The sequence below is a fragment of the Cyprinodon tularosa genome, unplaced genomic scaffold (assembly GCF_016077235.1).
Source record: "Cyprinodon tularosa strain WSP-4 unplaced genomic scaffold, ASM1607723v1 ctg86, whole genome shotgun sequence".
In the NCBI taxonomy this organism is placed as follows: domain Eukaryota; kingdom Metazoa; phylum Chordata; class Actinopteri; order Cyprinodontiformes; family Cyprinodontidae; genus Cyprinodon; species Cyprinodon tularosa.
In genome coordinates, this window is record NW_024039629.1 from 652132 (window position 1) to 940489 (window position 288358).

At 38.7% G+C, this 288358-nt stretch overlaps 7 protein-coding genes and 1 pseudogene across 23 annotated transcripts; 3 read left to right on the plus strand and 5 right to left on the minus strand.

Annotated features, from left to right (window-relative positions):
- Nucleotides 1–2871: 2871 nt before the first annotated feature.
- On the minus strand, nucleotides 2872–25917 carry cab39 (calcium binding protein 39). The gene is made up of 9 exons (XM_038273161.1): nucleotides 25741–25917; nucleotides 22158–22313; nucleotides 17729–17893; nucleotides 13358–13476; nucleotides 12766–12934; nucleotides 12101–12160; nucleotides 11593–11658; nucleotides 11066–11209; nucleotides 2872–4777 (listed from the first exon to the last, which is right to left on the minus strand). The coding sequence occupies exons 2-9, from the start codon at nucleotides 22269–22271 to the stop codon at nucleotides 4589–4591; spliced, it is 1026 nt and encodes a 341-aa protein (XP_038129089.1). The 5' UTR covers nucleotides 22272–22313; nucleotides 25741–25917; the 3' UTR covers nucleotides 2872–4588.
- Nucleotides 25918–32092: 6175 nt separating this feature from the next.
- On the minus strand, nucleotides 32093–36458 carry LOC119775252 (von Willebrand factor A domain-containing protein 5A-like). The gene is made up of 4 exons (XM_038273164.1): nucleotides 36331–36458; nucleotides 33478–33641; nucleotides 32649–32772; nucleotides 32093–32551 (listed from the first exon to the last, which is right to left on the minus strand). The coding sequence occupies exons 1-4, from the start codon at nucleotides 36416–36418 to the stop codon at nucleotides 32472–32474; spliced, it is 456 nt and encodes a 151-aa protein (XP_038129092.1). The 5' UTR covers nucleotides 36419–36458; the 3' UTR covers nucleotides 32093–32471.
- A 5960-nt stretch (nucleotides 36459–42418) lies between these two features.
- On the minus strand, nucleotides 42419–53204 carry LOC119775251 (von Willebrand factor A domain-containing protein 5A-like). Its single transcript, XM_038273162.1, has 15 exons — nucleotides 53051–53204; nucleotides 49702–49749; nucleotides 49331–49533; nucleotides 49035–49257; nucleotides 48780–48946; nucleotides 48576–48690; nucleotides 47753–47928; nucleotides 47327–47415; nucleotides 46063–46207; nucleotides 45697–45776; nucleotides 45500–45614; nucleotides 45262–45420; nucleotides 45028–45131; nucleotides 44314–44540; nucleotides 42419–42566 (listed from the first exon to the last, which is right to left on the minus strand). Exons 2-15 carry the CDS (start codon nucleotides 49742–49744, stop codon nucleotides 42523–42525), a joined length of 1890 nt encoding a protein of 629 aa, XP_038129090.1. The 5' UTR covers nucleotides 49745–49749; nucleotides 53051–53204; the 3' UTR covers nucleotides 42419–42522.
- Nucleotides 53205–79948: 26744 nt separating this feature from the next.
- On the plus strand, nucleotides 79949–147011 carry LOC119775243 (von Willebrand factor A domain-containing protein 5A-like). 6 transcript variants are annotated; one of them, XM_038273150.1, is made up of 23 exons: nucleotides 79949–80236; nucleotides 80469–80516; nucleotides 80708–80910; nucleotides 80993–81215; nucleotides 81293–81459; nucleotides 81549–81663; nucleotides 81756–81931; nucleotides 84665–84753; nucleotides 84874–85018; nucleotides 85333–85412; nucleotides 85495–85609; nucleotides 86422–86580; nucleotides 86661–86764; nucleotides 91997–92232; nucleotides 94846–94872; nucleotides 95025–95054; nucleotides 101539–101556; nucleotides 101728–101757; nucleotides 101955–101984; nucleotides 102235–102249; nucleotides 107326–107495; nucleotides 145820–145943; nucleotides 146874–147011. In XM_038273150.1, the coding sequence occupies exons 2-23, from the start codon at nucleotides 80471–80473 to the stop codon at nucleotides 146951–146953; spliced, it is 2382 nt and encodes a 793-aa protein (XP_038129078.1). In that variant the 5' UTR covers nucleotides 79949–80236; nucleotides 80469–80470; the 3' UTR covers nucleotides 146954–147011. The 6 variants fall into 6 exon arrangements, with proteins under 6 accessions (XP_038129078.1, XP_038129077.1, XP_038129079.1 ...); XM_038273149.1 differs by lacking the exons at nucleotides 145820–145943; nucleotides 146874–147011 and adding exons at nucleotides 107898–108021; nucleotides 108819–109183 and having other exon boundaries at nucleotides 79953–80236; XM_038273151.1 differs by lacking the exons at nucleotides 101539–101556; nucleotides 145820–145943; nucleotides 146874–147011 and adding exons at nucleotides 107898–108021; nucleotides 108819–109183 and having other exon boundaries at nucleotides 79953–80236.
- Nucleotides 122223–145355, plus strand: LOC119775246 (von Willebrand factor A domain-containing protein 5A-like). Its single transcript, XM_038273157.1, has 14 exons — nucleotides 122223–122270; nucleotides 122455–122657; nucleotides 122740–122962; nucleotides 123041–123207; nucleotides 123297–123411; nucleotides 123510–123685; nucleotides 130536–130624; nucleotides 130745–130889; nucleotides 131200–131279; nucleotides 131368–131482; nucleotides 131915–132070; nucleotides 132151–132254; nucleotides 136132–136370; nucleotides 145174–145355. Exons 1-14 carry the CDS (start codon nucleotides 122225–122227, stop codon nucleotides 145353–145355), a joined length of 2040 nt encoding a protein of 679 aa, XP_038129085.1. The 5' UTR covers nucleotides 122223–122224.
- A 361-nt stretch (nucleotides 147012–147372) lies between the features above and the next one.
- Nucleotides 147373–151071, minus strand: LOC119775245 (EH domain-containing protein 2-like). The gene is made up of 6 exons (XM_038273156.1): nucleotides 150733–151071; nucleotides 150443–150619; nucleotides 150158–150255; nucleotides 149339–149751; nucleotides 148927–149091; nucleotides 147373–148847 (listed from the first exon to the last, which is right to left on the minus strand). The coding sequence occupies exons 1-6, from the start codon at nucleotides 150951–150953 to the stop codon at nucleotides 148284–148286; spliced, it is 1638 nt and encodes a 545-aa protein (XP_038129084.1). The 5' UTR covers nucleotides 150954–151071; the 3' UTR covers nucleotides 147373–148283.
- LOC119775265 lies at nucleotides 147860–185471 on the plus strand (annotated as a pseudogene).
- An 8291-nt stretch (nucleotides 185472–193762) lies between these two features.
- On the minus strand, nucleotides 193763–224237 carry mecom (MDS1 and EVI1 complex locus). Of its 12 annotated transcripts, none has more exons than XM_038273198.1 (16): nucleotides 224083–224237; nucleotides 216800–216902; nucleotides 216604–216717; nucleotides 215378–215489; nucleotides 214607–214754; nucleotides 214326–214482; nucleotides 210168–211560; nucleotides 209967–210054; nucleotides 208656–208682; nucleotides 204925–205091; nucleotides 204702–204779; nucleotides 201852–202021; nucleotides 198679–198823; nucleotides 196660–196893; nucleotides 196225–196405; nucleotides 193763–195509 (listed from the first exon to the last, which is right to left on the minus strand). In XM_038273198.1, the coding sequence occupies exons 2-16, from the start codon at nucleotides 216846–216848 to the stop codon at nucleotides 195375–195377; spliced, it is 3198 nt and encodes a 1065-aa protein (XP_038129126.1). In that variant the 5' UTR covers nucleotides 216849–216902; nucleotides 224083–224237; the 3' UTR covers nucleotides 193763–195374. The 12 variants fall into 12 exon arrangements, with proteins under 12 accessions (XP_038129126.1, XP_038129125.1, XP_038129120.1 ...); XM_038273197.1 differs by having other exon boundaries at nucleotides 209967–210057; nucleotides 214302–214482; XM_038273192.1 differs by having other exon boundaries at nucleotides 214326–214479; nucleotides 224083–224213.
- Between the last annotated feature and the right edge of the window lie 64121 nt (nucleotides 224238–288358).

Consider the following 288358-nt stretch of genomic DNA (forward strand, 5'->3'; position numbering starts at 1 on the left):
TATATATATATATATATATATATATATATATATATATATATATATATATATATATATATATATATATATATATATATATATGAGAGAGAGAGATTCTTTCCTCCGAGTTACAGTGACATAGACAAACTTGAAGATACATGACATCCTCAAATTTCTATTCTATTAAAATTTCTGTATCTGTATAATGGGTCTGTTCTATATGTTGTCTTCTCAATTCAGAAGGCCCCATGCCTGTCTTTGCCTAGGGCCCAAAATTTCCAAAATCCGCCCCTGTGTAGTGGAATTTGTCTAGCTTTGAAGTTCGTTTTTCTCATGATTCAACCTGTAACAACCTAAACCATTTGGCTTGGCATAAATACGGATTCAAGTAGCCTACTGTAGCCTACACATTTCTGAAAGACCCCCAACAACTCCAGAAAAAGTCGGAACAGTCGATTTAATTATAAATAAATAAATGCCAGTCGATTCCCCCTGCCTCCCGCCTTATGACATTGGCCCCTCTCTTCACGCTATTCTCACTGACCGTCTCCACTCTTTTTTCCACGGCGACATCGAACAGACAACCAAAAAAATGCAAGGTGATATGATACCGCAATGAACAGTTTACTTACAGTTGGTACTTTTCGAAAAAAGGATGCAATTGTTTTCTGTTTTTTCGGTTTGGCTGGCCTCATGTTGATGTCCGGACTCCGGAATTGGGAACTGTCCCGCCACTACTGTCTGTCTGAGTAACCATGGAAACCAGGCTCGAGACGTAAATGCCAGAGACAGTATAACTTTTAGATTTGAATCTCTACGACGCAGGCAGCCTGCAGTTAAACAAAACGATAACCCGTCTATGATCTGACTGTTTTATGTTGTTGTTGCAAAGCAGTAAATTAGAAAAAGCTTTTTGATTTTCTGTGAGTTTCGCCATATGTTTTTTTTTTTTTTTTTATAAAAGTGGGGGGGGGGACGGATTGAGGGTCATTCGAATCTGTGTACGTCAGAACACCCCTGACGTACACGCTATCTGCGCCCTTGGGCTAACGGTGCATTAGTCAGACCCTGTGAAATGGGTCACATAGGAAATCTATCTGCTCCAAAGACACCGCTTTAAAACGCCTGTCAGGCTGCCAGAGTTTCCATCATTTACAATCTGATCGGATTTCTGAAAGGGGATTTTCACTGTCCTCAGAAAGACCAACAATAATCCCACATTTTATGACCAACGAGGAATCTCTTTTGTTTCAATGTGAAGACAAAGAAGACATTAGAGAGGAAATGTAGACTTGCCTTCCAAATCATATCTATTGATAAATATTACTTTCACATCTCATATCTCAAAGTTCTGACTTTAATCTCAGAGTTCCGACTTTTTTTTCTCAGAATTCTAACTTCAATCTCAGAGTTCTGACTGTAATCTCAGAATTCTAACTTTAATCTCAGAGTTCTGACTGTAATCTCAGAATTTTGACTTCTTCTCAGAATTTTGACTTTAATCTCAGCGTTCTGACTTTAATCTCATAGTTCTGACTGTTACCTCAGCACTCTGACTTCAATCTCAGAGTTCTGACTTTTTTTTCTCAGAATTCTGACGTTCTGACTGTAATCTCATAATTCTGACTTTAATCTCAGATTTCTGACTTTTTTTTCTCAGAATTCTGACTGTAATCTCAGCATTCTGACTTTAATCTCAGCGTTCTGACTGTAATCTCATAATTCTGACTGTAATCTCATAATTCTGACTTTAATCTCAGATTTCTGACTTTTTTTTCTCAGAATTCTGACTTTAATCTCAGAATTCTGATTTTAATGTCAGCGTTCTGACTTTAATCTCAGAGTTCTGACTGTTACCTCAGCATTCTGACTTTAATCTCAGAGTTCTGACTTTTTTTCTCAGAATTCTAACTTTAATCTCAGCGTTCTGACTGTAATCTCATAATTCTGACTTTAATCTCAGATTTCTGACTTTAATCTCAGCATTCTGACTTTAATCTGAGTTCTGACTATAATCTCATAATTCTGACTGTAATCTCAGATTTCTGACTTCAATCTCAGCATTCTGACTTCAATCTGAGTTCTGACTATAATCTCATCATTCTGACTATAATCTCATCATTCTGACTGTAATCTCAGCGTTCTGACTTTAATCTCAGAGTTCTGACTTTAATCTCAGAGTTCTGACTTTTTCCCCCTCGAATTCTGACTTTATTCTCAGCATTCTGCCTTTAATCTCAGAATTTTTACTTTAATATCAGAGTTCTGACTTTTTTTCCTCAGAATTCTGACTTTAATCTCAAGAGTTCTGACTTTTTTCCCCCTCAGAATTCTGACTTTAATATCAGCATTCTGACTTTAACAACACCTGATTGGTTGGGTGGCACCTCGTTTTCTGGTGTTGGTCCGCTGGATTTTCTACAGTCTGATCTACCAGGACACTGTGGAGCACCTCATGCTTCCTTCAGCAGGACTTCATATTTGCCCTCATTGCAGAATGAACCACAAGCTGGTTTGGGGAGCACAGTGGTACTTTGCTTATTTAGCTAGTAGAGCCTGGAGTTTTATCAAGAGGAAGATGAGAGATGTTAGAAACCTGATATTTCAGTTCAAATTATACTTTCATTTTATTATGGTACTCCAACTTTATGAAACATTAAACTTTAGGTTTTCAGCATCTAAACCTGTTTTAATCAAAATTACAATGAAATTAAATTCTCGAGATGTTTTAGTTTAATGGATAGTATTGATACTGAAAAGGCGTAGTTCGAGAACCAAATTCAAGTAAAACAAAAAATACTGTCTGAAAAAGAAAAGGCCTTTTTTTCCATCTGTAGTCATTTACAGGATCCAGTTTTGCTTTTTCTCCACTCAAAGAAATCGTGAGACGAATGTGTTTTATCTCAAATGTTTATTGAATCGTTGGGCCCAGGCCTTTGACACATCAGAAAGCTCCCACACAGTCACTGCCGAAAGTCAGCAAGGGTTCATGTTGTCGTTTCAATACTGTCTAAAGCTGGAAGGGAAGGGGACGGGGCAATTCCAGTACAATCTTTAGTTCAGCATCATGCACAGCCAGAGGAGCAGCATGCATGTTCAGAGTGATCGAATGGAGCGTCGGCCTCTTACAGTAGTGTTATCTGATTACATTACACCGAGAATCTCACTGCAAATGAAGACGATATGTTGTTTAATCAGCTGTCTTCAGCTTCAGCACACACCAAAACACTCTGCTACCCACAATGCTTTACACTCACCATTATACTGGAATTATAGAAGGCTCAAAACACAAAGAAAGGGGTGATGATAAGAGTTATAATCAGGTCCCACTTGAAGCTCTCAAACAGCGGGGGTTAACATGGCACTCTGTTACTCACCAAAGCGGTAAGACAACAGGAAGGAGAAGAAAACTGCTCCAAGTAAGGAGAAATTAATCACCCAGCACCTCACCAAGTGCAAACGCGCACAATTTAATGTTAATGCTCTGCTCTTCCCTACACTCCCCCATCTGCAACGCTCCCTGCATAATTTCTGCAGAGATCCTCAAAACGTAGATGAAGGGAAAACAAAACGAACGGACCCAGAGCCATTACCATGACATTCCTCTGCTGTACAAATTGTTAAAAGATCCTATAGGTTAGCTAAATGTGAGCTGGCCCTTTAAATTATGTACAAAGTTAAACCCACCAGTTATCATTTCAGCAGTAAATGAAATGCAAACTGTCACTTTCTTTTTGCTCCAGAAAGTGACTTAATAACCAAAAACAGCTTGTTTAAGGTAACGTATATATATATAATATATATTTTTATGTCAAGGTTAAACAAAACTCTACAAAGCAAAAAAAAAAAAAAAAGGCATATGTACACGATCACCCTGTCCCAGATAATTAAAAAATAAAGGAGCCAAATCCTGGCCTTTAACTACTTCATCCCTTACATCCCTCTCTTCTCCTACTGTGCTTCAAGTGCTGTTAGAAAGCACACAGGAGGTAATAAATGGTTCTGATGGCATCTGAGAGCTTGTAAAACACGCCACAGTTGCTTTGTTAGATGAAGGCCAAGATGCAACTAAAGCAGCTGCTGGGATGCATGTTGATTTGGATGCAGAGCCCAGATGTTGCAGCCGTAACACCAGGGACAGCCGTGGAGGAGTCTTATTTAAAGGCATGCAACCGTAGTTCTGATGCTCCTGTTCGTACCGCTTATCTTAATGTCTTTGATGACATTCAGTGTGTGCATGTTTAATTAGGATAAGCCTGTGTGCGTATCCACCTCTCAATTAGCCTGCCTTAGTTACAATGCATTGGATTTGTTCTTTCGGTGATGAACTCATGTGGCAACTTAAAAAATCAGCAGCATCTATTATTTTTTTCTGACATCTTTTGAAAGAAATAAAACATATTAAATGTTCTGAGGGGGGGGGCAGAGGAGCTGACGACTTCCTGGTGAGCTGATGTGGGTTTGTTTTGTTTTTTTATTGATTTGATCCTCAGTTTTTGTTCAAAAACCAGAGCAGCTGTTGGCGATGGGTCCATTAGGCAGACGCCGTCTGGATGCTTCCCCAGACTCGGTCCTGGCGGCTCCGTCCTTGCCCTTCTGTGCGCCCCCCTCAGGCCTCCTGCGGCGCGGGCCTCTTCAGGTCCCTGATCTGTTTGATTAAGTAAGTCTTTTCGTCATTGAACTGTTCGTCCTCTGTTCTGTCGTTCTGGAACTTGCTGAGAAACTCGATGAGTTTGGTCTGGTTCTTCAGCAGGATGTCCAGGATGGGCTGCGTTTTGTTGGGGTTGGCCACAAACACCTGCAAGTAGACAAGGAGAAAGCAACGAGGGTCAATAGAGTAGATGTATTTTCTGTTTTAATAGAGCATGAAAACAGCATCCCCCACAGCCTGATGCTGCCAGCAAACACTTTGATTATGACCATAATGTGTTCTGGTTGATCTGAAAGTACAGAGAAGCTACTGTTTTTATATACTTTGGTAAATCCAACATGTACAGTGCACATAACCACGAAATTAATGACTTCTTACTGACAGATTAAAAGTAAACATCTATCCTTAAACTGACAGCCAGAGGAAAGACACTAAAACGGTGGCGATCAGGAGTCCAGCATGTTGGACCGACTGAAGCCAGCTAACGGGGGACTGAAACACCGAGAGAAAATGGCCGACCTTAAAAGAAACCAAATATGGAGCGCTAAATTGTGTGGGCAGAAGAAATCAAAAATACACATGCAGTAAGTGGGCGCATTGTGGGTGAGCTACACAATTTTTTCCTGCAAAGGATAAGACGTTTAAATAGGTTCAGTTCCGCTCCAATTATACGAGTAGATTGCATGAGGTACTGGATGTTGGGGAGAGGGGCTGTAAAAGGAAGGAGCAGTCCTCATCAAATGGGATAATAATTATGATTATCATAGAAAAAATTATAGCCATAATAATGATGAATATTGTTTATAGCAGATTTTACGTAAATATCTAATTCTACTACAAAGAAAGGCAGAAAAGATTCAAAAGAACGAATATACAGGTGCTGGTCATAAAATTAGAATATCATGAAAAAGTAGATTGATTTCAGTAATTCCATTTAAAAAGTGAAACTTGTATATTATATTCATACATTACATACAAACTCATATATTTCAGATGTTTATTTTGTTTAATTTTGATGATTACAAATGACAACAAATGAAAATCTCAAATTCATCATATCAGAAAATTAGAATATTGTGAAAAGGTTCAAAATTGATGGCCCCTGGTGCCACACTCTAATCAGCTAATTAACTCAAACCACCTGCAAAAGCCTTTAAATGGTCTTTCAGTCTAGTTCTATAGGCTACACAATCATGGGGAAGACTGCTGACTTGACAGTTGTCCAAAAGACGACCATCGACACCTTGCACAAGGAGGGCAAGACACAAAAGGTCATCGCTAAAGAGGCTGGCTGTTCACAGAGCTCAGTGTCCAAGCACATTAATAGAGAGGCGAAGGGAAGGAAAAGATGTGGTCGAAAAAAGTGTACAAGCAAGAGAGATAACCGCACCCTGGAGAGGATTGTGAAACAAAACCCATTCAAAAATGTGGGGGAGATTCACAAAGAGTGGACTGCAGCTGGAGTGAGTGCTTCAAGAACCACCACACACAGACGTATGAAAGACATGGGTTTCTGCTGTCGCATTCCTTGTGTCAAGCCACTCTTGAACCACAGACAGCGTCAGAAGCGTCTTGCCTGGGCTAAAGAGAAACAGGACTGGACTGCTGGTGAGTGGTCCAAAGTCATGTTCTCTGATGAAAGTAAATTTTGCATTTCCTTTGGAAATCAAGGTCCCAGAGTCTGGAGGAAAAGAAGAGAGGCACTTCATCCACGTTGCTTGAAGTCCAGTGTAAAGTTTCCACAGTCAGTGATGGTTTGGGGTGCCATGTCATCTGCTGGTGTTGGTCCATTGTGTTTTCTGAGGTCCAGGGTCAACGCAGCCACATACCAGGAAGTTTTAGAGCACTTCATGCTTCCTGCAGCTGACCAACTTTTTGGAGATGCAGATTTCATTTTCCAACAGGACTTGGCACCTGCACACAGTGCCAAAGCTACCAGTACCTGGTTGAAGGACCATGGTATCCCTGTTCTTAATTGGCCAGCAAACTCTCCTGACCTTAACCCCATAGAAAATCTATGGGGTATTGTGAAGAAGAAGATGCAATACACCAGACCCAACAATTCAGAAGAGCTAAAAGCCACTATTAGAGCAACCTGGGCTATCATAACACCTGAGCAGTGCCACAGACTGATCGACTCCATGCCACGCCGCATTGCTGCAGTAATACAGGCCAAAGGAGGCCCAACTAAATACTGAGTGCTGTACATGCTCATACTTTTCATGTTCATACTTTTCAGTTGGCCAACATTTCTATAAATCCTTTGTTTTTATTGGTCTTCAGTAATATTCTAATTTTCTGATATGATGAATTTGAGATTTTCATTTGTTGTCATTTGTAATCATCAAAATTAAACAAAATAAACATCTGAAATATATGAGTTTGTATGTAATGTATGAATATAATATACAAGTTTCACTTTTTAAATGGAATTACTGAAATCAATCTACTTTTTCATGATATTCTAATTTTATGACCAGCACCTGTAAATCATAAAACCCGGAAAAGTTTCCTTTTTCCGTTCCACGACTCCAAATCTATTTAATTCAGTTTATTTCTTTAGCTCCAATTCACAACAAGTCATCTCAACACACTTTACAGTACAACCAGATCATACAGTCAAATTGATTTACAGTTTTCTAGCTAAGGAAAACCAGTTGATTGCATCAACTCATTGACTCGAAGGCAATCCCTCACACTAAGCATGCTTGTAGCGACAGTGGAGAGGAAAAACTCCCTTTTAACAGGAAGAAACCTCCAGCAGAACCAGGCTCAGTGTGAGCGGCCATCTGCTGAGGCCCACTGGGGTTCAAGGAGACAGAAGCAGAGATATAAAAAGCAACTTTAAAAGGCGGCCCGGTCCAGGAAACACAAAGCCTTGTGAGACCATCCTGATCTTGCGAGCTTTCAAGGTTTCACTCGTAGATCAGTCTGGAGACTCTCCATTAGGGCTGCAACTAACGATTATTTTGAAAATCGATGAATCGGCCGATTATTTTTTCGATTAATCGATGAATCGGACACAAAATATTTTTTTTATATTAACCTCTTTATTCCAAAATAAACATTTTAGACAGAACAAACAAGCACACAAGTACAGGTGTCTCATTAACTGCCCTGGTGCAATATGAAAAATAAATGTTTGTTTTAAAACTACGCAAACTTACATGAGAAATGTAGCTGTACATCCACAAAATATAGGCTACTTTGTTTCATAAAGCGCAAAAAGAGACAGGCATTTTAGTTTTTAAAGCCTCTAAGGGGTTCAAACAATAGGTCCCCCCATTTCAACAAATGAGTTTTTTTAGACTAGAAGAGTTCTGCCTTTTAAGACAGGAAAGTATAGCAGTTAAAGTTGCTACTTGAGAAAATACTGAACCATAGAGATAAAAATAGCCCTGTGATTCAAATTATAAATTGTATTTGGAATAAAAATGAGAGAACTAGGGGTGCTAAAAAACACATCCTCCAAAGACAGATATTTACATGGGAATGTGGCAGATAATTAATTGACATATTACTGATCTTGCTGGATTTTATTCTGCTTTACTTCCATAAATTGCAGGATCTTCTTTACTTTATCTTTGCCAGAAGATTTAAACTTTAAAAGCCTTGCCCTCATAATTTGCAAATTAATTTATTTATAAAGAAAATATAAACGCTGCTTAAGCTAATTCAAATGAAATTAAAAGTAAAGTAAGTAGCCAACCTTATCACTGTCTGTAACCTACTAACAAGCTAAGGAAAGCATCAGATGAGCTACCTGAGAAACTAACTTACGTTTCCCCACTTTAAAATGAAACAAACATGATGGTTCATCCTGCTGATCAGCTCTCTTCACTGCCATCGAAGGCTCCAGCGTGTTTTCTTTTCAGGTGCTGCGTCATAACAGTGGTGCTTCCGTGCCATGTTCATTTGTTTTGTTTTTTTTACAATAGTTGCATGTTACGACTTTTTTCACTTTACAAAGCGCAGGCTATTTTAATTATTGTGATCAATTTGCGCCGTCAATCCCGGGGCATGCGCGCTTCATTTGCAGTCTGGACGCTGAGGGTAAACTCCTCACTAAAATCCTGCGGCTCTGACTGCCACGCTGAGAGGGACTCCTGTGGGAGAGGGAGAAAGGCGTTGGGATGGGGGAGGCGCCCCACGGCAGCAGCTGCCGCTGGTAGGAACGATACATGCTTTCACGTAAGAGTCTCCAAAAGCCGCCAGTGACACCTTAAAAAGTCGCCAGATTTGTCGCTAGTCGCTTTTTAAAAAAATAGTCGCTGGAGGGGTCTGAAAAGTCGCTGAGTTGGCAACACTGCAACTGCGGCGCTGACTCGCTCCGCCATATTTTTTTTTTCTTCCCCGGGATGACGGCGGCGGCGGATGACGCATTAATCGCGCGACACAACTAATCGATGATTAAATTCGTTGCCAACGCTTTTAAAAGTCGATTTTTATCGATTTTATCGATTCGTTGTTGCAGCCCTACTCTCCATTAAAGAAAATTTGGAGCCGTTCACCAAACGAACGTCCAATCAGCGTTGGCTTTGAGGCGGGTTGAGGTGTGACGCAACGAGAAGCGTGACAGTTCAGTCTAAAGAACATGGCGTTAGCGTGGCTATCGAGCAAGTTTTATCGGAATTACAGAGTATTTCTTCACTGAAAGAAGAGCAAAAAACTGCTCTGGAGGCTTTTCTCAGAGGAAAAGATGTTTTTGCTCTTCTCCCGACTGGTTTCGGCAAGAGTAGCCTGGCTTGTGGTTGTGTTTTCGTCGTCGCTCTGTTAGTACGTCATCTGATTGGTTTATTTGGCCCGTCTATCACCAACATAGGCCAATCAGCTAACCAGTATTTTCGCCCCTTCCCAAAATTACTTCAACGGAAGGTTTCCAGATGGATATGCGGAGCAAATCTATCTGGCGGAGTCAGGTTAGGAAACACACAGCCAGGCAGATGAGCTCCGAGCCAGCTCCCATGTCAGAGGATGAAGAGAGCACATCCAGCCAGTCACATTCAGAGAAACAGGACTACACTGAAAAACAGGACGATCTCGAACATCTATAAACAAATGTGTTGATGGCAGAGGCTGTTAAAATTCAGTTGATTTATTTTCATAAACCCTATTTAAATTCAATCGTATTGTTTTTTTATTCTAGTTTAGTAGAATTGCTTCCCGTTACATTTATTTATTTCAGCCTGCGCAGGCATTGTTCTTCCCCACTAATATTATTCTACGATTATCATTACTGACATTCCAGATTTATTCACATGTACACAGACTCTCAATCCTTTATCTGTCTCTGAACTAATTCTTCTATTTGTGGCCAAAACAGCTGCAGATATTTTTCTGTTTGAGTTAACATCCGACTTTCAGACTGAATAAAGATGCAAAACTGCTCTCTCAATCAATTTAAACATTTAATAAATCACTTTGCTGTTGTTATTTTATTTGATCATCCTGTTCCTGTAATTTGGTCATTCAAGGCAAGACCTGCATAGTCATAAAAGACAAATCCAAAATTATTATTTTGCACTTTTTATAAAGTTATCAGTTTCTCTGTTTTGATGCACACAAACCATCTGATGCTCAGGCCTAAAGAACAAACCAGTAATCAATTCCTGGGCTGATAAAAGAAAATATAACCCTCTCAACATCAGAGATATCTATGGTGTGCAAAGATAATGACTGAACTATCGGTACCTTTATGAAGGTCAAATTAAGCCTATGACATATTTAAAAAAAGACTAAAATGTAGTAAAAAATAGCTTTTATCTTTATTTCTATTATTTCACACAGGATGGAGAAGCAAGTCTTTAGTAAATATTTTATGGTTTCATCAAAAATGACCCCCAGATTTATAAAGCCACATTTTGTTACCTTGCTAAGATCGCCATGGTGCTCTCTAATGCCAGGGGTAGCACGACCTGGGGCAATAATCCATTTTATTTGAGAATAATTCTCGACCACAATCAATCAGCCAATGCTTGAAATATAAAAGGCTGTTTATCAGTGAACTCAAGCGATGACCGCAGACGTCTTAAAGCATCTGGAGATTATATTTCAGACTGTTTAAATGCACTAACCATAAACAGGGAATATTTATCAGTGGTTTGTATGACGTTCTACGAATACTAAGCGTCAAGATGATCAATTTCATTGGCTCTGACAGAAAGATGGAAAGCTTGGAGTCTGTAGAATTTAGAGTTTGTATCACAGCTTGAAATGTTTTATTGATTCCTCTAATATAAAACCACAAGGCTAGCCAACAATGAACATTGATATATCTGGCTAAATAATTCACTCAATGCATCATTAATTCAGGAATTTTACATTAAAAACAGATCCAAGGATGAATCCAAGGATTGTGTAAAAAAGCTGCTTCTTAACGCCAAGCTAGCGTCCGTCTTCTGTCAAGCTCCTGGTTATCGGCTGAACACACATTACCTTAAACACGTGAAAAGCCTCAAACTGGATGTTGCGGCTCTTGTCTCGCAGCAGATTCATCATTAGCTTGAGATTCTCTGGCTTGCTGATATATTTTGTCATTATGGTGAAATTGTGCCTGTCGAGGAGCAACTCGCCGAGCAACTAAAACATTTCAGAGAAAAAGAGACAAACAAAACATTAATAAAAGACCCAGTGATATAAATTAACTAAACAACTTTGACCTTTTTAGATCCTTTCCTAACATTCAGGTTTAAACGTTTTTTTAAAACCATAATTATCATGAATATTGTAAGAATAATAATGAAACATCAATCTGAGGTGAAATAAATATAAATTTAGAAATCAGTTCAAATAACCACCAATCTGCACAGCTAACGTAAGCTTTAGTGGTTCAGTGTGTAGTTTATTGTCTAGCCACTAGAGGGCAGAAATGGATCGATTCATTTAGAGAAACTCAACCTCTTCTTTAAATAGCTGTGCTTTACTAGGAGACCTTTTTTATACGCTCAACCTGGGGCCCTTACCTTGAGGGACTGCCGTTTAGTCACGTAGTTTTCTGAGTGCAGCAACTTCTCATATTCACTGAAAAACTAGAGGAAGAGGAAAGCAAAGGACAGGGTAAACAGCCGTGGTTAGAGACGAAAGGCTGATCAAGACCAGACTTTCACAACATTATCTCCGTCTGATATCAACAACGGGGACAGAAAAGAAAACTCCCACACAAAGTGACAGCTACTACGTGTTCCCGCTCTGCAAACTGTGCCCCAAATGGCTGATCTGGACATGCTAGAAGGAAAAGTTGGCGACAAGCTGGTCAGACAGACCAAGTGTTCATCTGCAGCTCTTTAAGTTCTGAGTTTCAATGAGAAAAAAAAAGAAAACTAAAAAAGTTGAACAAGCAGCAGTCTTTTCTTCTATAACTGTAAAATAATGAACATGAATGAACTATTTTCACATTTAAAACCTGAAATTGTTCCTGTTTAACTCCTAAACTTTAACTATTTGCTGGGTTTTAAGTATGTGAGGACTCACTTTGTCGTAATGTTGCTCCAGAAACTCGGCACTCAGTAGTTTGTGTCTTGTGAGAAGGTCCTGAAAGCAGGAAAAAAAAAATATATAAAATACTTTGAACTAATCAGCATTAAACACAATGTAATGACCAGTTTACAGTTTGATTTGTTCTTTAGAAAACATGCTCTGTGCTAGAAGGTGAAGAAATAAATCCCGGGAAATGGTGTTATTATACTATATATATATTATACTTAAGAGAGAAAAAAGGTGTTTTAGCTGCTTTGGTAAAAAATACTTAATCTCACTCATGAAGCATATTTATTGCTGAAATTCAATTAATTTAGAATCTAAAAGAAGAGATTCTGCCTTAAATTCGTCGGGAACAACTGTTCCAACCGCCGCATTTCTGAAATCTCCCAAGTGATGCACGACTTTACACGAGTGAATGCGATTGGTCGTTTATCAAGAGGACGGGATTGTTGTGGCGGAAGGTCCGCAACAAGTTTGATTGATGTAATAAACCTCTGTCTACTTCATTGAAAAAGTTTCCAAGCAGCAAACAAATCAACATTGGCTGCTCAAACACACAGCAATGTTTCTTAAATAAAGAGGTGAGGATGAGATAATAATATGAGCGCATCTTCAGCAGGATTTTCCCCCTCAGCTAAAATAAGTAACTGACTTACTTTGAAAGTGGCAAATGCATCTGAGGCGATGTCAAAGGTGGACATCTCCACGTATCTGAAGAAGTCGTAGAACTGATCCGACCACAGAGTGATCTTGGCCAGGGGTTCGTGTCTGATGCACTCCCTCAGCATGATGCCGCAGTTCAGGGCGATGTCTGGGGACTCGTACCTGCGGGGCAAAAACAGCTCTTTACAGCTTCACACTTTTTAACTGAGGCAAGCAGCATTTTAAAGGGAGAGTTGAGTCGGAAAAAAGAAAATCTGGTAGTAAAATAGAAGATTTAGATGCAGAGGAAAAGTGGAGAATTACTGATTTTTAACTAGAAAAGCACAAGCTGGAAACTTAAAATTCCTATCTTTTTTTTGTTCATTAAACACACCAAACAGGAAAGAACAGGTTGGGCAAACGACACTCTTTTAAACAACTGCTTAGCTACTGTTCTTATGATTAAAAAGATCTAAGGAATTTGTTTTATAAGAGATTACAGGCTGAAAACTTTGAGACCATTAAAAAAAAAACTAGAAAAAAAAAAAATAAATAAAATAAAAAGAATTTAGAGTTAAATAAAAGCATTCTTGTGTGGCTGCTTACCCTTTCAGCAACATGAAAAGGATGTTTTGCTGGGTACACAGGTACTCTACAGTAGGTGTCCGAGTACCAATCTGGCGCCTCAAGATGTTGTTGAAGATCTGTGCTACATCTTTCTTTCCCTGTTGGTGACAGAAAAACACATGAACTCCTATTAAAGTATATACTACAAACAAGCAAAGCTTAAAATCTTTTATTTTTCTTTGTTTTTTTAATGGACTGTCATTTTATTATGAGTTGTTTTTATAACTCAAAAGCTAAGTGGTGAATGTTAGCAATAATAACTTGCATAATCCATTTCTATATTCTAATCCTGGTTAGTTTAGGTTGTTCCTGAATAAAGGCTGGGGAGAAAACAGCAGCTGACAGAGAGTAGAAGCTCCAGAACATAAACAACAATTGTTCCTTTTAGACTGCAGGAAGCTTTTCTCTTAGTTCCTCAAACCTTTTTTTCCTGTAGAGCGAGCTTCAGCTAAATGCATCCTGCAGAACTGCTTTTAAAAGGCCTTTTGGGACAATTTTCTCAAAACAACTTTTCTTTATTCAGTTCCTTGTCGAAGTTTATATACCTTTTAAATTTTCTCCTATATGTTTGAGTTGTCAGTGTAGGTTTAGCACAATAAACCAATTGCACAATGATTATTTGCATGCAGCTCCATTATTATGTTTCTTCCATTCTTTTTACTTAAATTAAAAAAAAAACCTTTCCTCCAGTGCATGAGTCTCCACTCACCACTTCATTCTCATGTCATCAGTTTAAGGAGGACTTCACTTATGCATCAGGTATTTGCCAGATGCACCGTCTCACACTGCTGAGTAGCACATTGTAACATGAGAGCCCTGTCAGGAGTAGCAAGGCAGTGAAACGGTTGTTTAGATCTTATAAAGAGATGGAACTGGCTGTGAAGCCGACAGCAGAGCAGTGTGGGAAACCTTAACCTGGACAAGCTGACCTGTAGCACTTGTTTTAAAGCAGTAGTATCTAGTAGCGATTGCATCTAAACCCAGTGACGTGCGGTCAGGGGAGGCAGGTGAGGCAGTGCCTCACCAGCCATCATGGAAAGAAAGAAAATATATAATCATAAAGTAATTTAAATTGTTATATTCATCCGGTGGTTTGTACTAAAAAATATTCATTTTTCATGTAGCTTCACCAATTTCGATTTTTATTTGTTCAAAATCGCTGAATTTTCTTATTTTCCCATTCACATGCTTGGAAGCGATGCCGGTGAGGCAGCAGCGAGCTCTGCCTCACCTTGGATTGCGCAACCCCTGGCTCTGCGCTGGCTGCAAAGCGGAGAGAGCATGTTGCTGTACGGCGTCAATAAAATGGTTTAAACAAATGTAATATGTGAACTTATTTCTAATAATTTGGCTTATGTATATAATGTACAGAGCTTTTTGTCACCAACTGTGTTTGTGTAACGTGTTTCGTGTAATGAGCGATTATAAACGGCAGAGAACAAGTTCGAGGTGAGGCAGGCAGTTCTCTTGCCTCATGGCAGGGGGTGCTCAAGAGACTGAAAACATAAGGCAGGAACAGGACGGATCAAGGAAGGCTTTCTTCCCTGGCAGTGATCTCCATTGAGACAGAGAGACTTTTAAAACTGAAGGAAGATAAGGAGGACTTCTATTCATTTATAAGTAAAGGTAAGACAGTAATAACATTTATTTTGTTTTGTTTTTTAAGGAAATGTGTGTTTTGTGAGCTACAGTTTGTATGTGTAAGGATGCAGAAGTGAAACATAACCTGTAAACTGCTGTCAATCTATGCATCTATTTGCAAATCTGATTCTGATGACGTCAGTGCCTCACCAGCTATGAACCTCACCGCACGTCACTGTCTAAAACATAATCAAGCTGCAGTTTCCCCAGCTGGAAAAAATAAATAAATAAATACAACCAGTGAACAATCAATATGTGTTTAATCGTTTTGCCCACTTACAGATACTGCAGGTCGCAACAGCTCCAAAGAGATGATGCTTTTAGTTTGGATGAAAAGTCGGAATTTTTGGAGAATGTAAACTTTTGAAAACCAATATGAATTTCCAGGGAAAACACACCAGTCTCACAAACACAGCAACTGCACGGCTCTACAAGAGCAACAAAGACGACTCACTGAAGCAGAGAGAAGATTGTTTTGGGTTCTGCGGGTTTTTTTATTTCAGTTTATTGATTTTGGTTTTGCTTGGTTATTTATGCAAGTGCATCGTTTTCAAACAAAGAGTGAATGTATTTTATTTGTTGCGGATGCCCAAAATCTCTTCCAGTTGCAGTGTTACTTTTTAAACTTTATTGATCTTTGAGTTATCTTGCCTTTATAAACAATATTTAAAAAAATGGCAAAGTATGTTGCTCCGCCCACTTGGCTGGTGCAGGGATTCTATACAACATTAAACATAAATTCTTATGGTTTTTTATTTTAAAATGGCTCCTCTTTCTTCTTTTCCACAACACAGATTTGTAAAAAGCATCAGCAGGAAACTGAGCTGATCGCATGTGCAGAGTCACCACAAGTCGCACCACAATTCTTTTAATTATCTGCTTGTGAGGTAAGGAGGAGGCCACATCTAAGGTGGGTTTGCATTTGTGTTAACGCCTTTCTATATTCAGATGATGGATTAAACTGGTCTCCCAGTGGAAAAATGTTCTGCTGGGAATAAATTAAGTATTATCAGGTGAAACGGGGCTTTACACAAATTCATAAATCAAATATTCATATTAACAAATTACATAAAAATTGTTCCAGTGATACATTTTACAGACAACCAACCGACTGTATTTATGGCCTTTTGATTTCCAGCGGAAACTTTGGACGGATTGCAGAATTTAGAAAACAAACTGGAATATAAACCAAAAGAGGAATCTCACAGGATCCACCAGTTTGGGCGATATGAGGTCGTCTGTGAGATATTTCGTGAGCTGCCAACTCCTGTTTCTGCTGCTACATTGTTATGCAGCTCGGTCCTCCAAAAAACAGAAGAAATTAGACACTTGGCACAAATTGTAGGTCAGAACTATATGCCAGCGTTTTTTATGAATCTAGAAAGCGACATTTCTCCAAGTTTTGTCAGCAAAAGCTCATCAGGACACCAAAGAATAATGTGACGACCACCTACGGTCAGAGCCAAATCAGAAACAGGGGGAAGAAGACAGCTAGCATAAACTGGATGCCTGCAAACTCTGCAGCTTTTAACTACATCAGCATCATGAGGCGAGGGCTTATTTTGCACATTAACTGTGTTTTTAAAAAAGGACAGGATAAATATTGCCTTTAATACCTCTGACATTTGGAAGAAGTAAAAATAAGCACGAATTCCCTTTAACAGGAAAAATTTGCAGGTTTTATGTTTCTTCATGAGAGATTTATGTTTAACTATAAAGCCCAAAAGGATACCTTTGTTAATGCGAGACTGTATATCTTATACATAAAGGATGTTTAAATACTTTTAAATACCTAGAAGCATGTAATGTTCAATAGAAAACTTGTTTTATTCTAAAACGTGAAATAACAGGCATTAAATTATGAATTTTGCAGCTATTCTGTAGTTTCTGCTAATTTTATAATTATGTACTTTTATTCAGGTACCTGAATGAGTTGAACATGAAAATCTGCAATCAAGGAAAAAGAAACTACAAAAAAAGAGGAATTCAGAAAAATTAAAAACAGAAAAAAGCAGAATTTGTGAAAAACGGATTTGATAGGGCCCCGATGCATTCAGCATTTGGCTTCATCTTGGAGCCCAGCATAAACACAATAATGACGCTTAACTGAGCCAAACGTTCTGCAATGTTTAATATCTTCCACTTTTATTTGGTCAACTAATCACCTTGTAGAGCAAATCAACCAGAGGAACAAAGTCTCCAAAGGAACCTGTTTTCTCTAGAGCCTCCCTGGTTCATATTTAACCATCGGTTCTTCAGAGCTTTTAATCTAAAACTGATTTCCGCAGAATCACAAGAATAAAGTGGAGTCAAAAACAAATGTTTACATCCCCATCCTGTGACTGTCATGCATAATTCTTAGCTTTTGTCCTAAATAAGGATGATGTACTGGTGTAAAAGAGGAAGTGAGCGTCTGCAGCTCAGTGACTCATGCCAAGATAAGGTGAGTCACAGCAAGCTGAAGCAGCTGCCAGTGAGTTTACACACGTTCCAACGCAGGCAGCTCTGCTGTGAATACCAATATCTTCCTGCTGAGGTTCAGCAAAACATGCATCTTTATTCATGTAGAGTAAATTTTTAACAAATAATAAATAACCAACTGTCAGGGTTGAAGGCTTTACTGTATCATCTCCTCTTTTTTCACTTTCACTCAGATCAATAAATTTCTAAATCAATCATATGAAAAAAATAAAAAACAACAAATCTCACCTCGAAGTCGATGAGCTGCAGGTCTGCGATCAGCGTGCTCAGCAGGCCGCTGTTGTAGAGCTCCTGGGCTAGCTGGGCCACTGCTTCCGTCTGCGGCTCCTTCTCATTCGTCCCATACAGGATCTCCTTCATGGCTACCAGGCTCTTCGACACCTCCTCTGCAGCCTGAAATCATTCAAACATCAGCTCTGCTGCCAAACATTTTACAAACCGCCGCACATTTTAAACCAACGTTTCATTTCCAAGCTAATAGCACTGATAGCAATAAACGGTAACATAACACACTATGGATGGTTTGAAATATACAGTCGGTTTTTTTTTTTTTCATGTGTTAATTAGAATAAAATCCCGTCTAGCTGTAGAAAATAGTGTATTTAAAATAAATGAAAACATAACTAGGAACATCCCAGTAAATTGCAATCTTTATAACTCAGTTGGACATTAATATGTTGTGAAATATGAACTAAAGCTCAAACAGGCGAGATTTTTTCAGTGCTTTTTATCCAGGGCTTGATGTTAACCATCACCCGATCTCCTGGGGCAAGTAGTTTTTATTGTTGGGAGAGTATAAAAAATTTCATTGCACTTGCCCGCCTGGCAAATGCAATGAAAAGCAAAAAAAAAAAAAGTTATTTATCACTCAAAATTACTTTATAATAACCGACATTCAATGAAAACGACCCACAAGCGTTGCCGGCGCCATTTTTGTTGTTTTGTACACATTGTCGCATGATTTGAAAAAAGCCGGGTGATTTTCTGCCAGATGGCGTGATTTTTGTCCACCTTAACAAACAGCTGCATTTATTTTGTCAGGGAAAACTAATCCTGAGTCAGTTAAAAGTCAGGGAATTCTGAAATGATGTAAGACTGTGGAAACCCTGTATAAAATAACTAAAAAAAGTCACATTATATTAATAGTATTATCTTGTATAAACATACCATGACTCTAAAATAAAAGTTATTCATTTGTGACATTGACTTCTGTCTTATGATTTATCTTAAGTTTTTAAAACTTGTCAAATTTTTTTTCGATTTTTAACATTACAATTTATATTTTTTCAAGCACACAACAGTTTAAAGCAAGTTTAGTTTGAAAAGAATGTGCAGGAAGGATTGAAAAGCATGTTAACACGGTAATGTAGGCTTTAGTTTATTATCTGATGCATGCATATACACACCAGGAACCTGGAAACTTAAAAAAAAAATGAATTACAAAAAACATTTAAAAGGCAAACATGTTTCATTGATATATATACAAAAATGAATATTAGGAACTATATTTATCAAACATTAAACTGGACAAGTAAAAATTGTTTCTGGGCAAATGAAATGTGAAAGTAAAATCCTTAACGTCAACCCCTGTTATTAATGTTTTTCTTTTCTTTTACTAAGCAGGTCGGAGTTTAATAATCAGCCAGTGATCAGAAGCATGCAGCTCCAATATGTCTGATCAGTATGGACCAATGGCGACTACTGCTGCTGCTTTCAGAAACGGCGGGAGCTCAGTGGTGTTAAATAACTCCAAACGTCTAGTATTGCAAACACGTAAAAAATATAAGTACAACGGGTGAAGACAACTGTTGTGAAACACTGAAATAATAAACTCCAAACCTCAACAGGGATTTCTCATAGAGGCTGACAGACAGCGTCCTGCTCCAGAGCGGAGATGAGATCGTGTCCGAGAGCGGAATAAACCGCTGATTAATGCACAACAGATTCATGCAATCAGGTGAACTTTAGCACATATCTAATGCAGTTTAATGACTACATTTATGAAGTTTGACAAAGCATATATTACTAATCATTTATGAAAATTACAGAGGAGGTTTAGCCTCCCTAGTATTCAATGAGAAATCAGCCCAGGTATAGATACTGAACATCAGGAAATGACTTGTAGGGCTTCACTTTTCACAGTCGTCTCCCAGCCTCATTGTCTCTTCAAGCTGCACAAAACATCCCGTAGTGACAACATGAATACAAAAAAGATGTAAATGTTGTAAACAAAAAAATAACATCTTGGAATTGATGCAAAAAAAAAAAAAGAAGATGTTTGCAACCAACAACTCTTCCTGAAAAGCAATGCCAGCCTGGGAAACCAAGCAGCATTCATTTCATAGCCAAAACAATTCCACTCTGGAGTGGAGCATGGGGGTGGCTGCATCATGCTGTGGGGGACGTGTTTCAGTGGCAGGAGCTAGGAAGCCAAAGCGAGGGATGACTGCAGGAACTGCATGGTGTCCTTTAAAGGTTGCTGTAATATGGTAGAAGTATAGAAAGCCATTATGTCATATACTTTTTCCACAGAACATTTAGACCACCTTGGATTTAATTATTAATTAATAAAATTTATTCTCATTGATACTAATAGTCTGCTGGTTTCTGATTGAATGTAAATGTTAATTTTATTCTAATTTAAGCAGACCTCATTCTTAATGTTATTGTTTTATAGTATACATGAAGTTTAGTGGTTTAAGTTTTTTACTTTTACATGCGGTTACCTGGGTTCAAATCCTGTTTCATGCAGAAAGTCTGACAGTAAGTCACCTGCTTTGGGAACCCCTGAATAAGGAAGCAACCTAAAGGACACAAACTTGGTACAAAGTTGACTAACTTTAACATTATTTATGTAAGATGAGGTTATATGAAAATAGTAACTGGGCTAAAATATTTAACGACTTAAAGCACATTTTTGTTATCATGGCCAAGACTCTCATTCAGTTGAGGGAGAGCTTTTAAACTGAGGTTTGCAAAATAATAACCTCTTCATGCAGCTTTGACAGCAATTATAATCTCTTGGATATAACCCCACTATATGGGGCGTATGACTTTGGCCCATTCCTCTTCCATCCATCTTTTCCAGGGGTTCTTTTTGCTTCAATGTTTAGTTGGACTCAGTGTTGGCTCTCACTGATGGATATCTGCTGTTTGCCATTCAGCTCGGCAAAGAACTCATGCTCTTCCTCATCACTGAAGTCCTCAGACATTTTTCTTTCGTTGTTTCTTTCTTTGCACAGGTAAACAGCACATTTCTTCTTCTACGCTTGCATTATCGGCAGAGCAGACACTGAACGCGCACTTTCATCTGGTTTGGTCTGTCGCGATTTCCTTAGACTTGTGAACGCGCTTTTAGGAAATCCTATACACTACTGTTTATGCTCTAAAAGCATTCTAAATGACTTCGTTTCGAGTAAATTCTGGATGCTACCCACTCAGGACACTTGGAATACATTGGACGAGCAGTATGGAGGAATATTGACACGTTTTTTGTGGACTTTTATGGACCTTTCTGCCTCGGGCGCCATAGACCTCCGTTATTTGAATGTCAGCAGACAGCAAGAAGCCTCCCAGATCTCCAGATGCATTTGAGATATCAAAAAAGTACTCCAGAGTGTTGTTCAGCATGGGGGTGAGTAGCAAATGAAGGCTAATCATGTTTTGGGTGTACCATTCCTTTAAGTTGATTAAACACAACCAGCTCCCATGTAGCTTTCACATAATGCAGCACACATATGAAGCAGGTGTTTAAATCACCTCCTTTAGCAAAACAAAGTTATATGGATTTGTTTGGATGTTTTTAGATACCACAGAGTCTGTCAGGATACGATTTCCATTTGGGCTGGAATAATGAATGGTGAATAATTCATTATTGAGTTAGTCGACAGCTAACAGGCTACTTGGTTAAAGGATAAATTACTTCCAGCACGAATTAAGATCAAACTCAGGAAATATAAACATTCTCATTTAAGATGGCATTCATTTCAGTTAGTTTTTAGGCTTGGAGTGTCATTAAATATTTAAAATAAAATCTAGACAGGAACATCCCTAATCTTCACCACATGAAGCATCCAGGTTAGAGATGGAACGGTTTATGAAAACCGTCTGAACCGTTCGGTTCGTGTGTGTTGCGTTCGGTTCATGCGCTGCTCCTTTTTCTCATAGGCGGAGCGTGTACACTCCAGAGCAGAAGGTGGCGGTACTGCGACCAAAGCCAACCGCCTGTAGTAAACAACAAGAAGAAGCGAAGCAGCGTAGCCGGGTGTAGCAGAAAATAATCAGTTGTTGTGGAGAATTGTGTGGGTAGGGCGAGTGGGAAAGAACAGGAGTTGGAAGACGCGCCAGCAGCACTTTATAGGTCTGCTGTATGGGACCACTTTGCATTTAGAGTGACCTACGATGACGGCGGAAAGAAAGTTGTGGATAAACACAGTGTGCAAGCATTGTGCAACACGTTTTGTTTATGCTAACAGCAACACGACCAACATGTCAGGCTAACAATCAAGATATACCGAACCGAAAACCGTGACCACGAAACCCTGAACCGAACCGAACCGTGGATTTTGTGAACCGTTTCCACCCCTAATCCAGGTTGTGGTCCTGTAGTAATAAAAGAGGAAAACAGGAAGAACTCCCTGAAAGGAATCCCTTTTACCTTCTCAGCCTTTTTATCCGAGATGTCGTGCTTCTCCAGCACCGTCATGCTGTCCTTAAGGTTCTTGACGATGTCCGCCGGTGACTTGTGGGACTTGCCAAAGGGAAAAGGCATGGCGGAGCGTTACCACGAGTGACCAGGCAGCGGACAGTCCACCTTCAGAAGAAAAAAGGGAAACCAAGTGAAGATCTTTTACACCTTGTTAAACTGAGTGCAACTAGTTTACAGATATTGATTAGATTCTGATTTAAGATGCAGTTTTCCAGCTAAATATCGGATCCAGCAAAGGAAACAGTTGGGAAATGTTAATATAAATGCATTTACAGAGGGAGAGGTGTTGCACCTGTTTTACTTTACCGATAAATCTCTAAAGGTTAAATAAGTAGAGATATAATCTGGTTTAAAAGTGAATGATTAACTCTACCTCAGATCCCTCTCTGGTCAACCCAAATAAGCATTTCCAATCACAAAAAAAAGCTGAAGTCACCAAAAAATGAAAAAAAAAAACCCTAATTTATCCAGAGATCATAGAAAAAAAACCTTTGAAAATTAAATATATGACATATTAACCGTTTGTTCTGCCATGAAAAGCTGCCACAATGAGCTGCAGCCGTCACACACTTTCTCCTCTGACTTGGCAGAGTCCACATTTAGAAAGCAATGCTATGTCCAAGAATATAAGGTCAGCCTGGCAGCCAAGTTAAAGGTGTATACTTCCAGTTATATATTCATGCATGACGTGTCCTTTGTGACTAAGCTGTAACATGAAGCCGCGTCTCACTTGATGACCCGTGCGCTTTCTGACATGCTAACATCTTTACTGACCCAGGCGCGCCTCGTCTTCAGCAGGTGGCCAAATCCGTCTTTTCCACAGAGCTAATGCTGGTTAATGCATTCGTCGAGCTGCAGAACCGCCTCTCTACTCTATCTTGGCCCACTTCTGTATCAGTGACGCAAATGAGGAGGAAACGCATATGGCAGGTTCAAGACATGCAGGTCAACACTCATGCATGGTTACTCCTTTACTGATCAACCTGTGGGAAAGCAAAAATCCTCTGATACATCAGGGGGGGGAAAACCCCAAAAAAACTTCTCCATACTATAGCGCACTTCCTTTACTGATTCACATTATAACCAGATAAGAGAGGCTCCTTTTTGCACGTAAAATAAATAAATAATGAGAGAAAATTTTACATTTATGAGTAGGAAAAGGTTTCAAGTTTTGATTCAATTCAAAAATACTTAATTGACCCCAAAATGGGAATAAAATTAATATATAAAAGGGTCTATATGTTAAAACTACAGTGTCCAAACTGTGCACTGTTAGCAAGATGGATGAAAGAGGAGGCCCCAACATTTCCCTTAATCACATAAAGACAAAAGATTTGGTCATTTGGAAATATTTGTGTCCGGAAGCTTTAAGATGTGACCCTGGTCCATCACACATGCATATAAAAACCACATTGCTGCACCAGCATGCATCCCTATTCTGAGGAATCCGGTTAATGATCAGATATGATGAACACAGACCTTTAAAAACATGCAGTACAACAGCTGTTTATTAAGATAAAGGTTCTAAAACCACAGCTGGAAAAAATATACAAACATCCCACAAACTTTGACAAATGCATTCAGCTGTTATAGAACATTTTTGCTCCTGGACATCTAAATTGATTATAAATTGTTTACTGTTGATGGCTGATGATGTGTCCTTTATTTGGGGGTCGCCTTTGCAACTCATTACGACCTCCTCAGTGTTTTTAAATCTGTGACCTCCATATTACAGTGTCCACAGCTCAAAGAATCCTCTTGTTCCTTAGATGGCTGGATTAAAAAATAATGAAAGCTGAGCTCTGATCATTTTGAAACAAGCATGGATACCAGTTTACGGTTGTGAAACTCTGTATTTTGGTCCTATAAAAGCCTAATGTTCCTAGAAGGTGTTCAAAAAGTTTATTATCCTGTGCTTAACCCTTTATAGGGCGCTCAGTCAAATGCTTTGAACATCTACATTTCAAGCCAATAGTGTTAATGGAATCCAGGACAAATCCTTATTACCTTTGTTACAATAAAAACAATATATAGATATTTTTATGACACAAATTTATTTCAATATAATAAAAAGAAATGCCAACTTGCCCGAATATATTAAGAAAAATAACAAAAGCAGTTGTATAAAAAAATCATGAAAAACACTCCGAGAGTGAAGGAAACATTTTTTTTTTGGTACAACATAACCTTAGAGGCATTAATGGTGATACTGGAACTTGCATTTTTTAGTTTATAAACCAAAATATATATATAGATATACATACATACACACTCAAAATAATATATAATAATGAACTGAAAAAGCTTCCTGGATGGGAAGCGAATTATCTTCAAACCTGGAAACAAAGTCCAGTGGTTTGTTGTTTTTTTTATACTTTTTTGGATGACTGAGAATCTTCACTAGCATTAACATAAATATAATTGTTAACTAGGCTTATTAACTTTTCAATTAACTTTTTACTTCTTTTTTTTGGACTTTTTTTTCCCCCCAGTAGGTTATAAATCATTCAAGGGCTCATCTAATGGGTCAAATGCCATAATAAAATGTACAGCCATGTAGCAGTACCTTAGCTGAATGGCTGGATATAGATCTTGTGCTTCTAGACCTCACTGAGGGGTTGGAGGGGAATCAATTTGTAAAGGGTATGCAAGTGATGAAAAAGGCTAATTTGCCCTATAAAGGGTTAAAATGACCTCAAGAAGCAGCAAGGATGGAAAGGTTTAACTTTGAATAGAGGATGCTTTCAGGTTGAAGATCATTTGGACAGAGAGACACATACTGGGGTTCTTTCAATGCATTTTTGTTGACTTTTTAATGTAAACACCATGATCTTATTACGGTAGATCTTTTTCATCATCTTTTACATCCACTCAGTCCTACAGGACTTCCTCTATCAAAGCCCCAGAACAGGAGCAGGTTCTCCACAACCCATCTGACTCAGTGAGATGTATTACAGCTAGATCTGTAAACTTCAGACTCTTCTTTTTGTTTAATCTAACATAATACATCAGCTTCTGGTAGATCAGCACAGGGCCCTGGTATCAGAGTGCCATGGAGCTGACAGTGAGCACCGCCCATCCGTGGTCTCCATGCCTGCTTAGTGATGGTGTGGAGCCTGGGTGGAGTCACTGCTGTGCAAATTAACAACGCAGCTTAAGCTGAGGTCAACCGGCCTCTATACCGTTTAGCTGACATCTGCTCGCAGCCTACCGTGGCCTTTAACCTCTCAATCATTGTCAGCAGAGCTATGGCTGCAGCAGGGTAGCATCTGGAAGAGTCTGCTCTCGGCAGGCAGGAGAGGCCACGGCTGGCTAAACTCCAAGATAAACATAAAAGGAATAAGCGGAATAAAACGGCCTGTGCACATTTTATATAGCTAAAGTTAATGCGCAGAAAACGGTTAGGAAGCTAGCTTAGCCTAAAGCTAACAGGCCTAGCAGCGGTGAAACCCATGCCTGTTTAGCAGCAGGCCAGCTTCACCCAGCCCAGCTCTGCTTCCAGTTCAGTTGTATAAAAGTAAAATAGAAATACCTTTTGGGTGACGTTTTCAGTGTATTTTCCGATATGTTTTGGACTGCAAAAGGCAACTCGGGTTCTCCGTGGAAGAAAAGGGGCTTTGTTTTGCTCGCAGGTCAACTCCCCTTATCTCACTGTTGATAGTTGTGCGTCGGTCCCTGTTACCTCCTGGGTTTTTCTTAGCATAGCAGTCGTGGCTGCAGCAGCGTCCTACTGCCATCTCTGGCCGCTCCATGTTAAGGCAACAACGTAGGTTTCTTCCTGCAATAACTATAGATGGCCACACGAGGGAGCCATTGTACCGTTACGTCTTCTTCTTCTAGAATTTGTTTTGCCGGTTGGCAAAAACGTTAGGTGAGCATTACCGCCACCAACTGGTAAGGTTTGTGGACCACATGAAGAAAACAAACAAAACATTATATCCTGACATACAATTTAAACTGTTTAAAAAAAAAAAAAAAACAACAACTATGAAGTTATATCTTCTGTTTCCTGAATCAGTTTACAGTAAATCACAATGTGAAGTTTCATTTTCATATTACCAAGTTTCCTATTTAACTTGTTTCTCTGAATCCAATATTTTAGTTGTGAAATAATTATCTCTTCTCTTCTGTTCCTTTCTATTCTTCTCATTAGTCCAATTCTCTTTTGGATTTTACACAACCAACTTCCTTTCTGTTCTTCTTCCCATAACTTTTGCCACATCTCTTTTGTTTTTTTGTTTAATTATACCCATTATTTCTGTTCTTCTAAAGCTAACATTAATATCTATCCTTACCTTATTTGTACTCTCCTTAGCCATCCTGTCAACCGGCCATTTAATTTCCCTTAATCTTATTATGTGCCGGAACCCAAACAAAAATTACTACTAGCCCCATCATATTTATTCTGTAAAGTGTTTGTTGTATTTCAATTTATATATCTGACTCTGACTTAGACAGATTTATTTTGTCATTTTGTATACACAAGTGTATACAAAAAGAAATTTCGTTTAAAACTGCTCTAGAAAATTTCATTTTTTTGAAGTGCAGCCTTGAGAACAGTAATAAATACATAAAACAAGTAATATAAACATATAACTGTATATTTAGAGTTCTAACATTATTATTATTATTATCATTGACACTATGGAGTCTTTCCGCTTCCTGGGAACTATCATCTCCCAGGACCTAAAGTGGGAGCTGAACATCGACTCCCTGACCAAGAAAGCCCAGCAGAGGATGTACTTCCTGCGGCAGCTGAAGAAATTCAACCTGCCCAGGACAATGATGGTGCAGTTCTACTCCTCCATCATTGAGTCCATCCTCACTTCCTCCATCACCATCTGGTACGCTGGTGCCACCGCTAAGGACAAGAGCAGACTGCAGCGTGTCATCCGGTCTGCAGAGAAGGTGATTGGCTGCAACCTCCCATCTCTCCAGGAGCTGCACGCCTCCAGGACTCTGAGGCGTGCAGGGAAGATGGTGGCTGATCCCTCGCACCCCAGTCACAAACTATTTCAGTCACTACCCTCTGGCAGGAGGCTGCGGTCCATCAGGACCAGAACCTCCCGTCACAAAAACAGTTTTTTCCCATCTGCTATCGGCCTTATCAACAAGGCCAAGACCCGCCCATGACACTGGACAATGTTTCTCTCCCCCATTCAGGATTTCTGCGTTACATTAACGCACAGTCTACTGTTTGTATATAGCTTCTGTGTATATATATATATATATATATATATATATATATATATATATATATATATATATATTATATCTTATTTTGTTATTTCGTTTTGTTTTGTTTTTTTTTGTCTGCACCAACAACACCAAGTCAAATTCCTTGTAAGTGCAAACCTACCGGTACTTGGCAATAAACTTGATTCTGATTCTGATTCTTTCAAGCAAACATTCACACTTCACACATAAAAACACATGAAACACATAAAATATTTTGAAAAGATAAAAGTATGGTGGACAAATAAATAGATATGTGCAGTGCAGAGGATGAATAAAAGCGTAGGCTTCTATACATGAAACATATGACTATTTGCTGTTTTTAATAATGTTCTTTAATTTGATATTTTCTACAAATAATAAAAACATGCTCCATTGGTTCTACATTATCACACCAACTACAAAAACCAGTAAGATAAGTCCCCATCTTAAAAAGATTTCCATTTAAAAACCTGGGACTGTGGTGGTTTTCAATGGTAGAATGTCAAAAAATCAGGACACCTTCAGTCGATCATCTGATTGCCCCAGGACGGGAGAAGAAGCGTTTATTTTATAGATCAAATTGACATGCTGTCCTCAGTACACGTAACACAGCGCTGAACATTTCAACAGAACACATCTAGCTTTTCTCAACTTCTCATTCAAATCTGGGCGTTTATATAGTTTCAACATTGCACTGTGTGGATGTATGTGCACGACTGGACGCTCTGATAAAATTACCTGGAAGTTCTTGGCCTGTGACCGGATTGCGTGCGAGTGGGCTTTTAAAGACTCTGTTTTTCAAGACTTGTACTTGGCTTCAAGCCTGTGAACACTTGTTATTGCCAAGATGTGTACGTGGCTTCCAGACTGCTTGCTCTGTGTTATCAATTATTGTGAGCTTAAGGTCACGATGACCTAGGGCAACACAATTCGCTTCTACAGGACCAGTTCTTATTCTATTTATTATTATTTATACAGTCACAGTACCGTGAGCTCTATTAGAATATGTTGCTACTCATTGAATATCTTTGCAATTCTGCGCTACTTACAAAAATACAATAGAATAGAATAGAAAATCCCTTTATTTTCCAACAATGGTTGAATTCTGGTGTTTACAGCAGCAAAAAGGTTATAGAAAATGAAGAAAAACAAATATGGGCCTTTAAAAAATGTATAAGAACAACATAGTGCTGAAGAGTTAAAAGATAAACAATAAAATACTGTACTGTAAAGTGTTTTAACAATATAAAAACTGTGCACCTGAAGAATAAATAACTAATATAAAGCTATGGACATTTTTTACAATAATGGATATTTGAAAACAGCAGCAACATCAGAGATGTGCAAAATGACAGCAGCATGTTATTTAATTGACAAAGTTGAAACTGTCCAAAATCAGCGGAAATATAACTTATTGAGGTTGTTGGGAACAGTGATGGTATAAAGTTCTGTAGCTGCTGGGGGGAAGGATCTGTGATAACGCTCCCTGGTGCATTTAGGGTGCAGCAGTCTGTCACTGAAGGACCTCTCCAGTTCTGCAACAGTTGGGAGACATTATCCAACAGAGAAATGAATTTAGTTAGAATCCTTTAGTTTCCCACCTTCTGTCCAAAGGGCATCCAATCAGAGCTGGATATATTGTCTTTAACAATTTTATTCAGATTTCATTAAGTTTTCCACATATTTTAATGTAACAAAAACAAAAATAACATATATTTTTATTTCTGTGGAATTTAATTTGGAGGACGACAGCACAAATTCATGGGTTGGACAGAATAGCCTGTGTCTCAACAGGGTCATGGAGAAGAAAGGCTGGACTGTTTTCGATTGTCCAAGATCCTCTTTTCTGATTAAAGTAAAGTTTGTCTTTTCATTCTGGAATCAAGGTCAAAGGGTTTGAAGGAAGACCGGTAACAGAACCCAACCTGCTTTAGGTCCATTGTGAAATATCCATTGCAAGTATTGATAAAATCTGCTTTCTTAAATCCATGTTGCTGTAACAGTATACCAGAGTGCTTTACAGGACGTCATGATTCCTTTTGCTGTGGATCTGTATATAGATCCAGATTTCATTTTCCAGCCCAACCTGGACCCTGCCCATATCGCTAGAAGCACCAAAACCTGGTTTGATGGCCTCGTCAAGTGCTTGGCAGGCCAGACATCTCTCCTGACCTTAACCCCGTCGAGAATCTATGGGGTATTCTCTGGAGGAAAATAGGGGGCACTCGACTCAACAACAAAGGGGTGACTGCAAGGATCAAGAAAATCTTCATGACACATGCTGATTGCCTCAATGCCACGTCACATAGAACTTAATTCAATTAAAGTTCATTTCAATTTAAGAATACTTTCATTCAGGGAATCAAGGTCACATTTCCTTTATTAATCCAAAAGGAAAGTCCAAAGTTGCACTAACCAATGGGCAGTTTTTCAACAAGTTGTTAAAGGAGTTGATAGCTGTAGGCAAAAATGATCTTCTACAGTCTGTCTTGGACCAGATCTGGAGAAGCCTCTCGCACTTTTCTTTTTGACAGTCTTCTGAGGAGGTGTGCAAGTCACCATGGCCACGGATTTTAAGGACACACGCACATAACCTAATACCAGAGAGGCTTTGTGTATTTTAATTCGTTACATATATGCATAGGTTACAGTGGCTATATCCAATTGAACCAGAGGGAAAAAAATAACAGCAACATGGACTTTTTCACTATACCTTGAGAAAAAACTACTTACTGCAAGTGTGGAGGAAGGACAGACAGCCGACCTAAAGGAAAGCGAACAGACAAACTGTGGTTTTGCTAAAGGAAACAAATTCTGTTTCAAGTTTTTTTTTCTCTACAGTCTAAAACATCATCTCTGGTTTGATTTGACTAAAGTTTATATCTTTTCTTTTCATGATGTACATATATTGAAACTTATTCCAATACTGTCTTGACAAGTTTGCCACAATTTTCTCCTAATTCATTACATCAGTTTACATGTACTTCTACAGTGAAATTTTCAGTGCAGCTGCTGCTGTATAGGCACCAATCTGTCTCTAACTGTACAGAAGATGTCTAACCTAAACCATCATATAAAACCAAAAATACAAACATCACAGGCTGGAATTCCTTATATTAACACCATTCTGAACTTACTGGACCTGACATCAACAGATTAAGTGGCAACACAGAACAAACAATTTGTCCCAGCAGTTCATATGCAGTGCGTAAAGCAGTCCATGTCCTGTGCCTTGAGTAATGCTGCATAAGCAGGAGTATTTGGAAAAGTAGGCCCAATCTAAAAATTGGCCCCTAAGCCCTACACCTACTCACTAACCCTCTGTTTGTGCGTTTTCAAGGCCAAGGACCCCCAAACTGATGGTGAGATGGAGCGGGGACCCCTAATTATATATATTGTATGAAATCGTATTATATCAAACTGGTCCTATAGTCACTCTATTACAGATGGAGTAATGTAACAAAAGTAATTAAAGTATTTCTGATTCTGATTCCTTGTTGATGGGACAGGTGTTGTGAATGAAATGGTGCCCAGCTTGAAGGAGCTCCTGTGTGTTGCTGAATGTGTGCATTGATGACTGGAAGACATCATCTGCCTCCATTTATCTGTTTACTACAGTCGCAGACCCCCTGTTGAAGACCTTTGGTTTAGCCCTAAAATAGAGACTTTGCATCATTCAGACTCAATGGCTTTGTCCCAAACATCCACCCTAATCACTAAATAAGGCACTTTATAGTGGATATGCCATTTTAGACCAGTGTCAGAATGTCTAGTGGATGAAAAAGTAGTGGACTCAAAGTTTCCCACAATGCTCCATGAAAATTAGTGATCATTGATGGTCACTAGACGAGCAGATATATCCCAGATTGCTTTGCGTGTGCTCTCCTCGCCAAGCATTATGGGATTTTGTGTAGTGGCTACAAATAAAGACGGCGCAGTCACATGTGGAGAGGCGGAGTTATGTGACCAACAGGAAGAGAAAAGCAGTGATCATCTGTGTGAACGGTCAGTTAACGGAGTTCATTTTAAAGTCCCCGCTCTATATAATGATTAAGGGATTTAGGGGTTAGGGCAGACATTCAGTATAAAAAAAAAAAAAAAGATCATACTTGCCCTGGGACATGTAACGAGTTGGAACCAGGCTAACCCCAGGCTCACACAGACTCCGGTCTTACCGTTGCTGTGCGGTGGGTGCGGCGCCGCAGTGATTCCAAGTCCTTAAAAAGACGTAAACCTCTCTCACCAGCTGCTGAGCTGTCCGGCTGCGGTTACCGAGACACTCCGGCGCTGCAGAAAATTCCGCAAGAAAGCTATCCTTGCGGCGTGCCGGAGAACCTCCGCAACAAGCTCTCGCAAATATCCTTATTTGGGCCGTGTTATCGCGTGAAGTTACGTGAACTCAAGTGAACTTCTGTTAAATCTCCGGACTTGTTGCCGGAGCCGCAGAGCCGCACCGCACCGTAGTCAAAAGGGCGGTGTGAGAGGGGGTGTGCGGGAGTTGCGGTCTCCGTCGGCTCGGTAACCGCACCGGAGCCAGTGTGAGCAAGGGGTAAATGGCTGTTAAAGGTTACAGACCTCTGATCTAGAAGTTAAATATAGATGCATTTCTCTGAGTTATTTGAGGATGTTTATCTTATTCAGTGGATAACTCAAGAGTACATACAAGATTTTAGGTTTCAACAAAATTGTTTACTAACAGCCAATCACAGTGCTACCACACCCCTCACATACTGGGCATTTCTAATGACAAAGATGTGAGTTAGGAAAGGTACATATTTCTTTATTTGAATGCATTTTTTCATGTATTACATTGATGTTTATGGTAAAAGCCATTAGCAAAAATTATCTCTATGCCTCTTTTTCATGGATACAGACAAATATAGTGATTCCTCCTGGCATACACATGTATAGGTGTAAAATGAAAAATACAAAGCTCATTAAGATAGACTAAATCTACCGTAGGTTAAATCTCAACAACTTTGTTTTATATTCCTTTGTGCAGTTTGGCGCCTCCACAGTGTTACTGAAGTCTGTTCATGGAAAACCTCAGAGGCCCAGAGCTTCTTTCTTCACGCTGCAGCCCAACAGTGTATTTCCAGCTTCCACACACTCCGACACACATGGAGCTGAAGGGAAAAATTATTGATTGGTATTAGTTTTGCTCATAGTTTGAATTTTTTTAATCACACACTGTGAATAACAGCAGTATCCTGCTGATATTACCGTTCTGAGCTTTAATCCATGATGCAGCCTTCATAGACAGAAGCTCCCACTCCTCCTTTGCATCCAACTTAAAACCATGAAGCCAAATCAGAGCTAGAATAGAGGCCCACACCTCATTCTTGACCTAATTTACAAACACACAGAAATGGTTAATTTCAAGGTTTGTTTGATATTGGATTTTAGTTTCTTTTAGGTATTCTATGAAATCCTGCCACGTTCACATGCTAATAATTATCACTTTATTATTGATCTATAAAGAATAACACAGAAATATTAAGAAGTGAGATATAAACTTATATGCTTGGTTTTACTATTTTCAGTTTGGTAGTTACTGTTAAATCTAATCTATAGAACTTTGTGGTAATATTGCTGATTAAGTTTTAAATGTTTAATAAGTATTTGATTACTACAGGCTCAACATTGAATATGTCTTTGGCTCAATTTCAAAACAGGAAAAAAGTCCTAGATTCAAATATTGCACAGTCATATCTTTTTTGAGTTTTAATAATCCATTCAAGCATGTGTTGGGTCTTTCTTTGTACTATGCTTTCTTCTTTCAGTGCAAAAACATGGACGGCAGACCACCTGGCCTCCAAGATGTTATCAGATGTGATTGCATGTTTGTTTTTGTTGCATCTTATTTTTTAAAATGTCATAAAAAACAAGTCATAAAACCATTAGATGCAACCCTGAACATTACGAAGAAAGTCCTGACAATCAATAGAAATAGTAATTTTCACTGCTAATAATTTTTTTTACATCGAATATTTCATGTGGGAATTCTTTGAAATTAAATTTAAAAATACTAGTGTATTTGAGGGTGACCCACCGTTGCTGGCTTCGCCTTTTCCACCTCGTCGCTGGGCTTTTCCAGCACAGCAGCCAGATCTTGATCAAGCAGCCAGTAGCCAGCAGCCTTCTGCAAGGAGATGAGCTGCAGCAGAGGCTCTTTAAGGGGTGGCAGGTCTCGAATTTCTTCTACCTCAGCTTCATCTGGAGATGAAGAGGAAGATTGATACAAGTCTAAATACCACTGAAACCAAGCTGTTTTATCACTCTGACAGTTATACTGTAAATTCCAACCAAACATAAATAGGGAAAAAAATAATTGTGATTTTGATGCAAAGTACTGCAAAAATAAAATTTTCAAATAATATGCAGACACTGTTGTTTGTTTTTCCAGATACATTAAATTAAAATGTATTTTTTAAATCAATCTTTGGTTATATGAATTGATCTTCAGGGATGTTATGCTACAACAACCTGTTGAAGGAGGTGGTCACATTTTCCTGCTTCTCTGCAACTCCCTGATCTCCCTGATTTGTTCTTGCTTTGCTGTGTCTTATCGTTTCTGAGCTCTCTCTTTATATCACCCGAACTCAAACAATGGATCTTGTCAGCTGGTCTCTCAATGTAATTGATCAAATTTTCTCAACTGAAAGATATGGAAAAGGGGACCCGTCTTGTCCTGCTGTGACATACTTCTAGGATACACCATGGACTCCTGGAAGGCTTGGAGGATGGTGTGTTTTACAATGCTGTCACTGGAAAATATCGAAGATGTATGGATTTCCAGATTTATGATACTTGGATTTATCCTGTTTGGATTTGGAAGATACATGATGTATCTCCAATAACAGCAATCTGGGCATTGATCAGGCTCCCGGCAGCAGTTGATGCGCTCACAAAGGCTGTGAACGAGCAAGATCGGGAGCTGAGCCGTATGCTGGTTGCGATTGAACACAGGCTGGCTGCGGTGGTTGAACTCAAAGGTAAGATGGGATAATATCTTGGATTGCATGCTTGCTTCAAAGTGGAAAAGCCCAATACATTTGGAATATTGGATTTGCCACAGAGAGCCTGCAAGAAAAGACTCAAGGTTGACGGAAAATTCCTGTGCAGCCTGCTCTCAAAACAATAAGTGTTATTCTGGATTTGGCCTCACTCCCTTATCAAAATCTCCCCTGGATGTTATAGCAAAAGGGCACAGAAGAACTGCTGCCCCCTCCCCTACCCGCGAACATCTGTGGATGTGCCCAGAACTGTAGTGCCAGTTGATAAACTTCCATCTCATCAAGGACAATGGCTTGTGGACAGCTACATGTCCCATGGACTGATTTTAATTATAGCTGTGTTTAAAAAAAAGAAATTTAAAGGAATAGTACACCCAAAACATGATTAGCCTTCATTTTCTACTCACCCCCATGCTGAACAACACTCTGGAGTACTTTTTTGATATCTCAAATGCATCTGGAGATCTGGGAGGCTTCTTACTGTCTGCTGACATTCAAATAATGGAGGTCTATGGTGCCCGAGGCAGAAAGGTCCATAAAAGTCCACAAAAAACGTGTCAATATTCCTCCATACTGCTCGTCCAATGTATTCCAAGTGTCCTGAGTGGGTAGCGTCCATAATTTACTCGAAACTAAGTCATTTAGAAGGTTTTTAGAGCATAAACAGTAGTGTATAGGATTTCCTAAAAGCGCGCGCCTGCGAGTTCACTAGCCTACGGAAACCGCAGCAGACCAAACCAGATGAAAGTGCGCATTCAGCTCGGCAAAGAACTCATGCTCTTCCTCAACACTGAAGTCCTCAGACATTTTTCTTTCGTTGTTTCTTTCTTTGCACAGGTTAACAGCACATTTCTTCTTCTACGCTTGCATTATCAAGAGCAGACGCTGAATGCGCACTTTCATCTGGTTTGGTCTGCTGCAGTTTCCGTAGGCTCGTGAACTCGCAGGGACGCACTTTAATGAAATCCTATACACTACTGTTTATGCTCTAAAAACATTCTAAATGACTTTGTTTCGAGTAAATTATGGACGCTACCAACTCAGGACACTTGGAATACATTGGACGAGCAGTATGGAGGAATATTGACACGTTTTTTGTGGACTTTTATGGACCTTTCTGCCTCGGGCACTATAGACCTCCATTATTTGAATGTCAGCAGACAGCAAGAAGCCTCCCAGATCTCCAGATGCATTTGAGATATCAAAAAAGTACTCCAGAGTGTTGTTCAGCATGGGGGTGAGTAGAAAATGAAGGCTAATCATGTTTTGGGTGTACTATTCCTTTAAAAATTTTTTTTTAAACACAGCTATAATTAAAATCAGCAAACAAGTTAATATAAATCTGATATAAAGCTGCACAGATTGAATATTTTGTGCTTTGCTGTGGATTATCTTTTGTGTTTTTGAGCCTTTAATTATTTGACCTACCTGAACACTGAAGAAGATAGAAACATTAGAAACATAACTGTTAGTAGTTTTTTTAGCATTTGGAAAAGTCTTAAACCACAAAGAAAATAAATAACTTAAAGATCTTGTTATAAAACATTTGGTTCCTGAGACAACAACTTGATATTTTTATTAGTTATAATATCATCAATAGTGAAAGAGATCAAAGAGTAAAATAAAATAGAATATTGTGAAAAAAAAATTAGAAGCACAAAATAGGCTACTGGTATGAAATTAAAGCATGCAGTCAAACAGTGACTGGGCAGCAAATCTATGTGATTATTTCGTATCTGCAAAATATCGTTTGAGATTTGGTGTGAATTATCATTAATGTTAATTGATTATTTCATAAATTTCATAAATGATCAATAAATAATTTACTGATCATATTTTTTAATTGCAGTGATCTATTAATGATAAAGCTGTAGGAGAGCTTTACTTACCCATACGTGCAGGAAAAAAACAAGGAGTAGGCATCATGGGCGCTAAATCAGAGAAGATAACAGTTTTAGTCTGACATTGTAAATACATCCCTGAATACCAATCTAAACACCCTCTAGATGGACTCAAATCAAATTTAGGTCTCACCTCTAATGACCTCTAAATTCAGACCAGAACTGGTCGGATTTTATCAATTGAGTTGTAATATGCAGTGAAGACGAGGACGACTGTTGAAACCTTCTAAATTAGCAAAGATTACAGTTGTATTTGCAGTCAGTGGAAATGTTTTTAAATTTTTTTTTTTTTGTGAGCTGCTTAAAACATATTAATGCAACTTTGGAATATTTCCTAATTTGGCTACATTTTCTATTTTCCTTAATTAACAATAAGAGACTCAATCCAGATTGTAGCTGATATTGCTGTAAAAAAAAAAAAGACGTTTTTTTTTTAAAGTAAACCATCTTTAAAGATCTCTCAAGATTTAGAATAAATTATTTTTAATTCAATCAGATCCAGTTTGTTCTAAAACTGGATTGTTATTTTTACCTGAATTCCATGAGTGTATGGTTATGCAACATATAGATACTAGTATTACATTAACATTACACAGAACAAAATACTGTAAACAAAGAAATGGCCGTTAATGGGACCTGTTAGGAGAATAAAAAATTTATTTTTTAGAAATCAATCTTTTGTTATAGGAATCGATCTTTAGGGATGTTATGCTATAAGCTATGATATTGATTTTAGACATTCAGAAACAATGAGAGTATAAATATGATTTGATTAAATAAGATTTTTTCATCACAACACAATCAGGGGTCCACTGGGTGGGCAATAAATATATCATATTGCCATAACAAGAATTCATATACAAATCTTTATTTATTTTTTTAAAAACAGCTATAATTTAAATCAGCAAACAAGTTTATATAAATCTGATATAAAGCTGCACAGATTCAATAATATTCTGTGCTTGGCTGTGGATTATCTTATTTCTTTTTGAGCCTTTGATTATTTGACCTACCTGAATCTTGAAGCATTTCAGGGGTATCTAAAGAGGGTTAAAAAAGACGATAGAAACATTAGATTCATAACTGGTGATTGGTTTTAAGCATTTGAAAATGTTTCAACCCACAAAGAAAAGAATAACTTAAAGATCTTGTATAAAACAATTGGTCCCTGAGACAACAACTTCATATTATTATTAGTAGTAGTAGTAGTATCATTAATAGTGAAACTGATTCATTTATATAATGATCATGTTTTTCAACTTGAGTGTTTGAAATACCAGGAATTTTCTTTAAATGGCTGATTGTATGGACATTGAAGTTTTAATGTACACAAATCTGCTTCTGTAAGAAGTAAAATAAAATAGAATATTGTGAAAAAAAATTAGAAGCACAAAACAGGTTACTGGTTTAAAATTAAAGCATGCAGTCAAACAGTGACTGTGCAGCAAATCTATTTGATTATTCTTATCTGCAAAATATGTATGAGATTTGGTGTCAATTATCATTAATGGTAATTGATTATTTAATAAATTAAAAAAAACATTATCAATAAATTATTTATTGATAATGTTTTTCAATTGCAGTGATCTATTGATGATGAAGCTGTAGGAGAGCTTTACTTAGCCATAGATGAGAAAGAACAACCAGTAGGCGTCATGCGCCCTAAAGACTTTTAGTCTGACATTGTGAATACATCCCTGAATACCAATCTAAACACCCTCTAGATGGACTCAAATCAAATTTAGGTCTCACCTCTAATGTCCTCTAAATTCAGACCAGAACTGGTCTGATTTTATCAATGTGAGTTGTAATATGCAGTGAACACGAGGACGACTGTTGAAACCTTCTAAATTAGCAAAGACTACAGTTGTATTTGCAGTCAGTGGAAATTTTTTAAATATGTTTTTTTTGTGAACTGCTTAAAACATATTAATGCAAATTTGGAATATTTCCTAATTTGGCAAAATTTTCTATTTTCCTTAATTTACAATAAGAGACTCAAAGTTATATTTTTATTGCATTTAATTTAACTACTTTTATCTCTGGTCAAACTTAATCTTACTGGCCTATGACATTTTTTTCTATTTTTTTTACCAAACCATCTTTAAAGATTTCTCAAGATTTAGAATAGATTCTTTTTGATCCAAGTGTAAAAGTATTGGCTGAAATAAACAAGTTTGAAATACCAGGAATTTCCTTTAAATGGTTTATTATATGGACACTGAAGTTTTAATGTACACAAACCTGCTTCTGTAAGAAGTAAAATAAAATACTGTGGAAAAAAACTGGCTAATGGTTTGAAATTAAAGCATGCAGTAAAACAGTGACTGTGCAGCAAATCTATGTGATTATTTCTTATCTGCAAAATATCGTTTGAGATTTGGTGTCAATTATCATTAATTTTAATTATTTAATAAATTTGAAAAAACATTATCAATAAATTATTTATTGATAATGTTTTTCAATTGCAGTGATCTATTGATGATGAAGCTGTATGAGAGCTTAACTTACCCATACCTGTTGCAGAAAAACAATTAATCTGGCGCACTAAATCAGAGGAGATAAGACTTTTAGTCTGACATTGTAAATACATCCCTGAATGCCAATCTAAACACCCTCTAGATGGACTCAAATCAAATTAAGGTCTCACCTCTAATTACGTCTAAATTCAGACCAGAACTGGTCTGATTTTATCAATGTGAGTTGTAATATGCAGTGAAGACGAGGGCGACTGTTGAAACCTTCTAAATTAGCAAAGATTAAAGTTTTATTTGCAGTCACTGGAAATGTTTTTAAATATGTTTTTTTGTGAGCTGCTTAAAACATATTAATGCAACTTTGGAATATTTTCTAATTTGGCTACATTTTCTATCTTCCTTAATTTACAATAAGAGACTCAATCCAGATTGTAGCCAATATTGCTGTAAAAAAAAAAAAAAAATAGGCATATTTTATCTCTGGTCAAACTTTCTAACTGGCCTATGACATTTTTTTTTTTCTTTTAGCAAACCATCTTTAAAGATTTCTCAAGATTTAGAATAGATTCTTTTTGATCCAATCGGATCCAGTTTGTTCTAAAACTGGATTGATGATTTTACCTGAATTCCATGAGTGTATGGTTATGCAACATATAGATACTAGTACTATATTAACATTACACCGAAAAACACTCTAAATAAAGTAATGGTAGTTAATGGGACATGTAAGGAGAATGGATAATGTAGTTTTTAAAATCAATCTTTGGTTATATATGAAACATTTGGTCTCTGACAACTTTATATTATTATTAGTAGTAGTAGTAGTATCATTAATAGTGAAACGGATTCATTTATATAATGATCATGTTTTCAACTTGAGTGATCTTTTATTGATGAAACGGTGGCAGGGTTTTACTTACTCAATAATAAAAAAAGATCTACATATTCAAGTGTATAAGTATTGGCTGAAATAAACAAGTTTGAAATACGAGGAATTTTCTTTAAATGGTTTATTCTATGGAAACTAAAGTTTTAATGTACACAAATCTGCTTCTAGAAGAAGTAAAATAAAATAGAATAATGTGGAAAAAAACTGGCTAACGGTTTGATATTAAAGCATGCAGTCAAACAGTTACTGTGCAGCAAATCTATGTGATTATTTCTTATCTGCAAAATATCGTTTGAGATTGGTGTCAGTTATCATTAATTTTTATTATTTAATACATTTGAAAAATCATTATCAATAAATTATTTTGTGATAATGTTTTTCAATTGCAGTGATCTATTGATGATTACACTGTGGGAGAGCTTTACTTACCCATTAAAGCGTCAGAAAAACAAAGCGTCGTGGGCCCTAAATCAGAGATAAGACTTTTAGTCTGACATTGTAAATACATCCCTGAATGCCAATCTAAACACCCTCTAGATGGACTCAAATCAAATTTAGGTCTCACCTCTAATGACCTCTAAATTCAGACCAGAACTGGTCTGATTTTATCAATTTTAATGACTGTTGAAACCTTCTAAATTATCAAAGATTACAGTTGTATTTGCAGTTAGTGGAAATGTTTTTAAATATGTTTTGTGTGAGCTACTTAAAACATATTGATGCAACTTTGGAATATTTCCTAATTTGGCTAAATTTTTCTATATTCCTTAATTTACAATAAGAGACTCAATGCATATTGTAGCTAATATTGCTGTAAAAAAGCTGTTTAAAAAAAATTCTTATTTTTATTGCATTTAATCTGAACTACTTTTATCTCTGGTCAAACTTACTCTAACTGGGCAATGACATTTTTTTTTAGCAAACCAACTTTAAAGATTTAGAATAGATTCTTTTTGATCCAATCGGATCCAGTTTGTTCTAAAACTGGATTGATGATTTTACCTGAATTCCATGAGTGTATGGTTATGCAACATATAGATACTAGTACTATATTAACATTACACCGAAAAACACTCTAAATAAAGTAATGGTAGTTAATGGGACATGTAAGGAGAATGGATAATGTAGTTTTAAAAATCAATCTTTGGTTATATATGAAACATTTGGTCTCTGACAACTTCATGTTATTATTATTAGTAGTAGTAGTATCATTAATAGTGAAACGGATTCATTTATATAATGATCATGTTTTCAACTTGAGTGATCTTTTATTGATGAAACGGTGGCAGGGTTTTACTTACTCAATAATAAAAAAAGATCTACATATTCAAGTGTATAAGTATTGGCTGAAATAAACAAGTTTGAAATACGAGGAATTTTCTTTAAATGGTTTATTCTATGGAAACTAAAGTTTTAATGTACACAAACCTGCTTCTAGAAGAAGTAAAATAAAATAGAATAATGTGGAAAAAAACTGGCTAACGGTTTGATATTAAAGCATGCAGTCAAACAGTGACTGTGCAGCAAATCTATGTGATTATTTCTTATCTGCAAAATATCGTTTGAGATTGGTGTCAGTTATCATTAATTTTTATTATTTAATACATTTGAAAAATCATTATCAATAAATTATTTTGTGATAATGTTTTTCAATTGCAGTGATCTATTGATGATTACACTGTGGGAGAGCTTTACTTACCCATTAAAGCGGCAGAACAACAAACCCTCATGGGCACTAAATCAGAGGAGATAAGACTTTTAGTCTGACATTGTAAATACATCCCTGAATGCCAATCTAAACACCCTCTAGATGGACTCAAATCAAATTTAGGTCTCACCTCTAATGACCTCTAAATTCAGACCAGAACTGGTCTGATTTTATCAATTTTAATGACTGTTGAAACCTTCTAAATTAGCAAAGATTACAGTTGTATTTGCAGTTAGTGGAAATGTTTTTAAATATGTTTTTTGTGAGCTGCTTAAAACATATTGATGCAACTTTGGAATATTTCCTAATTTGGCTAAATTTTTCTATATTCCTTAATATACAATAAGAGACTCAATGCAGATTATAGCTAATATTGCTGTAAAAAAGCTGTTTAAAAAAAAAAGTCTTATTTTTATTGCATTTAATCTGAACAACTTTTATCTCTGGTCAAACTTACTCTAACTGGGCAATGACATTTTTTTTAGCAAACCAACTTTAAAGATTTAGAATAGATTCTTTTTGATCCAATCGGATCCAGTTTGTTCTAAAACTGGATTGATGATTTTACCTGAATTCCATGAGTGTATGGTTATGCAACATATAGATACTAGTATTATAATAACATTACACCGAAAACCACTCTAAATAAAGTAATGGTAGTTAATGGGACATGTAAGGAGAATGGATAATGTAGTTTTTAAAATTAATCTTTGGTTTTATATGAAACATTTGGTCCCTGAGACAACAACTTCATATTATTATGAGTAGTAGTGAAACTGATTCATTTATATAATGATCATGTTTTTCAATTTGATTGATCCTTTATTGATGAAATGGTAGCAGGGTTTTACTTACTCAATAATAAAAAATACTGTGGAAAAAAACTGGCTAACGGTTTGAAATTAAAGCATGCAGTCAAACAGTGACTGTGCAGCAAATCTATGTGATTATTTCTTATCTGCAAAATATGGTTTGAGATTTGGTGTCAATTATCATTAATGGTAATTGATTATTTAATAAATTTGAAAAAACATTATCAATAAATTATTTATTGATAATGTTTTTCAATTGCAGTGATCTATGGATGATGAAGCTGTAGGAGAGCTTTACTTACCCATACGTGCGGAAGAAAAACCTTTCATCCGGGGCGCTAAATCAGAGGAGATAACACTTTTAGTCTGACATTGTGAACACATACCTGAATGCCAATCTAAACACCCTCTAGATGGACTCAAATCAAATTTAGGTCTCACCTCTAATGACCTCTAAATTCAGACCAGAACTGGTCTGATTTTATCAATGTGAGTTGCAGTGAACACGAGGACGACTGTTGAAACCTTCTAAATTAGCAAAGATTACAGTTGTATTTTTGTGAGCAGCTACAAACATATTAATGCAACTTTGGAATATTTCTTAATTTGGCTAAATGTTCTATTTTTATTAATATACAACAAGAGACACAATCCAGATTGAAGATAATATTTCTCAAAAAAAATAATAGCTGTATTTAAAAAAACGTTTTATTTTCATTGCAATCAATTTTATCTACTTTTATCACTGGTCAAACTAAGTCTACCAGTCCTATGACAGTTTTTTGTAGTAAACTATCTTTTAAGATTCCAAATTAGTACTAACTAATAAACCAAGTAACGCAATAAATATGAAATTAAAATAAGTGTTGGGGGTGATCCCAAATGATTAAGTGTGTAAATGGATATAAATGGCAATAAAAAAAATAAACTAATGTTGAAATAAAATATTTGGAAAGCTTCTTAATCAAAAAAGGTTTTAAGAAGAACTTTGTAGTTTCCTTAGAAAATGTAAAACAAGAAACAAGAAATTCTAAGAAAGCGGCGCAGTAACTTCTGAAACCTTTTTTAATGAAGCTTTGCAACGTATTATTCTGGATTACATTTTTTTTCTTCAGTTTACATAATGTGTACTTTGCTTCAAACAATAATGGAAAATAATAACTCCATAGTGTAATAATAGCAGCTGAAAAACCGAAAAGTTCTAATCCAAGCAGTTAGAGGTAACAATGCTAATTGTGAGTATAATGTAAATCAATGTCATGATCTATTTCATATTTTATATAAGAATCTCTGAAAGTGTTTTAAAGAAAAGTTTGATAAAACATAAAAAACATAAAAATAATACTAAAGTGAAAAGGTTAAATACAAAAATATGATAAATGATAATGATAAAACCTGGAAAATCTGACTGGATCACCCCCTCCCCTAGTCTTGTGAGACCATCCTGATCTCGCGAGCTTTCAAGGTTTCACTCGCAGATCAGTCTGGAGACTCTCCGTTAAAGAAAACGAACGTCCAATCAGCATTGGCTTTGAGGCGGGTTGAGGTCTGACGCAACGAGAAGCGCGACAGTTCAGTCTAAAGAACATGGCGGCTTCAGCCGATGAAACTAGCGTTAGCGTGGCTATCGAGCAAGTTTTATCGGAATTACAGAGTATTTCTTCACTGAAAGAAGAGCAAAACACTGCTCTGGAGGCTTTTCTCAGAGGAAAAGATGTTTTTGCTCTTCTCCCGACTGGTTTCGGCAAGAGTAGCCTGGCTTGTGGTTGTGTTTTCGTCGTCGCTCTGTTAGTACGTCATATGCTTCGTTGATCTAATTGGTTTATTTGGCCCGTCTATCACCAACATAGGCCAATCAGCTAACCAGTATTTTCGCCCCTTCCCAAAATTACTTCTATGGAAGGTTTCCAGATGGATATGCGGAGCAAATCCATCTGGCGGAGTCAGGTTACCCCTGCCCTCCCCACCTCACTTCCCCTTTCAGGTCAATTTTCTGTTTATAATTCATGCTAAGAACAAAATATGAAACTTTCTTCATCTTAACCTGCTAAATGCTGAAAAAATATATTGAAAAATATCACTCACCTCCATAGAAAGGTGTTGGGATAATTCTGCGCTGTAGAGGTCCTTGAACAGACTCTGGGCTATCTTTGTTTATAGCAATGAAGGCAGTAAAGGAGCTGCTCACTCCTGATTGGACACTGAGCTCCACCACCTTTTTTTTTATTTCTTCATTTTGCTGTCCATTGGGTTTCCTTTCTGACTCCAGGGAACAAATCACGGTGCGAGCAGCCAACCTGTGAACCGTTAACCTGCAGACGGAAAAGAGAGAGATCTTAAGATAGAGCTCAAACAAGTTTGCTTCAACACAAACTAAATTCTCTCATTTGCAAATATCTGTCATTTGTAACTTGTTTGTAACTCAATTTGTAACTAATCAACTATTTTTTTTCTCTGACTATCCTATGTTTTATTTAAGGAGAAGGTGAAACTATTTTCTTGATTTTTGTAGAAAAATAAAGACCGCAGATTAAAAACAAAGAAACCAGGCCAATCATACCCTTCTGTAGGATTTTATCATCACCCAAATTAAAGTCCACCATGAGCAAAATTAAGGCCCCATGCAAACAGACACTGGGTGTAACCGCAAATGTATTTTGTGGTTAAGCACTGCATCAAAATGGATGTACGTACATATATAAATAATGCCTGAATGCGGCTGGCTAGCTCAAGTGGTAAGTCACCCGTCCTTCATACAATATCACTTCTGCCTTAAAAAACAATATGAAGGAGTTTTACCCAGAGTCCTCTGCAGGTTTTAGGTTGAAGTGGAGCTGGTTCTTTGAGGGATGACCTGCCAAGCTAAACTTCACCGTCACACTGCCCTCTGTTGTCTTTGAACTCTGAAAAAATGATTTAATTCACAAAACATGAAAAAAATAACTTTAAACAAATCTACGTTTTATGATATATTTCATATCTAAGCAGTAAAGACAAGTGACACTTGAGCAAGAGAGTCAGCAGTGAATCTACCTGTCCTGTAAGTTGAGCATAAATCAGTGACCTCTGACCCTGAAAGATTGTTGTAATGGGAGGAGAGAGAATGGTGGCCGACACTCCCTTTGGTAAATCCCAAGAGACAGAAATATCTCCCACCGCAGGCTGCAGAGCAAACTTGAGTGACTGCATCACCTGTGGTTTAAAAAATAGTTGTGAAATGATTTATTGTAACATAATAATATTTGAATTGATACTCAGATGTTTTTCTTACCTTTGGCTGCATCCTGTCAGTCCCAGTGATGAACTGAGCATGACCTCCTCCCTCTTTGGCCATCCCATTGATGAGAGCAGAGCTGGCTCCTTCTCCGATCCCAAAGGAGAAACATCTGCAATTTAAGATTTGATTTTAAACTCAATATAACATGAGAACATGATCCAGACTGGCAACAAATGTGTTTATGGTTCCACCTGTGGGAGCCTGAATTCTTCTTAACAAGGTCAATAACTTCTTTGGTGTTTCCCACCTCTCCATCAGTGAAGACAAACAGCTGATGGAGGAGAAATAACACAATGTTACACAGTGTCAGGTTTAAACAGGACCTAGAAGTCTTTAGAATAATCTGTCAAAGAGGAGTGCAACTCTGATGTTTTAGTAGAACAAATCTTTTTAACATGGATGAAGAGCAACAAAAGCTCTGAAATATATGAGCGTCAAAGGAAACTGGTAAGATGAACATTGAATGAAATGGTGAAGTAGAAGTTACTTTAGGTTAAAGTGCTAAAGTTGAATGGCTAGAGCAATCTTGTTGGTGCAATTAAGTGTAGTTAATTTACCTGTCGAGGGTGTGAAGGAATGCAGGGCTGGCTATAAATGTGTTGGAGAGGTTGAAGAATCTCTGTTCCTCCAAGATCGTCCTCCATCTTTTCAACCTTCTTCAGAGCCTCCTCCATAGTCATCTCATTGTATTCCACGCTCTTACTGCCATGGAAAACAACACAGGACATGTTTAAATTAAAACTTATAAAAAAAAAAAAAAAAGTTAACTCTCTATGGCACAAAGACAAGTCTATCTGACGTCTTTTTCAGCTGACCTTTGCAAGTCTTATTGATACGGAATTGGGTCCAGAGACAATGTCTTTGTTCCAACGTCTAACCATACACATTACATTTAGATATAGAAAGGTCCACTAAACCAAGTGCAAATTTGGTCACTGCCCACTGCATATACATGTCTATAAGGCAGCTTTTCTAGGTTGACTGGAAGGAAAGGACCACCAGTTCTGAAACAGATTCTGGTTCTAAACATGCAAATTGAACTGGAAGAACAGGAAATACAAGACTTTGTTATGGGCCACTCTATAAAGCTTCAACCTCAACTCCAATTCTGACATTTTTAATTTAAAAAGCTTCCGATGGGAAGCAAAAGGTCTTCAAACTTGGAAACAAAGTATAGTGGATTGCTTTCCGCTTTTTTAAAATGAATCTGGATGTTGTCAGGCTGTCGAGGCTGACAGGACTCTTCATCATTGCGTTGGTGACATTGCACCTAGACTGGAAGACTAGGGTGGTGTTCCCCCTACATAAGAAGGGGCACCGGAGGGTGTGTTCCAAACAATAGTGGAGATTTCTCAGTGCTGGAAACCCATTTTGTGCCAAAGACTAATTTTATCGCAGAAAGATATAAGTTTATTACAAGAAACATGCAAGATGACAAGTCCATACAGTAAGTGAGTACATAGCAAGTTTAATGAAGCCAAAAGTCAAAGGTTTGGAGCTTTGTGACCTCTTGTTGAGTTGAGCATATACTAAGGACCTCACACTAGGAGCAGCATATGATGTGGGACTAGCTCATGAGGTCTCCATACAGAAATCCCAGAAAACATTAAAAGTGAATATTATCTCCAAGACAAGCACAAGTAAGAAAGAAGATTGTGGTAAGCCATGCTATAGATGTGCAGGCTATGGACAGATTGTTGATTGAGTAAGAAGAAATAACACATTGCAAAAGCCAGCAGATCCAAACAAGACAGAGAGAATGAAACACCTTCTATTCCTTCAAACAGTAGTGATGACAAATGCGTATTAGATTTTACTCACGGAAAGATGTGTTCAAAGCTGGATCCAAAACTGTAAATATTGAAGTAGCACCCCATGGGTAGGCTTTTCAGAAGAAGCAGCAAAGTGTCCTAGAGAAAGAAAATGTCAAGAACAGTACATTTTTTTTTATTTCAACTAGGGATGTGAATCATTTTTGTGGCAGACAGTGGTAGGTTAAACTTGAAAAGAATGTCATTTAAAAGGAAAAGAAGTAAACTGAACAGATTATACTAAAAAAAACATGAGGTTATTGAAGAATTGCTCTTCTGTAGTTATGTAGCGATACCCCAAAAAAGTGATTAATTTGGGGATTTACTTTTCAAAAGAAGGCAGTGACGCATCAAATAAATATATTTTTATCACAAACTTATTACAGAAATCATTTTGAAAGGGTTATAATCATCACATGAATATTTGAATAAATACCCTTGCGCTGCTAATGCGAGTTTCCTGCGGTGTTTTTCGATTCATGGGACAACCCATGCTTCCAGATCGATCAACCAAGAACACAAACTCTCCACATGAGATGAGTGAGGACATCACAGATTGGGGGAACTCGGGGTACAAGCTCACCATCACCACTGGATCTCCCATCAGAGAACCTGAACATGTTGGGAAAGAAAATTCAGAAAGGGTTCTCTCTGTGTTTCCAACATTTAAAGAATAAGTAACACATTAAAGGGCCTTCATGATGAAAAATGGACCATTTTGAACTTTTAACCATGTAATGTTATTCCTTATATAATATCATGAATAAAGTGGTATTTCTCTTGATTTGTGCATCTCTGAGTAATCCTCACAAGTTCTGCTGTCTGAATAGCATCTCCCTCAATACTGTGAAAATGAGTGGATTAGGGGAAACCACATAAGGATGTCTCATCCTGCCTTAACCATGTTGTGCCTCCATTGTAAGCAAGCTACCACTTTCTGTGATTAAGGAGGGCTGATGTGAGGCAGAGTGGGATGACGACAGTTCAAAGTTGAAAAAGGGGCTCTTTTAATAGCTAATCAGCTAAGACATTGCAACTGTTTTGTTTTTTTTAGCTAATGTGTAAGTAATTAAAATCTATTTTTTAGCCTCGAGAGGTTTCCTACTTTGGTCAGCCTTCAGAAGTCAGACTTCACTTTGAGGGAAATTGTTTTTCTTCAAGGTTGGAAGAAAACAAATGTATATTATAGAATATCAATAGTCCATAGTGCAAAAGGCATTATTTCATCAATCATCACACATGAACTAATCTGTTCTCACCAGGTTTGGCAGAAGCCTGTCCTGCCTCCACCACAGCAGTGGGCTGGTGGGCATCTTTGTAATAAATCAGCAGTTCAATGTCTCTGTCAAACTTGTGTCCTGCAGCCAACTTGACCTGCAGTTCAAGAACACAAATATTAGAAATAAACATTTTATCTTGTTTGGAACAAGCACATCCAGCAGTAACATTAGATCTCTACCCACCGTGGCCTGAGTTTGATCAGTGTTAAGGTACTGAAGAGGTTCCAGGGAACAACTGGACTCTACTTTAGATATTGCATGAGGAGAGGACACTTGGACAGAAAAGGACAGACTGTAGGGAACCAGAGAGGCTGGAACTGAGGTCACCTGGACACTGGGACTTTCACTACCTGGAAACACCATGAGAAAAAGTCATGAGATTCATCTGGTTTTTAGTTAAAATCATTAGATTGCATCAGTCTATATTGGCAAAGCTACCCTGTGGCTGGTATCGAGGGTTGAGTACAGCAGGCAGACAGAACCTCAGCCCATCATCAGCCTGCACAGCTAACTCAGTGACATATTCCAGCCTGATGGAGGCGCTCTCTCCTGGAGGCAGACTGCCAACCTTCAGAGAGAAGATATCTGGACTCTCCTCACTCTCCTCCAACAGGAAGGCCTGCTGCCCGGAGCTCAGAGCATCATCATACTCCTCCTTAGCCTGCAGGCCACATAAAACATGTTTATTTTATTGTTTTATCTCCTTAATAAATGCATCTTTATGTCCAACTCACCTCCTGTTTCTCCTTAACCTTGGCTACAATTTGTGTTTTTCCAACCTGAGCACTGAAATGACACACAGCAGCATCTCCAGGCAGAGGGAAGACAAACACAGCCTCTATTGGTTTATCCTCCTTGTTCTCATAGTTCAGAGTAGAAACAACTGTAGCCACATGGTCTTTCACCTCCAGCTGCACTTCAATGCTCTTCAAAGGAACTAAAGTGACAATGTATAATGGTCATGTATAAAAACCACACAAAGTTCTAAAATGTCTTTTTTTTGCAGATGAAATATATTTTATACACAGAAGAGTGTACCTATTTAACAAAGTGATAAACTATTATTGAGAAGAAACCAAACAACCAGATCTTAACAGCTGTGTACCTGGCTCCTTTGTGTTGGTTAGCAGACCACAGCGGTTCTCCATTGTGCCTACAGGACAAAAAGGAAAACAAAAAAGGTAAAGTTTTGAAAAGTAGGCAACTACTTTGTACAATATCATTAAAAAAGATTAAGATCAAATAAGAAGACTAATCTAAAACCATTTTCTATGGTTAAAATTAGTTTTTTTGTGCATGATGACAAATTACTTTGAAAGTACAAAGCTTACACTTTTAGATTAGATGAGCTTTATTGATCTCACAGCGGAGAAATTCACTGGTCACATATTGGCATAGTACTTAAAGAAGGTGCAAACAAGGTGGAAAAGGTGCATTAGGAATAAAAAAAAAAGAAAAATAAATAAATAAAAAAAGAAGCATATTGCATATTGCACACAATATTGCACAGTTAATAAATAAAAAACTATAATATAGTTGCACAGTGGTTGTTACAGGAGTTATTGTGGTTATAGTGCAGTGTTATAGAGTCTGGTGGCAGCAGGAATGAATGACCTGCGGTAGCGCTCCTTCTTACAGACAGGGTGTCTAAGTCTTTCACTAAAAGAGCTGCTCAGCTCCTCTACAGTCTGGTGCAGGGGGTGAGAGGTGTTGTCCATGATGGAGGTGAGTTTGGACAGCATCCTCCTTTCAGCTACTTCCTCTACTGAGTCCAGAGGGCAGCCCAGGACAGAAGTGGCCTTCCTCACCAGCTTATTTAGTCTCTTTCTGTCCCGCTCTGAGCTGCCTGGGGCCCAGCAGACAACAGCGTAGAGGAGGGCTGAGGCCACCACAGAGTCATAGAAGGTTTTAAGGAGGGGCCTGCTGACTCCAAAGGCCCTCAGCCTCCTCAGGAGGTGGAGGCGGCTCTGGCCCTTTTTATACAGAGCATCAGTGTTATGAGTCCAGTCCAGTTTATTGTTGATGTGAACACCCAGGTATTTGAAACTCTTCAATAAAATATTGCTCCACTAAATTAAAGCCAAAGCTACGAGTTGTGTCGAAATCTACACCCTTAAGGCTTTGATGACATGAAAGATGACAGGAGAAAGTCTAAAAAAAACAAAAAGGAGTGGGAGGCTGTTCTAGAACTGAAATACTGGTTTACCAATGAATCAGAGGAGCATTCCAAAGCTTGTTCAAGGTTTAGGTTAAATCAGAACTCAATTTCAAAAAGAATATGGCACCACAGAATGATATAGGTGAATTTAAACTAACTTATGAGAAGTTGTTTAGAATGGTACATAAACGCAAGATCCCTTTATTGTCTCTAGGCAGTTTGTAAGTCTGATTTATTTGTTGCTACTGATTAATTTAAGCTTAACTTTTATTATTTCGGTGCAGCTGTTTACTTATGATGTGCTCCTAAACATGAATGTAATAGTTTATGCTTTGAAATTAGTTTAAAGAGGTTTAGATTTTAGCTGGTTTTGTTATGCTTATGCCACCTCATAAGCATTAGGTCTGGACAAAATTGTATTTCAGATGGACAAAAATGTCTGTGATGCATACTCATCAAATAGAGATTATTCCCCCAAAATGATCTACATGGATCCTAATCAATCTGCTATTGAACGTAGGGCTGAAACAATTAATTTGATTAATCATGATTAATCAAATGTTGAAATAATCATCAGCTAATTTAGTAATCGATTAATCGTTAAATGGAATGTAGAGACTCTAAAGCTTGCCTTTAACTGACAGAGAAACCCACTTAGAGCAGTAATTATACCAAAATCGTGAAAAAAATATGTAAAACATGTTGCATTTTAGATAAAAAAAACTTTTTAATCTGTCAATATACTCTATCCACAACTCCTCACCTGGTTTGATTTCGTAAAAAGTCTTATTTAAAGATCCTATGGCTGTCCAATTACTAATCGATTAATCGAAAAAATAATCAACAGATTAATAAATTAGTTGCATCTAATCCAAATCTGCATTTTTGTACTATTAAGTGCCTGACACTTATTTTACTGAGATTGAAAAGTATGAATGATTAACTGTAAGTTTATGCCAAAACATTCAGATAGATAGATAGATAGATAGATAGATAGATAGATAGATAGATAGATAGATAGATAGATTTTACTTTTACAGTGTCCTGTCTTGCAATGTGGCAATAGGAATAATTGTCTTGATGCCAAAAAGAGAGCCCAACAGCTTTTTGCTTTCACAAGTGGAGCAGTACAGCAATCGCCATAGTGTTCCACTTGATTTATGCATATAAATATATCTTTATTATAATTCCTGCAGGGAGTATAACAGATTGTATGGACACTGCAATGTAAGTAGAACAGGGAAGGAAAAACAAGAAAAAGGAGAAAAGATGAAAAAATGAGGAGATAAAAGGGAGATCATCATCTGCAAAGAGAGATGTAAAAAAAAAACAGCACAACCAACGGATATAGTATGGGAGATACAATAAAGTAACACCTTGATACTATCGCTGAAATATAGGTAGTATTATTTAATCTGACATGTATACTGTGGTAGCTGAAGATAAGAATATGGGCTTTCTGTGTGGAAGTGAATCTCTAAGTACCGGGAACAAAGCAGCTATAATTGTTTATGAGAGTGCAGAGATAGAATGCTTTTAACAGCCTTTTCTTTGTTCTTTTTCTCCAAATATACACAATTTCTTGAATTAGTTTCACATTTTGGAGAGAAGGTTTTTTAAAGCCTTTATTAATTTTGTTGCATTTCCCCCACACTCATTTTCTGTTGACCTTTTACCCACACTGCGCATTAACTGGACATTTCAGTGTTTGCTGAAAAAAGTGACAAGAAAAGAGTGGGATCAGTAAAGAATCTATAACACAGGCCAGCCCAGTTGGAGTATGCAGCACCGCCCTTCTATGACAAGCCCTCAGCTGGATGCAAGAAAGCTGATTCACTCTCATTGCGCTTAGGGCAAAAAAACAAAGTTCAGCTGTAAGGGGGAAAACACGACAAAAAAATATATATATTATAATAAAATTACATTTTAAAAAAATGACCCAAACGTGTGAAACTGAAGGAGCGCCCAAACCACTGTTGTTGATTTAAGATTAATATTTTATAACAATTAGGCCTACCAGAGAATAGTTTCTAACTATTAACTTAAATGATCAAGCATTAAAAAAAAATAATAATAAAGAGAGAATAACTTCTATCTGTATAAGGCATGAGCATGTAGCACGTGAGATGTACTTTACTGAAAGAAAACGCAGAATATTTTGTACAGTTTGTTCCGGAATTTCAACACGCAGAATAATACGCCAGCTTTTACGCCACTCGCCAACTGTTTATTCTTCCCATTGCCAGCCTGCGGATAGCGCTGCACTAAATGAATAACAGAAGAGACGAGAGCTCACCACTGAGAACAAATCCTTCAGACGAAGATATTGGAGTTAGGTTCAGAGTGTCTCTTCAGCATAGACTAACGTCGGAGCTGAACTGCAGCTCTTTAAAAAACATAAATACGCCTCTGACCGGAAGCGCTCTGTTTCTGTTACGGTGCGCCTGGAATGGGCGGAGCTTTTCCAGTAACTCAGCCCTGACTGTGCAATTGTTACGACGGAGTATTAGTATTATTTTATTTCAAAATTAAAATAAGTAATAGAATTACGAGAATAAAGTCGTAACGTGACAACTTTAATTTTCATTTAGTATACACAGAGTTTAAACAAAACGAAATGTCGTTAAGTATAGCTTTCCAGACATTAAATAAACATTCATTCCATAAAATGATGCAGTGATCAAATGTAATAAGGTTGTAACATTACGAGAATGAAGTCATAAAATTATGAGAATAAAGTTGTAATATTACAAGATTTTATTCTCGTAAAAAAAAAGTAAGTTGTGATTAATAAGTGGTTAATCTTTAATTGGATTATAGAGACTTTAAAACTTGCCTTTAGCTGACAGAGCGACAGAGCGACCGACTTAGAGCAGTAATTAGATAACAAAAAGTGTAAAAAACAAAATGTATAAACATTTTGCATGCAAGATTACAAAACTTTTTTGTCTGTCAATATGCTCTATCCCATAACTCTGCAAGGGGAAACGTTTTGGTTTCACCTGGTTTAATATTGTAAAACAATCTTCTTTATGGAACCTTTGGCTGTCTGATTGTTAATCCAAAAAATTATTGACAGATTAATCGATAAGCAAAATAATTGTTTGAATCCAGTCTGTTCCTCTGCCTTGTTTTGGTGTGTGTCAAAGCTGAACTCGAACATAAAAAAAACAAAAAACAAAAGAAAACTTTTTTTGTTGATAAAAGCTTGTTTAACTTTTCAATTGGGGCCTTACAAAGCAAAACAGATCCCACCCCTATATTATTTTACTACCTAAGAAGTAATATATTTTCATGTACCCCTTACAATGCATTCCCGGAACACTAGGGGTACGAGTACCTCCGGTTGGGAAGCACTGACCTACTCTAACATAGAAAGTTTTCATTAATCAGTGCTTCTATTCTTTTTGTGATATCGTCTATGTCTTCTCAAATCTCCAGTCAGGCTTTTGCTTCCTCTCCACATTTGCTTGGCGTGTGTCACAAGGCTCAGAAATGAAGGACTTAAACGCAAGACCTGACACAGTGATTAAAACTCAAAGTTCTTTTAATTCAGTCCAGGGTTGAACAACAGAAAATCCAACAAAAACAGAAGTATCAAAAAGCAGAGGCAAAGCAGGTCAAAATCCAAGCAGGGGTCAAAACACAAGAAAGCTAAATCTAACAGGCAAAAAGGCTGGAACGCTAAGCTCAAAAGACTAAGACGAACTGGCAAAGGGAATCTGCAAGGGTGGGAACTAAATACTCTAACAAACAAAAGAGGAGCACATACACCAGGTGAATTGCATTAGGTTGTGGCAGATCCTGATTGCAGGAAGGAACTCAGGAAGTGAAGCTGCCTAAAACGAGAGAGGAAATGAGTACCAAAATGAAAAGAAGTGAAAAGACAAGGTAATAAAAGTGACATTGATCTAATCAGGACTGCCCCTGACATTACCCCTCCCACTAAGTCCGGCTCCAGACGGACCTAGAGTGTCTGGATGCTGATCATAAAAGTCTCGAATGAGGGATTTGTCCAGAATGTTACTGGCTGGCTCCCATGATCTCTCTTCAGGGCCAAAACCCTCCCAGTCAACCAGGAACTGACGTCCACGACCCCGTTGCCTCACAGCCAGCAGCTTCTTAACTGTGTAGACTGGTTCACCATCAATAATCCGAGGAGCAGGGGGAAGAAGGACACCTTGAAGCCAGGATGCGCAGGCCAGTCTCTAATTCCTGATTTAGCCGTTCAGACTGGCCGTTGGTTTGAGGATGGTAACCTGATGAGAGACTGGTAGATGCTCCTAACAGGGAACAAAATGCCTTCCAAAATTGGGAAATAAACTGCGGACCCCTATCAGACACGTCAGCTGGAAAACCATGAATCCTGAACACTTCAGACATCAAAACCTCAGCAGTCTCCTTAACTGTAGGCAACTTAGCAAGAGGGATGAAGTGAGCCATCTTAGAAAACCTGTCGACCACAGTGAGAATGGTGGTATTACCTTCAGAATTGGGTAGTCCAGTAACAAAATCGAGAGAGATGTGAGACCAAGGTCGAGTGGGGATTCGTAGTGGCTGCAATAGCCCAGCAGAGCGGGTGTTGGAAGGCTTGTGCTGGGCGCAGACCGGACAGGCCGCGACATCTCTCCTCATTGTTGACCACCAGAACCGCTGCCGTATGACAAACAGCGTACGTTCGACCCCTGGGTGACAGGAAAAACTGGAAGCATGTGCCCAATGGATGACCTGGGACCTAAGCTCTGGAGAAACAAAAAGTCTGTTTGGAGGACATCCATCTGGAGGCTGAACCCCAGCTGCTGCTTGCTTGACCCTCTCCTCCATGCTCCAAATCAGTGCTCCCACAACACATGAAGATGGAATTATATGAGAAGGGGCCTCAGGAGGGGAGGAGGTGAGGCCATGCAGGCAAAACAGAGCATCTGGTTTGGCATTCTTGGAACCTGGTCGATATGACACAGTAAAGTTAAAACGATTAAAAAACAAGGCCCAACTGGCTTGACGGGGGTTCAGTCTCTTGGCCCTCCGAAGGTATTCCAGGTTCTTGTGATCTGTCCAAACGATGAATGGGAGTTCAGCCCCCTCCAGCCAGTGACGCCACTCCTCTAGTGCCACCTTAATGGCCAACAATTTCCGATCCCCAATATCATAGTTTCTCTCACTGGCAGATAGTTTTCGAGAGAGGAAGGCACATGGGTGAATCCGGTTATCCCCTACTGAGCGCTGAGAGAGAACTGCCCCCACTCCAGAGTCTGAGGCATCCACCTCGACCAAAAACTGAAGTTGAGGATCTGGTATGGTGAGAACCGGGGCAGAGGTGAACCTGTTCTTTAGTTTCTGGAAGGCATAATCCGCCTGAGGAGACCACTGAAACTTAGAGGTAGGAGAGGTCAAGGCATGCAGGGGTGCTGCGATCGTGCTAAAGTCTCTTATGAACTTCCTATAGAAATTTGCAAACCCCAAAAACCTCTGTACCTCCTTTCTAGAAGTTGGGACGGGCCAGTCCCTAACGGCCTCCACCTTGGCTGGATCCATCTGCATCTCCCCTTGACCCACGATGAAACTGAGGAAGGACACCCTGGGAACATGGAAGTCACACTTCTCTGCTTTTACGTAGAGCTTGTGTAGAAGAAGACGCTGGAGAACCTTTCGAACATGTGCGATGTGGGACTGCTCATCAGGCGAGAAGATCAGAATATCATCCAAGTAAACGAAAACATATTTGTTGAGCATGTCCCGAAGCACGTCATTTATTAGGGCCTGAAAAACAGCTGGGGCATTAGTGAGTCCAAAAGGCATCACAAGGTACTCATAATGTCCACTAGGGGTATTAAAAGCAGTCTTCCACTCATCCCCCTCTCTAATCCTCACCAGATGATAAGCATTCCTTAAGTCCAACTTAGTAAAAATTTTTGCACCTTGCAAAATTTCAAAAGCTGAAGAGATGAGAGGAAGAGGGTACCTGTTCTTTATGGTGATGTCATTGAGTCCTCGATAGTCGATACATGGCCGCAGGGACTTATCCTTTTTGGCGACGAAGAAGAAACCAGCACCCCCAGGGGAAGAGGATGGTCGAATGATTCCAGATTTGAGGGCTGAGTCCACATAATCTTTCATAGCCTGCTGTTCTGGTAGGGACAATGAATAAAGACGTCCCTTGGGTGGTGCAGTTCCAGGAAGTAAATCAATAGCGCAGTCATAGGGCCGATGAGGGGGCAACGAAGTGGCCAGAGACTTGCTGAACACTTCCTTGAGGTTGTGGTAGCATGTGGGAACCTTGGATAACTCAGGAATATCAGGGTCTAAGTCCTTAGAAGTAGATTGGGTTAATACAGGGGAAAAAACATTTTCAGAACTAAGTTGGTTCAGGACACAATTGCAGTTCCACGACAGAATAGAACCTGTGGACCAATCAATGTTAGGGTTATGCTGAACTAGCCAGGGATGGCCTAGTATTACAGGATGCTCCGGGAAGTCTGCTAGAAGAAACGAAATCATCTCAGAATGGTGGTCAGGGAATGTAATCTTGACAGGTTGGGTGTGGTGGGACACTGAGCACAAATGACGTCCATCCAGAGCCGTGGCCTTCAGAGGTTCCTTAAGGGGAACAACCCTTAGGTTTAACTGTTCTGCAAAGCGAGCATCCATTAGGTTAGCATCAGCACCAGAGTCAATAAGAACCTTTAGTTCAATATTCTGCTCAGAAGTGGTGAGCAAAATAGTAGGACAGACACGTTTGGGACTGACTGAAGAGGATGAATAACTCACCAGGGTTGGTTTCTTCTTAGGATTTCTCCTATTATTTGGGCAGGAGGAGACTCGGTGGCCTGACTGACCACAATACAGGCACAATCCCTCCCGAAAACGGCGTTGGCGCTCCTCAGGAGGGAGACAGGTCCGGCCAAGTTCCATGGGTACCTCAGACGAAACTGGGGGATCAAAAGACAAAGAGGGAGCAGGCTCTGGAGCGAGGGGTCGCCAGGAAGTAGCCCCTGTAGCAGCATTATTTCTGAGTGAAAAGTTGTTGGAAGAGGCTCGTTCTCTCCGACGTTAATAGAGTCTTTTATCAATCTTTATCGCCAAAGCGATAAGAGAGTCCAAATCCTCAGGTAAATCCAGTGGGGCCAACTGATCCTTGAGTTCACCAGAAAGGCCATCTAAAAAAGCATCAAAAAGAGCTGCAGGATTCCAATCACTGCCAGCTGCCAAGGTGCGGAACTCAATAGCATAGTCTGAGACACGCAGTGTTGGGCACGTTACTTTGAAAAAGTAATTAGTTATAGTTACTAGTTACTTCTCCCAAAAAGTAACTGAGTTACTAACTGAGTTACTCCACAATAAAAGTAACTAGTTACTAGTAAAAGTAACTATTGCGTTACTTTTGAGTTTCTCGCCCCCGTAAACCTCACCACCCAGCCCCCACCTTCTCGCCGTGTGTTTCCAAAGCCAGCTGAATAGAGCGGACGACAAAGACAAGAACCTGCAGAGAGTTTAGCATTTATTGCAACTCAACGTAAATGACATCAGGGGGGAACGCCATGTGAAGTTTTATAACAGGACATTCAGATCCGGTGAGTATATGAAATTAATAACTGGGGATGTCTAATTCTGCAATCCTGTGTGTTTGGGTTGTTATAGATACTGCAACATCTATCTATCTATCTATCTATCTATCTATCTATCTATATCTAGATGTATACTCTGTGTGTGACATAAAATATGGATCTCCACCCCTGCCACAAAGGCCATCAAATAATGTTTAAAATAAAAAAAACAGTAGGTTGAGAAGGCAGAGTATCCATCCATCCATCCATCCATCCATCCATCCATCCATCCAACCATCCATCCAGATTTCTCCCTTTCTCCATATAGGCTATCATTTCTGGCTGTTGTCAGATTCATTTGATCGTTCACGCTCTCCATAGTTCTCCTGTAGCGCGAGCACAGGGCGACTGTTGCGCGCCTTTAGCGAGCATGCTCGTTTCCTGTCGCTTGCGCGGTGACTCTTGCCGCCTGCGCTGTGTGGAGATGCAGAGGAAACCGTTATGTGATGGGGAAACGCAGCTCTACGTAACACCGGTATTTCCATGTGGAAAACGCTGTTTTGCTGCTGGAGTCATCCTCACTCTCCATCTCTCTGTGTGTGCTGTACGTTAACACCCGCCAGCAGAAACACCCACCTATTCAACTGACAGAAGGAATCTCACTATTCATCAGCCATTCTCATCCTCCCCTCTCAGGACAAGGCGCGCACCTCTGGATGACCTAAAATAAATCTTTAATATCTCTTAAACAAAAGTAGCACAAACAATATTTTTTTCTGCACAAATCTGCACTAACGTTGCACTAACCATTCAGTCTATTTGCAGAGTTTTTTGACGTGGGTGGGGTGTCAGCTTCACGCAGCTGCGCACGAGTCCTATCATGAAAAAAGGTTCATTGTGCGACCTGAGTAACGCGCAGTAACGGGGTGCCTGCAATGGTAACTGCGTTATAGTTACAGTCAAAGTAATTAGTTAGATTACTCGTTACTAAAACAAGGTAACGGCGTTAGTAACGCCGTTACTTTCAACGCCGTTAGTCCCATCACTGGAGACACGTCTCTTGTTCTGCTGCAGCCGGTTCAAAGCCCTGGCCGCTTCCCGTCTGGGTCTAGTGTGCTGAAAAATCTGGGTGAAACTCTTGGTGAAAAGATCTAGTGATCCACAAATGGCTGAATCTCTCTCCCACTCACTGGTAGCCCATGCCTCTGCTCTGCCAGAAAGGTGGCTGATAATAAAGGCAATCTTGGATCTGTCTGTTGGGTAGGAGTGGGGGAGCAGCTCAAAATGTAGGCCACATTGTGTTAAAAATGCACGACACTCACCAGAGTCACCAGAAAACCTCTCCGGGCGGGCAAGATGAGCGGAAGGTACTAAAGGTGAAAAAGGCTGGGCAAAAACCCCTTCCTGAACCTGAGATGGTGCAGGATCCTTTATGGTGGGGGCTGGTCAGAACGCTGAGACCTCTGAACCTTATCCACCAGGAAACTGAGCTGATCAGCAACTGAGGTCATGAACCGGTCTTGTTGCTCACTTAGCTTCTGAATCCCTTGCTGTAAGTGAGCCAGTTGCTCCTTCTGTAGGTTGATGCGTCTCCCCTGGGCACCCAGGGCTTTTAGCACTGAATCAGAGTCTGCTGAGTCCATTTCTTGGCCAGTTCGTACTGTCACAAGGCTCAGAAATGAAGGACTCAAATGCAAGACCTGACACAGTGATTAAAACTCAAAGTTCTTTTAATTCAGTCCAGGGTTGAACAACAAAAAATCCAGCAGAAACAGAAGTATCAAAAAGCAGAGGCAAAGCAGGTCCAAATCCAAGCAGGGGTCAAAACACAAGAAAGCTAAATCTAACAGGCAAAAAGGCTGGAACGCTAAGCTCAAAAGACTAAGACGAACTGGCAAAGGGAATCTGCAAGGGTGGGAACTAAATACTCTAACAAACAAAAGAGGAGCACATACACCAGGTGAATTGCATTAGGTTGTGGCAGATCCTGATTGCAGGAAGGAACTCAGGAAGTGAAGCTGCCTAAAACGAGAGAGGAAATGAGTACCAAAATAAAACAGGAAGTGAAAAGACAAGGTAATAAAAGTGACATTGATCTAATCAGGACTGCCCCTGACAGCGTGAGGAATTCCCACACAGTCTGCTCAGACTAACATAGAGGTGCAAAGCAATGCAAGCAAATGTTGCTTCTTACTACTTGTTCATCCAGGAGGACTGAATTCTGAAAAGGCAATGCTATCAACTGAATTTACTTAAATAAATAAAAAAAAACTTTTAACCACCTGTCTGTATGATTTTATTGAAATCACTCTGCAAAGTGCTTTAAAGGACATATGTTGTGAATAGGAACTATATAAATGAACTGAATTAAATTGCAAAAGGTTTAGAAAAAAAGAGTGTTTTACCTTCAAGAGGCGTTCATTGTTTAACTGCTGCATTAAAGGAATAGTACACCCAAAACATGATTAGCCTTCATTTTCTACTCACCTCCATGCTGAACAACACTCTGGAGTACTTTTTTGATATCTCAAATGCATCTGGAGATCTGGGAGGCTTCTTGCTGTCTGCTGACATTCAAATAATGGAGGTCCATGGCGCCCGAGACAGAAAGGTCCATAAAAGTCCACAAAAACGTGTCAATATTCCTCCATACTGCTCGTCCAATGTAATCCAAGTGTCCTGAGTGGGTAGCATCCAGAATTTACTCGAAACGAAGTCATTTAGAATGTTTTTAGAGCATAAACAGTAGTGTATAGGATTTCCTAATAGCGCCCCCATGCGCGCTCACGATTCTACGGAAGCCGGCAGACCAAACCAGCGCATTCAGCTCGGCAAAGAACTCATGCTCTTCCTCAACACTGAAGTCCTCAGACATTTTTCTTTCGTTGTTTCTTTCTTTGCACAGGTAAACAGCACATTTCTTCTTCTACGCTTGCATTATCGGCAGACCAGACGCTGAATGCGCACTTTCTTCCGGTTTGGTCTGCCGGCTTCCGTAGAATCGTGAGCGCGCATGGGGGCGCTATTAGGAAATCCTATACACTACTGTTTATGCTCTAAAAACATTCTAAATGACTTCGTTTCGAGTAAATTCTGGATGCTACCCACTCAGGACACTTGGATTACATTGGACGAGCAGTATGGAGGAATATTGACACGTTTTTGTGGACTTTTATGGACCTTTCTGTCTCGGGCGCCATGGACCTCCATTATTTGAATGTCAGCAGACAGCAAGAAGCCTCCCAGATCTCCAGATGCATTTGAGATATCAAAAAAGTACTCCAGAGTGTTGTTCAGCATGGAGGTGAGTAGAAAATGAAGGCTAATCATGTTTTGGGTGTACTATTCCTTTAAGAACTCTTAACTAACCCAAGATCAACAAAACACATTGTCATGGGTAGTAAATGAAGCTTCTTTAGACAGAGCATTGCAGCTGCCCCTCTTATAAAGCCTCTTTGGCAATTTCTAAAGGCAAGTTACACAATCATTTCTGCAGAATCCCTGCTGAGTAATGAGAAAGGTTGAGTCACTGCAACTAAAGATAAATGCTGTAACATGTTCCCTTAAGGTTTAAAAAGGTGTGTCATAGTTACAGATTTTCATGAACACAGAAGAACACTCATCATCTGCATTAACATCAGTGAGAACAAGTTTAGGTCCCTCATTTCAAATCTTAGGATTGTTTTCCTGGAAAGTCTGCTGCATGTGGTGCTGATTGATGTTGAAGGAACGATAAACTGTTACTGATCAGAACCACTATTTCATTGAGAGTGTCAGATTATGGCCTTGTTTTGACCCAGCCAGGCCCCCTGACATCAAATCCTGAATTATTGAAAAAATAAAGCACCCCTTCTGTTCTAATTGTGGTAGTCTGTGATTATTTAAACAGCAGTGACCATCTGAAAAGAGCAGAGCCTACTTCCTTGGACAGATATTTCGTTTTCTGTTTATAAAAAGGCAACAATATGGAGCTAGTACAGTAGGGGTGCTGCTTGATGGATTTTGCAAGTCTGACATTTACAGCATATTCTAGCACTGTAGTGTGGATCATACCATCACTGAACAGGCATGTGGTAATCATTCATTATATCTGTTAAATGTTGCTCAGGAGATAGGTGGCCAAGCTGACTCTTCAAAGTTTACACCTCAAAATTTGTAAATACCAGGGTAATTCATCTTTAGACAGGTTTATCCATACCCTTCACTTGTGGTTAAGTTGTGACTGCACGTCACCTTTAGTCTCTGGCACAGGTCTAGAGTGGTATGTGACAAAAAATAGGGAATAGTGTCTTTCCTTAGGGATGCTAATAACATTTCTTTTTTTAGTTCTTCCCCAACGGATCTCAAAAGGCCCTTCATACTTTGTGGAAAAAGTGGAATTTTGAACAGATAGAGCAAAAACTTCATCTTCAATTTGAAAATATCTCTTCGCAGAAAACATACTTGAATTTTATGTTGTTTTGAAAAACAACCAGGTGAGTGTTTGTGTTGCAAGGTATGCAGTGCAGGGCCCGGGCAGGATTTGGAACAACAGACTCCCAGGTGAATTTTATGCTTACTTACCAGTCAGTCAAAACCCTAATCCTACTGGCCGGGGAGCTGGGAGGGTTAGGGAGTGTTCAGAATCTGAGCTACCTGTTAAAACTACTTTGACTAGAAACTTGTACCTTAATCATTTTTCATGACCTTTGCCCAGCCAATGTGCTTTAACAGCAGTTTTAACAGCATGTTAAGCGAATAGCCTAGAAAAGTAAATAGTTGTACACATAATGATAGTAAATATTGATTTTAAGACTTTGTTCTAGATATAGGTTCAGTTGTCTTATCTGTCAAACTCAAATGTCTGATAAAATATAGAACATTGTATTTGGATTGCTAGCAATTGTACATACATAGGTGTCACAAAATCTAGTTTCATTGCAGAACAATTGAAGTTTTAAAGGTTGGTATTTTTTTGGAACACTCAATTGTCCAGACCACTGGCTTGAAAGGTTCAAAAGGTTCTGTCTGTACACGGTTAGCATAACTTCAATATTTCCCTAGAAATTTTTCTGCCTGAAGGAGACTGTTTTCCCATTGAAACGTCATGTTGTGAACTCTAGTGTTGACAAAAGGGCTAGTTATACTCCTGCAGCAGTGTGTCGCAGTGAGCTTGTCGCAGATATTTTTGATTTATGCCAAATACTGAAGCGTGGTCTGTACTATGTTATTCCACGCCACAACACAAGAGGAACAATCAGGAACCAGCTGTGGGTCTAGATACGCCGAGGCAGTGAGGAACTCGGGGCAAGGTTGTGCGACAACGGAGGGACATGAGAGCAAAAAAGAGAGGGGATCCAGGTGGAAAAAGGGTCCTAGCGTTCTCGCTCTTCTAGCTGTTCCTACTTCACAAGTCGTTTTCCACAATGGCAGTCATACAAACAAAACAAGGCGGTAAGGTACCAAACAGGAAATACGCATAGTGTAGAGTGGATGTAGATTTGATCAATCAGATGTATCCTGTCTGAGGCACTGTCTGCGGTCACCTACAATTTTGGAGAGGTGCAGCAGAGGGTCTGCTGGAGGGCCGGGGGCACATTTGCATTCACTGCGACACACATGCAGATGACCTGGTTTCTGAGTATAAATCAGCCTTTAGTCTAACGATTCATGTTCCAGGAAACTCAGGAACAGGTTAAACCAGGGGAGCAGGAACCGCTGGAGAGCAGAAGGCAGGTTAGTTGCTGGAGAGATGATTCAGGGATCTTTCAAAGTATACAGAGAGCCACTAAACTTCTTATGAATCCAGGAGTATTTCAAATTCAGATATTTAGGTTTCTTGAAGGTGTTGCAGAGAACAGTTTTTTTTTTGTTTTTTTTGCAGAAGGAGACCTTGAGTCCAGATCTGTCCAGAAATCCACAGAGCTTGCAGGTCCAGTGCAGAATCAGGTTCAGAGCCAGAGAAACACAGTAGGGATAATGAAGAGGTAGATCCACTAACCATAACCAGAGTCAAGCGAGAGTAAGACCTGGCAAATTCAGTCCTATACAGGGGGTTTGGCATGAGATAGAAACCAGGGAACAGAAACAAGGTCAATGTTCAGAAAACAGAGGCCACTGTAAGCTCAATTAGGGGAAAAACAGAGCAGAGTAATCCAGAGGGCAAAAGCAAGGTCAGGATCAGGCAATCGAGCCCCTGTCACACCTTGACCATTCAGACCAGTGTATGCCCAACATACGAAAAATTTGGCATAAACGCTGGAATACGTTGGATAAGTTATAAGCACAATAAAGTACGCTGAAGCACGCTGGTACACATCTACATACAGCGAGTACGTCGAGAAATTTTCCGCATGCTAAAAATTGCCCCACGTATGCCAGCGTATGGTCATACGTGGGGCCTAAGTTACAATTAAGTTATGTGATTGTTGACATACATTAAGAGTAAGTTACTCATAAGTCATGGTGTCTAACTAATCCAAAACCTATGAGTAACTTATTAGTTACTTATCTGCATAAATTATCAAGAACTTATCTCAAACACATGCCAACGTATTTGACGTGTTCCAGACGACTGCTTAACGTGTTTTCGAGGTACAGCTACTGTGTAATGATATATTGGCAGTTTTTTGGTATAAAAATGGGTTTAAAGGAGGAAGCCGTCAGTTCTCCTCCAGACTGCATCCGCATAATAGGGTGAGTGTGAAGGTGATGGTGAGTGTGATGGATGCCCCGTGTTCACGGCCACGACCAAGAAACTTCCTTGCAGACACAACACTGAATCTGCTGCGACCGCAAACCTTCTGTCTTTCTTTTTCTTTATTCTTTCTTTTGGTTGGTAAACAGCAGCTAGGTTAACACCGGAATTAAAAACATCTTTTTCATGCAGACCAGGGCGCCTCCAGCTGCATTGCTGTCCCCCTCAGGAGCAGCAATGTGCCTGTGGGGAGCATCTTTAACTGATGTTTTTTAATACCCAGAAATGATGCTTGTGCATCATTTCATGATGATGCACAAGGGGGGGGGGTTAGTGGTAATTAGACTGAGCAGGAGCATAAGAGCAGGAACAAATTAGTAATCAGAAGGAGGGAAAGAGGAAAGTGAACACACACCAGTAGATGGGCCAGAAACACAAAACTTAGATAATGTTTTATTTTCATAGGGCCGGATTTATCAAGATCCAATTTTGCGTGCAGTAATTTGCGCTCGCAAACTGGAATTTTGCGCGAGGGGCTGAACCATGGTTTGCGGGCGATTTAACAAGAGCGATTGCGTAACTGGTGGCAGGTGCAAAACTGTTGGAGACGCCCTATTTAAATGATGGTTTTGCGCGTTTTGTGGTTTGCGGCAAAGTAGTTTGTGCAAACTAGTGCATTAAGAAATTTTTATCTTACAGTGAAACACCCACCCCCTCCCAAAAAAAAAAAAAAAAAAAAAAAAATATATATATATATATAAACTTTATATATAAATATATATATATAAAGTTTGGCAACCTTTATTCCCTAAGGTGGTATGTGACTGAATTTCTACTTCACTGCAGTAAAAACAAAACAAAAAAAAAAAATACAAAGGTGTTTTGTATTGGCCTGTAGAAAAATGCACATACCAAATGGCTCACAATGGGACTGTGGATGAGATGACTGCGCGTACGCATCCCCGCAGCATTGGCATGTTGCTCCACAGGCGCAGAGGTCGGGGTTCTCCGGTAGGGCGTCAGGGCGACATGGCATTTAGAACGTCGGACAGCACTTCTGAAAAACGAGATTGGGAGATCCCAGATGCAAAAAAGTGCAATGTTGCAAGGAGTTTGATGATATCCGGGGTATTGCGTGGGTCCTCCTTGTGGCTGGCTCCAAATCCATTCGGAGTTCCCCCAACAGCTCCAAAATGGCAATGCTGGATAAACGATATGTTTTGATGATCGTTTCCTCGTTCATTCCAAAAATATTCACAAGGAGTAAAAAAATGCGTTCTCTGCGTCTCTGCTTCATTTCGATGTCTCCTTCTTGCGACAATAACCGCTGCCATGTGTGCGCAATTACGCTTACAGACCATTTGCACCTTCTTTTGAAACGTGTTAAATATAGAGTCAGATACCGTTAGCAAAATTGCTTTCAGGTTTGATAAATCACTTTGCGAGTGCTAAATTAATATATTTACATGTTCTCCTCCCACAAGACGCACTTTTGCGTGTAAACGCCCCATATTGCATATTCATTGCAGAAAAAGTACTAAATGGATAAGAGGCGCTATTTAGCACGTTTTAAAGACCAAATCCTTTTAGCACGCTGTTGATAGATCAGTTTGTACATTTTTTAGCGTGCGCAGTGAAATAGCTCACGTTTTTATACACGCAAACCTTTGATAGATCCGGCCCTATGTGTCTCATCTGCTTCTTCGAATGTTTCTGGGGAAGATAAAACATTTGATTCTTTTGTAAACACATCACCCTGCTTAAACAATTCGAACATTAAAAGAATGTTTACCACAATTTTATTTTTTTCTAAAGAAGCTGTCTGTTTAAACGTCTCCTAAGAATTTGGTTATTTATTAAACACACAGCATTGGTTCAATTTGTCATAGTGTATGCGTAGCCGATAAAAAAACAATAAAAAGAACTGCATAAGTACTAAATTACACCTGAAACAACTAGAATGACACAAAATGGAAATGAAATTAAAGACCTAGAAAACAGAGAATTACATGAATCAAACTGTAACTGAAATCTCAAAATGAAAACTTCAACCAAAATGCCCAGAAAGCTAGAATCACGCACAGCAATCTAGTAATATTTATCAAATCTGGTGTCTCAAACTCGAGCTATTTTTATCAGGGGCTCTGACATTTTTAGGAACATGGAGGCCCATCCTCTATCAGGTTTTTTTTTATGTCAACATCTATAGATAGTAAAAAAATCACCAGGGGTTGTCAATGCTGTGAATAACAGCCAGCTTGGAATTCATATGTTCTAATACTTAAAGATGCTTATTGCTCTTCCCGGTAGGGGTGGCAAATATCTTTTTTAATCAAATATTATTTGGAATGTCATATATTGTTTATGTACTATGTACAAAGAGGAAGGGGAAACATGGTTGAAAACCATATTACAGTTTAAGATGGATCTTGTGTTTGAAAACCAAAGATAATCTGGAAGAATTTAGGATGTGGTCAATTTAGCTTTTCACTATTTAGAGAAGTTGGAAAGTTTTCAGACCAATTTACAATGCAAATCCATGAGGTGAATAAAACATTATTTGGCCAAATAATGTTTTATTAAATGATTTGCTTAATCCCGAACCTGTAACCTTCAGTTAAATGATTCTTTACCCTCTTTGAAATAGCTAGCAGTGAATAGACATTAGGATTCCATTAAATGACTCTTGGTCATTCTTGGTGGATCGGAATCTAATGAGCATACGAGGAACACATGAACACTAATGTTATATCAATGTTTAAACCCTTAAGTGAAATAAAGCTTGTCCAGCTTCGACAACAGCTCAAAACATATTACTGTGGCATAGCATAGCATGCAGTCCTTCCTGTTAGCTTTATCTTTACTCATCAGTAAATACATGAAATTATCAAAATCATCAAAAGACATGTTGTTTGTTCTGTCCCAATTTGTGCCAGACCTTCAAACCTCTGTTCTTTCTTTTGAAAGTTGATTTTCATCCATCAGCAGCTTATGACGACAGGCTCACAGCAAACAGAGGTTTTCTTGTACAACGTGGCTCACACATCTTTGTCATTAGAAATGCCCAGTATGTCAGGGGTGTGGTCGCACTGTGATTAGCTGTTAGTAAACAATTTTGTTGAAACCTAAAATCTTGTATGTACTCTTGAGTTATCCACTGAATAAGATACACATCCTCAAATAACTCAGAGTAATGCATCTATATTTAACTTCTAGATCAGAGGTCTGTAACCTTTAACAGCCATTTAGCCTGGTTCCAACTCGTTACATGTCCCAGACCTATAATTGGTGCTGATCCCAGTTTTGGAAAAAGCTGAATGGTCTCCTATTTTCAGCAGCGTAGCAGGTTTGGCCCACGAAGAACACTAAAATGACATTTCCAGTTGAGTTTTTTTTTTTCATTACATAGTGAAATGTGCAAAGTACAAAATTACAGAATGACCAATGAAAAACTAAATGATCCCATAGATGTTTGGATTCAGAGGCACCCTCCGCACAGGCATGTGACTTCTGTCTTTATACACCGCCAGGCTGGACAGCATAAAAAGCCCCTGCGTGCAGTGTAATTATAGAGCGAGATACTAACTACAAAAATGTATTACAAAATGAGTGGTCCCATGAGTGGTGGCTACATTGTTTGTGTGCAGGATGCAGGTTTTTTATTTATCTGCTAGTTTTTTTTCGCTGATTCAAGACTGCTATCCACCGGACATCCCCGACCTAGCCTACCACAACTTGTACTATGATTTGGTAATTCGGCACTTATTTTTCAGGAAAAGCACTAAAGGCTTATAAAAGTTAAGATGCCTACAATAAAGGTGAGTAAAGCCTTGGAGCATTAATAATAACCCTTTAAGAAGTGTTTGCTGCAAATTCTGCTGGTTGAAGTTAGTTACCAGTTCTCTCTCCTAAGATAATATAGAGGGAAACTGCATTACCGGCGAGTTGTGTGACGACCAAAGAGGAAGAGCCGCAGATTTCACTTGTTTGGCTGACCTCAGCCCCACAGCCTCTATAAGTGAGAGTTGGATTCTTTTTTCTCTTCACCAGAAAAGGAAACCAGTGCTTGATATGATTTCACATAGACACCCCATGTGCATGGCTGTAGCTCTGTGGTGCAGGTTGCAAAGTGCAAGGATAGTTGTTGCAACCCCCTATATATGGGGACAGTTGCAACATTTGACTGACTCCTCTGAACCTTATGTTCCTTGCTTGTGTTAATCCCCTTCATTTTGCAACTGAATAGGTGTGTAGGGGGCAGGTATGATCTTTTTTTTACATTGTCATTCTAATACAAAAACCAATGAGAAACTGATATAAATTTATAACATATTGCAACTGCCCCACTCTCCCCTACCTTAAATGGAGTGTTTCCACAAATCCATCAGTTCCAATATTTTACAAACACATGGAAAGCTGTTCACTAGGCTGACATGAAATTGAACCCTGTCTTGCCACTCTTGTTTGAAGTCAAATAAAACAGTCAATAAGGACTGTAAACTGGAATAATGATCAAGTTAAGCATAACTAAGAAGTGGAAAACACTTAGATTTCCTTAAGAAAACACACACAGGTAGGGAAAAAGAAAATCTGTACAGCAGCACTCAGACTGCTTCCTCTCTGGCCTGCTGCCCGGCTGGGCACATCCGGAGGTGACATTAATACTTTCACCACTAGATGGAGTTGTTGGTTCTTGGTCCTTAGGGTTTTCTCAAAAAGACCTTCCATTTTGGAATGATTGAATGACGTCTTTTGTTGTGATTTTTCATCAGTGTGACAAAGATGCAGGAAACCAGTGGAACTTGGATTTAAATGCAGGTGTTAACTTAAGCATTTGCACCGTAGCACCTGCTGATATAATTGTGTCATAACGTCTACCCTAACCACTAAATCACTTAATCACTGTATAGAGCGGGTCTGGTTGACGAGAGCATGTCTGACCTCCTTATCAATGTTAACCCTAGTTGACATCCAAACGTTGACATCCAAATTGGTTCAATTTGTATGTTTTCTAAGCCAAAACAAGTGTCCGGGCTTCTATATAAAGCTTCGAGCTCAACGCTAATTCTGACATTTTGAATTAAACAAGCTTCCTGAGAAGCGAAATGTCTTCAAACTTGGAAACAAAGTCCAGTGGATTGTTTTTATAACTTTTTTGGAGTGCCATGGCTGTTACTGCACTGCTAGTACTGTGTTTGGGCAAACAATTTGTTATAGATGACTGTTAGCCTAATACTTCTTCCAAATAATCATGTTTTATTTTTCTATTATTTCTTATAAAATCTTGTGGAACTTTTGCCAGCTGCCTGCCACAAGGTGTCACTAAGCCGGCAGGCCACCTGCCACACTTCTATTGCTTTTTATAGGAAATTTAATGCCGGCTCTATATTTACTTTCAATTATTGATGTTCTAAATTCACATCATTTAATAAACATCTTAAAACAATTTTATAAAAAGTTATAGGTAACTGTTTGTGTGAGTGGTTTGTTTCTTGATAAGAAAAAAAAATATGGTAATATAAAAAAAATCTGGTGAAAATACATTGGCACAGTGAAATCAGTGGCCGTTGGATACCACAAAGATGCCAGGATTCTACCAAGCTACTGACTGTTAGTAAATAAGTATTTTCAATTGATGATGTCATTATTGTTGTTGAATTAATAAGAAGTGTTAGAACCAAAAAATAAAGTAACAGTGTATTTAAAATGTTTAATATATGTCCTAATAGTGTTGGGAGCTGGAGAAATTCCACCTTTCTCCAGCAGAGTCCGCCGTGGATCCTCTGAGGGAGCCTCCTGCACAGCTGCAGCTCATCAAGATCATCAGAGGATCCACTACTTAAGCTGTCTTCAGACCTTGCCTCAACGCCGCAGTGTTGTTCCAGTTGGTCAGCGTTTAAGCCTAGATCCTCAGAGTAATTCTTTGACTTTTGAATCCAGCTTGGATTCTAACCCCTGTGTCTGTTTTCCAGGAAACCTGTGCCTCCTCTGTGAAAGCTCTGGAAGAGCTAACCTGCCGAGCCGACCCTCTGAGCCAAACCTGAAGATTCACAGAGAACCTCCAAGTAGCTCTGGGCTAGAGCTGGGAATCCCAAAGCTAAGGTCTGTTCAAGTTAGACGTGAGACGCTGAAGCAGCTAACGGACTCTGCTGATGAACTCTTCTCCAGAACCAACAGTGACTCTCCCAAAGCAAACCTCAAGAACCCTCAAGGTACAATCAGTAAACATCTGGAAATCAAACCTCTGTTGGCTACGCTAACTGAACTGTCTCTCACGCAGACTCCAGTGAACCTGAACCTAGGCCCCGAACCAGAACCCGTACAATCTGTGTGCTTGTACTACAATAAAACTGTTAAACTTTTATCCTTGTGTCCGTCAGTGGTGTTCTGCATTCTTGGGTCGCTTCCAGTGAACCCATCATGACAGAACACTGCGGCAAAACTCTAGGCCCAGCAGAACATCTCCGTCAATTATTGGAGGAGCGGGATGCCCAAATCCACAGACAAGTTCAAGCTCTGAGTGAGTTAAACTCCCGCATAGATCTCCAAGATCATGTTGTCCAAAATTTCACCAGTCGTTTGAACAATGCTAACGCTACACCAGTACCACAACCATTTCCGGGTCCAGTTCCTCCTCCGAGGTCACCAGCAGTGACGTCATCAGAGTTCCGTCCTAGTCTCCCTGAAAAATTTTCTGGCAACATGAAAGATTGCAAGGGATTTTTATTTCAATGTCGGTTAATTTTTCAGAGCTCCCCTGGCTGTTTTTCTACGGATCTCAAGAAAATAACTTTTATTCTCTCTCAGTTAACAGGAAGAGCCCTGGAATGGGCTCAGGCAAGATTTGCTGCTGACGACAGTCTAAACTGCTACTACTCTGACTTCATTTCTGAATTTACCCAGGTTTTCAACCAAGAAACTGACCAAACAATTGATTCGAGAGCTCTTTTCTCTCTTAAACAGGGAAACTCTTCGGTGGCAGAATTCTCGATTAACTTCCGGGTTAAAGCGGCAGCTTTCTGATGGAACCAAAGTGCCTTGAAAGGAGCCTTTTTTATGGCATTAAACGAGCACATTAAAGATGAACTCGCAACCCTCGACGAACCAGCTACCCTTGAAGATTTAATTCGCCTCTCCATCAGATTAGATAATAGAATACGAGCCAGAAACAGTTCTAGGAAGCAGAGTACACTTAATTCTGCCTCACATAACGTGACTGTTTGTTCTCCCTCTACAGAGCAGCTGCCCGTACAGAGGCTTAAGCCCCAGTCTCTACCGTTGCCCGTTCAAGCCTCTCATTCGGGCGAAGGAGATTTTGAACCCATGCAGGTGGGACACACCAGGCTCACTCCAGAGGAGAGACAAAGGCGTTTGTTAAGCAAACTATGTATCTACTGTGGTGAGAGTGGTCACTTCATTGCTGCCTGCCCGGCTAAATCAAAAGCCAGGGCTCGCCAGAGGATCTGAGGAGTCTGGCGGGCCAAATAAAATCTAAGAAATCTCCTCGACTGTTGCTGCCTGCCACACTTTTCTGTGCTAACCAGAGTCTTTCCTTCTCTGCATTCATCGACTCTGGCTGTGAATGTAACCTAATCGATTCTAACCTCGTCCAGCAACTCCAGATTGAAACTATTCCTCTGACTCAGCCTCTCCGAGTTTCCGCTATTGACGGAAGAAGACTCCATCAAGTTACCCATCAGACTCAGCCCCTCGAGCTACTTCTGTCAGGTAACCACCGAGAAACTATCTCATTTTTTGTTTTTCCTTCTGCATGTTCCCCGCTGGTGCTCGGCTTCGAATGGTTGGAGAAGCATAATCCGCACATAAACTGGGCAAAACATCTCCTGGAATCATGGTCCATCTCATGTCACGAAACATGCCTGCGTTCAGCTGCCCCCTTGGTGGGGTCTCCTAGAGGTGGGGGGGAGATGGACTCTCCTGACCTTTCTTCAGTTCCTCCTGAGTACCATGATCTCGCCCCTGTCTCTTCACCTGAGCCTGGCCCACCTGGAGGAGAAGAACACCCACGTGCGGATGCTGTTCCTGGACTTCAGTTCAGCGTTTAACACCATCATCCCACAGCACCTGGTGGGAAAGCTGGAACATCTGGGCTTCAACACACCCCTTCGAAACTGGCTGCTGGACTTCCTCACCAACAGACCTCAGTCAGTCCGGGTCGGTCAGAACACCTCTGATGTCATCACCCTCAGCACGGGCTCCCCTCAGGGCTGCGTCCTGAGCCCCCTGCTGTTCACCCTGATGACATATGACTGCGTCCCCAGGTTCACCACCAATCACATCGTGAAGTTTGCGGACGACACCACGGTGGTGGGCCTCATCAGGGACGACAACGACCGGGACTACAGAGAGGAGGTGGAGCAGCTGGTGGACTGGTGCAGTGAAAACAGTCTGATCCTGAACGTGGAGAAGACGAAGGAGATCATCGTCGACTTCAGGAAAAACCGCCCCCACCATGCTCCACTGCTCATCAACAGCTCAGCTGTGGAGGTGGTCAGCAGCACAAAGTTCCTGGGGGTGCACATCACGGACAACCTCACCTGGACTGTAAACACTTCATCTCTAGTGAAGAGGGCACAGAAGCGCTTGTACTTTCTGCGGAGGATGAGGAGAGCCCGCCTGCCCCCGCCCATCCTCACAACCTTCTACAGAAGCACCATAGAGAGCATTCTGACCAGCTGTCTCTCTCTGTGGTGTGGAGGCTGCAGAGCTTCTGACTGGAAGAATGTGAGGAGGGTGGTGAGGACAGCGGAAGGAATCATTGGGGCTCCTCTTCCCTCCATTAAGGACATTTCATCACAGCGCTGTGTGTCCCGAGCCCGTAATATCATCAAAGACCCCTCACACCCCCACCATGGACTGTTCTCCCTGCTGCCCTCTGGAAAGAGGTTCCGCAGCATCCGCTGCAGATCCACCAGGTTGTGCAACAGCTTCTTCCCCACTGCCATCAGACTGTTGAACCTTTGATCCACAATCCGAACTCTGCACCTATTGCACATTATCGGGCATCAAATGCTGCTGAACTTTTAACTTTTAGCCCTTTAAATTGTTCATCTCATTGTATTTTTCAATAACGCATTTTTTGCACAAATGCCATTTTGCACTGAACCACTGCGACTTGCACACTGTCTCTTATCCTCTGCACTGTTCACACTTTGACCACTGCTGCACTTTTTGTATTTTTCTATAACTCGTGCCATTTGAAATATCAATGCAACGTTCATAAGCTGTATGTAACGCAATTTCGTTCTGTATGCACCCTGTGCATACAAAATGACAAATAAAGAAGTCTAAGTCTAAGTCTAAGTCTAAGTCTAAGTCTTCAGTAAGGTCAGTGCTACGTCCCTACCTCCACATAGACCATACGATTGCGCCATTGAACTGTTACCTGGTGCTCCCTTACCTAGCAGTAGACTTTATAACATCTCCAAGCCCGAAAGGGAAACTATGGAGAAGTACATCAACGAATCATTAGCTGCTGGAATTATTCGCCCTTCATCTTCTCCATTGGGCGCCGGGTTCTTCTTCGTAGGAAAAAAGGATGGTTCCCTGAGACCCTGTATTGACTATCGAGGTTTGAATCAGATCACTATCAAAAACAAATACCCACTGCCTCTTCTCGCCTCTGCTTTTGAGCCCGTACAGGGTGCTACTGTTTTTTCTAAACTGGATTTAAGAAATGCCTATCACCTCCTTAGGATCCGTGAAGGCGACGAGTGGAAAACTGCCTTCAAGACACCCTTGGGCCAATTCGAATACCTGGTTATGCCTTTTGGACTAACCAACGCCCCAGCCTGCTTCCAGGCTCTTGTTAATGATGTTCTTAGAGACTTTCTCAACGTTTTTGTTTTTGTGTACATAGATGACATTCTCATTTACTCCAAGGACCTCGACGAACATAAAAGACATGCCCGTCTTGTTTTACAGAGACTACTGGAGAACAAGCTGTTCGTGAAAGCCGAGAAGTGCAAATTTCATCAACCTTCAGTCACCTTTTTGGGGTTTGTGCTCGAGGGCGGCCAGGTTAAACCATCTGAGGACAAGATCAAGGCAGTTTTAGACTGGCCTGTTCCTGAAAACCGCAAACAACTCCAAAGGTTTTTGGGTTTTGCTAACTTCTATCGTCGTTTTATCAGAAACTACAGCCAGACCGCCCTTCCTTTAACTTCTTTGACATCTATCAAACGCAGCTTTCAGTGGACTCCCGAGGCTCAAGCAGCATTTGATAAATTGAAGTCATTGTTTTCCAGAGCTCCAGTCCTCATGCAACCTGATCCTTCCAAACAATTTATCCTAGAGGTGGATGCTTCAGATTCCGGTGTTGGAGCAGTACTTTCCCAGAGACTAGATTCAGATCAGAAAATACACCCCTGTGCTTTCTTCTCCCGTAGGCTTTCCAGCGCCGAGCAAAATTATGATGTGGGTGATCGAGAACTCCTGGCCATTAAACTGGCACTGGAGGAATGGAGGCATTGGCTGGAGGGAGCTGAGCACCCGGTTCTTGTATGGACAGACCACAAGAACCTAGCTCACATCCAGTCTACAAAGCAAGCTAACCCTCGCCAGTCCAGGTGGTCAATCTTCTTTTCTCGGTTTAACTTAATCATCTCCTACAGACCCGGATCCAAGAACGTGAAGCCCGATTCTCTCTCTCGCCTCTACTCCGTCGATCGTCCCGAGACACCTGAACCAATCCTTCCGGCTTCATGCACAGTTGGAGTGGTCAACTGGGAGATAACTGACCTCATTAACTCAGCCCTGGCCACTGAACCCGATCCAGGTAACGGCCCGTCTAATGGATCTTATGTTCCATCATCTGTCAGGTCCCGTCTCATCCAGTGGATGCACGCCGCCAAATTCTCCGCTCATCCTGGAGTCAGCCAGTAGCCCTCATCTCCAGACGCTTCTGGTGGCCCACTCTCCACAGGGACGTGAGGGAGTATGTGTTGGCTTGCCCCACATGTGCCCTCTTTGCCCACCGTCCGACTCCCCACCACCCGCCCTGGAGGTCGATGGACATCCGGCCTTCACGGTGCGCCGCATTGTAGACTCCCGTCGACGAGGTCGCGGATGGCAGTACCTCGTCGACTGGGAGGGCTACGGACCGGAGGATCGCCAGTGGGTTCCAGGCTCGTACATCCTCGATCCAGCCCTCATCGAGGAGTACGAGCGTTCCTGCCCATCAACCTCTTCTGGACCGCCAAGGGGCGGTCGTTGAGGGGGGGGTACTGTTGGGAGCTGGAGAAATTCCACCTTTCTCCAGCAGAGTCCGCCGTGGATCCTCTGAGGGAGCCTCCTGCACAGCTGCAGCTCATTAAGATCATCAGAGGATCCACTACTTAAGCTGTCTTCAGACCTTGCCTCAACGCCGCAGTGTTGTTCCAGTTGGTCAGCGCTTAAGCCTAGATCCTCAGAGTAATTCTTTGACTTTTGAATCCAGCTTGGATTCTAACCCCTGTGTCTGTTTTCCAGGAAACCTGTGCCTCCTCTGTGAAAGCTCTGGAACAGCTAACCTGCCGAGCCGACCCTCTGAGCCAAACCTGAAGATTCACAGAGAACCTCCAAGTAGCTCTGGGCTAGAGCTGGGAATCCCAAAGCTAAGGTCTGTTCAAGTTAGACGTGAGACGCTGAAGCAGCTAACGGACTCTGCTGATGAACTCTTCTCCAGAACCAACAGTGACTCTCCCAAAGCAAACCTCAAGAACCCTCAAGGTACAATCAGTAAACATCTGGAAATCAAACCTCTGTTGGCTACGCTAACTGAACTGTCTCTCACGCAGACTCCAGTGAACCTGAACCTAGGCCCCGAACCAGAACCCGTACAATCTGTGTGCTTGTACTACAATAAAACTGTTAAACTTTTATCCTTGTGTCCGTCAGTGGTGTTCTGCATTCTTGGGTCGCTTCCAGTTAACCCATCATGACAAATAGCATGGCATGACCTGCTGAAAGGATAGCAAAGAGTCACTGCACAGTTGTCTTATTATACAGTGTGTCCTCGGTAGAATTCACTGGTCAAGAAGATGCCACAGGATGCCATATATATGTCTGTATGGAAACAGGTAAAATACATGAAAGGTCTATGCCAATCTTTATTGTCCATTAATAACTACAAATTGACTACGAATAGCTTAGCTAGGCTAGACAAGTAACAAATATACATTTTCTCAATGCATTTTTAAATTTGTTTATTGTTACCATCGCTGAAAAATAGGCGTAAAAAGTGTAGTAAAAAACATTCATAAAGTAATTTTCTAATTTTATAAATTCTTGAAAATGTGTTAAAAATTCTCACAACTTAGTTGCTATATTTGTTATAAAAATAATATTATATACATAGCTGAATTTGTGTTGTGCTGACATTTGTGTGACTTTTTCCCACAGTGGAAGCAGCAAGACTCTGTTAATTGTGTATTTTTTGTTTGCTCAGTCATTTGCTTACTTCTTGACTATTTGCCCGTCAGTGATGGCATATATATTTCACCTCTTCAGGCAGCTGACTGCTGACTCTTAGTCATTGCAGGACTCTTTGCTTGCACCATGCTACCCAAATGCTAAAAGAAATGTCACGCTTAGGTTAGATATTTTCATCCTATACTTAATAATTATTCTCTTGCTCTCAGAGATGAGAAAATACCAAAAGAAGCTAAAGGTACATAAACTGTTAAATGTTTTCAACAAGAGCCACTTCATTGAAACCAATTACTGTTTCTTTAGTAACTCATAAGTATTTGTGTGTGCCCCACTCCCACAGACTGCCACTCTGGGTCTCTGAGCAAGATCCTGAACCCCAAACTGCCCCCCGGGTTCCCCATGATGGCAGCCCACACCTTCCCAAGGGATGGGTTAAATGCAGAGTAAATTTCTCCAATGCAAGATCAATAAAGTTAAATTATTATTATTATCAACATACTGAATACCCTCACCAAACTTGTTTTTCTTTTTTTAAGGAATTAAAGGCTATTTTGAATGGCAGCCACACTGCAGCAGATTGGTGTCAAAAATGTACTTTTGAGGGTACAGCAGAGTTACATTTTTTCAGTACTTAATATAGACAACATATAACAAACAGAGCCACGCAGAATTGGGAGGGAGATTAGGATGGGAACTCTCAAGCTGAATTTTTTACTTTTGTTTTTGAAAAGTGTTACGGCCCCTGCCTTTTTAGGACATTTCAGGCTTGTTTTCTTGTGCAGGTTCAGCTCTGATTAAAATATTCCTTGTTGGCTGCCTGAAGGCTGCAGAGGAGCAGTGACATCATTGGACCAGCAGAAGATTGTCAAGCCAATCAGATATGGATTAGAGCCACCTGCACCACATAAAAGGCTCCTGGAAAGCTTTCAGTTTGGGGGAGAGCTAGGAACACATTTGATTATGTTCCCCCACCTTTGGTGTTTACAACTGGTTTGGGCAGTTTGAACTCTTTGTTCTCGTTTGTTCAGTATATTGTTGAATCTGTTTTTGGTGGACTGTTAAAGCTAGAAGCTTGTGTTTGGGAGGTTTGGTGCTCCCTTTGTCTTGTGTTTTTGCGTTCTATTGAGTTAAACTTGGACTGACTTGTTTTGACATTTTGTAACTTAATTTTCACTTAACCATTTTTGAATTTGTTCCCCCTTTTGTTTTAATTGGGTTAAGTTATATTGTGTTTTGGTTCTGTGAAACCATCTTTTGTAATAAATAATTTTACATTCCACTTATTTTCTCTGGACATATTTTTATAGAACAATAGAACACCTCAACAGTGAGCTACGTTTGAAATTTTCACTGTATTCTGTTGCTCTTCTTTTTTAAATTGGGTTATAGAACATTTCATCATTTAATCTTATATGGTATTTAAGCATTTATAGAGATTTTAAAATGAAAATGTCTAAAACAAAATTAAAATTTAAAGAAATAATAAAGATATGTATATAATATATGAAGTATAGACTCTTGCAATTCATAGGTCAGTATTGGTAGCAATTCCTGTGACTCAGTGCCCCTGAATTAGCCCTCAGCTGTAAAAAGGTTGGTGACCGCTGCCCTAGACCCTGCCGGCATAACAAAAAAAAATGACTACAACACTTTGTCATTATTGATGTGCAAAATCTCAAGGTTTTTGCAAGATTTGAGGAACAATAACTCTTTTTGGCAGCTTTTTCAATAATAATGTTATCACAGCCAATGTAACTGCAAACACTTTCTGTCTACCATGGCATTTGGCATCCTGTGGCATCTCATGGATAGGGAATTCTACTGAGGAACGGTGTATTTTAAAGTGATTTTTTTTGGTAACAAATCACGGTAAGCTCTCACACTATAAACAAACAACTGTTTGAGCAGTAAGTCTTTGGCATCATTTCAGCACGTCATATACATACTACTACACTATCAGGACATTTAGTTTACATGTGAAATATACAGTCACTTTATATTTAATTCAAAAAAAACAATGAAATCAAATGAAAGTACTAATTTACAGTCCATAGCTCAAACTATCCTGACAAAATCATTGTTTCCACAAAAAACAGCAGTAGCTGCTGTGGGATGTTGAAGGCCTTGACAGCAGGTCTGGTATCTTGGTAGCATCCTGGCATTATCGTGGCATCTTCGTGGCAAACAATGGCAACTGACTTCATAAGTGTGCCAGCCTATTTTCATGTGATATTTTTTTTGTTTTCTTTATTTATCTCACCACATTAGATTTTCTTATGAATCAAACCACTCACACAAACAGTTATAACTTTTTTATTGAATTATTTAAAAATGTTTACTAAATTATGTGAATTTGACACATCATTGATTGGAAGTAAGTATAATAATTAAATAACCCCGAAATCAAACCGTTTCACCATAAACAGCAGTTAAATAGTGCGGCAGGTGATCCGCCGGCTTAGTGACACCTTGTGGCAGCTCCATGCCACTGCAGCTGTCCCAAGGTAAACAAGTCTGCAGGGAATGACTAGTGGTGACATTGATAGTTTTCTCCAAGGCAGTTTCGTATTTCTAAAGACAGCAGACACCCGTTGTTGGAATCAGTTGACTTAGAGTTTAACAGAAGATGACATGAAACATGGAAAAGTGTTTTCACTTTTTAAAACCTCCCCTGATCTATAAGCTCCACCTATTCAGTTCCAGTTTTAAGGAAATAGAGCACACTATAGAGCCGCGTTCACAAATTCTGTTCTTTACAGTCTGACACAGAAACAAAGACCCGCAGTGAACTTTAAACCTATCTGTTTTTAAACAGCCTCTGTTCTCACTGGTAAGTTTTCTGCTCATCTGGGTCTACATTTATTTATTCTGCTCTGACGCTCGTTTTTAGATTAATTCATTTTAAAAGAAGCAATAGATTTTTTATCACATTTGGAGCCGAGCTGTATAGTTAAGATTTTCGTACATTATGTACTTTTGCTTAGTTTTAGCGCCGTCATTTCCCAGAAATGTAAGTCCTTCATCATTACAAACTTTCCACGTCTCTTCCTCCTTTCTTTCAGGTATGATGATGAACCGCTGTGGTCTGCTCACTGAGAGGAAGGAACCAAGTATGCATCTACCTGTATTTAAGCTTGATTGTTTAGTTTCTTCTCAGTATCGATTTATGGATTATTTTTAAAACAAGTGCATGTTTTGTGTGTCTTTAATGTATTTTAGCACAGAGAGGTTGTTTGAAAGTTTGATGAGATATTATTAAACTTTGTGTGGTTTGAACATGACCATGGTTTTGCTGCTCTAGTTCCTTTGAAGAGCATTGAAGTGCAGCTGGAGGTGAAAGACCATGTGGCTACAGTGGTTTCTACTCTGAACTATGAGAACAAGGAGGATAAACCAATAGAGGCTGTGTTTGTCTTCCCTCTGCCTGGAGATGCTGCTGTGTGTCATTTCAGTGCTCAGATTGGTAAGACAGAGATTGTAGCCGAGGTTAAGGAGAAACAGGAGGTGAGTTGAATGTAAAGATGCATCTATGAGGGAGATAAGACAAAAACCTAAACATGTCTGAAATGTTTTATGTGGACTGCAGGCTAAGGAGGAGTATGATGATGCTCTGAGCTCCGGGCAGCAGGCCTTCCTGTTGGAGGAGAGTGAGCACAGTCCAGATGTCTTCTCTCTGAAGGTGGGCAGTCTGCCTCCAGGAGAGAGCGCCTCCATCAGGCTGGAATATGTCACTGAGTTGGCTGTGCAGGCTGATGATGGGCTGAGGTTCTGTCTGCCTGCTGTACTCAACCCTCGATACCAGCCACAGGGTAGCTATGCCAATATAGACTGATGATTTTAAACTAAAAACCAGATGACTCACAATTTTTTCTCATGATGTTTCCAGGTAGTGAAAGTTCCAGTGTCCAGGTGACCTCAGTTCCAGCCTCTCTGGTTCCCTACAGTCTGTCCTTTTCTGTCCAAGTGTCCTCTCCTCATGCAATCTCTAAAGTAGAGTCCAGTTGTTCCCTGGAGCCTCTTCAGTACCTTAACACTGATCAAACTCAGGCCACGGTGTGTAGAGATCTAATGTTACTGCTGGATGTGCTTGTTCCAAACAAGATGAAATGTTTATTTTTATTATTTGTGTTCTTGAACTGCAGGTCAAGTTGGCTGCAGGACACAAGTTTCACAGAGACATTGAACTGCTGATTTATTACAAAGATGCCCACCAGCCCACTGCTGTGGTGGAGGCAGGACAGGCTTCTGCCAAACCTGGTGAGAACACATTAGTTCATGTTCTATTTAAATATTAGAATATATCCGAAGCTCTATTCTTATTCCTTTTATTCAATCTTCAAAATGTTCAGGCTCTCTGATGGGGGATCCAGTGGTGATGGTGAGCTTGTACCCTGAGTTCCCCCAATCTGTGATGTCCTCACTTCCCTCTTGCGGAGAGTTTGTGCTCCTGATGGATCGATCAGGAAGTATGGGCTGTCCCCTGAATAACAGCATGAAGCAGGAAACCCGCATCAGCAGTGCCAGGGTATTTAACCACATGTTAAATAGATGGTTGATTGTTTTAAAGGTTTTAATTGATTAAATTTGAATATCTTTGGATTAGATAACTCTACTTTGATCAACCCAAATCACTTCGCTACTAAAAGAGAATTAAAGCAGGATGAACGCAGAATCTAGGCCTGTTAATATAACTCAATAGATTACCCAATAGTATAATCTTACCATACACTAGTGGTTCCCAATGAGGGGGGGTGCAGAGAAATTTCAGATGGAGCTGTACAAAGTCAATAAAATTGTATGAGCCCTTAAAAAGTTATTTTTTAAAGCTTTAATGAGCAATAATTACAGGGAAATACTGACAACAATGTAATTTATTAAACTCAAGGATGTTTTTTATTATCTTCTACAAACTTAAATTCTCAATCTTTATGTTTGCGTTACCTTATATATTGCTATTTGTAATTATATAGGAGCTGGTCTTTCATTAATGGAGGCAGAAATCTTTGTGCTACGGCAGCGCAGAGCTGACAAACTACTGACTGTAGAGATCGTCATTACGTTTGAATGTGACTGGGGCAAGTAGAGAGTCACAACAACAGTAACTATTCTACATTTAGCAGTCAGAGCTGTAAATAAAGCACACTGAATTAGGATTATTTATATCACAGACAACATAGGTATACACTAGGGCTGCAACTAACGATTATTTTAAAAATCGATGAATCGGCCGATTATTTTTTCGATTAATCGATGAATCGGACAAAAAATATTTTTTATACTAACCTCTTTCTTCCAAAATAAACATTTTAGACAGAACAAACAATCACACAAGTACAGGTTGCTCATTAACTGTACTGGTGCAATATGAAAAATAAATGTTTGTGTTAAAACTACGCAAACTTACATGAGAAATGTAGCTGTACATCCACAAAATATAGGGTACTTTGTTTCATAAAGCGCAAAAAAAGAAATTTTTGTTTTTAAAAGCCCCTAAGGGGCTCAAACAATAGGTCCCCCCATTTCATCAAATGAGTTTTTTTTAGACTAGAAGAGTTCTGCCTTTTAAGACAGGAAAGTATAGCAGTTAAAGATGCTACTTGAGAAAATACTTAAAATAGCCCTGTGGTTCAAATTATAAATTGTATTTGGAATAAAAATGAGACAGGATCTTCTTTAGTTTATCTTTGCCAGAAGATTTAAACTTCAAAAGCCTTGCCCTCATAATTTGCAAGTTAATTTATTTATAAAGGCTATTTTAATTATTGTGATCAATTCGTGCCGTCAATTCCGGCGCATGCGCGCTTCATTTGCAGTCTGGACGCTGAAACATCCTGCGGCTCTGACTGCAGAGCTGAGAGGGATTCCTGCAGGAGAACTGGGTTGGGATGGGGTATGCGCCTCACGGCAGCAGCTGCTGCTGCAGGACAAGAGTAGGAACGATACATGCTTTCACGTAAGAGTCTCCAAAAGCTGCCAGTGACACCGTAAAAAGTCGCCAGATTTGTCGCTAGTCGCTTTTTTTTTTTAAATAGTCGCTGGAGGGGTCTGAAAAGTCGCTGAATATAGCGACAAAGTCGCTGAGTTGGCAACACTGCGCCCTGCAGCGCTGGCTCACTCTGCCGTAATTTTTTTTCTTCCCCCGTTTAAGTCAAGTGGCAGTGATGACGGCGGCGGTGGATGACTCATTAATCGCGCGACACAACTAATCGATGATGAAATTCGTTGCCAACGCTTTTAAAAGTCGATTTTTATCGATTTTATCGATTCATTGTTGCAGCCCTAGTATACACCAAAATCCTTTTCTGGATACATACCTTGGTTACTTCTCTCTGTCTCCTTTGGAGAGCATCCAATTTTGCCTCCTCGGCTCCATTCGTCTGTCCAGGCACCTTTCCCTCGCTTGACCCTATGTGCTTGCCCTGCACAACCTCTTTGCCCTCTTTCTCATCCTCTTACTAATTTAATAACCCCTGTACCATAGTAAAGACTTGGACTCTGTAAACAGAGAATATATATGTATGCTTCCAACCAACACAATATCGCTATGAAGCTAAACGACTACAATTACTTAGTCTTTTTATGCCACTTTACCAAAAAAGACGATGATGTTGAACAAGTATATTTGCTATATTAGGCAGCCATTTTTTTCCCCCCTCCATACTGTTGAATTGGAAAAGCAGTGGGGGCAGCGGTTCATATCCCTGCAGTTCGACTATTCAATTACACTAAAAATTATGCACTGTATCTTCAACCAAGTGTATTGATAGCCTTGTTTGTTGCAATCATTAAAAAATTTTAATTAGGACTTAAACAAGGTAGATTTAAAACTTTTTAGATGAGTATTTCTTTGATCTCCACCTGATTGATAAAGACTAATCTACTCTGATAAATATTGAGTTATTTTGTCTTTCTTTCTGAAGAGTAACTAAACAGAAACAGGCCTTGGTTTTATGTCCAGTTTTAGATTTAGCTTAGATATCTGGACATCTATAACAATAAATACAGAGAGCATCTTGACCATAAACCTTCAGGTCAGTAACTATTTAAAGGAAACCTGAGAGCACTTATAGAATGACATACAGATAAAATTAAAAAATTAAGTTGCTTTAACATAGTGAATGTCTGAAAAAAAGATAAGTTTACTTATGTTCAAGTATTTTCCTGTGTGAATTTGATAAATTCTGAACTTTTACATGTTAAATTTTGAAAGCATTATTCTGTCCCTCATAGTTAATGATCTTTATGTGTCTTTCTCTAGGACACTCTGCTGCTCCTGTTGAAGAGCTTACCAATGGGCTGTTACTTCAACATCTACAGTTTTGGTTCCAGCTTTGAACATATCTTTCCGTGAGTGATATCTAACCCCTTACCCCAACATCCCTTTTAAAATATTATGAGACATATGGTGGCTTATCATATTAATTATCATGATTTTAACTAAAGTATTTTGAACATTTTCGATGGCAGTAAGAGCGTGGAGTACAATGAGAAGACAATGAATGAGGCTCTGAATAAGATTGAAAAGATGGAGGCAAACCTTGGCGGAACAGAGATCCTTCGGCCTCTCCAACACATTTATAGCCAGCCCTGCATTCCTAAACACCCTCGACAGGTAAGCTATACCCACTTATATAGAACCGACTATAAAGACTGCACAACTCCTTCAACTTTAGCACATAAATCTAATGTCAACAATGGTGACTCATCACAGTCACTCCTACGTCTTCAACATTTCATTGAATTCTGGTTTAACCTGTTTTCTTTGGAGCTCATGTTTGTCATAACTTTGGTAGCTCTTCATCCATGTCAACACTATTTGTCCTACTAAAACAGAGATACACTCCTCTTATACAGATCCTTCTAAAGACTTCCGGCTCCTGATTTAATCTGACACTGAGTAACATTGTGTGTTTTCTTCTCCATCAGCTGTTTGTTTTCACTGATGGAGAAGTGGGAAACACCAAAGCAGTTATTGACCTTGTTAAGAAGAATTCAGGCTCCCACAGGTGAAACCATAAACACATTTGTTGCCAGTCTGGATCATGTTCTCATGTTATATTGAGTTTAAAATCAAATCTTGAATTGCAGATGTTTCTCCTTTGGGATCGGAGAAGGAGCCAGCTCAGCTCTCATCAACGGGATGGCCAAAGAGGGAGGAGGTCACGCTCAGTTCATCACCGGGACTGACAGGATGCAACCAAAGGTAAGAAAAACATCTGACTAATAATTAACCAACTCATTAGAATGAGACTTCCTCGGGGCCGTCTCTCCTCCTCCCTTGGTGGGAGTCGGATTTCCTGGGTTTGCCCCTCCTTGGTGCCTTCGCTCTTGGGGTCCCTTTGGGTTTCTGGGGCTGTGGGTCTCCCGGCGCTGGACTCGGAGCTCGGGGGGGGGGGCTCTTCGGCTCTTCACATCCACCATGGAGCTTTACATGCACAAGTGCACTTTCACAAACAACTACAGGTGCTTGGTTCCAGGTACTTAGAGATTCACTGCCATATAGAAAACCCATATTCTTATATTCAGTTAACACTGAATACATGTCAGATGAAATAATACTACTTATACTTCAGCGATTGTATCAAGGTGTTACTTTATTGTATGTCTTGTACCATGTCCGTCGGTTGTGCTGTTGTTTTTTTACATCTCTTTGCAGGTGATAAGCAGACTGAAAAGGTTTTATCATTGTCTCCCTTTTCTCTCCTCTCTTTCATCGTTTCTTCTTTTTTTCAGTTCTTCCTTTCCTGTTCTACTTACATTGCAGTGTCCATATAATCTGTAAAACTCCCTGCATAATTATAATAAAGCAATTTATATGCATAAATCAAGCGGAACACTATGGCGATAGCCGTACTGCTCCACTTGTGAAAGTAAAATCTGTTGGGCTCTTTTTGGCAACAAGACAATTATTCTTATTGCCAAATCACCAGACAGGACACTGTTTAGAAAAAAAAAAAAAGAATGAATATGATTATATTAGAATAAATAATTTCACAACTATTGTTTGAAAAACAGGTAATGCAGTCACTCAGGTTTGCTCTGCAGCCTGCGGTGGAGGACGTTTCTGTCTCTTGGGATTTACCAAAGGGAGTGTCTGCCACCACTCTCTCTCCACCCATCAAAGCAATCTTTCAGGGTCAGAGGTCACTGATTTATGCTCAACTCACAGGCCAGGTATGTTCACCATCATTTGAGTTTCTGCTCATGAGGATTTTTAAATGATGATTCTTTCTAATTGTACTTCTACTTGTCAGAGTTCAGAGGCAACAGAGGGCAGCGTGACAGTGAAGTACACCCTGGCAGGTCATCCCTTCCAGAATCAGCTGCACTTCGATTTGAAACCTGCAGAGGACTCTGGGTAAACCTTACATCCCCTTTCATTAAGCATTTTTATTGAAAACTCTAGGTTTTTTAAACCTTAAATCAGGGAAACCCTGATTTTTCTGTTTTAAGAAGAGTGGACACATAACCTTTGTGTCTATTACTGTACTAACATTTTCCTGAAAGCTAACCTGATATTGAAAACTCTTGCCTCAATAGACTCGGTATACTCTGTCACTGTCTTTCACTGAGCCAACCACACAGGGCCGGTTCTAGCCCTTTGGTTGCCCTAGGCGAGAATGAGTTTTGCGCCCCCCCCCCCCCCCCCCCCCCCCTCCTCACTTTTGCCGTGCGAAATGCCAGTACTGTTTTCAGCATCTGTTTAGTGCTTCATTGAGTTGTGTTTACAGTTCCACAAAGAGTGCTGTGCGGTGAATTGTGCCTACAGTTGTGCAAAGTGTGTGTTACAAAATTGCAAATTGAGTGCAAAGCAGTGTTTGTTCTTTTAGTTTTGTGAACTCAGTGACTGGATTTGCTATAAGTATTAATAGTTTTAGAAATTGTGCTATAAGAATCAAGGTTGTGTTTAAGCATTCAGAAAAAACTGTAACTTAGCATGGAGTGATGCATAGACAAATACCAGAATAGGTTTCAGTACCTTTTCTTTTTTATTATTTTAAATAATTTATTACACACTAAAAGTTAGGACTGTGCAAAAACACTTTTAACCATCTGTAAGGACACTTAGGTAAAGTATAACTAAAAAACTGGATTGAATCAATGAATGAATTTATTTCAGACAATTAACAAATTTAACACACATTAAACAAATATTAAATAAATAAATTTCAGAAATTACCGAATTACAATAAAAAAATAATAAATTTAAGAAATTCTTCAACCAAGGACTACATAAAAAAGTAATTGATAAACATTAAATTAAATTTTCTGTTCCAGTTCAATTAAATCATTTGAACAAAAATAGAAATGAGATAAACAAAATTTTCCTCTAAATAAAATATATCAGGTATATTTACCCTGATTTCTGACATTGATTAGTGATTAAAGAAAGGATTAACCCTCTACGAACAAAAGTGCTTTTATGAATACCATTACAGTACTATCGATAATTTTCTGTTATTTGGTGGAAAGACGATGCAACAAAAATTTTTTAACAGAACTGGTATTGCTTCTATTGCTTAACAAGTGAGCATAACAAAAACGTTTCTAGCCTTCAATAAACATGGCTAATGTAATAGGCCACTTCGAAATGACATAAAACTAACTAGAATATATTTTCACAATTGTTGGTTAATGTATTGTCTACTGTCACTTTTCATCATGTTTTTAGTGATTAGGAAAATATTTAACAAGTACATAATTGTATTTTAAATTAAATGTAATTTTTAATAAATGTTGGCATCAGTAGTTTAATTATATATAGAGCAATATACAACTGTATTACTCATGTTTCTCGCCAAAAACAAAATTTCCCGTTTTCTTTACGTTACACTTGAACGCATCATGATAACCTAATTGTCGTTTTACTGAGCCAATCTGAACACATCATCACACAGCACGTCTGAAATTTTTCAAGCTAACTAGCTTGTATGCTTCCGATTACAAGACGGATTTCACAATTAATATTTTTAACTGACCGGACAAGCTACAAAGTCTGTGTGCGCTTACCAGTGGTACTCTGAGTGGATGATTAAGACGGGCCCGACTGCGGCGGCAGGAGGAGGAGTCTTTTCCGTTCAGCCATTCTCGAGTCGCGAGCAAAGTTAAGTGCCAGACTTCACTTGTTTTACTTTTAATATCTGTTTGCTTACAATTTCATTCCAAAATATTGGTGTACATGCTGCAGTGATTGACGTCACGACTTCCAGGTTGGAGGGCGCTTGAAAAGTGATCAGAATCTTTTCCGATTTTCTCTTAAATGTGAAAAAATAAATAAAAAAACGGTGGTATATTTATTTGTTCATATTTTGCTATTTATATATACGTAAGGTTAAGTCAAACTGACGGACGCTTCATAACCGGTTTAATTCGCTTTTTTTTTCTAATTCTATGATTAATGGGAAGTAAGCCTAAGGGCGACGCTAGAGGGCGCCCCCAACACATTTGTCGCCCTAGGCAATTGCCTAGCTCGCCTATAGCAATCGCCGGCCCTGCAACCACATTTCATTTTCTAATTTAGTCAGGAGGGTTTTGTTTGAACAATAAAAAGAAAATCATTCACTAGGTCCATTAGCAACATTAGGTGTTAAAAACACAAACATAGCTTGTCCTTTTGACGAGGATCAAATTAAAGATTGAGCAGCATGAATTTGCAGAGAATTAAGTATTTATAGGGAAAGGGTTCTCAGACCACATATAAATGTCCTTATCTATTCAGATATCTTTATGAGTACTACTGTTTTACCACTCAGTCCATCACATACATCCACAGCCTTATTTATCCTGAATTTTGCAGCATTACACAGACTTCTTTAACAGGTATTTAGCAGAGATTCATTTTGGCGAGAGCGCATTGATGCATGATAACAGCATTATAGAAAACAACTGCACAGTCAAAGTAGCACTTAGTATTTACTGTGTCATTGTAGACGGGATCAAAATGTGGTGGAATTTCATGAGCGAATGCACAGGTCTTACCTGTTTGAACAACGTTTATATATTTCATCTTCACCTAGTCACATTTGGGTTGGGGTTGAGAGGACCCAAATGCGGAGGCAGAGAGGCTGAGGTGATTTCTTGCAGTTTTAATTGGTGAAAACAGTAAACAAAGCCAGGAATCCAAAAATCCAACTTAAAAAGTTAACAAACCAGAACCATGGAGACAGCAGGGGAAAACAATCACAAGGAGCCAGGGTAGACGAGGTAAGATGAGAAGCAGCAACGAGGACCTAGCGACGACAAAGAACCAGCAATGAGAGATAGCAGAGGGAGAGTATATGTGGCTGACTGAACAAAGGCAGGGCTAACGAGCTGATGAGCAGGTGTGAGTGGAGATAATGAGGAAGCTAAGGGAAAAGGAACAAACACAAGAGGGCAACAGAAGACAACAAAGAAAAACATAAGCACTAAAATATATCTACAAACACAAAGTAGTAAATAAACCAATGAAACACACGGTTCAGAGTTAAACAGAAAGTAAGACCATGACACACGTGCTGCCAGGGGTACATCTCTCCTGTGAGATTACATCTAAAGACAATACAGTGATACTCTACCATTCAAACTGTGATGTTATTGTGATTACAGCAGACTATGGCAGGCTGCTTTGATATTTAATAGTTTGTATGAATAGCATTTCTTATATCTGAAATAAATTTTTTCTTGTCATAATGAACACTTCAAACTTTTCTTACCTCCTTCCTTACAATGTTGACAGTAAGGACGGAGCACAACAAAAATGAAACTAGCAGCTGTTCAATTCAATTCAATTCAGTTCAGTTTATTTATATAGCACCAAATTCACAATACATGTCATCTCAAGGCACTTCACAGTTCAACCAGATCATAAAGTCAAATTTATACAAAGTTTTCTATCTAAGGAAAACCAGTTAATTGCATTGACTCATTGACTCAAATACAATCCCTCACACTAAGCATGCTTGTAGCGACAGTGGAGAGGAAAAACTCCCTTTTAACAGGAAGAAACCTCCAGCAGAACCAGGCTCAGTGTGAGCGGCCATCTGCTGAGGCCGACTGGGGTTCAAGGAGACAGAAGCAGAGACACAAAAAGCAGCTGTAAAAGGCGGCCCCGTCCAGGAAACACACAGCCAGGCAGACGAGCTCCGAGCCAGCTCCCATGCCAGAGGACGAAGAGAGCACATCCACTCAGTCACGGTCAGAGAAACAGGACCACACTAGAAAACAGGTCGATCTCCAGCATCTATAAACAAGGGTGTTGATGGAAGTTGCACAGCTGATGCTTCTCTCCAGGATGGCGTCACAGCCAAACAGGAACAGACGAGGCAAAGCTACTCTGAGGAAAAGCAGAGAGAGCAGAACGTTAGAGATTGAACTAACAGATTCTGCAGAATAGGAGAATAGAGAAAGAATGAAGCAGAATGATGAAATGGGGGTCCCTATGTCCTCCAGAAGTCTAAGCCTATAGCAGCATAACTATAGAGATAGCTCAGGATAACCTGAGCCACTCTAACTATCAGCTTTATCAAAAAGGAAAGTTTTAAGCCTAGCCTTAAAAGTAGACAAGGTGTCTGCCTCACGGACTAAAACTGGTAGTTGGTTTAAAAAACAGTCAGAGAGGAGAGGGTTGTGATGAAATACTGTTCTTTCTTCCCAACAATGCCATATTTGTCAGGGTTTGGTTGAGTTTTTGAGGACCCAAATGCAGAGGAAGGGAGGTAGTTTTGATGGAGTGTTCACAGCCGGAGAATCCACAGAGTGAATCCAAAATCCCAACACAAAAATGCAAAACAAGGCAGGAATCCAAAACTCAAACAAAAAAAAGAAAACAAATCAGAATCATGGAGACATGAGGGAAAACAATCACGAGGAGACAGGGAAAGACTAGGAACCAGCACTGAGGAACTGTACAGGCAGAGTATTTATGGCTGACTGAACAAAGACAGGACTAATGAGCTGATTGGGAGCAGGTGTTAACAGAGGCTTCTAAAAAGAAGCTAGGGAAAAGGGGACCAACACAAGATGGCAGCAGAGGGCAACAAATAAAAACGTAAGAACTTAAATACACCCAGAAATTACAACAAAATGGGAATTAAACTAGAAAACAAAGAAAAACATGAATCAACATGAAACTAAAAACTCAACGAAAACTTAAAAGAACCAAGCCCGTGACAGATGGTGGAGCTAGGACAATGGGTCCTAGGAACTTAGGGCATTAGGCAACTGCCTAGTTTTGCCTAAGGGGGGGAAAAAATCTGCCTCTGTTTGCCTCCATTACCGTACCTACTGATAATCCTACACCCCAAGTATGATCAAGGTCTGCCTTCTCCCTTTTTTTATGCTCCCCGCCAGTGACGGGTCCTTATTCAGAAGGTTGTATTGCCAACTTTATCCATGCGTGTGTAGCCCTCAGCTCCTAAGCCCTTATAATTTTACACAGTATAACTTTGTATAACAGTTCATCAAGTATCAAATATAACAGTGAAATATCCTTCTTTCGGGACATTTGATAAGTGGATCATGATATGAGGAAAATACTGAAAAAGGAATGAGAGACAGTTTGTTCATTAACTGAGCTTCACCTATAAATCTCTCTTCCTCCTTTATGCAGATTAACAGTCCACAGGTTAGCCTCTCGCACTGTGATTCGCTCCCTGGAGTCGGAGCAGAGGACACAAGGAGGACAGCAGGATGAAGAAGTGAAGAAGAAGGTAGTGGAGCTCAGTGTCCAATCAGGAGTGAGCAGCTCTTTGACTGCGTTCATTGCTGTCAACAAAGCCAGTGGCAAGGCAGTTCAAGGACCACTGGTGCGGAGAAATATTCCAACAGCTTATCGTGGATGCATGAGTGAGTGATTTCATTTTTGCTTGTTAAGAATTTCTTTGTTTCAGTTTCGAGTCAAAATCTAGTTTTTCAAGTCTTGCATGTGTTATGGTTATATCAACTTATTTTGTTAAGAAAATTGGTGGGCATGAATTTAGGAGTACATTAACACCAAATAACTATATAGTAAAATTTACATTTAGGTACTATTTCTAATTAAAAGAATTAAAAACTTGTCATTTCTCTTTATTCAAACATTTCCTTTAGTTGCTGAAAATCATGTTTTATCTGTGTTTCCACAGATATTTTGTATGAATTATCTTGGAGGCAAGAAGGCCTCCTTATATCACCCTAATATTTAGCTTCATGCAGTTCTGTGCCAAATCAAAGTAGGGACTGTCTTGGGGACTGTAAAATAGACTTGCACTGATCAACTTGCAGTGCTTGGAAATGGGCCGATTTTCTTGTGATCGACCAAGACCGACAACAGACCGGTCAATATAAAGACCGCCAATTTATTTGTGGTTGTTGCGTTCTAGATAAATTTTTCTCTAAGCAGACATGCATCTTTCTCCTTTGCTTGGTCCATGTTTGTTTTGGTCAGAGTGCCAAAAACAGGGGGACGAATCACCTGGAAAACGGACGTAAGGGGAGAGGGCATTCTGAGCTCAGACAGTGGGGGAATCAGGATGAAAACACAGGGAAAGAGAGCACTATAACCGGGACAAGGTGGCCAGTTGTGCCCCCTTTGGAGCCATGGAGCCACAGTAGACAGGAGCAGACAGCTTGGTTTATATTTGTCACACTAAATAGGGCATCTGCTCCAAAAGTGATGCAATTATGCTGGGACCAGTCGTGCAGCCTCGGTGCTAGGTTGTGCACCTCCAAATCTTTCTAAGTTGTCGTGACCGTGCGTGCCAGTCTTCTTCCAAATAAGAGGATATACTCTACAAATGAGTTTGCCTGTACTAAAATCAAATGGCCCAGAAGGTTCAAGTGGAACAGTTTGGTTAAAGGCAGTGTTGTTATTTTTTAATTCAGTGAATGATAACAGCATACACAAACTAGAAAACCACCCAGAGAGCTCAGACCTCCACTAGGCAGCCAATTTTGCCCCATTGAGTGAGTTCCTCCTACGGCTGAAACTCGCACATGATTTGGATCATTCCCAAAGTTTTATGATTTGTTCCTTGGCATGAGGGGCACCTTTAGTAACAATTTCCTTAAAATCCCTTCATAAGTTTATAAATAAGGCAGAGCATGGGCCTGCAGCCTCTGGTGTTTATTCTGCTTGCACCTTCTTCATTCACTGTGCTTTCAAAGTCTTGATCAGCAGATCAAGACTTTGAGGGAGGCATGGCTCACTTCCTGTTTTTTTTGTCTTCAATATAGTTTTATATATATATATATATATATATATATATATATATATATATATATATATATATATATATATATATATATATATATATATATATATATATATATATATATATATATATACATACATGTAGTTATATATAGTTTACTGGCCAGGCTTGTGGCAAAAACAAGGATTTTAGTTTCACCTACAGCATGAATAAAAACTGAGCTTTTATTCATTACATTTTGTTAATGATCCAGATCATAATCAGGAATTTTTGAAAAGATTCTCTAATATTTTGAGATAGGGATATTCGGCAGAACAAGCAGTTCCCGAATAAACCAGAGGGTGGCAGCAGTAACTATTGACAGCTTCAGCATCAGACTCAAAGTCAGGAAGTATTTTAATAACGACAAAAACACAAGAAGAGGAAGCGTTGTTGGTTTGTTAACAGAATTAATTGAAAACAGATTTTATTAACATTGTTTTACCAGAGGTGTCCCTCATGCCAGAACAATTAATTTAAGTTTGGTAATGATCCAGGTTACGTGAGTTTAAACAACAGGTCTAAGTCACAATTTGTGCAAAATATTCTGCTTGGTGGAAGTCTGCAGTCTCTGAGTACTTTTCAAGTTTTATATCTGTTATAAAAAAAAAAAAAGTGCTTTCTATTTATTTCCTCATTTCCTACCACAATATATAACTTGTCATGATAAAGCAGAATTGAAGAATTTATGGATTATATGTTGTGATTGATGATCAGGGATCTCATTGTTTCTGACATCTTAGAAGCTAGAGTAGCTGATACTGGGCAATAAAACTATTTCAATAAATTGTTGAGGAAAAAACAAACAAACACTGCATTCTTTATTTAAATAAAAAGTAAATTTTCTAAAATGGTCTACATATTTTTAATGGTATACGAAAATTCTTATATCTCTAATTTCAATTAAACTTAAGGTAAGTTTTCAAGTGCAGCTGATACTGGGCAGTAAAATGATTTCAGTAATTTGATCTCAGCTGGAGGATTTTTTATTTTTTTTAACCTATTTTAAAAACCAACTCTGCTTTCTTTATCATATTCAGTTACATAAATGGTATATTTTCTAAAATGATGTACACATTTTTAATGCTATACTTATGCAAAAATTCTTAAATCTCTAATTTTAACTAAACTTAAGGTAAGTTTTCCAGTGCAGCTGATACTGGGCAGTAAAATAATTTCAATATTTGATCTTAGATTTTGTTTTTTGACCTAATTTTTCTTGCTTTAGTGTCAGGTTCTTCATTTAATAGTGTTGGTAAATAATAAAGTAATTTTTGTAGAATGGTCTACATATTTTTAATGTTATACTTGTACGACAATTCTTAAATCTGTGATATAAATCTTATGTTTTTTTTTTTTTTTTTGTTTTTTGGGGTTGTTTTTTTATACCTATTTTCTTCGTTTCAGTGATGAAGTGTTCAGCTCCAAAATTTAGAGGTAAGTAAAGCTCTTAAAAAAAAAACAACAACTCTGCATTCTTTATCATATTCAATTAAATAGTACATTTTTTAAAATGGTTTGAACATTTTTTTAATGCTATACAAAAATTCTTAAATCTCTCATTTCAATTAAACTTAATATAAGTTTTCCAGGGCAGCTAATGCTGGACAGTAAAATGATTTCAGCAACTTGATCCTAGCCTTTTTTATGTTATTTTATTAATTTTTTTATCTTTTAACTTTGTTTTAGTTAAGGGTTTTTCAGCTCCAAAATTAAAAGGTAAATAAAGCTCTTAAAAGAAAATCTGCATTCTTTATTATATTCAATTAAATAGATATAGATATAGATTTATCTGAATTTCAGCAATGAAAGGCTTCTTGCATGTATCATAGATCCAGGAAATACTTTTTGTGATGAGCAACAGTTTTTGGAGGGTGGAAGGCATCCTTCCCATTACTCTAATCTTAAGCTTCCTCCAAATTTGCACCAATTTAAATATGGACTGAATTTATCAATCCAAACAGCAATATTACCTTCAATTAGTCAAATATTTTGGAAAAATTTATATATAATTCTAAACCTACATAGGGACAGGTGCTGCAAGTTAGGGTTAGGGTGTTTTGGCATTTTCTAAAAACCCCCATTATCAGAATTTCAGAACTTTGCAGAGCACAACAGGATGTGTTTTCTAGATTGCTTCTGTGCATCAAATTTAGATCCCTGAAGGCACAAAAATAAAGCTCAAACAATGTATTCTTTTAAGCATTTACTGCACAGCTACTTTACCCTTTTGTGGGACCACTAAAGCTGATGTGGTGCAAAACTGGTCAATGTACACATTTATGTGACATCTATGTCACAGTATTAGCAAGTTAACCCTCTAGTATATAGTGGTTAAAGTCTATGATTATAAAGCAGGGGACTGGGGTTTGAATCTTGGTTGCATCAGGAAAACAACCAGAGTTAAAACCATTCAGAGGCTGTGAACAAGTCATAATGACTTGCTGTGATGACTCCTGAATATGGGAGCAGTACATAAGCATGCATGTTTCCAATAGCTTCATTTGATTGTCCCAGATGTAGATAAACAGATATGAACACTAAAGGTGTAATGCATACTAGGGATGGAACGGTTTGTAAAAACCGTCCGAACCGTTCGGTTCGCGTGTGTATCGTTCGGTTCATGCGCGGCTCCTTTTTCTCATAGGCGATGCGTTTACACTCCAGAGCAGAAGGTGACGGCACTGCTACCAAAGCCAACCACCAGTAGTAAACAAGAAGAAGAAGAAGTGAAGCAGCGTAGCCGGGTGTAGCAGAAAAAAATCAGTTGTTGTGGATAGTTGTGTGGGTATGGCGAGTGGGAAAGAACAGGAGTTGGAAGACGCGCCAGCAGCACTTTATAGGTCTGCTGTATGGGACCACTTTGCATTTAGAGTGACCTACGATGACGGCGGAAAGAAAGTTGTGGATAAAAGTGCAACAGTGTGCAAGCATTGTGCAACACGTTTTGTTTATGCTAACAGTAGGGTGACCATATTTTCATTCGGGAAAACATGGACACCTTGGAGCGTGGGGGGGGGTTAATCTCTGTTCCCATGCATAGAGATGTCTGTGGCATGCACTCGCTTAACATAGGCCTACGTAATCCTACAATAACATTATATTTACTGTTGATTTATTAAAAATGCTTTTCAGTAAAAGTCAACGGCAATAACTCCAATAACAAACAATAATTTTATTCAAGATTTATTTATTAAAAATGCTTAACAATTCCTGCAATGAATAAATAGCACAATGAAAGAAATAATGTCTCATCATCGGGATTTGCTCCATGATCAGAGGAAATGTTACTTGGCGCCGAACAGTGGTGAAAATTGGAAGTTCAGTTTAATATGATACAAGTCTATGTATAGTTCTGTCTGAAATGAATGAAAATAGTTGTTTTAATGGTTATAGAGTCAGATATGTGGCGGTAATGTTTGGTTTATCTAAAGGTTTTTATCTGTTACTGTGTAAATGGGTTTGGCTGTAATTTAAGGACAGATTATAATATATCTGCAGGGGGGGGGAACTATAAATCTGATAGGAGTTTAATTTTTTTATTGCTTTTTTGCACAATATGCTTAACTAAGTTTTTTTGTTGTTGAATATTCGAGATTTTGCAGATATATTTTGTACATACATTGTTTAGATTTACTTATATCTTTCTACCCCTTTTATAGAATAGAAAATCCCTTTATTGTCCCACAATGGGCAAATTTACAGCAGCAGAAAGATTATTAAAAATGGTCACACAAATGTGGACCTGGAAAAATGTCTAAGAATAACATACCGTATTTTCACGACTATAAGGCGCACTTAAACGTCTTTTTTTCCCCTCAAAATGTGCGGTGCGCCCTATGGTGCGGTGCGCCCTATGTGTGTTGTAACTGCGACTTTTGAGACCACCTCATTGAGGAGATGATGAAAGAGTGGCTGAATGTAAGGAGACCAGGTGTTTTTTTTTTCCACTCATCACCATCGCTGTTAATATGTAACTCCATGCGTGCCCATCTCACAGCTGATGTGAAAAACATGGGGAAACAAATTAACCCTGTGCTCGCTCGACATCGGTGTGAACCGGACCCAGCAGGTGCAGCAGAAGCAGCGAGTTTACATGCAAAGTCAATGGTTGACGCGCGTATAGGCGCAGCAAAAGGTCCCACAGCGCGTTTTGAGCTGCAGGTGCAGCACGTCGGGAGCGTTTAAGCATCTGACGCACCGCCAACGCGCTGCTGCTGCTCGAGATGGAAAAATTGAAGTTTTGCTTCTGGACGCGCCGCATCAACCAATCAGAGAAGCTGATCTGGGAGCTGACAGCGAGACAGACACAGCGCTCTGATGACATTAACGCAAATGAAAAAGGCTGGATGGATGAGAAGATGATGAAAGGCAGGTGTATGTGAGGAGACCAGGTGCTTTTTTCCCCGCATCACCATCGCTGCGTGCCCATCTCACAGCCGATGTGAAAAAAAGGTGAATCAAATGAACGCTGTGCTCGCCGTTATCCCGGGGGTCTGACAAAGGAACTTCAACCGCTCGACATCGGTGTGAAGCGGCCGTTCAAAGTAAGGCTGCGAGCGGCGTGGGAGCGGTGGATGACAGACGGAGACCACAGTTTCAGGATAAGTGGAAGGCAGCGCCGGGCAAGTTACGCCACCGTTTGCGGATGGATTGTAGATGGACTAACGTGTCTGCTGGCTCTGTTGTACAAGCTTTCGCAAAAGCCGGCATTATTTCTGAGGAGCCGCGCGGAACGGAAAGTGACTGACAGCGAAGAAGGGGAAATTGGCATGTCTGATTTAGCGCAGCTGTTTAATTCAGAAACAGAGGATGATGACTTTGATGGGTTTGATTAATACTTTGTAATAAATACACGAATAAAGCACAAACATACTCAGTTTTGCTCCCGCTCTATTTTTCTACCTGAAAACTTAATTCAACAGCAGCCTGTGCGCGTCTCCTCCTCTTCACCGCGGTGGCTGGCAGGTGTTTTTTCATCTAAATAATCTAAATCTTGCAGCTGTATTTGCTGTGATCAGGGGGAATAAAGTAGTTTTAATATGTTTTTAAGTGAGAAAGGCCACCTGAAAACTTAATTGCAGTCAGTTCAACCAGATTATCTATTTCTGTCGGAGGCGCTCAGACCCCCACATACCAGCGGTGCATCGACAGCAGAAATCCCTTCAACAGCAGCCTCACGGCGGCGGCTGGCAGGTGTTTTTCATCTAAATAATTTACAGTGCAGGCACCAGGATACCGACAATAAAAGCGAACATATTCCGTCGGCAGGTTTCAGGATTTTAAGTTAATTTAGGAGTAATCACAGCGCTGTGTCATCTGCGATGTGTCTGTCTCATGGCCAGCTCGCAGGTTTGATTAATACTTTGTAATAAATACATGAATAAAGCACAGTCATACTCAGTTTTGGGCCCGCTGTATTTTTAAAATACGCAGTTGAACTATTTAAAGGTAGTAGAGGACATGTACCTGTATATAAAAAATGCGCCCTATAGTCCGGTGCGCCTTATGTGTGTGTTAAATACAGAAATGGGACACATAACCTAGACTGCGCCTTTTAGTACGGTGCGCCTTATGGTCGTGAAAATACGGTAATAGGGAAGAGTTGAAATATAAAAAATACAATACTGTGAAGTGTTTTAACAATATAAAACAGGAGAATACATAACCCCTATGCAGCTATGGAAATTTTTACAGTGATGGATATTTGAAAATAGGAGCAACATCAGAGATGTGCAGAATGACAGCAGCATGTTATTTAACTGACTAAGGTTTCTATCATTACATTTGATTTTATTTGTTCATGCTCCCGGTGGTTGGAATCTTTATTCCGCTCTGGATTCTTGTGAGTGTAGTCTTTGTTCACTTTAACTTTTTAAAAAAATAAATAAGTAAACAAACAGTTTTGAAAACCTCGTTATTCATTCTTTTCCTGCTTTGTGTGTCAACTTTCACGGTTGCTAAACAACAGAGCTTACGGCGGTAAAACCCGCCGAAGGGTGGACCTGTTAGAATTTACAGACAGAACTCTTCCGGCCTCCTTATTTTCAAGGACTTCGAAGGATCCAGTCTAGGTAGACCGGTTCCTTGGAGGATGCAGCCCAGGTTTTCGAACAGAGCCTCTGATTAAGAACAGGGCTGCCCGCACTGATGCGGCTCAGGAATTACGTCACACGCAGCGTCGTGCGCAGTGCCGTAGTGCCTGTACATTTAATGGTCCAATTAAAGTAATTTAAAAAATCAGGAAATTTCCTCACTTTCTAAAAAAAAGATATGTCCCGGGAAATACGGACGTTTGGTCACCCTAGCTAACAGCAACATGACCAACATGTCATGCTAACCCCGAAAATCCCACATACTCCGTCAGCGCTCCACTTCGCCCCGCTGTGCTCCAGACCGCCTTCACAAAACAAAGGCCTCCAGCCTCCGCTGTGGCTCCCATCCGCTCCGCTCTGAGTTCCTTGGAGATCGTAGAGGGCATGCGCAAGATGATTAAATTCAAAGCAGCAAAACATGCGGAAATGATCCAGGGTTTCCGTGGATCATTAAAAATAATTACAATTCATACATTTTTTGGGATTTCTTCATTAATTTTTATGGGATTTCGGTGTAACAATCAACATATACCGAACAGAAAACCGTGACCATGAAACCGTGAACCGAACCGTGGATTTTGTGAACCGTTCCACCCCTAATGCATACCCATTCAAATCTGCTGATGTTCCAAAGCTAAATATCTGTTTGACCTGTGTGCTAGGAAAGATAGATGGAGCCCTGCTGCTCAGCAAGAGTGTCACTGATATTGTCATAATCACATGGTACATCAAGCAATCACAGTTGCGATGAATCATACTGCTGGGGATCTACCAGCTGTAATAATGGCTGAAAGCAATCAACGTCAAAAGTAACATACTCAATAAGTCTATGTTCTCTCCATGGCAAAGTGACTTATATTTTTGCCTGTGATACAAGGGACCTGGGTTCAATTCTGAAGGCTAAAACGGAATCTGTGAGCAAGTTATGCTGATTTGCTGTGATGACTGGTGAATATGGAAGCAGCTTAAAGAACTCAAATACTCACTAAGTTAATCAATTTAGCTTAGCTAAGAGTTTTATTGATTTTCAAGACGTCTACAGAGACCAGATTTGCATCACATTTATCAAGAGTTCATCTGGTGTTTCATTCTGCACTTTCAGGAGACCAAGATTAGTCGCACAAATGTAATCTATTATAATAATGATATAAATGTTTGTGCAGTGGGTATGTTAGAAAAATAAAAAAAATATATGTATCTGCACCTGCATTGGCCATTTTTATGGCGCCAAAAAGGGGCAAGTCTGACTTTCAAATGTTGACACATGTTTAGACATCTATAATAGGCTACTGACCTTCAGTCTCAAGATAGATATGATCTGCCTCTCCATCAGATGTCTAATTTTTATTTGGATTAAGTGGGTTATCCTTTGCAGTACATAACATGACTCTTTAATCCTACTTGAAGGACAGGGGCTTTTAGGTGTCAGTAGGTAACTTTACATCAGAGACCATAAAAATCACAGTGTTCTTTAAAGGTTCATGTTGGAACCCCCCATTCAACATTTATGTGCTCCCTTCTTTCATATTATAAGAAAAGACTATGTGTTACCATAAGTATACAGAGGATACACAACTTTACATTACAATGTCAAATGATGACTGAACACATTCAAGTGTTGAGGGAAAGAAACTTGGAAATCAATAATTTGATGTGAGAACAAAGCTGAAGCAAAACTAAGGTAATACATTTTGGATCCAGGAAATCACTGTAGTTTACCAAATAGTGATAACCAACACTTGAAGCTTTTATTAATTTTTATTTTTTATTTATTTATTTTTTTTTTCTCTACACTTTTTATTTATTTATTTTTGTTGCTATACTTGGTTCATCTCGACCACTAGGTAAGTAAAGCTCTTCAAAAACTACACATTCCCTAACCATTTGAAATAAATAGTGCATTTTTGAAAGTGGTCTACACAGTTTTACTGATATATTGTTAATAAAATTGATATAAAATGATTTCAGTAATTTGATCTTAGATTTTTTTTTTTTTTTTTACCTCTTTGTTTTAGTTTTGGCTTGTTCAGTTCCACAAGGTAAAAGTAAGTAATAAAAAGTAACTTTTCTCAAATGGTCTCCATATTTTTTATGTTATCTCTAATTTAAATTAAACTTATGGTAAGTTTTCCAGCATAGCTAATACTGGGCAGTTAAATGATTTCAGTAATTTGACCTATTTCTGGGTTATTTTTAGTTGTTTTTTTGTTTTTGTTTTTTTTACGTATTTTCTTCGTTTTAGTGATGATGGGTTCAAAATCAGGATTAAGAGGTAAGTAAAGCCCTTAAAAAAAACAACAACTCTGCATTCTTTATCATATTCAATTAAATAAATAGTACATTTTATAAAATGGTTTAAACATTTTTAATGCTATACAAAAATTCTTAAATCTCTAAATTCAGTTAAACTTAATGTAATTTTTCCTGGGTAGCTAATACAGGGCAGTAAAATGATTTCAGCAATTTGACCTAAGCCTTTTTTTTTTTTACCTATTTACTTTTGTTTTACTTTGGTTTTTCAGCTCCAAAACTAAAAGGTAAGTAAAGCCCTTAAAAAAAAAATTGCATTCTTTATTATATTCAATAAAAAAATAGTAAATTTTACTTAATGTATACTTATTAAAATGAGAATCAGTTTAAAAAAAAAAAAAGGTTTGTCTATTTGATTGAAAATATTTTGTGTGTTTTTTAGTGCTGTCAAAATTATCGCGTTATTAACGCGTTAACGCGAGGCCATTTTAACGGCGATAATTTTTTTAACGCGAGATTAACGCTATGTGGTTTTATGGTACAATTTTCCAAGTGCATCCCGCTGCAGCCTGCGGGAAGGCGGGGCTATTTTCCCCCAGTCTATGCATTTCTCATAGGCTTCCAGAGCGGAGCTCCTCAAGGAAAAAAGACGCTCATACACTGGGTGGCGCTAGTGCCTTTTCTTTAAGCCCCACCACCAACAAACAAGTTGAGTGTCTGGTAACTAGTAGCAACCTGAAATACGCTGAGAAAACAGATTACTGAGGTGAAATGGAATCTGCTACGGCACTCTTGTCGGTATCGTGTGTGTGTGTGGGTGGGTGTGTCTGTGTGTGGGTGAGTGGGTGAGTGGGTGTGTGTGTGTTCTCATTTTTGTTAAGAGGCTGAAAAGTAACTTTCTAGAGAGCATAGACTACCTTCATCTAGTGATGTTGGTCTATTGATTTTGATGTATTGATTGAAAATTGTTCATTATTACCTTGGTTAATTATCATCTAATGTTAATTCTACTAAATTTTATAGCAGTAGGGTAAAATGCTTGTCTTTGTTCAAAAGACTGTATTAACTGTAAAGACTGTCTTTTACATCAGCCTGTTTTCAGGGCCTTTTTTTTGGCTACATATTTGTTATTTTTTGCTACATGCCTCCCCATCTTCTTGCCATATGTTTCTATGGCATAAATCAGTATCTGTGACCTGTTTTCATTTTAAAAAAAGAACATTGGCACAAACCTAGCCTGTATGTATTTTTTTGTATGTCATCCAGAGTATTTAAATGATTTTCAATCAGGAAAAAAAATGTGCGATTAAAATGCGATTAATCGCGAGTTAACTCAGGCATTGATGCGATTAATCGCGATTAAAAAATTTAATCGATTGACAGCACTAGTGTTTTTATATTATCAATGGAAAAATATTGATTTGACTTTCAGCAATGAAAGGCTTCCTGCATGTATCATAGATGTTTCCAGGAAGTATTTTTGGTGATGAGCTACAGTGTTTGGAGGGAGGAAGGCATTCTTCCCATCACCCTAATCTTGGGCTTCCTCCAAATTTGCACCAGATTAAAACAGGGACTGAAATTATTCAATGCAAACAGCAACATTACCTTCAATTAGTCAAATAGTTTGTAAAAATGTACATGTAATTCTAAACCCCCATAGGAACAATTGCTGCAAATTAGCTCATGCTTTAAGAGCCATGATTCCAGCCATTGTAATTTTAAGGGAAACAAATAGATATTCAATTCAATTCAGTTTATTTATATAGCTTCAATTCACAACACATGTCATCTCAAGGCACTTTCCAGTTCACCAGATCATACAGTCAAATTGATTCATAGTTTTCTAAGTAAAACCAGTTGATTGCAACAACTTATTGACTCGAATGCAATCCCTCACACTAAGAATGCTTGTAGTGACAGTATAGAGGAAAAACTCCCTTATAACAGGAAGAAACCTCCAGCAGAACCAGGCTCAGTGTGAGCGGCCATCTGCCGAGGCCGACTGGGGTTCAAGGAGACAGAAGCAGAGATACAAAAAGCAACTGTAAAAGGCAGCCGCAGGAAACACACAGCCAGGCAGACGAGCTCCAAGCCAAATCCCATGTCAGTGGATGAAGAGAGTACATCCAGCCAGAAACAGTCAGAGAAACAGGACTACACTGTAAAACAGGCCGATCTCCAACGTCTATTAACAAAGGTGTTGATGGCAGCAGCACAGCTGATATTTCTCTCCAGGATGGAGTCACAGGCAAACAGGAACAGACGAGGCAAAGCTACTGTACTATGAGAAAAGGCAGGGGGAACATATCGTTAGGGATTGAACTAACAAATTCTGCAGAGTGGGAGAATAGAGATAGAATTAAGCAGAATGATGAAATTGGGGTCCATTTCGCGCTGGGAGAACGACATTGGACTCTATGCAGAGCTCGCTCCTCATCAAGGGACCGTCTGCAAGTTGCAAAATAATCAGAGTGAAATATTTAAAAGGGTTGCCAAGGAGAGGTGCATTATTATCAAATTAATTTCATATGTATCTCTTCTCATGTCTTTCATAACACATTTATTGTATTCGAAAATAATACTTTATTGAGGAATTTCCCAAAGCCTAAATAACAAATGGCACCTCTATTTTATTATAAGAATAAGTACAAAATGAGCAATTATTACCCTATAGATCATTGTAGTGCCTCAAAACTTGTAGGATAAATAGATAACTTCATCTGGATCAACCTACAATTGTTACTTTGGGAGGATAGGCCAAACTGTATTTTTGGAGATTTTTTCATTGTTATAAGCTTAAAATCGCCAATAATTACACTATAGATCATTGTAGTGCTACTAAACTTGTAGCACACATAGATAACCTCATCTAGTTCATACTACAACTCTTACTTTCAGAATATGTGCTAAACTCTATTTTTGAGGTTTTTTCATTATTATAAGCAGACCAGGGGCCGGATCTATCAAAGGTTTGCGTGTATTAAAACGTGAGCTATTTCACTGCGCACGCTAAAAAATGTACAAACTGATCTATCAACAGCGTGCTAAAAGGATTTGGTCTTTAAAACGTGCTAAATAGCGCCTCTTATCCATTTAGTACTTTTTCTGCAATGAATATGCAATATGGGGCGTTTACACGCTAAAGTGCGTCTTGTGGGAGGAGAACATGTAAATATATTAATTTAGCACTCGCAAAGTGATTTATCAAACCTGAACGCAATTTTGCTAACGGTATCTGACTCTATATTTAACACGTTTCAAAAGAAGGTGCAAATGGTCTGTATGCGTAATTGCGCACACATGGCAGCGGTTATTGTCGCAAGAAGGAGACATGGAAATAAAGCAAGGAGACGCAGAGAACGCATTTTTTCACTCCGTGTGAATATTTTTGCAATGAACGAGGAAACGATCATCAAAACATATCGTTTATCCAGCATTGCCATTTTGGAGCTGTTGGGGGAACTCCGAATGGATTTGGAGCCAGCCACAAGGAGGACCCACGCAATACCAGATATCACAAAACTCCTTGCAACATTGCACTTTTTTGCATCTGGGTCATTCCAGCGTACGGTTGCAGCGAGAGCTGGGATCTCCCAATCTCGTTTTTTCAGAAGTGCTGTCCGACGGGGTCGGGGTTCTCCCCCTGCGCCTGTGGAGCAACGTACCAAATGCTGCGGGGATCTCATCCACAGTCACAGGCAAATACAAAACACCTGTTTTTTTTTTGTTTTTTTTACTGCAGCACATACCACCTTAGGGAATAAAGGTTGCCAATTTATATATATATATATATATATATATATATATATATATATATATATATATATATATATATATATATATATTTACTTATTTATTTTTTTTGTTGGGGGTCACTGTAAGATTTAAATTTCTTAATGCACTAGTTTGTACAGACTACAAACTACTTTGCCGCAAACCACAAAACGCGCAAAACCATCATTTAAATAGGGCGTCTCCAACAGTTTTGCACCTTCCACCAGTTACGCAATCGCTCTTGTTAAATCACCCGCAAACCATGGTTCAGCCCCTCGCGCAAAATTCCAGTTTGCGAGCGCAAATTACTGCACGCAAAATTGGATCTTGATAAATCCGGCCCCAGGTGTGCAATCTCTGCAACAGTAAACAACAGCACTGAGCGTTGTGTGCACTGCACAAAGTATACCTGTCACAAATGCAGGAAGGACTCACCTTTGGTTTGTGGAAACCGCTAAATGGGACTATTGTAGCTTCATATCTAGTGCTTTTGCTTGGTTAAAATAATGTTACTCCAGTACTGAAATCATACTGTTTGTCATTCTCTGAGCTGAAATGCTGAATGACGTGAAAAGGCGAGACAAGACAAAATACAATTATTCTCTACGTTGTTATTTCACATAGTGAGCTTTGCAATATAAATGGGTGTGTTGGTGAATGGACAATATAAATAGGCTCTGCCTTGCCTTGTTGGAAAAGCATAGTTATGACCTGCTCTCAGCTCTGGAACTAGGACCCGTATGATATCTGGTTGTTCAATAGGTTTGCCTAAATAAAAGATTTAGATATGACATCAATATATTCCTGCAAAAAGGTCTGATGTTGCAGGGGCAGGTAATGAAAAGTGCTGGGAAAAAATGCTCTTGTTCTAATGCCAGTTTGTTTCAGCCTTTATCCAGTGTCATGTAGAAGGGCTGGTCATATCGCAGCTCATTTGCATTAGAACAAGGACAGTTAGCAAGGTAGAGTGAATACACAAACTTGAAGAGGGGAGGGAAGCTTGCAGGAAAACTGACATTCTCTGGGACTTCTAATGCTAAGCACCTGATCTCTGTAAAACACAAATACTGAACACTACATCATATTATCTGAAAGATCCTTCCATTAAGTGCACATACATGTTAGTGCCAGGTCTTGATAGAGAATAGAACAATGGCTATTTTCTTGTCTTGTCAAATGTCACTATATTGATAAGGCTTGGAATGTTTTCACCTTTGATTAACAGAGCAGCATTCTAGGTGTTTGTATATATATATATATATATACACACACACACACACATATATATATAATTTTTCATTATGAATTTTGCTAATTTTTTAAGTGTGTTTCAGGGAAAGTCACACTATAATTCCAACCTGTCAAATATAGACCGATTACATAAAACTTCAATGTTAACCTGTGATTTCTTAGTCAGATTGTCCTGCCTGCCACTGCCTAGTTGGTTTTAGTTATCATGAAACTCCTATAGAATAAGAAACTATGATGTGTTCTTTTGCCAAATACATTTATAGATGCAGAAAAATTTACTTGCACATTAAACCTTAAAAGAGGTTCCTTGGTAATGTTAACTCAAATGTTCAAAGGGACGGCCCTTAAACTTGAGTCTGAGAAGCTGGACATTCAGCCCCCGAAAGACCCTCTGCTGCAGCTGGTCTCCCTACAGAAGGCATCCGGCTTCTGGCAGCTTGATGCAGATCTGGCCGCTGTGTTTGGAAAGACCAAAGAGGAGGTGGAGAAGTCAAAGCCAAAATCGGTGGGTCACTCTCAAAATAAGAAAAAATAAATTGTACATAATAATTTCCCCACATTAATACATTTAAGAGTTACATTAAAGAGTTTGAGTGCAAGAAATGAACATTTGTAGTTTAGGGGACATGGGTTTGGGTCAATCTCCAGTGGTGTTGGGAAGAGGCAGAGAAAATGGATAGTTGGATCCAGGACCCTGTTGCTGTAGAAGACAAACTAATCACCATGTTTCATGTTTAAGCTTGGGCTCAGAATAAAGATGGAACACATCAAACATGCTAAGCAATAGTTACTTAGTTTCCACCAAACCTCACCAAGTCAGTTAAATAGCTCAACATGGTGTCTCATTAAAGAAAGCAGTATTATGACATCTTTTCTTTATCCTGTTTTGACTGTCCCTGTGAATTAGGTCAACAATGAGGTGTGGGCCTCCATTCTGGCTCTCATATGGCTTCATGGGTTCAAGATGGATGCCAAAGAGGAGTGGGAGCTTCTCACAATGAAGACTGCTTCATGGATCAAGGCTCAGAATGGTAATACAGATAATCAGCAGGAAATGGTGGGTTAGGGTTTGGGTTAAAAAAAACTGTCTGGGAAGAGAAGGATTAAGTCAGCAACAAATTTTGCAAGTTCTCCTACTTAGAAAGATGAGAGAGGACTGCAATTTTTTATCATAGATACACTTAAACTGTGGGGGGAATAAAATGTAATGAAACATTCAGGAAATCACATCCATATTAGGATTTTTAAAGATTTTTAATTTTAATTATAAACAAAAGTAAGTATGGGATCAACCACAGACGAGCACGATGTGTGGCCTTCATAGACCTGTAACATGACAATGATCACAGACTGCTAGTCTGTGCAATGAAGGGCTAGCTCTGTATAAAACATTTCAAGGTTCTTTAGTGGACTTGCCAATCTTCTGACCACAACACCATTAAAACTTGGGGGAGGTGAAAGTCCATGTTTCCCAGTAACAACCCCAAAACATCAGTGCTCTAGAGGAGATTTGCATGGATGAATAGGCACAAATATCTGTTACATGTCTGCAAACCAGGTGAACCTTTGTCATTGCCAACAAGGGTTCTGCTACAAAGTATTGGGTTGAAACTTGCTAAGGACTAAGGACTTTAAAATCCTACAATTTGATTTCGTGTATTAAATTGTAGTTAAAGTGTACCTATGATTAAAAGTACAGACCTTGCTCATCTTTCTAAATCAGAGATCTTGCACAATCAGTGGCTGTCTAAATACTTTTTTGCCACACAGTAAGTTACGGTGTGTGGCTATGTCTCAGTAATTCTATTTTCTATTTTTTTTTCTTCAGCTCCATGTGTACCAGAGTGTGTTGAAGCCGGTAATACATTGTTGGGTTGCAGCGTGAAGAAAGAAGTCCTTGGGCTTTGAGGTTTTCCAAACAGGCTTTAGCTTTACTATGATTATAAGCCCTGACAGGAACACTTAGACAGGAAAACAGGAAGATTGAAGAGATGTGTCCTAATAAAATTCTATAAATATCTTACTGCGTTTATTAGGTGTTTAATATACAGCGGACAACTAATAAAATTATCTCACATTTTTATGGAACTGTATCGCATAAACTGTCTCAATCATACTGTATCTCATTCTAACTTTATTTTAAACGGCTTACTGAGTAGTAAAGTAATTAAAGATGAAACGGGCTCAGTTGTATAAATGATGTTCCTTGTTAAACAAATGGATCCTTTTCCTCTACACAGTATTGATAGCTTAAGGTAGACCATATTATAAAGTATTTAAACTGTATGATATATTCTGTATAATATTGTGTCTGGTTTTCTTATTCCGTATAAATGAAGGAAGAAAACAGCACACTTAAATACCGCTTCACAGCAAAAAGGTCAGAGAGACTTCCTTGTAAATCTACTCCTACAGAAAGCACAGATAGTGGGCTGTGACAGACCGGGCTTTGTGTTAAAGGGAAGTGAGGACAATTAATAGTCCTTCTAGACTAAATTCAAATGGCTATTTTTAAAGCCACCTAAAGACCTCTTGAGAGCATTCCTTATTTCTAACTTTTTTAAAACATTTTATCTGTATTCCATTTAAAGCAAAAAAAGCATTGCCTACAACCAATCCCTGATTGGCTGCCATGTTGCGATTTCATAGAAAAGTCCAGCTCGTTTAAACTTGAGCGATCACGGCTCAAACTCTCTCCATGCGGTGCTGTTGCTTAGCAACAACTCAGCTCTTTCTCACTGCATGAAAAGTGGGATTTTCGTCAATATACGGCACTGTAGATTGTCGTGGAACTTCAGGTTAGCGGCAGTTTACGGCAATTTGCAACCTTCGCCGAAAACTCCCGTAAATTGTCAGAAATTGACGTGGAATTTCTTAGGCAGTGTTCCCCCCATGCCTCCCCCCCATGGAATTCTAGGGGAGGCTTTAACATGTTAATGAACATGCTGTGAGCTATACAAATGCAAACCAGGGTTGCAGGGGGGGTAAAACCCCCCCTGCAACCCTGGGTAAGAAAATCTCTGATACAAAGAGATCAGGTATAGCCTCTTACATTTTAGCTTGAATTGATTTATTTAATTAAAGTATAGAGACCAAAACAGATCTTTAGCTGACAGAGCAATACATTTAGAGCAGTAATTATTTTTTTTTTAAATTTGCATTTAAGATAAAAAATAAAATGTTGTCTGTCAATATGCTCAATTCACAATTACTTAAGTGGAAAAGTTTCAAGAAATGATTCTGAGATGATTCACTTTATAACATGGCGCAATATCCTGTTGGAAGAAGCCATCAGAAGATTGGTACACTGTGGTCATAAGGACATAGGTCAGCATGCTAAATTGGTTTTAAGTGGCCCAAAGTGTGGCAATAAATATCCCCCAAATAGATGGTAGAAATAGATCAGGCTCAGTATAGCCTAATTATAGACTCTTACATTTTAGCTTGAATTGATTTATTTAATTAAAGTACGCTAGATTACTGTGTATGCAAATGTTATGTAAAAAAAATACACAAAATAATTTACTTCAAAAATTAGTTTTAATCAGAATCAGTTGGCTGTAATGGTTAATTTTTTTTTTTTAGATTTCCACTTTTTTTTTTTTTTTTGTTATTGAATATATAAGAAAACAATAACAATCTCAAATAACAAGTAAATAACAAATATTTCAATACAAGAAGAAATATCACAACTCCTGCTTTTGAAAAATAAAATTAAATGCACAGGCTGGAACAAAGTATAAAATAAAATAAAATAAATAAAAATAAATAAAATAATAATAGTAGTTAAAGTAAATTATTCAGTGGGGACTACCAACTGAAATTCTTCAATTAACTCAAACAATTTAATTGCATTTAAATTCTGCATCTTTCTCAGACATCTTTTGAAAAGGGAAAGTTCATTTTTGAGAGCAGAGATTGAGAGGGAGCATTTTGCATAGCGACATTTATGGATATAATACTTTGTTACAATTATTAGAATATTGATTAAAAATTCCAAATTTTTTTTCTTTAATGGATAAACCGAATTGAATGTTTTGCCAGGAAATAAAATCTAAATTTATTGTTTTAGAAGACAGAAAGGTTCGAAGTTGATCCCATAAGTTTAATACTTCTTTACATTCATAAAAAAGATGTTTAGTTGTTTCCAATTGAGTTGTACAAAAGCCACAATTCTCAACATTAAACTTAAATCTCTCTCTTAAAAACTCATTTGAAGGATATATGTTATTTATTATTTTAAATTGTAATTCTTTATATTTAGGAGGAATTGGGAATTTCAAATAATTTGTCCTAATTTTGACTATCATAGATTTCTTAAAATTTTGTAAGAGAGCTGTGCTTTTTGTTCTTCCTGGGTACATATTATTTATAGAATATTGATTCAAAAACTTGTTGTTGCATTTATTATCTCTAATGTCCACCTGCTCAAATTCAATCTTATGGAGACAAACAATTGCAATTGCAAACAATTTATAGGTGCATTACCGCCACCTTCCAGAATGGAGCGACGCGAGCTCTTCTCGCGAGTCCTTCCGTATAACAATGACGTCGTATGTGATTGGAGGAGCCTGATGAGCCTTCGGCCCCATCGTCCAATCACGTGTGAGCTTTTGTGCACTACGACTTCTCGCGAGACCAGCATATTAGCAGACATGTTTGTGTTACTACACTTAGAAGAACTTAATCTCCAGTTACCGTGTTTGTATTTTGTTGTTACGTGAACAATGGCTGCACGACGTCTCGCGTTCAACTCGCCTCCAACTGCTCTTAGTCCACAACTTTCGGCCAGCCCGCAGACTGACGAGAAGAAACTGCTGATTGCTATCAGCGGACTGTCTCGTCAGCTTGCCCAACGACTGCCGACATGAATGAGCGCTGGAGAATTCGATGCACTCCAGGTTGTAGTCCATAGAGGACAAGATGGCGGCTCGGCAGTCGAGCAACTTTGCGGGATATACGAACTCGAGGAAGAGAAGACGGGTGCACAACGCCACGCTAGCGGTAAATATAAGTTCGATTACTGGTAGCTATGCTAAAAGCAGCCTAGCTTAGCTAGGCAAGCTAAAGGCAACCTAGCCTAGCTAGGTAAGCTAAAAGCAGCCTAGCCTAAAGCTTTATTAAAGTGTATTTTTTGTGATTCACAGGAATCAGTATGCCGTCTTAACAACTCGGAGACTAATTGCAGGCGCTATTAACCGGAGCAGGGGTAAGGTTTAAAGAATATGCTTTCATTCTGCGGTAAAAGGACATGGATACCGACCATAGCTGTACAGTCGCCTCACAATGAGGCGTTGACCTCCTATTTGCTCGGATTTGCACGATGTTGATAAAGACGACATTGTGTGTAAGTGACTTGTTTTAATGTTTTCTCCTTCCTTGTTACTGTGACTTGCGTTTGATTTTATTTTTTTTTATTCATACCTCTCATTTGTTTTCCAGCTGCCTGTAAGACGTATTATGAGACGGTATGCAGGAGCTTCAGATACACGCTGCTAGCCAGCACGCTGCGTGCGGAGGCTGCCAGGCTATCTGCTCGGAGTCGGGACAGAAGAAAGATGGTAAGACTTTATTTGGTGACTATTTTTCAGGTGCATTGATAGATGTGTTGTGTCCGTATGCAGTGCGCTGATTCATTGTTTTTTTTTTTTCAGCTGCTGAAGGCGAGGCAGAGTGTGTTGGCAGATGAGGAAGTGGAACTCTGGAAGTCCGCCGTCGTCGGCGGTGTCTCTGGATGGATTGTACGGTCGCCGCCATTTCGTAGGCCGGATCTCACTGAACTCTGTGTTAAGCTGCAGTCCCGGTTAGAAGCGATGCCGAAGTACAGGGCCATGCACAGTATGCGTCTGCACATCGGACCTGCCTCGGAGGGAATGCTGCCTGTTACCTCCAACCCCGATGAAGCAAACGGACCGTTCACTGAGTTTTAATTTTTAGATACGCATGTGTTTGGATACGCGTTGTATATAGTTGTGTGTGTTTTAATAAAGCTCTTTCTTTGCATAAACAGCTTCCTGGCAAATGTTCATTTCCTGTATAAATTCATTCATGTCCTTGATGGTAGCATAATAATTGTGTAGTAGTGTAGGATAACATAAATACACAGCATATGAATGAATAAATATATGAATGAATAAATATATGAATATATATATATATGAATGAATAAATATATATATGAATAAATATATATATGTAAATATATATATATGCCAACCAATCACGAGCGACTTTACTTGTTTAAAAAGAAGTGGTTCCGTCCAATACTCAGTAAGAAAATTAAAGCCTGGCGTGGCCACGTGTGGTTTTGCTGCCAATCACGAGCGATTTCACTTGTTTGAGAATAGTGGTTTCAGCCAATACTGAGAAGGTTATTCAAGCCAGACCTGGCCAGCCGCGCGGGTTTGCTGCATTCATATGCTAATTAGGGCCATTAGTACAGCTGATCGCTCTCCACATACGTCAGAGTCCGTTTCCGACAATTTGTGGCACGACAAACGCGGACAAGCACGGGTTGCAAATTGTCGGAAACTGACGAAAATCAGGCAGATCTGCGGGAGTTTACGGGGGTTTACGGGGACGAAAATCTCACTTTTCATGCAGTGTCTGTTAGCATGAAAGTGGAAGCAGAGCGGTCACTGCTCTAACCACATGTAGTTCACCGCTGGACGTTTCATCGCCCTTCCCCGAGCAGTATGTATAGGAATTCTATGTGAATCCACTGCACTCGCCCTTGGCTCTGCCTCCCCACTGACATTGTCTCTGAAAAGGGTCCCCAGTTTGTCTCCCGATTCTGGAGGGAGTTTTGTGCTTTGTTAGGGGTCAGCCTCCTGTCAGGTTTACACCCCCAAATAGATGGTCAGAAAGAGAGGGCCAACCAGGAGATCCAGACTAAGATCCACATCCTCTGTGAGGCTGATCCCTCCAAGTGAGCCAGTCAACTTCACTGGGTCGAGCATGCCATCAAATCTGCTCCTTTTAGCACCACTGGTTTTCAGCCACCGGTTTCACCATACAGGAGTCCAGGGTTCTTCTGTCATAATTCTGGTGCTGATGGTTGATTTTTTTGTTCCGTTTCCCCCTACTGTTGAAGCGCTGTTGAACCTGCAGTTGAACCACTCGCATTGCTTTGAGGGCGGTAAGGAGTTGTGTGGGTCTTGTCGATATTATAAATTTTAATGAGCTGCTGGACAAGAATACTTTCGACACTATTTCCCTCATCTGAGTAAATACAACCCTGAGGGCAAAATGGCTGAAACCAATGCTTGCTCTCTGATCTTTAGTTGTAATAGTTTGAGTAAGTTTTGAAAAAACACCAGTATACAATATAATAAACAATTACAATAAAAAAGTACAATAAAATCTTTGGGCAACGTTTCATGTGGCCGGAATGCTTTGACTGAGCCCATACACTTTGTCACCTTAGGCTGACCTTTGACACCACTTACAGCTTCTACACCACTGCTCAATATCACTGTACATATTTGGCCAGAGGCATATAGAGGGAACACATAGGAAAGTTTTTTCTAACCCATCATGGACGCAGCAAAGAACCTGCTCCTGTAGACACTTGAGTAACACCACCTGCTAAACCTCGCCATCTCCAATCTTCTTGGTGAATACAAATATAAAGTATTGACTCTTCCTGACTGAGTCGCCCCAACTGACAAATTAACTCTCTAACTAACTGTGTCTCCTTATCATCTGGCATAATGCCCACCCTCCAATACTTCAGAAAATGGCCTGTGGTGGAATCCTGAAACTACAAAATAGAGAGATCACCCATATCTAGAGCAGGGAGTGTCCATATCTGCCTGGACACCACAAAATTCGCTTTCACCCTCAGAAAGTACATTAAGGTGGGACGGAGCCTCTGCATTTGCATTTTGAGGGCCAGGGTGGTGATTTGATTTCCAAATCAAATGAAGCTACTTCCGATCCCTCCTCTGTTCCACTGTGCCTAGTTTTGGTGTTTTCAAATGGCATAGAGCAGATGTAACAAATTAAAAATCAGCATGGTCAGAATAAAGTAAATCATCAACCAGTAGAGGTCCGGAGATTTTTTTAATCATAATCTGTTACTTTAAACAAAATTTAACACTGAAATAAAATGAGTCAGCCCACTGCTCCCCAAGGGGGTGGGTTAAATGCAGAGGTAAATTTCTCCAATGTGAGGTCAATATAGTTCTATTATTATTATCAACATACTGAATACCCTCACCAATTATTTTTTTTTTTGAAGGAATTAAAGGCTATTTTAAATGACAGCCACACTGCAGCAGATTGGTGCCAAAAAAATTACTTTTGAAGGTTGAGATGCATTTCCCAGAGTACTTTATATGGACAACAGAGAACAAATAGAGACCCTTCAGGCCATGCAGATTTGGGAGGGAGATTACGATGAGAACTCTCCAGCCGAGCTTTTAATTTTTGTTTTTGAAAAGAAAAAAGACTAAGACACGTTCTGCTCTGTCATTATTGATGTGCAAAATCTCAAGGTTTTTGCAAGATTTCAGGAACAATTACTACTCCTTGTGGAAGGTTTTTTTTTATTAATAAAGTTATCACAGCCAATGTAACTGCAAACACTTGGTCTACCTTTGCATCTTGTGGCATCTTCATGGCCAGGGATTTCTAATTTCATATACATACTATGATTTCTGCACATATAGTTGACATCTGAAATATACAGTTACTTAATATTTTGGGCCTAACATTTTTTATTAATTAAAAATTAATAATGATATCAATTGAAAGTATTTTTTACTAACACTCAGTAGCTCAAACTATCCTGACATCCAAATTACTAAAAATCATCCTTGATTCCAAAAAAAACAGCAGTGGCTGCAATGGGATATTTAAGGCCTTGACAAGGCAGTTCTGACATCTTGGTAGCATCCTGGCATCCTCTGGCATTATCGTTAAAAACTTTGTGGCACACAATTGTCACTGACTTCATAAGTGTGCCAGCGTATTTTTATGTGATTTTTTTTCATATCACCGCATTAGTTTTTCTTATCACGAGTCAAACCACATTACACAGACCTTATAACTTTTTTATTAAATTGTTTAAAAATATTTAATAAAATATGTGAATTTAGCACATAATTAATCAGAAGTAAATAAAGAACCAGCATGAAAAAACCCTGAAATCAAACTGTTTCTCAATAAACAGCAGTTAGTGCAGCAGGTGACCTGTCCGCTTAGTTACACCTTGTGGCAGCTGTATGCCACTGCAGCTGCCACAAGGTGAACAAGTGTTGTACCAAGAATTTCCTGCCTGCCGAGAATCCCCCACCCTAAACTCACGCCCACTGAGGAGAATACGGATTAAAATATTTAAAAAAAAGGTAAGTTTAAAACATATTCTTAATGTTTTCATATTTCTTATGTATGGATGCCCTAGAATTTAGTTTTGGTGGACATAATGAATAGCATTTTTACTTGTATGGAGACACAATGTGCTAAAGTCAGAATAAACTCTCTGCTTCTGACTTTTTATTCGTTAAACTTAGGACCTGGAACCTGCCGAAGAATCCTTCCCCTCCCTATTTTCACATTTATTGTCCTAGCATTATGAAATTCATGCTATATTCACAGAGAGTAGTTATGATTATGTGGGGAAACTTGCATCATTATAACCACATTATTTCTGAAACTAAGCAGGGGAGGGAGATCTCAGCAACTTAAAATATGGAACCTGCGGAAGATTCTCTCCCCTGCCTATTTTACCCAAATATTGCCTGACTGATATAAAACTCATAATGTTGCCTCAGCAAACAAGAATCATTATGTATAATAAAAGGAAACTTTATATATATATATATATATATATATATATATATATATATATATATATATATATATATATATATATATATATATATATATATATATGTGTGTGTGTGTTTGTGTGTGTGTGTGTGTGTGTGTGCGTGTCATGATCTGACCTGATAGCTGACCTTATTTGTTCATGTCGCTCACCTGCCTAAACCTGTCTGGTCTCTAATTATCACTAATCTCATCCGCCTGCACATGGATAATACCTTAAAGCACATCATCTCAAAAGTCTTAAAGCTTTTTCCCCCAAAATGGCAGGCACATATGAAGCTGTATTTATACCCTAGCACCAAGTGGTATTTCGAATTCTTGCTGGTCTGTATGTGAATGTATGTGTGCCCATTTTGGCTCTGATACTTAAAAAGGAAAGAGATGGTTCCTGTTTTTGCGAAGATGTCTTGTGTCAAAATCCTCATAAGGTTACCAGTTAAGACCTTGTTTTCGCCAATATTCGTATGTGACCACCAGCATGTATCACTAATGTGGATAAAAGAAATAGGCCTGTATAATTACTTACATATTTAATTAATTCTGCATCCCCCCTGCAGTTCATTGAAGATAAAATATTAGTTTGGCATTACAAAGTGGTATAAAAGATATCTGAGATGGACTAACTACATACACGTACATGTGAAATTTAAATGTAAAAAATGAAGTGTTAATGTTAACGACACAGCTTAATACGGGTGTACATTGGGAGATATAAACCTTTAAAAGAAACCATCAATTAATCATTAAAAATGAAAGTGAATATTACTGAATTAGAAAAATTACCTGTGAAGGATAGGTACTCAAACATCCAGTTATTTAAACCTAGTCATAAGAAGTCAATCAGTCAATAGTCCTCTAAACAGCCACTTATGGATGGTTTACGATGTTAAATTACAGCAAAGCAGTACAGGTAATTATGCAAATTAATGGTATGTTACAATCTTCAGTATTTGCAGAAAACAAGAATAAGCAATGCTTGTGAGGTCTTTTCTGTTGAAAAAAAATATATATATAGTTCTTTCACTTCCAGCGCTTGTCCCTGGCTTTTAAAAGGTATGAACACAGCGGCACGGGTTCATGCCTTCAGCATTTTTGCAGGCAGCTTTCGACCGTTTGCAGTCTTATGCATGGGGTCAAAGCTCTTTACAAGCCATCACCTTAGTAAGACAGAAAAATAACAATCAGTGTCCTTATCAGCAAACATCGGCTATAATATTGGTATAGCTTGTTAATATATAATATTCATATCATTCCAATCCTCCCATTGTACTACATAGTGTTGGACTTATGTAATTCTATTATCTTAATTCTAGAGAGGACTCCCCCCTGTGATGCTTTCATCTGGTCCTCGGTGCTCCGTCTGCTGCTCTTGAAACCAAATCTAGAGATGTAACGCATCTTCACTTGTTTTTTCATGAGTCCAGTTTCTGTATTCAAGATTCAAATTAAAATAAGAAAACTTTTGATTGCAGTAATGACCCATTGTCTCTTGGTTTATCTTCTCCCTGATCTGCAATTAGTAACATTCCCAAATATCCACCAATAACTTGTAAAATTAAAATCTCAGAGAATTAACCTTTCTGATAGTAATGAAATAAATCATGTAATGCGATTGTAGGACTTCAGATTGGACCTCAGGCTAAAACAACAAAACAAAATAGTCTATCTTTTGTTAAATCATTCTTAGGTTTATTCAATGATGATTATAAAATTAATGTGTGTACATATGAAATATTGAGCAAGGAGATGCTTTACTCTGCCTTGTGATTCAGTCAGTGGAGCATCCTGTCTTATGACCTGATCAATTGTCCTGTCAGAACAATACTCTGTTTTGTAACCATGTGTTATGTTCTGTTAATAAAAGGCACTGCAGATGGAGGGGGGGCCGAGAGAGAGTAGTGTGTTGGGTTGCAGCTCTTTCTCCCCTCCTGCAGGAAGCTGTTGAAAAATCCCTTTCTGTGTGTACTCAGTCCTTCTTTTACGAACCTACGTTTTTGAACCTAAAAATCATCTTACCTGTTCAAAGAAACATGAACGAAAATACAATCATCTTTCCTTCCTAAGATAACAAAAACAGGAGGAAACTTTACTCGACAAAAATGGCAGTCAAATCCTACTGTGCAATTGTTGTTACAGCTTCGAAACGTTCCACATTTATTTTAGGAATTTTGTCATTTAAACATTTATTAACACAGCTGAGTAGGTGACATAAACACAATCAAGCTTTATCACCATTTCTGATCCTATACAAGGTCCTTCACATCACAGAGTTCCTGGGTCCTTTTTTTGCTTCAAGAGCATGCATTCCAATTATGACACCAGGAAAGAATAACATGAGTAAAACAATAATTTGCATCTACAATGCAACTCTTAAACAGGTTCCTCTCCAATAGCAACTAAATTATAAAAGAAAAGACAATAAATAATATAATCAAACCACTCTCAGCTTTCTGGCTTTCATCTTAGACTCCATAGTGTACCTAGACTCAACCATTTTGTCACAGGGTGGAAGCATCATCTAGGTGCAATTTGGTGCTATTTAACCTGAAAAATAAACACTGCAAATACTGTCTATTATTACTATCTTAGTAGTCTTCTAGTCATTTTTTGACCAGGGTTTTCATGCATAAGACTAGTAAGAAAAGGTAAATATTATAGCAGTATCATAAAAATGAGAACATAAGCAAAAAATCCTTTTTCCTCTTTATATGAACATTTATAAAGACATCTAGATTTATAATTTATTGGATAGATTAATTCAATTTTTCAATTCAGTTTATTTATATAGCGCCAAATTCACAATACATGTCATCTTGAGGCACTTTACAGTTCAACCAGATATACAGTCAAATTAATTAAAAGTTTCCTATCTAAGGAAACATCTGCTGAGGCCGACTGGGGTTCAAGGAGACAGAAGCAGATTATGCACCTAGATCACATAATCTGACATTGATGTCATATTCCTGAATTAACTACTTGAGGTGCTTTCCCATTTGTAAACCCTGTTGTTTTATTCAGTAGTCTACTGTTAGAAATGTACATGTCTGACAATCTGCATTACTTATTGGAGACAGAAATCATGAACTTTTTCATCTTATTGGTCTACAGTCGGATTTTTAAATGAAAGAAATCCCTGCTGTTGCAAACCCTCGTAGATACATTTTAACTATTCCTATTATAATGTTTATGTTATCTGGCTCCATACTGATAGCTAGGAATTTAAATTAAGTTGTGCACACACATTTCAGCATTGCTTGTCCTACTCTGCCACATTATGCTCCTACTGTCGACAGCAACACCTATCCGCAATAGGTGAAGATCTTTTCCTTACCATGAGCTGCAGAATGTTATCAAGTTTTGTGTCTACTCTGACTTTAATTATCCCTGTAGTTCTCTGTCAAGCTATGCAACGAGAAAAGAAACAAAAAAATAAATAAAATGGTCCTCTTCCTGTGGGCTTTGAATGAGCGTTTATTAAGGCAGTGCACGGATGTTGTTTAATCAGACCATTTCCCGTCCCACCTAGCAGCAGAGAGTGAGAAGGACAGAAAAGAAACGTCTTTTGAAACACAAAGATATTTGAGTAAGTATTAATATACTTTACTGGACTGGCTTTGAGCTAGAAGAGTTGGTGTTTTAAGCTTTTTGTCATCTGCATTTTGAATTCTGATCTGTTTCTATATTAATCTTCAGTGCAGTTAACAGTTTTTATTTTACGCTTCACGTAGAATCATCTAACATAATCTAAAGCATAACTAACGTCTTACGTCTCTTAAAAAAATCAGTTCTTCACTTCTAGAACCCGATCTCATTATTTTGTTGTTTCAACATTATTAGTTCGTTTCCTCAAAAAAGATAACTTGCTTAAAAACTGAGTCAAATACATATTACTTTCACTTTTAGGATTTTAGAGTTTAGTTAAAATGCAAGTAACATTTTGTACAAAAACATTTCAAACATTACTGTATTTCTGTATGTTATTGTTGAGCAAATAGCTAATCCTTACCCTAGGGCGGGGAACATCTCACTTCAATAAACATCCTGGATTATTATTGTGATACCAATCTGAATCCCGATGCCTTAGTTTCACTGAACATTTTTCTGGAGATACATCATGTGCACCATTTAAGGATTCATAGAATCTCTAATTTAAGAAAATGTATTATCTTTTAATACTGCATAGGCTTCTGTAGATTTTGACCTTCTTAGTTTATTTTATGTTCTAGGCAGTCTTAAGTTTGTGCTTTTCTGATGTGTTTACTTTTAGCAACTTTTGTTTACATCATATAATAGTTGTATTCCATATAGTTTACAGGTAAACATGTTAATTTTACATGCTACTTTGTGGCTTGATAATCACTAGGAGGTTCTTGGCTCAACGGGTGTTATTGATGTGGGAGGTGAATGAGAGAGACTCTCAAAAATGATACCTAGGCTCTTGACCTGAGTAGAGGGGGAGGCAGTGGGACTATCAATTGAGAGAAACTCTCAGTTTTGGTTAAAACTTGGTTCCCAACAACTGTTTTATTGCAATTTAGCTTAAGGGTATTAGAGATGAACCAGGCTTTAACTTCAGCAAAACAGGAGATGAGAGATGATGGAGTAAGTCTCGAGTTAGGCTTACCAGATTAAATGAAATGAAAATGAAATAATGTGAAAATAGGCAGTGGAGGGAATCTTCGGCAGCTTCCATATTCCAAGTTGCCAAAGATTCCCTCCCCTGCTTAGTTTGATAAATAATGTGTTTACAATGATGCAAGTTTCCCCACATAATCATACCTAGTCTCTGTGATTTCATAAGGCTTGGACAATAAATGTGAGAATAGGAAGGGGAGGAAATCTTATGTAGGTTCCAGGTCCTAAGTTTAACAAATAAAGTGTCAGAAATTATCTAGAATTGTGTTGAAAGCAAAATCATGAATTCCCACCCACTGAGCAGATAATTTATCCATTGCACACTGACTGTAGCACATTTTGTCTCCATAAAAGTAAAAATCCTATTTATTCGAGTGTATCTGTGCACCAAAATTCTCAAGTTTAGGGTGATGCATGCTCCCGCGACAGGGGAAGTAATTCTTGGCACAACACCTGTGACTTCACTCCACCTTGTACTACAAACGGGCTATGTGCAATCCATTGATTAAATACAGATTAGTGGGTCTGACACTCATTAAAACACCTTTTGAAATCTTAACCAGCACACGCAAGACTGATAAATTAGGTCCAAATGAACTGCATCAGTTTCCTCCAGGAATTCCGTACAGGAATTCCAGGATTTCCGTACAGTATGCAGTTTTGCTGAGTTTTTATAAGCATGTCTATAAAGTGCCGTCATTTCCCAGAAATATAATTCTATTACTATTATTACAATCTTTCAACGCCTCTTCTTGTTTTCTCCAAGGAATGACGATGAACTCCTGGGGTCTGCTCACTTTATGGAAGGAACCAAGTACGCATCTATTTAAGCTTGATTGTTTAGTTTCTTTTCACTATTGATTTATGGCTCATTTTAAAAACAGATGTATTTATTTTGTGTCTTTAATGGATTTTAGCACATAGAGGTATTTTAAAAGGTTGATGAGATATTTAACTTTTTGTGTTGTTTATACATGACCATGTTTTTGCTGCTTTAGTTCCTTTGAAGAGCATTGAAGTGCAGCTGGAGGTGAAAGACCATGTGGCTACAGTGGTTTCTACTCTGAACTATGAGAACCAGGAGGATAAACCAATAGAGGCTGTGTTTGTCTTCCCTCTGCCTGGAGATGCTGCTGTGTGTCATTTCAGTGCTCAGATTGGACAGACACACATCGTAGCCGAGGTTAAGGAGAAACAGGAGGTGAGTTAGACATAAAGAAGCATCTATGAAGCAGCTAAAACAAAAACATAAATATGTCTGACATGTTTTTTGTGGACTTCAGGCTATGGAGGAGTATGATGATGCTCTGAGCTCCGGGCAGCAGGCCTTCCTGTTGGAGGAGAGTGAGGAGAGTTCAGATATCTTCTCTCTGAAGGTGGGCAGTCTGCCTCCAGGAGAGAGCGCCTCCATTGGGCTGGAATATGTCACTGAGTTGGCTGTGCAGGCTGATGATGGGCTGAGGTTCTGTCTGCCTGCTGTACTCAACCCTCGATACCAGCCACAGGGTAGCTATGCCAATAGATAGACTGATGATTTTAACTAAAAACCAGATGACTCCCACTTTTTTCACATGGTGTTTCTAGGTAGCGATGGTCCCAGTGGCCAGGTGACCTCAGTTCCAGCCTCTCTGGTTCCCTACAGTCTGTCCTTTTCTGTCCAAGTGTCCTCTCCTCATGCAATCTCTAAAGTAGAGTCCAGTTGTTCCCTGGAGCCTCTTCAGTACCTTAACACTGATCAAACTCAGGCCACGGTGGGTAGAGATCTAATGTTACTGCTGGATGTGCTTGTTCCAAACAAGATGAAATGTTTATTTTTATTATTTGTGTTCTTGAACTGCAGGTCAAGTTGGCTGCAGGACACAAGTTTGACAGAGACATTGAACTGCTGATTTATTACAAAGATGCCCACCAGCCCACTGCTGTGGTGGAGGCAGGACAGGCTTCTGCCAAACCTGGTGAGAACAGATTAGTTCATGTTCTATTTAAATGTTAGAGTATATCCGAAGCTCTATTCTTATTCTTATTTCTTTTATTTAATCTCCAACATGTTCAGGTTCTCTGATGGGGGATCCAGTGGTGATGGTGAGCTTGTACCCTGAGTTCCCCCAATCTGTGATGTCCTCACTCACCTCCTGTGGAGAGTTTGTGTTTCTGATGGATCGATCAGGAAGTATGGCATTACCCCTGGACTGCAGCAATGAGGAAAAACGCTGCATCAGCAGTGCACGGGTAGTCCTCCGAATTTTAAAGAGATGGTTTTAAAGGTTTAAGTTGATTCACTTCAAATATCTTTGAATTAGATAACTCTTTACTTTGATTAAACATAAATCACTTTATTACAAAAAAAAAAATTAATAACAATCTACTGGACTTGGTAAGTCCAGTGGACTGTTTTTATTTTTTTTTGCAATGACTATGTCCTGGATAATTGAGAACCTTCACCAGCTAAATCACTTTACTGCTAATAGAGAATTAAACCAGGGTGAAGACAGAATCGGTGTAGGCCTATTTATAACTCAAGTTAACTAATAGTATAATCCAACCATAGACAAGTGGTTCCCAATGCGGGGTTGCAGAGAAATTTCACTGGGACCTATACAATGCAATGTTACAGTAAATGAATGCGTGACCCATTTAAAAGTATATTTTTAAAGCTCCAGTTGTGAGTGTATATATATATATATATATATATATATATATATATATATATATATATATATATATATATATATATATATATATATATATATATATATATATATATATATATATATATATATATATATATACTGCCTAGCCCAAAAAAAAGTCGCCACCTGGATTCAACTAAGCAAATACGTACGAGCCTCCTATTGGATAATTACTGCATGGGCGATTATCTTTCAGCTGGTAAAAAGTTATTTAACCCCAACTGGTGCAATGACTTGCTTCTCATTTCCTAAACAACCATGTCAAAAGACACATCCCGTGGTCGTGGCAAAGATGTTAGTCTGTTTGAGAAGGGTCAAATCATTGGCATGCATCAAGCAGAGAAAACATCTAAAGAGATTGCAGAAACTACTAAAATTGGGTTAAGAACTGTCCAACGCATTATTAAAAACTGAAAGGATAGTTGGGGACCCATCATCTTCAAGGAAGAAATGTGGCCGGAATAAAATCCTGAATGATTGTGATCGGTGATCACTTAAACTCAAGGGATTGGGACTGAACAGCTGTGTAGCCGTAAGAAAACCACTAATCAGTGAGGCTAACTGGAAAAAAAGGCTTCAATTTGTGATGGAGCATAAAGATTGGACTGTGGAGCAATAGAAGAAGGTCATGTGGTCTGATGAGTCCAGATTTACCCTGTTCCAGAGTGATGGGCGAATCAGGGTAAGAAAAGAGGCAGGTGAAGTGATGCACCCACCATGCCTAGTGCCTACTGTACAAGCCTGTGGGGGCGGTGTTATGATCTGGGGTTGCTGCAGGTGGTCAGGTCTAGGTTCAGCAACAGTATGTGCCCAAAGAATGAGGTCAACGGACTACCTGAATATACTGAATGACCAGGTTATTCCATCAATGGACTTTTTCGTCCCTGATGGCACAGGCATATTCCAAGATGACAATGTCAGGATTCATCGGGCTCAAATTGTGAAAGACTGGTTCAGGGAGCATGAGACATCATTTTCACGCATGGATTGGCCACCACAGAGTCCAGACCTCAACCCCATTGAGAATCTTTGGGATGTGCTAGAGAGGGCTTTGCGCAGCGGTCAGACTTTACCATCATCAATGCAAGATCTTGGTGAAAAATTATTGCAACACTGGATGGAAATAAATCTTTTGACATTGCAGAAGCTTATCGAAACAATGCCACAGCGAATGCGTGCTGTAATCAAAGCTAAAGGCGGTCCAACAAATTATTAGAGTGAATGACCTTTTTTTATATATCATATATATGTCATATATATATATATATATATATATATATATATATATATATATATATATATATATATATATATATATATATATATATATATGTGTATATATACATGTATATAAAACACTGGTGACGGATTATGTGGGATTTCATGGTTAGACAGCTCTGCTCTGTTGGATGTCAGTTCCTGCTTGGTTCCTCATGACTCAATCAACTCCTCCCAACAGAAACATGTCCACCATAGAAGGATTCCTTTATTGTGTTTCTGTAATTTTAGCAATGCAACAAAACCGTGCGGTGAGAGCCAGGGGCGTCTCTAGGTTTAAGAGACAAGGGTGGCTCAGCCCCCAGAAGAGAATTTTTTCAGTGCACCTGCTAAGGCGTTGTCTAAGACAAGCGTGTAACTTTGTGTTGAAAGTTGGTGGGGACGGCTCATAAGGAAAGGGAGCTACCTGCGCGACGCCTTTTTTTTTTTGTTGGAAAGGATAAAGCCAAAAAAATGCGAATAACATTTATCAATTTAATGCTTATAGTTGAAAACATAACTGTTACAATATTCACTTATATATTTTGTGCAAAAAATATCACATAAATCTAAACAGACAGTACAAATCAAAGAAATCAAATAAATATATATCAATTTTGTAGAACATTTATTGATGGTCAATTTTGGGGCACTTTTTAAAATTAATTTACTTTTAAACCAGGACTCGGACAAGATCTTATGGGGGCCTTAAGCAGAATATGATTAAGCAACTCCATCTTTCTGTCAAGAACATCCACCAGCAGGTTATCCAGGGGGGGATTTACCATTAGGCAATACTAGGCAGTTGCCCAGGGCCCCAAGTTCTGGGGGCCCCATAAAACTCTGTTTCCATGTATGGTTAATACAACTAATCCTTATTTGTGCTAATTAATTATGTTTTTGATAAAAAATCCTTTGGCTAAAATGCCATCAGAACGCTGATAAATAGAGAGGAAAAAGGGACAAGAAGAGAGGGACAAAACCTAGAACAAATAATGGATGTCTATTCTATTAACATTTCTCTATCTGTAGAATGGGTCTGTTTTATGGGTTTTCTTCTCAGGGGGCCCCCTGCCTGTCTTTGCCTAGGGCCCCAAATTTCCTAAATCCGCCCCTGAGGGTATCAATACTGATTTGATAGAATCTGGGAGAGCGGACTATGTTCAACCATCCATTTTCTTTAACCTTATCCCTCAGTGGGATCAGGAGGTGCTGGTGCATATCTCTAGCCACGTTCTGGGTGAGAGGTGGGATCACCCTGGAGAGGTCACCAGTCTGTCGCAGTATGTTCAACCAGCTTAAAAGTAATCGGTAATCAGATTTATTATTTGCACTTTTACTAAGTGAACTTTCTAACTCCCTTAAATCTGAAATTCCAATGCCAAAATTGTTTAAATCTTTTATCTTTGGACCCCCTGCAGAGTGACGTCACACCTGCAAGATCCTATCCTTACCTTCCTGCTAGATTGCAAAAAGCAGCTTGCTCATGAGTTGTCAACTTAACACGCTAAATCTTAAATGTACATATAAAAGAAAAAGGGGCGCAGTGCTTGCTACTGAATGGCAACACTATCAAAGTCAGGAAAAAGTTTTAAGTAAAGCCGGGATTAAAACAGTAGCTACAAGAAGCTTCAAATAAAAGGTGTTCTTTATGTTCAACCTAAACACCAACTCTGATAGACCATCAGTAGAGCAGGTGTTTAAATTAATCAATCACTGCTGCGAAAGCTTATAGCAGTGAAAGCTAATATACCACAGCCATCACTTAATAAACGCAAAATAAACAACCCTCTAAAAACGGAAAACTGTAATGGACTGAAAGTCCTGTTTTTTATGTGGGAAATTATTTGCGTGTGTTTTAGTATAATTCTGATATATTGGCGCTGTTGTCTGTTTCTATGGCAACGATACTGAATGTAGTGTAGCCTAGAGACCTGCATGGGTCGAGTTTTACCAACCCGCACCCGCCCGAACCCGTTAGAATGACTACCGAACCCGACCCGTCACCCGCGGATATCTTCAATTCAAATGTTATGGGGAGAGGGCGGAGGGGGGTGATGGGGAGAAAGCGAGAGGCAACAGATTCTTTTTTCTGAGTTTTTTGTCGGGGTTTGTGGACGGTGAGCAGCGGGGAGAACTTTTTTATTTTCTTTCTGAGGAGCGGCATGAATGGGGTTTTAATCAGATATACACAGCACCGAAAGCAAAATACGTGTACAAAATATTGGTGGGGACATGTCCACACCAGTCCTTAAGGAAGTTATGCCTATGATTGTTCAGATTAACTTGTCTTCTTTATGGCTTTTATTCGGTGTTTTACTGCATTTGTTTTGGGAAAATGTGAGGAAAAAATAAATACAGAAAAAAAAAATATATTTTTTAAAATCGCAAAATAATTATAGGGTGGCTAATGCCAAAGAAAGGGTGGCTGAAGCCACCCTTAAATAGGTCTAACGACGCTTATGGTGAGAGCATTCACTGCTCCTCCCTCACCTGATGCTGCTGTGTGACATCTGCTCCAGGATGAACATTTAATCATGAATGCTTATTATACATTTAAGCACACATAGTCCTCTTCTATAGTGGGATAATACATTTAGATCCTGTTGAGCCATATGAGGCTTTTAAGACTTTTACATTTTTGCGGCTCCAGACATTTATTTTTTTGTTTTGTCCAATATGGCTCTTTGAGCAGTTAGGTTTGCCGACCCCTGGAATAGACAAATATTATTTACTAAATGTTGACTGCCCTTGATGATGTTTTATATTTTTATATTATGTCTAGGGAAAAATAACATTTCAAGATATCTTTAATCTGATTTTGGAGAGTCAAAATGCATTTTGAGATATCTCAAATTATGTCATCTCACTTGTCTTTTAAAGTGTCACACATTCAGAATTATAATCAAGATATTTCAGTTAATTTGAACTATTCAAAACTAATTATGTTTAATATGCAATTTATGAAATATCCCCCTAGTGTGTCACTAAGCTGTCCTAACAGTTGCCTGCAGAATTTTGCATGGCTGCAATGGTGATGGTTCTTATTGACAAAGTTGTTTGAAATTGCCACAATATAGAAAGAACTCAGCAATATGGGATGTGAACTCTAAGAACCATTTCAATTTAATTTTATATTTTTTTATATATTGATGTAGCATGTAGCCTAGCTTACTTTAAATTAGCCAATAGAAGCAATACTAATAAGCTGTCTATTTTATAAAATAAATACTCTAAATGAATATTTGAAAGGTGAGTAAAATTATTATATTTTAAATTCATTTCATTTCATTTTCAGGTTAATTCTAATGTATTTGAATTTGTTCGCAGTTTTTTTTTTCAGATTTTGAAAATTGTTTCAGCTGTTTAAATTTAATTAATTGAATTTGAATAAAAAAATACTTAATTTGAAGGATTCAGATATTCATTAGCAATTTCTTATGATGGTTTTGTTCCAAATCTTAATATATTTATTGCCAAAAGTTTCTCCAAAGTAAAATAAAAAAAAGTGGCCTACTATGACTATGAAGCTGATTCCAGTGGGAAATTTGTCCCTAACTATGTAGGGGCAGTGATAGCCATGCCAATCCAGGGACTGACTGCAGTTCTACTGTAAGGTGCCTTGGTCAAGGTCAATGACTGGCATACCTGATATGTTACAACCATACCATGCATAGTGCTTAAGGTTAATAGACTATAAATTAGGCTATGTATACTAATAAAAATCCAACATCCCCCTTCATTTTTTTTTACAACTCAAGTACTGTATGTATATATTGTTAGGAATCCAGTTTGTGTGGGTTGTGTTGTTTGTTTGTTTTCCTCCACCACCAGGTGGCGCCTGGTTCTCATTGACCTTCTCACACACCTGCGAATGGTTACCTCATTACCAGAGGACTCTTAAGCTACTGACTGCCACTACCACAACGCCAGAGTGTTTGCCAGTTTTGGGTACTCCAGCCAAGCTGACTCAAACTGAGTTTTTGTCACCTGAGTCTTAACCTTGTTGTTTTTTTGTTTTTGCCTCTCGGAAGGAAGTCATCCTGCAAACTGGATGTTTTGGACCTTCTCCCCCTGGAAGGATTGTCTGAGCGTCAAACTGAGCTGAGGATTCAAACTGGTGGTTTGGATCAACTCTTCCCCAAGGATTGTTTGGGCTTCTCTCCGAGTAGGGTATTCATCTCCACAAGAAACCGTTGAAGTACCGCAGGAAATCTAACCCTGAAATCCCACATACTCCGTCAGCGCTCCGCTCCGCTCCAGACCGCCTGCGCAAAGCAAAGCCTACAGCCGCCGCTGTGGCTCCCGTCCGCTCCGCTCTGAGTTTCTTGGAGATCGTAGAGAGCATGCGCGAGATGAACCAAGGTTTCCGCGGATCATTAAAAATAATTACAATTCATTAATTTTTTTTAAATCAAGGCCTTAATTGGCACTAAAACTATTTAAAAATGTTTATCGAAGTATTCATAATTCTTTAATAAAAAATGCTTATAAAAACAATTTCGTCAGATATAGTATATCGCTATTAATTTTCGTGGAACTGATCATAAAGCCGTATGTTTGGAAAGGAAGCTCGAGGCGGAGAAAAAGCTAGAGGATATATATATATACGTATATATTTGTGTGTGTGTGTTTTTGTTGAACTCATTTAAAAGTTGTTATTAACACTTAAAAAACATAAATTAAGACCTTTTCTTATGAGTTTTTTTTCCACCACTAACTGATTGTTAAAGACTAATCTGCATTGTTTAAATATCGCATTGTCTTTCTTTCTGAAGAGTGGCTAAACAGAAACAGGCCTTGGTACCCTGCTTTTGATTTAGCTTAGCCCTAAATAAAAATCTGTAACAATATCTGTATAGAGCCTCTCTACCATAGACCTTCATGTCGGCAACTGTTTAAAGCAAACCTGAGAGCAGTTATAGTATGGCATATCTGAATAGAGTTGTTTTAACATGGCCAACATCTATATGAAGAGATTTTTCCTGATCTGGGTTAGGTATTAGTGGTTTAATAATTTTAAGCATTTTCTTTGTAGATTTAATCAATTCTGAACTTTTACTTGTTAAATTGTGAAAGCATTATTCTGTCCCTCATAGTTAATTATCTTTACTTCATGTGTCTTTCTCTAGGACACTCTGATGCTCCTGTTGAAGAGCTTACCAATGGGCTGTTACTTCAACATCTACAGTTTTGGTTCCAGCTTTGAACATATCTTTCCGTGAGTGATATCTAACCCCTTACCCCAACATCCCTTCAAAAATATTATGAGACACATGGTGGCTTATCATATTAATTCTCATGATTTTAACTAAAGTATTCTGAACATTTTCAATGGAAGTACGAGCATGGAGTACAGTGAGAAGACCATGAACAAGGCTCTAAAAGAGGTTGAAAAGATGGATGCAAACCTTGGTGGAACAGACATTCTTCAGCCTCTCCAACACATTTATAGCCAGCCCTGCATTCCTGAACAGCCTCGACAGGTAAGCTATACTCACTTATATTGAATCGACTCTAAAAACTGCACTATTCATTCAACTTTAGCACATAAATCTAATGTCAACCAGTGTTTCAGCACAGTTACTTGTACGTCTTCAACATTTAATTGAATTCTGGTTTAACCTGTTTTCTTTGAAGCTCATATTTGTCATAACTTTGGTTGCTCTTCATCCATGGTAACACTATTTGAACTACTAAAACATCAGAGATACAGTTAGACAGATCTTTCTAAAGACTTCCAGCTCCTGTTTAAATTTGTAACTGTGTAACATTGTGTGATTTCTTCTCCATCAGCTGTTTGTCTTCACTGATGGAAAGGTGGGAAACACTAAAGAAGTTATTGACCTTGTTAAGAAGAATTCAGGCTCCCATAGGTGAAACCATAAACACATGCTTTGCCTGTCTGGATCATGTTCTCATGTAATATTGTTATAGAGTTTAAAATCAACTCTTGTTTTGTAGATGTTTCTCCTTTGGGATCGGAGATGAAGCCAGCTCTGCTCTCATCAATGGGATGGCCAAAGAGGGAGGAGGTCACGCTCAGTTCATCATAAGGACTAACAGGATGCGACCAAAGGTAAGAAAAACACCTGACTAACACTTAACCAACTCATTAGAATATGATTGTGTTTAAATAAATCATATCACAACTATTGTTTAAAACATAGGTTGTAAATGACTATCATCCAAAAATTTGTCACGGAGAGGAGAGCAAGGATCTGTTCGATGTGCTGAATCAAAGGACACATAAAGCTTTACTGCAGTTAGTAAAAGTTTTATTGTACGGTTTTTAACAGAAATATTGGCACCCTGCCTTAGCCTCTCTTTGTATCCAACAAACAAAGAACACCATGAGCAGATCCAGGTGATATTCATTAGACAATCATTCAGCTCCAGACACATCCCAACACCCACTTACAGCTACACCCACACATGCCCATACATACCTCTAACACATGCACCCTACCCTTATAGACAAGACAAAAAATGCATCCTTCACTCTACACAGGTTATGCAGTCACTCAGGGTTGCTCTGCATCCCAATGTGGGGGACATTTCTGTCTCTTGGGATTTACCAAAGCGAGTGTCTGCCACCATTCTCTCTCCACCACCAGCAATCTTTCAGGGTCAGAGGTCCCTGATTTATGCTCAACTCACAGGACAGGTATGGTCACCTGAGTTTCGGGTCATGAGTAATTTTAAAACAAGATTCTTTCTAATTGTATTTCTTTTTTTCATTGTCAGAGTTCAGATGCAACAGAGGGCAGCGTGACAGTGAAGTACACCCTGGCAGGTCATCCCCACCAGAACCAGTTGCACTTCGATTTAAAACCTGCAGAGGACTCTGGGTAAAACACCTACATCCAGAGGCTCAAATCTTGAAGCATTTTTACTATAGAATACATGTTTTTAAAACCTGAAATCAGGGAAACTGAGTTTTCTGTTTTGAAAAAAATGTTCACTCAACCTTTGTGTCAATTAAGATAATAACATTCTCCTGAGAGCTAATCTGATCTGGAACAAGTTTCCCTCAGTAAACTCAGAGTTTACTCTGCCCTCCTTAGAGCCAATCATCCTGATTTAAATCATTGTGACTAAATCATCCTGACTAAATCATCCTGATTAAATCCTGATTTAGTCAAGAGAGTTCTGTCAAAGGTTTGTGTGAACATAAAAAGAAAATCACTCACCAGGTCAAATAGACACATTAGTTGTTAAAAACATAAACATAGCATGTCCTTTTGATGACCCCACGAACTTAAACAAAAATTCATTACTTTTTGTTGGTTTTTATGTATTCAAATTAGGATAATGCATATTTAATCAACCTGTTAGCTTAAAGCATCAATGTAAAAATGCCAGAATTATAACAACATCCTCCACTGTCCTAAGACTGATAAAAACATTAAAGAAGAACAGAGCCGACAGAAACACATAAGATACCCTTAGAGGTATAGTGTAGCATGAACTTTTTGCGGGTGGATCATCAAAATAATTGGTTCTCCTAAGTGTCAAGCCTTCTGGTGATTATAACCTAAGACCGTCCATGCTCGTCCACATTTTAACTTACTGGTGGTGAGTCTGACATTGTGGAAAAATTGCAAATCTTCTTCTGGAAAGTAAGTTCGTTTGAACGATGCAAACAGCTACTTCTATACAGAGTGTGCATGAGGAGAAATGAGCTTGTGCATGCTCTTGCACGCGTTTAATAGGCGTTACCTCTCGGGAGCAGGCACAGGGTTGTTTAGCTCTAACATGGGCTGGCAGTATTTTTCATGACCGTATTTCTCTGATGGATGCAACTGTGGCCAGTATGGCCCCACGCTCAATCGTTGACACAAGGGGGAGCAAGCAACTCAAAGACCCAAACCGTGAAGCACTCAAGTTCAAGTGTTTTATTTATACAAAAAGCCACAGCAAAAGTGGCATGATCGGCCTGCAGCACGCACTGGCTGATCCACAGCTGACTCTGCAGCGCTCCGGCACTGTTCCACTCCCTGGCGTGCCACGCCCCTTTCCAGACTGATCCAGCTAGAAGAGAAGCAGGGAGAACGCCAGCATTCACGCGCCAAAACCCCGTCGGATGATATATTCCCGTTTATGCTTTAAAGCTACAGTGTGTAATTTTCAGCGACATCTAACATCAAGACTGCAGACCGCAGCAACATGAACATCTCCCCCCCACCGCTTCTCCCCCCCAACAGTACGGCGAGCGTTACGGGACAAAATGTCTTCCACGACGTCCGCATCACCTACCTTCTCAAGTGATGAGGTGTGTTTACATAGATAATTTTACAGATATTATTTTATTAGTCTGTGTACGGTGTAGATTGTTCAGTACCGTCTCAGTTCATCTCTCTCAACTTGCCATAGTTACTTGCGTAATGGGCGATCTCGCAATCGCTAGTTTGTTGGCTCTGCGCTGCCGTAGCGCAAAGATGTCTGCCTCCTTGGCTGCGAGACCCGCTCCTATGTAATTATAAATAACGAATTCTAAGGCAACGCAAATATTAAGGTTAAGAGGCTGAGCTCGTAGATGATGATAAATAACATAGTTATGTATAATATATTACATTTCTGACTGTATATCCCTGTAATTATTACACACTGTAGCTTTAAGCGAGGGGGAGCGCTACTTACAGGCGCGGGCAGAGTTTCCTCCTCTGCCCTAATACTCCTTACTGGGCCATCTGTGCACCCTCCTGGCGCACGGATCCCGCCTGCCTCTCCCCCGGCAGCGCGTCTGTTTCTGTCACCTGCAGATTCAGTTCCTCTTCTCCTTTCCTTCAGACTCCCTTTATGTCGGCTTTAATCAGCCCTTGCTCACACCTGAGCGCAGCAATTACGCAGCGCAATTAATGCACTCCTCCTCCTCAGACAACTATTTCCATCCAGTGCGCATGGATTGTCACAAGGGAAAAACAAACCAAAACAACCCAACATACAGGAAAAATTCTAAAGTCTAAAATAAAGGAAAACAATCATATAAACAAACATCAAAACATGCAAAGCTCAAGAAGAAAATACAAAGAAAAACAAATCATATCTTCCCCTCCAAACATGCAAAGCATAAAACTAACATTTAAATGAAAGAAAACCATAAATCATATTTTTCCCTGTGCAACACAACCATTTGGTCAATTTGTTCATACACCATTGGACACTACAGTCTCCTGTAATGTGTGCTCTGTGTGACAAATTAAAATGTAAACACTACATATGTTTTGGGTTTTATAACAGAGATGGTCAGTCATTTGCTACATTTCTCTACCTTTGTAGATCTTTTTAAGTATGTTTGTAGTGCAAACTTAATTATTATGCCACAGTGTCAACCAATCAGAAACGCTGATCCAGGAGTTTTTTTGGAGGAAAACGACACTACCTGCAAGCTGTCATCGTCTCTGCTGACATTCTTTATATGAAAAATAAATAAACATGAAGGGAGTTAAATTCCAAAGGATGAAAAAAAAAGCCAATTATGTAAAAGGAACAGAGAGCGAGATCTGATCATTATTGCTGCTCTACATTTTTTTTTTTATGAACTATGGCTGCCCTGGCCTTGCTGAGCACTGAAGTTGTGACAGTAACCCAGCTATAAAGGTAGCTAAACACTCCCTCATTCATCCACCAGGAATCACTCCATGGTTACTTTTAGCAGGTTTTAATGAGGTACCTGTAAAACTGAAACACAATACAGCACATACACATACAGCAATATTACCGTAAACAGGTAACAAATTATTAGCTCAGCACATATGATTAGACATGTGATTAGACTCGAAATTATAACATTAAAATGCAGAGAACAGGCTTGTTACTTACAGACGATGCCATTCTGCGCTTAACTCAAAGAAAGAACAACAGAAAATGGCTTCTGACTGAGCACATGTTCAGACCGTCTTTTTACATTGACCTTGCAGTGTTAACTTTCACCACTAGGTGACTTCGTTGAACAACATATAAAACAAACTGATTATATTACAATGGCAAAAAAGTTTATAAATTAACTAGAAATGTTAAAACCTTCCAATGAAAAATTTTCTATTGTTTATTCTGGTACTTTCAGTTTTTTTCACAAACCTTAAAACTCTTTATATTCACTTCCAGCTGCTATGGACAGCAGCAGGAAATTCCCCACAATCTGGGGCAGCAGAGAGCTCCAGCAAGAGGGATTTCCAGTGCTGCCTGCCAGCAGTATGCTGGAAGTCTGCTGCTCTGAACAAGAACTGCATATTATACTAACTGGACAGATGATATTTGGAGGTGGACTTTCCTGCATAAAACATGTTAAAACAATTTTTCCCAATTCATAAAGTAAATAAATCCAAGCTATTCTGTAGCTTAAAGCTACAGAAAATAAGCAGATAAACAGAGCGCTGAGCATCCAGAGCATTGAAGCATCAAACCAACTGGACCCCAGCTTGATGCAGCATCTGACCTAGCGTCCAAATTTCAACGTTTGTGTTTTCACGCCCAGATCACATTCGGTGGGAACGCAGCATTATGTCAAGAGAATTTGGATTCTATTTAATTTTCAAAAACTTGTAATAGTAAACTAAATTAAGGAGGCTGACTTTGCTGCTGGATGAAAAAGTAGTTTCTTTTTTCTTTGGGGACATTTGATTAGTGGGGTCATGATATGAGGAAAATAATGAAAAAGGAATAAGAGACGGTTTGTTAATTAAATGAGCTTCACCTATAAATCTCTCTTCCTCCTTTATGTAGATTAACAGTCCACAGGTTAGCCTCTCGCACTGCCATTCGCTCCTTGGAGTCGCAGCAGAGGACACAAAGTGGACAGCAGGATGAAGAAGTGAAGAAGAAGGTGGTGGAGCTCAGTGTCCAATCAGGAGTGAGCAGTTCTTTTACTGCGTTCATTGCTGTCAACAAAGCCAGGCAGTTCAAGTCAGCTCAACGACCAGTGGTGCTCAGATATATTCCAAAAGATAACCTTAAATCCTTACGTGAGTGATTTCAATTCTGTTTGTTTAGCATTTCTTTGTTTTAGTTAGTATGAATATAAATTTCTTCAAGTTAAAAGCTAGTTTTCCAACCCTAACATGTGTCATGGTTATATCACCTTATTTTGTTACGAAATTGGTGGACATTAATTAGGAGTACGTTAATACCAAATAACTTTATCTAGTTAAGCGTGAAATTATGTCCACTGGCAGTTAAAAACTTCTCATTCCTCAATAGATACAATTTCTCATTTTCCTTACATTTATTAGAATTTTGGCAGGCACACATTTCCTTTAGTTGCTGAAAATCCTTTTGCATGTTTCCACAGATTATTTGTATGAATTATCTTGGAGGGAAGGAGGCCTCCTTACCATCCCCCTTATGTTTAGCTTCATGCAGTTCTTTGCCAGATCAAAGTAGGGACTGTTTTGGTGACTGTAAAATGGACTAGCACCGGTAAATTTGCAGTGCTCGGAAATTGGCCAATTTTCGTGTGATCGACCAAGACCAACAACAGACCGGTCAATATGAAGACCGCTAATTTATATATTTACGTTTCTTGTATTCTAGATGTATCTTTTTTGAAGACGCGCATCTCCTTTGCTTAGACCATGTTTGTTTTGATCAGAGTGCCCAAAAGAGGGGAAGAAATCATCAGAACATCAGATGTAAGGGGAGACAGCATTCTGAGCTCAGACTCTGGGGGAATCAGTCTGAGAACACAGAGAAAGAGAGCACCATACCCAGGACAAGGCGACCAGTTGTGCCCCGTCCGTAGCTAAGGAACCACGGTGGTAGATCAGAGAAGCTGGGAAGACAGCTTGGTTTATTCTTGGTTTACTAAACAGGGCGACTGCACCAAAAATGACACAATCATGCCGTCCTAACCCCCGAACGTTGACCACTCACCAAGCCTCGGGTTCAGGTTGCATACTTTCAATTATGAATGTTCCTTTTACAAATCGACAAGTCCCATTTGATTAAATATCAGAGATAAATAAGGTTGTATTTCATATATAGTATTTGTGTACATCGATTTTAGTCAAATGCATCTGAATCTCTTTTAGCTGTGTGCTGAATCGGTCTGCGCCAGGTGACGTCAATGTTTACCTCGGGCGCGGTGCATCGTGGGAAAACCACCATATTAGGTGGAAAGTCGAGATAAGCCACACGCGGCTGTTCTTTCGGCACAATTATTTACCAGAAATGACACGATCGTGTTGTGTGAGAGGCTGCCAGTCCAGGTGTCGTGCCAAGGTAGTTATCCCTGCGAAAATTTGTATCCCCTCGTCGGGAGTGCGCACGGAGTAGAAAGAACAACCAGAGTTAACTCCGCTTCAATTCCAACGTGCAGAACTTGAAATTTAAAAAAGTTTTACGTCTATGAAAGTTGAGCTTTACTGTTTTATTCTTTACTTCAAATGTTATAGCAGAATATCGCCAGTGATATTGATCTAAAACTAATTATAAAACACAAACGTTTGCTTGAAAGCTGGTCGCTGACAGCAGTGTCTACTCCTCCCTCTGAAAGCAAACAGATCCTTGTTCTTTTCCACACGTTCCTTAAAAAAATCTCTCATTGTTTCACAGTGTCCAAATGTTCTCATCCCATTGAAAACTGTTGTAAACCATATACTTGTAATAAAAATGAAATAGAAAATGGATTGCACGTGTAATCATTAAGGACTATATGCAGTAAGAAAATAATTTTTTCCTGGTTGAAATTTAGTACTTAAATCTATATCTGTGTTTATAGTAACGTACAATTTATCCATGTTGTACTATCCTTAATAAACAGTTTGTCTTCTGACATCAGCCGTTTTATTTCATCCCATTTTGCCAGAACTGGCAGTATGGGACGAAATAAAACCTGCTGTAATCTGTTCCCCCTGTCTAAACCAGACAAAAAAGGCCCCAGCTTTTCCATTTTTGGCTTATAAGTATCTTTTATGATGACAATTTATTCCTGAAACTTTGGAGTGAATTGACCTTTATTTCTTAAAGTTATAAGGGGGGAACAAATTATAGCAAGCCACCTGCTATAATCTGTTCCCCCTGTCTAAATCAGGCAAAAAAGTCCCCAGCTTTTTCATTTTTGGCTTATAAACATCTTTTATGATGACAACTAACCCCTGAAACTTTGGAGTTGATTGACCTTTATTTCTTAAAGTTATAAGGGGGGAACAAATTATAGCAAGCCACCTGCTATAATCTGTTCCCCCTGTCTAAATCAGGCAAAAAAGGTCCCAGCTTTTTCATTTTCTCGCTTATAAGCATCTTTTATGATGCAAAAATGAAAAAGCTGGGACCTTTTTTGCCTGATCTAGACAGTTCTGCACGTTGGAATTGGGGCGGAGTTAACTCGGGTTTATCTTCCTACTCCGTGCGCACTCCCGACGAGGGGATACAAATTTTCGCAGGGATAACTACCTTGGCACGACACTGGTGCGGTAATTTCGCATTCTGCTTACTTTTTTCCATATAGTCAGAGAAACAAACTCAATCCTTTAGTCCTTCGTTTAGCTATGCTGCGGTTGTTTACACTACGCCTTTTCCACCAAAAATGGCGTCTTAGCAACAAATGTCACGTGACTGGCGGAGACCGATAGATTTTGAAACACGTAGACAGTGCAGCTAGGTGTTTCAAAAACCACAACTATTAAAGTAAACTATTCACATTTCAAGCAGTTTACCTAAAGGGGTCATAGAATGCAAAACCGGGTTTACATTGTCATAGATGAATAACGATAGTTCAGTGGGTGAAATGGATGTATAGAGAAGTTCAAACCCCATCGACGCCTCCTTTCTATGCAAATCTCACAGCACAGCACCAAATTTACGTCTATTTGGGGATGTTTCTTTATTTGGTTCTATCCTGTACTTATGTCACACCCCAAAATTGACATACAGACCAGCCCACTGGTTCACTGGCAAAAGAACATGAATAGAGGTAGATGTAAGACACCAGTTTAGCTGTTTAGCCAACAGTTGGGTTTACTTCTACAAAAATGATAAAGCAGGCAGTTTCTCTTGAAAATGTGCCATAACCACGGGCGTAAATGCAGTGTTCCAGGCTGCACAGAAAAAGGGACAATTTTTCATAGTCTTCCCAAGGATCTGAAGACTCAGCATCAAGTTTGATGCTCAGCTGTTCATTTGCTCTAAACATTTTACTGAAGGCAGCTTTCAAAATCTCGGACAGCTCCAATCAGCATTTGCTAAACTTCTTTTACTGAAATGAGGGGCTGCTCCGACCGCAAGCTGTAAGTATTATTCTGTCTCTAAGCTGTTGATAGCACTGCTAGCATATCTATAATGACCAGGTTTGGGTTTCTGAAAAGGAGGACATTTTATTTATTTTTTTCATACCAAGGCCGCTGTTGTCATGGCTACCGCCAATGAATCCTGGGATATCCAAGGATAGAGAGGATACACGGACCCATCCTTCAAATCTGTCAAAAAGAAGGACGCATTTGTAGGCCGCATAACGAGGAGTCTGGGAATCCGACCAGACCTCATGATGTAATTGGCCTTTCGAATCTGACTTTCGGAGGATTCACCCATAAATTCAAACGCAGCCTAAGACTAAATCTAAGACGGCTGTCAAAAACAACACTGATAGCCATTTAACCTTCTAGTGTATATTGTTCAACTCTATGATTATAAAGCAGGGGACTGGGGTTTGAATCTTGGTTGCATCAGGAAAACAACCATAGTTAAAACTTTTCAGAGTCTGTGAACAAGTCATAATGACTTGCTGTGATGACTATGGGACATTCAATTAAATAGTCAAATTGTTAAAAAGCAAACCACATTTTTATGGATAACCTGATATGAAAGTTGTTAAATGTCTAATTTCCCTGTACTTTAACAAATATTTTCCAAGGTACCTAATGCTGGACAATACAATTTTTCAGTTATTTTATCTGTAATATTCTTCTGCTTTTTTTTCCTCCTCTTTCTTTTTTTGTTTTGTTTTATGGTTAGGTGTGCCTCTATTATGCTCGGGTAAATAAATATCTTTAGGAAAAATTTAAATATTCTATCGAATTTAATTAAATGAAAATTATAATAATTTAAATGGTTTACACATTTTTAAATGCTATACTGACATGAAAATGTTGACATTTCTAATTTCAATTGAACTTGAGCAAGGTTTTACAGTGTAACAAATACTGGACAATTAATCAATTTCAATACTTATCTTTGTTTTTTTCTCCTTATTTCATCTAAGATCTTTATTTTTTGTTTGTTCTTCTTTTCTTTGTTATAGCGTGGGATTTTCTTGATAAAAAACAACCATGCTGTAAGTAAATATCTTTGAATTTTTTTTAATTTATTTAAATTAACTAATATTACATTTCCAAAAGTAATAAACACAATTTAAATTTTCTACTAATATGAGCTTTCTGCAGGTATCAAATATTTCTAAGAGATTTTGTAGGGGAGAAGGCTTCGATCCAATCACCCTAATCTTAAGCTCCCTACAATTTTTACCAGATTTAAAAAGGGACTGTCTTAGTTATTTCAAAACAACAATATGATGCTTATTATTGGGAAAAAATGTTGGTAAAATGTATAACTTTGAATTTATATCTGACAGGATATAGTTACATAGTTTTGTTCCTAACTACAATTATTGTGGTATTTCACTGGCTCTGGAACTGTTTTTATTCACATTCTTTTTTTTTTTTTTTTACAGTTTAGGAGAAAAAATTATCTTTATCTGGCTCAGTTCAATGGATGACTATTTAAAAATTGTCTAACACATGTTTCAATGCTTTTCTAAGCATATAAAAACTTAAATATCATAAATATCTAATATTAATTACATTTCTTCAGAAATGTTCTGTGTAACTAATGCTGGGATATTACAGTATAATACATCAATTATTCTATTAATTGCTTTTCCTAAAGCAAAACATAGAACCTAATTTAAAAAAAACAACAACTAGTTTTTAAAGTTTTAATTCAAACTAATTTTATGTTTTACCCTTATGGATTTAATGCAGTGATTAAAAACAACTCAGTTGAGAGGGGTTCATTTCACAAAGCAAAACAGACTGCCGCTTTTTTAAATCACACATAAATAAATAAATTAAAAAGGAATTACTCCAGGGTTAGGATTGGTATTCATTCAGTGATAACACCCTACTAATCTTACTGGCACAACCAGAATTTATTCTATGGGACTAATAACCGCTATTAACAGCGCTATAATGTGAATGATAACAAAGCAACTGCAAACAGCCACTTAGTATTTACTGTGTAATGGAAGACAGAATCAATCAAAGGAGTGACCAGATCCTACCTGTTAGAACAATGCTTTTTTATCCAGAAAATAAACTAGCCCCCCCCCCCCAATGTTATTGATGTTAAAACAGTCTATGGCAAGTTGTTTTAATATGTATTTGTTTGTCTGAATATGTGATACCTGAAAAAAAAAAATTGTTCCATGTAGAAATTGAGCATTTCAAACAAAATGACATTCTTTACATCTAGAATGAACATTATGGATGTCTAGAAATGAATTTCAGGTCTCCATATAATGTTAGTGGTCATTATTCTTACTATTTTGATTACGAAAAATGTATAGCATATATCATAACTACATACTTAGACAAGCCGAAAAATGTCAATATGGACACTTAAAATGAGTTAATATTTCTAGGTAGGCCTATATAAAACTTAATTTCTAGCTGTATGATTTTTTTTTTTCTGAAATTCAGTTTCTGGTTTAAAATTTTAATTTAGAAAATCTGTGACTAGGTATGTGATTTTGACTATTATATTTTTATTTTTCATTTTTTTTATTTTTCTTATTGAGGTTGTCTAGAAATGGAAAAACAGAGAGTAGAGTGCTTTTTATAAACATAAAAAAACAGCCTGTCATAGCCCACTTTATGTAGACCTACGCATTAATCTTCTCCCACACTATTTTCTTCTCCTTTACAGATGTATTGCTGCTTCTGTGTCCTATAATCACTATCTACTTTTTAAAATTCCTGCATTAAAATCTTTATTCCCAGTGGTAATAAATTGCCACTTTCTGTTGCATGTCATTAGGGTGACTCGTCGAATCAGTGTTCCACTGATAATGGCTTTTCATACTTGTTACGCACATGCTAAACTCCAAGTGGCACTACTCATAGTTGATTAACTCAAAGCAGCCTTTGTGATAACAAAAACTCAGTTTCCAACCATAGGCTAGATCAATTTGAGTCTGAGTTTGTTAAACCTGCTTTGTGAAATGGAGCCCAGGGCCTTTTAGGTGTCAGTAGGTAACTTTACATCAGAGACCACAAAATTTATATTGCATTCCTAAAAGGTTCATCTTGGACACCCTCCTATTCAAAATTTATATGGTCCCCCTTTTTCGTATTATAATAAACTAAAATATAAGTTACTATAAGTATACAAATGACACACAGCTATAACTTAATTTCACTATATGTGACTGAACACATTCGGTAAACTCTAAAGTGCCTTGAGATGATATGTGTTGTGAATTGGTGCTATATAAATAAACTGAATTGAATTGAATTGTTAGGGGAAAGCAAATAGCAAATCAATTAATTTACAAAGGGACATATTTTTTAATGCTAAATCTAAACTAAGGAAATACTTTGTATACCAAATACAGAGTGCAAGAGGAGCGGAAGAGGATACAAAGCACAAAGCTTCAGTTAATATGAAACAAACCACCATACATTCAGTGCTAGATGAAGACTGTAAAAGTTTCAGCCTCATATCACCCATAGAACATCTCCAGGATTAGTTTTAACAACTTCTTTGCTTTTCTTTCTCCCTTGTGACAGCTGTGCCCTCCCCACCAAGTAAGTATAAGAATTAACAACTCTGAAAATGTCACCAAGCATAAAGAAGGGTAAGAATAGTATTTAGTCAGCCACTGATTGAGCGAGTTCTACTTAGACAGAGGAGAGAGGTCTGTCATGTCCATCAAAGGTACTTTATCTAGACAAAAGACCAAAAATCCAGGAAATCACATTGAATGATTTTGTTTTTTTGTTGTTGCATTGGTCACCATATACCTATACCATTGGTTACCATATACCTATTTTCCACCTGTCTGCTAGATGAAGACAGCAAAAGTTTCAGCCTGATATCAGCCAAAGAACATCTCCAGGATTAAAGGACTAACTTCTCAATGTAATGATGCCTCCATGATGGTTTTAACAACTTCTTTGCTTTTCTTTCTCCCTTATGACAGCTGTGCCCTCCCCACCAAGTAAGTATAAGAATGAACAACTCTGAAAATGTCACTAAGCATAAAGAAGGGTAAGAATAGTATTTAGTCAGCTACTGATTGAGCGAATTCTACTTAGACAGATGAGAGAGGTCTGTCATTTCCATCAAAGGTACTTCATCTAGACAAAAGACCAAAAATTCAGGAAATCACATTGAAGGATTTTGTTTTTTTGTTGTTACATTGGTTACCATATACCTATTTTCCGCCTTAATGTATGAATTCTTGTAGAAAAAAAAAATAGAACTACACCCAATGATAGTTTACAGCAATTGATTCCCTTTCCTTGATTCTAAGTCCAATCAGTTTTTTCCATAAAATAGTACAGTCAAAACTGTTCTTAAAACAGTTTAAAGAGAATACCGAACATTTAATTTGTGTTATTTTCTCTAACATAAATGTGATGACCACAGAAATTTAAGTTGCCTGTTTGAAAGTTTACTCTTTTTTTTTATTGTGGGAAAAAAATATTAGTTTCCAAATATAACTGCCTTGGACAAGCAGGCAGTCAGAGGAAAATATTGCCTAGTGAGTGCAGATTAATATCTAATAAACAAACTAAATTGTCCAGCATGAGGAGTAGACAATAAACGAATCAAAATAATAAGAATGTAAATCAGATCCATTAAACCATTTTGATGCTGTTGGAGAGTTTAATTTAATTCAATTTCATTAGCGTCAGACACATTACTTTATCAATGTCTGAATTTTGCAGGGCTTATATTTTCCATCGCCAACAAGTTGCTCATGTGTTCTTGTTTGTTTTGTTGCTAGAATCTGCCGATCACAGCTTTGCACTTAGCAACTAGATCAACTAAGATAGGAGTGTCTGTCAAGTATTCGCTCACAGTTTCTCTAAGCAAATATCTGAGTCACTCTTAAGCTAAAACTCCTAAGCACCTGATCACCTTGTAAAAAACTACTGCACATCACATTATCTGAACGATCCTTACATTAAGTGCATATACATATTAGTGCCAGGTCTTGATAGGGCAATAGAACAATGACTTGTTCCTGCCATTTCATGTCAGACTAATACCCTAATACTGAATATATTGTTAAGTGATGTGGCTACTAAAATATTACTAATCTACTACAGAAACTTTACCTTGGATGAGTTTTCTAACAGTGGGCCAGATGCCTCAGTATTAGAATTAACAACCGAGCAACATCCAGGCATTCTAGCTACCAATTCAGCCTTTAATCACCAAATTTAGCTGGTCGTAATTTTTTTAATGAATGTTGCTTATTTTTAAAATGTGTTTTTTAGGGAAACACACTTTAACCACAATGTTTATTAACCTGAATATTTTCTTTCTTATCTGTGCAGTCAGTTCATCCAGATTACCATCCTGCCTTCAAATATTATTTCTGTCAGATTGTCCTGCCTGCCCCTGCCTAGTTGGTTTAGTTTTCATGAAACTCTTATTTCACTCTTATTTCTCTTATTCCATATCCATTTATAGATGCAAAAAGATTTACTTGTTACGTAGACCTTGACAGAGGTTCCTTAGTAATTTTCACTCAAATGTTCAAAGGGACAGACATTCAGCCCCCGCGGCCTGGTAAAAACCTTCTGCTGCAGCTGGTCTCCCTACAGAAGGCATCCGGCTTCTGGGAGCTTGATACAGATCTGGCCACTGTGCTTGGAAAGATCAAAAAGGAGGTGAAGAAGTCAAAGCCAAAATCGGTGGGTTACTCTCAATATAAGGAACAATAAATTGTACATAATAATTTTCCCCACAGTAAAACATTTAAGAGTCAAAATAAAGAGTTTGCATGCAAGAAATGAAAATTCATAGTTTAGAGGACAGGGCTTTGGGTCAATCTCCAGTTGTGTTGGGAAGAGGCAGGTAAACCCTGGTCCACTCCCTCCAACCAATTATTGGAACTTTAAAATCTTCACATGTTGGAGGAAATTAAAATTTGGATCCAGGACCCTGTTGCTATAAGAAGGCAAGCTAACCACACTGTTTCTGTATTAAGTTTGGGATTAGAATAAATATGTAGTAAATCATAGAAACATTTGTCTGTGGGTGGTCTTTGGGTCTGTGGGTAAATCATAAATTTCCACTAAACAGCACATATTTAGTTAAATAGCTCAATATGGTTTCTCACTGAAGAAAGCAACATAATGACATCTTTTCTTTTCATTATCCTGTTTTGACTGTCCCTGTGAATTAGGTCAACAATGAGGTGTGGGCCTCCATTCTGGCTCTGATATGGCTTCATGGGTTCAAGATGGATGCCAAAGCGGAGTGGGAGCTTCTCACAATGAAGACTGCTTCATGGATCAAGGCTCAGAAGGGTAAAACAGATAATCTGCAAGAAACCTGTGTTTTTTAATGCTGTGTTTAAGAAAATACTGTGTGGGAAGAAATGTATTAAGTCAACCACTAATCGTGCAAGTTCTCCGATACGTAGGATGAGAGAGGACTGCAATTTTTAATTTAGATACACTTCAATCGTGGGGAGACTAAAATGTAATAAAACATTTAGCTTTTTTAAGAAGCTCTTCCACTCATTACCTATTGGTATCATAGATGTCATTGGTACCTGTTATCTGTATAAAAGACACCTGTCCACAGCTTTAAGCAGTTACACTCCAAACTCAACCATGGCAAAGACCAAAGAGTTGTCAAAGGACACTAGGAAGAGTACTATAGACCTGCATCTGCATTGAGGAAGGAATGTGGAAGTTTGTAACATGACAATGATCCAAAACTCATTGCACGGGCAACATAAGACTAGCCCCATAAAAAGCATTTCAACTTTTGTAGGTTTTCCAATCTTCAGACCTCAACACCATAAACTTGTAGAGGGAGTTTAAATCTATTTCTCCCAGTAACAATCCCAAAACATCAATGCTCTAGAGTAGAGCTGCAAGGATGAAATGGCAAAAATATCTGTTCTGAAGACTTGCAGGAAATGTTTGACTTTTGTCGTAGCCAATTATGGTTGTGCTACCAACTTTTGTTATGGACCAAGTGCTTGTTTTCCACCATAATTTACAAAGCAAATTTTTTAAAATTCTATAATTTGATTTTCGGTATTTTTATTTTGCATTCTGTCTCTCACAGTTGTAGTGTACCTATGATTATAAGTACAGACCTCTCTTATCTTCTAAGTCAGAGAACTTGCTCAATCAGTGACTGTTTAAACACGTTTTTTGCCTCACGGTAAGTTACAGTGTGTTGCTATGTGACAATAAGGTCAGTAATTTTTATTTTTTTTTCAGCTCCACGTGTATCAGAGTGTGTTGAAGCCGGAAATACATTGTTGGGTTGCAACGTAAAGAAAGAAGTCCTTGGGTTCTAAGGTTTTCCAAGTATCAGTGAAAAGAGGCCATGGACATGGAGCTAAGCATAAGACATTTGAAATGCTAAAAACTTTTCATCCATTATACAAAGGTGCACCACCAAATGTATGTGAACTGATTATTTGATACAAGCATACAACGTCTTTTAACATCTGATTAATTTTCATTGCTCATAAAATACCTTTGAATGATTTTTTTTCTAATCTTCAATGTATATTTTTTTCATTCCATTTCTTTCACATTTTCTCCCCGCCACAGTCTTTAATGAGTTGACTGAAGATAATTTTAAGTCTAAATCTGTTAGGGTACACATCGTTTTGGCTTTAATTGATACTAAGCTTCTTTTGTGAATATTCCGTGTTTATTTTTTTAATCATTCTCTTAAAGCATGTTAAAGCAATATCTGACTTCCATTTGATAATTTTCACACATTTTTATTTATCATTTCTTTTATAAGATTCAGGTTGTTTATGTTGTGTTTTTCTTTCCATGAAAAAGCTGTACCATCGATTTTGTCCACATATGTATTACTGTAAAGCAAATAATGCAATAATATAATATACATAATAATATAATAAAAATGTGCACATAATACAATTAAACAGGTATGCAATAAAAAAAATTTATCCCCAATTTTTATCCTACAAATATCCATTTTGTAAAACCTTTGTACCATACAAAACAAGAAAAGACAACATTTTAAAAACATTTCTGGACTCTAGGGTCTGAAAGTTATTTTCTGTTTTAAGTTCTTAAATGCTTGTAGTGGTTGGTTAAGATACATACACTTCTACATTTTAGATTATTTAACATCAAATAGACTATTTTTAATACCGTTCTATAAGTCATGACATGGTCTGAGAAACTGTGATGTAAAATGAAGTAAATTTTGTTGTCATCCATCAATGTACAAAGGTCTTTCGATCATAGATTGTCCAAGGGGTTATTGTGGAAGGCAGACTGTAGACAAAAGTGCAAATGCCACAACAACAGAGCCTGCCATAAACTTATGGAGACTGCCTCTGCTCTCCAGGACTATATGGTCATTTCTGCCATATAGTTTGGTGAAAAGCTGAAGGATTAAGACTGTAATACATCTATGGAATATTGTTGCACTTGAAATAATGACAATATAAATGTTATTCATCATTTGGTTAGAAATATCAAGCAGTGTTATGTAATCGTGATAGAAGTCAACAGTAATTAAAATATATAACATCGTGCAAAAGACTGTAAGGCCCCTGAAGAATTGTGATCAGGTTTGTTCAGAACAGGTTTTAGGCATTTGAAGTTTTGTTATTCTTCTATCATTGTTCTTTAATGTGAAGATTACATCGTTGTGTCGCTTGATGTACTGAGTCTTTTAGAGGGTGGCACCAGGTGTGAAGGAAGCTCTCTGGGTAGCCAGTGTCCTTCCAGCTTTCCCTCAATGAGATGGACTGCTAAGGCAAATTCCTCATTGTCCAGCATGCCATCCCCGTCAACATCAGACAGCCTCCAGATGTGAGCAAGCACAGAATTTGGCAAATGTGTGCTTGTCATCCACTCTTTGACCTTGGTGCCACTGAGTTTACCGTGGTGTGGACTTAGGTTATAGAAGATCTCATCGTATTTTGGCTTGTATTTCTCCACAATCCATTCATCAGAATCTGCTTCGCTGATCTCATCCTCTTTGATTATTTCCTTGAATGGATCTCCCTTGAACTGGTCCCGCCGGAACGTACCCATGAATTCGCCATCCAACACGGCAGGCAGTGATTTCTTTTTCTGCTCCTGCTGCTGCAGTAAAGGAACCAGACCAGCTATATCGCTGGTTAGCAGTTTGTCCAAGGAGCTCATATGACTTGGCTTCAAGGTCTTGAACTTTGAGAAATCTTGACCCAGAAGTTTTTCCTGCAAATGGATGCAAACTTGTGAGACTCATAGAAGGCATTAAGGTGGATAAATAACATAAAAGACTTAATTTTTGAACCTGCAGCTTGGTGCAGTCAGGGAAGTCACCAGCTGGGACTCGATGCTGTTGTTGGATCTTGTTGAAAATAACAGGAAGCTCATAGATCAGACTGTGCTTCTTGCTTTCTTTGCAAAAGATTGTTGGCATCTCTTTCTTCAAGTAGCCAATAATGTGTGCATGAGCCTGAAAAGAGAGCAAATGAAACATATAATTGTCTTCAGAAGTTTACAAGTTATTAAATTAGATTTTTCACTGAATTATCAACAACCCTTTTTAGGCGTAGATTCAAATCTTATTTGATGTTTGTTAAAGACAAAGCCTTTCTAATCCAACAGAGTAACAGTTTGACATACAGGGACAAATATGTACATTCACCCCCTTTCTAAATGTAAGCATGACTGCATGCAAATGTGAATGAAAGGGTATTTACCCGAACTAAGCGTGCTCTCTTCACCAGGTCATTCAGTTTTCGCACTGCAGCGTTGCGTGGCAGGTTCCTTATATCCGTCAGCAGATCCTCCTCCTCCAGCTCTATTAGCTCGTAGTGGTCGCACCTCAGCCTTGGCTCTGACCAGAAGGATCCAATATAAACCCGTAGAATTTCAGGGGTTCTGAACACTTTCCCCAGTGACCACATGAGGGCACCATACACTCTCATAAGTTGCTGAGAGTCCACCCTGTCAGCCTTGTTTAGAACCACTCGCAGCTTGTCCTCATAGCCGTACAGAGCCCCAAAGGCCCTGGTGAGCTCATCTGAGAACTCCAATTTATGTGAATCGAACAGCAGGATGATCCGATCCACACGCTCTGCAAACCAGCGAAGTACTGCTTGGAAGTCATAGCCTGAGGATAAAGAACAAAAACAGGCGGTTTTCATCACTGTATAAAATGGGGAAAGCCTTCCAGCCAAAAAGGCATAGAGAAACGTGCAACACGTCCCAGTGGTCCTCACTGGCTTCTAGCCATTACTGTTACACCCACAGACAAATGTTTCTATAAAACAAAGCAACTGCTGCTCAGTTAGTCCATGCTTGTCTGCTCACAGCTCATGCTTACGTCTTTAAGTTGCTCTGTCTGACATCAACTTGGTGAATTATGATGGACTGATCATTCCTACTTTATTGCCTTTTCTATGACAGCACTCCTAAAGCATTTTAAGTTGCATTGGGGTCCACTCTCAGCAGTTTGCAAGAAAATATCTGGAAGCATATGGATTTGATCAAGCGACCCTAAAGATAATCTGTCTCACCTCGGCTAAGTTTACGTTTGGCAGCAGTTAATATGCCGGGTGTGTCAATTATGCTGATACTCTCAAGGACTGGATTTGGCATCTGGACACACTGAAATCTGCAAAGGAAAAAAAAGGTAGATTTTAGTATCATATTAGATCTCAGTTCATCAGTCTCGATAAAATTACCTTTGCTCTTAGTGTGTATGTGACAAATGAAAATTTGCAATATATTTGAATATTCAAATGTCCTAGAATTAACATTTTTCTCTCTATGGCCTTGCCTTCCTCCTGTGTTTCCGTTACCTGTTCAGGAAAGTATTCCCAAATGGGTCGAGGTTGCGAAAGGGTTTCTTTGGATCCACAGTGATAGCGTTCCCAGGGATGACTCGTTCTTCCTCTCCATACATGAGGGCAGTGAAGCAGTCAGTGGTTGGCTCTGGCCCAACTCTGCTGCCAGGGAAATCTTCCTCTAGTAGATACCTGAGGATTCAGCAGACATAACCTGCTACCAACATCTGGATTGGATCAAACTGCCTCGGCTTAGACAGTGCACATAAGCTTTGCTTTATTCCACCTCTAGTTTTGAGGCTTACCTGATGAAAGTAGTCTTTCCTGTCGAGTACTGACCCATCACCAGCACCATTGGCTTGCTGTCAAAGTCTGCATCCTCATAGCTTGGGGAGTGAAAGTGATGAAAAGAGTAATGCTTCTCGATCGACAGCAGCCTCTTGTTATAAAGATTTTTCAGCTCCTCTGTCACCACGTTGACATTTCCCACTGTTTTTGGGTTGCTCCAAAACCTCCGGATAGACATGTTGCAGAAGTTTTTCTGATCACTTGTTGAGAAGGAAGTTGCTTGAGTTTAAAGTACAAACTTGAAAACTGTCTGCTCCATCCTGAACGTTGAGAGGGTGGAGAGGGTGTAACCAGAGCCTGCAGCTGCACCTAACAGGAAGCCAGCAGAGGAGAGGGACTGGGTGTAGTGCAGCTCAGTATTTGTTGTTAAGTATGGACTATCTTGGCAGGATAAAGCTAAAGTTATTAGTGGTGTGGTAGTTCATCCGTATTCACAGTCACACACTTAATAGCTGTTTCCTTATGAGTGACTAAAGCTGAATATAAGAAATTAACATGTTAAGAATTTTTTCATAATCTTTGAGTTTATGTGATCTCTGCAGGTATAATGCAGTAAACACTAACACTAATGTTGTCCTAGACTTTGTGGGAAGTTCAATAAATGGTGTAAAACTGTGCTCTACTTAGACTAACACAAATCTAATGTCATGATAACATGGTCTGTTAGTTTTACTCCTGCAAAATGAAATTTGATAGTTGAGGTTTCTTTTCAGCATATTTTTCTAATTATCCTCTCAACATTTACAAACCAAAGCTGCCCAGAGTTTCTGTTTTTGTTGTATAGTGGACATTTAGTATGCTGTATATTTTGTTTACTTTAGCAGACAGTCAAGAACATTCTGTGTCACGAATCCCCTGTACTGCTGCCTTCTTTTTTTTTTTTCATCTCCTGTTTTTAACGACATGGTCCATCCCTCAGATTGTCCCAGGTGGACCCACGGAGCAGGCTGTTCCAAGGAATGCAAATGTATCAAAGAAAACTCCAGCGGCTGTGACCCAAAAACAGGGAGCTCTCTCTGTAACGCTGCATATCATAGTTTGCTATGTGGTAAAGTTAAAGGCGCTATGCACAATGCCACATAAATTTTATTTACCCAGCAAACACGTTAAGTTCAACTCAGTCATAAGTTCTATGTTTTACTCTTTAAAATATTGTAACAATACAACTATTTTACCTCTCTTTTTCATACAGTAGATTTTTAATTATGATGTTTTCTTGAAATTTTTCCTTTTAAATTGTGTCCTTCAATACGAGCAGTTTGAACATTTAGGTTGAGAGCTAAGCAGAGTTTAATTACTTTCTCCACTTTGTTTAATAAAACATTTTTCTTTTGCTGTCAATTGATCGCTTTCTTGTGTCCATATCCCAATGCAGAATGTGACCCAGGCTTCATTGGCGCTGGCTGTACACTGCAAAAAATATAAATCTCAATAAGTTATTTTTTCTTAAAATAAGTGTGTTTTTCCTTGATTTGAGGAGATAAGTAAGACACTTTGCCAATGGAACAAGACAATTTCCTTTTAAAATAAGAAAAAACTATTTTATCGTCTTATTTCAAGTAAATATTATCTAACTATCTTATTTTAAGAGTGAAAATACTCATTCCATTGGCAAATCATCTTATTTACCTGCTCAAATTAAGGCTAAATATACTTAATTTAAGCCATTTTTTACTTATTTCTGGATTGTTTTTGCAGTGCAGTCATGTGACTGTCCAGGTGGAGTTTCATTTGACCCTAAGACCGGGAGTGCAGCAAAGATGTCCCACTGGGCTTCAGGGGGAACAGTGTCAACTGGGTGAGACAAAAAACTGTTTTCACTTTTGGATTTATTTTTTTTTTTTTTTTTTTGTTAGATGATCTTACATATAAGACTTTTTGAAGCTAATGTTTTATCATTTATATTTATCTCTCTTTACTATTGTATCACAATGTACCACCTGCTCTTGATCTTTCTATTTAAAAGTACATGCTTTAAGTTTTAATCTCCTGTAATGTAATATATAAATTTTTGTTTTAATAAAAATTTAAGAGAAAATATTAAAGTTTTTACAAAAAAAATATCTTTAAAATAGCCCTATTATTTGGCCTTTTCAAATAAAACATTGTTTGGTCAGTGGACTAAGACTGAGTCCATTGCAAACAATGGAAAAGTAAGGATTATATCTAAGTTGGATTTTGTGCATACTGTCATGAAATGGGACAGATGGGTCGAGTAGAGAAAAAACTGGACACATATCAGTGAACCCCCCTGAACAATTCAGGGAGGGAAACAAATGCGGCTTCTGACAGCGGGAGACACAGAGCTGAAAGCAGCCTGAATTACACAAACACAGAATCTCCCGCATGCCAGACTCAAGCCAAAAAAAAAAAAAAAAATGTAATCCCACTGACTATCTCCACTGAATACTGGGTCCATCTGTGTGCAGATGGACCCAGTATTAAAGGTGAAACAGGCAGCGGGAAAGTTAAAAATGTTTATTAACACAAAAACAAACAGAAGCCCGGAGGTGTGGATCTGCGGACTGCAGCGGCTGCAGTAGGGGGGTGGGGCACCCAAATCACTGACACTCTGGAGGGGGAAACACAGGTAAGTGACCACGATCATCTGACTGGAGATGATTATCTGTGTGAGTCACTTACCTTGTTAAACAGTTCAGTCCATCCTCTCTGAGGAAGGCAGGATCCAGCCCATGGCCTGCCAAACAAGCTGCGGCGCAGAGCCGCCTAGAGTGTTCCCGATGCAGCAACCTCAATGAGCAGGCAGGGATCCGATCCAGGTCAGGGGAGCAGATCAGACAAGAACCATTCTGATATCCAGGAGTCCACAGCCCAGTCAGGTTTCAATCCAAATAAGAACAGACAGATCCAAGGTTCCAGGAATCCACAGAGCGTGAAGGCAGGTTCAGAGTTCCATGTGTTGAGCAACTAGCTCAGACAGAAACACATAGATGCAGACAGGCTGGGTCATTGGTTAAGGGACGGAGAAAATATATGGTTCTGGATTATTGCAGAACTTTAAACTGGTCTCCACATAAACCCGGCCTACGGGACTTAAAAATGTACTCCCACCTAGGAGCCAGGACACAATCAAGAGACAAGACAAAAACTAAAACCTCTCAACCCACTGGCCGCTGGGAATAAGGACATAAACCTTGGAAATAAACTCAAAACTAACAAAACCGACTGACAAAGGTCATATGATGATCTGGTCGTGATAGCTGGGCTGAACCATATATATAGAAGAGGGAGCAGGGGAATAAGATGAATGATAGTTAGAGAGCGGGGCAGTAACAGCAGGTGAATAAGGTGAGTAATTAAGGTCAGCTATCAGGGCAGATCATGACACATACTCAGTAGTCACTGTCATTCAGCTCAACTGGGACACCAAGGGCAACTCTACATAATATGAAAAAAGTAGAAAAAAAAATTTAATCTCTAAAATTAGTGCGAGCTACGAGAATGAGCAGAAGAGTGCTGCCATTCTGTGTTCTGGCCAAAGGTGGCAGTATCATTCAAATTCTCTGTAATGCTCCTTTAAAGTCTTAGGGAAGTTTTATTTAAATGTCAAATTTAAATATTCATATGCTAACCCAGAGGTGTTGAACATTAGGTAGGCCACACTTCAGATTTTTATCTAGAAAACACTTTGAAAGCCATGCATTCGTATCCATCCATTTAACAATTATATACTACCTTGTGTTGTGCTATCACATAAAAAAAACATGCAAGGTAAGGTAAGTTTAAATAGCACTTGCAAGACAATTTAAAGTGCTATATATGAGAGAAAAAAGAAAAGTACATTGCAGTGGCACACAGGCAATATAAATGAAAGGGAATAATTGAAATAAGATGATTACATAAAAAGGTAAAATGATTGATAAGAAAAAGAAAAGTTCAAATGAAAAGCGTAACTTAATAGAATGCTGACTGTTACTGTCTTTATGTGTCCCTGAAGATTCAGGTCTAAGTCCATCACTATAACCCTCTTCATTTGCTCCAAAGACTATTACTTCAGTTCTTCTCTTGACTTAGCTTAACAAAAGTTTGGCACATGCCCTGCTTTGCTTTTCTATGCCTTTACCTAGGGCCACGCACCAAAATAAATACTGCTAAAAGTGAAATTTGACACTGTTGCCATTTGTTAAAAATTACATAAAAGAAATTTATCATCCAGAATTGGAATTTTTTTTTCCTTTATTAGGGTAGTGCAGTAACTAGTTTAAAGCATCTGTCTTTAAAAAATTTGTTCTAAATTTTTTCCTGGATTACTTTTACTTTTATACTTAGAGTAGTATCATAAATGGTACTTTTACACTTTTACTTGAGTAAAAAGCTTAAATATATACTGTAACTTCTACAAAAATGTTTAAATAGTAGGATTTATACTTCTGCTTGACTAATAAACATTAATACTTCTGACACCTCTGGTTTTAGTTATGTCTCTGTCCCAGCACACCTCATTCAAATTTTGCAATTAAGTGCTGCAGAAGCCTGTTAATAATCTGTTCTCTTTTTTTTTGGGTGTGATGCAACAAGGAAACACCAAAAACATGCAGGACTGGGGTCCCTGAGGAACAGGGTTAGGAACCATTCTCCCAATGTGACGCCAAATGGGACTTTGGAGCAGGGGGGTCGCTGGAAGTCATTTTGAACAGGCCTTGCTGTTGTTGTAGGCCTGTAAATTTTCAAGATCATGGTTTAGATTCGGTTCTTTACCTGGATAACCCAATGTTCAAGAGTCAGTATTGCCCAGAAATAACTTTTTGCTCTTTAGTGAATCTTTAAACAAAATGTTGGCACCTTTCCTTTGCTGTAAGCTCTCACAAAGAAAATAATATTTTAATGCTTTAATACTTTAAAGAGGTTTTGTACCTGACACTTTGACAAAAACAATCAGAAATTATCATTATTATCAATGAATTTAAGGATTCCGCTAAGATTTTCTTAATCTCATTGATTCTTTTACTGCTGGTTAATAAATTGGATTATTTATGTTGAGTGAATCTAGTTTTTCCAAAATTTTTCAGCAATATCCTTGTTTCTTTAAACTACACTGATATGCTCTTAGAATTAAGAGCCCTTAAATCTCTGTCTGTAGTGAATGTCATTCAGGAGCAGAAATCAGAATCAGAAAAATCAGAATACCTGTTAGCTATTCAAAGTAGGATCATCCATATTGAGGCTAAATTAATCACTTAGCTCTTTAAAAGCTTATGAACCCTTATTTTAAAGCACTTAAATTGCAGCTATTTTACACAGCTTTCTATTTAAACTAAAACATATTATCATGTGTTAGGTTTTCTCTTAAGTTGCAGCTCAAAAATTATCTCTTTTTAATTTCTTTGTGGTGTTCTTTTGTTAGCCTGCCAAACAGGAAACTATGATGAAAACTGTTCTCTGACCTGTGACTGCCAAGGAGCTCCATGTGATCCTGTAGCTGGAGAGTGTGACTGTCCTGCTGGGAAGAGAGGAAGTTCATGCCAGGATGGTGTTTGTTTTGTTACACTGTCTCGTACTAATAGTTTGCAGAGACAACAAAACTCCATGAGGTTCAGCTTGAACTCAGCGACATTAGGGTTTCTGCATTGCTTTATCTCATCAAATGGCTATTTAATTTAATGATTCTTTTTTATTTCACTTCTTACAAATATTGACATTTGCCATATTTGAGGATCATACTCCCCACTACAGTAGCAGTAGGCTGTATTTATTCATCCCAAAAGGATTCAATTAAAATGGCCTTTAGAGCTTTATCATAACCAGCAAAATGGGCTTTCTCTACCATTGAACTGAAGAAAGTCTGCTTCACAGAATGTCCTGATGGGTTTATGGGGCTGAAGTGTTTAAACTAACAGCACAAAAAGGAATATGCAAAGTTGTTCTTATCAAATCAGACTACCATTCCAACTTTAAAGCCCTTCTCAGTGACACAGCTACATACGAATCATTGAAAAAAGACCCCAACAGCAGCTACAAGAAATAGGTCCCTTTAGCAGTTAAAAAAAAGAAAAAGCCATCGACAGGCAACGATGCTACGGGCTGTACCCAGGAGAAGCTGTTCCCCCGGATCTACAACCTCCCAAAAATACACAAGGAAGGTGCTCCTCTCAGGCCCATCTTCTGGATCATTAACTCTGTCACTTACAACATTGCCAAACATTTCCCTTCAATTCTCACACCTCTTTTGGTTGGCAACACATCACATCGCATTGCTAACTCACAGGACTTCTCCAGGATAAAGAACTTGACACTGGACAAGGATAAGACCATGGTCTCCTATGCTGGGGCATTATAGAACATCATAGGACACCGACATGGTCTCCTATGATGTCACATCTCTTTTATTCTTGCATCCCCAATAAAGAAGGAGTCTCCACCTCAGGATGCAGGATGTGTTTACTTCAGGACCACACTCAACCATATAGGACCAATTTGACCACATATGTTCTCTCTTGGACTTATGCCTTACCACCGCATACTTCCTATTCAACCAAGATTTCTACAGGCAGAAGCATGGGTGCACGATGGGCTCTCCTGTGTCTCCCATAGTGGTGAATTTATACATGGAAGAAATGGAAAGCAGAGCTCTACAGTCTGAGATAAAAACTGGTTCACACCAAAGACATGACACCCAGAAACAAAACCGACAATGTGGTTTACACCATTCAGTGTAGTGAAGAATGCACAGACCTTTACATTGAAGAGACCAAGCAACTGCTACACAGTTGTATGCCTCAACACAGGAGGGCCAACTCCTCAGGAAAGGACTCAGCCATTCACCTACACCTGAAGGCTAAAGGACACTCGTCTTAGGACGACAACGTCCACGTTCTTGCAAAGGAAGAAAGATGGTTTGAACGAGGGGTTAAGGAATCCATCTTTGTTAACCTTTTAAGAGAGAAGGTGGTCTTTGACATAACTGTAGACCCACATACACTTTTAGGAACAATACCCAGAAGATTCACCTCCCACCGGCCCTCACTTGACCCACACTTCAATGAGGTATGTGACCGAAACCACTCTGACAAGGGAATTAATGACCCATCAGAACCTCCTAAAAACCATTAACAATCAGGGTGAAGGGATTAAAGCCACCTTTTGTCCCCCCCTTATTCTTTGTTACAAGTACAGTATATTAATCTCATTGCTACCCGGTACTCGAGTTGAGAGGGTTGAGGGAGGATGGCATCCCCCTTCTTTAAGAAATCTTGAAAATCATCCCCTTCTTAAATGAACATTCCCCCATACCATCCCCTGTGACATTTTATCATTGATGTGTAAAATGTCTACTATATATCAATAGTGATGGCAATAATATTGCCCTTTCAACATTCGGCGGGCTGTGGGCTTACGAGTAGCATGAGCAAAATAAATAAAATCAGAGAAGTGGCCTACTATGACTGTAGGAGCTATTTTCCAATTTCAGTAAAATCTTAGAATTTGTTTGTTATTTAGAAAAGGATTTGTTTAGTGATTCACTTAATTAGTTCATTAGTTTACGCTTGGGATGTGGGTGTTTCACAGTTTAAATAGGTAGGTCTTAGGTAGCTCATGATGCACGTGGGTGATCATATGGGTTTTTACCGGCCACAGTTCTCAGTTTTCAGTCACAGTCTCGGTCTCAATCAGTCAGTCAATTAAAGAACAGGTGCCCGAATCAGAGTGAGAGCCACTGAAGAATCCTGTGAAACCTGTAACATGTTTGTCTGAACAGAGAAATAAAGCAAGCAAAGAACTGGATTTTTACCCTTTTTGATCTTTTTGGACTTTGTAATCCAGAATCCACGGGATCCATCATGTGGCTATTTGAGTTATATTCATCTTTCGCTTTGATCACCTTTAAGTCTTAAGTTTTTTTTATTTTTGAATTTTAGTTTTGTATAAATAGTCACTACAATGACTATGAAGTTGATCCCAGTGGGAAATTAGTCCCTAACTATGTAGGGGCAGTGCTAGCCATGCCAGTCCAGGGACTGACTGCTATTCTACTGTAAGGTGCCTTGATCAAGGTCAATAACTGGTGTTCCTGACATTTAACAACCAGACCATGCATATTGCTTTAGGTTAATGGACTATATTAATTAGGCTATGTATGCTTCCAAAAAAAAAAAAAAAATCCACCATCCCCCTTCCTTTTTATTTTTTTTACAACTAGTCTACTGGTGCTACTAGTTTGTCTCTAGTAGCAAAACGTCTGCTAGAAAACTTCTCGTCCAGTTGCCTAGACTGAAATTTTTTAAGCTTATATAGTGTAAAAAAAGTATCTGTAGGAACAATTTGATTTTTAAAGTTATCTAGTATATCAGTATTGGCACATTCCAGTTTTGGATCAATGTTATAGCTGTCTTTCATTAATTATATTCCTCGTGTTCAATTGCCAAAAACTAGCGTTCAAAGAAAGAAACGGTGGTGAACCGGTTATAATTTAATGTAGTGATTCCCAAACGCGGGTACTCATATTTCTAGTGGTCAGCTAGTGCATTGCAAGGGGTACATGGAAATATTTTCTTTTTTTAGGTAGTAAAATAAAATAGGGTTTTGTGAGGGCCCAGTTGAAAAATTAAACAAACTGTTATCAACCAAAAAATAAGTTTGACTTATATTGAGTTCACCTTCAGCTTTGACACACATCGAAACTAAGCAGAGGAACAAACTGGATGTAGAGAACAGCCTGGGGTCTGCTGTTTTTCACACTGAGCTACCAGAGCTCATCAAAGCAGCTCAGGTGTCTTGATGAAAAGATAGTAAAACTAATTGAGTCAGTCTGACTATAATTTTTGTTCTACATTTTGTTCCCAAGTCATCAAGTTTAAAGGTGATTATAAGGTAATCACTCAGAGGAGACCCAGTTTTATCAACAGATGTTTATAATATAATTTTATTTTATATATATATATTTCAATTCCTTACTACCTTCCAGGCAACATATTTATGGTGTTTTTTTTATTTGAGACGGAAATATTTAAAATGCCTAAGAATTAAATGGTCAAATTTAAATATTAAGTAAAACCGTTTTTTTTATTTTTTAATCAGTTATTGTATGTCCCACTTTTAGACAATCATCAATATTTTTGACTGAGAGAGTTACTGAGGGTAAGAAAAGATGCCCTAAGGGGTACACAAGCCAAAAAAGGTTGGGAAAATGCTGTAAAGCTTACCAATGCAGAAGGGAACTCAAAGACAGGCCTGTGTGGCCCAATCCAAGGAAGGAGCCACTGTAACTTGCTCAAAGCGGAATAGTGATCTACTAATGTATACCTGTATCAAAATAGAATAACCCATATGACCATTTTTGAACAAAGCAATATATACAAAATATTTGTCCCTATAGTGTACACTGTCCTTTTTGTCCCTGAAAACAAAATTTGCCCTGACTTACCTTCAAATGCTTGCATATTAAAACATGTAAGATGATTGCACAATTATAAATTATTCCTGCTTTGCTGCATTGATAAAAGCATGACTTGACAACCCTGATAATATTTTACTTTTATTGTTACAAAAAGGCTCCACAATGTGAAGCTAAAAGGTGTAGAGTAGAAGTAAAGTTGTCAAGCCCAAATTAGAAAGTTTTTGAATTTGCATCCTAAGTGGAAGGCAATTTGACTTCTTCTACTCTTTCCGGCAAACACTGATGAAATATTGAGTCTGAAAAAAACAAAAAAACGTACATTTTTGCTCTTATTTTTCCTCTTTCTAAAATAAAATTATGGAGTCTGACAACACAGATGCAATATTAGCAGCCACTTTTAGGTCCTTGCTGCCATGTTTTTTTTTTGGGGTGGGGGTTCGGCTGTAGGCTTAGTTGTTCTAGCTTTCTTCACATCTTACTGTCAAACATAATACTGCAACATGATTGTTTTGCTGCGGACTTGAACGATTTAAGCTGGAGTCATACATGATGCAATTTTTTGGTTTGTGAACTCCCAAATACCATGATAATTTAGCTTGTTGGCAAAAATTTTTTTCCTCTTTTTCTAAATTTTGCTAAATTTTCTGCACAATTTAATAGACGCTAAATGTTTTCCTGTAGTGTATACACACTATCAGTATTTAATTGAGTTTTACTCCCAATGAAATATTGTTCCTTAGTAAAAGTGTTGAAGTTGATTGGGATTTGGGGTTCACACAAAGTAACAAATAAAAGACAGAAAAATGTCCCCTGTTGGTATTTAAAATATGAATACATCTGTTATCTGATGCTCTATTTGGCACCGCAGCAGAGCACTACAGATCCAGATGTCTTATGCAATGTTCTTGTCATCCTGATGCCAGCTGTGGCTCAAAGAATGCCCACTACATCTGCCCTCCTGGAAAAATGGGCGACGATTGGGCAACAAGTAAGAATGCGATTAATAAAAAATACAAATCTGGCAGAATAATAATTAAAAAAAGCAAATTTATTTGAACAAAAACCATTAGTACATTATAACTTGTTGCCTAACTGTGAAGCTGGTTTCTGGGGCTAAGGCTACATCAAAAGGTGTCAGTGCCAGATACACTGGCTGTGACCCAGTCAGCTGTTAGTGTTTGTGTGATGCAAGCTACACTAGAGACTTCTGTAAGGAGAAAAAGAATTTTAGTGGCAATGCTACAGCCTCAAACCATTTAGTGAATGCCGCCACCTGGGGGATAAATATAGTTAATGCATCTTTTAACCCGACTCTTAATTTGCACATTTAACAACAATAGCATTATCTAAGCTGAAATTAATAATTGTTGCATTTTTTTTCTTCATCTTTGTATTTAGATATTCTTTGTAAATTGATTCCTCTCTGCCTGCTCAAAATAGTGCACAAATTGTAAATGTGTCAGAGTCAGAATGGAACCCTCTGTGATCATGTAAAAGATGCCTGCATCTGCTCCCCTGGATTTTCTTGGAAAAAGTCGGTGTTTTTATCATCCTTCATGTCTACAGGTTTCAAAGTCACGGTTGCGATTGTGTGTCTTGTTAAAATATTAAGCACCATTTATCTTTTAAAAATAATGTAAGTTTGAGGGCAACTCTCCCCCCAGTCTAACCTTCAGTATGATGTATTTCTAAATGTGAAGTAAAAAAATTTTGAGCATTGAGCTGGATATGGAACTGAATTGTTTTTTGGTTTTTACAGTTCTCAGTCAGTCCCTGTTGGAGATCCTGAAATGTTTTGGGGTAATTTTCATCTTGCAGGCTTCAGTTATGCATCAGCTTTAATTCCATCATATATCGGCTCATATTTTCCAGAAGCTCTCTCTCTTTCTAAAATACAGTAGAATTCTGGGTGGATTCAAAGATGTTGAGCTGGTTAGTTCCAGCTGTTGCACAGCATCCCCATCCCCAAACCACCATACTTCCAATTCTATGCCTCATTGTTACTATCAGGTTTTTATTTCCAATGGGTGCCTATATTTGGTTGATATCAAATACCAACTTAATTCAGTAGATATCTTTCCAAAGAAAATTATGGTCTTGTTTTATTTCTACATTCACTTTGGTAGATGTAGTCTTGTCTTCATCTTTTTTCAGAGTCCTCAGTTGTCTTTTTCAGTATTAATGTTGTTAGTTCATTGGTTAAACTATGAAAAAAAAACCCTATGATATTTAAAAGTGTCTTGTAGCTTGACTTTGAAGGGGCAGACGAATGACTTGTATCATGTCTATCTTCTCATATCGTATTAACTAGGAACCTGCTGCTTTAATCATCACAACCAATTAAATATTATGGCTTTTACTTTAATTTAAAACATCTCTCTCTTTTTTTTGTGCTGTTCAGCATTATAGCAGCAGAACTAAAATCTGAGTGCCGTGCCAAACTGAAGTAATGTGCTTTGTCAAGGGAGACTTTGGTGGTGAGCTCCCCTTGAGTCCCCAAAACTACTTTATTTATCATTTTGTTACCAAATTTTAACGGGACTGATAATTCTGAACGTGACAGAGAGACAAAGAAAGACAGAAAAGCAGTGGAGAGGAAATAAATCCTATGCACAGAATAAGAAAAAAGACAACAAAACCATAAAACCAGCTTCTTTGTCTTAAAAAATAAAAATCTGTTCCTTGTGAGCAATCCAGGTAGGGAACCTATAGGAGCTCCTGCAAAAGGGCACATGGAAAACAAAAGAGCAACAAGCAAAAAGAGCAACAGCAACAACACTGGTAGCGGTGATGTTTAACAAATATATTTAAACTATAAGTCCAAGCTACCTTGCTCATTATCATTTTAGGTTGCATTACAAATTTGAAACCTACTGTAATTTTAAAAAGGAGTATATTAAATAAAAATTTATTTTTTATAACTATTTTTGCTCTGTTAGTATCTATATTAGCTGACTTTGCCATGTGTTGGGTTGTGATCCATTAATCTCTAAGGTAGAAACTCTGTTTAAAGGACTTTAGTTCTAGAACCAGAGTTCCATCATAAAAAATATACTCTAAATACACTAGAGGGAGCTGTAGGACACTTCTTTATTACTATTTAATTTTTGCCACAGGCTTGTTGATACAATGAATCACCAGCCTGCCCATGCGATTTCTTAACTGAAACCATTTTAAAACCACACAGATCCCAAAATGCAATTTGTACTAGTCATTCTGGAACAGATGAACTGTGTAAAACTTTTCATGCAACTTTTCATCTCATCATCGCCGTGTTTGTCCTGAACTTGAACAGTCCAAGAATTTCAGCCATGTAACAGATTTATTCTTGATTATAGTCCTTTGGCTTGAAGTGGCTGTGTGTTATTACAGACCAAAAGATTTACTGTGAGTTCAGTACTAGCCAATGAAATTCATACCCCATCCCTGGTCAGGCCTGCTTAAATCATGGGTATGTCACCCTTGAACAGAGCCTTACTTCTCTAGTCATAACAGTCTGATGGCCTTGCATGCAGTCATCACTGATTGGATGCTGCTGTGGAAATGCAGCTATCGGTCTGACCAGATTTCATTTTCTTAATGTTTAAACAGAGGTGTCCAGTTTCTTGGTCTTCTGCAGGGCCTCTTCTTTCAAGGAGGAGACAGGAATGGGCCTGATCTTTGAGAAGATCCAGATCTCCTTAGTTCATTTCCTCAACATTTGTGCCTCGTGTATGAAGAGTTTCATTGTACTTGGGCAGTCTTCATATTTACTCATCTTTCACAATGATTGGAACCCCATGTGAAGCTGTATGTTGGATGTAATAAATAACCTAAAAATAGATGTTTGTCTTTTTTTTCCTGCACATAAAAATTTAAAGAAAATCTGATCTTTAATTTGACTTTATTTAATTAGTAAGAAACATAAATCTGCATTGGTGCATATATTTTACATGAATCATGTGTAGCCATGAGCTTTTTTGTCATACAGTATCTGCTGTCAAAGCTTTGAGCTTTCCATCTTTCTGAAAGTAGGACATCTTCTAGCCTGCTTTCAGAGCAGTGCTGTTTGTTTCACTTAAAGTGGACCAGGGTTTGTACAGTCGGATTTCCTGCATTGTTCAGAAGGATGCAAAAGCTCATCTGAGTTCTGCAGAAGGCATCGAAAAAATTTTGTTAGATTTAAACAACAGTCTTGGTTCTGTTGAGGTAGATCATTGGTGCTGTTTTCCATGCAGTGAAAAAACAACCAGACTATAATACAAACCAAATACAGAAAGTGAAACAAAGAGAGTAATAGACATGATTTAAACACATGCAATACCTTGCACTGAATTTGTGTTCCCACTGCAGAATGTCAGTCTGTCCCTCTCTGATGTACTTTTATTCACTGCTGCACGTTTATCATGTGACAAAACAATATCCTGAAAAGATTTGTGCCTCACCTGCAGTTTATATCCCATTGATTCTTGTGAATCTCCACAAATGGGTTCCTGCTTTTACTGTATTATGTCATAAAATAACTAATGATGCCATGCTCTCAAACTTATCCAGGGCCTATGGCGAGCATTTGTTTAGAAAAGGCTCAATAGCCGTCTCCTCTGACCAAAGGGATTGATTCCAGTTTTAAAGTTCATAAGTTTAACTGACCAAATTGACATTTGTGATTGAAGGAAAAAAATATTTTTTCCTTAAAATATTTGTCTGTTTGCTGTTTTTCGTTTTTGCTTCAAAACAAAACGTCAGACTCGATGAATCCAGTTAAAGAAGTACATTTAAAAGTCGACTAAATGATAAATTCCTAGACTCTTTTTTTTTTTAAATCTGTCATTTTGTAAAAAAACAAAAAAAGTAAAAAAAAAGATGTAATTAAATTCATTATATCCGATATTTTAGAAATGGTGTCTTCTTGTAACATCTATAATTATGTTTGTATTTCAGCATGGGATTTTCTTTGGATTCAACATTTGAAGTTGGAGGTCAAAATATTTTAAATAATGTTTGTCAAATGATGATGCAGTAAAGCACACATTTTTACTATGATTTACCACAAGTACAATTAAATGTAAAGAGTGCTTTAGCTTAAAAATGTCTCTTAGATCCCATGAAACTTAGCCAAACAAATTTTTGTGGTACTGGTGTTGATAGGAAAATTTTCAGCCCTTTTTATATATATATAAAAAAGGCATTTATTCTCTCTAATATAGTAAAACTCCATTTCTCCAAGTACAACTACCTTGGATCAAGCTGCTCTTGGTCTTTGATCTTTTCCTCAAAATGGTCTTTTGTTTCCAGAAGAAAAAGCTCTGGCTGAAAGCACTTTGAAACATCCGCATGATTCTTACTTGTTTACTTGTTGTTTAGGCGCTGAATTGCACCAGGAAGTTTTATTCTTTATTCTATCTATCCGCTCTGTTTCTGTGGTGTGCTTTCGCTGGTTGTGTGGTCCCTGGACCTTCTTTATAGGCTGACAGCAGTGGCTCTTACACAACCAGGGATCTGGAAATAATCCTGCTGTCTTAAAGAGCTCATTTAGTCAAGAGATGGAGTCTTTCAATGATGTGTAGGGTGTGTGTGTGTGTGTGGAGGGGTGTGTGTGTGTGGATTTTGGCTGAAACATCTGTTCCTACCTATAAACAAAGAATCATAGGGAAGAGTCTATATTTATAAACACTACGCCTATGTGTCAATGCTCTAAATCAGAGGCTATAGTGGTGACCTGCTGTGAATATGAATACTTGCCGCCCCCTGCTGGCAAATAAAAATGATATACATCATCAACTATATTTAAGGATTGAACATAGAGAATGTGTTTCAGGATTAATGTTCATAAATTAATCTACTGAGCCACTGTAGAATTGGTAAATAAATATAAAAGAGTAATCTTCTCCTTGTTGCCATGGTGTCAAACGCAGTCCAGACAATAAACAGACAATAAAGTGTCCATTTTCCTACCGCTAATTTAATGTACAGCTGTTTTAAGATGACAGCATCCTCAGTGGGCCAGCTTCAGTAAAACTGCTGCCTAACCACTTCTGAGACAGGCGAAGACGTCATGCTGTCAGCGTGGGAACACAGCAGTGACCAGGGAAGAAACTGCTGAGCAGGAAAGATGCTTTCACAAGTTTAAGCCCTTGAGGTAAGAGAGTGAGGAGAAATGGATGGAGCTATCGGACAATAAAGAAAGAGGATATTTTTTTGGGAACTAGGGCAAAGTTTTTCTCAGGTTCAGATGCTGCAATTGAAATTATGAAACTAAGGAAATGTGTCACCCTGCCCCTTCAACATGTCTTAATTTTACATATTTTTTTATGCTTGCAAACATAAGTTTTTAATAGAACCACCTTTGTTCAATACCAACTATGCATCATTTTGTACCCATCAAGGTGATATATGTTGGACTTTTTATACTCACAAAGCCCAGTGGTTACCAACCTTTGTTGACTTGTGTAAACCTTTGACATTTTGACTTACCATGAGTTCCCCTATCAGTCAAAAATATTGATGATTGTCCAAAAGTAGAACATACAATAACTGATTATCAAATAAAAATGACTTCACTTAATCTTTTAATTATAGCATTTAATTCTTAAGAATTCTATGATTTCCATCTCAAACAAAAAAAAAAAACCCACAATAAATATGTTGCCTTGAAGTTGGTAGGAATCGAAATAAATACAAAATAAAATCATATTATAAAACTGTACTTAAATCTGGAGCTCCTCTGAGTAACTTCTCTGAGGAACTTGATGACTTGGGAACGGAATACAGAACAAATTTTACAGTAAGACTGAATTATTTAGTTTTACTTTGTTTTCATCAAGACACCTGATCTTGCTTTGATGAGCTCTGATAGGTCAGTGTGAAAAACTGTTGATCCCAGGCTGTTCTCTACATCCAGCCTTTCACTCTGCTTGGTTTTGACGTGTGTCAAAGCTGAAGGTAAAATCAAACACATAAGAAAAACGTTCCCTTTGATTGATAAAAGCTTCTTTAATTTTTCAATTGGGTCCTCACAAAGCCCCATTTTATTTTACTACCTATAAAACAAAATATTTCCATGTACCCCTTGCAATGCACTCCCGGACCACTAGAGGTACGAGTACCCCCGGTTGGGAATCACTACATTACATTATCAACAGTTCACCACTGTTTCATTCTTTTAGCACTAGATTTTGGCAATTGAGCACAAGGAACATAATGAATGCAAGAAAGCTATTACATTAATCTGAAACTGGAATGTGCCAATACTGATATACTAGCCAATTTTTAAAATGAAATTGTTCCTACTGTAACTTTTATACATTAAATAAGCTTGAAAAATTTCAGTCTAGACAACTGGATGTGAAGTTTTCTAGAAGACATTTGGCTACTAGAGACAAACAAGTAGTAGGTAGCACTAGGATTAATATACTGTAGTTGTTATAAAGAACAAGGGGAGACAAAAGGCTGCTTTTATCTCTTCTACTGGATTGCCCAAGGTGGTCACATGTGGGGTGTTAATGGTCGTTAGGGGGTTCTGATGGGTCACTAATTGCCTCGTCATATTTTCATGTACCCCTTGCAACCACCTGGACAACTAGGTACAAGTAACTCTGGTTGGGGAATCACTGACTTAGACTACCAATAATCTAAAATGAGGCTCCATAACCTACTACTAGTCAACTGTAGGGAAATGCAGCAGTATGATTCCAGTATATCAAATCAACCAAAAGAATTAAATATGATTTGATTAAGTGTCCTTATTTGTTATATTGTAAGAGCCAGACTGGTCCAAATGTTGGTAACAAAGGACATTATATGTTTTCCGATGATATTACAGTGCATCTGTAAAATATTCACAGTGCCGTACTTTGTCCAAAATTAGCTATGCTACATTCTTGTTTCATATGGTATTAAAAATATATATCTACTCAAAGTTCAACAGATAACTCAATATCACAATGTGAGATTGTTGCAAATGTATTACAAATAGAAACCTAAAAAATATCATACATGTAAAAAAAACAAAAAAAAAACTTTGTCTTACAGCTAAAAACTGAGCTGAGGAGCAAAGTGTATCTACTGATTATCATTTAAATGTTTTTACAATTTACATGAATTCCACATATGGGGATTTTAGGTACGGTAAATGGATGTGATAAGGAAAGGTATGCACATGTCTGTATATTACTGGATCCCAAACAACAAACAATGCATATGAGAGTGCAAACATTGAGCATAACGTCATAGTAACTGTCTGTAGACTTCTGAAAAAGCATTTCTTGATGCAAAAATAAGGGGAAGTTCAGAAATACTTAAAGGCTCAAAAGACTGAATAAAACTAAATCATTCATCAATGGAACAATCACAGACCCCAGAGTAATTGGGATTCAGAATCAGAATCAGAAATACTTTAATAATCCCAGAGGGAAATTACTTTTGTTACACGCTCCAGTTACAGTTTTATATAATATATACACACATCCAACTACAACACTTTTGGCCAGGGAGCCGACCAAGAACCCATCGACACCTTGCCAGAGCTCCACCATCTCTGCAGCAATCTGCCAATGAAGCCTTTATGGCTGAGCGGCCAGATGAAAGCCACTCCTTAATAAGAGACAGATGACACCCTGTGTTGAGTTTTCCAAAAGGCACCTGGATGGATATCTGCACATGAGAAAAAAACAAAATCTTTAGTCTAATAAGACAGGTTGAGCCCTTTGGTGAGAATTCCAGTCATGTTTGGAGGAAACAAGGCACATCTTACTATAAAGCCAAATACCATCGCTACAGTGAAGCATGGTGGTGGCAGCATCATGATTTGAGGATATTTTTGGCCACAGGAACTGAGAGTCTGGAGAGGACAGAGGAAAAAATCAATACAACTGTTCACAGAGAGATTTACACCTCCTTCAGAGTATTCTTTATCTCAAACTGGGGCAACCACCAAGAGCACAGAGTCAAGATCTCAAAGGAGTGGCTTTAAAAAATCCTTTGTACCGGTAAATGTCCTGGATCTATCAAGCCAGAGTTCAGACTTTAATCCAAGTGAAAATCTGCTGAGAGATCTGAAAAGGGCTGTGCACAGACATTTCTCATCAACCCTAACAATGAGCCTAAAGATAGGTGGCTGAAATTGTGGCTTGAGGTTTTAATCCAAAGGTGGATCAAAGTATTAAATGAATTTAATTCAGTTTATTTTTATAGCACCAATTCACAACACATAGCATCTCAATGCACTTTACAGAGACAATTCAGCCAGATCACACAGTCAGATTGGTTCAAAGTTTCTATCTAAGGATAAACAGCTGATTGCTTCGACTTATTGACTCAAAATCAATCCCTCATACCAAGCATGCTTGTAGTGACAGTGGAGAGGAAAGCTCCCTTTTAATAGGAGGAAAATCTTCAGCAGAACCAGTGTCAGTGTTAGTGGCCCTCTGTTTTTGACTGATCAAAAATAACACAAGATTTCTTACTTTATTATTTAAGATTAATTTAATCCCATCCAGATGAAGTGACTGACTAATCAGCTTTTTTTTCAAAGACTCTGGTCCAAATACTATAACTTCTGTTTGTCTGCATTCAGAAGCAGAAAGTTAAGAGTCATCCAGGTTTTTATGACTTCAAGACATGTCTGTAGTCTAAGTAAGGGGTTAACTTCATCTGGATCTATAGACAGATATAGCTGAGTATCATCAGCATAAGAGTGGAAATTAATTACATGCTGTCTAATAATTCTACCAATAGGGAGCATATATATAGTAAAGAGAATTGGTCCTAGCAATGATCCCTGTGGTTCTCTACAGGTAACCCTGGAGCATGAGGAAGATTTATCATAAACGTTAGCAAATGGAAATCAGTCAGATAAATCAGATTTAAACTAGTCTAATTTTGTTCCTTTTATTCCTACAATATATTTAAATCTTTCTAAAAGAATATTATGATTATCTGTGTTGAATGCAGCACTGAGATCCAACAGGACAAGTACAGATACAAGTTCATTATCTGAGGCCATGAGAATATTATTAGTGACTTTATCCAGAGCTGTTTCGGTGCTATGATGAGCTCTAAAGATTAAAACTCATGCTAAAGCTCATTATGGTGTAAGTGATCACAAACATATTTGACATCTTCTTTCCCGAGAATTTTAGATAAATTTACAGTAAGAGGGAATACTTCCTTAAATAGCTTGGTTGTAACTAGATCTAACATACAAGTTGAAGGCTTAAGATAAAGATCAGAGTTTTGCCAACTCTGAAAGTTCCACTGGATCAAAGCTAGTCTAATCCCAATTCAGATTCAATACTTACCTCAGATACTGCGTCATATGGATTTTGAAAACGGAAATGAATTTAGAACCTTTCAGAATTGGAGCCCTTATTATTTGCCATATTAATTGTATGCATATGATTTATTCCATGGCAGCTCCCAAGCTATGGAATGATCTTCCTTGGTTTTTAAGTCTCTTCTTAAGACCCATCTTTTTTCTTTGGCTTTTGGCACAGTCTGAGAACTTTCACTTCGTTTCATTGTGTCTGTATATTATTGTGTATTTTAGATTCTATCTTTTCTATTTTATAATTGCATTGTATTTTATGATTGTGTACAGCACTTTGGTCCTGTCGGTGCATAAAGAGCTTCATAAATAAAGTTGTTATAGTACACTATAATTTTTAACTTGAATTGAACTCTTGCATGGTCCTGTATATACCTTGCTAATAAACATCCTTGACCACAAACATTAAACTCATACACCAAAGGGAAAGTTTACTTAATGTTTTTTTTTACTGGTCTGCAAGTTTGAATTGTCGAAGCAGCAAAACGGTCGCTCTCTGCCTGTTTTTTTGTCTTTCAATCCAAAAGTCGTAGGTTCGATTTTAGCTTCTTCCTGTCACATTTTGATGTGCCCCTGAGCAAGGCACTTAACCCCAAGTTTCCTACAAGTGTGTGCATCAGTATATGAATGTGTGCAGGTTGGAGAGAGTGATTGGATGGAATGTGGCTTTATTGAAACTCGCTTAAAGTGGTTAGTACAACTATAGTGGCATATAAATTCAGTCTAATTTTCATTTAGAAGATAATCATTGTCATTTACTATGATTTTTAGATCAAACAATGGAATCAGTGATTTTTGTCATATTGCTACTGAGTGAGTAAAATCATGTTTAGCAAACTCTTTGAGTGCCACTTGACTGTGTGCTCCCTTGAAAAATCTCTTTAGACTTAACTTAGAATGGGAAGCAGACCCTCATCCTGGCATCTGGGTGTTTCTGCTGCAGCATTAAGGTGTGTTTGTGGAGAACAGTAATCAGGCTTTGTTTTACCGTGTGTTTGAGGGGCCTGTGGACACAGCAGGTGCTCTCTTTACCGGCTTTTCGTGCCCTCTTTACTCTCCAGAAAGGAGGGGAAAGGCCTCTGATCCATCATAAACTTTGATGTGGCCCAGATCCACCACACATGTGGGGGACAGGGGCTCACTTAACGAACGCAGGCACTCAGCTGCCACCGCAACGTGGTTCTGCAATTTGATATTGGTATTTTTTGGGAGATGGCTGTGCTGAGAGGGAAAGTAGGAGGAGAAGAGTAAGAGGTGGTAGAAGGAAGTATGTGAAAAAAGCTGGCTTTTAAACCTTTTTCTTTCCTCTTTTGTGATGGTGCCAGTAACCAGTCGGATGTTTTATCTCGGGCCCACAGCGTGCCCGGACAGCTTTTACGGTCCTGACTGTGGCCAGATGTGCGAGTACAGGAACGCTGCCCGCTGCCACCACATCACAGGAGCCTGCCTGTGCACCGCCGGCTGGGCAGGACCACACTGCATTCTGGGTAATCGAAGCCACATCATTAAAACGGGGTGTGAGGGAGGCCCTCGCTGCGGCCCTTCACGACATCCTCTCCTTAAACACAACTAAGATGTGTTTGTGAACAATTATCTACATAATGAGACATTGCCGATGACTTTTTTAGGGATGGGTAAGGGAGGAGAGAGAAGGGAGGACGAGATGCCCTCTGGCACCCGGAGTTTAATTGAGGTCTATTCTGGATAAATGCACCCACATGTATGCAGAGATCAGAATCAGGAAAGAGAGAACATAAGTTGGAAGAGTCTTTTAGCAGCTAACCAATAAGTGTTTTCATGCTGAAGTTTCTTGAGGATGTCATGCCTTTATTTTAATGAAGCCAGTGAATTGCCCACTAAAATTCTTAGTCTGTGATTCTGCAACTTTATTCAGGGCTTTGCTCTTTCCGCAGTAATTTTGTGGTTTCAGCTATCAGAGTTAGAGTCAGCAGAAAGCCACTAATATGAGTTAATGATCAATCTTTGCCATTTGCTCATTTTGCTTTTTTAAGTAGTAAATGTAATGCTTTTTGTTAGCTATGCTTTTATTCCTAACTGACACGGCTAAAGAGGACATTCAGTGTCGTTTTTTAGAGATTTCTTATAGATTATTTTAATTTTACACATACTTATGTTTTGCATGATCAGAATACACACATGGTCAATTTGGGGAAAATTGCAGTCAGACTTGTGAGTGTCAGAGCGAAGCCAGTTGTGACTATATCACAGGAAAATAAGGCTGTGCAGACGGTTGGATAGGAATCCAGTGTCCGCTCTTGAGTATTTAACACTTTTAGTTATTTTTAGAGGATTAACTCTACTTTTACATAGACTTTTAAATTTCAGCCTGTGTTGAAATGTCTTTGTTTTAGCAGCAAAAATGTGATTTATTGGGAGATTTAGAAAAATGTCTGGAAAACAAATTTTCCTCTAACTTTTTCCCCAATTTGTGACATTACAGCCTTATAAAGGTATATATTTATGAATATGTGAAAGGATTTTTATGTGAAAACACAAAAGCCTACATGATTTGAAGTGAAAGGAATGGGATACATAAGAATCTTTATACATTCTTGTCTCCCTGTAAGATTAGCTTTAGACCAAGTTTTTGGTAATCTCAGCTACAAGACTTTGGGGAATACTTTTTTATCAGCTTTGCGCAGGGAATCCATCCATACATCCATTTATCTTCTGACACACTTAATCCCAAGTGGGGTCGCGAGGGGTGCTGGTTCCTATCTCAAGCTGTTTACGAACGAGAGGCAGGGTACACCCTGGACAGGTCACCAGTCCATTGCAGGCGCAGGGAATCATAAGAGTAAAATGTTTTCCCTTTCTTCTTCAACACCACAGCATAATGCTGCCACTATATATTTTTTTCGAGTTGTGATGATGTATTCAGGAATATTTGCAGTGTAAATTTTCCACCCGACATTGCAGTTTATTGCGAACATAGGCAAAAGATGTTCAATTTTGGTCTCATCTGTACAAATATTTTCAACATGGTAGCATGTACTCTCAATGTTTTGTTACAATCATTTTGCTAGATGTTTTTCAGCTTGCTTTTTGCTGCAAACTCAAGTAAGCTAACTAACAAAGCTCAATAAATGTATGGAAAGCTTGAAAAATTTGTACAGTATCCAATAGATAAACCTTTTTTAAGTCAGGAAGTGCTGTAAAAATATAATTGTCAATTGTCTTTAAATTATACAGTACTTTAAAAAAAATAGGAAACACTCAAATAACACAGCTTAGATCTGAATGACTTAAATTTTCTTATTCTCATTCTGTTCAACGTTGAATGTGCTGACAACAAAATCACACAAAAATTATCAATTGAAATCAAATTTATCAACCAATTGAGTTCTGGATTAAAATTAAAGTGGAAAAACACACTACAGGCTGATCCAACTTTGATGTAATGTCCTTATAAAAGGTTTAACATTGAACAGACACCATCATTTGTTTCAGTAGATTTACTATGGTGTTGCAGCGCTGACTCCATCTATAGCGGAATAGCCAGTGAGGTCTCATTCTATCATTGATATGACCAAGGTTAGTTCACTGTTTGATCTTGAAAGTTAAACATACTATTTTTTAACTTTATATTAAACTATTCCACAACTTAGTCCATCCCTTTTCTTGTGAGTTACATGACCTTCATAATGTTCCTCAGCAACGTCCTCTAAGGCCTTCAGCGCCTCACTTTAGCTGAGAATAAGATGATATTGGACTCTATTTACCGATATTGAACTTTCAATTTAAATTTGTGGCACAAAGTTTAATTTAGGATTACTAGAGTGTAATGAAATGCTTATATTGGTTGTATTGTGTATGGTGCAGCAGTTTTCTGCTTTCAGTATGCTCACCTCCCACTCCATAAGCAATAATCTTCCCATCTTCCTGTTGCTTCATCACTTCTATTACTAGTAAAATGCACAACATGGTGTTTGTAAAGCTAAAATGTGGTCCAGTCTTAGAAGTATGCATACCTTTGCTATCAGAATAGCTTTATTACCAAATAGCATTTCAGAAATACAAGGAATTTGCTTTGGTGATAAAGTTTTGTACAAAGAAAAACACACAGCTTATGTATAAAGAACAAATTTAGCAGTGAAAGAGCATTGTAGTTATTTTCTCTAAACTGCATATGTTTAAAGCTCTATTTTTTTTTATTTAACTTTTTCCTCAATCTGTAGCTAGTCCTTCAGGACAGTTTAAGAAACAGGGTTCTAACAAATGTCTGTATGATCAGATCCAAACAATAACACATTCTTGTTATGCATGACAAAATGATTTTTGGAGATGAACGTTATACCAAAACATTTTTACCCTTACAGAATATGAAGAAGGAAACTATGGTGAGAACTGCACACGGACATGAGGATGTTTAAATGGAGGGAGATGTGACAACGTCTTTGTTCACCTGTCTGGATTGAAGAGCGCTATTAGTCAGGTGAATTTAGAACCTATTTTTTGGCAGAGAAGAGCATGGAAAAAAGCCTTTCAGCTCAAGTCTGAACCTCTGCTTGCATTTCTTGTGTAACAGCTGAATATATTCAGATTAAATGCCTGTGTTTTTGTTTAAAATCTGCTCTAAGGGATTCATTGGGGAGCGCTGCGAGCGACGGTACTACTAAACCCACAGTTCCAGTTGCCACCATGTGACGGGTCGCTGTGAGTGTTGGCCAGGCTGGAGAGGAGCCAGGTGTGAAAAATGTGAGTGTGTTTGTACATGAGTGTAAGTGACTGAGTGAAACGGAACATTTTGCTGAACTTATTAGGTTCCTCTTTGTGGACGGTCAGCCTGCCTTCCTGGGTTCTATGGCCCTTCCTGTCTCTAGTTGTGTCAGTGCCAGGCTGGGGTGTACTGTCACCACAAAACGGGGAGCAGTGGCTGCCCAGCTGGACTGACAGGGTCTGGATGTGAGAAAATTAAGAACAGAAAAACAAAACAAAACACCAACATCAGCAAAATACATTTATCTTCAGTGGCAAGGTGAGTAGCTGTCAGTTTGCCCATTTCTTACTGATTAAAATTCCCCTTCTTTTCTCCTGCTCCTGGGAAAGTTTACAGTTTACTCCATTCTAGGAAATGCACTCCACCTCTACGTGAGACCCTCACTATCACAGGACTGTATGAGAATGTTTCATTATTTATACCATACCCTGTAGGGCTGTATACGAGCAGCTTCACGACTCTCACTGCTCCTTCAACCCCCCTCCTTTCCTCACACACTCCCTCGACATCTGATAAATGTTACACACCGGTTGCCAAGTAAAACAGAAGGCATTGTTTTTGTCTCCTCGGCGGCGGATAAGGGCTTTTGGAAGGCAGACATGCATAATGACAGCGCTGTAATTGCCTCTTTAGTCTGGAGTTCTTTCTTATCTGTCCCCCACGCTGCCTGCTGCTGCTGCTGCCTGACCGAGTAGCCGAGTGTTGCAGTTTCACCCGAAAAACATGCTTGGTTCACAGATTCATCTTGGTCACTATGACGGATTGTCAGGGGACTTCATTCATTATTGTGATGAGTGTATACATGCAGATAGGCGTGCAGAGGGTGTGTGAAAGAATGTCCCTGCATGTCCGGCCGGGTTTGGGCACCAGGGAAAGTTACTGGGAGTGTTGGGTTTGTTACCACTCAAGTGCTGAATGCCTTGCTCTGTTCACAGAATTATCTGAGGGAGGAAAGGGAAATGGCACGCGTCTTTGTTCCCACAAACTGCTGAATGTGTGCACACTTAAGGTCTTTTCTGCTAAACTATGCAAAGCTGGACTACGTGGTTGTTTACTCTGCTGGTGTTTTACTTGTTGCTTTTATTTTATTTGAATGAATCTTAAATGCAAATGTAAGATTCTAGTAGGGTGCGAAGTTGAAACAAAGCACCTGTGCCTAAAAATAACCTAATGATATTGTAAATGACATTGCTAATCTGCATTTAAAGAGAGGCCTTCTATGGCGTTTTGCTCACATAGATGTCATGCTGGATATTTATGGTTGTGTCATCCCATTCTGTGCCATCTTTGCCGATGCTCCGGGCCCCGAGATCATCGTGACCCAGTCACAGGGAAATGAAGCTGCTTATCTAGCTTCTACGGGCCATGTTGTGAGCTCAGTGAGTATGATACTAATAATGTGACATCAAATCCAATCATTTTCATATTTTATTTACTTTTTTTTATTTACTAAAACCCTGTTAATAAGAAACATGACAAGCAGGCGATGTATCAACTTTCACACTATTTTCACACTATATTCATGTATTCTAATGGGATGTTTTGTGATAGACTAGCACAAGGTAATGCATAAAATCTTTGGAAGTAAAAACATTAATTTGCTTCTATAGCTAGTTAAATAGCACTTTTGAATCTGTATGTAAGGTGTTTGTGTGTTAGTCCTCCAATGTATAGCCACACAAGAATTTCTCCTTACTTTCTCTCCTAAATAAAAACATTGTTGTACTAATGTTGTTTCCTTGAACCCCAGTCGGCCTCAGCAGATGGCCGCTCACACTGAGCCTGGTTCTGCTGGAGGTTTCTTCCTGTTAAAAGGGAGTTTTTCCTCTCCACTGTCGCTACAAGCATGCTTAGTGTGAGGGATTGTATTTGAGTCAATGAGTCGATGCAATCAACTGGTTTTCCTTACATAGAAAACTTTGAATCAATTTGACTGTATGATCTGGTTGAACTGTAAAGTGCCTTGAGATGACTTGTGTTATGAATTTGGTATATAATAAACTGAAATGAACTGAATTGAATTAAGACTAGACTATTACTGTTTTTTTTTCTTAAGTAGCCATTGTTTTTGCAAATACTTTTGTTGTAAAGTCATTATACCAGGGCAGCTTCTCTTTCCATTTCTTTCATTATGCTCACTTATTTTCTTTACATTGTTTCACATATTTCTATATTTCACATACAAAAATTAATATAGAGATGCAGGGTTACCTCTATATGAAAATCTGAGCCAGTGTCGATAGCCTATATCAATACTGTCTAAAATTAATTTTTACCAATATCATATATTTCCCTACCCTTTGTCCGCTCTCCTACTGAAACTAAAACAAAAACTCATAGAAATGAAAATTGTTTTTTAATATATTAATAATATTAATGCTGGTCTAACATGCACTACTATACAGCAACTATTTGAAGCTACAATCCTTAAAAAAAAGAAAAATAATTGATGTTATGCTGTTTAAGCTGCCTTTCAGGCAAATTTTTGTCAGTAATTACACAAAAATTGTCAGACAGATATCTTCACCGCAAAATGCTGCCACCTCTATTCTAAAGGTGGAAATGGTGGGTTTTAGTTTATGTTTAAAAGGTGAGATTTTAGTGCCATTTAACCAAAGTTCTTCCACATGGTTATTGTATCCCATACATACATTTAGGTAAAGAGCAAATACATCTCCAGTGGTGTTTGCCTCCTTTAATCTGTGGGGTGCACAACCGTGTACTTAATGTTAGATTGTCACACATGAATTGAAGATCAATAGATAATGCATGAATGCCTTTTGTAGAATAGTAAAATCACTGCTGTAAAAGCATTTGTGGACCAAACCTCTTACAGTTGCATATAAATTAATAGGTCTAATGTATAAAATCCCAACAAAATACCCTGGCATTTGTGATTTGTTGCTCTGTTTGGCCTCAAGGATGTCGAGCTTTGTTCATTTGGGCCAAACTGCAAGTCCAGTGCATCTGTGTCAATAGGGGTTTGTGTGACTTCAGAACATGCTACTGTCCACCTGACTACATCGGAGCGAACTGCAGTTCTGGAAGAAATATAAACTAAAGTGATCATCTTGATAAAAAATTTTATCCCAAGTGTTCCTCTTCCTCTTTTAGCAGGTGTTTTTTTTTTTTTTTTTGTTATAAATAGCTGATAACACAGAAGAAACCCCTTAAAATGGATAAAAACCTTAATTTTTGCATGTTGTGCTAATGAAAACCTTGGGAAGAATTGTGCAAAACGATGTTACTGTGGGGAAGGAGGGATGTGCCATCCAGTAACTGAGATGCGTATATGTGGCCCTGGAATGATTGGGAGAACATGCCAACATTGGAAACTTAAACTCAAACATTAATGTGTTAGATTAATCAAGTCATATGCTGATGTATAGTTGTTTAGAAAAGTTAGTTCAGTTTCCAAAATATCAAATGGCACATGGGTATTTGCAGTTTACCAAAGATCACGGACAAGAAGATATGTCCTTCTATGAAGTCACAAGAGACAACTCATTGTTTAACTTTGAGTCAAACCATGTCACCGATTTCAACCCAGGCTTTTCTTCTGCCTTTTATCTTTTACTATTCTCATGAGTAAACAGAGCCTCACCACTGAGGCGGACATGCATCATTTGAAACCATTGGCTTTAATGAGAGTTCTTTGGAAACGAGAGACCCGACAAGAGACCGACAAACAAGCAGCAAAATGAGGGTGTAGTTTTCAACATTTTTCACTGTATATTTAAGGAACAAATTCTCCATTTCCTCAGAGTACGGCCTCTCATGATCACAGGGCTTTTATTCCCGGGAAACAGGAGGCTGAGCTGGGTTTTCTTAATCTCTCCTTTTATCAGCAATTCAGCAGGATTGCAGATGGGGGGTTTCCAGTTCTACTTGGGCTAAATGTTCTCCTCCTTAGCCTCCTGCATGTACTTTAACGTACCACCGCTTAAGTTGCTCTTGTTGAATGTTTACAGAAACCTAGAAGTAGCTCATTCTCTGTGTTCCGTGTCACTGAATTTGGCAAGCATGAAAATAAATAAACAGGAGAATCAAAGATGTCTTACTTATTGTTTTCCGGACACTAAATTACCCAAAGAAACATGATTTTTCTTTTATATCAGCGCCAAATTAGGCTAGTGTACTGTCTCCTTAATGAACTGTTGGTTAAATAAACATGATGGCCTTTGGCCCTGTGCTCCATGTGAGTGTTTGAGGACTGAACATACCAATAGCTTTAGTGACTTTACAAATGGATACTATGGTCTGCAGTGCAGATAAGTGTGCAGCTGTCAAAATGGAGAAGTATGTGATTCTGCTGATGGGTCTAGTAAGGGTGGACTGGGCTCCAATGTGGAATAGGTATTCTGAACCTCCAGAGGTCCCCATCCATTTCCTTTCTCGCTGTGTTCTGTTGGTTAAAGGCCTGTAAAAAAATAAGCATTAGGTCAAACAGCAGCTACAAGCTTTATTTTTAGGAGGGAAAATGCGATGGATCTAAAAAAAACAATGGATTCTTAACATGAGGAACTCAAAAACATCTTAATGGAAAAACAACTGAACTCCTTAAAAATATTTTTCTACTCCTAGTAAGAGAAAAACATTGTAGGTGAAGGTCTTAAGAACCACCAGGTCGCCGGACACCTGGTTGACCTTAAGTGGGGGTAATAATTCAGAATGCATAAAATTCCACCGTTAAACTTTTTACCAGCTTTTTACCACCATTGCGCGGAGCTCCAAGCTGACACCAAAAGTTCCAATCCCCACATCTCTGGAGCTGTTATAGCTAGAGGTCTGAAAGTCTCTACATTTGTGGTTGACATTATGTAGAACAAATATAGCACAATAAAACCTGCTTTTTCTCAAGAATGTCTTTATTTCTGCTGTTCAAAAATGACCTATCATTTCCAAGAATAAAAAGCCCCAACTTTAAGTCATGTTTTAACTGATGCAGGTTGGTCTGTGTTCTAGTCATCCAATTTTAGAGGGTGTTACCTTTCAAATAAAGTATTGCACATGTAATTTGGGCTTAGAGTTCCTGAGTTATTCGCTTTTCCATTTGGGTATGCAAAATAGGCGAGGATTACCCAAAATGAGGTGGATGTTAAGAGGTTAAAGACATTTTTACCCACACAGTGCTCTCTTTAATTTTTGCTTCTTCTGATGTTAATTTTTCACGAGGAATTTTGCAATATGAATTTAATTTTGTTACTAATGGCAGATCTCCAAAGTGTTCGGTTAAGATATTAGCTTGTTTGGAAGAAATTAAACCATAATAAGCTATTTCCAGCTGTTAAAAAAAATAATCTCTAACATGACATTGATGCTGTTTGATATGTCCATCCATCTAAAAGTGATTATCTGTGTTGGATTGAAGGAAGGTTGGCATGTTTTTGTCAGCCAATTGGTGAGAGTTGAGTACTCCAAGCTTTCATAATTGTAATATAAAGTTTAACAAAGAAAAAAGATAATTTGTTCACCTGGGAAATTATATTAAAATTTAATTGTTTTGATTAACTAAGTTTCTATATTGAACTAATAAGGAGGCTGTATGTATCCTATATTTTGATCTGACAATATTCATCTACACCTTTTAAGATTCTTTATCTAAAAGACTGTGAGATCATCTACAAAGCTCTGCTTAAAGGAATAGTACACCCAAAATATGATTAGCCTTCATTTTCTACTCACCCCCATGCTGAACAACACTCTGGAGTACTTTTTTGATATCTCAAATGCATCTGGAGATCTGGGAGGCTTCTTGCTGTCTGCTGACATTCAAATAATGGAGGTCTATGGCGCCCGAGGCAGAAAGGTCCATAAAAGTCCACAAAAAACGTGTCAATATTCCTCCATACTGCTCGTCCAATGTATTCCAAGTGTCCTGAGTGGGTAGCATCCAGAATTTACTCGAAACGAAGTCATTTAGAATGTTTTTAGAGCATAAACAGTAGTGTATAGGATTTCCTAAAAGCGCGTTCACGAGTCTACGGAAACCGCGGCAGACCAAACCAGATGAAAGTGCGCATTCAGCTCGGCAAAGAACTCATGCTCTTCCTCAACACTGAAGTCCTCAGACATTTTTCTTTCGTTGTTTCTTTCTTTGCACAGGTAAACAGCACATTTCTTCTTCTACGCTTGCATTATCGGCAGAGCAGACACTGAATGCGCACTTTCATCTGGTTTGGTCTGCCGTAGCGTCCTGAACGCGCAGGTGCGCGCTTTCAGGAAATCCTATACACTACTGTTTATGCTCTAAAAACATTCTAAATGACTTCGTTTCGAGTAAATTCTGGATGCTACCCACTCAGGACACTTGGAATACATTGGACGAGCAGTATGGAGGAATATTGACACGTTTTTTGTGGACTTTTATGGACCTTTCTGTCTCGGGCACCGTAGACCTCCATTATTTGAATGTCAGCAGACAGCAAGAAGCCTCCCAGATCTCCAGATGCATTTGAGATATCAAAAAAGTACTCCAGGGTGTTGTTCAGCATGGGGGTGAGTAGAAAATGAAGGCTAATCATGTTTTGGGTGTACTATTCCTTTAAAGATGTCTGTTTAAGTTAGTTTAGGGCTCAGATTTTAAGCTGCTCATTGCTTATTAAAGGGGAAACTATTCTTTTTGTCGATTTGAATTTATGCTTGGGCTATGATGTTAAAAAACAAAATCCTTCTTTACCTTTAGCTACCTTGCAGACATCTAAAGATTCCAGAACCGATGACTTATAATCAGCTATATTAAATCTGATCAAGCTTGGCAAAATAACCCAGTTCTAACCAAACAAAGGTTTCCCCACAGAATGATGCTGCCAGCACTATGTTTCACAGAGTTTGAAGTGCTCAGCGTTGTTGTCCTGCCAAACATTTCCTTTGGGGATTATAGCCCCGTTTTCATCAGACAATTCTGTCACAGAAATCCATCAAATTTTATCCAATTCATTGTTGTAATTTTTCATAAGTACGGTTTGTAATTTCACTGCTCCATACTATAGATACTGAAAACTAGATGAACTCTATTCCTGTCTCTCCATTTTCTAATTCCCTAATTAGATGCTTTGTAATTAACAATCCTTTTATTATTATTTGATTGTGTTTTGTTATTATTTATCATCAAATGATCTTTGACAGCAGTGTTTTTAAATTACTTTCATTTTTGATTAATGACTGAATCAATTAAAATACATCCAATTTGGACCATACAGCAGTTTTCACCCGACATTCGAGGTCTCAAGGCAGTTTCAATCAAAGTGTCTTCTAGCTGGTAAACCAGCAGCTGAACATTTCCCACTCTCACAAATTCATGGACCTATGTCACATAAGAATAGAAAATCATATCTATATGCACATATTTAGTTAGATTTTTTTTCACACTTTGCAATGCCACCCGATGTTCCCTGGCTTTAAACTTTAAATGTTAGGTCTTTGTGGCAACAATACCCTTTAAACATTAGCCCTTATATATCCCTGTTTGACTTACTTTTACTCTCGTGTCTAAGACTGATTTATCATTTATATGTGCTCCCTTGCTACTGGCAGAACAGATTAGGGAGGGGGAGCTTGGCTCTTAGATCATTCTGTGTTGTGTTTACTTGCAATCAGACATCTGATATTTACTAGTTAAACACTAGTTCAATGGCTTTTATGTTTACATTCTACAATAAGATTAGTTTCCTTCAATGTGTATACCTTATTATGACATGGTTAATTAGTTATTTTAATGTATGGAACTTCCAGCAATTTTCTGATCATTTCTCTCTACCTTCATACAAAGAGATTATTTTCAGAGAGCTGGTTATCATTCTCTGATAATAATTTTTAGATTAGCTCAAATTGTTCATTATTTGCATAATATTTTCTTATTATTTCTATATTGCAACATCTTGGTATTTTAACAGGCAAGTGTTCAACATGTATATCCACTGTGCATTTCCTTTGTTTTTGTTCAGCCTGTCTAGCAGGAAAATATGGACTGTGCACAACTCGCTGATGTTTAAACAATAGGACTTGCAACTGTTTTACTGGTAGCTGCCGCTGTACTGTTGGGTACTATAGCAACCACGGTCAACGTGGTATGAAACGTCTTCCAAATATTTCTAATAGACTGACTGTTGTCCAAACTTTTTGAACAATTGGATTTATCCTGATATCTTCTTTCCAGAGAGCCCTTCTGGGTTTCATGGAGAGAAATGCAGGCTCCTATGCGACTGTAAGTTGGGCCGAGCTTGTGATCATGTGACAGGCTAATGTATGTGCCCACCTGGCTATGATGGCTTACAGTTTGAAAGATGCAGGTATATTTTATCTGACTGTCTAAAAGTGAAGTATTGAACAAGATGTATTAATACCAGCTTTTGAAGATTTACTATTTTAACCCTACATTAAACAGACTCTGCTGTTGTAAGTTATAGCAAGACAGATACAGAGAAACATTAATTTTCTGTCAAAAACAAACAAAAGTTTTATCTTTTAGTGGTCATGCAGGTCAACTGAGAATCAAGTGCTTTACTGGCCTCGATGCATTTTTGTTACCTCCCTGATACCTCCTGCCTGCTTGTGGGGCTCTCAGCCACAGTGTGAGCGCCTAGACAACCGCTTCAGCGCCAGCAGGAGACATGAGCTGAACAGCTGCAGACAGTGACTTCACATGTGCAGGTAAACCCATTTTAAAGCAAACTTTTAACTTTGACAATATTCCACTTCTCACTAGAAGCAATATTACAATTTTGAAGTTGCTCAGACAGAGCCTTGATTGGAATGTGAGAGAGAATACAATTACAATGATAAAAAAAAAAAATTGTTTTAGATGCAGATACACTGTTCATCTGGTGCTAGTGGGCCCTCATTCTAATGCCACACTGGGCAAATACAGGTGCTTAGAGGTTAAGGCTGTTTCAGATAGTAAGGTGTCATAATTAGCATTAATTGCAGTAGGTTGTGAAGGGATGTGGTCATAGAGATATGTCCAGTCAGTGTCTGCTACAAAGACAGACAAACATTTTCAGAACAGTTATATTTGTGTGTGTGGTTTCTCTTTAACTCTTTGGATAAAACTATGATTGTGCCAACAAGGCATCATGTGACCCATCTACTGGAAGGTGTCTCTGTCCTTCAGGCCCGTGGGGACATGAGATATGAGAAAAGTAAGCTGACACATTTCCGCAATATTTCTCTTAACATTCCCATCATTTTCTCTAAAGCAGTAAATTCCTCCTGTTCCTGAATCTCTTAAACCTCTTCCTCTCCTTCCTTTCTGCCAGGGTCTGTCTGTCTGTCATCCTTCAGGCTGTGATGGAGACCGCTTTGGCCCTGACTGCTCCCTGCTGTGCCGGTGTTTCCAGGGTTCCCACTGCGATGGGGTAAACGGCAGATGTCTGAGTCCACTCACCTGGCTCGGCCCAACTTGTACTGTAGTGAAGCTAAACCTGAGCTCCTCACTGCCACTCATATTTGCGCTGAAATAAAGCTGCAAAACTTTTGGCTAAGCATGACATAAGGTTGAGGGCTGTAAACCTGAACCAGCTTCAGTGAAATACTGTGCCATGAAGTGCGAGAGGCTGAACGCCATCACTCTGCATGTCACCCTGTCTCCCTCAATAGCTGCTCCTTTCTCCTGACAGTTATTTTAATCTGCACTCAGCAGGAGCCTGGGTTTTCGGCTGTCTTCGTTTTACCTACTCTCAGCCAAGCACTCCAGGGAGACTACGAAGCAGTTACCTCTTCTCCAGAAACCCAAGAACATTTGCTTTTGATTTTCAAATTGTGCTGATGTCTTTTTTACATCTTTTTTCCTCCCGTCTTCCATTTTCAGCGCGAGTGCACCAAACCTCACGAGTGCTGAACATGTCTGTGTCTCTGAGAAAGAGAACAACAAGCAGCAAAACCACGTAACCCAAACAAAGGTGCAAACTCCTGAATGGATGCTGAAACACGGGATTGACTCAGCGTAGTTTTGCTCTGATCATCTCTTAGAAGGTTTTGATGGTTCTGTAGGGCTGGAACTCAGTTGTCAGAGGCTTGCACTCCATCACTGAGTCAATCAACCACAGATACCAGCATGTGAGAAACCTGTAGAGGATCATAGGAGGCATTGACGTCTTAAAGCTGGATGTGTTACAGGAGCAACACACCAAATACCTGCTGCAACACATTTGGTACTTACATTGAATGGAATCAGATTGCTTTGACATTTATCAAGTCAGTAATGGTTAATTTCACTATAACATTTATTAACCATTATCAGCAGAGCAACTGTTCTATTTCATTTTGGCATTTTAAAGAGATACACTACCGTTCAAAAGTTTGGGGTCACATTGAAATGTCCTTAGTTTTTAAGGAAAAGCACTGTACTTTTCAATGAAGTTAACTTTAAACTAGTCTTAACTTTAAAGAAATACACTCTATTCATTGCTAATGTGGTAAATGACTATTCTAGCTGCAAATGTCTGTTTTTTGGTGAAATATCTACATAGGTGTATAGAGGCCCATTTCCAGCAACTATCACTCCAGTGTTCTAATGGTACAATGTGTTTGCTCATTGGCTCAGAAGGCTAATTGATGATTAGAAATCCCTTGTGCAATTATGTTCACACTTCTGAAAATAGTTTAGCTCGTTACAGAAGCTACAAAACTGACCTTCCTTTGAGCAGATTGAGTTTGTGGAGCATCACATTTGTGGGGTCAATTAAACGCTATAATGGCCAGAAAAAGAAAACTTTCATCTGAAACTCGACAGTCTATTCTTGTTCTTAGAAATGAAGGCTATTCCACGCGAGAAATTGCTAAGAAATTGAAGATTTCCTACTATGGTGTGTACTACTGTACTCCTTTCAGTATGTAAAGATAATTCTATGTGATATTTCTGAATAAACCAGTAACATATTAATAACTTGATTTATTACATCAACAAATGTACAGTAAACAAGAGATAGACTTAGTCTTTATTAAGAAGAAACAAGATCATCAAGTCATTTTTTTTTTTTTTTTTACAATATCTTGCCAAAGCATTACATTTAAATGTTGCATAATAATAATAATAACGGGAATAAAAAATAAGCTTTCAAAGTATTTTAGGAGATACATTATTAAATGTGTGGCATGCATTTGTAATAAGCCCGCTTTAATCTGATGTTCCTTAATAATATCCAGTGTATGCATGTTAGTAGGTTTAAAAGATTTAATCAGAATTTTATGATAGTTATTCGTTTTGAGGCCTTTATGGGTTTGTAATAAAAAGTTAGAAGTGGAAGTGAATCATAAAGACCAAGAGGTTTTAACAGGGTTAGGTTACAAAGCAATATCCTCAACTGTAGAGCATTGTTCTATCCAACAGTAAAAAAAAAAACGTGAGAATATAGAAGATCCACACACCTAGCAGACCTGGTCATAGAGATGTATGGTGCAATCCACAGCCGTGCCTTAAAATCACATTAGGCAAAACATTTACTGCTCTCAGTATTTGCCATCTATTTATGTTTTCTTTGATTTATTAATTGTTTCATTTTGTTTAAAATGTCTAATGTTTGCTATAATTGTGTAATTTGTATCACATGAATAGTGGAAGAGAAAGTAGTATCAGCATAAAGAATTGGTTAGACCGATATTGAAATCATTGGTATTGGCATCAGCCTTGAAAAACCTGTATTGGTTGCTCTCTGGTCTGTAATAGGTGTGTGCATATTTAGATGTATCACACATCAAAAAATGCACACACAGTATAAAATTGAAATTCATATAACAATTTAATTGGAGAAAGCATTAAAAGAAAGTAACTCAACTTGTTGATTCATTTTTAAAATGAAAAAAACAGAACGCAGGTGAAAGAGACAAATTTTTGCTGTCCGCTGCACTAATCTGGACTTTATTGAGTTAAAATGAAACCTTTGTTGAACAAAAAACAACAATTACAGTTTGCAGTTTAAGATAAAACCTGCAGAAATCATAGCAAATGTTTTCAATGAAACCACCAAAATTTAAATGTTTTGCCTAAGTAAAGCTCTGTATGGGTTAAGTATTACCCTGAACACACCTTTGCTCATGGTAAAACAGGATAGTGGCAGCATCATGATGTTATCAAAACAGAAGAAGACAAATACATTACTGTACACAGGAAAAGATCAAATTACATTTATGATAATATGACTCCAAATCTCCAATTCAATTATGTATCTTTGTGAGGACCTTTGAGTAGATTTCCCCAGAGGAGTTTTATCCAAAACAAGTGATTCATAACACTGTATCACTGGTTTGATGCACGATTTTAATATTTACAGTGTCTTGGAAAAGAAAGGAAACCTTTAAAAAAGGTTTATATTATTTTTTAAATGGTTAGAATAGATAATAAACCTGGTTTCATTGAGAGATACAACTAAATGTAATGTAATATTCAGGAATGTTTAGTTATCTTTCAATTTTTTACAGTTTTTGGTCAAAAAAGCATTAACAGTTACAGTAGTTGACACAAATACCATTGAAAATGTTGTTTATACTTTATTCTATTAAACTGCATTCCTTGCTCAATCCTAATAATCAAAAAACTATGTTTTATATCTATAGAAGTTCATCACACAGGTTCAGTTGATTTTTTTGGCAAAATTATAAATTTTATTTATCATGCATACTTAAATGGGTCTTAGTAGACGAAGGAAAAGGAGTTTAAAAACCCTTTTCTCCCTTTTATTTGTTTTTAAAGTGTCTTTACTGAACAATGAAATAGTTTAAATAATAGCTCCTCTACCAACGTCTGTTATGTAAACTGTTGTGGTTGTTATTGGCAAAGTTCCAGGAGGTAATAATGCAGTTTTATTACTAGACAAAAATGTGATTAGGCCTTCTATGTCAATCCTAAGGAAAGACTTGAAACTGTATAAAATGCATTTGATTAATTTTTTTTTCCCGTTTACATTTGTTTGCAAGTCCACAGTGTCATATTCAATATAAACAAGCATCCATCATGAGATATACAGAATATCAGTGTTCAGAGATCATATCAGTGCCTCTTGGAAGCACCAGGTTTTGCTTGTTCAGTCTATAAAAGCATTTGCTTCCCCTACAATCGACATATTTCTTATAAGCGATTAGATTAAATGTGTTTCTAGTTCTGCATCTTTGGATGGTGTTTATTGGCCACAAATTATCACAGTTTGCACTTTTTGACTAAAGAATTTAACATATTTTTCACGATTGAATGGATTTTTTATATGAAGTTATTTTATTGAAAGTCATTTGTTCAGTCTGTAACAAAATTAATTTACTTGTTACCAAAGAAATGTATAAAAAATTGAACATTTTTAATCTTAAATTAGCTCAGTGTAATTTCACAATATAGTTTTTTTTACATACCAACTGTATTCCTCAGTGCATTTTCTGTGTCAAATCAGTCATGTTGCATACAAATGTTTTTTTTTTTTTATCTCTTGATAATTGCTTCTTTGTGCTGGGTTCTCTAGTTTTTTTTTTATTTTTATTTTTTTACAAAGTTTGAAAGTTTAAAGAAAATGTTAAAGAACATGAATTCAGAAAGTATTTTATCCATGCATTTCTTTAATGTGTATTTTGTAGTATATTTTTTTGCATTTAGAGCGAAGGAAATTATACACCTAGTGCGTGTGTGTGCCTGTCAGATAGCACGTGCACATTTCCTAGTCGCATTTTTCAAGCTCACTGGAGCATGTTCACGCCTAATGGCCACAGGCGAACGTGGTCCGGCAAAGTGCCTGGACCGAGCTTGCTCCCCACTATCCCCCATCCATCCAGCATCCCTGGGGTGAGCGATGGGTGAACGAGCTCACCAGCAAAGGATCGAGCCCTCTTACCTCTCACACACACACAAAGATCCAGCCTCCGGTGTGTCTGATGGATGTTGCAGTGCTGCTGCTCGCCCTCTGTTGTGACAAGCAGCAGATGTTCTCCAATAATGTTTATCGGCTGGGCCTTCATCTTCAGATGACACACACCTGTTTCCAGTCAAACAGGCGCAGAGAGGCTATCCATTTGTTTTGTTCTGGGTGGCCACTGCACCACTGTATCAGATCCTGTGTATTTGAAGGTGGGCAAGCAGCGAGTTGGATGTATAAATCTATGTGGTTTGATTTAGAAAAAAACTAATACCAGACCTTAAATATGCTCACAATTACAGTTTAAATGCTTTTCCTGAGTTCCTGGCAGAGGTCCTTTTTTAACTTGATTATGGAACTTACTTAAACATGATTTAGTTTAATAGTTATGATGAGATTTTTATATTTTCTTGATTATGTCTAAATTTATAGAAATAATGGCTTTAAAAGATTTCTGCATAAAAAACAAAAGAAATCCCAAGTGCTGCATGCACGCCTCTTTATCAAGAGGGCGAGAAAGAGAAGCGGGGGCCAGGAAACCAGCAATGAAATAGCCCGTAAACGGCAAGATCGCATCATGGGTACTTTTTTGCTGCAATTAAGCGTACGCCACTCTTCACAAAAAAGATTCTATCAATCTGCTGCCATAGCTTCACGTCCCAGAGATCATTTCTGGCCCTCTGCGTTGAACCGGATCTCCCAGAGGGCTGTGGTGTTTTGAACTCCAGCTGACAAAGCTGTCTGTGCAGATAACAAAATGACTTGAGGAGGTTGGGGAATCATTTCAACAATTCTTGCACCATTAGGGCAGTTGTTGACTGAAAAAAATAAATGTTAAACATAAAGGCTCCAAAAAGATCAATATCAAGAAAGTCTCCCACACTCTGAATGTTTTTGTTTTGCTCACAGTGAAATTTTTGCTCTAAATGTTTAAAGCCTTTGGAAAAAAAAAATTAACACTTATGTTTCAGGGTCATTTTCTAAACAATGGCCTTATTTGAGGTTGTGTTCTTATCCAAACAGAGTTGTTGCACATTTTCTAGTTGCACCACTAGGTGGAGTTCTGTTCAGGAAAAGGCCTGTGAGGAAAGCATGTACTGAAGTGCCTGCTCTTGAACATCAACATGAGGAACGTATAAAGCAGATTTTTGTTCAGCTCTGTCAAGGAATATCCTACTGTGGATAAATCCTCCTTCAAACACCGAGCTTATGGCCTGCAGAGTTATTTTTTAATCTGGCTTAATCCATGAGCAAATCAAGGCCTCTCAACTGATTGTGCCACAACTCATGTCCCGATTAGGCTTGTCATATTAAAACCATGTGCACGGCTGCTCTGTCTGTTCAATGGAACTATACTGAGTGTCCATCAATAACACTAATGATCCGTAGCTTCCAGGGAGAAAAAACAAACTGAGCAACAAAACCACAACTTTAAACCTCTCTTCTCATGAAGAGGGAGGAGACAAGGATGCAGACGTGTTGCAAATAAACTTAGAAAATAAGCCAGGGGATGGATCAAGACCTGAAGGGTTTCTATTTGAGTAGCTGTTTGCACATATGGACCTAGATGGAAGAATTTGGTTGTGATTTGTGGGAATCCCCAACCACCACCGCAACACCCACTACTACACCTCCCACTCGTGCCAGCTGTTAGTAAATACCTCCTTTAGGGATCCACACCCTCACCCTTACTTACCTCTTTCTCTCACTCCAACTGTTCCCTGGAGCCTGAATCGGCATGGGTGCCAAGTCAATCAGGGAGAGAGCTGCCAGCTGCTGCAGCCGACTTGCTCAGAGGGTGTGATGTATGTTCCGTCGAGTCGAGCAGGGCAGTTACATGCCCAACCCGGTCGACTGCATTGGACAGGTGGGAATGGAAAAGGATGGGTATGGAGAGAGAGAGAGAAGATGGGGAGGAGAGAGGGGCTGAACAGGAGCTATAATGAGGCCTAATGGATTCCGAGGTTCTGCCAGCTGCCCCATTAGCTGAGTGGCTCCATTCCCCATCAAGCACTGCCCACATAGTGCCAATCAGAAGCTCCCAACCCACTGGGAAACAGCAGGAGAAAAATACCAATGTAAACATCTATTGCAGATACATATATATTCTTGTAAGAGTATTCATAATATTCAATGTTGCTGCAATTTCTTACATTGCAACCACAAAGTCTGACTGCTGAATTTAAGTTTTACCTGACAGAAAGAATGCAATAAATATGAGCTGGTAAGAAAAAGATACACAGTTTTGAAAAAGCTTTGCAAAAAAAAACATAAAAACTTTAATTAGAATATATATATATATATATATATATATATATATATATATATATATATATATATATATATATATATATATATATATATATATATATATATATATATATATATATATATATATATATATATATATATATATATATATATATATATATATACTGAAACCTCTTCAACTATAATGCTCAAAGAAAAATTCTGTAGAACCTGTGTGTCTCCTAATTAAAGGTATAGTGGAGGATTTTTACAAATTTGTGCAAAAAACCGTCCTCTCCACTTAAAAAAAAATAAATAAAAAAATGCACATGCACAACCCTATACAACCCAGAGGGAACGCCTATTAAAGTAGCATGTACAAGCCCATTTCTCCTTGTGCATGCTCTGTTTAAAAGTTGTTGTTTGCATCGCTCATACAAGCTTATTTTCCAAAAGAAGATTTGCAGTTTTTCCACAATGTGAGACTCACCTTTGGTCAGTGAAAATGGGGGCATGTTGGACATATCAGCAGAGTGATTGACATTAGGAGGACTGCTTATTTTGATGATCCACCCAGATAAAAGTACATATTCCACTATACCTTTATTTAATCTGAATTAAGGATAATTCCAGCTGTTCTGCGAGTAGCTCAGAGGTATCTGAGAACATTTATGAACCAAAAATGCAGCAAAATGTTGGAGAGGAAAGTTGTGGAAAAGTTTAAAGTAGGGTTATTTAAAATATTTATGCTCAAGCCCTAAATCAACTCATAAAAGCAGACCTACCCTGACATGGCTGTCCATCTAAATAAGAGCATTAATCAGAGAAGTAGTTGATATGCCCATAATTAATTTCAACAAGCTGCAGTGATCCACAGTTTAAGAGGGAAACTTAATAACGCAACTAGCAGTCGTTTTTTCCACAGCTCTATTTTTGATTGAAACAATTGCAAAAAGAAAGCCATTGTCAACAGAAAGCCAGAGGAAGTTTATAGTTCACATTTACAGTTTGTGAAAAGTCATTTAGTGGACACAGCACACAAATGTAAGGAAGTGTCAGACCTTTTTGGCTCTTACAAAAATATTCGATGAATTATGGTGATAACCGCAAACTGCAGGGATACTCTTCTTCCGCAGGAACAGGAAGGACCGGCGTAAGGGAAATATATGGAGCTAAATGTAAGGCCATTTTGGCAGCCTTGTGAATAGGCCAAAGGTTTACCTTTAAAATCCCCAGGGATGAACTGCTGCTTGCTTTCGGATTCTATGTTTTGCTTCTCTTTTTATAATATACAAAAAAAAAAAAAAAAAATAAGTAAACCAAAAAACAGAGTTGTTTTTTTTTTTATGTTACATTCATCAACAAAAATAAATCCAAAACGAGTGCTAAAGAATAGTTCCCTCTAACCCTAACCGCTGGTTCTTGCCATTCTTGGTACCTTCAACCATCAATGATAACTGGCAATAAAACGTTCACATCGCTAAAGGAGGAGTTTTGTTTCAACTCTTCTTTGCAGAACTCTTATTTTCATTTCTACACTAAAAGTCTGCTTTGCATTGGTCCATTATATAAAATCCAAATGAATTGCGTTGATGTTTTTGGTAATAATATGACTATTGTGGAGCAAGTTCAAAGAGCACAAATATTTTTTGCAAGGTATTGTATGTAAATATAAGCAAATGGACAAAAGAATTGTTAAACAGAATTGGTCCACAGGTGGTAAAACACATGGTCAAAGGCAGTATCCTCACCACTTCATTATGACCATGGCTTTCGGAATCACCACCAATAATGAAGCTAACCTCATCAAAGCTGGACGACCCAAACTGACCTCATCAACACCGCCTGACCCTCTGTGACCTCATCAAAGCCAGACGCCCAGTAGAGCCCTTAAGGCTTGAAGAAAACAACTCATCCATTAAGGTGCCAAGAGCACTGTAAATGTGGAGCGTCAGCACCGAGCATCGTCACTCTATGCCCAATTTCTTCTCCCCACCCCCAAGTTGAGCGATTTGTTGGACAATGGGTCGCCTAAACCTCCAACCCTCGCAGCCACAATGTCCGCCTACGTTGGCTGGCAGCGGCGACAAAGAGGGGGTTGAGGGGTGGGTGGCCGGATGGGGAGGCCTGCTGCAGGATGGGACTCTTATTGAGTGTTTGAGCGATGAGCCAGGTCATCTCATCTACCCACCTCATCCATCATGCCCTACAAATGGACACAAATAAAGAGGAGGCATTCCTGCCTCCGCTCTCACTACCGCATTCAAGCCCTCTGCCGCTTTTCTCCGCTTCCCTCTCTAAATGTGAGCCAAGGCCAAAAGGAGAAGAAAGAGGAGCAGAGTTCAGGCTCTCGCTCACTCCTGGGGGCCATGGGAGCGCCAGGAGAAAAAGCCAGGTGGCGGTCTGACTCATGCCTTCAGTGTTGCCCAAAATGATGGGCAGCCAGGAGGGAAATATCAAGCGGGGAGTCGTCAGACGATGACAAAAGCACAGAAAAGAGAATAAGTCAATCCACATTGTGTTCTTTTATTTTCTTAGTTGTTCCTCCCACAGTATTGAATTGAAATGCATAACAGTTACATTGTAGAAAGCATTAAAACAAAGTACCTCAACTTGCTGATTAATTTTTAAAATCGATTATAAACAAACAAAATCACAAAAACAAACAGGAAGTCTGGTCCCTCAAAACGGGAAAATTAACAAAAGTATTCTGTTATGTGTCATAAGTTTGGCACAAGGGATTAACATGAACCGAACATCATACAAGCTTTGCAGACAATCATAGAAAATGTCATATATAGATCTTTACAGACCAACCATGCGCTTCGGATCAAATTAAACCTGACTTATTTTCATTGTTCGTCCATAAAACCACTGATGATTTGCACTTTTTTTTTCTTCTTTTTTTTTTTTTTTTTTTACAATTGAATCATAAAAAAAAAAAAAAACTAAACGAAATCTATTCATTGACTGGTTTAATTAGTAGAATAAAGAATGGACTGCATGTTTAATACTATCCGGCAATCAAACATATTCTACAAACCCTCTGACTGAGGTTCGGGATTAGCCCGCCGTGGGAATCTCCCTCTTTCGCCTGGGCTAGGAGCAGTGCTATTCAGTAAACAAACTACAGTTTGCCAAGAAATAAATACAATTCTCAAAAGCACAACAGCAAATAACGACAACACCAACCAAATAAAAAAAAAAGAACAAATGATTGTCTAAAAATGAAAGACACATCAGAATGGATTTGCTAAAAACTAGCATTCAGGCTATTTAGTGGTATTGTTGATCGGCTAGGATGATTTCAAAAAATTTTGAAAAAAGATATTTGCCCTTTACAGAATGACAATAATCGTCAGCACAGGCTACTTATCTCAGAGAATAACAAAACCAATGGAGAAAAAAAAATAGTTTTCTCTTACACTAAAAAGACTATCTATTTATATCTGTTCACATATAGCGCAGGTGGACAAGATGGAGTGCTGCTTGAAACTTGTATACAGTGCTGTGATTGTACAGACACACGCATTCATGAACACACAAACGGGACACTGGCCTCATTTCAGTTAAACTCATTTTCATGGATTTCTTGTAGATATTCAGCAATGTTCAAGCGCTGACCTTCAAGGAGCAGCTTTCAACTGAAGAGTTGAAGATCTGTGGTTCTCTGTGGGGGATTTGTGGTGTCGCTTCTATGCCTTACAAGCAACAGATCAAGCGACGTCGAAACCGATGGTCGAGAGGGTTCCCCTTGCCTTAAATGTGCTCCAACATTGACCAAACAGCACATTTATATTACTCGTCTGCAGCAGCTGCCTTAGCTGTGCACAACAGAGAAACTTGGAAGAATAAATACAGCTCTTTCTATTTTAGCGTCAATTTTTTTAACCGCAACTTAGTTGGTGTTAATGTGAAAAATCGTTTTAGTTCATCTTGTCTGCCATAGGGTTTTGAGTGGACAGGGACCCTGCTCTGTGTTTAAGGCAGTCAAATGGGCCGTGGTTCTGCTCAGCAGTCACTCTGTGGAGGGTCAGGGACCCGCTGAAAGCCTCTGTGGCGGACTCCGATGCCACAAGGAGGTCAGGGGTTGTGGAATGCAATGGTGATGGACGTCATCATACGTGGCTAAGTGACTGGATGGCACTGGATTCAGCAGCAGCCCTTGCCAGACTGTGCCACATGGTGGCCGGAGTGTGGGGGGTGGAGTGGAGAGAGTCCTTTTCAGCCAGAGACAACATCATGGCATACGCCTAAGGGAACAGGAAACAGTAGAGGGTTTACATTTCTGGGGAAAGTATGAAGGTAGTCAAACAAAACTGTACACACATCATTGCACCCTTGTTAGAATTATATATTTTAAAAATTTTTAAGGTAAATTGTTGTTATGTAGACTTGGTAACCCTAAAATTCAAAGAACAGGATACATCACTTTAGCTGCAACCTCACTTTCTCATGTTTTATCCCCTGATATTAAGGGCTAAACTAACATCTGAAAGATTTGAGTTTTTAAGGCTGTCTACATGTCAGTTATTAGCTGGCATAACCACAGTATGTCAGGCTAATGTTAGTTGGAGCTGCTCCAACCATTTAGCATGCAAAGGTGAGTGAATCTTCATAAGTATAAACCCATGTGTGCTTAGCATAGAAGGAGATTAAACAATGTTTGCCTATGTCGTAAAATTGGGATAGTCACTGTGGCACTTATACGAAGTAGGCTGTTTATGGTGTTATACAGAGCTGTGAAGTGTTTTATTTGTGAATGATAATAAAAGCTGATGTTCGATTTCTGTTTGATACAGATACACACATATATATATATATATATATATATATATATATATATATATATATATATATATATATATATATATATATATATATATATATATATATATATATATATATATCTACCACAGGTGCCAAGTAGGATAAAAAATGCTGGAGAACTGTAAAAATTCTTCATACCTGAGACTTTGATTTCCTAAAGAGTGGCTGTTTGACTGCATCTGCAAGTGAAGGAGAACCAAAGGATCCATCGTCCTCATCTCCATCACTAGGCTCACTCTCCTCCATTTTATGCAGGTCAGAGAAACGATGAATGTGTTCCAAAGCTGATAAGCTGTTCTGCTCTTCCTCATGCGTAAACCTGGAAGTTATGGAAATAGAGTAGAATAGAAAGCCTTTATTGTCACAGCAAATAATGCTAAACATAACATAAAAAAAAGCTGCAACAGAAACTAAAGTTCATTCAGTTAGTCACTAAAATTAGTCGGCATTTTATTAATTCAACCTGGATGTTGTAGTAAAATCTGTTAAAGTTAGGCCTTTAAATGATGCAGGGTTTTTAAGATATAGTTGATATAGATGAATCATTTAGAAGTTTGTACAATTGACATTTACCTCCTTGGAGAGGTTTTAGAGCTGAGGTTTAGTTCGTTGGACTCATTGAAATCCATTTCATCATCTCCAAGGCTGCCAGGATGCACCTTGAAATCCCTTTTCTCAGGAGTGTTAATCGGCTCCTCTGCTTCATCCTCCTCAGCATCCAAATCTTCTGCTTCTTCATCCTCCAGGTCACGTGGCCCATGGCTGGGCATTAGCGATTTCCCCTCCTCTAAGAGGCCTCCATTTAGCCTGTGGATCATGACCGTTAACAGAACTATTAATACAAATCTCCTCTCTATAGTTAGATATTTATTTTACAAATAAAAAGAACTAGAGAAAGCTTTGAGCGTGCAGTTGTGTGTCTTTCATTGTGAAGAACATCCTTATAGCTCAAATCATAAACTGTTGAAGTTACTAGCTAAACAAAGTAAGAAGTGGAGGATCTGCAGCCAAGCAGAGCTGGAATCCAGTTTGTCATCAAGGTTTTGGGGCCCCTTTGGGCACAGCAGCATTGGACTGATCACCGCGGCACTTAAACGGAGTGCTCTGCTTCTCTCTTTGTTTATTTTCTCTACTATCTCGTATTCATCTAATAGGCCAAATATTTAGCTGACAGCCCCATTTGCTGGGAGAGTTATGAAAGAGCTGCCAACCAGCCTACTCCCCTATCCCCGAAGAGGGAGAGGGGGCCAGCTATCCAAACTGCTGGAGTCTTAATCTGTCCCTCTGTCTCAGCACCACAGGAAACCACCATTTGGCAAATCATCTGGAACCACATTAAGACTGATTCACTAATTACACTCTGGGACATCTTTCGTCAGCTTGCAAAAATGCCATTTCTTTGCACAAAGGCTTCAGAGAACAAGCTGAAAAGTGAACAATGAGAAGAAGAATGAAGTAACTGCATTAGCATCAGTAACAACACTAGAGAAAAAACAGGATACCTGCAATATATTTGAAAGAAAAAGAATGTAATATCCCAAATTAAAAAGGCTGGACTAATCTTAGGAAACCTATTTTTTTTCAATGCAGGTCTTGCAAGAACAGTGCCCTTGCAAGAGGGCATTCGTGCTGTCTCATGCTTGTACAGCTGCAAAAAAGGAGCTAACTCCTAAAGGGAGAGCAAGAACTCTGTGATTAAGAAAACAGATTCGCTAATTACGCTTTCAAACGTGGTAATTTGCTGAGGATAAAGTATCTATCAGGAGCAGTCAGAAGCGCTGCAGTTTGAAAGGAAACACAGGCCGACCCTTTGACCCCACCCCCATCTATACTCTTCCTGTAGGCAGACATGTTGGTTCCAGATGTGGCAGTCTTACTGCTGCAATCCCCCCCTCACCGACTACCTCACAATCACCACTACCTCTCTATTCTTCTCCTGCTCTACCACCCGGTCTGTCCTTATCCACCATCTCTGATCTGTGATCCCACCAACGTGAGGCATGTGAAAACAAACAGAGTGACCTATGTGGCCCTCTTAACTGCTTTCTGATCTAATTACTTCAACAAGATCCGATTTGCATAACGTTCAGACATTGCAGCATGTCAAAAGTTATCTTTTCCTGGCTGTGAGCCTAATGGCTAGTAGTAAAAGACTGCAGGATTTGAAAAATCTAGGAATTTATTATCAAGGATGATTGGTTTTTCATTGAGAGTTTTGAGTGTGGTGTGGCTTCTTAACAGAGTCTGGCTATGAATAAAAGCATTGCAAGTCTTTGTACACGGAAAAGAGTCAAATGTCACATGTTAAAGCTACTTCAGTGGTACACTTGAAAAAAAAAGGGCAACAGTGATCTAGAAAAACCTCATGCGTTACATTACCATACGTCTACTGTGTTGATAGTATATAGCTATATACTATATATTGTATACAGCATATTGTATGTTTTATACCGTATATAGCTATAGATTCTGTATTCTGTATATATCCAATTTATCTGCACCATCAACTCCAAGTCAAGTTCCTTCTAAGTGCAAACCTACTTGGCAATAAATCTGATTCTGAAAAAAAAAACAACACCAAGGTATGCTTACCCTTCCTCAGAGGGGTCCGGTGATGTCTGATTCTGATTTGTGCTGCTAATGAAATTTCTTATTTCATTAAAATACGAATCCTCTTTGTCATCAAGTATGGCACTGCCGCTGTCCAACTCAGACTGTGGGGACGACATTGCAGTTCCTGCAGGAAAAGATAAAGAAGCAAGCTGAAGCTTTGTTGAAAGAACTCTCCTCCTTCCTCGCTCTTTATTTGTTTTCCTGCCTTGATTGCTCAGAATTGTTCCATCCATCTTCAAATTAACCCCTACCATCTTTCTTGTTACTGCTAAAAAAAGGATCCCCTAATTTAGGGCAATGTACAGGTGCTGGTCATAAAATTAGAATATCATGAAAAAGTAGATTGATTTCAGTAATTCCATTTAAAAAGTGAAACTTGTATATTATATTCATACATTACATACAAACTCATATATTTCAGATGTTTATTTTGTTTAATTTTGATGATTACAAATGACAACAAATGAAAATCTCAAATTCATCATATCAGAAAATTAGAATATTGTGAAAAGGTTCAAAATTGATGGCCCCTGGTGCCACACTCTAATCAGCTAATTAACTCAAACCACCTGCAAAAGCCTTTAAATGGTCTTTCAGTCTAGTTCTATAGGCTACACAATCATGGGGAAGACTGCTGACTTGACAGTTGTCCAAAAGACGACCATCGACACCTTGCACAAGGAGGGCAAGACACAAAAGGTCATCGCTAAAGAGGCTGGCTGTTCACAGAGCTCAGTGTCCAAGCACATTAATAGAGAGGCGAAGGGAAGGAAAAGATGTGGTCGAAAAAAGTGTACAAGCAAGAGAGATAACCGCACCCTGGAGAGGATTGTGAAACAAAACCCCTTCAAAAATGTGGGGGAGATTCACAAAGAGTGGACTGCAGCTGGAGTGAGTGCTTCAAGAACCACCACACACAGACGTATGAAAGACATGGGTTTCTGCTGTCGCATTCCTTGTGTCAAACCACTCTTGAACCACAGACAGCGTCAGAAGCGTCTAAAGAGAAACAGGACTGGACTGCTGGTGAGTGGTCCAAAGTCATGTTCTCTGATGAAAGTAAATTTTGCATTTCCTTTGGAAATCAAGGTCCCAGAGTCTGGAGGAAAAGAAGAGAGGCACTTCATCCACGTTGCTTGAAGTCCAGTGTAAAGTTTCCACAGTCAGTGATGGTTTGGGGTGCCATGTCATCTGCTGGTGTTGGTCCATTGTGTTTTCTGAGGTCCAGGGTCAACGCAGCCACATACCAGGAAGTTTTAGAGCACTTCATGCTTCCTGCAGCTGACCAACTTTTTGGAGATGCAGATTTCATTTTCCAACAGGACTTGGCACCTGCACACAGTGCCAAAGCTACCAGTACCTGGTTGAAGGACCATGGTATCCCTGTTCTTAATTGGCCAGCAAACTCTCCTGACCTTAACCCCATAGAAAATCTATGGGGTATTGTGAAGAAGAAGATGCAATACACCAGACCCAACAATTCAGAAGAGCTAAAAGCCACTATTAGAGCAACCTGGGCTATCATAACACCTGAGCAGTGCCACAGACTGATCGACTCCATGCCAAGCCGCATTGCTGCAGTAATACAGGCCAAAGGAGGCCCAACTAAATACTGAGTGCTGTACATGCTCATACTTTTCATGTTCATACTTTTCAGTTGGCCAACATTTCTATAAATCCTTTGTTTTTATTGGTCTTCAGTAATATTCTAATTTTCTGATATGATGAATTTGAGATTTTCATTTGTTGTCATTTGTAATCATCAAAATTAAACAAAATAAACATCTGAAATATATGAGTTTGTATGTAATGTATGAATATAATATACAAGTTTCACTTTTTAAATGGAATTACTGAAATCAATCTACTTTTTCATGATATTCTAATTTTATGACCAGCACCTGTATGGTGCTACTTTCACACCCAATATATACAATTTTGCATGTGGGCTAGAAAGGCTCCCTGACATGGTTTGGGACAAAAACCACTAACCTGTCTAAGTAACAGTGTAGGGTTTGTGTAGCTCCTTAACATTGTCCTCTTTGCAATTTATATTATCTTGCAGTTTGCCATCTTTTTTATAAGAGGATGATGGAATATCCATAGCATCAACAATGCTCTGCAAGTTTCTTGCTTTATAACTTTGCTTTAAAATTCGCTTCAGCCTTTTCCCTGACCTGTTGTCTGTGTTTCTTGGTTTTCCTGAAGCTGTTTGTGTTCTCTATAACAAACCTTTCAGGCTCCCACAGAACAGCTGCATTCATAGTGAGAAAACTTTAAACCCTGATGGACTGATTAAACTGGGTGCTCTGAGAGTGATTAGTTTTACTGGATTCTGGGAATCAAAATAAATTGGTTGATCATGACTGCATAAAGTCGCAGTAAATGCATCGCAGTGTGTGGCTGAAACATGAAAACGGGGAAACTCTTCAACCTTTAAATACTTTTGTGAGGCGCCGCATGCCTCTTTATTTTTTACTCCACTCTGACTGTGAAATATGATCTGCTCCTTTACCGTCATCTACCACATCATGTCTGCTGGTCAGGACGTTACAGGGATCAAAAAGCATCAATGTTAAATGTTAAACATCAGTTGTAACGCTTACAAGGGACTCTGCAAGGATAAAGAAATGTCTTTTTATTCTTCACAACTTTTATGCCAAATATTCTTTACTTTCTCCAGTTTGAAAATGTTTTGAGTGATGCTAAAATGAAATAGCTTAGCTAATAATTCAATTTGTGTTTGATAGATTGCACATTAGGAGTGATTAAGTGGCCGCCTCCTCTGCTGGTGCTGGCTTCTGGCCAGTTGTCACCACTTGTTTTGCTGATTCAGAGTGATGCCAGCTATCAAACTTGCGAGCTGTGATATGCTGATGAAAGCAACTCATTCAAAAAAAAAAAAAAAAAAGGAAAAAAAAGTACATCCTGCGGCAGTTTACATAGGGGGGTGATGGCAGATTTATACGGCTTAATTTGTCAGTGTCTAGATTCCTTCAAATCAAGATGAAATGTAATTTTATACTTTCTACAGATTGATGTATGAGCTTTTAAATTAAACAAACCAGATTTCCTTTATAAAATAAAAAAAATTTAAAAAGGAAGGGTGAAAGAAGATTTTTGTGTTAATGTCTCAACATCTTGACGCTCACCTGACAAATGCCCATTTTCATGTTTTTTGAGGTGGCGGTCTAGGTTGGTCTGCTGGCCAAAGCAGCGGTCACACAAGTGGCACTTGAAGGGTTTCTCCTTGTTGTGAATGTTGCGAATGTGCCGTTGGAGGTTGGAGGAGATGCTGAAGGAGCGGTCACAGTATTTACACCTGTAAAAATGGGCCGGTTAAAATTGTTCAGCAACATAAACAGAAACAAGAGCAAATGTTAAGAAGTAAAACTCTATTGCCGGATGATGTTGAAGTTTGTTTGTGCCAGACACAGCTACATGAACGTGCTCAGACTTTTAGCCCCCCACACATGATGGAGGGGCTTGTTTAAGGTGAAACAGCTCTGCTCTCTTATCTCCAGCCAGCGCAATAAAGCTGCATTTTTCTCCCACAAAATACGCACGCAACAGATTTAGTTCAAGACCTACAAAATTAGGGGCTCCTGCCAAGTTTCTTCATGCAAAATTATACGAGAAGATTACATCTTTTCTGCTGGTGGAATTAGCTTGCTCGTTTGGCTGTCCCTCGGGAACCCTCCTGGTTATCTCCGCAATAGAAAAAAAAGAACAATAAACGGCAGTGATCTTTTTAATGGCGTGCCAGCATGTAGAGTTGTGAGCTATAAGACTGGGTCAGGAAAGGTCTGCATCTGTCTTATTCTGGCCCCTGTGGTCAAAGAGCCTCCTCCGAACTTTGGGCCAACATTCCTCCATCTTGGTAACTACAAAGCCGGATAACTTGAGGGTGCAGCCGTTATCCTAATGCAAGTAATTTGCTAAATCTATCTTGTTTCTCAATAAAAGAAAAACTGAATAGAAATTTGAGTAAAAACGTCTCTAAAATCAAAACTAAATGGCAAAAGCGTTTAATTTAGAATCAATCTTAAAGAAGACAAAAATACAACAAAAAATATGGAATCCACTTTGAGTTTGTTCCCAAAACTGCAAAAGAAATGGCCGCAGCTGCTAGATCTGGACATCTGCCCCCCCTGCTTCTCATCTCCCAAATTTTTAGTAGAGTACTCCTCAGCCCCTCCTCTGCCTCCTGTCACCGAGGCGACGGTCACCATTTTTCATCGGGTAAATTATTTAGCAGTAGGATAATTATTCCAAGCTTATGGCATAGGAAAACACACATAAACTCTGTTCAAACTGTGGTCTGGTAATCCCTGGGAAAACGTCTGCCTGCTGCTAACAAATGAGCTGTTTTCCTTTTATTTATTGTTCAGGCTGCACTTGATGCTTTCTCCTGCAGCGGAGGAAAGATTTGATGCTCTGTTGCAGATCTTAGTTAAAGTGTTATTGTGCAAATCCGAGCTTCTTTTGTTTGATAAAGTGTGGAAGGACAGATGAAGACAGATGAAAAGATGCTGGCAGAACGAACTTAAAGAGGAACATGTCATGTAGAGATAACATCTAACACTAAAGATTTACAGCCTATATGTTCGCTGTAACCTTTGCTCATATGATTGCATTAACCACAAATTTCAGTGGGAATTAGAGGGATTTTGTGTTATAAACAAAGAAAAAGTAGTGCCTACCATTAAGACAAAAAAGAGTTTTTTGTTTTTTAACATTAAGAATATTTCGATGTTTTAAGCAGTCACTTTTACCCTCGTAATCCTAAATAAACCCGACCTCATGAATGAGACTATAGCTAAACAACTTCTGAGTCTTGCCACATATTTTCAGTTAGATGAAGGTCTTAACTTCAAACCTTTGGACAAGCTTCACCCTGACCTGTCTGCTGTGTTCGTTGGTCTTCATTAAGCTATTTGTCCACTACTTCCCCCCAAAAGTCTAAGGTGAAATTACATGCAGGTATAGGTGACTTCTAAAGGTGACTTTATTGCATTAAGGTTTCTTTAGGGTTATTGATTAAAAAAGGATGAATAAAAAACAGGCAGCATATGTATTTATAAAGAAGAAAAACTAAACATCTTACTAACTTCCATCTACTTCAGTTTGTGCTTCTCTGTCACAAAAATACAATAAAATACACTGAAGCTTGTGAAGGGGCGGATTTACCATTAGGCAAAACTAGGTAGCTGCCTAGGGCCCCAAGTTCGTGGGGGCCCCATAAATCTCCTTTTACATGTATGGTTAATTCAGGTATTACTCATTTGTGAACATTAATTATGTCCTTTCTCTAAAATGCCATCAGAATGCTTGTAATAGTAAGTGTCCTCCCCCAACAACCCCTTAGTATCCACAACATTGGACCAGTCGATTTGCTGCAGAAAGGTCCAGTCAGCAGTTGAGCATTTGAAAACAAACGGTGCCAAGAGTAGTGCTGCCAGCTGTGCCCTATGTGCTTTTGTCACTTTATTTAGCAACTTTTCAGATCCTTATAGCACTTTTTTTTGAGTGCTTATTTATAAATAATAAAATTTAAGATAAAATTATGTATCTGTATAATGGTTCTTTTTTATGTGCTGTCTTTTCAATTCAGAGGGCCCTATGCATGTCTTTGCCTAGGGCCCCAAATTCCCTAAATCCGCCCTTGAGCTAGTGGTTGTAATATGACAGGAATTTAGAAAGTGTGGGAATGACTGCAAGACGCTATATGCAGAGACAGATCAAGGTTGCAAAGGGCAGTGAGCAGTTTTTATTGACTGCAAAACCATATATGTGAGTCACATAATGTATTTTTTTAAACACACCAGGGATAACTTGCTCCTTTTAACAGAAGACTAAAGCTATGATTATCTTATTTTTTGTACAATTCCTCTACTTTTTCAGAAACGTCAATGTGGCAATCCTAAGCAGGTGCCTGGTTAAACAACCTTCTAAAAACAACCTCTAGGAGAAAGTTTGTAGAACCAAAGAGATAAAATTACCTGTATGGTTGCTCTCCTGTATGAGTCCTGAGGTGGCGAGTCAGGTTGGCAGAGCGAGGGAATATTTTTCCACAGTATCTACAGAACAAACCATCACTTTAATTTTCTCAAGTCACACGCAGTGCATCTCCTTCACATTTATAATCTTAAGAAGCATTTTTCAAAAGTAAGTGTGAATTTATGGAGGAAGTAATAATCCAACGGTTCTTATCAGACCATTTACCTGCAGGTGTAGCGCTCCTTGCCCTTGCGCAGTAGTGTTTCTGGAAGTGTGGACGGTGGAGCTCTGAAGTCGAACATTGACGGGACAGAACGCAGCAGTTCTCCAGACTCTTGCTTCAAGGAACCAAATGTCTCCAGCTTCTCTGCCATGCTCTCAATGGCCGTCATCTGCAAGGACAGAGGATAGGATAGCGTTAAGACCTGAAAGCTTCCCAGTCTTCAAACTTCAACAATATTTAATATACAGTTTGGGCGTCAGCATTTGTTATCAACATGAAACCTACTCATCAATTCAGAAGATTCTATGTTTTTTTTAAACTAATTTTTAGTGTAATTTTCGGAATTCAACAGAACATTAGAGGTAAATTGCAGCAGCCAAATATACATCAATGCTACCCTGAATGCAAATGATACCTTATATATAACATCAGGGATTTTTTCCATCTGCCAGGTAATTCTTCATATGCAACACAGGCAAATAAGCTATTACAGAGTCTCTTTTAATATAACTTAATGTTTCCAAGTAACTATTGGTAGCCTGTTTGATTACATCAAATCTGACAGGTGTGTGTTGATTGCAGGGGTGTCATACAAGTTGGGGAAATAGTGAAACCGGTATTAGGTGAATTTCTATCATGACATTCATCAATGATTCATGCATCACAAGGTGAAACAGCTGATATGGGGCATGACAACTTGATCTAACACTGATTCATAACTTTTTTGCAACACACACACACACACACACAGAGGAAAACATGTCATATTCTCATTTATGATCAGCAGCAACCAGCTGTGCAAATCTAAAAGTTTAATACAGCCAAGAAATAATCATAAATCATAAAGCATGCATGCAACTCACACACACACAGACACACTGGGGAGTAAAGTCTACAGCCAATCTACTAATGAAAATGAACATTTACTTTCATCAGAACTCTCGAAGGAAATGCGTGTTGCGTGGGCGCTCATGAGCAAAAAAAAAAAAAACTTAAAAAAAACTCTGGTGGTCTGAGTTGATTAACTGCCTTCAACGTTTGCAAAACAGAAACTACACTTACATGAGGGAGAGAAGACAGTAAGGTTTTTTTTTTTTACGTCCATCTGTGTACGCAAGTAAAAAGCATGTGCATTGTCCAAATATGAGGGGGACTGGACCAGCTCAGAGCGTATCTACGTGTTTTCAGGTGAGGCTTTTTGTCCGTATGCGTGTGTGTGCTTTGAACGCGTGTGTGGCAGAGGAGTGATTCATGTCCACTGCTGGGCTGTAAACCATTCTGTGCACAATGCGGGCAGACAGCACATTCGTCAATATGAAAGATGTTGACATTACTGATCAAGGGCCAGACACGGGTAATAATGATATCGCTGTGCTGAGAGGGGTGGGATGTGGAGGAGGAGGAGAGGAGGGGGTGAAGGGGGGAGTGAGGGGCGAGGGTCTCAGTAGGCCGCAGGGCCTGTCAGACCATTGCAGACACGCACACTCTAACACACAGGCGCTCATGTTTTTTTTCTTTTCTGCTTCTTTTAAAGGGGCCACACAAATTTGCATTATTTTACGTGTGTTGAATTTTCAGTCTGTTTCTTTTTCTTATTTCAATAAGGAGACAAATCAGTGTTGATTCGGGTCCTCCGCCGGAGCCCTGCTCCGACTCTGACATTCCATCTCCCACTTTTACCCCCTGTCACTTTCGGGCTTCTCGCCAACAAAGACAAGGCAGAGGGAGAAGAAAAAAAAGAGGATGAAAACTGGAGAAGAATATGATGGAGGACTTGATGATTTCAGGAGAAAAAAAGGGGGGAATGAAACAGGATGAATGAAGAGGAAGAGTAAAGAACATGCAAACGAAGCATAGAGGGATCTGAAAGAAAGAGGAACTGATGGTTGATGGATGGCGCCGTAGTTCAGAGCAGGGAGCAAGTGATTAGGAGTGACGGCTGAGTGTAAAGTTCCTGCCGCAGCCGCCGACGGACCCACAGAGGGAGGATATGGAGTGTCAGGACTGTTTGGTTATGAATATGCCAGCATTACATGCCATGATCCAAAGCTGGACTAAGAGGAAGCTATAGCAAGCTCGAGGGAGATTAAATGCTTTCAAATCTCTTCTGAAAATACATCTGGAATGTTCAGTTTGTCCGCGCTCCTCAATGAGAATCTATTAATCTTGAGAAGATTGGAGCCCTTATAGCTGTCGACGCGATCATGTTTACATGATAAGACTTTTCATAAAATGGCTTTATTGGCTTCAGATTGAAGTATAGAGATTGCAGCAAAACAAATATCCATTTTTGGATACAAGGATTGTTAAAGGGAAGAGTCTTTGTTTCCAAATAAACATGATTATTATTGTTCTACTTTGTATTTTTGTTTTTTTGCTTGCAAAGAACTAGTTTAATGAAACTTAATGAAATCTGTACACTTTTAAGTTTGGTTCATAATGGCGCTGTCTGACCACCTTGAGCTCAGTACAGGAGACCCACCCACACTCTCCGACTGCTTTGATACACACAAACACACACCTCCTGAAACTCCCTGTCTTTCCCCCGGGGGGGGGGGTAGTGTGAATGTGTCTGTGAAGTTGCTTGTTGCTATAGCGTCACTCTGGGACTAGCACTTGATTGGCTATCTTCAGATGTCAGTGATGCTGTTAGGGCCTTAATTAGCGAGATGCATTCTCAATTGTTGATCTTTATCGGCGACCAGATGTTTGGAGGGAGGGCATAACCTCTTCTGGTTCCCTGAGCGACTGTTACCCGTTCTCTGATGCAGCAAAGAACTGCCCCAACAACACCACCCAACATACACACAAACACAGACCCTGCATTTATTGCTCCCATAAGAAAGACATCCCACTTCATTCAACGACTAAGCAAACACACACTAAGAGCTGTCAGATGGACAGGTTGTAGCTCAGTTGCAAATTACCTTATTTTGTGTTGCATGTTAATTAGAGTAGGGAGTAAATGGAATCAGCAAAAATAAATAATGCGACTCTGTTGTGCCTTGCAAAAGCCCCTGATACCCTATATCTGGTTGAGTGATACAAAGTAAAGCATGATTATTGAGTGATGAGAAAATAAATTTTGGCTTACAATCTTTATCGACCGCCCAAGTGAGGACCAAACCAGCATTTTGCTGCAGCGCTGACCAGCTTCCTTGTCTCTGCTTAATAAAATCCTCCCTGTGGCATGATTGTGCATATGGTACAGTATATTTCATCGTGAGGACAGTGTTTTCTGCCACTCTTTCTGTTTTCCACGTGGACCAAATAATTTCCCTCCCCTTTTATAGATATATTTATATATCTTTTCAATTTGATATCCTCTGAAGGTAACTGTCTGCTGAAGATTTAACTTGGGGGTATTAGAGTAGAGAGGGTTGAATGTACTACAGTATAGCTTAATATATTATTTTAATTCTATGCTTTGTGTTAATCTTTCTCATCTCATCCTGATAACAGAATAGAAACATTTGTGGTTAAAAACTCACTAAATGTAAAAATGTTCAGGGATAATGAATACTTTTGCAAGGCACTATACTTATAATATCAGGAAAAATTAAATATGCAAATTTAAATCACAATGAGATGTCAGGTAATAGTCTGCTTGTAGATGACAGGTTGAAGCCATGCGAGTGCTCCGTGGTTTAAACTGGTCTGCAGCCCATGCATGAGTTATGGTTCAGGGTCTGACTAGTACAGGAACAGTGCTGCAGGTCAAAGAGGAACTTACCCAAGTTCTCTGATCTGGCAAACGAAACTGAGGGGCGGAAGAGAGGGAAAAGAGAGAGCAGTCAGAACCAAAAAGCTGTGGATGAATGAACACATATTGCTTCAGGAGGAAAGGAGGAATCTTGGTGCAATTAACTTTGAGTGAGCAATGAAGTGTCTGTCTCTTGTGTTATGGTAGAGACTTTACTGGAGACTAATAGTTTCCAACACGTCCTGGTGCACAATAAGCTCATTATGGGAGCCAACACTTCCAACTCAAGAATATAATCTAACCGAGTATTGGCTTGCAGTAAAATTTCCAGCCAGGAAATAATGAGATGAATCACTAAAGGTTCTGAAAAATATGCCCAGTCGCCTAAGTAGTGCACAACGTATTTTAACATGTTGCTCACAAGTGAGTCAGGTGACCGATACTGAACCCCTACTAAAATCTCCACCGAAGGACCTCTGGCTTAGACATATGCAAGCCTGGCATTTGTGGGAATGATTTGTGTGTCCAGACATCATAAAGTCATAAAGATGGCCTAAGCACTCTGTTAGTGTTTCTACTGATAGGACACCTCATTAGGGCGTGTGGGACAACCATGTGGCTGCTGCAGGCTGGGCTCATACTGCAGTCTGGACAGCAGACATAAATCAGACAAATGAAACAGCCTGTAAAAACCAGACGTGAAACGGCCTGAAAAGAAGGGAGGGAGAAGAAAAAAAAAATCATACGCCTGAGAAAGTGGTGTTTTCACTTTCCGACGGACTGTTCTCACCCGCAGGGTAAGATTGATCAAATGAACGTGAAAGCGACGTGTCACACACACACACAGACCCACACACACACAGGAGTACATACACAGGCAAGCCCTCTGAGGAACCTCACACTGTTGGCACAGAAAACCCAGGGGCAGAAATTATTGCTTTAAGAGCATATCATTTTTTATATCGTAATCAAAGACACATTACAGGAAGATGTGTCACAATGTGGCCTTTCAATGTGGCCACATCTGGTTTAGATAGCCAACAATGGGCTTAACAGGCAGTAGCTTGTATAAAATTGGGGGTGCATACTTATCCTCATTAATCCTGTTTGGCCAGCCTTGGCGACCTATTGCGAATAGGAGAACCTCATAGAACATAATCGTAATATTCTGAGGCAGATTCAGTGCCACATTGCTGTCCCATCTAGAAACCTAGCGTTGGATTTAAAATGCGGCTAAAGTGGCCCAGAAATTAAGTGAAATTCAACTGCACTCCTATCATTACAAAAATCAAAAAAAAAAACTATATTAAATACACCTGAAAACATATTTTTAAAACTTACTTGTGGATGGAAAAGGAAGCCTGGAGTTGGCCGCATGTACTTGTCTTTCAGAGTCTCAAACGGATCACTCATTCTCCTCTTCTCAACCCTGCTAATAGTAGATTTCTATCAGCTCGTGTTGACTACACAGCTATAAATACAAGTGTAGACATCTTCACATTTATAGAATGCAACATATACAGACACCGGGAATAACAATACCTGTATATGGGGTCCATAAAAACCGGGGTGGGACGGGCATGCTGTAAAGAAGCGTCTGCTCTAGGAACTTCAACTGCTCTCTTCTCCTCTTCATAGCTTTTGTTCTTTTTAGCCTCCTCCTGACTTGGAATGCGTCCTCGACCCCTGGAACCCAGGCTTAGATCGAGTGGCTGGTCTTGACTAGTAACATTTGAGACCTCAGATTTGGAGGGAACAAACAGGGGCAACTTGCCCTCCTTTCGCTTCGTTGTGAGGTCAAACGGTGATTCAGATGACTTGCTTTGAGCCTTCTTGCAGTCATCTCCTGGCGACTGTGGCTCTCCCTTCACGCTTGTTGGTCTAAGGTCCCTGTCTGGCAAGGGGTAAACTGGTGGAGAGAAAGCTGGGAAGAAAGGCAGTGGAAACATAGAGGGGTAGGGCAGAGATCCAACCTTCTTGTCCTGCAAGCCAGCCAGTCCAGCTGAGCCAAAATACTTCTCAGCAATAGAAGCAATGGCTTTAATAGAGTCATTTACAGCCCCTGTTACAGCCGTGTGCTCATCTAGCGAAGACTGTATGAGGGTTTGACCTGGCAAGTCTTTAGCAGTACTGCTACCGATCAAGCTGGGGCTTTGAGGGCCTCTATCGCTAGCCTTTCTCCTGGAACTTTTACCATTTTCTCGAGCAGCTCCCCTCTCCCGTTCACTGTCCATGTCGCTTTCAAGTTCAGAGCCTGTTGTGCTCTCTAGATCACTTCCACTTGGTGTGCTAACATCATCCACATCACTGCTCTCAGACTGATCACTTTGCTTGTTCTGCTGCTTTGAAGACACCAAAGAACCCTGATTGTGGAGTTCTGAGTCTTGCAAGTCATTTCCAGGTGAACTGCCATTTTTGCGCAGAGCTTTCAGCAACTCTTGAGACTCAATAGCACCAGGACTTGGAGGAAGCAAAGGACTTTTACTTAGCTCTGCACCAGGCCCTGAAACAGGTGCATGGGCTGTCTGTCTGACAGGAGAGGAAGTGGCAGGAATGAGCGGAGGCCGGTGATATAGTCCAGAAGGAAACAGGCCAGGGAAGCTGAAAGGAAATGCTGGGGCTGCTGGGAAGGTGAGCCCGCTCTGGTGGCGGCTTGCTCCAAAGTAATCAGCAAGTCCAGCACTGCTGTGGCCGAGTGTAAGAGCTGATTTGTCTAAGCCAGGGGTGCCAGGGAGTGGCAATCCCTGGGCAAACAACCCCCCTGCTGTAAAATGATTCTTTCCTTCACAGAAGCGCCGATGCTTGTTGAGGGATGAGGTGGTGCTGAACATTTGCCCGCAGTCCTTGCATTTGATTTGCGTGCGACAGTCAGCATGCATGCGTTTGTGCCGACAAAGGTTAGAAAACTGGGTATAGGACTTGTGGCATACCTCACCTGCAGGAACACAGAGACAAACGGAGAATGCATTAATGTCCATCACACACTGACCAACACACTAATGTGGAACACATCATATTTGTACTTAATATGCATCAGAATGACCAGATTTGGGGAAGAGGAAACACCTCTTGTGGTTTCAGATCTTTTTCCCAGCAGTACCATTCCACTTCCAGGAAATAAAATGAAAAGGGTGTGTCCAGATTCTGGCATTGTGAAAGAATCTGTTTAGTTTCATACGAAGTCACTGCCACTCATCATCACATGAACATCCAACCAGATTCCCAGGAATCCCCTCTCCCATTGTCTTCCAAGGGACGCTCCCAAAGAGTCCATAAACAATCACATGTAGACGCTCAAATGGACATGCAGGCGCATTCATAGAATATTCACATAACACAAAGAAATGAAATCACACAGACCAACACACAGAGGCATGTAGACGTAAAGATACACACTTTCTCAGCCGCGTGCAGCACAATGGCTCTATTTTAAGTTTGTAAAGGAAGTAGAGTTGAATGAATCCTATCCTGCGGTCCAGTTCCCAGGGACAGGTCTCACGTCCTTTGCTGCCTCTCTTCTCTCTCCCCTTATGGGCCTCTTGAGTCGAGCCTGCAGCCCCCTCACCTTGTCCCAAAGGCTGAGGCCACGTCATCCCGAGCTAAGTGACCTTCCCACAGCCAGTTGCAGTGAGACCGGGTGTCACTCTGTCTGGGCCAATATGTACAGTGACAAGACCTGATCCGAAAAACAAACAATGCCTGATGTAATCTGTCATTGCTATTAATACTGAGAACTTATGTTATAGCCTTAGATGATACTGGCAGAGTTAAAATAGATTATTATTGTTTTTCATGCAATTTAAATGTCCCTTCTTGTTATGTGCTCACATGCAATACAGATTTCATAGATTTGCTACCCCAGAGAGCTTTAAAAGAGAATTTGATTATTGATTTAAACAGAAAAGTTAGATATGGTATATAAGTATGATTGACTGCTTCACGTGGGCATAAACGTTAGTATAATTTAGGACTTTTGAATGTCTTTGGATATCTTCCAGGCACAATGTTAAAGAGCGGCAGATGGAAAAGAAGAACAATACGTGGGAAACAGATTGACATTAAAAGCCTAGAAGAAATCATAATAGGTGAAATCCTGAGCTAAGATAAAATTTTATGCCCCTAAATAATTACATTCTTAAAAATGACCACTTTAAATTGTGAAAAGTTAGAGATACCCTGCATTAAACCTAAAAACTTAAGAGAGCAGCATCAATTCCTAACACTTTTTTTTCACATCACAAGCATTTACATTTTTTTGTCCTTTGATCATGAGCTGATTTTGTGTGTCTCACTACAGCCACTTTTTTATTTAGTGGTTCACATATTTCTGTAAAATTAAAACCTGCAGTGAGTCTGCAGATCTTGGAAGTACAGGTATAGATGCAAAAGCTTATGTGACAAAAGCATCCCAGCTAAGCAAACAGTTTTGTGCATCCAGAATTTAGCCTTTAGTCTTTGCAGTAGACATTGACACTGAGGTAGTCGGGTTTCTTTAGATCCAGTAGAGAAGTTAGAGAAGTTGTAAAACGTGTATTTTACAAGCATAGCTACAGGGCCTATAGTTTAACCAAAGTCAGTTGACCATAAATCCTAAATATTTGGACATTTATTGACACAAAACTCACAACTATGACACAGAGAGCATGAGATCTGATCCACTGCAGTAATCAGCCATTATTAAACTGAAAACAAATGTTATAAACACATACAAAAGAAGAATGGGAGATGAGTAATGGTGAGTTGAGTGCTTCCGTCGTACAGAAAAGTGTCAAGACACAAACTTCCTTGACACGTTGCGTGCATTGAGCTACAAACAAAACTATGGGAACATACAGAACTTCTGTCCAAAATACATCCATGTCCTTCAGGAGCGGTTGCTCAAACAAACATCTTACAGACACACATATGATCTTGTCCAGACAGCCGTCACGTTTCAAGTTGCTGTTTTTTTGTTTTGTTTTTTTTTTACAGAGCCATTAGTTGTTTTCAAACCTGCATATTTCCTGCTGATTATAGCAAATGGACTATTCGCAGGGCCGTACATGTGGTTGCTATTTATGAGGAATGGTGAATGCGGTAAAGGCAGGAGAGGAGAGAAAGTGAGATAGAAATAGAAGGGAATAATGATATGCGTTGATCTGGAAGGTAGCATGCATTAAGTGCCTTGACAGGTTTGTATAGGTTTGCATGTGTTTAACTTAAAGAAAAGAAAGAAAAAGGCTGTAAGGGCAAAGGGTAAAGATCATATGGCTTCAGGGGAAGGAGAAGATCAGATCTCTTGTTGTAGGGAAAGTGTGAAAGGTCAAAATGTGTTTGGGTCTGACTGGAGTTGACAAGAGGGGATGTAAGTGTACGCTCAAGTGAGCAGGACTCCTGAAAAGAAAAGGGCTGTTAACCCCTCTGTCTTCAGCACATCACACTTGGTCACTGTGACAAAGTGGCAGGCTTGTATTACTATACAAGCACAATTTGAGGGTGCTGAGGCAGGGAGAAAAAAATCCCTGCACAATCCTCGTTTTGACATAAATAGTACAAGAAATGTCAGGGTAAACGACGTGACAAGTAGCTGCAAAAAGATCAATTGCATTTCTGTAACAATCATCATTTTTTTGTGTATTAAAGTCAAGTCCAAGCATGTTATTGTTGTTATTGTTATAATGTACTGAGGAGACTTACATAGGTAGGGTCTTAGTGACTTACACATGAAGGGCTTGACACTGCTGTGAATGTGCTTATGCTGCTTGAGGCCTGAAGACGTTGCAAACGTCTTGCCGCAGTCAGAACAGGCATGGGCCCGAGCCCCGACGTGCTGAGAACGAATGTGCCTCTGCAGGTTACTGGGGTCTGTGAACACCTGCTGGGGGAGCAACCAAAAATAAACACAGGGGAGTCACCATCTGATTTGGTCAAAGTGTGCTGAAAAAAGAAAATGAGTGAGTAGAAATGAGATGCGACTCAAACAGTCCCTTCCATCACTTTACCTTTGAGCAGTTCTCACATTCGTAATGCTTGCCACTGTCATGAGACATCTGATGTCGAATCAAGTTTGATTTCCAGTTGAAAGCCTTGGGACACTGATCACACTTGTATTCTCTTTCCTCAGAGTGAGACTGGCTGTGATTCTCCAGACTGTGACGAAAAACAATGCCAGAGCCCCATTTATAATTTGGTAGATTTTTTTGATTGATTAATAAAAGAATTATATTATTGGCGATGATTAAGATCTGACTGTACATTAAAGATTGTTTTCCTGCTGAAGAGTGAATCTACACCCTAATCCCAAACTTATTACAGTTTCTTAAAAAAAAAAAGAAAAACCCAATCGATCAATCAAAAAATGATAATAATCTTTATTTCAATATATTTTTGGTATTAAGATATATCCATCCACCAATCAACATTGGCCAACTCTTCCATCCCTCTTAAAAAAAGCCCTCACATGGCAACTGTTTTTACTCTATTGCTGGTGTGCTCAGACTGTAATGTTAATGTTCTGTCACATGACAGCCAAAATGCAGAATTTCTGTCTCATCAAACCAGATGCTTTCTTTTTTTTCATATTCAACTACTGACTGTTGTAAACGAACAAAAAAACAAACATTTTTTTAAAAGGCAATGAAACACAGGTGGTCTCTAATTACCAATTAAGTCACAGTTACAGAAGATTTTGATTAATGCCAGAATTTTCAGATATGTACTGTATTTAAAAAATAAATCAGGTTATGTAATGATTTTTTTTTCTAATTACAAACCTTTGGACATCAGGAAAGACCTGGTCACACTCCTTACACTCATGCAGGCCATGAGACATATGAAGGGGCCGCAAATCTTGAGGTTCTTGAGCCGTCAGGTCACCTTCTTCTCCTAAACACCCAAAAACATAAGGTTATACACCCAGATCATAATATACCCCAAACTGTACAATGCAACACATGCATGAATAACCATCACTTTTTTAGGAGTTGAATTGCAATGTTAGTTCTGATTTAATTCTGTGTGCAAACTTTATGGCATGCCATACTCACTTCTTTCTTATATTTTTCCCTACTCTTAGAGCTATCTAAAAACCTTAAGAATATTTGGTTTGAATGGTGTTCAAAATACTGATATTTGTTTACTCCATTAAGGGCAAGTCTGTACTACTTATTTTTATAATTAGGCACAATGTTGCAGTTCTGACAATGATGTGATTTCCCCAGGCACCTCAACAAAAGGCACCTGAAAAGTGTATGAATTGAATTTGAGAGATTATTTATTTAAACTATAAACTATATTTAACAAGTTTGCATAATATAATACACAGATTGAACTTTTCTCCACATTTTTATTTAGTTCTCAGGGCTAATTTTAACCCTTTAAAGTCTTTAAAGATCCAAGAATAAAACGAAACAGAATATTACTTTTTTTTTTGTTTAAAGTCCTTATTTGGCCTTTTAACAAAATATGTAAAAAGAAAAAACAGAAATCCATTTTTGATATTAATAATTTATTACTGTGCGATAAGTCAAGATTATTTTTTGTGTAGTCTTCTGCCCTCTGTTATCAGGTATATCTAATTGTGTACAATAGGATTTTGAGCAAAGTTTTTACCATTAAATTACGCAAAAGGTGTCAGATGCAAAACATTTCAGAAACTGTATCTATCAAATATGATACATTTGGCTTTATAGGGTTAAAAGTATTTTATCGATGATACCTAACTGTAATTTAATAGTAAATCGTTTTGCCAAATTGCCCACCTTTAGTCTCAAATGAGAGATTGTTACACATCTAGCCTTTCTACGTTTAGATAAATCACAGCTTCCATCTATTTGTAGACTCATCCATTCACAGTTTATTCCTCTGTTATCTGAACTCCTGCATCTAACACGGATATATGTTCACCCTCTTTAGCCACTCATCCGTCTTGTCACTCTGCGCTGCTCTGTGTTTACAACAGCATGAAACAGGGACGCCTTTTCAAAAACAGAAGTCAAACCTGGGTTGAGGAAGGCAGAGGGGGGCATCCCGCATGGCTCCTTCTGGTGATCCAGCAGCTGGTTGCGAGACTCAAAGTGCTGGTCACAGTCCTCACAGCGATACTGCCTCTCCTCTGTGTTGTGAAAGCAGGAGGAAACGTTTTACGAAGGCAGTTGCACGAACGAAGTAGACAGAGCCGAGGGTTCGGTGCTCACCGTGAATATCAGGAGCCATCGTGTTGCAGAAATAATCTTCAGCCTTCATGAAAAGTAACAGCTCCTCGCCAGGAAAAATCTCTCTAGTGACTTTGTAGAAGATCTGTAATAAACACAATATATATTTTATGACTTAAAGGAGACATTTTGTAAAGCATGCATAATAAAAAACAGCAGAGCTAAGTTGTTCCGTTTTAGTATCCTGTCCTGGTCTTATGTTCAAACCATTTTTCTATATTATTTACAAGCTAACTCAGGTCGGCAGGAACATATTTCCCTTAACGTAGATCTTTGTGTACAAACACACACATAAACACACAGATCAACATGGCTGTTTACAAGGCCAAAATACCACAAAGCCACCCCAAAGGGTTGCTATGCACATGAAATTACAAACACCCATTAGCTTGTAATTAATAATTTTATGAAACATCCATCTTTCAAATATGTGAATGAAAGAATAAACAATCCTCCTTCTGAATAGCAGAGCCTCACTGACACACTGTAAAAAAAACTGCTAAAGTAGAGGATGGGATGAGTTATATAAGTCAGTCAAGGAAGAGCAGAAAAGTAAAATCATGGTTACATTTGCAAATTTTTAACCAAAATGTTTTCTATACGTCTTTTCTACAATCACCATAACATGTTTAGTAAAGACTGGTTGAGCAGCTGAGTATCAATTTGGGCAAAAAGTGGTTTGGTCTCACTGAAGCATCAGCTGAGAGACCCTGTGACTCTGGGGCTTCCCATGGACAGACAATGGCCTTTCTCTGCAAAACAATCGCACATGGGGTTATTTTCAGTGCGCTTTGGACGATAAACATATCAGCTTCCTTTGCTCTGTCAACATGACAATGATGATGTAGGAATTTATTGGAAATGCATTGGGGGGGGGCTGATGTGCAAGTGGTGAGAAAATGTTTCTGGGAAGTCGTGGATCACAGGTAGGCAACTTATAAAGGGAATTCTTGAATAACGGAGCTGAAGTACCAGAGCCACAGTGGCTCCATGTCAGCTTTTGATAAGTATCTTTGTTCTATGAAGGATAATGAGGTTTTCTGTAGATCACAGCTTTATTGTGCTGTCATTGTTCTTTCTTATTGCAGATAACATAGTCAGAATTACTAGAAAGCTAAGGTCACGCTAAACATAAAAGATTTTAGGACGTTGATATGTAACTTACCATGTGTGGCCTTGAGGTATAATTAAAACTAGATCTTTGAAAACAGTAAGATTCCTAAAATTATTGATGAATAAAAAGTGTTTTTATACTTATCTAGCTCAGAGGACATTTTTGTACTGGATTGTTACAGCACAGAGCTGATAAAAATACCACTCTATTTCTTGTTGATGTGAACTTTGTCAAACAAATTACTATCAAGGTTGTTTTTTATATGTGTTTTTGGTGAACAAATTGTAAGTTGTCATGAGTTCTAGATTTTTTCAGCTTTTCGCCTCACTTTATTTTCAGTTCAAAAAATTTAATTGTATCAAGCGCATGTAAAACACAATTTAGAGAAGGATTTTTCAAATATGGATTATATTTTGACATAAATGTAGGAATTTAGAATGTAGATTAGCTAATTTAGACATAACTGGGATTATTTATGAATATGACCACTAGATGGCGGAAATGTGCTTCCAGTATAATCACTAGTAGGTGTAGAATTTGCATCAATTTCCATTAGTGGGTTAAATATCCCACTTTGGCTATACAAAATCAGAAGTGGTTTACGCTAAATGTTAATAAATGGTTAGGCCTACAGTAACCATCTGATCTATCTATCAGATGGTTATTAAAGACTTTAAACAGAAAGTCTTGGATTTTTTCAGTTACTTATGAGAATAAGATAAATGGTTACAGAGTGAAAAACCAAATAGTAACACATGGCGCTGTGTTGGAAGTTAGCTAGTGTTTTGCTTATTAATGACTAGTTAAGTCAGATATATTACTGGATTTTAATTGAATTATGATGAATTGTGTTATTTATGATTGTTTTGTAAAAAGTGGCAGAAAAATAAGATATAAATATTCTTCTCAGTTCTTTTTCAATCAAATTTTGCTGCAATGTACAATGGTCTGCTTTTGGTTTTATAAATGATTGAAATCAATAAAAAAATCAATCAATGAAAACAAAAACTGTTGTCAGCCAACAACGTTAAGTTAACATGAATTCTAGACTGAACAGTTTTTATTCAGTTTTTGTGATTATAACAGTTTTTATTCAGTTTTTGTGTTTCTTTTAAATGTTTGTTGAAAAAAAAGAAAAAAAGATCTGAGAATCATGTCTGCATTATAACATTTTGTTTCACGTACAAAATGTCTCGTGCTAAATTTAACAGGAGGTTGTAGCACTGAAATAGCGTTAGGAAAAATTGACCTGTTTTTAATTAATATGTGGATAGAAATGAAACGATGTTCTGTTAGAAATACTGACCTACATGGCTAGAGGACAAACAGAGGGTTTTAAAATATATACAAAGAATTCCACTAAATTTAATTAAAGATTAAAATTTGTTTTCTAGCACAGCTCTTTTATTTTAATCTTTTTTTTTTTTGCACATTCATTGTTTTTTTGTTTTTTTTTCATGCCAAATTAAAACCTAATAACTATTCTTAAAAAAAAGAAAGAAAGAAAAACATGTTTTGTTTCACCTAAAGAATAAAGGAAACGGACGTGTGAGGGTCCTCACCCTCTAATGATGTTTTTCTTCAATTTTCTATAGAAAAGGGAAGGCTTAACATTCATGTGCATAGAAATAGAACCAAACTCTTGCATGCTGTCACCTCTGTAAGGTCACTAAAATATTGATACTATGAAACAATCATAGAGCAGCTCAGGCAGATTTGTTATTATGTAGAAAATCCGTTCTGACTCTGATACCAAGAAATTAAGACAGTGGCTGCTGGAAACTAAAGTGAGAGCTCCGTGTATAACAATCTTGGAAAATGTCAAAACACTTTTCAAAGAGACAGATCTTCCCATTTAAACTATTGTGCTTAAACGAAAAAAGATATTTATCATAATAAACACCCAAAAGTGAAGGACATTTTAAACAAAAAAGCAGCCCAGGATGTCCTGCATGTTGAACTTTCCACTAACAGGAAAATATATGGAAACGCTTCCAGTCATCTTTAAAAATATTTAAACTTTAATAAATAACTGCTTTATGAAGAAAATTGGATTAGTTTGAGAAGACAAATGTGGGTAAAGCATGATTATTAGGAACGGGAGAGGAATGTTCCTGCATCTCTCCCACTACTATGAGTATCAACACAGGTAAGCATAGAAAACAGAGAGTAACTCTTTACTGTTTGGAAGCACCATTATACCTTTAACTTTATTTGTATATCTTAAAAATATGCTAATATAGACCAAAAAAAAAAAACCCAACTGCATGCAAAGACAACCCAATCATAGTTTAACAATGGTTTTCCAGGATTTATAAGTCAAAACAATGGCAGCCTGCTAACCTTGATAAATTAAAATGAAGTACTTTTAATCTTCATCATTTTACACATTTATTTAAAAAATGTCACTTCGATATTAAAGACTTTTTGATTAAGATTAAGCCTTGTCTTTAAATGGGCAACTTGTTACACCATCATTGCCGACCTTCCCCCTCTGCACACTCCGCTAATTCCCTGATCTCCACAGGAATCCCATTCACTGACACTCTCAAGTCCAAGTAAACTCTGATTGGGTGCTGAACATAAAGCAAAAACTTACATAAGAAAAGATGTTTCAGAGACTTGATCAGGATTTAAAGTGAAAAAAGACATGCAAGACCAAAGATGTACAATAACGCACTTCCAAATATTACAGAGTAATCTATTGTGCAACCAAATATTGCAAATTTTGAGCATCTTGTAAAACAACATGTAAAAGTTAGTCTTAGCCCCTATGTTGTGAAAATACACACGATTTTTATCCGTTTTCAGCACATTGGGTGATTCTCTAAGAGAGTTAATGGGACTTTTTTGTCTTTATATCAATTCTTTTGTTGAAAACTTTACTTTAAAAAAAACACAGGAGATCATCTATCTCATCAGATTTATTTTATTAAGCAACCATTCATTTCTCAATGTGATTCAAACTGTTATCTTTTAGAGTAACAATCATCTCCACTGTGCAATATGCCCCAGAGCTACTTCAGTTCACTCAATACTGAGCGAGAATCAATAGAGCGGATGAGATTAATTCTCATATCCCTCTGTACTGTCTTATGAAAGGCTCTTCTAGGCCTCGTTAGATGATGTTAATTACACTTTTAATTAATTTTCCATTCAGCTGAATCAGTACAGTGAGGAGAGCAGAGACCGGTTTTAAAGTGCTAATTGCCCCTAATTATCCTAATGACAAAACATGGGGGGGGGGAATCTGTGTTCGGTGAGCTGCAAGTGTGCTGTTTAGGGTCTTTAAGAAGGCTTGAGTTTTTATTTAGAGAAGACAAACAATAGTTCCAAGGTATCATTTAATTTATTAGCTGGCCCTTGTTAGTGCTGAAAAAGATTTCTCCTGGATAACTCAATGCTAACTGACACCAAACATGATTGTTTAAAGGAAGAACCTTTTAGAAATGTCAGTGCTATTGAATAAAGTGAGACACCCCTCTCAGCAAGCAAAGATAAAATAAAAACATAATAAAAAACTGTCAAAATGGGAAATTTATTGATTCTAAAGTTCTGACTGATTCTATATTTTTGTTTTCCTGAGACATGGTGCTGTAGGTTACTTCATAGAGTAGGGAACAGAAGGGATTACAAGGTTATCAGGATTTTTACATCACAGCTTGTTCTGGCCTTGGTTGGATTCATTGAACTTAAAACAAAGTACATGCTATTGAATAATGTATTCATGGATGTTGGGAGTTTGACTTATTTAATTAGCAGAAAAATATTTTTTCTTTGCTCAGTATTTGACCTGTTGATCACTTATCATAGTCAGACAGTGGGAAATTAGTCAATATTACTATAATCTTTATGTACTGGGGGCGACAATGGCATCGGATGTAGAAGTTTGCCCTGAAACCGAAGGATTGACGGTTCAAGCCGCAGCTACTGATGGTGGTCAGTGTATGGCAGCCTTGCTTCTGTTAGTGAGCCCCAGGGCAGCTGTGGCTACAATGTAGCTTGCCACCATCAGTGTGTGAGTGTGTGTGTGAACGGGTGAATGACTGAACGTAGAGTAAAGCGCTTTGTTCAAGTCTCCTTACTTGAGGACTTAAGTACAGGCCAATTACCATCATTTTGCTTTTTACTGCCAAAGGTTTGACAAATGTTTAAATCCAGGTGTAATCCAGATTCTTACAGAAAAAAGAACTTTTGTGATTTTTTTAAAGACATCACTTCCAACAGATCCTGTATTTAAGGAAAGAAAAAGGATAAAAGAAAACAGGCTTTGGTTTCCTCATTCCTTTCTCTTCCACTCTCCTCTTCTAGTGAGATTCCTCGTAAAGTTTTATGGTAAACAGAACTGGGTCAGAAATGAGAGGATGGAAGCCGGTTTTACTCTCGTGCTTGTAAAGGCCCCGCACAAAATAAAGACAAAAACACACCTGGAAATTGCTGTCGTTGAAGGCCAACGACCGAATGCAAATCATGCGACAAATCGGTTCTGTCTAATGGCTTAGAAAGAGTTCCTTTAGGTTGATCCTGTGGGAGGATTTTTGCCGTGTATCTGAGGCCCTGGGTAACTGTGTGAGGCTCGTCTGTGGAAATCTGGGGGTGGTGTGTGTAAAGTGTGGCGTAATCAGCGGTTTTAGGCTGAGTTTGGACTCAGCGCTTTTCTCTGTGGCTGTTAAAAAGACCTGCTGGAATCAGGTACTATGTGGCTTCAACATTTCCAGCTCTGAATGAGGAGCACAGGGAGTCATCGAAACCTCAATGAACAATTCACACACACCGAGGTCTGTACGTGGGGAAAAGCACAAACACAGACGCATACAGGTGTGTGCGCACACACAGAAAAACACACACACACTGGAGACATAATGAAACACTCGTCACACTTGCAAAAAAGGGCCCCCATGAGCTTAGAGACACAGGGCAGACACACACCGGCAAAATCTGACAGCAGCTTTACAAGACCACCCCGTTTAGTCTATTCATTTTCCAACGCACAGACGGGCATTGTGAGAGGCTACAGTGAATTTTCGAAAACACCAGCGTTCGGCCGGAAGGCTTAAAGACAGCACAATGTGCCGTGCTGTGACAGAGCGTGATACTTAACAATCACCTCATCATAGCCATGTCCGTGACCTGTGGCAGCCTTACAGAGCCACCCAAGCAGAACCGCTGCGCTGACAGTGAGTCGCACCTTGCGTGGAGGGCAGCTCAGGGGAAGCTCTCTCTGCTTGTTTGTCTCTGTCTTTTACAAGAGCGGAGAGGTAAGCATGCATGAAAGGGCTTCTGCTCCAATTTATCAGGTCCTTCTGCTGTCTCTCCTCACTGAGATGTGTGAAAGATTAGTTTGTCGGAAGTTCATCAGCAGTTTGAAAGAAAGCAAAACTTCAAAAGTTGAAACATAAATTGAACAAAATTTATAAAGATTTTGTTGAGAGATATAAATATATATTTTGCACCAAAAAAATAAGTTCAGGACATCAAATAAGTTATCTAGACAGACCACCTGTGAGACTATGTTGGAGTATAGTGAGGGCGTTCTCCCCACAGTCAGTTAAAGTTTAGGCCCCCGTCTCTGCTTCAGGAGCCCACTGGCTGTGGGGATTACTGAGCTGAACAGGCCCTCATGTGTGAAGCACGCACCTTTCTACAGCCAGGTGAGCAGCAATAGAGATTTGGCATTCCTGGCATATCTTAAAATTTATATCATCAGCGTGACCGGGAAGTGTGCGGAACTATCAGCAGGAGTGCGGCTTCTTCTGATCCTACCCTGTGGTCTTTGTGAAGCAGGAAGCAGCAAACAAATACAGAGGTAAACCAGTGGGCAGAAGAGCTGTGTGTGTGTCCATGTTTGTGTCTGTCAGTTGAAGAAGAAGAAGAGGGCCAAACGCTCATAAGACTATCTGACTTAGATCAAAATAACTTCATTCAACAGAACAGCAGCAGGAGACTGTTGGGAAATACAGATACAAAGCCGTGGCTTAGGAGATTTAAAAAAAATCTTCAAAAAAAAATTAAATAAATAGGCTGGAGTTTAAAATCCCACCAGACATGTGGAATTATTTTAAGAACAAGTCATTTACCTTGTCTTATTTCTTTCCTTTCTAGAAATAATTTTTTTAATCACACTGTGTTGAGAAGACTCATCTCCACATACCTGATCACCTATCTGGCACGCTCTCAGGTTATGTGGCGTGGCTGCAGGGGCAAACTGGATGTGTTTCAGCCAGCTCCCTGCATCTGGCTTGCTGGCATCGACGCAGAACTTTACATGGCCTGACCCATCCACGATCTGTTGAGAAAAAGGAGGGAAAGAGAGAGCCAGAGAGAGAGAGAGAGATCAGACTCTGATCAGTATCAGACCAGGTTACTGTGTCCAAACACTGCCTAACCACATACCTCCCACTAAATGTTAGGAGCCACTCCATGAGACAACACACACACACATACTCGTTCTGCCACCGTAGTGAGGACCACGTGTTGACTCCCATTGACTTCCATTGATTTTCAGTCATTTTCAACCCTTTCCATGCCCTATCCCTAAAACTAACCCTAAACCTAACCCTAACCAACTGACACCTTAGCACTAAATCTAACCATTAACAAAGTAGCTAAGTAGCATGTGAGGGCCAGCAAAATGCCCTCACTTTGCAACACCTGGTCCTTAATTTGATGGTGAAATTGGAAAAAATTGTCCTCACTCTGAGGGCTACACAGGTACACACACACACACACACACACACACACACACACACCAACACAACAGCAAATACAAAGCAATACACACTTAAAAGAAAATACATACAGTAAATATTATCATTGCTATTAAAAAATATGAATAAATTAAATTAGTCTACGAATGTCAACAGTTTAAAAAATATATTTTAACTTTAATTTCAATGATTGAAACGAAATATTTTATTATCTTCCTCATGTCTTGACACAACAACAGAAGTGTATATTATAGAATATAGCAAAATTGAAATAGAATGAAAAATTATCTAGTTTAAATATCGTTGATATTAAAAAAACACTACGAAAAAGAAACTCAAGGAAGTAAAAAACAAAAAAAATATTATGTATGTATTTATTTTTCCAGTTCTTTAAATTTTTTTTTTCAAACTATCTTCACAGCTATATTTAAAACTGAAGATAAAATTATTTTTTTTTTATCGCCCATTTTTCTTTTTTTTCCCATTCAATAAAATATAACAGACAACAACGGAAGTCATTAAAACAGCAACAACCTTAGAAAAAATACTATTATTTTATAATATTATAGTACGAACCAAAAAATAATAATAATAAATAATAATAGTAATAATTCGTGCTAATAATAATAATAAGGCTACAGCAAGAGAAAATGCATGAGGATTAAATGACGTATTGTTCGTCTTAAAATGCTCCTGGTTTGTGCAGAGCGGCTGTAAAGTTTGCAGGGAAGCAAATCAATTGCAGGAAAGCGCAGAGTGATAAGAATTATGAAGACAAGCCGATTGTTAGGATGCAAAACAGAATCTCTTTCAGGGTCGCAAATCTGCATCAACGCCTTTCTGTTAACCTGCGAGGAAATAAATGTTTTGCTCATAAAAAATATATATATAAACTAAATTTGGAATCAAGAGTCGATCGAGTGCGTTTAAAGCATAACTTTATAGATTTAAGATATTCGAGCAAACAAACTGTTATGTTATTTTTAACGATCGGTGTATAAAAGTCTATATCTTACCGTTCACGCTGGTGTTACAGCCTCTTAGAATGATAAATGGGATTTAAACTCCGATAAAGAAAGTAAAAAAAATAAAAAATAAAAACTTTGAAAGACTTCGAACAGTATAAAAAACAGTAGAAGTTGTTGTTGCTATGGTGTCTGTTCCAGCTTTGGGGCAGACAGAGCGCTGCGTTTCAGCGGCTCTCCAAGCCTGTGCGTCTCCGCCGGTGCGCGCTCGGACACCGCGCCGCTGCCGTTTGGCTGAGGAGTAAATCCAGACAGCGCTGCTCTCCTCTCCTCTCACTGTCCTACAAACACCGCGGGACGGCACTAAATATCATCATCATCATCTTCATCGAGCGCAGCCAACTTTTCACTCTGTCTGCTCTGCGCGCTTCTGCTCGGCTCGTCCTCTCCTCCTCTTGTCACCCCTCCTGTCCTGACGCGCCCAGGTGTCCTTCAGAGATCCATTCAACTTTTCATTTTCTCTTCCTCCACCCCCCACCCCCCTCTCTTCCTCAGACAGCTTGGGATGTGTCGTCTGTGTGGCAGCAGGGGGAGATTGCTGCAGGCGGACAGTTTGCGCGTTGTTTCTGATTCTGCTCGTATAAAGAGGGGTCCCCGCGCCTCCGTCTCCATCCTTTCCCCCTGAGGAGAGTCAACACGGATCGCGGGGGTCTGCCTGTGCAGCCCCCTCCTGCCCCCCCATCACCGCCATCGGAAGAGACTCAGCTCCGCAGTAAATTTTAAAGTGACAGGGGCCCAGGGTTGGAGAGGGTGAGCAGGGTCAGGGAGAGGTCGCGATGGGGGCTCATGAGAGGGATGATCTCCACATAGGCACACAACACAGACAGACACACTTTAATGATTTAAAAGTTCGAAAACTTTTTTTCCTGTCTTATAAAATGTTATCTTCTACCTGAACATGCAGACCGACGTCTTATGTAGCCTCTTGAGACTGAAAACAGTTTTCACAGTAGCTACATGTCATGTGTAAATAAATGAATAAACAAATTGCATGTTTTGGGAATCAGAATCCGTTAATGAACATGAAAAATATAGGTTTCTGGAATTTATTGGGGGTGGGTGTAGATAAATAGAAATTAAACAGATAAAAAAAAAAATAAGTAGCCTATACGTTTTTTTTTTTTTTTTTGTATTCTTAATTTTCTTTTTATGTGTAAGAAGTACAAAAAAAGCAATAAATCAATGTCCACCCTCCAGCCTTAATCTTTTTTTTTTTTCCAGCCTTAATCTATAAAAGCTAGGAATGATCACGTGACGTCACCTCTATTATTTGGTAGCGATGAATGTTCTTAAAATGTCCTAAATTTGCATTAACAACAAAGTTAAAAAAAAATCCATATCCAAACTCCTCCAAATTTCAAATATGCTCATTTTGTTTATCTGTTTTTTCCATAAAAAAATACGCGCAGAATCACGTTTATTTTCTACACGGAAACAGCGCCCACTATAGTTTCAGCAATTACACTTGATACTGTCCCGCTGTGTACTACAAACAGGAAAAATGTAACTTAGGAGCGACTGGCCTGCACCCCCTCCCCTCCTGTTTTTTCTACATGATTTCTTGATAAAATTAAACTTCTTTCTTGTTGTTCTGTTTTTCTTTTAACCAAGAATCATACCAGTGCATAAGGTATACTTGAGACAATGAGGTAAAAAAAAAGACAAAAAAAACGAAATACATCAAACCAACTTTTTGTGTGTCAGGGGAGCAATTTAACAACCACAGACTTAAGTGTTCCTGTTAAAGACCTCCAGGAAACTCCATATGGACCATTAGAACCCACTTTTTTCAGGGACATTGACCTAATCACCTGCTTTTTTTTTGTTCTTGGCAGTTTATCTTTCCATTCATTCTGCTTCATGGCATAGCACAAAGAGTTAATGAACTCTTTCATATAATCAAACCTCTCTGCTTGACAGAAAAATGTTGGAAAAAATTTCTGACTGGAACTAAAATTAAAAGGTATTTTATTCTTGGTTCTGTGTTGCCAAGGCCTGTATAGATGTAAATAGAATAGCTCGATATAGGAAATAAAAAAATGGACATTTATTTATGAAATTAGCAGCATTGTAGGTTAATGATAATAATATTAACAATAATTTAATAAGTAGCTCATAAAACTGGAGACAGGATAATTAAAGAGGATAACTCCTCACCCTGTGACATTGACCTTCCACCCCAGATAATGGCCATTGTGTTTCCCCTTCTTTTGTAAAATTACAGTGTAATATTGTGCAGTAAGGACAAGGGGAAAAAAATCATGTGTAAATAAGGCAGGGGCCCTGCCACTGATTCCCATCGTGTCGCGCTCCTTGAGAACTGCTGGAGAGACCCCTGGTCCGCGCGGTCATTGATTTCCTGCCTCTCCTCGACTTGTCCATTGTTGGAAGCCTTTTTAATTTAGCCATAAATTGGGAAGGCTCAAGTCGAATGAGCTGTTCTATTTTCTTCCTGTCAGGATGAGGGATTTGTTTTATGATGCATTGTGTATTAAATACAAGTAATCTGGGAAAGTGATTGCTGCAGCGGCCTCTCTGGGTCTGATCGAGGATCTCTGAAAAGGGAGAGCAGTTTGAGGGGTGTTTTTTTTCCTTAAAAAAGGTGGAAGTGTTTTAGGATAAACACACAGGCTTTAGTGGTATCACAAAGGGTAAAGAGGGGTAACCTGTGAGGGAGTTGCGCTTCTTTGCCCGGTCAGGAGATGGCGTTGTCAATTGAATTGCAACTTTAAATCCTTCTGTGCAGAATGTGAACATTTAAAGATGACAATCTGGCTCAAAAAGTATTAATGTTTTCAATTTGTTAGTGTTTTTTTTATGCAGCCATGGCATTCAGTCATCACAGCCACAGAAAACAAACAATCATGCATGTTGCACTGCCCACAGAAACATTTCCCCCCAAACATAGTACTAAAATATCTGCAACATCTACACTGTAAAATATGAATTTATGAGAATATTATAAGACATAAAATGAATGAAAACATTTATAACAATCACTTTCAGTTGTAAAGATTTACTGAAGAACATTTTTATGTTTCATTCATTATTCATCATCCATTTCTATATCAGATCAAAGGATAATAAGTTTTCCCAGCATGGGTCATTTTTTGTTTTTTAAATTAATTACCAGAGAGATTAAACATCTATTAATGCCAATAAATGTCGGATCTCGTTTGTGTTTTTTAGAAAAGAACAAAAATTAATGTACTATTTCAGTAATGTTGCATCCTTTGATATTTAACAGACTCTTTCCTTTACCTTCTTTTAAACATAGCAAACTAGATGGTTTAATAAATTAACATTTCAGGTCCTTGTTACAGCCTAAACAAGACTTAGCAGAGATTTCCGTTTTGATCCAAGATATCATCTAAATCCTAAATGTCCACAAATCATTGCAGCAGGAAAACAGTGTTTCTATCAACCAGTTGCATCTGTTATTGATGGATATGAGCTTGCAGATCTTTGCTGATTCTGCCTTTAAAAACATAATATACATACTATAGTATACTGATAGATACTTTTCCAGATGCTCTTTTTCCATTTATGAAAATATATAAAACCATGCTTTAAAGGTTCATTATTAATACAAAATTGCTTCCTTAGATAGTTGAATTCCATTTCTTAGGAAACTAAAAACTGTTTTATTGGAATGCCTGCTAGAAATTTGAACTAGATTAAATATGAGAGTCTCAAGTGTATTACATATGCTTCTAAGATTTACGAGGAACCTGTTTATAATTTAACAAAAAAAAGAACAATATAAGCAGATTTTGTTCATAAAGAAAAAACAGCTGCACCTGGTCTCTTCTAAACCAGTTTTATTCAAACAGTTTTGTTAAGGTTAATCTAAAAAAAAGCCTCCCCCCAAAACATAAAATAATTTTTTTATATTTTTTTTATTGCATTGTCTCCTCTAATAAGCAGTTCCCTGATTTCCGGTGAGAAATTAACTATTTTTTCATTTTAATCCCAGGAACATCCACAACAAGGCGTCACAGTTGTTAAATGGGAGATCAAAGGTTCAGCTGCACGCCTTTAAATGCATAATCGTCCAAAGTTAGTTTCAGAAACCCGATGGGCTGGATATGAAATTCTGCTTGATTAAATGAGCATCAGAGAGGCACAGCTTCAAATCCAGATTCAGATTCGACATAAACGCTGCTATACATTCTGATTTGCTCCGATGAAACAGATCTGTTTTTATCTGAGTTTATCCACGCCTTGATCATCACGACGGTGAAGCGCTAAATCTGTAGTTGTGGAAAAAGCAATTAAACAAAGAAAACCCACTCAGGCTTCAGGGTGCGTTAGTTCCGACTGTATCAGGGCGCGCAGCATTTCATACTTGTTTAGGGGGACTCTTTTACAACACTTTGATAAACGCCAAAGCTTTAAAGTGCTGTAAAATTCTCCAAATGGGGTTGAACGTCTCAAATGCTTATTTTGCTTGCGGCTTTTCTTGTTTATTTTAGACTCGCAGTGACACAAAGCCCAGCGATCCAAACATGGATGGAGAGCATATTTTCATGATCAAATACTTTCATATTTTACTTGATCTGAGGTTCAGCCTTAAATTAGAGCTGCTTTTATTTTTAACTCTTTGGATAGATCTGAAACAATAATAGTCTGGTGCGCAAAAAAAAGATTTGGGTGAAGTTGGATAAAAAAACGGAGGGGGTGATTCCCTTGTGGGTTGCAAACTTGAGTCCACAGTGAGCTGCAGGGCCAGTTTATGCCGCTGCAGCCGAGGGGCCACATTGAAACGCTGCTAAGGCCCCCGCGCGGAACATTCCTGCACATCCTAAGAGAGTGAAAAGAAAGTAAAAAGAAGTAGAGAAAGAAAGAAAAAAAAATCACAGTAAAATCCTCATAAAACAGGCCCGCCATTCACAGCCAGACTTCCTACTGACACCGACCAAAAGCTGCATTAAGTTTCCATTATGTGTCTTTATGCACACCCTTCTCGCACCCACCTTCCTGTGAGTTTTATTTTGCATAAATTTGTGCTCCTTCAATCGAAGCGGTCAGAAGTGCTTTAAAGCGCAAAACGGACGGTTTGCACAGCACTCTAAGACTTATTCTTTAATTAACACATCCATCAGCTCCTTGGAGCGCACAAAGCACAAGTGTGCAACCTTGAGGCCCTATGTTAAAGAATAAGAGCGGGTGTCCACATATCCCAATTAGCATTAAAACACAGCAGAGGAAATGAAAGGAGAAAATGTAAATACAAAATTTCCTCAGTTCTGGAAGCGGGCCCGTTGTGAGCGGCGTGTTAATCTCCACCTCGGTAATTTGGTATTGCGGGAGAAGACAGAAGCCCTGCTGCTGTGGCCTGCACTTCATAAATCACTGCTTTATGTGGACAAGGTCAGCACCCTTTTCTCCCCCCTCTCTGTTCCTCTCTCTGCTGCTGCTGCTGCTGCATTTGGCCCCTCCCGGACCCTCCGCCATGTTTACTCGGCCGCTCGGGAGCCCTCACGACCAGAGCGGCTCACTTCTAATTACTTTGGATTATTTTCATTTGCCGGAGGTCAGTCAGGCATTCCGGCAGAGAAGGAGGATTTCTTGACAAATTCGGCGGCCTTTCAGGAACAAGCCTGCCGTGTTCGCTGAATTAGCAGATGGTCATTTTGTTTTTTTCCTGCCCTTTGACAACTTCTTGCAAATCTCTGCAAAAATCTCTATAATCTCAGCTATTATAGCCAGATAGATTACCAGCAAAGACTGTTATATAATATAACTTGCATGCAAATGTTGTTTTATGAATGTAAAGTAATTAATTAGAGAATAGGACGAAAAAAGTCTCACAATTATTTTTCAAATGAATGCAAATGCACCAAAACCTTCTAATAATGGTTATTTCTTTTTTTAAGCTTAAAACCCCCCTTTGCGTTTTGTTGTAGGATAAAACAAAATGCATATGTTTTAAAATTTTAAAGCACATGCACAGCAAAAATCCATTCATTTACAGTGAGCTTTTGTATGTTGAAAGGATCAAAACCTAGTTTTATCCTTTTGCCAGTGGTTACTATGCACATCCTGCACGTTCTGGTGCTCCAACGAATCTATTTTCATGATGACTCCATCCCAACATAGGTCTTTGGAAGTGAAAAATCCCACAGCATCACAGACCCTATTCTGTCAGTGCTAGTTTCTACAGGTCAAAGCAATCAGAAGTGCATGTTGCATGAGGACTACGTTATGTCAGCTTCACTCTAGCATCACAGAGATGAGCAAACTCAATGTGCTTACATTTAAGAGGGCTGAAAAAGCTTTTCCGTTAAACAAATAAATAACATGTAATTGTTAAAATACACTTTCTGACATCAAGAAATCACTTTTTGATGCACAAAACAAAGTGCATTTCTACCATTGCTTTGATTGATGCAGAAAAGTTGGATTTTGTTCTTCAGATTTTCTTAGATTATGCTGCTGCTGTTCCTTGATATCCACATTCATTTGAGAGAGGCCACATCGTCTGATTTTAACAAACGAAATGATGTAAAAAGCTGATTCTCAAATTGGTGTTTTTGATTTCTTAACGTAGCATAGAGCATATCTCAACATTTCATCTTTCATGTTTTGAAATGATATTTTCTAAAAAATGAAGAGGATCATATGAAGATGAAAGCATATTCATGTTAATGTTTTGAGAAGATGTTGAATCAGGCTCCCTGCTGTATCAGAGACATGTTATGATTCTATACATTCTATATGATTCTATTCTATATCTTGGAGGCTAAGGTCCTTGGATCAGAACCATTTCACAGTCCCTCGCACCCATTCTAAGACAGGAGGACATTTCTCCTACAGGCAGATCCTTTTGAGAGCAATTGAAATTTTACATTTTAATAGTTTTTTTGTTTGTTTTACGTTTGTAAAGAACATTGTAACGCTCCATTAAAATTTCTGCGAGAGATGCTCTATTATTAAACTTTTACCTCCTTACTTCAGGAGCACTGGCTTTCAGATTGCTGAGAATAATGTGGGATGTTTTGGAGAATGTTTGGTTGGAGGAAGAACTGCTGCACCATTGACGTATGCATTCTCTGGTAATGGTAGACACTTCCTCTGAAGGGCCTCAGTACACAGGCCTGCACTGTATGTGGGCTACTGGGTGTGATAAAGCTGTACAAGAGTCAAGAGGTCAAGTTTTCCAAGCATAAATTCAGTGGGCATGCAGCTCCTATACATACAGAGACAGAGTGGAAACTCAAACAAGTCGCTGCAGCCTTGCAGTGGAGAAATGGGGACGTAATTAGAGCACGTTGTTTTTTGCCACAGGGAGAACAAATTGGCTCTACGACACTCATAGATATCATCTTTAAAAGACCTTCTTTTTTAATGTCCGAGAGGTAAAGTTGTACACGGCCCCTTAGATGTTCAAGTGACACACATTTATTACATTTATTGGGTTCTCTTCTCACGTTTAAAGTCAGCTCTCTGCGGTAATAGTGTGACAACTTGCTTTTCATGTCCCGTGTCCAATTGGAGGGCTAATATTTTAATGATTGTGCTTGTCAGACGAAGACGATATGCTACCTGAGTAAGACAGGACACAATGACACCATATCGGTTCAGTTATAACTGAAAAAAAATCCTTTTAAGAAAGAGAACCCCCTGCTGGTATAACAATGAAGAGAAGAGGATTAAAAGTGTAAAGTGATTAGACTCTGTTAACTGTTTATGAACATGAGCTCTTAACCTTAGTAGTGTTTTACTGGGTGTTTTAAAACGTTTCAAAAAGAAAAAAAGATGGCACAACTTGTCCGTTGTTAAGAGAGTACATATATATATGCCTGGGAAAAACATAAATACATAAAAACTATTATTTAAATAAACTATTTGAAGATGTGATAAAACTGTAATGCAGTGCTCTGTGGAAAACAGACTAGAAAGCTCCAAGTGATACTCTAATCCTGATATACTGGGAGAAAAATAGAATTAGTTTATAGCTGCTATTGGAAGTGACAGTTGTGTATAAATCTTAACTTAGCGGACCTTGCATGATACTTCTTTTTCTATAGCTACTGGTCGGTCGATCAAATTAGTTCAATGAACTTCAATCCCACTTTTCTCTTAGAACAGATTTTGAGGAAAGCTAGTAGGTTTTCTCAGATTAAATATACTTCAGGTCTTAGTGCATATTACAATTATGACTGTTGTTTAAAGAAATATGTCCTCAATTAATGAACCATAACAGATTTTTCTATACATGTTACCTGGTGAACTCCTATACATAACTTAACATGCTACATGAGAGGCGTTAATGTGTTTAAAAACGGTTTTAGGGATTATTTGCTACCTTATAGACTAAAAGTGCTCAAACAAAGGTTTTATTTTTACCAAACTTGTGCACATGTTGATTTCACACATCTATAAATATAAATATAACTAACATTAGGGATATCTTGAACTTTGCATGTATGCAAACTGTGGTTTGTTTTTATATTGAACCACTAAACACATGAATAGGCAATGACCAGACATTGAATTATCTCTTCCATGAATACAACAGAGAAAGTCTACACTGAAATTTTTTGTACGTAAATAGATTTAATGACTACATTATGCAAGTCAAAGTGAATTCTGTCATTTGTTTATATGACTGTTTTGCTCCACACCTGTATCCATTTTTTAGAGTCTTACCTTAAAGTAATAAAGGAAGCAATTATTTTTCATTTCAATTAAGTTTTTCCTGTTGTTACCAAAGTTGCTTAATGATCATTACTTGACATCCATCCATCCATTTTCTGTCACGCTTTATGCCTGCTGGAGTTGCGAGGGGTGCTGGTGCCTATCTCCAGCTGTCTATAGGCGAGAGGTGGGGTACACCTTGGACAGATCGCCAGTCTGTTGCAGGAGAACGCAGAGACACACAGGACAAACCACCATTCACACACACACACGTATGAAGAATTTAGAGAAGCCAATAAACATAACAGTTTTGTTTTTGGACTGTGGGAGGAAGGTGGAGTACCTGGAGAGAACCCACACATGCACATGGAGAACATGCAAATTCCAAGCAGAAAGAAAAAAACCCGGAACCTTCTTGCTCCAAGGTAGCAGTGCTACCCACTGCCCCACTAAGCAGCCATTACTTGACATATTAGAGAGAAATTAAAATCAGTAGCAGATTGATGTTCTTGATACAAACAATCAGAATCTCTAAGTTGTGTAAGCTTTCTTCCTTTCTTTTGCTAAAATTATCTAAGAAACCTCAAATGTTTGTTTAAGCACATGCCTATTTTATTCTGATCACTTAAAAAAAGAATATTAGTTAAATTCAAATTACAGCTTGTTAATGCTAACATAGCCTTTGTAACAAGTACTGAGAGGGAGGCTTATGCAGACTACGGATTATACTGCCTGTTGCAGAAGGAAAGGCAGGAAAGGTTAACATATTTAATGGTGAGGCAGAAAGGTGCAAACTGCTGGCTGATTTAAATGCTGAAAGATGCCGATCTGTTTGATGTTTTTAAGATTACTATAAATGACAATTTGTCAGAAGAACACAACCGGTACAATGATGAAAGCTGTGACAGATAACAATCATTTCATCATAGTTACAGTGCTTTATTCTAGCAATGTATGTGTTAAGTACATTAAGTACATGGACTAAGTAATTAAAATTTTAAAGTAAAAGACAATCTGTAATTTTTTTTATTTTAGTTCCTCTAATTCTCCCAAACCCGATATCAAATCTTGTCTTTAAAAGCAGATATTTTGGATAATTAACCCTTTTAATAGTTATCTAATTGACTGATAACACAAATTAATATCGAGTCACACAAAATAACATATTTGAGTCAATCAATCAAATTTAAAAGCAGATCAGTATTCAGTAGTTTCCAACATATTTTGTTTTGTTTTTTCCTTCATCCACTGGTAGATGTAGTAAAAAAGGAACAGATCCCTCATAACGTGAAGGCACAGGGTGGCTCCCATTAAAGCTTAAACGCCATCAAAGAGATCCCTGGGTTACACTGAGATTATGTTTAACCAAAGCATGAGTTGCTCTGCTAAGCACATGGTATCTGTCTTTGTTTACTATTATTTCACAATATAATCTTTCCTGCAAGTTTTATGAGTGCATCACTAAAGGAGAACCAATAAACATCACCCAACATTACCCATAGTTTTTAATTTTAGTTAACTACTCTTTAAAGCTATTAAACGTTAATAGAAAATGACTGTTTTTACTAGCAGAAGTCTGTGCAGACATTAAGAAGTTTAGGCCAACATACGTTTCAAACTGACTCTTTGTTTCTTGAGGAACATTTTTAAATGATACAGTCACTGTTGTCCGACTAGAGATTTTAAACATCAGATATGTTGATCAATGTTCCCCTGGTTTTATTCAATTCCAAACCAATCAGTCTAGTGTCACACACTTTTGCGTTAATATTCTAACCCGGAGGCTCAGCACCAGGTGAAGATAAATCAGCTTTTACGATGGGTTGCTATGGTTTTTATAGCACTGGAGTTGTGAGGGACTGATTTGGGGATCAATCACCTGCAGGTGTCTGCCAGCAGCTTTGCTCCTGTGAGGATCGATCGAAGATCTAGAGCTCTGGTGATGGAATAGAGGTGTATTTCTCCGTGTTTGTGTGTTATTGAAATTGTGTTCAGTTTTAAAGAATGTGTGTGTGCAGCAGACACAGAGAGGAGATATATCTGCTGCTGCAGTGATGATGAAGAGCTGCTGGACTATGACCAGACCATCTCAGCTCATATTGGAGTCTCCCCTTTTCTTCCCCCCTCCCCGCATGCTCTCTCTCAATCCACTTCTTTATCTAGATGGCACTTTGGAAAATCTCATTGTCACACAACATTTAACAAAGACAAAAGTCTCAGGCGGGCAGCTGGAGATGACTGGCCTGACAGCTAGGGTGCGGAGTATTCTTAAACAACCTCTTTCACTCTCGCCTTGCACGTTTTCCCTTGGGAGAGGCCAACAACACGGGCCAATCTCTGCCAAGACACATAAATATGTGTGTGCATGTATGCACACAGATGGCATGAGTACCCATCAACACACAAACACATTAAGGGAACTGAGGTTTGTCAGCCTTTCCCTTTTCAGCTCTTTCCCTAGTTACGCTGTACATGCACATTTAACATCTCCCCGGACTCTCAGATGGCTGTTTCCTCCATGCTGTCGGTGGAGCTAAGCTGAAACAAAAGAGGCAGAAAACGAGGCCTGCAGCTTCTGAATCGGAGGAAGTTGGTGCTGATTAAACTACCACTGAAGAAGAATTCCGATCCTGTTAAAACATACGCTGGCTGCCAAATCCAAACCAAGCAGCAGAGCTGTGGGATTGTAAACCACATGTGGCTCCACCCTGTGTGCCCTCTCTTTGCCCAGGAGAAATAGACACCAATCTCTTCTAGGACTTTCACCCAATTTTTCCTGTACTTTTATTCATTTATTTAGCTTTAATCCACTAATATTCCAATATCTTGCCTGATATTTCATTCACTCCAATGTCCTGTTTGTACAGGTCTTATTAAAATTAGACTAGTTAATAACTCACTTTTGAATGACTTGTTAACATAAGTACTTACTCTGCCAATGGCATTGTAGCAACTTAATGCATATAAAAATATTTATGTGCATGTGAAAAGAAACCGATTTAATAAGCATTCAAATTAGGTTTCATTACTGTTGTCTGTTGGGCTGGTATCATTGCTTTAAAAACTTCTGATCTACTGGGATTTTTACACACAACCTCCTATAAGTCAAAAATAGGTAAGACACATAGAGATGTTTCTCTTAGAAAACGTTCTCAACAACTTTTACTTAGAACCATAAGCACAACATATAGGGAATGGTGAGTGAAAGCAAAAATATCCTGAGTCTATTATATTTTTATACAAAAATGCACTAATGATGGTAGAGGGCTCACAAGAAGTTAGGGATACTGATTAGAGATGTTCAAAAGGCAGCAGTAGCTCATATAACTAGTCATTATAGGTAAGATACCGCCATACTACCTCTCAACACATATTCTAAGTCTTGAAACAGAAGGGCTATAGTAGCAGAAGCCTGCATTAGGTCAGCACAGCTGTCAGCTACAAACACAAAACTGAGGTTACAGTTTCCATGGTGTCATCAAAACTGTATCAATTACTGAAAAAAGGGATTCAGCCTAAAAGTACATATTTCAGCAGTAACATGACTTGGCTTATACAAAATGAAAGCATGGATTCATTTGACCTTGGATGGACAGCTCAACCTGATGGTATACTTCTATTAGGGACATTTTCACCACATGTTGTTGCTGACCATCCCTGCACAACCACAGTCTGTTAAAGTTACTTCAAGAAGGACAATTCACCCATTCACAAGACTCAAATCTTTTTTAAATTACTTCTTAAACCCAACAGTGAGTTTACTGTACTGCCATGACACCATCACCAGTCACCGGATGCCCCTTTTAGAGCTCCATTTAGATGTGGTCGAGTGGAAGATTTGCATCATGAATGTGCAGCTGAAAAATCAGCAGCAACATTTGATGCTGTTGAGTCAATATGGACGAAAGGTGCTAAGGATGTTTTCCTTACACCACGTTGAATCATACCATGGATGTAAATGTGGGCCTACTATGGAAAAACCAAGGTAGACAGTGAGTGTGAGTCTAAGAGCAGGAGGCTATTGGTAAAAAGACAGAACATAGCATCTTGCCTTTTTTCTCCTCCTCTTGTGATGTATTCCTTCAGAGATTTTCTCTAATAAACACAGGTGGAGATTATTCATATTCATGCCTAAGAGATAATGTACACATTGTGGACATCCTCGAAGATAAGTATTATTTTCTGTTTGCTTGACTGGAGTACCTTCTCTCTCTCCTCCTTTGCAGGAAGGATCCCCATCCATCCAAGCCAGGGCATGACCCTTTCCCTTTCGCTCTCAAGTGCAAACACATAATGGGTAAAATGAAGAGTCTCTTCAGGCCAACAGGAGACAAACGAGCTTCCCAAACACTGCAGGATTGGCAGTTGGAACCGGTGTCAGCTTGTGTTTAAGATGTTACCCATCTTAGTGTTTTACACTACCTACACGTCTGGCTGAGCTGGAAGGTTCATAGTACAGCCATTGAGCCTGTATGTGTTCACGACAAGTTTGTGTGGCAGTCCTGTGCCAAATGTTGCTTAGAGGCAGGTTGTTCGCATCTGAACAAGAAACAAGTCAATGAAGAGGTGTATGCTCTTATTCTCGTTCAGCCTTCTGTCTTGTTTTCCGTTTATTTCTTTCTGTGATTATTGTCACTGGGTACAAAACGACTACAAGGGGAATAGTGAAAAAAAGAGGGCAGAATGGGATTGAGACAGTGGTTGTAGAGGGGGCTATAAGGCCTCCGAGGTAAGTATAGGGTTTTGGCGAGTGCTCGGGGGTTGGTGGTGAGGTCTGCTTGAAGAGAGGGCCCTGGTGTAATCTCAGTGCTGAATAGACGTTGCTCCTAATAGAATCTTGTCGTCCGGCTGCCACCGAGAGAAACAAGAGCTGTAATGGATGGGCTCGGCTCTGGCTCCCACTTTCCCCCCCGTGACCCCTGTGCTGGTCAGAAGTAAGAGCTAAAGAAGCATTGTAGCCCCGGGCCTGATTGAATGGGGAGGGAGGGAGGTGACGGTGGCTGTGGTGGCAGTGGCGGTGAGGGGGTTGTGGGCTAGCTGCGCTGATAGACCAATTTCCCACTACTGCAAGCAGCAGGGCTTGATTGATGAGGCTTGGTGCTGGTGAGAGGAGGCCCATCACATGTGATCACATAAGTACTTATTCAGCTCGAATTGGGCTTGACAAGCCTTACGACAGCTTTGTGCTGTCACAGATATCATTGGAGGGAAAACACTCCATTAATCATGCGTAATTAACTTTTCCAAAGGGAGGTTCTGCTTGGAACCTAGTGGCAACCCACTCAGTACCTGGATACAAAATTTCACCATCTTAACTGTGATTGTAGAGGAGCTTATTAAAAGCTGAAGCTAGTGTCCCCTGAGTCCCTCCGTTTGTACAGGAAACAGCTTCATTAGTATCGGTTTAGAGCTCTAATGGGCTCAATACAAAGCCTCCTCTCTGCAGCCTTGTTCAGTGGCCTCACAGTGCAATATCCTGAAAGAGCACACACCCTTAATGTTCCCTGTTTGAAGTCAGAGCAGAACCTGGTCTGAACGCCTGCCTCTAGTTAACTATCTTAACCCCCCCCCAATAAAGTAGCGTTGAGGAATGAGCCCAACAAGCTACAGTACATCCTGTCATACTGACTTTCTCTTTCTCCCTTTATTTTCTTCTGGGAGTAAACTGGACTAGAGCCCTTTTGTTTTAAAGCACCAGACCAAATAATCTACCTCAATTTAGGAAAAACACAAATGCACCTCACAAAGACGAATAAATGCACAGACCTTTTGCCAAATCTCATCTGAACAGTATTTCTTTTGCAGTTTACTGAGGCAGCCTACAAGGCGCTATGCTACAGGTTAGAGTACAAAGAGGTAACATGGAGGAAAATATGCTAAGTGGTCAGCAAAACAAATGTACATGCTTTTGGTATTCTTTTAATAGCTGGTGGAGTAAGTTAATCCATTAAATAAATGTAATGGTTGACAGAGAACAAAGGGTAATTATGATATTACTATGGTATAAATATAACCATTCTATTTAAAAAGCTTTCAAACATCCTTGGAAATATTCCAACAAATGCAATAATATACTTACTATAGCTTCTAAATGTTCCCTCATGCTAGTTTGTTATGTGAACACTGTTGTTATCATTCTAAATATGAAAATGTTCTCTGACTCAATTTGTTTCAATTCAATTTCCAACATACAACTTACATTTTATTCTTTAGAGGACAACTATTGCAGAGATAAAAAAAAAAAAAATGTATTATTTACGACCATGCAAGTTCAAAACTCTCATGGATCACCAAATCAGGCCTGAAATCTGCTTTGATTTATTTTGCCCTCCTTTTCAACTGGTCATCCCTAGTCATTTCTTCTGAATAGTATCCACACCGCTTTAAGGCCTTGAGTCATTTCCTGGATGTTAATTAGGACTGTTGGGGGGTTTTTTGAGAGAAAGAAGTGATTCCCCTGACATCATTGTCATGATGCCCAACATAGATCATGAAGGGTGTAACTAGAAAAATACACCAACACTGTGAAGAAAACACCCAGATTTATACTTATGACTAATGTGCAAATCAGGCACAACTACATTGCTTTGATGGAAAACTATAGATAATACATTAAGGATAAAAAAAATTATAATTATATATCAGCTTCTATATAAAATAACAACCATCAACAATCTAAGTAGAAATAGTTGGCTGTGACAGTGTTCAATCCAGAATGAAATAACTAGGAACTGCGTATTTAAGTTATACCAATATGTTTTTCATTGTGTGGCACATCTTCATACTTCAAGAATTGTCCATAAATCTGTTTTCTCCAAAGCTTCACCCAGAACAAAATTAGGTTTTCATACAAAAATATTTTCTGCCAGGCCTGCCCTAGTAGACTTGCATTCCTAGTTCTTGGCACCTGTATCACCACTGGACCTCAATGCTTATGCAAAGATGTGATATAGCATCAACCATAGTTGGATGACCTGCCTATTAAAATTTAAGTCAACAATATTACTGTCACTTAGATAGGTAATTGCCAGTGATATTAAACTGCAGTAAAAAAAATGACCTACTTCCAACTACTTGTCTCTGTAGTTTCTTACCTTCTTACAGACAGTTGTGTTAATGAAGGTATCATATTAACTACTTTTAAGAATTTGGTTTTTGAAATGAACCATGCTAGAAATGGTAAATGGCATGTACTTATATAGCACCTTTTTTCAAGTCAGGTAACTTGACCAAAGCGCTTTATACTACATTCATTCACCCATGCACGCACACACTCACAAACTGTTGGTGGCAAGCTACATTGTAGCCACAGCTGCCCTGGGGCTCACTGACAGAAGCGGGTCTGCCGTACACTGGCGCTACCGGGTCTTCTGACCACCATCAGTAGACAATGCAGGTGAAGTGTCTTGCCACAACGAAAATTAAAGTCGGAGCCGGGGCTTTAACCGTCATTCCTTCGATTTCAGGGCAAACTCCTACATCCGATGCCACTGTTGCTTTAATCCAGTAAAGAAAAGTCAGGGAGAATTCTAAGCATAAAGGAGAAGAGTTTATTTCTGACCAGACGAGAGGCTTTAAGGACGCCATGTGGGACCATCAACAGCTTAAGTTTGTAAAAGCATTTTAAGTTAGTAAAGATATGGAACCCTCCAAAAGAAAGGAGGTTAAACAGGGACCACACGCACACAAGCAGTAGCGTGAAAAAGAGGAAGAATGGAGGAGTCTAAAACAAAAGGTGAAGGGTCAAGTACATTCAGTCAGCTTAGTTTGACTTATTTGCGGAGCAGTAACAACAATCAGGACTTGTGTGCTCAGCCATTGAAGGCTGCTCTGATAAAAGCCTTCTTCTCTCTCCTACATGTCAGCCTCCACTTATTAACAACACTGCAGTTAAACAAGATTTGGAGATGATCTTCATGTTAACTAGTTTCCTTACATTAGTGAAATAATTTAAACACACAAACCACAATAAGTAAGAAAATTTGTTGAGTTGAAGAAACTTTTTTGAAGTCCATAAACCATAATGTCACACACTTAGAGGTATGGGTTTAACCTAGAGACTTGATTAAATTATCCTCCCTCTCATTTATAAATAGCCATGTAGTAATAGGAGGATTCTAGTCATTAAATGTCAGGGTTGCTATACACTTTATTCTGGAAACAACATTGACCTGTTGGGGGGAAAAAGGGGATTTGGGAATGGAGTACTCACATAACGTTAGGCTTTCACAGTTCTTTTTTTTTTTTTTCATATGGCACACACTATAAACCTGACATACCAGGTGGCTTACTTCAAAAACACTTGTGGGAAGTCTTAGATGCCAAGCCTTTGGAGAAAGCTGGCCGCTTTTTACAATTAGTACTTAGCAGGTTGCTGACTTTTCTTCAACCTAAAAAAATAAGGTGAAAAGGAAAATGAAAGGGGTATGATATCAACACTTTTATTTTATTGATTAAATGCCTAGAAGTCCTCTGCATTATGTAGAAAAAGAGAGGTCCTAGTAGTTCTAGAGTGAAAAATATTTTCATGAGATTAAACACTCATTGGACACAAAAGGCACATTTCTTTTGTTCTGTTACTTGCATTTAATCTGTGTGTACAGTGAGGGAAAACCTCCAACATTTCATAAATAAAAATGGCTGTTTATCACTACAGATTCCAGTTATCAGTATTTCATTAACAGTGAACTTCTAAACCTGAATGTTGCAAGTATGTTTTGATGTGTAGAATAGATTGTATGTTCTTGGTACTCCTCTTGAGCCGAGCAGAGCCTCCTCAGAGATTTTCTAAACCTTTGGGGCATTTTGAGTGCTAGAAAGGAGGAGAGAAGTGGTAAGGGGTGGAAAAGGAGGCCTTGTTGGTCAGAAAAGGCCTCAGTGTTAATCAGAGATTTCCCAGAAGAGCAAGAGTCATCGCCTCAGGACAGAAAGATGCAGGATAGCCACTGAGGTGAGGAAACGAGAGAAGACTTGAATGAAAGATAGATGGGGAGACGGAAGGGAAATGAAGGAGGCACGGAGGGCAGCCAGCATTCCTGTGGCCGCAGCTGTGGTAGCTGCAATCACTAAAATGTAGCGCTGTCCCAATGCCGGCGATTTCTGGACACATTTGAAACAAAATAAAACAGCAAGATGTCTGTTATGTGAATCAAAGAGGAGACCAGCAATCAACGCTTTGGGGTTTACCCTACCATTTTTTTGTGCTCTTGCTCTCCCAGTCCTTCCCTCTGGCTGACATTCACGCCCTCCATGGCAGGGATGACCCTATCTGAAGCTCTATATTTGCCCCTTTGTTTACCACTGGCCAGTTTAGGGAGGAATCTGAGACTCAGACCATCTATCATTGGCCTGACAGCGGGCCCCTGGCGAGGATGGCCCTGTTATTTGGACTGTGTGATGACTTCCTCAAAAGAGGGGCCCCTCCTTTCCTTGTAAGCCTGGCATGGCTGAGGTTTGGTTTGGAGCCTCTATGCCCTCTCCAAATGTCCATAGAAAACTGGGAATTCACTGGCTGCATGTTTGGGACACGCTGTGGTTAGCAAGACAGATAAATTGTGGAGTATGAATCAAAGAGTTTAAATGAGCAGAAGCTGGACTGGAAGTCTCTTAGTAGCTTGTCCAGTTACTGGTTGCAATCAGAACACTTCAGCAGTAGGTATCAAAGACTGACTAGTCCTTCTAACATAATGCAAAAGAAAATAGTTTTTTGGGGTTTATTCTATCTTGGAATTCAAATTTGCTTCCACATGGCAGCATGTGAACATTTACAAAAAAGATGAGACAGATATAATTAAAATGTAATTACTTCCATGTCAATGTCTTTCTTTACGGAGTTGTTCCCCTTTTTTGTTCACTTTCCTTCTCTCCCTCCCTGCCACCACAGTTGAGGACCTATTAAAACAGGCAGTTATACTATTGTCTTGCTGCTCACATCGCATTATCATTAATACCGGCTATAATTGAAAACGAGTGGTTTAGATACAAAGTGACACGGGTATCTGTCTCTTCTGATATTGCCACTCTGGCTAATTTCCTTCCTCATCTGCATTTTTCACATGTGTCAGCTGCAGAGACATACCATTAGGCTAAACAGAGAATTATGTTTAAATACTTTTATGTCTATTATCTAAATCTGAAACTGCCTTAAAGGGGAACTTCAGTTTTTTTTTACATTGGGCCCTTGATTTTACATTATTACATCATGTTTTATCGACCCATATAAGTTCTGTGTCATTTGGAGCTGTTCTGAAGATATTCCGTAAGGTTATATCCAAGTAACGTCTTCCTTTGGACAACGACTTGAAGGCACAAACTGAACTGTTCATAATTTATTCTTTATGGTAAGCCAGCATTCACAACATATAGGCAAATCACTGTCCCCCGGACATCCGCGGTTATATTTTTTCATATTTGTATGTTTTAAAAACAAAGAGGTATGCTTGTTGTGTTCGCTAATCCTCCCTGGATATTTGCTATTCAAAAATCAAATCTCTAAGGTTGGGGTCAGCAACATGGTGCCAGTGGGCACTAGGGCACCCTCTGGGACCACATGAGATGCCCTCCAGCCTCCTATAAAAATGCCACATTTTATTTTATTCTGCCCTTCTGCTTCTGCATTTAAAGATGACAATTTCTAAAATGGACTTTAATATACAGTACATGAAGTCCAGGTGACTCAGTACCCATGAAGTAGCTCTCAGCTTCAAAAATGGTGGTGACCCCTCCCTTAAGGTTTGGCTGAACATGTGGATATATACTAAAACGGAATCAAACACAGATATACTGATTAGGCGACTTTAGGATTTATATGTTTCATGAGGGTTGATGAATTTTCAACATATTTGATTTTGTCCTGACTTTACGATTCCTGATCGGGAGGTGGTGGTGAGAGGCTAATCGCCCCTCGTTACCCCCTGTATGCAAGACGCATGAGACTGATAATCGTCCCAAATCTAAAATATTTTAGCACGACTGAAAAATGGCAAAAACTCATACATTGTACATTCCGGCTTTGGGAACTCAGTAAAAGGTGTTCAATTCAACAAATTTTTTTCCTCATAAAGCATATGTCTCATTCCAGCTCATAATTAGCCTCCACTTTGTGTTCGTCTGCTACCACAATCCCCAAAGATAAAGTAAAATTTATGAACATAATGTAAAAAAAAAACTAAGCTATGAAAACATCTGCAAAGAACTTAAGAGCCTGTCACACCTTGACAATTTAGTGACGATTTAACTTTATCTCCAAAGTATATCAACGAATCTGACATGTTCCAGATGACCATTGAACGTTTCCAACATACATCTATGGTATTATGGCGTATTGGTAGCGTTTTGGTATGAAGGGGTTTCACAGGAGGAAGCCGTCAGTTCTCCTCCAGACTGCATCCACATCATAGGGTGAGCTTGAAGGTGAGTGTGATGGATCCTTCCTGCGTTCATGCCCATTACCAACAAACTTCCTAGCAGACAAGATGCTTAATCTGTTGTGACTGCAAACATTCTTTCTTTCTTTTTCTTATTTCTTTTTATTTATTATTTTTCTTGGCGGACAGTAAACAGCAGCTAGGTTAATGCAGCGAGCAAAGAAGTCTTTTTATGCAGGCTGGGCTCCTCCAGGCGCGTCGCTGCCCCCCTCAGGACATTGGCTTGTACATCATTTCATGGGCATTGCTGTGCGTTATGCATGTTAGACTGTCGTTGGAGCATACGCTTTGGACTCGTTATGAATACGCTATGTTTACGCCCAAAATTGAAAAAATACATAGAAAGTTCAAGGTATGTAACCGTTTTTGAAGATTCTGGAATGTCAGGCATATGCCGTCTAAATCGGCAAGGTGTGACAGGGCCCTTAAATAGCAAATGAGTAAATAATCGCCATAACTAAGGCAGTTCTAAATACATCTTTTCCATTTTCCTTGTGACCTAAAAATAAAACTATCTCTTGCATTTCAATTCAGGTAGAGCTTCCAGTAAGCTATGGTTATAAAACTGTTGGATAGATCTGTGGGAGTGCCTCGTCCCGTCCTGTGCAGACTATCCAACAAAGGGTGCACACACTTCATTAGCACTGTCCGTGAGAAGGAAGGAATCTCACACATGGAATCACTCCTGATCTCCCGTCTCAGGCTACCGCTGTGCAGAGCCTGGACTCGCTGGCTTCCTTCCTTCAAAATCCTTCTGGCCTTTGCCTAAACACAATGCTCAATTTGTTCATATCCAGTGTTAGAGAAAAGGGAGACATACAATGCACAGGAGATAAGGTTACGACCTGTCCTTACACCCACAGGTGTGAAGCTACCAAATCCGTAAAAACATTACTCAGTGTTCCCTTCCCTTGTGTCTTTTTCATCACCTTTATCAGCCACTTCATTTTCCAAATGTTTTTGGAAAAACTTGTGTAAAAACTTTGCACTGAATATATAATAAATTTGCAATATATTTTACATTTTATAAAATAAATATTTTATTTAACTAAACAATTTGGTGCTTAGTGATTAATTTGTTTTCCATCCACACATACGTGACCACATGTTGAGGGAGCTCACTCAGCTGCTGTCTCACATCGCATCACGCTGCTCTGCTTCCTCGCATTAAAACTCTCCTTTGCTCTCTGTGTGTCTCTCTCCATTTCAATGGCATCAAATAGTGAGAGACGACAAAGGAAGAGAAGGAGCACTGCCAGCTGCCTTGATGGAGTCATGAAAGTTCACGCCGCCACCATGAACATGGCACTGACCTTGCTCCCCTCACAACAATTAGGTTATTCTATCAATTCACACAAAGTAACTCCTCTTGTCTGTTTTAGAATTACCCACTAGACACATCTAAAACCTCACTTTTAATCAACCTTTGTCCTCTGAAGTGCTTGTGATCTGGTGTCTTTTGGAATATGGCATGCATCTGCTGTTCCCACTAAAACTGTCACTCTGATGATTTAATTGGTTTTGGTTCACTTTGATCAAATAATATGTTAAATAAAATAATTATCAGTCACTTCAGTCTTTTAATAACAACAATTCAGTCTTTTAATAACAGAACTAAGCATTATTTAAAAAGACAAACTTTGCTTTATTTTCTTAGTAAACTTGATCAGTATGTCTCTAGTATTTCTAGATATACTCTGTATTTTTTACAGCATTAACCTGCATTTTATCCACGTCAAGGCAGATTACCCAGTTTACCATCATTACAGCCTGTTATATAGATATATTTGAATGTTTTTGAACTCCCTAACTTAAGAAACATGGACAAGCAACTTTTAATTAGACTTTTTTTCAAACTTTACATGAGCATGTTTTTCTAGTCACTATTTTGTTGCTATTGTGTGTGGCCACAGCATATTTTTTTTTTGTCTGTTGAATATTTCAGCCACTCTCAAATAAGCATTATTGTGAAATTACACATGATAAGTAACTCTGTCTTCTTTTCACATAAATAAACCCTCTTACAAACATTGATTGATTCAGGGAAAATGCTTACACCTGCTTTCCCCTTGACTAGAACGCTCAGTCTGTATCTGTTGTAAACTCCAGGTGAATCACTATTATATATTGTCTTAGGATTTTCTTTCTTTATCTCCATATCTTATTGGTTTCTTTTCCACTGAAAGAGTCTTATCACTGCGCCATGAAGGGCATTTTCTGAAGACTTCCTGGCCATATTCAGAGGAGCAGGTCCTTTCATAAATAAAAAGGACAATAACATTTCATTGAGATCCTTAGGGTGTGGGCATTCCTTGGTCTTACACAATGACTCAGTAAAAGGGTTTGGGGGTGGGGGGTGAAAGAAAGATAACTCAAGTGAAAGAAATGATAAAAGGCAGTAATGAGGGGACATAGGGGTATAGGGAAGGTGAAGAGGGTAACTGTGTGCATGGGTTTGCTGTAAGTCAGGTCTTTGTAGGCTTTCTAAATGCTGGGTGGGCGGAAGGTTTCAGACTTGATATGTGTCAGTGTCACAATCTATCATATGCACATAAATGCATAAATCCAAATGTACCTACTGCAAGGATGCATGAATTTTTAGCACAAGACAAGAATGTCTAGTTCGACTACTTCCTTTTTAAGGAAGAAAGCTGTACATTTACAAAAGATGCGGGCAACTTAATCTGAAAGTAGAGCCTGTCAGTAAACCTGATATTACAATTTAAGGCTGCTTCTATTGGGTTGCAGTTCAAAAGAGATTAGGTATGCACCATTTAGTCATGCAGCTCTTAAGCCGGAATCAGTGGTGAGCGAGATCACTCCAAAGGAAATAGGATCTCATCCAAGGAGATCCAGATCTGAGTCCAGCTCATAAAACTGTCTCTCTTAATGGGTCACCTTATTGGAACACGTGTTCTGCTTGTGCACTGGCTCTCACAGATGTGCACTACAAAAATGTAAATGTGCACACACCTCAGTGCGGGCTGAGGACTGAAAGATCAACGTCAGGTAAACCCTCGCACACACTTTAAAGAGCTGTTATCAACATGCCTGTCATTCTAAGAAGATGAGTTGAAATCTAAGCTCATGAATCCACAATAGACAAATTCATGTGCATTGTTTGGTGAGCCTTGTCATATTTGCATGTGTGTCCAAGGCAAACATGGCAGTGTGAGCCGATCCTGTGATGTGGATTGGCTCTCTCAAGAGAGAGCGTGCACACATCGACACCCACACACCAAAAACATTCCCGGTTGCCCCCTGCCAGCCAAGCCCACTACTTGACCTCTCTATGTCACTCAATCCAACGGGCAATATTTGCTTTCGTCATCATAAATATTAAATACGTGCAGGGGCAAATATTTGGGTTTGGCGACCTCGAAGTGGTAAATGAATTAATGTATTCACATGAGCAGACTAGGGTAGCCAGGGTGTCCCTGCATACACACACACGGCCTTTCAGCTCCACTAGGTCTTTACCGTAAAGGCCTGTCAGTGGTCAGGCAGGGAGAAGACCCACAAATTCTTTGGAATGACACTGAAAAAGATCATGGAACATGACTGAAATCTACTAAGGCTAAGGCATTGCAAACATTTTTGTGTTATGTTTGCTTCTTTATTATGTATAAATATTCAAAGTACTTTAGCATCATTTAAAAAAATTGTAATCCGTGCAGGGAGTAGTTGATGAAATGATACAAATATGATGCTCTATACATTGGTGAAAATTAGTGCTTTGTATATCTACCTTCTCAAGACCATGTGACTGGTTGTACAACATTACACATGCACATTATAAAAAAAGATGAAAGCAATGCAGCTTAGCAACCACTGGTGGAGATTTGAAAAGAAAAGAAGACCAAGATTAAGTGTGAAAAAGCACAAAAAAGTCTGATGACAAGAGAGATAAGACATGCGTAACCCCACGAAAAGTTGGTAGTCACATAGTTAAAAGTTACAGCTGCAGAGACTGCTGGATGTGTGAGTATTTACTGGCAGCAAATGGCAAGGCTGTACAATAATGTCTGCTCGGTGCACTTGGACCAAAATTATTTTCTGGCTCAGAAAGGATTAAGTAACCACTTTGATGATTAAGTTTTGACAATTTTTGCTTTATTTTAACATTTTCGTTTGTTTGTTTTTTGTATAGTACATGACTGGGCACCTTTAAGATACAGGGCCTTAGGCATACAGAACCCTTTTTAGGAGCCACCTTTTTCAGAATGAAGGTTGGATTATTACATTTATGATTTAGATAGTGCTGAATTACATAGCTGTGCCAGGGGGGGTCTTCCTGTTAGTCTGATCATGTGGTCTACAGGCAACGTATCTATGATACCAATGAAAACAGCAGAGAAGCAAGTAAATAGTTTTCATTTATGTTCGAAAATATATATAAAAAACTGTTTTAAAATATATATTAAAGAAAAATATAAAATATATTTAAAAATCTACTGAATCTTCAACCTCAAAGTTTTACAGATTTTAACCAACCATCTGCCATTAGTTTTCCCATTTTGATGCAATTTGGCTGAATCCAAGGATGCAGACTTTTCGTCTCTAATGACAAACAGAAGATACATGGAGACACCCAGTTCCCCTTTGGTTCTTTCTGAAGAAAACAAAGGATAGTAGCATTATGAAGATGGGATTTTAAGGAGAGAGAGAGACTCAAACATTTTAGTAGGGAGGGTCTGAACTAATGGACCTCCTGCAGCGCCACACAAAGAGTCCAACAACAGAGAGATGCACTGCATCAAACCAGGAGGACAAGAGGGGTTCAAAAAGCATTCTTATTTGGAGCTTTTCACCCTGCGCCCAGCAGGGGTACAAGCTTCTTCACACAAACACAGTGGGAGGATGAGTGGATGGGACAGGAGAGCACAACAATAGATAAAAAAGAGGGAAACTGTGGAAGACAGTGTGAAAATTTGAGAACACGGACACTGAATACTTCAGTCATTGTACTTAGAGAGCGTCTGTTGTCACTAACGGATAATAGGTCAGGCAGCTGCTGTACTTCTGTTATATTTTTCTACGCTCATCCAATCAGTATCAGATTATATCTGCAAACTGTTTTCCTCGTCCATTTGTTTTCCATCTGCTTAAAGACCATCATCATGGTAGCCACTGATTAGCACTGTGAATGCAGTTGCTATTAATTAAAATTCTGTATTGATGGAAACGCCGGACTGAGGCATGCCAAGCCAACCTGCCCACTGCCAAGCCCAAAACTGCTTGCTGTTGTAACCCATCCTGGCACACCAGAGGAGAACATGAGTCGGGTCCAGCTTCTCTTTTGGGTGCCAAGAAGAACTCCTTGTAACCAAGAACACTGACCGGGAGCCAATCCGAATGTGAATGTCCACAAAGAAAACCAATAAGACAGGACTGTCATTGTGGAAACCGCGAGACCAGCTCATAAGGGCTTTGTAATGTATACATCTATGCTCTGCTGAATTAGATGGTTTACGGTACATGCAGAGATAATCCACAAATACCCATAATTTGCAACTAAAAACCTAACAAACCTGGTTACTTTGCAGATCTATTTTGAATGTTCTTTAAATGTCCCCCATGTTTTCCTTTGGATGGTAACCATTTTATTGTTCTGCATATAATGCATTGCAATGTCAACATAAAATAGCCTGCAACTATGTAGAGGGCAGATAATAATATTAGAAGAATTTTCTACAAATAAAATTCTCTGCAACCCTCCAACTTGAGGACTGCTTTTTTATTCGAAATTAGCTTTGGTGGCATTTTTACGCTGTTGACCTGATGGAAGTTAAACAGGATTTGCACACAAACACATACACAGCAAACTGTTTTGCTGAAAGTGTGTTGCAGTGTGACGTACAGTGTTAGTTTTACTCCACATGTAATCCTTTCATTTAGGCCAGAAAATGCAACTGTTGTCTCATCTAACCAGAACACCTTCAACGTCATCCAACCTGAAATCAGGACTTATTCTACCAGTCATTCAGGAGCAGATACAGTACTACCTGAGCTGTTACTTTCAACAGCTCCTCCACAGGCATCATGGCCTTTAATAGTTGCTTCTCTAATTTAACATCATTGTTCACTCTGTAATGCAGTTAGACGGGCATGTCTTGGGGAGAGATGCTTAACGTAAAGGGATATCGACTTAACCCTGTATTAACCTTCTCCAAAGCTGTCTCACTAAAATATAGCACCATTTAAACTACCTTCTGAAAACCGATCCATGCCGAAGTTGGATCAGTTAACAGTGCCAAGCTCTGTTCCTTAAGACCGTTTAAACACCACGCTAGCACAGTTCCTTGCCTCCTAGTGACAATCTACGGTACTACTCCTCTCTAGAGGGAAATACGTGAATCAACATAGTGGCGCCAGTAACATTCAGGAGGTTTGCAGAGAGTCAGGCGAAGAAGGCAGCCTTTGGTGAATTTACTTGACAGAGTCGGCTTTTGGGAAGTGGAAACAACAAACAATAGTCTTATCATGGCTTACAGACACAAGAACAACAATTGATGTTGAGACTCATCACACTGCTAAGCAGAATCATCACTAAAAATCGTGTGGCATGCTTGTATTTTTATGAATGTCTGAAATTTCATGATTACGGAGGCTGACTGTAAGGAGATGTCTGCTCATGCGCTCTTTGTTATCTGAGAACCAAGCCAGAACTGAACCACGCCGAGCCCTACTGATGAACTGGTACCAGTTTAGCGTGGTTGAGTGGTGTCTGGCATGGTCTGGTTCAGTTCTGTGTACCATTTACACTAGGGATGCACGATATAATCGGCCCCCTATCGGTATCGGCCTGTATCGGCCTTAAAACTGAATATCGGACATCGGCCACCCCACCGATATTTAAGCCGATATTTTATAAGCTTTTAAGCTTTTATCTTCATATGCTGATATATTGCCATTTAAAAACACCATATCAATCTCTTTTACTAATGAAATATTGCTATATGTCATCGTTATGCTACGAAATACCCCGAAAATTCACAAAATTTTACCATATTTTTATATGTTGATATATTGACGCGGTATCGATTTATTTTACAACAAAATCTCACAAGAATTTGCAAAATATCACGAGAGTTTGTAAGAGGACGATGAAATTTCACGAGATTTTGAAAGTAAAATAGATCGATACCGCGTTTTTAAAAATCTATTTGATATCAGCATATGAAAATATATTTGAGTATATTATTTTTCAAAGTGTCACAACTGGATAACAAAACTGCTATTTTCAATGACTACTTATTTTTGTCCAGCTTTAACATCGGTATCGATATCGGTTATCAGCTGCATGAGTTTTAAAATATCGGCATATCGGATATCGGCCAAAATCCCAATATCGTGCATCCCTAATTTACACTCAACAGTTGTCTCAGTTACTGTGCTCGGACCGACCTTGGCACGGTTTCAAAACGGTAGAGTAAATAGGGCTTAAAAGCATCTTGGTATTCTGTTTATTTTTACTCTCTAACAAATGAATGCCCTCACAGAGCATCTCCATTGCATGAGAATAAATAGATCACAGATGGACTCTATATAGTGATTAGTAATTACTAAAAGCAGTGGGCTACCTGTGATTTTATATTTGAGAGTATCAGACATCAAAAGGTTGGAAATTTCAATGAGTATGAAGACTTTAACAAGTTATATTACCTGTCGATTTCAAGCTTATCAAAGTAAGAAAAGCAGCCGTAAAAAAGCAAAAATCACTAGTGGAAGACAGAATGTGTTATTTTCTAGGTATTTCAACAATTTAATCAAAGCAGAGGGGATTTTCTATACTACATAAACATACAAAGCCAGTTCAGCCTCTTGTGGTTGGTGATCATAAGAATCAACTAGTTTACATTGTTTTCCCATCAACAAGATTTAAAACTCTGACAAACTCTCAGACATATGGTGAATGAGACAGAGGGAGATGAGTATTTGCTGTGAGTGTCTCGGCTTCAGCTTTTGAAGTGACAGCTCTCCAAGGAAACATAATCTGCTCTTTTTGTTTAATAGAAACATTTAATTAAGCAAAATGATTCTAACAGGTTACAGCTGTGTTTTCCGCTCTTGCATTTGCCTTTATTGCATGTGGGAAATCCATTTCCACTTTATTCAGGCTGTGTCAGATTTATAGATTTTGCAATTGTCTCCTTATTTACTCAGCTCTTCTGTCCTCTGCCAGTAGCGTGGCTGATGGTTTCAGAGCACGGCACCAATGGTAACACCCATCTGAAACCCTTCATGAATGGTTTAAATTAACGGCTGATTGTAAAAAAATATATTTCGTAATAACTCAATTACTAAAAAGCTATGAGCTGTTATTAAATGGTCTCAAAACTTACTTTACGTAGAGCCCAAAAAAGAGAGTTTAAACTACTTTGTCAATTTAATAATGAAAAAAACTAACAAGTATGAGTCATATAAACAAGCACGACTGTAAAATCAGTGTTACATTTGTACAGGTTTTGGAGAGCATTCACACCCCATGAAATTCTAGAAAACGAGTCATGGTGTTACCACACCATAACAAATCTTTTTGGAATCTGAAGATCAACACAAAGCAGTCTGTATTTTTGGAATTTATCGTGTAATAAATGACAGAACTGAGCAAAGGACCTTAACAAATACCTTTGCAAAGAAAACTTGGATAAGATATTTGAGTTTAAGACATGCAAAGCTGGGAAAATACTGCTAAATAAAAGACAAAAACCTGAAAAAAACTTAAAGCTCTAATAGCAGATTTCTACAGATCATTGACCAAAAAGATGAGATTTACCATGCCGCTATATATTTCAGGTTAATAATGTGTGCAAAAATATTTAAAATGTTTCTTTTTTCTGCAACAAAAAAGTTATGAATTAATTTGTATCGGTGTATCACACACCCAGCAGAAGGTAAGAAAAGCAGTGAGAAAACTTCTGCAAGCCAGTGCATTAATTAAAAAAATACATCTCCTTAAACGCACAAACATGGCACATTGTTACAACAACCTAAACTGTTAGGCCAAATTTAATAAGCTCTCTGCTGTGCATATCAATTCTCTCTTCTTTTAAAATCTAGACAGTATGTTCTTCATCATGGCGCATTTGCTTGCCACCAGCCTGCGCGTGCAGCAGCTCAGATCAGTTCAGTTTAGCTCAGCTTGGCCTGCTAGCCTCATGGCTGTAATTGAGAGTTAATGACGCAGTTGGATCTGTTCTTTACTTCATATTAAACAGAGCCTGCTGCTGCTGCCCGGCTGTAAAAGCAGCCCACTGCTTCCCCCCCCTCCTGCTTCACCTCCTCTCCCCCTATTTCACAGCCCCATTATAAACCTCCACACTTCTCCTCATTATTTAATGCTTGAACATCACATTTGAAAGCAACTGGTCAGGTTGTTGGTTCCATGGATTTAAGGAACTGCATATATGTCTTATTTTCTGTTGAAGCTTATAGCTTTAATCACCTTTCACATACCTACGTTTATGTGGGAACAAAGACCCCAATGTACAGCTGGAAACCTGGAAATCATGACCAATTTTATAGCCATGTGATAACAGATCAACGTCTCTATTTAGATTTCCTCTTCTTCCTCTCTGTACATGACACTGACGAAAGAGAGGCAGCAGAAGAACCCCCTTCTCAAATCTCTGATGAGGGGGGGCGGGGGAGGGCTCCTGCGACTTGCCGGCGCCAAGAACGGTGCACTGCCCACAGTGAGAAGGGTCGCTAGGGGCCCTTTCTCTATCACTGACCAGAGCGGGGAGAAATCAGCCGAGGTAAACAGGGGGCAAGAGTGGAGATGGTAGAAAAGAGAGAAGGGAAAAAAAAGTGAATGAGAGAGAGAGAGAGGCAGGCAGAGAAAACAAACAGGACAGAGGCTGCAGTGTGTGTCAGGTCAGTGGGGAGTTTCAGAATGTTCTCCACTGCTGTTCTCCAGAGCGCAAAACTCCTGGAGGCTTATCTGCTCCTGGCGCTGTCATTTATCATCAGGCAGGAGGAGCAGGGCCACCTCTTTGGCTGGCGGGAGAGACGCACCACCCCTAGCATACGAACAGATGTGCAGAAAACAGAGCGCACGTGTGGATGTCCATTGAGAACCCAAACATGATGAACACTGACATCTAAGATATAGTGGTTCGCGTGCTGCTATGCACTCAAAACGCACAGTAGCATTTAAAAAAGAGAGATGGGCTGCTGTAAAATACATGTGGCGGTTATATGATTGTCATTAAAAGTGGCACATGAAAAACCAATAAAACCCCATGTGCAATGAAATATTGGCTTGTGAGTGCACACAAACAGAACTGCGATCGTCCAGACCTCCCGGCATCGTCCTAAAGGACCAGCAAGGTCCTAATAGGTTTTCTTTTTCTCTAAAGTGTGTTGCAGTCATTAGAAGACAACTTGTGCCCGGTCCGTTTGTGTGTAACTTTAAACCCACCAGTGCACCCCACTGCCTATTTAGTGCGCACTGTTTCAACCCATTAACCTTAAAGATGTAGCAATGTGCACACTTGTGGTGTTCACTTTATGACAGCAGCCTAAAAATGTTGAGGTCATACTATAGCTTTTAAAATCTTGAGGAAGACTTGCTTCATAGTTGTCCATATAGTACTTTAAAAGGGAAATAAGTCACAGATATTTACTGATAACTTAGCTGGCTGCTTGCTGTACTGTAAACATATCAATGGAAAGTTAGGTGGAAGGAAAACATGTGGCAAAAACAAATCCAGAAGATCAATCCTGTCAACATATTTGATGGGATTATGAAGAAATTTGTACAGCAAAATTCAAACCTCAACTACACCTCATGTAGACTAAGGTTGCTTGATAAAAGAATCCATTCCTTATTTCAGTGTTAGCTTGAAAAAAATGTCAATGGACGCCTTATTCTTTCGTCCTTGTTGTTTTTTCACTGGGGCAGAGCGTGCAGAGTATTGCTCTTGTCAGCCACCGTGAAGGCATCCCTGAGGTGTCTGTAGGTTCCCCTGATTTGTGTGCCCCTCTGTCCCAACAGCCTCTGACTGTCGTTTCCGCTTTATCTGTCTCCCTGCGTCTGGATCCCTGCTCTCAACAGGCAGTTCTTGCATAACCATTTATTTAACCAGATTTTTTTCTTTTCCCTCCTTCTTAAGGGCCTAAAGGGTTTAATTACATACATAGACAACCCCTATAAACTTCTATTCTAAGGATTTTTTATTGACTTTCGAGCCCGACTACCCTCCGGCATTTTAATTAACCATTTATAAGAGCAGAAACTACAATTAAATTAAAAAGTTTCTATAAAGAGGCGTTCCTGTGCATTTTTGGAAGATGGCAGGCTTTATCTAAATAAGATGGTGCGGATATGTGAAACAGCTGGAGCACGGGTGCCTCGTTTAAGGAAAGAGGAAAAGCAGAACAAGAAATGACAGAAAGGAGCAGGAAAAAAAAGGCATAATTAAAAAGTGAATGGAAGGGAAAGATTGAGAGGAGAGATATAGCTAAAGCCAAGGGTGGAAGGAGGGGTGAGAAGGCAGGGCAGCGTGGATCTTGCTACTTAGGCCCTAATTACATGTTGTGAAACTTTAGGCGGCCCGCAGTCATCTGGCTGCTTTTGGGGGCCTCCTGGAGCACTGGACAGACAGAGAAATTACAGCACCATTACACACGCTTTGAAAGAGACACATAGGGCGCGCAGGGGAGTACAAGAGAGGGAAGGAGAGGTGTGAGGAGTGGGGAAATGAAAGAAGAAAGCAGGAGAGGAAAGAGGAGGCTGATGTCATTTGGCGTTTTTTAAGAAGGAGTAACAAAGCGCGAGAGTTCTCCTTTGTAAGCTGCAGCTGAGTGGAGAGCTGGTATTTTTACAGGCCTAAAGATCTGTGTGCTCATAACAATGTGGGTACACAGCACACAGCGGGGGTGCCCCTGTGAAATGTGCCCGCTCTGCACCCTCCCGCTTCTCCTTTAATATTCTCCACCCCAGAATAGCCAAACTTTCCCTTGCCTACATGCAACTGATGAGCTTCTGTAGCCATGAGGTTACATTGAATAAAGCCTTCCAGAACCTTGAAACATACTTTCCAAGCACGAGCCTGAGGGTGTACTGTTCTTTTTCATGTTAAAAGTGCTTAAATTTGCTCTTTTTTTCAGTGGTAATGTTCAGCTTTAGACTTCAGTCTGGTGGTTGGGAAGGTGACATCTGGGAGTGAGGTTAGCACCATCATCTCACACCCACCTCATCGCTCACACAATTCAGCGACCTTTTAGTCGACCCTGCCAGCTCATCCGCTTTCCTCTCATCTCACCTCCCCTACTTCTTCTACTCTTTCTTCCTCACTTCCCCACAACCACCATCTCTCCTTCTCCGTCTTATGGAGTGTGAGGGAGTTTGTCCCCCACAAAATGGGCATGGTGCATTGTGGGAAATCAAGGTGAACCTTGAGGGCTGCAAAGGTGGGAATTCCATCACAAAGTGGAAAAAAACGCAGGGGGTGAAACCAGAGAATTAAAGTGTTTTTTACTCGACAGATTTACACTTTTATTGGTTCAGTGTGCAGAAGGCAGCTTACCTGCACACATACACACAATAGTGCCACACTAACACACCCTCACCTACACACACATATACACCCCTACATATATTACATGGGAGTCCTGATATTCAAAAGTTTCTAAAACTGTGTTTTAAAGAATCTCTGTTCAGTTTGGACATTTTCCGCTTTAGATTTGTCCAGTCAAAGTATTTTTGATTTTGAAGTACAAATGATCAAATGGACTCTAAACCCACCATGGCAGCCCCAAAAGGCACTGAAAGGTCTTTAATATGCAAATAACTATAAATAAACTCTGTATTATCATTCATTGTATCCCTTGTTCCTTTGTATGAGTTTAAGATGCAAACTGAATATTTAAGAGCCATTTTTGTGTTGTTTTATTTACAGTTTTGAAGTTTTTATCTGTTTTTTACAGTGTTGAAAACTTTTATTGCATGATCTAGTTGACTGAAGAGAGAAACTGATTTACTTGGGAGAGTATTTTATATTTACATCCTTGACTGCAAATACAGCACAAAACCTGTTGTATTTGTATATATATAGATATCGTAGTGAGTTTTGATTGATATATGGGCTTTGTATTTATATTCAACTTGATCATTAGAATTTTTTAGACTTAGAGAAAGTGCCTTTAACTGTAGATGAGACGGGAAGTAGTTCAAGGACTGCCTGTTTGAGATAGGGTTGGAGACTACACCAGCTCCCAGCATTCTCAGAGAAAGGAAGAACGGCTCATATGTTTCTGTGAGTCTTGTATATCTCTAAAAAGAATTAGCTTGATCAATCTCAAGTCTTTTAAAAAAAAAATGTATAAAGGACTCTGAAAAGTTGCCAAATATAGGGACAATGTCACTAAACTGGCAACAGCGAGCACTGATTGAAAGTTACAAAGTAGGTGCTAACTTTAGCACATTTAGCTGTGAGAACGCTGGTGTTCTCACGGTGCTACATATATTTCATGCCTGTCTGTCCCTGCGATGGTTCTTTTTCTCACTCAGTACCAAAAAAGTTGTTAAAAAACAGACAGGGAGAGTACCTTCACATATGTGTTAACATTTTATTCTAGTTTATTCTCATGGAAACACATTGAAGATGTTACAATATCAATGTATACAGCTTGTATAACAGTTTAGATTGCCATCTTCTTAAGATAATTCAACACAGACAGAACTTTTATAATCATTTTAAGAGAGGACCCAACATTAAAATTAACACACCTGCATCTCATTCACACCTGGTTGAGAGGGCAAAATTTGAAAATTTTTACACAAGGATTTGTTCATATTTGTTGCCAGTGGTTTAACCTTTAATGGGTGTATGCAGAGTTATTTAGAGGGCATAGCAAGTCTACTGACTATATTGGATTAATAAAACTGTCATATCCAGTGTTTTTCTAAGGTATGATAAAGAAAAAAAACAACAAAACAACATAAATATAAATTTAAAATATAATAATTGATGACATATATCATTTTTTAATTTGTGTTCAGTTTTGTCAGAAAGCCCAACAAGCCATTTTTCGTTGAATTTGTCAAAATCAAGTATTTTCCCTCTCTTAGTTTAACACAATAATCTCACACATAGGAAAGGTTTCAAGTTAAAACATTCTCCTTATAATGTGGGGTTTATTAGAGCAGACTAATTTCTTCATAACATAAACTGCTGACAGCAAACCGGTGGCATCTTATTTTGACTTCTCTTGGACATATTGTGGTTCTTCGTGATTCTCATCCTTTACAGTATTTTTAAACAACTGAAATCTACTAAATGCATCATTTATAAAGGAGGAATTAAGCTACTTAAGATAAGAAAGCATAGAAAAAGTCTAATTACAACATCATTATCTGTTTTCAGTTTTCCAAAACTCGATTCCAGCATATTTAATAATTCATCTTAAAATCGCTTTAAGATTCTTCATGGATCAGGATAACGTTTTTTTTTTTTTAAGAAGTCTAGGTTGCATGTGATCATCTAATGCTCAACATCAAGCAGATTTATACTGATAAAACCTGAAGAAGGAAAATCTACACTCAAGAAGAAATCATGAGGGAGATTTCTGAAAGCTTCACTGCATTTAATTACCATACCATTAATCCCCTATTGATATTATCATCACATTGGAATAAGGTAAGACAACTTTGCTACATGAACTAGTTAGACCTAGATCTAAATGTTCTTGAACTGATCAGATTCTTTAAGCAATTATCAAATAAAGCTTTTGGTTTTTTGAGTATTATCAAAGTACGCAGAGTAAAACAAATACTTTTAATAATAAGTAAAACAGGATTATCTTTACCTGCTGAAGGCATAAGAGTTAGCAACTACAGTTGGCCTTAATTCCAAGAGCCAGTTGTATAGGTAAATGTGTAATGAAAGCTTTAAAATGTTTTAACCAAATCCCGAAACGCTGTAAAACAATAGCACTTTAAAGAGCAACTGCAGCTCCTTGGTCAAAGTGATCTAGTAACCGCATGTTCATGAGTGTGCATTGATTAGAGGTTTACTGCTTGTTCTCATTTCCTGATATTAATTGGCAGGGTATGGTCTTATCTGATTGCCTGTCTGCAGGCAAAGTGAGGCAGAGACAGGAGCGATAGGAACAGAGTGCAAGACAGAGGAGTCAGTGGAGTGGGCAGGATTGCTATCTGTAATCTGTGATCAATCTTGGCCGAAGTGGCTGGTGTGTGAGAGGAAAGCAGGGGCCGACCTCCGTGCTCCTTCTCCGTCTCCACTTCCCTCCTTTCTCAGCACACCTCTCATCCCAAGGGTAGCTTGGTCAGCCCTGAGGGGAGAACATGGTGCAATGCAGGCAGACAATTTTCAGGCTGACTGCTTTTACTTTCGTCCCGTTCAGGGCCTCATGAAAACAAACTGACAAAACAAAGGACAGCAAATTAATGACCCGTGCTACACAATCCCACCACCCCCTACCCCAACCTACCCTCCGAGCATCTCCCCACACAAACCCCCCCCCTTTCCCTTCAGCACAAGTCCCTCACAATTGACTCCTGGTTTGGCACGTCCCTTCCTCGCCTCCTCTTTTCTCCTCCCTTCCCCCTCCTTCTCACATTTTGACTTCTGATCGCCTTCAAATCAAGCATGCACAGACCCACATATCTGGCCATTGACATATTGACACGTGCACGAACACACCACTACCACCATCGCCCCCTGCCTTAACTCCTTGACCCGTGGCATCTGGTTTAGATTGTCACAGGAAGAGAGAGACAGAGACGTACAGAGGGGAAAAAAGTGAGTGTGAGTGAAGGAGAGAAAATATCTCTCTGTCTGCCTTTGGACCTTCATTATCATGTGTTAATATTAATGTAATTTGAAAAAGAAACAGACATTGGAACACACTGGGTGAAGAGGGGCTTGTCTGCGCTGAGTGAAACAACATGCTCACAATCCAGCCGTGCTTCCACCAACCCGCTGCTCTCGTGCAGGATTGCATTCCCTGACACGGGCCCTTTTCATGCATTGTCACGTCAACACGAGGTTTCAATCTGTTATTAATACACATTGCATGAGCCTGACTTCAGAGCTGCATTTGACTTGCAATGCAGCGTAACAGGAGATTTTGGTAGCTGTTGATGGGCAGTAAATGTTTTCACTGGATTTGATGTTCTGAAGCTGAAGTTAATCTAGTTTTGCAATAAAAACAGTCTCCATTGTGTTAAAAACAACATAAGTAAAATCATTACTTCGGTGTGTTTGTGAATGCCCTCTTAATGAATTACACAAAATACATTTTTATAAAATCTAATTCAAATGCATGACTAAGTTAAAATGTAACATACAATGGCTTCAGTAGCTCAAAATTGGATTAAAATGATACTGCATGCTGTTTTAAGGTTTTGAGACTATAATGTGTATTCAACCTCCATAAGTTTCTCTATAAAACCTTCTCCTGTCAACATGGGGGTGAGGTTGCTTGAGGACCCAAAAGCAGAGATGAGTGAGGCAGAGATTAGTTTTTGTAGGTTTATGGAGAAAAACTGAGGCAAAAATCAAGAAACAAAATACTTTTTTTTAAAATACTTAAAACCAAAAACCAGCAAACATCAGGGAACATTCATGTGGGGAGCCAGAGACGAAGAAGCAACAAAACAAGGAACCAGCACTGAAGAACTGCACATGAAGGTTATACATGGGAGACAGAACAAAGATTGGGGTAATCAACTGATATGGAGCAGGTGTGGATGGAAGAGGCTAGAAGGGAGCGAGGGTAAAGAAAACACGTACAAGGGGCAACAGAGGGTAAAATAAGACTGCTTAAAAATGGAAAATATACCAAAGATAAACAAAACCGAAATAATAACTAAAAAATAAAAACTCAAAGTCCCAAAAGGGGAAAACCATAACAACTTCAGGTTTGATTTCATTACAGTAATGTTGCAATCATACAGTCACCTATTAAAAAAACAGGAGTTTGCATCTTTTGATAATTCGTTTGACATACACGCAGGGTTATTTTGTTAGAACTGTTAATAGCGTAGTTTGCTTTGTATTCCTTTACTCTAGATTCCTTCAATCTAATCTGTAATTGGCTTTGGGTGAACACTCTGTGGGAGTACCTGCAGGCCATTCTCCTAGCTCACCAGAGCAAGGCCGCTGAAGGAGCGCTGGGTCACATTGCTCGTAGTTCCAATCACTGCCTTGCTGACATTGACAGGAATCTAATCTATAATTTCTTTTTAAAATTGAGTAACAGAAGCAAGAATCCTAGTCTAAGAGGAGGAACTCTTTTTCTTTAAAAATGATTTTTTGTTAATTCATTCAGATGTTTTTGGAAACCTATTACTATCTGTAATAAGGCTGTTTTGGGAAGAATGTGCAAAGAAAATGATCTAATCCTTTTTGTACTGTGTTTTTTTTCCTCCAAGGTCCAATAACATTTGCCCTTGATGTTTTGGAAAAAATCAAGGAATAGAGTATAACAAATGAATCACAGTACTAACAGTAATCACACTGGAAAAGCCATATACAGTAGAAATAAGTAAAAAAATTCTTAAATAAAATGTATTTACCCTTAATTTGAGTAGGTAAATGAGATAGTTTGCAAATGGAATGAGTATTTTTAGTCTTAATAAAATTATATAAAATAAGATAATTAGATAATATGCACTTGAAATAAGACAATGTAATTGTGTTTTCTTATGTTACGTGTAAATTGTCTTTTTCCATTGGCAAAATGTCTCTTTTATCCCCTCAATCCAAGAACAAATGCACTTTTTTTAAGAAAAAATTACTCACTGAGATTTCAATTATCTCCAGTGCATGGAGTTGTTTCACACAAAGCCTTCCTGAAATGGTCAAGCTTAATCTAACTGGACTGAAGCAAATGGTTCAAACAAAAATGTAGTAAATATGAGGAAAAATGACATGTTCATGTTTTTATTGGTAGGACATGAAGATTTTTATTATCTGACATCACTGCCAAAAGATCTGCTTACTGCTGTGCTAATAGTTGTTATGAAGACTTTGTGACTTCAAGATGCATCAGTTGCACAGTTCTTAGACAGTGACAGAAAAATTCATATAAATGTATATAAACCTTTTATGTGAGTCAATATCAATGATTGTTGATAGAGACACAATGAAAAATAATATTTCTATTCAGCAGATGATGCTTCTGAAAATTTTTAATGCATTTTTTATGACTCTGCAGTAGTTACATAACTGTATTTGAGTCCATGTCAATATATGTTATCTGATGTGCTTAGCAGCAGGGATCTGTTTCTACTTGGTTTGGAGTCCAAGCGAGGAACGTTGGTGGCTGCAGCTACAGACACCAACGATCTTTGATGATGATGGAATTATCATTTGGGTATGTCTGTCTCTGTGTTGCCACAATGTTTATGGTGGCTCTTAAAATGAGATGACAGAGTCATATTTCAAACCAAAGTAAGCAGCCATCTTATCACATTTATTCTATCTGACGGAAATCACAGACCAAGCTTTGCTCACTTCGGGTTAATTTTTCCTGTTCCTTTTAAAACCTTGAGTTGATTTTGTTTTCAGTTTGCTTAGGTTTTATGAACTCCAAGTTCAGCACAGAAATATTGTGTTAAAATTTGACGGTGTAAAAGCGAGCAGGAAGGAGAGATATATAGAAAGAAATAGAGGGATTTTTTAAAATGTCCATCCTTAGGCAATTTCAGAATTACCAGTTTAAGTATGAAATTGAAATATGAAATATTAAAAATACATCAAATATGAAATATATCAATACTTAGCTTTTGAGAAAATTCTTAAAATAATACAAATTCTTTGATATGCTTTCTTTCTTTTTCTTAAAAATCCATTCAGTTCTAAATGATTTATTAAAATAACTTACCGGTACCACTTGGACTTATCTTTTTTATATAAATGAGCATAATTACAGCACTAGCCATTAAAAATTTCCCCACTTTCCTTGACTGGTCCCCTAAAATTCCTTTTTAGACATCAATCATTGTACTAGGATATTCTTTGTGTCATGATTTGTGGACATTAAGATCTAAGAGAAACGTCATCTCCTGGTCAGCCCCTGTAATTCAGTGAAAAGGTGGAGTCAAAGTAAAAAAAAGTGCATGCCCAGGAGAAGGCCAGTGGCTGGAAGTTGGAGGCGATTTTGCATGGAATTGCAGGGAAGTGGTCTGCCATCCAGCAGGCTTTTTTCCTGGGAAGAACCATTTTGAATGGCTGCTACTGTATATTAAAATATAGGTTAAATAAAATATGCTTTTTAATTAACAAAAAGTCTCTTTCGCTACTCTGAAATCGCTGCAGTAAGACATTTGTCTGTTTGGAAACCTTTTTAAACACCTTCACCTCAGGTGTCAATAGAAGTGAGCAGCTTTCTGTTTTATCTATAGACTGTGTTGCCTTTCATTGACTGAACTTGTCCAAAAAGGTGATGGAAGAGTCAAAGAAATGAAAACACACAAACACATTCTTATGGGATTAGTTGGAATAGCATTTACAGGCTTGTGAGTAGACCTCAGAAAAGTTCAGGCTAACGACCTGGCTCCTGGCTGTGGCTTAATATTTAAACTGGGTTCTGCATGAATGGGAGGTGAGTTTTATCTGCCATCCTTGATTAATAAAGCCTGGGAGGTCAGACAGTTTGCCTCGGCCCCATCCACACTCAACCAAACAACAAACCCACTCACTTACCCTGCCTGCTTTCCTTCCTACCTTACTGTCTGTCTGACCCCTATGAGCTAACTGCCCACTGAAGAAAGATTTATAGTTAATCAGTCTGTATCGGCAGTAGTCAGTATTGGACTGAGCCAACTTTAGAGCACTACCACACAGGGAGAGGATGATGTCAGAATGGAAGGAATGATAAGAGAGGGGGAGGAAAGGGAAGAAAAAAGGTGCAAGAGTGAGAGAAAAGGCAGCAAGAAGGGAGGGAGAAAAAAAGAAAAGCAGTTTTTCAATGTATTAACTTAGGTCTAATCTGCATTTATGTGATCCTTAAAAATGTCTTCCTCCCCAATATTTTTTTTTTTTTTAACTTGTGCTGTTTCAGGATAACTTAAGACAACATTTACTTTATGTTGGTGCTTCAAACCTGTTATAAATAACACTTATAACTATTTTTTTTGTGTGGATTAGGCCCTCAGTTTAGGACAGTGCCATTTCAGTTATATCCTAAGTGACTTCCAGTCACTATAAACCGTCCTTGCCAATCATCCAGCTGTCTTAATTCATTTCCATGCATATTTTTTTTGCTCAATAAAAAGCTGCCAGCAACTATATTGCATAAGCTGCCAAGATGGCTTAAGATGATCAAGTCCCATGCTTTCATCTCGAGTACCGTTCTATAACGTCACTCGGGCAGTCGGTCTGCAACCGTCTGAGTCAACCGCAACCACACAGTCACAGATGGATTCCTCTTAAGCCTGTACAGATCAGCCACCGACCGCCAGCTATCAACTCGCGTCGCCACAAAACCACAAACTAACCTCTCAAAGTGAGGGAGAGATGGAAACAGGGGGAAGATGAAGCAGAAAATAACAGCAGATAATAAGAAAGCACTGTGAGATGACAAAATAGGGATAAAACAGGAATGGAAACAAGTCTAATTTGGTTCTTTTGTTTTCAAGATAACAACTACTTTGTCAGTATGCTAATAAGTTTGCTAATGACTGCCGCCGCCGAAGAACACCTAATTAAAAACAATTTGATTCAGAGCTATTCATCAGATTTAATAAAACAAAAACAAAAAACAACAAAAACCTGTTTAATGTCCCCTTAAGACAAGTAGAATTATGGCCACCTTTTGAGTTTGTCACAGCCCTCCTACTCCTTCCCCTCCTTCTCTGCCCTCCCGTCGGTCTCTGTCACTCTGTCCCCCTGCTCAATTGCCTCTAATGGACATGCTTTATCTAAGCTGACCTAACCATTGTCAAAGAGAGCAGAATTTGTGAGCTTTTTAAGTGGGTACACTCGTCAATGCACAAGGGGGTGGGGGGCACAACTGGGAATAGGCGTTGGGGTGTTGCTTGGCAAGTGTCCATCTATGCACTCTCCAGGCCACTTCGTTAACCACCACACACACAAACAAACATGCACACATACATCCCAATTCATTCCCTTTTCCTCAGCTATGCAAATAGGATGCCAAGGAAATACTAAATCAGTAGACGAGTGGGGTTTGCTCATCTGCGGAATGGACACAACAGATGACAAATGCATCTCTGGTGGCTTTGAAGCTCCCAATGATTAAACTTTTAATTGGAATGCATTCCAAAGCGACAAAGGATTCGCTTTCTCACTTTGATGTTGTATTCTATTTGTCACGTCGATAAAAAAAAAAAAATGGGGCGAGGAAAACTAATCTGGGGGGAGAAAGTTTGGGATAGATCCACCAAGACTTTGCCCACTCAGGCCAGTAGAGAAACCGGATAGGACCACTTTAAAAATCGCTTAACACGCTCAACACAAAAGACAGCTGAGAAACCCGAGCCATGTTTGATTTGAGTGTCAGGGTGGGAGGCACTAATCTGTGGACACGGCGGACACAGGTGGTGAAACAATCAAACAACCTCACACTTATGCCTGCTCACACACAAAAACGCACACAAACGTGAAGAAAATATCAGAATGCAGAAGAGTAAACAAATTCAAACAAACATGGATGCCATAACAAAGGCTTTTCCAGATATATTCTAATGTACAGGAATGTGTCCAGGAGTTTAAATATTAAGTGCATATGTAGCAAAATCCCCCCTTCACACACACACACACACACCCACCCACCCTCACACACTTACTGGAAGGAGCATACAGAAACCTCCACATGCATGTCTGCAGCTGGATAAATGACTATGGAGCATGGTGTTATTTTACAGGGCAGATAAAGACAAGGTGGATCAGATTCCAAGCTCCTGTTTCTCTCTACTGCCTTTCAGCTCCTTTTAATGTGTCAACGGCACACGCCCTGCCTTGGCTGATGGAGACATGATGAGAAAAAAAGCAGAAAACTGCCAAATATTCTCTTAAACAGCTGTGCTACATACATTCTGCACTCTTTTGCATTCTTTATGTCTGGTCATTTGTTGAACTAATGACCTTTATTAAGATTATATACATCTTATTATAATAATCAAGGATGATTTTTTTTTCATCTTTTCTCCAGTTTTAAAAATGGAATGATTAAAGCTTATTGGGCAAGACAAGGCAAGGTGTTCATCGATGTTTCATGTTTGTTTAAACATGGTAGACATAAAATATTGCATCATACTTATTTATCAGAGTTTATTTTAAAAAAATATATTTCTGAAGTTGAAGTTGTTTCATCTTTAAATATCTTGTATATATTACAGGAAAAAAAAATAGAAGTTAGCAAGAACCTTATAGCAAAGGTATGAACACACAATTTAAATATTTCTTTGTACAGAAAGAAAGATAGATAGATAGATAGATAGATAGATAGATAGATAGATAGATAGATAGATAGATAGATAGATAGATAGATAGATCTCATGTGACACATCTTGTGTTATTTAGTTTTCAATGTTGTGCAATAGCAGAAGGAGGCCTTTCCCAGAGATACTTACCCTCAAACTCATATATTAACACACACCTCTTATTTTTTCTTTTTCTTTCACATGCACACAAAAACACACACATACACACATTCAGGCCCCAGGCCATCCTCTGTAATGGGATCCTTACTGTTATTTCTGCTGAATAAAATAAATCCCACTAATTAACATGTTAACATGATTGATGGGCTCCAATTCTGCATGGAGTAGAGAACGTCTGCACTTGAGCTGCCCTGCTGGCGACTCCACACAGACCATAGGAGAAAAAGGAAATGGGAATATGAAACATGTCACACGGAGAAAAAAAAAAAAGTGCAAAATCATATAAGTTATTATGAGTGGCTGACCAAAATGTCTGACAGCAGATGAATACGTTTCTTCCAAACAGAAATTTAAAAAAAGACTGTGAATAATGCATTTCAGTGTATAAACTCTAACTTCCTGCAGGTAAAAGTTTTTTTTTTCTAAATCTATACAAACAAACATGTAGATAAGTGTTATTCTTCTAGAGAAGTATGAGGAAAAGTACATTAATCATATGGCAGCAATTTGATATAAACATAAAACCTTATAGGGCAGGACATTTGTAATTTAACATTTAGAGGAGGATCTTGATCTAATTGCCCAATAAGAAATCTTAAGGAAAGGAAGGAAAACAATTTAAAAATGTCTAAGTAAAATCTGACTTGATACTAATACCATATGGTCATCATTGCATTCTAGACCAAAGCAAAGTGGCAAAAAAAAAAAAAAGAAGAAGTACAGTGTCAATTTTTCAGTGTTAAAGTAACATTTTAAGAGAGCATTTGGTCCTTCTCGGAATTAGTGTTAAATTAGAACTCTACGTTGTGTAAATTTTACTCCAGTTGTTTTTGTAATAACTCTAAAAGAGTCAATCTACTTAGACACTGCATATTTATGCGGAATTTACTGTGTGGATAGGAATGATATATGAGCCAACATTATCTTCTGATTGGATGGAAGCGTCATGTTACAGATTCTTGAGTTACTGTTTGGACTTAAATGATTTTAACATATGGACATGTTTTAAAGTAGATCACTTAAATTTATTTCTTGTTGAATGTTTACGGTCATCTTCCTGATGCAAAGGGGACCTTCTTCCCAGTCTTATTTTTTTGGAGCATCAAATAGGATTTTTCTATGTCTTCCCCTGATTAACCTCCAACTATATTCTCACAGAATTCTGTGCTAAAAGCATTCCCTCAGCTTAATGTCGCCGCTTTGGGTAACTATGTATAAGGTTTGTTCAAGGAGAACTAAAATATTAGATTTCCCCTTCTCCCAATAAAACTTTTAATCCGCCATTCTAGAGCTATCAAGGGGTCTTAACTGCATCTATGATCAATTCTCCTTTACAGAATTGACTTTTTCTTTAAAAAAAAAATACAATGACAATTGCCTGGAATATGTTTTATATGTTGCCTCGGTGTTAAATTTCTCCACAGCTTTATTCCAAACCTTTCTGCTGTTTTCCTTTAAGGTTAAGTATGTTTGCTAATGTTCTCAAAAAAAAAAAAAAAAAAAAAAACTTTATGGAAGTTGAATTTGTATTGAAATAAGTTTGTTGCGCTGGATTTTTTATTTTATTGTTGTCTAAACTCAGCTAAAGTTAGGACTTTAGGTTTTTTATAAACTTTATCATGGTTTTCAGTTTCTTCTCTTCCATTTTGCAATCTTGCACTAGTTTGTCTATCTCTTAAAATCCCAGTAAAACATATACAATTTTGTGATTATAACATGACAGCATGTGAGAAAGTCTAGAGGTGTGAATACTTTCTCTGTCTGCCTCTGTTTTAAGCCAGCATCAGTTTCTGGGAAAACTCAAAAGCCAAAACCTGCTGTGCCTGTCCCGTTCTTTATGAATGAATTAATCAGTAGTGACATTGCACAACATGCTCTCTCCTTCCCCATCATTTTAATTAGCCGTTTATATGAACCCACCCCCCACCCCCCATCTCCAAACCTCTTTGTCCTCTTTTGCATTTCATTAATACATTAACATGCACTTGACAAAAAGAGCAAGGACGCAGACATGGTTGCAGTCGCTTGACTGGTCACTTTGTAGTCTCCCACCTGTCTTGCTCAGTTTGCCTGCTTCATAAAGAGTTTTGGCCTCCTTCTGTCCTACCCCGAGCACACCGAAAACAAACTTGTAAGGTCACTGGTAATGGCTCCTTTATTATGTTAATGAGTGTAGCTTGAGGTTTTCCCTAAATGAGGTGCCAAACATTTAAAGTTTTCCCAACAACAAAGGCAAACATGGGATTTTATTGAGAGGAAATTAACCATTTATTTTCAGAAGAATATATATATATATATATAATTCCTTGACCACAGCTTGAATAAAAGGGAAAAGTGAAGTTGTGAAAAAGTGAAAAAATTCTCCACTGTACTTCCGGTTGTCAAGAAAATAGAATAGCATGCGTTAAATGTGTTCTGGCTGTATTAGTTTTCATATCCTCTAGCCCTCATACTTCTCAGCCCTGTCTCCCTCTTGTGGGTAATAATTGTTTTTAAGCACTTCACCAGACAAAGCGGCAAAAAAATGCCATCTAAAGGACAGAAAGCTGCTGACAAGGAGTGTACAGTACAAGCGCTACTGGTGCCCCTGCACTTGACACCATTACTGTGCTACTTGATGAACTCCGCAAAAAGCTGTTGGATAATTTTAAGGCATCTTTTGATAGAACTGATGCCAAATTGGACCAATATAAAATATCTTTGGAAAACTACGACCAGTGAATCTCTTCACTTGAGTTTGCCAATGATGACCTAAGCCAGCACGTCTCGGAGTTGGAGAATGCCTACTCTTTGCTTCGGGACCAGAATGCTAAGCTAAATGCTAAAGTTGTTGATCTGGAGTACCGCAGTTGCCGGCAGGACATATGCATCCATCGATGAGCTGAAACTGCTCTCGGTGAAACCACCAAGAGAGGCTGTTTAACTAGGTTTCACCAATTATCTGGCTGGTTGGTCTTGGGGTATGATCCTTGCTTCGGGTGTGCGGTCCCAAGGCACCGCAGAATGTCCGCCAAGGTTTAAAGCAGGGTTAATTTCTTTAATTTGTACTTGTGACAGTGTAATAGCAATAAAGTTGGATTCTAAATAGAATTCCATTCTATTAAAAAAAAGAAACTGTTTCCAGAGATTTATGGGAAGGATATCTTATCTTATACCTGAGACAGACAAGGCCCACTGGGTAAACGTTCTCAGTTAAATAAAATATAACTTAAAAAAAAAATTACAAGGATCCTGCGCTTTGCCTCACTTTCGTTTCAAATACTGGGCGTCCAACCTGAGAAGTCTTGTGCTTTGGTGCTTCTACCATGACAAACCTACCTCTTCTGACTGGGTTGCAATTGACCTCTGTTCACACAGCAATATTCTCTTCTGTGCCAGTTGTCAGCTCTGCTTAGCCTTCATGCTCTACTTTATCTTTCAAAAACTCACATCAACCACAGAGACACAAACAATGGAGAGAATTCTAAGCTGTATAACATAATGCTGGATCTTAAAAAACCCTTGGAAGATACATTTTAAGTTGGAGTATTGGCCTCCCTATATTCAGTGGGCTGGTTAACTCATCCAGCTCTGTGCTCGATACCAATTGATCCAATTTAAGGTGGTATACTGGGCCCATATTTCAAGAGTTATGCTGACTTCTATGTACCCCACTGTCAGTTCACTGTGGATCAGATGTAATCTTGTGGAGGCCTCTCTTAATCAAATGTTCTTCTCATGCCCTAGTTTGAAAGATTTCTGGGAAAAATATTCAGAACATGATGTTGTGTATTTAAAGTCAAGCTGGAACCAAAACCGTTAGTGGGCTTTTTGGGGTAATTTTGGACAAACCGAATGTAAGTACTGCTAGAAAGCCTTTTATAACATTTGCCTTACTGTCGTATAATCTTCCTCAAATGGAAAGATTATACCTCCCACCCCCCATCTCATTCATAATGGTTGCATTCTATAAAGTCGTGTATAAACCTTATAGGTAAAACAGGTATTCACTCAAACAATCTCGTGATACATTTGACAATGTTTGGGGTCCCTTTTTGAGAGCATTCCCAGCTCTTTAATAATTTAAGTCTTTAGCGACTGTGTGTGATGGCACTTGGTGTGTTGCAGTGATGGAAAACAGAGGTGTCAAGTGACAAAGTACAAATACTTCATTACCTTACTTAAGTAGACATTTTGGCTATCTGTACTTTACTGGAGTCATTATTTTTTAGAAAATATTTTACTTCTACTCCTTACAAAATACACCTAGAGTTTTGTTTAATTTACGTTCATTTTTGTTGTGGCCTGTTGGTATTTAAAAATTACTATTAATGATTAATTATTAATATTAATATTTAAAAAAATATAAATTGTCTAAAATATTTGTTTCATCCTGACATTTATTTCTTTTTGGTTGGATTCGGTACTGCACTAAATTGTTTATAACATACCAAAATAAATTGTTTTTCAAGTTGATGCAAATTTACATTTGACAAGCTAAGAAAATCAAGTATAAGGAAGTTATCATCCAGAATAATGTTTCTTCGATAGGGCAGTGCGGTAAAGCATCTGTCCTTAAATAATTTTATTTTACTTTTATATTGTAAGTAGTTTTAAAAATTGTACTTTTACACTTTCACTTGAGCAAAAAGCTTATGTTTATATTCCAACTACAAAAAGCGTTTTTGAATAGTAGTATGTCTACCTCTACCTGAGTAATAATATTAATACTTTTGACACCTCTGATGGCACAGTAGCCTACTAGTAGCAGTGGGGAGCCAGAGAAGGGGTTAATTTTGTTTACTTCATTTGTATTATTACTGTTTGCCACTCTTTTTAAATCATATTTTTAACTACTACAACACAAGATTGTTTGCTTTAGAGAAAAATATAATTTTCAGTTTAAGTATGTCTCTGAGCGAGTTGTCATGTCTGATTTGAAACACGTATTCTGAAAGATATCTAATTTTTCTGTTTTGCATAGTAATTCAATAACATTAATTTTGATTAAAAAAAAATATTCACCAGTTAAAGAAGGGTAGGGGGCACTGTATGTGCATATAGAGGTGTGCAGGGGGGTGCAGATGTGTGAGGGTGTGCTCTTCAGAGTGGGCATGTCTGGGACGGGGTGTGCAGCCGCTGTAGCATGATGAGGTGAGAATGATGAAGCCCATTCCACGAACAAAGTCACCATGTGCAGCTCATATGTTGGGTCCTTGTTAAGGAGAAGCTCATTGAAAACCCCAAACTAACACAGTCACACCAGCACACACATATTTAGTTTCTAAAAAGACCCCTTTACCTCGGCGCAAACACATCCAAATGCAAGCACCCACCTCAGACCTGGTAACGCCTGCAGGCATTGGGTGATTGACAGTATCCAGATTGCCAGATTGTTCTCTGGAGTGTTGAGGAATGACATCACACTCATTACAACTTCTAAATATAAGCAATCACATCGCTTGACTGACAAGGCTGTATACAGCATGTGTGCCTGAGTGTGTTTTCAAGGGACTCCTGTAATAAGTTAGGAGAGTTAGAGTGTGAGTAGGTGTGTTTTCTTCCTAACCAGTAAATAAAGGAAGTCTAATTACAGACACTGTATTTAACAGAGCATGTTTCTCACCCTTGTTTATTTTTTTTCTTTTATTATAATGTAAAAACAGGTTTGAAACCCACAGCAGGTGATAAATTTAACCTTACAGCAAAGTTTGAACCATTTGGAAAAGGTCTCTGTTTTATTTTTGATGATCACTACTGAAGAGGAATCTGGAGGGTTGCATGGTTTATTTTTCTCTAGTACCAAAAATAAAGTCAGGAGAAATACTTTATTATTAACACTTTTAAAACTTTACAAAGTTATTTTAGCACTTAATTTCAGGTCATAGAAGGACCTTTTTTAAATTGGATGTCACAGCTGTGAAGCCACTTTACTCTGACCTGCTAGAATCGTTCAAATGTAAAATGACAAAACTGTAATTGATGACACAAAGATTTCCCTATGAAAAATTACTGAATGAGTAAAATAGAAATAAAAATAATAATTTAATCAATTCTTATTCAAAATGATCAAAGATTATTCAACCTTATAGCTATACTGCATAAATAGTAATATGTTGTGTTTACACATATTACTATATGTGCAGTATATCTAAGAATTACTTTTATTATATTCACATATGAAGGCTCTTCTTCTGTGTTTTTTATATATCCATTTACCACCATTTTTGTTGAACTTTAGCAATCCTGTTATTAAAAATATATACATATGGACAGTCTTATCGGCCAAATACATTATTGTCATGCCAGCTGTGAATGCATGACACTTTGGCGCAAACAGACAAACAAAATCCTTGATTACATTTAGGAACACCCCTTCCTGCTAAAGAAAAAAAATATTGGGGCAATTCAATTGCATTCTCGCTCTGTTTGCATCTGCTATGTATTTTTTTTTAGCTTTAACAACTTTTTATAGTTATATGGTGTATCAAGATATAAAAAAAATGCACATAAACAACCCTGTACACACTCGTGCAAGAGCCTGCAGGAGCCCATTTCTCCTCGTGCACACTCTGTTTAATAGTTGCTGTTTGCATTGCTCATACAAGCTTACTTCCCAAAAGAAGATTTGCAATTTTTCTCCTATGTCAGACTGTCCACCGGTAAACATATCACCAGAATGACTGACAATTAGGAGGAACCACTTATTTTGATGATCCACCCGGAAAAAGAAAATCCTCCACTATACCTTTAAGGAAGCCTATGAGCTTTCATAATTAAAGACAAGAATACATTTGTGGAAAAAAACCCTCAGAAAATGCAAAAGATTTGAATATCACAGGAGAGTCCGACTGGAGGTCTGCAGCTAAATGTTAAAATTGTAAATTTTAAAGCTTTCCTTTAGAGGTATTGAAACTAAATAGTTTATATTCTAATGTTCTTTCAGGGCCCCTTAAAGGAATAAAGGAGCATTAATAATAACGATGCACAGCACACCTAAAAACAGCCAACTGATCTCATAAACACACTCTCCTCACATATGTTTGTGGGGCTGCTGCTGAGTTCAAGGCTCCTCCAGCTTGTCTGGCTAGCACATTGTAATTTACAAGCACTCAGTGTCACGTTGAGATCTCAATTAGGCAGCTCTGATACACACTCGAGCCCTCGAGGTTGGGCTGAGCCGGGCCCACATTCTGCCTCTTTGGCCAAGGCGCACTGCAGAGTTCTGCGCTGCTCCAACCCCCAACCCGCCTGCTGCCGTCGCCTGCTGCCCACAGACAACGCCAACAGTAAATATTTGAGGTTAGAGACAAAGAGGGGAGAAGGGATTCATTTAGCTCATTTAAAAACATACCATTATGATTAAAGGCCAGGATGAGGGGAAAAAGAAAAGAAAAAGCTTTTAATTTCTTGGGTTTAGATACTTTTCCATATAGTTACAGTAAAAAAAAAAAAAAGTATAGTTTTGTTTAAGCTATTTAATTTTTAACATTTGAAAGAACAAAAAAATTATATTTTCATAAAAAGTATACTTAAAAAGAAGAGGAAATGAATAACTTATTTACTGAAGGGTAAGGATCATTTATTTTGCTTCTTTACAGTAAAATATATAATAAAATAAATAAGACAACCAATAATTAGTTCACATTCCAAGTTATTCTGTTAAACTTATTTAATAACACTTACATGACCTATTGACAGGAAATGCACTAATAGTTTAAGTTTTATACAAGAATAATTAAGGCTATTTTTATCATTTTGGAAAAAAAAATATTAAAAGGAATATTAAAGATACACATTGCAGCTGACTTACAGCTATGCCACGTGCTGAAATAAAGTAAAAAAGCCCATAAGCTGCATCTACTGTTCTGTGATCAGATCCATATGGACCTTGGCCTTGGTCCCTCCACCACCTGCCTTAAATGCTCCTAATACCTAACAAGCCTGGAAGCCTCTAACTGGCCTCAGCCATACTTTACAAGCAGCCATATTGATAGTTATTGAGCTGGAGTCCCATTTAGCTCACCAGAAATCTTAAATTATACACTAACCATGTGCAGCAATGTACCCTCAAACAGGAGACACACGTCCACACAAAGCACAGATGCCACATCAGAGTTTCTGCTTCCAGTTCCTGGATCTGAATCAAGCATTAAAACATATCACAGTGGGGGAATTGTGCCAGTCCAAACACTAAAATTTGAAAATAATACCAGCTTTACTTTTAATAAATTTTAGGGTAGTAATCAAACTGTTAGCTCTCTACTTGTTATATATATTTTTTTTATTTGTAAGCAATAGTTAATAAAGCATAATCATTGTGAGTAAAATACATATTTGTAGCATCATCAGTTTTTTTTTTAATAATTGGTATTCTGATAAAAAAAAAAAAAATCTTTAAGTCTTGCCAAGCATGAGCTTTGCAATAGCTTCTACAAACCTTTCACTTTGCGGTATTTGGTCCCATTACAACCAGACATACTTGTGCACTCAAAAGTGATGACCTACCTGTTAGAGCTGCAAACAGAATGCAACTGTTGAGGGGGAGAAAGCAAACATGATGAAGCGGGTTCTCTGGTGAGATTTTTGGCTTCTACACAAAACTCTGTATGCATTGGAAAACTGAGAAAGCACATTATTTAATGGTGATGGAAGCATGAGAAAGCTGAGAGGAGGTGATAACAAAGTTGGTGAGAGTTAAATGAATGGTAGGCCTGGAAAAAAAACCTGTTTGGAGCAACAAAATATTTGAGACCAAACTGGATGTTGAGCACAAATTGCAGCAGGGAATTAATCTAAAGATACGGCTAAAGCTATGATAGATTTGTTTACACTGAAAAGAATGTATAAATTATATAGCAGAGTGCGGCCTAGTGGTTAGGGCATAGAGCTTGGAATCCTGAGGTTCTGAGTTTGAGCCCCACTCTCACAGACTGCCACACTGGCTCCCAGAACAAAAACCCTTAACCCCACACTGCTCCCTGGTCACCGCACAATGGCAGCCCACTGCTCCCCAAGGGGATGGGTTAAATGCAGAGTTAATTTTGTTGCTCTGTACTTGTAACAGTGTTATGACAAAAAAAAAAAAAGCTGAAAAAAAAAACTTATAATGTTCCCGATGTATTCTAACTAATTGGTTGGTAGATTGTCTATATATGCTAGGTTGATGGTGAAACTGTTGTGATTTTGTAAATATGTGGCATGCTTTTCATTTTGCATAAATAAAAAAAAAAGATCAGTCATCTAAAAGGTTCTTTCCATTTGCACCGCCCTCTGTCAGTCCATTACAAAATTTCTAAAACTAAAGTTTGTTGTTGTAGTGTAGCAGAGGGTGAAATTAGTCCCAAATACCTTTTCCTTGGCATTATACATAAAGAAGTAAAATAAACTAATGTTCACTCTTTTTGTTTTTGTTTAACAGAAAACACTTTTACAGAAAGATTTTCTAAAACACTGACAGGCCTAATGAATTCAGATGCCAAAGCTCCTGATTGGCATTATCCTAACAAGCTACAATTACAGCCCTGAAATCGAGTCTTACTACAGCGGCTTTAACGAGCAAGCCTTCACACAGCCCACAATTATCATTACCAGAACTATTAAAATACGACGGCAACAGCCTTGTTAAATGCTCTCATATGTGAAGTCCTCACTTTGTTTTTGTCAGGACACAACCTGATGGACACACAAACAGCGGGATGCAAGATTTGGTGATAGGTCGACAGCGTGGCTATTCCAGAGGTATGTGCAGAGCGATCTAGGATTGAAGTGATAGACTTTCTGTCATTTTGCAGCAGCAGGAGACTACAAAACATCACAAAAGAGGCAAACCATGAATAAAATCTGCTCTTAAACAGCTGCTTTTCACATATTGTACAATGAACTGCTTTGCAGATTTTCTTTTTAAAAAATGTCCTTCATTGTCATTCTATTGAACTCCAGGAACACCGACTCTCATGTAAATAGGAACAGTTAGTGGTCTTCTGCAGCCAAAAAGTTCAGCTACTGCAAAAGTGCTCCAGTACCAGGCTGCTCCCTGGTGGGCACATCCCACTTTGGCTTTCCCATTGTGGGCTTATGTGTGCTTCTTGGAAAATTAATGGTCTTTTAAAGAAGCAGAGAGTTTAAATTATATTTATCAGTGTTGATTCACATAGGATAATGTTACATGATGGAATATCTAAAGTGGGAAAGATTAAAACATTCCCAAATTGTGAATATGAATATGGAAGATTTTCTGTAAGTCTATTGACTTGGTGTAGAAAAGTCGCAGCAGATACAGATGAATAAACCAAAAGCAGCGTTAGCTTTGAAATGTTAGAAGGAAAAGATGGTCACAGAGGGAGGTAGGCTGTGTTGGGGTTAGCCTCCAATCACAGTCAGGACAGTGTGCCTCACAGGTCATGCCTCGATTAGGTTCGGCAGTCAGAGTATGCACTTGGCACAAACACAGCAGAGTGGCGCAGATCAGAGATGCTCCTGTGGGGATGCGGTGGAGGTTTGGCTGGTCCGAGTACAAGCAGGCCCAGACTGAGGCCAAGCAGAGGCCAGAGGGAAGGACCAGGGCTTCGAGCCATCTCACAGAGTGGAACCTTTGTAGCACTGCAGATCTGTGGGCCAACAGATCTCTGCTCCGTCTTTGCAGACGTCTTTGCAGATGTATATATATATATACACCTTGTTAAGCAGTAAGAAATGCTTTTTTGCATTATTTTGTTTAAGAACAACTCATCCTTAACTTCATTAAATGAGAACACAAACTCATTCTTATTCTTTGTGACAATAACTTTCTAAGTTAACTATTGTTCAACTGTAAACCGTTATACTTTTGTTAAAACTAGATGAGCTATAAGAGTATTCAAGGTCAATGTAACAATATTTGTAAACCTTATTTTTTTTTGCAATTTTATGAATAACCTGTGAAAATAATATAGATATTTGGTCAGTAAATGTCCAGTTTGATGTTTGTGTGCTTATTTACAAGCACAAGGGACAATAATGCATTTTAAAACAGACTACAGAAGTTGATGTTTTTAATGTCTTTCACTTTCAGTGGTTTGATGACAGTTTTCCTTACTCGCACCATACTCACTTCCTTCCATTCCCTTCCTCACACTCCTCTATCAATAATTATGTGTCCTTTATCTCAACTATAATCTGAAGGTCAATGTGTTTCCATGAGTGTCCCTGTTTGCATTTCTTCCTTGTGCAAATACCAAGAAAGACTTTCTCTGTATTTACCTCCAACTTGCATTTTTTTCCACCCATTCACACCCACAGAAACACGAGGTGGAGTTTTTGATTAATGACAGTCATTTGTCAGGCAAAGGTGGATAAAACAGAGAATATTATCTTTGTACTAAGGGCGGGAGAACATCACACTCTCCCCCCTCCCTGCGTCTTTCATAAGTGGTTGAACATGGCGACACGCAGGAACACGCAGACAGCTCGACATCGAGCAGATCTATTCTCATTACCTCTCTATTAGGACATCAACTTCCACTGATCAGGCCCTACATCTTTCTACTGACATCAGGGAGAAAAAGAGAGGTGGATGAAGGGTACAGGGAGGTGGAATAGTAGAGCTGAAAGTGAAGAGAAATAGGGGAAAGGAGGGGTTCTCTATAGAGCAGAAGGAAACTTGACATTTCTGAATTTGATTAATACAAGTCTAAATCATCCTATTTTGGGAGTCATACTCCACTACTACTCCCATGGTAAATGGCATTTATCTGCCCTTATGCTGTCCTTCAGTGACGAGATTACCAGATTTGCTTTGCAGATTGTTCAGGAGAACATGACCTTCTCGAACAGGCGGGAATGACTTTCCCTAGTAAGTTTTGAAGGCAATTTATAAAAGAATAAAGATGCCGTCAGGAAAGGCTTGTGAAAAAAACATCTATGAAAAGAAATTTTCATTTGGATGATGAAGTGAAATGTTTACAGTGATTTCTGACACATCAGAGCAAAGTCAGGCCTAAATATGCTATCGGTTTCCAGATCAGAGCTGGCAAACTTGCTTTCCCATTACAGCCATCATCCAGGTTCTACACCGATACATAGCTACATGGTAAATGTTGTACAAAAAAAAAGACAATTGCTCATAATTAGCTTTTATACCAAATACTACAATGATATGATGTAGTTATAGTATAAAAAAACCCCACAATACAGCCTTACACCAGTGCATTTATGTTACTCATGCATTTCAGTGATTGAACTGTATGGGTAACAGGCTCAGGAGAGAAACCTAAATACGTTCTACTTGTAGCCACACTCTTCAGTTCAGGGTTCCTCAATTCCAGTCCTCAAGGTCTGGTGTCCCTCACCTTTTTAGGTGTGTCTCTGCTTCAACACACCTGAGATACATAATCAGGTCATTAGCAGGATTTGACTGCATGCTGGGGTGTTATTTCAGCCATTTGATTCAGGAGTGGAAGCAGAGACACATCTAAAAGGTGCAGGACAACGGAACGTGTGGACCAGACATGAGGAAACCTGTTGAAACTCATAAGAGGCATCTTTAGGTTAGAAAGGAATCATTGTTGTGTTCTGTATCTGCCAAAGGGTCTCTACCTTGTAAGACATTGTTGTAAAATCTTTACCGTCCTGATCAGATACCAACCTATCATCACTGACTCCTTTTGACATGGTTGAGCTCTATTTAGAGATGAGAAACGTCATCTCCTGGTAAGACCCTGTAATTCAGTGACAGGGTGGAGTCAGAGTAAAAAAATATGCACACCCAGGAGAAGGCCAGTGGCTGGAAGTTGGAGCGGATTTTGCTGGAAGCTGCAGGGAAGTGGGCTGCTGTTCTGCTGGCGTTTGACCTGGAAGGGCCATTTTAAAGGGCTGCTACCTTATATCCTCAACATAAAGGTTGAAGTGTAGACAGTAATTTTGTAGAGGTCAAGATGTGGCCCACTGTTTTATGACTACTCTTTCATCTACTCAACTTTCAATGATTTTGCTTGAAAACTGCATTTTGTGAATCATCAGGTTCAGGAGATAACATTCAAGAGAATGTGTTTGTAAGACTAGGGGATTTTTTTAAGTTGTTTTATTTCTTTATTCAAAACAACTTCAAATAAAAGAGTGTCACGAAAACAAGACGTATGTTTTTATAAAACAATGTGACAGAGAAAGAATAGCTTGATAGCTCCTAGTAAGGAACAGGAATTGCGTAAAAGAACTAGTCTTGTTTGTCTATCATTTTCTAAGCTGCCAATATGTTGTCATTAAATAGTATACCAGCACATGTATTTCCTTGTAGGGGCAGACAGAGAATGAGACGCGGTGCTGAGTGCCACCGCAGCCAATCCCTGCACCTGACTGCGGTAAATCACAGACACAGCAGTCCCATCTTCATGCCAGAGATTTAATGAACTACCGCAGGCTTTTTATACCTCTTAAGGCTCACTGAGTGACCACTTTGGACTTGTTCAGAAGAGGGGGTGACGCTACTGAAGCCTACTAAATCTTCCATTTGCCGCTGAGGATAAAATCTTCCTTTATTCATGGGCTATTTACCAGATGCAGATTTATTACTGGGGGGATGCTCTCACAAAAGAGGGCCGAGAGACAAAATCCTTACTTCCTTCTTTTCTTCTCACCCCATGCAAGCTGGAATAAAGACCTAGAATGTCTTTGCTTCATCCAGGCAGCGATAAACAGACAGATTGTCCTGTTTATCAAAGATTTTCTTTCCCCTGCTCATTGCACAAAATAAAAAAAGATAACTTGGTGGATGGAGTAACACTGTACTTAAAGTACTACTGAGTTGACAGAATATATCCCAATTGCCCCATCCTGGAGCCAGCGTTACTGTTGCCACGGTTACACTTGTTCCTTGATGTCTGAACTTGCAAAAGGGTCATAGGTGAAAGGTCAAAGCAATGTTCATACAGACATGACCTTTGTGGCGTTTTGTTTTCAGAAAGGTTTTAACACAAACTTTCTAGCATTTTAACTTCAAGGGACAACATGTTGACTAAGCCAAAATCCATGCACAGCACTGAAGCACCTTTGCAATAATTTATACTCCATGAATTCTCTCATGACACACCTGCCCCTATCTGACAGATAATTTGCTGCCTGCTACCACTTGTATCCTGCAGTTCATGGACTTTGATGACCCAACTTTGACCCTAAAGCATTGTGTTTCCTTATTTGTTTTAAACAGAGCAAGCAAGCTGCTCCTCCTCTGAAAAGGAGACGCACTTTCCATGCTTGCAAAATCACTGCACCCTTCCAGCGCTACTGTAAATGTAATCTGTCCTTGGTTCCTTTTTTTTGGTTAAAATTGTTGTGGTTTATTCAAATGATCCTGCTACATATTGCATCTACTGTTTTAACAGGCCACATGCCTGAGGATATACCGCCCCTTTCCTCAAAGGACTAAATAAGTGTGCACAGTAGCATGGCCATGTCCAAACTTGGAAGTCAAAAAGCAGCAAAAATGTTTCTCTCAATTCTAAATATATCTATTAAACTATGGGGATGGTGAATCACTCTGAATACTGTCCCAATCGTGGTGCATCATTGTGGTGGCATTATTCAGACATTCCATTTCCTTAAACACAGGCCTGAGGCACTTAAAAAATGTTAAGGAAACTAAAGGGAATATATTTTTTAAAAGTGCTTCATCATGTGTTTACTCTGCCCCAGTAAAGGTTTAAGTCTACTAATGCAGATGTGTTAGAAAATGCAAACACACTTTGCTCTGTTTCTAGCCATAAGAAATAAATATAAAGAACCTTCGATCCTTTGGTGTAAAATTTAACTTCTAATTACTGTATTAAGCATATCTGAGTTTTGTAAGGCTTTGCTGCCACGTTCTCAGTAGAGGCATCAAAGAAGCAAGTAGCAACTTTACTGGTGCAACAACAGTTTTTTTTTTCTGTTAGTTTGGGTAAAAGTTTGCCTTACTAATGAGAATTTGTGAAAAAATGAGCAGATTAATTACTGAATTTGATCTTGCTTAAAAAAAAAAGAAACCTCTTAGAGAATTTGGAGTTAACAGAGATAAGGCATGCATCAAACGGCCACATGTGTTTACTTATTTTTAAAAAGCCCCGACTTGTTATCAGGGCTGGGCAGGACTTTGGGCTCACACATCTTGTTATTGTGAAGTCTTTCTTGTCTTGAGGAGCTGAGGATACGAGTGTTGATGGTTAATGGACATAATGGTTTGTGTGTGTGTTTGGGGGGTGAGGGGGGGTGTTCATGTGTGTGATGGGGCTCAAACCCTGCTGGTAAATCCCCCCAGCAAAGGCACAGGCTGATGCCTGGATGGATGCCAGAAGTTCTGGACTAATATTCCTAACAATGTTCATGCTCCCACGATAGCTACAGAACAAAAAAAACTGTGGAGTTGTGCCAGCTTTTGTCCCTCAACCTCTTTTTCTCCTCTTTCTACATCTCCTGAGCCTTGGAAGGGTTTTTTTTTTCCTCTAGCAAAAGATCGAGTTTATAATCGTATTTCTCTGTGTGGTATGTGTTCATGCACGTTGTCCTTTGAGTTTTAATTCTATCAAGGTTCCAGAGTTCAGTCACACTACAACGCGAATCAAGGTGGACCTAAAAGTTTTTTCAATACTGCAAAAAAAAGAACATTTAGAAAAATGTGGTTGACTGATCTGTTTTGTCCCTATATTTTAAAACAGCTTAAATCCCAGGCTAGATTTTTTTTTATAGCTCTAAAGCTTAAGTATGCGTACTACATAGAATGCACCTGTACAGTAATGATAACATTAAAGTTGACAAAATGATAGCTTAAAAATACATCAGTCACATGTATCAGTTCTAAAGTGTATGAGTTTACTAATATAGCTAGTTTAGTTTCTGTTGCTGTCTGTTACGTCGACAAAAGGCTGCTGGTGGTACCGTATATATACACTTTCATTGACTCAAAATCCAAATGCTTACTACACTCTCGGTGCAGCAACAATCCCAAACATCTGTTTTAATGACTTGTGTTAATATCCACTTTAACAGCTTTGTGAGACACGGTATCCAAAAAAAGTACATACACCTTTCACGTTTTTGTAAAACTATCTTTTATATCGTTTGGCAGTTTGATATTTCTACATAAGGTTTAACCTTTATATATTACCAGTGTGGATAATGTGTGTTGGGGACAACAAATTATGTTAATAGCTGTACAGTGACATTGTTTCAAAGTGTCATATCTTTAGTGTAATACTAATTTTTTGTAAACATTTGACAAACAGTTGTGAACATTTGCCCTTTTGTGAGATAATTACTGAAAATCCCCTAATGCTACTTGTTTGTTTGGCAGCTCTTCATGAGTAGGACTAAATGTTAGACCATGAAATATTTTGCCTTCCAGCAAACTGAGGATTATTTCAACAATTTTCAATTTCACTGTGATCTGACAAACACTAACCAAAGGTGAGAGAACTATTACTAATACACTTACAGAAAATTACTTCAGAAAATCTAGTATCCTCTTAAGTTTCCAAATATCCCCCTTTAAACTTCAGAAATCTCTAATATGTGATCATTACCCATTCTGCCATCTTTTTCAACTTGTCTGCCATTTACTTTCTGATATACAGTTTCCCAAGGCAAATCATAGCCAGTCTCAGATGTCTTGCAGTTCCTAAATTTTCAGCCTGATTCAAGTGTGCCTTGTGTACTCATCTGACCTGACCACTGATCCCTTAATGGTAATTCTTTCCCAGACTTTTATTGAATATGGCCTTTGGCTCACTTCAAAGCACACCAGTGGAAAACCAGTGTTTTATGGCACTATATATATATATTCTGCAAGCTTCCACGTGAAGAGAAGGGAGACATAGAGAATCAAGAATGAGCTCTTTTCTTCTCATTGCTCTATATAGCACCAAATTATATCCTTAACATTTATCTGAAAATGTTGTGGATATGTGTGACCCTATCCATAGGATGATAAACATAGATGTGTGAGGTTATGTGAGTAGCGAAGGCACACACCTCCCTTAGCCATGTAGATTGTTCCCCTGATGGACGAATACATCACATCCCCCAAGCTCCAAAAAACTGATGATCCTGTCACCCCAAAATCCCCTTTGTAGCCTTACCATCAGGAATCATAATAAATAACAATGACATCACCCCATTCTTATCTATGGGACGTCCCATGCTGATCGATAGCATGGCTCCTGCAGTGTAAATAGCTTCTAATGCCCCATCTTCCCCTTCAAATAGGTCTACATTATTTATGATGGCTGTTAGGTTACCAGTCCAGGACACAATTTATTTGGTCCCACCCTTGCTTCTATTATACCATTGCCTTTGAGTCTTGATGGGAGATCTGGGGAAGCAGTCATTGTGCAGAAGAGTAAATACACATGGCTGTGTTCTCAGAAGGCACTTAAACTCCTAGAGGTCCAAAATCATCACTGGGAATGAAGCTGCAGGAGGAAGGAGGAGGGATAGACGATGGAGGAGAAAAAAAAAATTAAGGAGGAGTGGACTTGAGTGTTGCCTGGTCCCACCCAGTGGTAACGATAGACCATCCGTTACTCAGATGACAGTGAGAGTGGCAGGCCTATTTGTGCGGCTGCTGGCGCGCTGTGACGGATTGGACAGACGGAACGGTTGGAGGTTGCGTGAATGTGACAGGCCGCATTTCCATTTGGGTGAAAAACCTGGGCAATGTGGGTAACATGGATGAGGGGGAAAGGGGCGACAAGGGCTGGCCATGGCCCAGCATGTCTGCTGTTTACATTTTAACAGGTCAGAGTCCCGTTTAGCATACGTATCTATATATTCTAACTCTTTCCCACCATCTCTTTTTGTCATACAAATACATCTGTAGAATAAGCTTGTTATTCCAATAAAATCAGACAAAGAGAAACATACGGATACTTTGCAGAATTTAATTTTGTTGAAATTCCAGTTCCTTTATAACAAGCAGGGATTACATTTTCCATTCATATTTACAAAGCGTGCTTTGCTTGTGTTGGATTTTTAACTCTTGCTGCAGATTGGTTTTCAGGTCTAGAATTTTGCTGGGTCATTCTATTTCAGCTTTGCCTGGATCTTTTATTTTATATGCCTTTGAAAAATTAAACCTCTGCCCGGTGTCAAGACAACTGCACTTTTACCAGGTGGCAGGGAGTGTTGGCCTAGTGAGCAGTGCGCTTGTGTTCTGAGAAGGAAGTACCTGCAAGTACCTAGTTCGATCCTCACAGCATCCACCGTGGGTTCCTGAGCAAAACCCTTAACCCCACACTGCTCCCTGGGCACCACACAATGGCAGCCCACTGCTCCCCAAGAGGATGAGTTAAATGCAGAGATAAATTTCTCCAATCTAAGATCAATAAAGTTAATTTTTTATAATTCATCCTCCTGCCGGTTCTAACCAGGTTCCCCAACATCTTTACAGCATGATGTTTCCAACAACATTGTTTCAGTAAAAATGGTTTATTCATCAGTTTAACATAAAGGCCAATGTGTTTCGCATGTATAACAAAAAGTTCAGTGTTGCTCATATGTGACAAGATGTTTTTACACATTTTCTACACCCTCTAAATGATTGTTCTCTAGCAAAGGTTGAAGACTGCAAAACGTTCCTCCTTTACATTGGGTTCAATTTTGTCTTTTGTCTTCAAATGATTTCCAACTGGTGGAACTAATACTTGTACTGATGTCAGATTCTGCTACCGGAAGTGTTCCTCTCTACTGCTCATGCACACCTACCTCATTGATCTGTGTGGTGTGCTCCTTAGTCTTCCTAATATTTTCTTTAGTAATGCTCTCTAATTGAGAAGACTTTTGTGGAACTTTTGTGTACACTATATATAAATTATGTTAATGCCCTGGATTTTATTAGGACTATTAAAATATATGTGGCAAGGCACTGTAGATGGTAACTTTTAAATATATAGTCATTTCATATTCATGAAATATTGAACTGGGAATAAATCCAGACAAAAAAAAAAATGCACAAAGACTATTTTTGAACTATATTGAAATGTAGTACATCAAGTAGGCTGTAGATGTTTCTCAAAAATCTCTAAAAAAAAAGCACATTCACCATTAAATTTAACAAAAACAAAAGGCTGCATAATAAAAGCCATGTGAAAACCATTATGGTTAAAAGGTTTGGATTTGAAGACTTATTTAAGGGTGGAAAGACACAATTATTGGCTGCGTTGGACAGTTAGGTAGAAGTCAAGAATTGAGAGTGAGAAAAGTGTTATTCCTCTAGCACAATCCAGAGACTTGTGTGTGTGTCTGTTCAGTCCGAGGAATGTTCATCCTCACGCCTCATTGGTGTTTTCATCGGTGCACACAGATCGAGCATTGGAGATGGGACACCCTAGATTTACGGGCCATGTCAGAAGCTTCACATCCTCAGCCCCCCTGGGGACCATCTCCTGTCTTGATCTTGGCCTGCAAGGAAAACAGCCGTCTCTCACAGCCTGACAGTGAGGTGGAGCCATCCAAACACTCTGGGAGGAAGGAGACTGGTGGAAAAGAAGGAATGTAAAGGAAGGAGGGAGGAAGGGAGGCCACCTTTGGCTAAGGCCACAGCAGCTCTGGCAGTCTTAAGTCTTTAAATTAAGTTCAGGCTCATACAAAACTCAGAGTTCACAACTTTATTCTCACTAGGTGATTTCAATCATAGGTTGCCATGGTGACTTATTTTATATACACAAACAGCGGGTGATCTGATTGTTTCCTGTGTTAAACAGGTGTTTACATGTACTTAGCAGTGGATTAGTCATATCGCTTTACAGCTTATGCAATGATGTTCAAGTATATATGGAAACTCCTTTCTTTTTACTTCCCTAGCATCACTTATGAACTTCAGAGCTCACAAAAAAGCAACAATGCTTGTTCTCTAAAGCCTACAACAGCCTTTTGTCCCCTGCAGGAACAAGTAGCTGTTGAGGAAATGGAGAATGGTGCCAGCCTGATGATTTATGGCTCTGTGTCCTGGGTGGCAATTGGACCAGGTCCCACTGTCACTATGAACAGAGAGAAGCATGGCATGGTCCGATCACAGGCTGCCAAAGTTCCACAGACATTA

Bases quoted from the DNA above. Each gene is read 5' to 3' on its own strand.
- LOC119775252 (XM_038273164.1), bottom strand. From the start codon at position 36,418: ATGTATTTACAATGTCAGACTAAAACTGTTATCTTCTCTGATTTAGCG. The intron at 33,642-36,330 runs GTAAGTAAAGCT...CTTCATCTCCAG, and splicing joins TTTTTTTCCTGCACGTATGG to ATGAAGCTGAGGTAGAAGAA. The intron at 32,773-33,477 runs GTGGGTCACCCT...TTTGTAAATTAG, and splicing joins AAAAGGCGAAGCCAGCAACG to GTCAAGAATGAGGTGTGGGC.
- LOC119775246 (XM_038273157.1), top strand. From the start codon at position 122,225: ATGACGATGAACTCCTGGGGTCTGCTCACTTTATGGAAGGAACCAA. The intron at 123,686-130,535 runs GTAGTCCTCCGA...GTCTTTCTCTAG, and splicing joins GCTGCATCAGCAGTGCACGG to GACACTCTGATGCTCCTGTT. The intron at 132,071-132,150 runs GTATGGTCACCT...TTTCATTGTCAG, and splicing joins ATGCTCAACTCACAGGACAG to AGTTCAGATGCAACAGAGGG.
- cab39 (XM_038273161.1), bottom strand. From the start codon at position 22,271: ATGCCTTTTCCCTTTGGCAAGTCCCACAAGTCACCGGCGGACATCGTC. The intron at 13,477-17,728 runs GTGAGATTTGTT...TGTCACCAACAG, and splicing joins TGCAGCTCATCGACTTCGAG to GGAAAGAAAGATGTAGCACA. The intron at 4,778-11,065 runs GTAATGTGTGTT...GTCTACTTGCAG, and splicing joins AGGCTTTTCACGTGTTTAAG to GTGTTTGTGGCCAACCCCAA.
- mecom (XM_038273197.1), bottom strand. From the start codon at position 216,848: ATGAAGGCTGAAGATTATTTCTGCAACACGATGGCTCCTGATATTCAC. The intron at 216,718-216,799 runs GTGAGCACCGAA...TTCACAACACAG, and splicing joins GATGGCTCCTGATATTCACG to AGGAGAGGCAGTATCGCTGT. The intron at 215,490-216,603 runs GTTTGACTTCTG...TTGGGTGTTTAG, and splicing joins CTCTGCCTTCCTCAACCCAG to GAGAAGAAGGTGACCTGACG.
- LOC119775243 (XM_038273150.1), top strand. From the start codon at position 80,471: ATGATGATGAACCGCTGTGGTCTGCTCACTGAGAGGAAGGAACCAA. The intron at 85,019-85,332 runs GTAAGCTATACC...CTTCTCCATCAG, and splicing joins TTCCTAAACACCCTCGACAG to CTGTTTGTTTTCACTGATGG. The intron at 86,581-86,660 runs GTATGTTCACCA...TCTACTTGTCAG, and splicing joins ATGCTCAACTCACAGGCCAG to AGTTCAGAGGCAACAGAGGG.
- LOC119775245 (XM_038273156.1), bottom strand. From the start codon at position 150,953: ATGTCTATCCGGAGGTTTTGGAGCAACCCAAAAACAGTGGGAAATGTC. The intron at 150,620-150,732 runs GTAAGCCTCAAA...CTGAATCCTCAG, and splicing joins GGAAAGACTACTTTCATCAG to GTATCTACTAGAGGAAGATT. The intron at 150,256-150,442 runs GTAACGGAAACA...TTTCCTTTGCAG, and splicing joins GGGAATACTTTCCTGAACAG to ATTTCAGTGTGTCCAGATGC.
- LOC119775251 (XM_038273162.1), bottom strand. From the start codon at position 49,744: ATGGAGAACCGCTGTGGTCTGCTAACCAACACAAAGGAGCCAG. The intron at 47,929-48,575 runs GTGAGAACAGAT...CAACATGTTCAG, and splicing joins ACAGGCTTCTGCCAAACCTG to GTTCTCTGATGGGAGATCCA. The intron at 45,132-45,261 runs GTAGATTCACTG...TCATTTTTTCAG, and splicing joins ATGCTCAACTTACAGGACAG to AGTTCAAAGACAACAGAGGG.